This window comes from Idiotropiscis lumnitzeri, chromosome 5 (assembly GCF_059441095.1).
Source record: "Idiotropiscis lumnitzeri isolate Australia: NSW breed Sydney's pygmy pipehorse chromosome 5, RoL_Ilum_1.0, whole genome shotgun sequence".
NCBI classification, from domain to species: domain Eukaryota; kingdom Metazoa; phylum Chordata; class Actinopteri; order Syngnathiformes; family Syngnathidae; genus Idiotropiscis; species Idiotropiscis lumnitzeri.
The window spans coordinates 17,932,794-18,221,151 of record NC_142395.1 but is presented as its reverse complement, the minus strand read 5'-3'; the positions used below and the strand labels follow the sequence as shown (position 1 = coordinate 18,221,151).

Below are 288,358 nucleotides of genomic sequence, written 5' to 3'. Positions count from 1 at the left end.
GAGGAAAAGGAATTTGACGAAACACTTCCATTTCTGTTCAATGATATTCTGTTCAGACAAGTTACGATCTTGCCTACGTTTCCAATCGCCAATTTGTTGTCGGTTTTGGCAGTTAGGCCTCTAGTGGCACCAATTGAAAGCAAACAAGTTTAATACAAATAGGAAAACCTTTTTTTTTTTTTTTTCAGTCAGCAGTGTCGGAGTCATGGCTAGCAATGTTTTCCTGTGCTTACATGGGATTTCTCCAGGTATTCCGATTTCCTCCTGTGATTTGTGATCGCATTTTGGTCATCTCCAGCCCTTTTCACACTGGCTATCAATGCCATCTTTTTTCGGATGCAGGAGGGGTGTTTGAAGGTGAAGCCGTATCAGAGGCCTGAAAGAGACTTTGGCGAGTTTTCTCAGTAAAGGAACAAGCGATTTGATCATCATGCCACTGACGCGGCAATTTGCATGGAAGCCAGTGTGAAAAGAGTTAATTATTCATGCATCCACATGCTTGGCTGAGTATGTTCACCACAGATTAATTTGATGATACATATCTAAAATGAACACCCTCTCTTGTGGATAAGGAAAGTGAGCTCTCCAGTTACAAAACATCATTATTATTATTTTTTTTTGATAACAGCAAATACGATGACAAGCTCATTTTAAAAGTTCAACCCCAATAAATTGCATCTGTCCAACTAGCACAGTCACTTAGCTGCATCCTAGAAATGTTATTGATAACTGATCTCAGACGGAATTCATCTCCACACAAAACATTACAAATACACACCCTCAACACTGACGACAGGATTTGTTTTGGTTTGGCTTTACTCTATTCAAAATAGTGCTTAGCAGTGACGCAGGTATATGTTGCTTATTCAGGATTTAAATTCAGAGCATGTTGCAGAAATCTCTATATTGCATTTGCTGATTGATTGGGATCTAACTTTTAGCAGTCATATCAAATCACTTTTACCGGTTTATCCTTTTACCATCTGAAAAACATCTCCAGATTGAAGGGTCGCATGCTCCAAGTAGACTGGAGAAACTTGTCATGCTTTTATCTCCAGTAGACTTGATTGTTGGAATGGTCTTCTTACTGGACTCCCCCAAAAGAGCATCATACAGCTGCAGCTACCAGAACAAAGGCATAAGAAAACATTACTCCAGTACTAAAGGCTTCACACTGGCTCCTAGTTAGCTGTAGTACAGATTTTTAAATTCTGCTACTAGTTTATAAATCGCAGAATAGTTTAGGTTTTGAATACATAAAGGAAATGCTAATTGAATATAAACCCAGAAGAGCTCTGACGTCTGCAGACTCGTGTGTCGATTCGTGGAGCGAGCCCAGAGTTCAAAGCAAACATGGTGAAGCAGCATTTAGTTGTTATGCCGCAAGCAAATGGAATCAGATGCCGGCAGAAGTGAATTCTCTGTTGAATACTTTTTTTCTTATTGCTTATTGCTAAGTGCGACTCTCTCTCATTATTCCCAAACATCATTATTTTGTTACCCTTTTGCCATTTCTGAAAATGAGAATATTTAATTAAAAAAAAAAACATAATAAAAAAACTCATGTTGTTTTTTTCATTCTTTAATCATTTAAATGTTTAAATGTGTGGCTCATAGTTCCTATGAAATGAATGTTTGCAATAATTAATTTAGTCAAAATAATTTCGCCAGATGAAGAAAATAAAGTATGGATGGTTCTTCTGCTTTCACATTTCACATAACAAATAAGCAAAATGTCAAATATCCGCTGCACGTGAAGGGTGATGGGCTGGGGAAGTCTATTCACCATTGTAGTTATGAAGAGTAACCGTGTTCATCATATTTGAGTTGAATTTCCACTTGAAGTATAAAGTGTTAGCTGGACATGCGTTATGATCGTCACAAAATATCCGCAAATACAACTGATTTGTAACGCATCAATGACATGATGTTAGCTTTAATTGACGTCTCTTTATAACGACAACATCAAGGTGCGAACGTCTCATTTGTCCAATCATTTACCCCTCCTCGCACAGTTTCATCCGGAATTTTTTGCCCCTGAAACAAGAACATCGCTAAACTGATGAACTGGACTAACGAAAGATGATTTCCGTGTTATGACTCAATTATTATTATTATCATTCTTTAACCATTTTTCCCCTCAATTGATAGCTTTTTTTAATGCAAAGGAATTGCCGAACAAACACCGCTTATTACAGTTAGACCGCTCATGTTTCATGCTTTTGTAATTGAGAGCGTAGAACAGAAAATGAGCAGGTCTGTCACGTGTAAATGAATGAGCTTCTCAGGGCCTGCCAGTGGCTGGCATCCGTTTGTTATCGCAAATCAGCTGTCAAACTGTGACTGCTGAGCTGAGAGAGTTGCAATACACAGGTCAGCAAAGACAACTCACTGCAGAAAAGCAATTAGAGCAAGTTCACGCACCCTCCATAGTTCCCAGATAAGGTTTGAATCATATCTGCTCGAATAATAATAGCTTTCTCTGTAGTAGTAATCACCGCTCCCCTGCTTTTCCGCACTTGTTATTCTTTCAACTCCAAAACTGGTGCTAATTGTAAAGTAACTTGTGATGGCGAGGATGGCAATTCAGGGTCGCAGGCCATTTGGGTTAAACCTCTGGCACGTACCACCTGAAAATGCCATTAAAAGTTGACTTTAAAAGAGGTGCCATGGATTGCTTGTTTTGAAAGTTAGAATACACGAAAAATAGGGTGGTCACTTTTGAATATTTTTGGAATTGATTATATCCATTATGATATGATTGAATAATCGGATTACAAAACCGTTTATTTCTTGATTACCGTTTATTAACAATACAATACCACATGAGAGGGATTGATGGGCAACTCTAAGTGAAACAAGGGTTCGAAGCAATTCCTCGATTATTAACTTAGCTGTTGATTCATTTGATAATCGTTTAGTTGTCGACTCATTTTGATACCTTCAAAATCAAGCATTTATTGTACTTAAGAATAGTCTATTGCGGTGTCACTCTCATCATGGCTGGTGAAAGGTTTGGGTGATCCTGGTGCTAATTAAGTTTTATAGAGATTATACAGCCAGCCATAATAAAGTTAAAATAAAAAAAAATGTATAGAATAGAATTGGGATGATATTTCTCATCCGAATATTCTCTTTGTGAAGTTTTTTTGGCACACAATGGCCTTTAATCTGCATGGAATGATATTTGAAACTTTTATAACCATGAAAAAAAACACTGTGCAACACTAGAGTTAATACTAAGGTTGACAAAATTGTTTTGGAGGATGACTTCACGCTACCTCACTTCTCTGCAATCAAATTCCGAGATATTTCTGATCAAGGCGTATTCTGTGATGTCAGAAGATGAATGTACATCATGGTAGTGTTTCAAAGGTTAATAAACTAGCCGAGGCCATTTGACACGCCAGCTACCTTTCATTGTCCATGCCACTCTTAACATTCTATGAAAATTATGTTTATTGATTCATACATAACATTACAGGTGATCAAAAGAAAAAGGGGACACTTGGGAGTAGAATAAATGTATGAAATAATCAATGATCACTTATTATTATGATTGTGTTTTAAAAAGTAAGCTTCCCAATACAGTCCAAAGGGTAACTGCATTTGTCAATTGTGCAAGCCTGTTTTTTATTTTCTACTTTCAAGAAAATTATGAGTGAAAATTGGCCAAGCTCCGGAAAAGTGTTGCACTTTTTGAAAGCTCATCTTGCAGGTACAATTCATGTTCATCATGACCAAGCCCCACAAACATTTCTTTGACCCTGTAATTGCCTTTTTTTTTTAAAACCCAATCACAAATGTTTTCCATTGCGTCGCTTCCAATTGTGCTTCAAAAGCAAGAGAAAATAAACTACATCCTATTCCCTCCTCTACTGACATTCAGTCAGACGTCAATTGTGGCTGACAGCAGAAATGTTATGCTTTCCCTTGAGTGTTGTAATATGGCGAATTTGAGGTGGCCCAGATTTCTAATCCTCTAGATAGAGCAGTCTCATTACCTGGCAATGCAGCTGTGGCCAATGGTGATCTGAATAAAGAATCGTTTAGACCCAACATACACAACGTTTGTTTTTACTTTATGCCATACTGCAGACAGAGTGGCAGGTCAGCAGCGTTAAATGATGCAGCCTAATCATTTTTAAAATGGAATTCATTCTATTGTTGTCCATTTCATAAGAATCTTCTGTGTGGCATCACTGATTAACTGCTGGCGATTAAATATCACTAACTGCACATTAAAAAAATGCTAATTGATCTTTGCGTAACCACCATAATCACAAAGATGCTAATGCTAACAACTAGCTGCTAATGCTAACAGCTAGCTGCTAGCCAGTAGTAGCCGCGAACGCCGGAGACTTGTGTTGTGTCATACAATGACGGAGTAATTAACTAACCGTTTGTTAGCGTCCGAAATTAGCGACTGAATATGATTTCGTCATGGCGTCATCTTCTGTTGGCAACGAGTTAATGTCAATCAAAACTTCGATAAAGCAAGCCGTAAGGTCGAAAACGGAAGTCAAGGTAGCCGTTACGCTACCACGAGATCGAACTTCAAAGTAAAAGTCTACTAAGGCTATTACATTGGCAATGTATTATTTGCTAAGCTTTGTTTTGAAGTTAACCATTGCGGAGACGGCGTGTTTGTTGACAACGTTTGTAGCTTCCTTGACGTGTCTGTGTGAAATTACCTTGTCGGGAAAAGAGACAGAAAAAAATCCTTTATCATTAATTTGAGCACTCGTTTCCATTCAAGTTACCAAAATACTCCCAACAAAATACTCCCTAACTTACATGATCCATGTGAGGTGTCAAATTCTTCTTCTGCTATTATAGTGATTATGGACTAATCATGTTTCCTTAATATGATTGCACAGTTTTTTTTCCAACAGCCATTTCGCGGATCGTGCCTGCCCTGTACCGTGGTGCTTGAGCTGTACGGATTACGGGTCAAAGATGATCCGTCGCACCACTAGTCAAGAGTTCATCACAGATGGATGAAACGGAGAGAAGCCTGTCGCTTATATTTTTTTATAATGAACCAGAAGTACCGCCAGTTTTTTTTCTGTCATCTGTGTGGCCTGCCGGGTGGTTGGGGACCTCTGCTCTAACAGACGCCACTGTCGCTATCTTGACTCAAGCAAAGGTGTTTATGCCACTTTCCCTTTCTGATCCATTCACTAACATCCCATGTCTGCGTTCAAATTCAAGCATCTGCTACCACATGCCCACAAGGCAGCAGCAGCAGCAGCACATCTTACCCCGTTCAATTTACAGCCACATTACAAACCCTGCCGCATTCCTTCTACCTCCGCCAACCTTGCTGCCCCTCGGTTGCTTCATTGGCTTTGAAATCGACCAGAACTGTTTTCTATCTCGGTTCACGACAGCGCAAATGTCACTTTAGTATCGGAAAAAAATCTTCCTACACCTTCAACGTTCTGTAACTAACTTTGACAAGACTGTCTTTTTACCATTCAAAAAGTTGCATTGAACAAGTGACTTTTACATAAACTGATAATGTATTATTCATGATCACTGAAATAATGAAAATGGTGTAGTATGGGTGAGTTAAAAAAAAATCAATAAATTAGAAGTGGCAGCAAAAGAAAGCATTAACCACATCGTTATGATACTCTGCTTTGAGAAATCCTAATTTTTGGCCTGAGTGCGCGCTGCTGTCTTCATTTATCATCTTTAATATGGGAGTACACTGTAAAGTTAATCATGTTAAAAGTCTTACCACTGTAGTGTAGCAATTCCCGAGTGTGTGTTCACTCCATCCAGGTACCAGTGCAGCCATTACAAGCAAATAATTTGTCGTTGTGCTAAACTCACTTAGATGTGTGCAACATATTTCATGAAAAAGAATTTAGGCTTTTAAATATAAATGCACAAAACCAAAAAGATTATTTCTGCCTCCCAATCTTTCAAAGGATATGCATTCCTCTCCAGAGTAACAAAGAATGGTATGTTCTACATTTCTCTGATGGGAGCTAAATAGTTGTGACAGGCTGCAGACAGGTTGTGACAATGAAACGATGACATGCCTTCCCAAGGCTCTGCGAAATAAGCATTAGCTTATTTGCACTTGTCAACACGTCTTTACAACTCATTTTGGAATATTACAGAAAAAAAATGCCTTACCTTTTAAGTCACTTAGGCTGAACAGTCGACTTAGTGTTTACCCAATTAGATTCTGCATTCTTACAAGTAATGTTTAAATTGGCAGCATTATATGGATTGTTCAAAATGTCAAACTTGTTAAAAATTACTGATTAAAAACAGTTGTGATTGAATTACTTTTTGTAACTACTTTAAAACGGGTTTAACTTTTTTTTAAGCAAATATGTGAATTCAATCCCCCAAAACTGGATGCATAAATGTGATGGTTAATGCAAAAAGACGGTCATTCAGAGCTTAGACATGGATCACATCTAACAATCTGTTTGCCATTTATTCCTTGCGTCCTCCCCGCTCCACAAACAGTCATTTCAAATATTTTATCCACACCCCCCCCTTTTTTAGTTCTGGATCGGCGAATAGGCTTGCACATACTGTTTATTACTTACAGTTTAATTTGGAGGGCTCGGACAGTTGACAGGATCCCTTGGCAGAAATTACCAGCACTGATGTAAAACACACTTTCACAGGTGGAGCGGGCCAATCACTTTGTGTAACCACCATAATCACAAAGCCGACAGTGTTGGCCTTTCTCTTGCCAGTTGAGGTTGATACAGGTAACCCAGACAACCTGACAATGTACACAAATTAGAGGGTGGCAGGAGAAACGTGTGATTAATGGCTCTCAATGTGGAGGAGCCCCAGAGGGAAGGATATTGAGAACCAATTGTTATGGTGGCTGTATAGGGGTGTGTGTGTGTGTGTGTGTGTGTGTGTGTATATATATATATATACACATGTATGATCACCTTACGTTATCACATACACACAACAGATTGATGGAAAGATATTTTTTAAATCAGAAGCCAGTAATTGTTCAACAATTTTTCTATTTATTTTAAAAGCGGAAACTTGGTAACAATTAATTGGCAATATCTCATATCTCAATGTTGTTAAAAGTGAAGAAAATGTGCTTGAAATAGGAAGTTGACACACATGATTTGCCCTTCGCGGACCACATAAACTGAGGTCACGGGCCCCCGGGCCTCGAGTTTGACACCTGTGTTCTAGCGTCAGACTGACTCTATTGTGATATTATCTGGCTTTCCTCAACTCACTTTAGTTGGTCTTAAATATCCTTTCATCTTTAAGCTCCAAAACTGGAACTTTGGACGAAGGGGGTTTCACTGAATCATTATTTCATTCTTCCCCACGTTTCCCCCCCCCCGTGGTTAAGTCTAATTCACAAAAGGGATAAACATAGGAATGTCACACTAATTGTGCAAGTAGTGATTGCCAGTCTGCGCTGTAACGCACACGAGCGATGCTTTCGTGCTTTGCAGCATCCCCTTTGCTCGTGTGTAGTGGACTGTTCCTCAATTCTTGCACGTACTGTCTGAGTGGGAGCAGCGCACACGGACCAATAAGGTGCTCGTGGATATAGCGAGACGCACAGCTCGGGACTCTGTACAGCGCAATTCCAACACATGGATATGGATATTTCCGTGGCTTTGTTATATCTTTTGCTTTTTTCCAAATCAGGTAAGACGATCTCCTCTTAATTTATAAGCGGCGCAAAAAAAAAAAAAAAAACGTGTCGTTTTTCTGCTCTCATCGATTTCCACCAAAGTGATCAGTTGAAAACATGTTTGTTTAAATCACTTACGTTTGCAAACTGGGAGCCTGTACTAGGTTAGAAAAAAAAAGGACAACTCTGTACGTCTGCGCACCGTGCGCCCAATTCAGATGGTGTCAAAGGGAACGCAGGTGTGGGCTGCGGACAAATGTGCATTTTCATCTCAAGAGTGAAATTCATTAAACGGGAGTTTTAACGCAACTGCGATTTGAGATTAGAAGCGTATGCAGCAATAACGTGCCATGACTGAATTTGTGCTTTCTGTTTCTCTCTTCGTCAGTTTTGGCTTTTGGCACAGATCAAGACTATCAAATTGATATAATCAATGAACTTGACTTGGCAAATGCTACCTATGGAATTACCCAAGTGGCCGGGCTTCACAATAGCAGCAAAGCCTTCGTTTTTCGAGGTAAGACGACCATAAAAGTTGCAAAATCTTGTATGTTTCATTGCTTATGAGCACTCACAGGTGCCTTCCCCTTCACACATCCTTGAGCATCCTCTCTAAAATTACACACATTTCCGCAAGTGGCATCAGAATGATGGCAGCCAGGAATGATAAAACATTACACTTGTTGTGAAGACTAATCAAATGAAGTGATTTTAATAAATTCAGCCCTGCATTTTTTTTTACATTGCATGAGCAAAGTTACAGCATCCAAATACCAAATGAAGGGACTATGCTAACCAAAAGGAAAAAAAAAAAAAACATTACGGGAAATTGTTTGTGCTCATGGAGCAAAAAGGCATACATGACATTGATGACACAAAATAGACCAGGATATAAACTGCTTCAAAGATTGCACTGTTTTATGACTCCATTCTGTCACAGAAACTCAGAGCTCCTTTCTACCTGCGATGAGATCCAGCGCTAAATAAGGTCATAATAAATCGGCTACGTGAAATAGAATCTGGGATGTGATAAAGTAAGCTTAGTCAAAAGGTTGACCCGGTTTGCTGTCAAAGCTGATATTTTAAGTGTCATGTCAGAAGAACGCTTTGCTTTAAGCATGCTGTTGAAAAGAGCTGCAGCTACCTTTCTGAGCTCCCTCTGTACTCCTGCGTTGCCCTCAGCCTTAAGTGGATTGTGAGAAACTATTAAACTAGGATAATTGGGGGTTGGGGGGGGGGTGCAGTGCGAAAGAAGTAGTTTTTATGTGTGAGATTGTCCACATCCCCAAAAAAACAAAAATCAAACTATAGAGTGTCTGGTGTGCTGTAATTCCAAGTACACACATTTTTTCCTGTGTGATTTCTCACGGGAGATTAACTGTTAAAAATGCTGCTTCAAAGCCTCATTAAAAAAAAATCTAACAAAAGAAAAAAAAAGAATGAAGAGGGATTTTTAGTTTAAGGATGGTGGCACAATCTGGTTGGTTGAGTCAAAATTTTGCAGCCTTGGATGTTGAGATGCATTTAGGTTAGTGTGCGTGTGCGTGTGCGTGTGTGTTTGTGTGTGTGAGTGTGTGCGTGTGCGCCAATATACTGGACTGAATAAATGCGAGATGCAGCACACCTAATTAGCCAAATATGAGACTGAGCTGTCCAAGTTTGAGAAATGCAGGATTCACAGCAACCCCCCCCCCCCCCACTCTTTTTTTTTTTTTTTTTAACTTGTGACATGTACACATTTGCACACTGCTGCCACCCTCCTTATGGTTTCCTCGTTACTGGTGTTGAGCAGCACCAATGAGTGAAATCGATGGTGTGGGAAACTGAGAATGTATTCTAGAAGGATATGAATGGCACACATTTATTTCATACACTGTACAATGAGATTCTCGGCAGTAAAAGGCAAAAGAGCACAGTGAAACCACCAAAGTTGAATCTAATTTTTGCTTTGCTGAAAGCATAATTTTGATAGAATTTCACTACCTGCTATTTTTATTTAAAATCTTATTGTGTGAATGCATTGCAAACCAAAGAAGCAACCATAAAGGTCAAGGAAGTGTTTATCTGCAGCCTGTCAATACGTTCATGTTAATCGCAGCATTATGTTGAGAAAAAAAAGGCCGCTGGTAACTAAACATTGAGTAGTCTATTTTAGTTACTTTGTACATATTTATGAATTTTGGCATTTGTAGATTTTTTTGCAGGATTCGATCGTGATTTGCTGAAAAACTCACCTATTTGCTTTTTTGTGCTCATGCCACAGCACTGTCGAATAGAAGCAGTGCTTTGCTGCCATCTTGTGGCTTCTATAGATAGTTATAAAATATTTTAGGGGATGTTGGATGTTAATTACCTTCGGCACTTTGCTATTTGTGGCAGGGCATGGTTCCTGTTCCCCACGAGTTGGTCATTCCTATCCTTGTTACATCACTCAGCTATGTTTTCTGTCCACTTCCATTTGCCTGGATCGTTATAAAAATGTTTCAAATGGTGACATACTGACCCTGGAATGGGTTAGTTCTCTTTCCATTATCAACCATGAGAGAAATTAGAACAACTTCAGGTTTAGTTTGTTTTGAGGTTCCAGAATACGTTCTGCAACAGAGAACTACGACTTCAGTGGTTGGGTGGGTCTTCTAGGTGGCGGTATTGTGCAACTCGTGTGCATAAATTCATCTTCAGGGTTGGAGAGATCAACTGCAGCTTTTCATGGTGCTGTTAACACAGACAGTAGCTAGCTCACACTATTAAAAATAGTGTTCTGTCCAATGTTCTAAAAAGGCTACAAATAGTTCATTATTAACTGTCTGTTAGGAGCTGTGCAGAGTGGCGGCGGCGGAGTAAGTGATTATTCGTGATGATCTATGCATGCTAGATGTATTCTTTTTGTGTTCTGAGCTCGATATCATATTTTGGCTGTTTGAATAAAGAGTAAACACATGTAGACTTTGCAAGCAGTTGAAGTGGCTCTTGGAAGAGGCAATACAGTGTTTCAATTACTGTCCAAAGCACTGAAAGAGAGAGAGGAGGGGTGAGGGGGAGGGGAGGGGAGAGGAAATGGGCAGAGAGGAGAGTGAAGGAAGGCAGAGGCGGAGCTTGATGGGTGGCCAGGGCCTCCATCCCTGGTCAGCACTTCTGCCATTTATGAATGGATGCAATTTTCTTAGACTTGTGATACTCTGCCCCCCAAGTTTTTTTTCACATTAACAGCATATTTAAAGAATAAATGCACAATTGATCTGAATGCAAACTCTACAATAATCCATTTAAAATAAAGAATAATCAATTCTTTCAGTCGCCATCAATCCAAATCTTTACTTTCACCCCATATTGAGGAACCCACATGAAGTAATTGTTTATCAGACCGTCCACGGTCATTGTTTCATGAAATAAAATGCATCATTTTCGACACACATTCATGAGGAACAAGAAGGAACAAACCGATGTAAAAAGCACTATTTAGATTTGTGAAATATTGAGAGGCTTTTATGACCTTGTGCGGTTTCGATTCCATTTGAATGAAAGCCATTGTTTGCAGTCTGCGAAATGACGTCGGCGATCTGTGACAATTGATCACTGATTGTCTGTTAGCTAGTGAATCAACGTGTGAAATTAAAGTACACTACGAGTTACACAAAATCAAAGCCCCTGCAAGGACAATGTCATTTTATAGTAAATTAAGCTCAGCAGAATGTCTGTTTTTTACTTAGATTTGTTCCTGCTTGAATTTGAGTGTGATGGGCATTGTTCTGGACAATTTTATTTCATCAAACCCTAATTGTGGATGGTATGAGAAACAATGATGGACGCACGCACGCCCCTTCTGAGGTGTTTTGTTAACCTGGCCACCCCAAATTTCTGTCTCCGCAGAGCGAGTGAGAGAGGCAGAAGTAATCATCCCTGCATGTCTTTATCTCATCTCTCCATCACTTCATCTCTCGTGGCCAAGATTATTGCACTACTGCGCTTAATGAAAGCCAGTTTAGGCTAGGCGGCTGAGCGAAGCCTCCACTAAGAGGTCTTTATCTCGACGTGTGATGCGACCTATTGATGAACAAAACGGGGGAAAAAAAATGCTAATGCTCTCCTGCCGAGGCCTGATAATCGGGAACAAAACACAACTCGATATTTGCATATGTGTTATAGTTTGTACTTTTCATTAACATGATTGCCTACATTGTTTGGAAACGCAATCTGTCCCTGCATGCCCCCACCCCTCGCCCTAAATTTGTTCACTGACTGGTAACACATCAGGTTGCTGCTCACCTGGTTTGTGTCTAAGCTTATCAGGATGACATTAACTGTCCTTGGGTACAAAATGTGCCTATTTATTTTGAACTTGAAAACTGATAGTTCTTTCGCATATCTGTTATTGCTAGATCGCAAGGCCACACTGAAACACTTGAGATTATAAACCTCAAGCTGACAAATAGGCAACATGGAGGAATTCAATATTGAAGCAACAGAACTAGTCTTTTCTTAGGATAAATGCCACAGATAAATGTTATGATTGAAAATGTGCTAACATCACTCAAAAGTTTGGAAAAACTTGCTAGTACTGCGGATGAGAGATTGTGTCCAAACCTTTGCCTGCAGTTTTTACTCGCCGTTCATGTGATGTGGGGATTTAGGGTTCACAATGTTCTCAATGAATCCAGTATTGTACCGATAACCCGAAAGAAACAAACGACAGTGAAAAATAGTTTGTGTCAAAAATACGGCGATATCTTGACTAAGACGTGTCCCAACTTATACGTTTTCGAGTCAAATTTTGCTTTGTGTTGCAAGTACATTTCTTTTCGAATGAAGAATAATTTAATTAGAACATGAAGCAATTTGTGGACTCATTGAAAATTAAAACTAGACCCCTATGCCCATGAATACTTCTTATGATTAGATTTATTATTGCAATTTTTTGTTGTATAGTGTAGTTGTGTTGCATGCGTTGTATGCCTCTATTTTATTAAGTTTAATACTGATTCACATTGTCATTAGTGATGCAATTTTATGGCTAATGAGCCGGATATGCTTGTATAACAGATGATGTTACACAAGCTACGTTCTCGGGTTGTTGAAAAAAAATGCCTCACGTCTCATGATCGAGAGACAAGACAGGCATACAATCGGTCTTGGCACTCAAAGGTGTGCCCATTCACATCCTTTTGCGAACTGTAGCAACCAAGCTCGGTGCTAACGGGTAACGGGCAGCCTTTAAATTGCGTCCCCCTCCCTCTAAAAATTGGGCCAAGGTGGTGGTGGCGCGTCGCAGCCCATATGGCTCCTCCATTTTTCATCTTTCTGCTCTTTAGAAATTCTGTATATTGGCTGCGGTGCAATGCAGTGCATTCCTAGAGGGTAATTTATACGTGGACGTGTCTGCTGAATCGCCACGGGAATTCCCAGAGTACAGGGCTTTCCAAAAAAAGGGGTGTGTGTTAATCAAGGTGGAAAAAAATTAGGTGCGTTTCATGGATTTTACTCTGTATCAATTTTGACTCACCTTTTTTACACACCCCCACGCACACGCACACCTCCACATACACACCTATATATATATATATATATATATATATATATATATATATATAATCTATTTATTTATTTATTTATACATTTATATATTACGGTGCGATTTTTCTTTATTGAAAGCGCAACATGTGGGATGCCGGAATGGATTTATGGCATTTTACTTCAATGAATGTTGAGTACAGCCATGGTCACAGATTTAATTAAGACCATAAATTAAGATTAGCGCTATATTTGTTCGCAAAAACATGAATGAGATATTTTAGCACTTCTATTATCCTTAGTGGCGAGCATATTCGCTTGTACCATGAACAAAGGACATGCTTTATTTCTGCCGTTTGAATGTTTGAAGCACATGAGAATAATGCCTTGCTTGCAGGTGAAATGAGCAGTTTTGCGGTTGGGAGGAGGGCGGGATGTGGAGGACCACCGTACAATGCAAATAATTGATTTGAAATCAAAATGTGGATCGCTATCATGGTTATTCACCCTCACACCGGGTATATGTTGAAAGTCTCTGCAGCATGCTGTGTCAATTGTCAAATAGCACCACAGAGGAAATCACACACTCATCCAGATGGTGCTGACACCATTTTAGAAAAACACTGCATTTAAACTGTGAGTCAGGCTGGGGGGGCGGTGACGGCGGGTCCCTGCTGCCAATATTCAACAACCATTTTGCAGTAAGAGGCCAATGAACTCTACTAACATGTTGCTCGGACAACAAAGGTGCATCTATTAAGATACGGATGCTAGATGGTGATGTAATGATGGAGCAGTTTGTCGGCTCTCTGCCAGTGGGAGGCCGAATTGATTTGCACAAGCTGAACCAATCCTAACACTGGCAACACCACCAGCACTGATGCCAGCGCAGTGTGAAAGGGGTAACAGGCACCCTAGTTCTCTCCAGTGCCCTTAGGGAAGAAAAAATTCTAGCCAACAATGTTAATTAATAAATATATCTGTACGGGTCTGATGTGACACTTTTGTAGTGTTAATTGTACATTGTCGTTCAAATTATTATGCATACGTACACGAACATTTGAATTGTTTATCTAATAAATCACTGACAAGGTTGCCAATTAGTCCCAGCTAATCTTAATTAAAATAGAACATCTCCAACATAATTTTCCACATTGTTAAGCAAGACAGATTTTATGCATCACGGGGGGGAAAAATTATTTTGCTGATGGAGAAACCAAATTGTTCAATTCTTTGCAAAAGGAGTGAAAATATTTTTACAGTTAAATAATTTCTCAGTGACTGATTTTGTTCCGATAAAAGTACATTAAGGAAAGTTTCAGCCATGCATTTTTTTTTAATTTAGAAAGCATTTGTTAATGAGCATTTAGCAGGTGTTTGAAGCTGCTGCTGTGTCTGAAGACATGAACAATCATGAATCTCTTGATTCAGGAATTTCAGCCACTCCTGATCACAAGGAGAACGGCTTAGAAATACAAGATGACAAATGTTCAAATGGTTTTATTCAATCATGAATGCCAAGCTACTACGAATGGTCCAGATGGACGGAATTCCGAAACAGCTGATAGATGGTCACCGTGGTTAAGTTTTGAACTGAGCTATTCTTGCCGCGGTATCCAAAGAAGAACCTAGTGCAAAAAATATTAGTGAAGCGCTACGATGAGTACAAAGGGAGAAAAAGGGCTGCAAATATTTTCCTGAAGTTGCCCTGCCACCTCTCGACAACTCGATGTGAGAAAAGAGGACGAGAGAGCCAAATAATACCGCAAGCGTGCAGAAATGTTAGATTTTATGTGAAAGTTGTGATCTGCAAAAAGGTGGAAAAATAGAAACGACTGATTAGGCAGATTGTGTTCATTTGGTTCTTGCAATTGATCCATTTCAGTCTGTTTACTAAAAGATAATGCATAATGGTTGGCTAACAGCGGAATGATGGAAAAAAAATTAAATGCAACCGATGAAAGAAAATGAAAATAAACTCAGGAAAGAAGTACAATTAGCCCCGGTGAACCCAGCGCTGTTTGGAATTTACCAAACAACTGAAGCTGTACTTTCACGCTATTCTCTCTCCCTCTTTTTTTATTTTTTTGAAGCGGTGCTGGTGTTTTTTAATTACTTGCATAACTTGTAATTCTTTGTAGCTTCAGGGGCAATTATCTTTATCAGCAAAGTAAAAACCTGCATTGCAACCTGGTTGGCTGCGCAGCTACTTTGGCTTCCAGTCAAAAGTAAATTGACTAAACGTCACAGTAGTCCTCGGATTGTCACGGCAACATCGCTTCTGGGTCACTTCACAAACTGCAGTGGTGTGATCATACATTAGTGCTCAGAGGGAAATGGGGAAAATATGTTTATGTTGTGAACTAAGATATCAAGTGTGCTCAAAAAATAAATAAAATAGAGACACTCAATTTAAAGTTGAAAACAAAGCATTGCGTGACCGCAGCCAATAGGACAGATCATCAAACAGATTGTGTCTTTGCTGTATTATCACAAACTGTAGCTCAAGCATTTAAATTTGAATAATGATATAAATATTGTAAATAAAGACTCGAGACTGCAACTGTGATCAGTTTTTCAGCATTTGCGAGTAAAAATGTCATTATGGTTGCATTTTGATACGCCCATAAACACCGGCTCTGTAACGGACATTGTTTTTAAAAGGAGTTTTATGTGCAATGCTAGAAATGATGAAGTGTGACAAAATTGTTTCGAAAAAGCCAACTGACTTCGTAGCTAATTGGTTGCGAAACATACTTTTCAAACAACCAATACTTGCACCCAAACCTTACTTTGAAAAAAAAAGAAAAAAACCAAACATGATTATAGTTTCTGAAAGGTATGCGAGTAAAAATAGCCGTGGTTTCCACCCGATATCTTTTATTTAGTTTTATCTTGCCTCCATTCCCTCTCTTCATTCTAGCTGTGGGATCAAATGGTTGTCGGTGACATCTCAACTCGAAAGGGCGAACAAGATGCTAATGACAAACCCAGGTGGGAAGATGGGGAGGGTGGCTTGGGGAAAACACGAAACAAGAGGTTATTTGGACAGGCTGAGTCAAATCCCATCCTGAAAGTGTCCTTTCATAGGAGCCTATCAGCTCTGTACAGGTAACCGGAATAAAATAAAATAAAAAACTCAGCAAAACGTTATCATATTCGTGTCAGACGATTGGAGGAATGTTTTCTCCTTTCAACAGATGTGCACGCACCCTAACAAGAAGAGGCAACTAAGCTTTCTATAACAGAATGGAAAATGGCAATTTTAAGAGCTCAGTTTAGGAAGCGTTGCAGGTACTTCAGTAAAAATAGACCATGTGTGTGTTCGGTGATAATAGGAGACTATTAATACGAGATGACACCTTTTTGGTCACAACCCAAATATAAGAGTTCAAAGTGACAACTTAACATTTAGTTTTCAATTTATGAGTTTTCATGCAAGATTTACAAAGAATTTGATTTGAAGTTTTGACCAGCCCCGTGAGAGACTATTTATACTTTTTTTGTCTGCAAAGTGGGAGTCGGGATGCACATGGCATGGCATGACAATGCCTCGCACAGGGAGGCTGTGGGCAATTCACAGGCTGCATGTAGCCAAGCAATGCTCCGACAATAAAGTCTTTACAGTGCCACCAAAACCAATGAAGGTTATCAAACCTTTCATCTTTTATGTATGAGCTTCCTGGCTGTCCTACTGCCGGAGGAGGAGGCGAGACACTGGTCCCACCTCACGGGGACCTCGATGCAATCTGAATTATTCATTCTCCAATGAAGGGGATATCTCTTAAAGGCACAGACGTGTCTCCATTACGTCCTTGCTGTCAAATTAAAGGCAATGTGTGGTGAGAGCCCGAAGCTAAATTCCGTGTCATCCATATGTTTGGACTACAGTTATATACATTGAATTTGATCGATAGCAGTCAATTGGCTCAGTGGGAGAGTGCTCATCTCCCAACCCATTGGATGGGGGTTTTTTCACAACTGGATGAACCAAAGATTTTCCTCAACTAAATCAAAACAAAACAAAGGTAATTGTTTTCGGCAATAAAGAAAAGATGATTGCTGTTCGAAAACACCAGGGGAGTAGTGATGGGAAAATGAAGCTTCAAATTTGCTTCTTGAACCTGCTGCTGTATTTTTGAGTCCTCTAGATGGCACTCTTGGTTTAAATAAAAGTTTAAAAAAAATGGCAATTCATTGTGCGTGGAACAGAGAGTGCCACCTAGAGGAGTCCAAAAATACTACAACTGGTTCATGAAGCAAAATTGAAGCTTCATTTGCCCATCACTACTGGAGAAACTGTCTTTTGAAACCAAAAAGTCTGAAATCTCGGCGTGCTGATTTACAGACCTGACTTTCATCAATCAAATTAATCACTAAAACAGCCTTTTACCAGCTGAAAAACATATCCAGACTGAAGGGTTGCGTGCTCCAAGCAGACCAGGAGAAACTTGTCCATGCTTTTATCTTCAGTAGACTTGATTATTGAAACTCCCGCAAAAGAGCATAAAACAGCTGCAGCTCATTCAGAGTGATCCAGCTCGGGTTCTGACTACAGCAAATAGATCAGAACATATCATTCCAGTCATAACGGCTTTAGACTAGCTCTCAATCAGCTGTAGAATAGTTTTTCAGATTCTACTACTGGTGTATATATCATTGAATGTTTTGGGTCCTGAATACAACCAAGAAATGCTGATTGACTACAAACCCAGTTGGGCTCTGAGGTCTGTAGACTCAGCTCAGAGTTCCAAGTAAACATGGTGAAGCTGCATTTAGCTGTTACGCTTCACACTAATGGAATAAGCTAACAGTAGTGAAGTCAGACGCAAGCGTAAATGTTTTTAAATCCAGGTTAAAAGCTTTGGGTTTTTTTCCTTCAAACAATTTGATTTTTTTTTTTTTAGATATTTGAGTAAACCATTTTATTTCTTTACTCTACTTATAATGCTTTTTAAATTTTTTTACTTTTTAAATGTTGTTGACATACATTTGAGTAATTTTTTTAAGCTACTTCTATTTTCTTTGCTTTGAATGTTGTTTACTGCTGTGTTTGTAAATGCTGGTAGGTGTTGCCTTGTGTCTGAAATGTGCTATATAATTAAAACTACCTTGCACCAGTGGCAGCTTCAAGCCAGATGGTGTGGTGTACAACTTTTGCACCCAGTATTAAACCTGCAACACACTCAGGCAAATAGGAAGCGTATCGTGTGTGTATGTCTCTGCGTGTGTAGTAACACCTTATTGAAGCAATTTTGCATTTCAAGGCTGAGGAAGTTTCCCCCCCACTTGAAGTACTGAAGAGCTGTCAGGGAACCTTCTTTTGGCGCTCATAGATCCTTGACCATGAAAAAGAGAGATAGGGAATGATAAAGTATTTCTAGTGCGCTATACTGTAAAGGTGCATATGGTGCAAATATCTTGGTGGTGAAAAACTGTATCGTGTAAGACTGGCAAAAATGATTGTCCGTTTCTCAATTTGCATCAGACCAAAAATCTGAATTCTAATAAGTGAACAATGACTACGTGTCAAGGCAAGTGGTCATTTACTTAGTCAGCTTGAAAAGTGGCGACGTCGAAAAAGGCGTAGATGTGCTGTTACTGCATGCTTGTCATGTCTCTGGGGAAAGACACAGGGCTGAAAAGTAAGAGTAGCTTTACCGTAAGTGATGAAGGATTTTTTTCCCCCGCTTTTGTAGCTGAAGGTTTTTGCACAAAAAGATATGAATAGTAAAGCCTGCATCCTTATCCTCTCATTAGTCTTTTCACTCCAATGCCTGAGCAACAACATTTTCGGAATAGTTGATGAGACCAAACATCTGCTGTATACTCTGATCATTAAAGAAATAAGCAGGCAGAGGCAATGCTGCCAGTGAATGGATCATAAGATCGGAGGACTATTTGGAACAAAGACTTACGGCGAAGACGGCAGACTACAGTCATATTCCCGTTTTCTTTTTCTTTTTTTCTTTTTATTTTTTTCTTTCTCTAGATTTAAGAAGCAGACTCCATGCCATTGACAGTTGTTTATCCCACAGGGAATTAGACATATTTCAAAACTGAAGCATTTGAAGTCGGAGTTACAAAGCGCAATTGAATGCTTGTTTAACACTTCTCTGGAGACAATTATCCGCAAATTTCCCCCACCTCACTTGATTTTTTTTTTTTTTTTTACTGTGGCTGCAAAGAGCTGATTGAGCCGGCACCTGCAACATTCTCGTCTGTGGTTCATTTAAAAGTTAAACTGTTCACTTGACAATGCAAAATGATTGAGAGTAGTTAATGTAACTCTGAAACTGCACCTCAGGAGATCAGCTGCGGATGTGCAGCAACGAGCGATACCAAAATAAATCCAGTTAAAAATGAACGCGGAAAGCTCATCTCTTATATTAATCAAAGACAAAAACAAATGATTTTTCCGCTATAATTTTAGTTAGCTTAAGTTAGATTTACATACGTAAGACGTGGCTTCAGATAGTTTTTGTTTCTTTGAACGCATTTTCGTTTTCATTTGATTTTTGTCGACGAAAATGCTTTAATCACTTCCATCTGTGCGACTGCTGTCTTTTGTGGGATCTTACACGCAAGCAAGTAAATTTTGTCCGTTGCTGTTTTTAATTTTTAATTTCTACAAAGTCATTATGCTTGCTGAGATTTGTTTAATTCTGGCCACGCATCGACACAACATCGAGCTAGAAAAATGTAGAACCATGGCGTACTTGGTTGAACTGCAATATTTTAGCAACAGAAATACAGCAGCCCCACTCCTTCCCTTTGCCTCAAAAATAACTTGTCCCATCTCTCCCTAGCTGGGTTTTGAGTGTGCTAGCTGCTCAGTGAAATACGCTGGCATCCTGCTGGGATAGAGAGGGCATATACCTCAAGAAAGGTTCCAAAGCTTGTGCCGCCAAGTTGGGTGGTTGCGGCAATAGTAAAAATGCCACCGGTTCCACGTCCGCCCCCGACAGTGAAATGAAAGGAAAATCTGCCAATGTTAAAAAAAAAAAAAAAAAAGTTTACACCCGCGAAACAACACCCCTCATCGACCTCCCAAAAATTAGCTGGCATCAAAAGACCAACTCTACTCCGAAGTATCAACTGTGCTTTACACGCCCCTGGAGCATAGTGACAATTTTGTGCATTACCATTTAAATTATTCGCAAAAACTAAATTTCTCAATTTGTGTTAAAATTGGTGCTGTCATTTTTTTCAACCAATTAATCACCCCCCAAGAAATTCCATGATTAATTACGATTAATCACATTTTTCAACTACAATTTTTTGGGGAAGCTTGTAACATATACTTACTTGAATAATATCTTGGAATAAATACAAAATCACCACATATGAAGTATATTTAATTGAAAGACTGCTCTAATAGCTTTCTTTGATTCTTGAATACAATCTAAACTGAGACATCTTTCGAGTCATTTTTCTTCTAAACATTTCTCCGAACTGCCCACAAGCACCAACACTCTTGCAGTGTTAGTTTGCAAGGCTCAGCAGGGTGTTTTGTTCTGAGATGATGCGCTAAAGATTTACAGCTCATATGGTGGAATATTTGCAAAGTATGCAAATCTTTTTTGAAGTAAATCAAACTGAGTTAACTGAATTAAAATATTGAACTCAGTAAAAAAAATATATATATATTTTTTAATTAATTATTTAATTTTTACATGTTGCACATTGCCTTTCATATAGAAGCGGGAAAAAACAAAACAAATCCAAGGGCAGGTTTTGTGATCGCCGTCTTATTTTGACACTGGGGCTTTGACGGTTGATGCCAAACACCAACATTTGATGATAACATATAAATATGACATGTTCACATGTGTGGGGCATGTCATGTATCGTCTTTGACGGGACTACAACTTATAAGATGATCTCTGCAAAAGAAGCACCTCTGAGTGACCTTTGCTTGTATTATCTCGCTGCGTGTCTTCTCCCTGTATGGCCTGTCCTTATCGCATCTCCCGCTGCTGCTCTGCATGCTGCAGCACCTGTTTTCACCACCATTCAGCTCAATCCTCTTTCTAACATTCTGGACTGGAAAATGATGCTTAGCTCTCGGAGCGATCAACAATGTGGCTATTATGAGTACATGATTGAAGAGCCTGCCCATCAACATGATTGCATGATGATTAGCTCATTTGGAGATTGCTTGCTTTATTCCAACGTGGTAGTTTAAAGTTCTCAGGGGATGAGAGCTGGTTTCCCAGCCTTATCCCGCCATTGCATTTTTAATGTCTGCAGAGCGGGGCTAATTGAGATAAATCGCTATGTAAAGCAACTCTGAGGATGGTTAGTGAACCCGCTGGTTGGTTCTGACCAGTCAGAGTGGGTTTGAGGAGGGGAATGATATCAAGGTGTTTTCAAGCAATGCGCACATAGGAAGCAGATTTTTTTTCACCGAATTGATTGCCTCAAAACTCTATTGGGCTCGCTCACCACTACAACACGATCTGAAAATTACACAAAGAACCGTTCACAGTTCGTTTGAAGCAGATGAGGAGTAACTAGATTTGTGACCTCTAAAACATGGATAGGTTTATTGCATAATAGTGTTACAAACGCGGATGGTGGCTTAATTGGACAAGTGGCTGCTGTGAGAGATAACCCATGCGATGCAGAGACTGCACCGTGTTATGCAGGCGAGTGAGCCAGCCTATTGAGTTGGGGACTTTGAATGACATGCAGGATGGTATAATATTAAAGCTTTGAGTGGGTTGATTTTTGTGCACAAAACAGTCTTGCACTTAACGTTGGTTTGCCATCAAGCAGTTTGTGCCTTCTTTGAATGGGGAATTTTCATGCGAGGGCCCTTTTCACAAGGACAACTAACATTTACTTCAAAGCCTTTTTATTTTAGGAGAGGATCTCTTCCAGTACTTTGAATGCATTTATAGTATTAAAATATATTATGATACTCTCCTCGACATTGGGTGAATTAAAATACGGACATTTGCACATTTTTTTTTCTCCATGAATCTGTTAAGGTGGTGTGTGGTCATATCTGGTCTTCGTAGGGATTTGTGGGGTATTAAAAAAAAGATAAAATGTAATTCTATCTGAGCTACAACATTTCTCACAATTTATTTATTTATTTATTAATTTATTTTTTTACTTATTTATTTATTTCTACAAAGTCCGATTAGGTCAATAAATAAAAAAATTTAATTTCATTTTGATTGATTTTTTTTTTTTTATATACACACAATATAAACGTAAAAAGATAAAGAAAAAAGCAGTATTAAGTGACAGTTTATGTTCAAAGGTAGTAAGAGAGTGGGAGGAAATAAAACAACTTAACTTTTATGTACCTCTGAACATCAGTATACAAAGATTTTAACCTCCGAAGAGAAGAAAATGAAGTCGGTTTCTTCAAGCAGTATCTTCTATTCCCTCGGCTTGGTTTTTCATCAAGGATCTGCATGGTTGTTCTTTTTCGCGAGCGAAACTCTCTTGCAGACGCCTGTCCCTAATTTCTCTGAGCATCCTCCTTATTTGCAGTGATCAAACAGTGCTGAGTCTGAAGTTGATAAAGAGTTGACAAGATCGTCTGATGCCACCCTCTCGAGATCTTACCTAATTATATCTGTGACACGCAACATGACACCAATTACACGGCAGATAGTACTTTGTTTTTTTTTTCATGTTTACTTACAGGTTATTTACTTGGAAAGGGAAGGATCTTCACCTGAATCATCAATGTTTTATCAATTCAGATGGATGAATTTTTCATTAGCCCAAGAGATTCTTCAAATGTGAGCCAAGGCAACTTTGGGGAGGCATGCTGAGAGCTTGACAGTGGTTCTAGACTTCTTTATATGCACTCCTTCACGCGCTGCTCTCTGTCTCTTTTGTTTTTGCATGAACAATGTTAACTTTCTTTGCCAGTCTAAAAGCCTTGTTCAACAGTTCTTGCCATTCTGCTGGATATTGCACGGACGTAAACTCCATTATTCAGTTGTTGTTTGGCTCTGCAGCAAACATCTGCACTGCTGTAGTCACCACTGCATGCCAACTGTGGTTGGCTTTTTTTTTTTTTTTTCTAAACGGTCATTGCGCCTTTCTACCTTACAGGATTTTAAATCCACATTTACAATGCAGCTTCATTCACAAAGTTTTGCAATGCTGGTGCCATATGCTACCCTCCTTTTATATCACGCTCAGTATTGTATATCTTTAGTTCCAGTGTCAGCCCTGTTCTTCAGCCCAAACTTTTAACTCTTTCTTGCAGTGGCCCCATGAGCATCTGAAAACAGGCTAGCTCCTCAGGGACTATCTGCTGTGGACTAGATGCATAGCTGACACACTGGCCAGCTATATGTGTGTACATTCCTCAAATAAGAGAAGAAAGACCAAATGACAGAAATGGTTTGGCGTGGAGGCTGTTCACCTCTGGCACAGCAGAGATGCCAGAGCGAATGCTCTGAATGATCTGCAAAAATCTAGTTCACTGGCCCATGCTCATCAACAAATCTGTCATCTAAAAATAGACCTGAAAAGCAGAAGTTTTCCAATGTATCACCACACCACAACACATTGTGTGTATTCACACTTCAATTTCCAGCACTTCTGCGTTGTCTGTCTTCTTTTCTGCACTTTGGTCACCCTATCAAACATTTAACACCATTGGTTCCCCCAAGCAGCTGTGTAATAAGTTGTTGGTGCCCACATGCAGAGAGCTTTTTCAGTTTGCAGTTCTCACAGTGCACCGTTTAATTAGGAAATGCCGGTTGAGGTTAATAAATGTCAAGATGAGATTGGGAAGATTGGTTTCAAAGGACTTAATTTTTGAATAGTAAACTCAGGGCGGGGCGGTGTGCCATTCATGTGAATACAAAAAAGAGCTTCAGTCGTAGAGTCTAGTCATAAAACCTTGGACAAAAGACCGAGACAAAAGTACATGCGCAGAATATTTAATATATAATATTTAATTTATATGATATGACAGTTTCTCCACCTATGACTCAGTAAAGTGGCTGGGCAAAGATCTGCCACTTTCAAGTAACTGCACCACTTTCTCAAACACAAATGGTAAGCAGAGCTGCATTGAGTTTCGTTGGACTCATGAGTTAGCATGAGCTAACTGTGATAGCTTCCGGTAAGCGGCGCTTGGGCTATTGAACTGTTCAGAGTGTGTGTTCATTGAGTGCATAATGTGTCTCTTTTATTGTTGTATTGCACTGGAGAGGGGAGCTCTCTAATCTCGTTGCACACTTGAGTACAATGACAATAAAGGGATTTCTGATTTCTGAAAAGATGTTTTCTGCCATGATGATTTTTGTGTTTGTGTGTCGTTAATGGAGTATGACCGAGTTGCTAAAGTCAAGAGTTTCAAGTCAAGCTGCTTAAGAGTCAGTCCTGGCCTTCTGCTTGCCTTGGTGCGACTCATGCATATTAATTTATTTATTTTTTTGTGGGGAGAAGCGATGATGCAAGAAGTCTCCACAAACATAAATGGCTCTTCTCAGGTCTCGGCTGCACTGCACCGTGCAAAAGTCTTCAGTTGCAGCACTCAAAAGTCAAAGTATCACTGTATGACTTTTTAATTTGGTTTTTGACCATGAGCAACCCTTAACGGCAAAGCTATCCCCCCACTCTCCCCAAAAAAGGCCGCAAGGGGTCCTTTGGGGTAATTATTGTACCACAAGGGAGTGAGAGAAAAGCTCATTCCATCATGTGGAAGAGTTACTGGGCAAACTAGACCAGCTTCGGTTTTCCAGCGGATATTTCAAGGCAAGCCTGAGGCAGCCCCAAACTTACAAATTATCATAAAGTATAGTTCTGAGCATGCTCTAAAATGTAGAGTGGATTGCTTCACAGGAGAGAAGCCAGTCGTTATCGACTTTCGGATACATTTGAATGCACAAATTAGCTCTTTATTTTGGGTCTGTCGGAATATTTAGAACTATAATTTGAAATCTATTTTGTTACTGAGAACCTAATATTGGAGGATTGTAATGTTTCTACTTTTACATTCATTAATCAACGTTGACTAAGTAAATGCTTATAGTGGTTCTTTTGAAACATTTACGACGTGTCACCGTTACAACTTTAACAGGAAAATTGTTTCTGATTAAACTGGTCATCCTAAAAATTACCTTCCACCACTGACTCCATTTTTTTTTTCATCATAATACATAATACACCCGAAAAAAAGATTGTTTTGCAAGATCCTACAACCCGTCAGTATTGTGTGCAGTTTAGGTTCAACCTCTGTAAACGGAAACAAAGAAGTCTGCAGGATGCAGTATTAGCCGTGAGACATTTACTTGTCAGATGTTCTATGGAAAAAATGAACCTCGCCAAAGTTCCCCCAGCTTACTTTGTGCCCACAGCAAATAATCAGTAATGGTTTTATTTGGCTCTGACACTTTTCAATGGGCTCTTCCTTTTTGCTCAGACAGAAGCTAACTACCTCAACGGCATTGTGCAAAGCCTTTCGGAACAGTTTAAGAAGCCATCAGTGAGACTTAGCCAAGCTGTGGGTGATAATTTGAAACTTGCAACTCTTATATTGTCTGTTAGGTGAATCTATCCGCCGTCACTGTTTTCTTCTGAGGCTGAATTTGTTTTCGTTTCGGCCATGAGACTCGCATCTCTCTACAGTCGAGACTGTGTGGGTGTGCTGCTTAGCTTTTGCTTGGATCTCATGATCAAGATTATTAGAGGTTGGTCAAGGTCTTATTACCAGAAGTTCCTTTTATAATTTAATGGCTAACTCCACTTTAAGACTTTAGAGAGAGACACTTTGATTTTGGGTGTACATAAAAGACAGATGTTTAAATTAAAAAGAGAGGTGTTTCTTTCAGTCAGTATTAGTGTGCACGCAACATATTCCGCAGATAACATATTCTGCTGTTACACAAGCTGCCTCATGCTCACCCATGACACTTTTGTTTTTAATAAAGACATCAAGTACAAGGGGGCACTGAATAGGTTAAAATAAAGTGCTACCTGAAATAGATGAACTTTGGGGTTGTTACTGAGTTACAAGGTCCAAAGAAATTTGAGCGAGGAGCGATAGTTTTTCTTTTCCTTTCCTTCTTTCTTTCTTTCTTTATTTATTTGGGGGGGGGCAGGAGGATAGACGACATTGTTTCCCTTTTTTTACTGTAACTATTTAAATAAATAAATACTGTACATGTATTTTTCAAACAGACCTCACCAAGTTGTTCTTGTCTATCCACACTATTACAATCGTATTCCTTTGTTTCATGTACAAGGTCACGATTTGTCTACATTTTCCTTCTTCAGATGTCGGAAGAGCCGTTCAAGCCCCGGCACACATCACAGAGAAAGTCATGCAGCTATTCAGAAGAAAAAGTGAATTTACCTTTTTGGCCTCCATCCAACAGAAGTCCTCAACATCGGGTGTCATATTCTCCATCCATGAGTCAGAACACAGGTAATCCATCTGTAATCCTCTTCATTTTGTCTCCAGCTCCTTTCTGGCACAACTTTACTGCAAAGGATTAGACTTGTTTCTTTGTAATAAGATGAATTCTCATGCTCTAGTTGTTTGCAGGTGGCTGCGGTAGAGGTGTACTTAAGACTGTTGTTAAAGATCACTTTATTCTGGTGTCATTTTATATCAGTAGTTGATAGGAGGAAATTGAGTGGACGGGATACTGCAGGACTCGCTTGGGGACGCTCAGGCAGAGAGATAAGCGTTTGTGTATTGTGTCTGTAAGAGTCAAAATTCTAAGCATGCTGATAATGCTTATCACAGGATGTTGCATAAACGGGCATGCAGTCGAGGAAATGGCCTTGCACCTGAACTTGTACAAGTACATGCGCTCAGATCAGCCTCACAATGCTAATCTCCTGTAAGTCCTGCCACACACCGAGCGACTCGGACCAACCCAAATACATTTTTGGGGTGTTTACGGGTTTCTGCCGCTCATTATGAGTGGATGACCACTGACCTCTCGACTTACTGCGCTTCAAAATACAAATTGCTGGTCTATGCCGTCGAGACATGTAATAGCCAATCAAAACTGCCATGTTCGATCACAAACAAAATGGTTGAAGGTATGAGGTGCGATCTAGCTGGTTGCTGCCAAGCTTTCAATGGACATTCTGCTGCTCCTTCTAATATATGTGACATAGCCACTGGAGAGTAGTGATAGGCCGGAGCCGATTTTTTGCATCCGCCTTTATTTTTAACTTTCAAGGCCGATATAATGAAAGCTGGTTTATTTTGGCTCGCTGCAACACACTTCTCTCTCGCTCTCTCTGCTGGTCTGGTGGGCCTGCCTGCAGAAACAGATTGGCCCGCCCACAAGACGATTTCATTGGTTCCTTGTGCAGCCAATCAGCAGTAAGCCGCCTGTTTGCTTTTTTTCCTCGAGTCACACGCACTATGGGAGTGGACCCGCTACAGAGGACGGTAAAGCGACAGACTTTGCCCAAATTTGAATAAATGTCAGTCTACTACAACAAAATAGACTATTTTCCAAGATCTTAAAAAAGCTTCAACATGTTGTTAATGACTGAAATCGTTTAAATATTGCTCAAAGGCATTTAAACTAAGTCAAGTTTTGGAGTTTTTATTTTTCAAAATTTTGACACCGTTTAACTCCTTTTTTTCTAAAAATGAATATCGGCTTCAAATATCGGTTATCGGCCTCCATGACTACTAATAATCGGTATCGGCCCTGAAAAAAGCATATTGGTCTATCACTACTAGAGTGCAGTAGAATGTGTTTTTGTATGATAACATATATACACAATTACTCCATCAGTAGAGTACACACAAGGGTATACTGTACAGTAAACTATCAATCAATCAATCAATCAAATTTTATTTATAGAGCACTTTTCATACATAAAATGCAGCTCAAAGTGCTGTACAATAAAAACATCCAAATTACAACAAAAAACTAAAACCCATTCCACCCATTCAACATAAACACAAGACACATCCACATACACGCCTGAACTCGCATACACACAGAACACTCGCATTCACACAACTTAATAAACCATCTTAGTAGAAAGACAGAAAGACATGGCAAGGCACAGAGAAACCATATGAGAAAATGTACCCAGGGTAGGTCATCCGCGCTGAGAGGGATGGCGGCCCACGGCCACAGGGAGCTCCGCCAACACACAGACCCCTGGCCCAGACTGACCGGGGTAGACCCTACACATAGTGCAGAGGGCCCCAGTCCGCCGGGCCTAAGGAGCCTCCGGGATGAAGCCCCCTGTGAGAAGGCCAGCCACACCTCCCAGCGCGGAGGCCCCCCTTGAGGAAACACTGGAGCTAAAATATATAAAAGAAAATGATAATGCTAAAAGAAAAAGAAGCTAAAAATTAAAAGACAATAATATAAAAAGACGGAGCTAAAATATATAAGAAAAATTATGATACTAAAAGACATAGAAGAAGCTAAAAATTAAAAGACAATAATATAAAACGACGGAGCTAAAATATATTAGACAAATGATGATACTAAAAGACAAAGAAGCTAAAAAAAAAAATTAAAGACAATGATAATAGATAAAATGACAGTCCTGAATTAAAAGACTAAGATAAATTATTTAAAAGCCAAACTAAAAAGGTGAGTCTTGAGCCTCCTTTTAAAAATATCAACAGTCTCTGCGGACCTGATGTCCTCCGGCAGGCTATTCCATAGACGAGGACCAGAGTGGCTGAATGTACATTAAACTATCGCAGCGTTTCAATAAGTCATTCTTTGCAGAGGATAAATATATCCGTCTACATGCATCGCTACACGCAGTTTTCAAATATCAGTTGTTTAAATGCTCATTAGCCCATATTTAGCATTAGGCTAAACAAACAAACTTTCCTAAGGCAAAGCTATGTGGTTGTTGAAATACAAATTTTTAATTAAATTCAGAGTTAACGTCAAGTGGCGGTGGCAATAAACAGCTTGAAGCCTCAACTGCTGCATGCTGTGAGTTGAGTTGAGTTCACTGCCACCATACAGCGCTGCTCGAGCTGGCGTTAGCACAAAGATGAGGAAAGTCAATCCTGAGGGCTGCACTGAAACTCACCGTCAACAAAACCTTGATTCAGTGGATGCTTCTGAAAGTGATAAAGCTTTACTTCTACATGTTCTTGAAGTTTTCATCTGTGGTGGTATTAGTAGACCTTCCGCCGTGTGGTTTGTCAAGAAGAGATCCTGTTCTGAGAAACGAGCCGTGAATGACAAGAATTGTAAAACACGGTGGAGCAATGTGATGGCCATAAAGCTTTTCAGAGTGGTGCTGAACAACAGACAGGGACAGAAAAACGATTTTGCCGGGAGGCAATTTTTCAACGCTGTTCCAATGTCAGTTGGCGAGCCATGGGCAAGGAAATGTATCCTTACAAAATCAACAAAGCCAAATCTTTGAAATGCTGATGGCCTCAAGCCTGCTTAAATGACATCTGATACCAAATTGCAAAAAAGCAGCAGAGAGTAACTTGTGGGACACCCTGTATGTGCTGCGGCCAAAGTTGTAAGGAAGTCTCTGACTGGTTGTTTCGTTTGAGTTTGGCTGTAAGACGTCTGTGAGTAGCAACAATGAGTTCGCACGCAGGTCCCTGAGAAACTGTACAAACTGCACAAGTTGTTTTAAAGGGCAGGCTAAATTGATTTCCTCTTTCTCAAGGTGCAAAGCAAATGTTTTCTGTTCTGTTTAAAAAAAAAATACAACTCACACAGTGAATGTGAACATTCGTCATAGTGTGTAATGTCTTTGTTAATGCTAGGAGTCAAGAAAGGGAAAACGACAAACCCAGGAAGATTAAATTAAAGAGCCACGAGGGAAACAAAACTGTCTGCGAGTGGTGAAGGCAAAATAACCACTGTTGCTTTTTTTTCAGTCATGCTATTAATTGCGATGAGTACCGATAAAGGTGAATGCATCAATTGAGTGATATTATTTTTCCCCATCTCCGTTCTTGATCTGACATGGGGTCAGTTAAACAGTAATGACCAAACATTTAACTATCCTGACTTTACGAAGTCGCGTGCTGGTTTACACATATAATCTACAATTGCAATTTCAGTCAGTTAAAAACTCCATTGCATCCCTACGTCATTCTGAAAAAATATGTACTTGTAATCCCACCTCACCCATAAGTGTGTTCTTTTTTTTTTGTACTCATTTTGACTCATATTAAAATCAACCTGTCAAAACAGCAAAAATCACAAAGCACAAATCTTGTATAGTTGTAGACAATTAGACATATCGTGATCATTACGTCATTTGGATATGAGCTAATTCGAGGTAGATTATTGGAACATGCTACTCATGTAAACAAGGACTTGGTCAGGAAATAGTCTTGAAAACAAATTATATTAAAAACTATAATAATGACAGACTGGTGGACTTCCGGTTGCCGCATAACATTCACTTTCTTCACACGGTTAAAGATGCACTGTGCAGAATTTGGAGTTTCTAATCACTGCTGCCACCTGTGGCCGAAAAATGAAATTGCACACTCCTCTCTTCGCGTGCACGTTGCACGTTCTCGTACAAACACGACTGATAGACTCGGGCACAGAGGCTGGAATCGTCGTAAAAAGTGACGATTGGGGAAAAAAAAAAATTCTGTGCTCGGTATGATACGGCCACGAATGCTCTTGGCATAATGACGTTTACATTCCGCTAGCATGCTGTAGCAACAATGTGCTATCGTTTCAGAGAAAAACAGGGCGACATTTAGCCTGAATGGAAAGCTGCGGAATGGAACATCTTTTATACATAACATTATATTTTTCAATTTTATCCATTGTTGGCGTTCCTTTCACGCTAAATTTAGCCATTCTTTTCACTTTCACCCTCGGTTTGAATTGAAGAGTCGGTGAGCTTGAGGTAACTGCTAATTGAAAATAACACAACACGTTTATTTCTCAATGACAATGTCATCATTTCTTACTTTTGGAGTCGAGCTGAAGTCCGATTTCAGTTCTCACCACCACTCAAATTCCTGAGAGACAACGACGATAAGGTGCATGATGTCACATGCGGTGAAAGCGTGCGGGAAATTCAAACCTGATTCCAGTCTGAAAATTATTTTCCTTGCAAAAATACTCATTGTGAACATCTTAATTAATCTGCAATTTATGTAATGTGCGAGCCATGAATGATCAAATGAAAAAGACTTTGGGGCAAAATCCTGCTGAGTGCAATTTTAAACAAAACTGGAAGTGTTGCCAAGCCAGGCAGCAGCAGGCTGGGAGTGTTTTGAGAAAAGCCGTTGTTGTGAGTCAGACTTCCATGCTGCAAGTGGGCCGTAATTACAGTCAGGGAGATGGACAGAACCTCCAATGGCTCGATGCTGACTTGTGTTCCTCTGTGAACCTGCGAATCACTCTGAAGGCCCTATTAGGGCCTGAGTCGCTGCCTATTCTTTTCCATTATAACGCAAACCTCCCATACTGTCAAACAGACAGCTAGCTCGATCATATGGACCGTTCCATAATTCCCTCTGCCGCCTTGTTCATCATTTTTCTCACAGTACAGGCCAAGCATCTTCTGTTCCCTCCCACCACCTCCTCTGCCAGCTCAACAACAAGGAAACAGCAATTTTCACTCATCCGTCACCCTGCTCATCCTCAAAGTGAAAACAGCATTTGAATGCAAGCATTTCTCAGTCCCCGCTGTAAAATCATAAGGCCCTTTCAACACTTCTTTGTGCTGCCGTTTGGGCCTGAATACTACAAACAGAAAGCATTTCTGTCCAGCCAGCACTTCTCCTCAGTAGACTCAGTAACACTTATCGTCGCTTAGTTGCAATAGCTCTGTGATAAACTCAAAGCGCTGTTTCGCCACTGCTCTATCCTTGTGAGTACTCAAAAAAACAAAAGATGCACCGTGTGCAGCTCTGCCGAATTGCTCTACTCTTGTCATTCTTAAGGTCTATGAGCCTCTCCTGCTCATCAGTTTGCATATATTGCAAATGTGGGATGAGCAGAGACAGAGAGACACTTCAGGGAAAGTTACCGTAGTCGCGCTGGCTGCTCAGTTGCCTAAAATGGCAGCGGGAGTTGGGTGGTACTTTATTTTAGCTTTTAACAACGTGCTGAAGTTGTCCTCATCCAGAAATGCACCAAGTCCTTGTCTTCTGTATGCTAGATAAACAGCTGGACACGTTCTCCACCAAACACGAGAGTCATTATCAGTCTGCCTCGCCGTCTCGTTGCCGCGCAGCCCCTCAGATGGGATGCCGACACAATGCCGGTGTGAGCAAGTCACTCATCAACAAACGATGTGCGGTCACGGTGTTACATCAAAACTAAAACTATCACCCCAAATCAACTGAATAGCATAAGAGTGTAGGCCCAGCAAAATTACGCCTCCCAGCCTACCATACAATACCTTAGTTTACATGCATGCACACTAAAACAGACGATAGCATGGCTAGCGTGGCTAGCTGTTTTTAAAAAGGCAGCAGGAGCAAAACTGAGTTTGGTTGGATTTCATTGAACTATTTAACAATGTACTCACATTATTATGAATCAGTCATCATCCACAAATCCATCAAAATCGTCTTCTGTATCAGAAATAAACAGCTGGGCAAGTTCTCCCACAAACACGCCAGGTTCCCTCTCGTCATTGTCAGATTCCCCGTGTCGCTGCTGCGTGCGGCTCCTCATGATGCCGGTTTTTGCGAAAGCCCTAACAACAGAGCTAGCAGACACGTTTGCCCATATAGGGGGATTGGGGGCTGCTTTGCACTGGGGGCGTGCCTTTGCGTTGTCATTCACGCCCATCTCCCCTCTCACGTCCGCCTGCTGTCGTTAGCCACGCCCGCCTTCTCTCTATATGAGCAGTGTGCAGGCAGTTAATGTTCGCAGTCCGCCCAGCGGTGCACTTGGTGTACTTGGTCCACATAATGGGCGCTCCGCCTCAAAAGTCGCCCTGGCTTTTCTGGACGAGTTTCAGGACTTTAAAGTGCGCCTTCTGGCTGCGAAAATACGGTAGTTGTGTATTACGCTCGCTGGTGACCAACTCGTGGCCTCACAGTCTTCCGGTGGAGGGGTTGTCTAATACGTCACTGCATCGCTTGGTGTTGTCTTAGTGTGTGGGTCCATTTAACAGGGACGCTTAAGGGAACGTTAACCTTTAATTAAACACATACCGCAATGTGATTGTGGCTCACGGAATGATTGCGACCACAGATTTCAGCACATAATGCATCTGAAAGCTGAGGGATGTCTTGTTTTTCGATATTTTGAAGACTGATTTAATGAACTGCACTTGGCAATTTTTGTGTTCAATGACATTTGGTAGACAATGCTCTTTTGTGTGGTGTGTCAAATTTATATGTTTTTTTTTCCCCACATTATATCGAGCCAGTGCTGCATAGAGTGGTAAAAAGAAACCTATCAATTGTTCACCGTTTTCTCTGGTGTTTTGTTCTCAGGTCTAGAACAGCTCCACAGTTCTCAACATTGATACCTGACGTTTGTGTTTATCCTGTAGCTCAGATGTCGGTTTTCTTTTTGTTTCAAAGCTCATTGTTCCTTTTTTTTTTTTTTTTTTTGAAAGCATTTGACGAGATCACTGTCAACGGGAAGCGCCCCTCAGACCTACGTAATTGAAGTCGCTGCTCACAGGACTAGCTCCAAATCTCCTTCATCCCGCCTCTGTTGGGAAAATCTTGGTCTGTCAGTGGTGCTGGGCAGGTTCACTTGTCATTTAAGAGTACTTAGTCTCTTTCAATTCATAAAAAAAATTCCAGGACAAGTGAGAATGTTTCAGAGATGATCGACGGCACTTGAGAGCGGGTGCGGAAATGATGAATGCATTTGCATCGCTTACTGCAATTTAACAGCTAATGGGTAAATAACCTGTACACAGGTTCATTTCTTTAGATTTTTCTGCAAAAAAAGTTCTTATTATATACCATATGTCAAGATAAAAAACAAAAAAAAAAAAACCCCGATATGAACACATACTAAGATGCGGCCTGGTTTTTAAGGCCTCGGTAATTGACAACAGTCTACATTGGATGGCCGTTGGATGTCTGGTGCTCCACTTTGCGGCATACGGTATCATTGCAAACTGAAAATGTATATCACTTTCTCTTCATCACATTGAACTAATCAATATATCTGTGTTAGAGTTAGTGTTGAAAGATGCACCTATCAGTCGTCATAGCAGGGTGCAATGAGAATATCTGCCTGGTCCAGAAATTTCCATCAAGTATTTTCTCCCTGTGACGTGATCTAAAGAGCAGTTGTCAGAGAATCACACGTCTGTGCTTTCTCCCTATTGCATTTTGTGGTTTGGAGTCTCTCTTTCCATTGACAAGTCCCAAAGTGTTGACGCCTCCCTTCTAAATGGATAATTGGCTGTCATCTGCCCTCCATAAAGCAGATGTGTGACACCAGGGTTGAAGGGAAAGGGCATTGATGATATACAGCCCTCCCTGCAATCACAGGCAGCCAAACTTTTCCCTGAGAAATGAAGCACATCTATTTTGATGAAGACCACTTCAATGCAACCTGTTGGTCAGTCCCATGCTTGTGTAAATTCAGAGAGTTATGTCATGATGGGCATCCGGCGTCACGCTTCTGAGCATTTATCGAAATAATTCCATAGGAGATCAGTCTCGGTCCAGCCATCAGCGCCGTTAACCTACAGATTGTCTGTGGCTTGGGATGTAACGATTCACTCAAGCCCCGATTCAATTCGATTTTCGATTTTCAGTCCCTTGATATCGATTTGATTCGATTTTTTTCATGCTTGTCTCGGAGCACTTGTGTGGTGCTGCCGCCATCCTCAGAAGCAATTTGCATTGATTTGTAAAAGTTTAGTGTATTTTAAATGGAAGCAAAAACTATACACGATGCCGAGTTGCACTAATTCAGCAAAATGACCTATAAATACTAACAGAAATACTTTCCTTGGGCTATTTTTTTATGTAGATGGGAATGAAACCATATAAATAAATTTGACTTTGTCCTGTGCCAAAGTAAACTAAAACAAGCACTTTAATTGAATTTTAATTTTGTTTAAATTAACCTTAATACAAACTATTTTCTTTTGCTTGTCTAGTATGCATAATATAACCTACAGATGCGGTATGTTGTGTGTTGTTTTTTTTTGTTTTTTACTAATACATTTTTTAAGCAGTTAAAATTGATTTTCGATGACTCTTTACATCCCTACCCGTGGATATTCAGCCACTCTAGGTCGATGACAAATCTTCAAGTTCAAGGTTCACTAGAGAGAAAAAGAAGAGGAAAGCGCTAGCGTCAAGACCCGAAATTGGGGGATGTCAATGTTGGGACAGACAGAAAAAGCTAGGGAGTTGCTTGACATGATGATTAAGAGAAAAGTAGATATTCTGGGAACCAGGTGGCGTGGCATTAAGGCCAAGAATTTAGGAGTAGGGTTCAAATTGTTTTTCCATGGTGTCGATGGGGAGAGAAATAGAGTTGGGGTTATCGTAAATGAACCGTTAGTTAACAATGTCCTGGAGGTGAAAAGACGAGTGATAAGGCTGAAAGTTTAAGAATGAAGCAAAATAAAACAAAAATGGATGGCCCAAGCCAGAGTTTGCAGCAATCATTTCAATGATTTTAACTTGGAAAAATGAAATGTTTTGGAATAAAATGGCTTACCATGATCAAGCCGCCGCCCTTTGGAGCGATGGCTTTTTTCCACCTTCGGTTGTGGCGCTGCTCGCCCGGTTCAGCTACTGGACAAAATAATTTCTTTGATATGTTTGTGCATTGATTTGCAAGTTTGATACGAAAACATAGTCATTGTCGATAAAATACACATTTTTTAAAAAAAAAAAGCGCTTACTTAGTCTCTACATGGTGTTTACTTCACCTCATTTAAAAGGTTTGCAGTCCTGGCTCTTTACTTTCGACACTGTAGCTTTTCCGCCCCAACTTATTTTTTTTTCACAATACAACAATAATACGTTGCCATAGCAACAACATCCTGAAGATATCGTACCGTGAGATGTAGGGTTCTTTTTTTGACATTTTCAGAACTTGAAGTGGGCATACATCGCAATTGATTGCAATTTCCGGACATCATAAGCAACGTAGTTGAGCATTTCAGACTGTAATAATTGTCTCCATTCCTTTCACTGATGTCACAACATGATATGGTACTGAAGACGCATGCCAGTTTATTTTTCCTGAGAAAAAAATGACATAAAAGTGAATTTTTTTGTGTACAAAATGGGTAACTGTGTATGTGTTTAGAATTTACTACTAGTCAAGAATTAAATGATTAAAAATCTGATTATCTCGGAGGTAAACAAGCATAGATTTGAGATTCGTTCGTTTAATTTTTTACGTTTCAAAAAAGTAACATCAACCTTGGATTTCTTTGCTATCACAGAATCCAAAATGGGCTAAACATAGAAATGTTTAAGTGCATTGCGGATGCTTATTTCCTCAAGTAAAAAGCAGGTTGTGTATATGTTATCCATAAAAAAAAGACAGCAGTTAAAATCTAGAATGACTCTCTGTTTGTATTTAGTGCAATGCAGAGACACTTAAACAGATTTTCTTTTTCATTGTGTGTCAGGCCTTGTTTATTACAGCTTGCCAGTAGATTATTCCCCCTCATTAAATATTCTCTATTACAACAGCTCCCACTAAATGTTCTATAAAACAAATGCCGGCTGTGAAGTGGAGTTAATGGCTTTGGTGATTATTTCATGAGTCGAATCAAGATAAAGGTGTGTCTGCCCACTCAGCGAATCCGGTGAAGCCTCTCAAAACTTTGACAAGGCTTCTATCACCTGAGGAGCCGATGCTGGAGAGCTTTTATTATCGCTTTAGTCTTCACTCAATGCAAATGAATCTTCTGGAGTTGACAAGTATCATTGATGGAGACGAGCTGTCAGGTCAGCGGCCACACTGTGATATATTCATTTCATTTCAGAGTGATGACACGGCGCTTGATGACTGGTGCTGGAGCTGGCCTGCTGTGACTTTATTTACATCCCTTTTTATCTGTGATGCTCAGACACACACGTTGGTGCTGTTGGAACACTATCACTGCGGCATGCAGTGGAAATGCAACTTCTTCTTATACATAAAGCACTTCTTTGTGACACTTAATTTATTTTGTTTTGATCGACTATAAATGCAGCGTTCATGTGGTATAATTATGATCTGGCCCGAGTGGGTGGCTGATGGGCCATCATTCGATGTGTCACAAAGGTTGAGCTTTGTAATTATACATGATTGGCTAGGCTTCCTCCCATTTATTTTCCCATTGAATTGATTGATCACACAGTATATTTCTAAAGTACGTTTGATTTTTTTTTTTCTGTATTTAATGTACACTCAGATCTTGAAAGCAAACCTCAACCTTTGAAATTTGAATTTATTCATTTCTACTCAACGGTTCACACCAAACTAATTTCAAGATCATCTGTCGGTAAGATGATCGTGTTTTATATGTGATTAATTGCGTTGTCTGCATTGGGTATGGTTGACTTCTTCTCAGTTTGATTTAATTTTCCAAACAGGGAAATGCATCAGTCTACTACAGCATTGCCCACATTGATATTCTGTGGGATGGGTACGCTCTCCCTCTTCATTAATATGCATTATACTCTTGAGCTTTTGGTATTGAATGGGCTTGATTCCAACACTATTGTGTGTGGGTTTTTGTGTGCGCCAGTATATTCGAATTGGCAAGGAGGTTGCTAGCTTTGGGAAATGTTTTTCACGTTACCAATCATTTGACAGTGGTTCCGTCGTTAACATGTCCGTTTTGTGCCAAAGTTTCCACTGTTCAGGTCATCTGCTGCCACGGGGAGGCTAAAATGCCACGACGAGTTGCCTGCAGCTTTGAAGCTGTTGCTGCTGCTGCTGCGGCTGGCTGCCTCCTAATTCAGCATGGCTGATGAGGCTCCACACAATGTTAGAATACAGGTCAAGTGCCTGAAGTTATAGAAGAAAAAAAAACTGATAGTCGCTAAAAGGGAGGGGAAAATTATTTTTTTTCAGTGATTTTCTTTTTTTGATATGCGTGTAGTTTGACTCAATGCTACTGTTTGGGCAGGAAATCATAAGAGCTGAGTGGAAAATAGTGTGGTTGTAGTTTACTCTGGTAAAGTACTAGTCGCATTGAAATTTGCCACAGGTGTCTTCAGATTTCAGTCGTCTATATTAAGGTGCGCTGTACATTTTAGTATAGTTGAAAATGCATTTTTAGCGTCCCCCTCTCTGCCTCCTTTTAAAACCCGTTTGAAACTGATTTTTATTCTTTAGCTTTTGACTCAACATGAGACTATTGCTGTTCTGCGGTTCTTCAGGTAGCTACCGTATATGTGTTTATGTGTTTTAATTTGTGTTCTAATTTCCTGCTTATATATATTACACCACATGTTAAGTGCTTTGTTACAGCTCCAGCTGTTGGGAAATGCGCCATATGAAAAAAGTTGGAGTGTATTGTATAATCCTCCATCAAGCGTCTCCAGTTGGTCCAAAATACTGCTGCTCACCTTTTGACTGGTACTCATTTGAGGGAGCACATAACTCCTACTCTGGCGTACCTTCAATGGCTCCCTGTGAATTTTACAGTTCTTTATAAGGTTATATTATTTATTTATATCTTTAAATGGTCTCACCTTACCTCGCTAAGCTCCTTCACTCTTACGCACCTGCCCGGTGCCTCAGGTCTGCTGGACAGCCACGATGAGATTTACAGAGTACAGAGCAAAGGCTCCGAGGGGATCGAGCCTTTTCGCCTTCTTTGGAATGACCAACCGCTAAATGTTAGGCAAGCCTCCACGCCTCGCTTCAAATCTTTAAAACTCCATGTAAAACAAATTTTTATTCTTTGCCTTTTGACCCTGCATGAGACTTGGTTGCTGGTTTTATTGTTTTTGTGCTTTTTACTCTATTATTTGCTTTATTGTTTGACTTTGAATGCTGAGACCAAAACATCGGACTATGCTGAAGAAACATTCCATGATCTCTGATCTAAAGCCTATCGAATATCTACGGAAGGATCTGAAACATTGCGTTTTGAACATGCCTTCAATCCTGAAGCAGCGAGCCTCATTAAGAGTTTAAAAAAACATTTGATTTCAGCCTTTGTCTTAAAATCACGACATTTCGAGTTAATGCCACCATCATTTTCCGGACGGTGTCAGTATATTTTTGTGTAAATTTAAAAAACAAAAACATTGATATGGATAGTTACTGTTTTATGTTCTTGCAAAAGGGTCAGCATAAGATAATATGAACTGTTTGTCTAATTAAGTTGCGAAAGCTCTGGAGGAATATCTTTAATTCTTATGAGGTGCACACCCGATGTAGGAAACCGTGTCTGACTTTTCACCTTCTCCCCTCCCATTTAGCTACTTTGAGTTGGAGAGCAGCGGTGTTCGTGAGGAGATCCGTTACCACTACCGCTTCAAGGGCAAGCCCCGCACCGAGTCCTTCCCCTACCGTCTCGCTGATGGCCAGTGGCACAAAATTGCCCTCACTATAAGCTCCTCCCACCTACTGCTGCACGTCGATTGTAACAGGTACCCCACAAACAGTACAGTACACACGTAACACCTCGGTGTGAAGTCATTTCGATGCTGTCACTTATGGCAAATAAGTTGCGGGTATTTGCAGCTCAGCATTTGAATGCTGCGCTCTCTGATATGACGCATTGTTAACAGTGTTGGTTATAGAAATACCCCAACACATTATAACAACCACACATGAGTATAATAAAAATGGTATTTCTTAATGCCTCTTGGAGGTGGTGCACCCAGAACACACAACCCATAATAAAGTGGAAGTTAACAATGATATAATCGCTCATCGATTGGGCGGTCAAGGCCCCTTTCTGCAAGAGCTCTCCGTCAGAGCTGATCTATAAACATGCTCTTCAGAGGTGATGATCCCTCTCAGTCGTCCGCTCCACCCCCCCTCTGGAGTCAGCATGGCATCACTTGTTCTGCCCCCAATGCACTCGCTGCAAGCCAGCCACTTAGCAAACAAGCGGCACAAATTTGAAAAGCGCTAATGCCTCTGTCACCCATCCAGGATGAAAAGTTGTATGATTCACAGTTGTGTTGTAGTATTGATTTTTCTCTTTTTTTTTTTTTTTTTCCCAGACGCCTATTACTCCCATCAGGCTAGCGCTTTGTCGATTAATTATAGCTGCAACGTCTGTGGGCCGTCTCTGTTCCGAAGATAAAAGCCGGCATGAGGGGGGCGTAAAGATGAACAGATGAAAACATGCCTGCTTAAAATCGTATTAAGATTTTTCTGCTCGTATGCAATTGCTGGGCAGCACAGGTTTGAGGTGAGGTTTGGAGTTTGATACCTTGCTTGTGTACGAGTTTCCGTATCAAATTGTACCAGATACGGCCCTTTGAAGTGTGTGCCTACGACAAGGCGAGGCTAGTGGGGGCAAGGCGTCAGCACATTTGATGTTTGTCGAAAGCAAAATGACAAGGATTCTTCAGAAGCTCAGTGTCACACTTCTACTGAGTGATCAGGGGGAAAATAAATCAGTGGCTTGCAGTTTTATCAAGCTGTCTGAAGCTATTCGATTTAGGGATCCCTTAATTAGGATATGACAGTGCTTCTCAAATAGTGGGGCAGGCCCCCCTCGGGGGGGCGCACTGTGATGCTGAGGGAGGCGCGTGTGAACCTGGGGAACATGCTTTTTTCCCCGCTGCACTACAATAAAATGTAATTGCACATCCACTCCAGTAGTAGGCAGTGGCGCTCTCCTCCGCAAGTCTTAACTCTACGGTGTAGGTTCCTTTTGCTTTTATTTATAGTTGCGGCCGAGAGTGGGTGGTGGTGGGGCGCAAATTGTTTTCGTCTTGCTGGGTGGGGCGTAACAGAAAATAATTGAGAAGCACTGGGTTACGATGAGATTGGCAATGGCAAACTGTACATAGAGTAAAGACACCCCCCCAACAGCAAAACAACAAAAAAAACTGCACATAAAATAAAATTTAAAAATTAAATAAAAAATAAAAGAAAAACTATTCTTCAAGCCAGGTATGCCCGAGTGTGGTCGTTGAGAGCCCCTGTCCAGCCCATTTTACATGTCTCCCTCCTCCATCACACCTGATTAAAATGCTAATAGCGCACATTCAAACTAAAGACACTCACCAGGATCAATATTCTTAAAAAAATAAATAAATCACACTCCTCGGGTCAAAACACCCCAACGTTTTACTTCATGACCTTCCAGCTTACAAAAAAAAAACAGTTTAGATGGTACACAACATGGTGCTGTGAATCAATGAGTGAGAATTGCCATGGTTACCAAGCCAGTCTGACAGACATGCTCAGTGTCAATTTAAAACAGAAAGATTGGCCCCATTCTCTGCTCGAACGCGTTGTTTCTAATCTACATTTCACCACGACCCAGCAGTAGCAGGTGACACCGCTCGCTGGCAAATCACTTTTTCAAACAGCTGCCAAAACGCAGCAAATTATCTTCTCAGCACTTTAGTCGTATGCCAGGTGGGCGGCATGGCTCAGTGGGAGAGTGCTCGCCTCTCAACCCAAAGGTTGTGGGATCGATCCATGTCGAAGTGCCCTCGAGCAAGATAGCGAAACCCCAATTGCTTCTGATGATGTGTCATCAGCAGGTTGACGCAAAGTCAATGTGAAGTGCTTTGAGTGTCTTAATAGGCGGAAAAGCGCTATACAAGTGAAAGACCCTGAGGAGAACTTTTACGGAGTAGTAATTAATGCTCGGTTCAGACCAAACACCAAATGTCACGTCACCCTGCGTGTCTCGCATGCTTTTGTTTGCGGGGGTGACGCCATATGGTTATACTTTCTAGAATTTTTTTTTTTTTTTGCGATGGAATTTTTGGGACTCCTGCTAATTAGCGTGCATCCCCGAAGTTGCTTCCCTGTCTACACCAGATTCCACTCTGTCATTTTAACAACAAAACAAGCCTCTGGTGACTCCATTCCATCGTGTACATGGGTTTCCACTTAGGATGTCCTGACTTACTTGCTCTCCCTGTAGCTTACTCCAATTTAATAGATGGCATCACTCAGACTTCAACATTGTTAGTCAGTATGCCCAAAGGTCTAAAATATAAACAGACTTTTTATAATAAGAAACATCAGGTGTCTTGTGCCATCAGTGTTAGACTTACGTACGTATCCGATGTGTATACAAAAACGGGGCATACTTACGGTGCAAGCAGCATAAAAATTGCCATGTGATGAGTTTTTTAAATAGTTGCGTTGTAGTGTGAAAATATCAACCTTATGTATGAGCATATTCATTGAACATTTTAGTGCAGCCTAACGTTTGTTCCATGCACACTAAACTGACCACATCAGTACGAAAGCAGCTGCAGCAATGTGATAAACACATTCAATTTAAGTTGGATTTTTTTTTTTCTATCGTTTTAAGGTGTTACTTTAACTTAAAATGAGTGCATCGTGCTTCAATTTTCATCGATTCAGAATTGTAGATTCTGCACCTCGAGTTTTTATTCTAAATCCTCATGCTCGCTGACCGAGGCCCATCAATAAAATGAGTAGCAACTTCAAAAGTGCTTTACATAAGCAAAGTGCTTCTCCGTTTTACCCGAAAACGTTGGCTCTTCACAGGATGTTTTATTTATGGGCATGGAAAGTCACCTGGCAATATGCTTGAAAATGAATACATCCATCTTGCTCAGAAAGAGCAGCCATACAGTATACAAATGAACTGATAAACAATGCATTTATTGGATAATAGTGCTTTGCTCTCGGCCTTTTTCATCACACCAACACATTTGCGTGACGTTACCTCCAAACGTATTCCGGAGCATGGACAAGGTCATGCATTTACAGTACTCGATTGCATTATGCAAATGTGTCTCCATATTCTCGAAAGTGAATTAGTGGCACACACCCAATATATTCACATACATCCTTGTCACTCAGAGTCAAGTTTTTGTTTTAGAATAGCTAATCATAGTAATAGGCCCTGCCTGTCACTTCGAACCTTGTGTCCGTCCTCTACTTGCACAAGGTCAATTTATGTGCACATGCACACTGGCTAGTGTTTCCCAAAGGGCCTCAGCTGTTGGGCTCATTACCGCTCAGTTCCTGATGCCAGCTCCTGTGAAGCCTTTTATTTGGCACCTAAGTTTAGACAATGCTCTGCTAAAAGTGTGATAAAAGCCAACCTCAATGCAGAGCTTGGTTTCTCCTCAAAGGCTCCTTCCTCGGGGTGCAACATGGGCTCAGAACAAAAGCGACCCCTTGCTGAAGATCCACTCAATCACTCCTTGCTTTTCTTTTCGGCTTTCAAGCACATTTTGCTAGAGTGGCTGCGACAAAAAAAAAAAAAAAGTCTAAAATGTCTAAAACTCTACAAGCACTCATAGCAAGAACATTTCATTCATCAGTTTAAAAAATAAAAATAAAAAAATCTTGCTCACAGCTTTGCCTCTGGGGCACACTTTCGCTTGCAAGATGCTCTATCAGTGAAAGTGATGACAGATTAGATGCGTCTTCATTGTGTGAGTCGCTTGCAATGGGACATTTTCATCAAAAGGTCACTCTCAAAAGGCCACATGCGCTCTACATTACATGGCATCATCTCCTGATATGTATAGCAAACCTTGAGTGACATTTGAATGCAATCGCTGTCAATTTTTCAGTTGCTCATTGCAAATTTTCCGCGTGTATTGTTTCCAACAAATACACAATGCTATTATGGCAGCTCGGAAGCAAAATCATCAGACAATATTTCTGTTCATAGAATAGTTGTGTTTTTTTTTTTTTGTATTGTCAGTCTTGCGTCATTCCTTTTCCTTCTATGCTGGTTTCATTCAGGTAACAAAGCCTCACTGTCACTCACATACAGTGAATTTAAGAGAAAGAAGGCTTTAGGAACAGCATGGAAAACGCTCAGGGAGCAATTTCATGTCAGACGCTGGGAAAAGAGATACTCTGAAATTGTCACAATAGGAAATATGTTATACATTATTATATTAAGTGAATTTTCAAAAAGTCATAGCTTGGTCCTACATAATCTATAATTGGATATGGTTTATATACAGCATTTTTCCTTGGTCACATTAATTCAGTGTATAATTTTTTACAATATGAACTATTTTATGCCTTGGGTTGTATATTGATGCCTATTCCAAGTCTAACTGTGCACACAAGCGGCTGTCTACATCAAGTGCTGGTATCTTTGCAGATACTCACAGCTTGGCACAATTAGAAATGAACAGGATGCGCTGTTGTGGGCGTGAACACCGCCGACTTGATTCGCAGCCAATCGAAGCAGCTTCTCAGTCCTTTTTATATCAGCTTGCGAGAGGAGTCCTTGACATGGCTGAAGCAGAAACAGATTTGCTGGAGTCCATGTAGGAGGGTAAAGCGTGCAAAGTACGTTGAACTGCAAGCAGACCTCCAATAGCAGATGATTTAACGTCACTAGGAGACCACCTGACATATCAACCCATAATCCAATCAGAGCCACAACTACATTTTGCAAATAATCGGTCTCATTTGTGAATGGCCATAGATTGCTCAAGGCAGAACCTTGTGGTGATTGTAAACAAAAATGATAAACAACACACTTCTGCTTCTACCCGCTGCACAATATTCATTTAAGCCATTTTAAGCTTCACATATTTGTAGCAGTCACCAGCATGGCTAATGTGCGTGTGTGTTCTGGCGGCAGAAACTTCCCCCTGAAGGCACGCCATCTTGAGACCCAGCTGCTACGGCTGGGCCACTTCAGCCATGACGGAGCAGTCAGCTTAGTGGTGGTCCTCGGTGCCTCCTACTGTATAAATGTCTGCCAGTGGTGGGGGAAAAGAATTGTTAATGGTCTGCGGAGGGAAAAAAAAAAATCTGCTGACCTCCTGTGTATATGGCTAGCGGCAGGATTAAGATGCTTACATGATCAAGGTGAGGCGTTTGCCCTCAGGTTAATGCTGCAAAATTTCAATATCTACTGGTTTCCCGTGGGGATTTCAAGTGGAATGTCCTGTTTGAGCAATTAAATGTTTAAGACCATCCGTCTTAATAATATCACTCTTAACAGTATTTGTGCGTGATGCTTGTTTTATACGCTAACAGCATGTACTGTATATGTACCGTCAGAGATGGGCACTGTGCCCCATTTTGCCGATCCGTCCTCCGTCCTCCATTTGCGACCTGGGCACCCTTCCGTCAATGTCCCTCCGTCCTCATTCATTAAAATCAGCGTCCTTCGTCTTCATCCTTTTGAAGCGGTTCCGTCCTTCCTTTTTTTCAATAGCACATGAGAAAAAAATATTAAGCCATGGGATAGAGAGGCGAACGACAGACGTTTCTTAATTCCTGCTTGGACGGGATGGGAATATAGGTTGAACACGTACGAGACAAGTGACGCGTCATGAAATGGGCATCCGTGGGTACTTGACCCGGTTAGGGATGATGAAAGGGACGGAAATAAATCAATTTCTGTCTTTGCCTAGTCCATCCTTTTTATACAACTTTTTGCCCTCAATCTCCAAAATGGGCGTCCCTCCAGCACAGAGGGACTGACCGTTCTGTCCCCGGGACGGATAGACGGACTCTTACGTCCTTGGGATGGAATGCCCATGTCTTTGTACAGTATGTGCTTTGAAGAGCACAAGGGCATGGTCAATTTATTTAGTATCAAATAATAAGAGTAACAACGCACTTATGCATGTTATTAATTAGGTATAAATTAGTTTGCATCGTAATTATAAAGCTGATATTTAATAATTGGTACATCAACAATAACAGTAATATTTCTCTCAATGCTAAGAGTTGAATGTTTCACATTCACAGGAAACTGCAAAATCGTCGAATGACACCGCTCGTAACGGGTACACACCAACTGCTGCTCCTCTCTAAAAAAATATATATTTAATACACTCCGACAACTGTATTTTTAGATTCAGATTTGCACTTACGGGAGTAATGTGTCATGGTAAATGTAGACTTTGCTGGAGAAGCGTCATTACATATTTTTCTTGAGCGGCACCCAAGCAACAGTCCTGTATTTGCCACTGTTTGCATGTTTTTTTTTTTTTTCAGAAAAAGATGTCTTCGGCACAAGCGATAAAGTCCTCGTTTGAAAGCAGTCACATTGAGACATGCTGTTTAAAAGATTTTGGTTTGTTTCTCTCTGAAAGGGTGCTGAAATTGGCCAAAACGGCATAGTTTTTATTTTATTTAATTAATTGTCACTCTCAAATTTGGGTTTGGCTGACACTTACTTTAGTGTTTATTTTTCATTGAGGTTGACCTTTCCCAATATAGGACACTTCCTAAAATATTCCTTGCAATTGTGGTAGGATGAGCGGGGTCACTTTTGGCTTCTGATAATTGGAATCATAAAAATGATACATGGAATTGCAGGCAGTTTATGGACATTAGTTTCATTGCGTCAGTGCCTAATGAAGGAGGGAAACTGGGAGCGATCCACCTTGAAAGTCTTATAATGATGCATGTTGTATTACCTTTGTGTCCAGCAGCCATAAAATGACATTTTGCATTCCTCATTTGCTATCCCAGTGAGCTCAATGATATATATTTTTTTTTCCCAGCATATCAGCCTGGCAAAACATTTGGAACGTGGATATACGTGGTCAACAACTGTATGATGTTATATTGTTGTGGAACATTTGTCGCACGATAAAATCGCTGTGAAACAAAACCTTTTTTGTGATCCTTTTTGAATTGGATTGAAAAATGACTTGGGAAGACGAGTGTGCTAAGAAGTTAAAAATGATTGAAAACTATAAAAACTTTTCTGTGAATGGTTTGTATTGGGCGGCACGTTGCAGTTCTGCGATTTTGCTTGAGAGGTTCAGCTCATAGTGTAACTTTGTCAAACTTTAATTACTCACTCTGCATTTGGTAGAATGCAACTACGGCCAAGATTTGATGAAATCTGGCACTCTGCCTTTAATTTTTGGGTTGAAAGCTAAAACCTTTGCACCGTCTCATGCATCTGTATTATATTGAACGCACGCCTTTTTCTGTTTCATCGCTTTTCAAAGCTATTTGCCCAATGGGATGACATTCATCAAAGTTTTCTAACCACTTTTGATGCTGATTAAATATATTTTTGCTTGCCGTTTTGCACTATCACGGCCTGGGTTTCGTAGTTATTTAATTAACAAATATCAGCCGTCAGAAGCGGCTCCCCAAACTTCTTGTTGTGTGACAAATGCGGCCGCTCCTGCCAAGGTCACAATCCATGAGACCGACACTCTGCCAGCCTTCAGCTCTCATTAGCGTTGCTAAGCTTATATCAGCTTGCTGCTCCAGTTGCTTTGTTGGTTTGAGGCTCTCCAGTATGGTTTCACTGTTGTCTTGTGTTCGATGTGATGGAGTGTGTCATTAGGTGCGCCAACGCACCTACTCCAGGCAGGCACCCAAACAGGGGGTCCCCGCTGTCGATGAAGCATAGGAGAAGGTGTGACAAGGAGACTCGAGGGACATTCAAAATAGTATTACAATATTTTCAGAAAAGTACACAAGCTTTTATTATTAGATAAGGTCATTGCACAGATAGCAAGCAGGAACACTGGGTGAGAACACCTGATTGAGATCCATTTTCATACCGCAAGTAAATGCAGTCCTATCCTCGGCAACAAGTCGCGGAATTTGGGTCATTTTATCCATTAAACATGATACATCTGCGATCGTGTTGCATGTGCTCTACTTTCTGTCTCATGTTGCCTTTTCTTTGCCGCTTACAGTTGGGCCTTGTTTTTCACTCTTTTTAATACTCTATTTATTATTATTATTATTATTATTATTTCTTTTTTATTTTTATTTTTACAACAAATCCCATCATCCATTTGCTATTTGTGGATGTCTTGTCTTCTCGGACCACGCACTTATATCTTTAAGCACAGGATTGCAGTTGGACTGTTTGAGGGTACAGTTCAATTTGTTCTGTTCACAATACTTAGAAGTGGAAGCATAAGAGAGACTGACAGATGCCCTTTTGAAATCTACTGTAGATACTTTGCACTGCAATGACAGAGTCTGCCTTTATAAAGCTTTAGATGTTACCAAAAAAGATAAGAACAAAAAAAAAAAAGGCACACCAATGAAACCTCGCTCCCTACCCAGCACACAAAGTAATGAAGTTCCTGTGTCAACTTTTCAGTTTCACATATTTAATTTAAAGGGTTTGACAACTTTGCTTGAGTTCTTATTGCACACCCGGAGCCAAAGGATGAAAAAGAAATCTCACAAATAACACTTATTGTATGTCAGACAAATTGTCTCGCACCTTGCGAAATGCTGAATTATTACTTTCACCGTAAATGTCCACTTCATGCTTTGTTCTTTAGTGGGATTAAAGTAATATATAAAGTCAACATTGTTACTGCATTTCGGGTTTCCGAATGTTGTCAATGAGGGATACATGCGACCTGGCCGTTTGGCTGCGGCCGCACTCCAAAGAAATCCCATACTTGTCCAATCAAGGACCACATATAAAAGTGGAAAGTAGGATTTGAAAACATTGGAATTGTGCCGTTCAAGACTGTCATAAAAAAAACAAAAAAAAAGCAAACAAAAACATACAATTCGCATACGTAAAAAATAAAAAAATCCGATTTGTGTCGCATTTTCCTGCAGTGTGAACTTAACATGTCATCCAAGGCATGGCCGTCGTAAAGTCGAAACTTCGCAGTTCGAGTACGTCGTAACCTGGGGAATTTCTGGACTATTTAAAGGATTTTCAAATCATTTTATTGTTTTTATTTAGACTTTACACAACATCTCATCTTTCATTGGAACGGGGTTGGTAATTTAGGCTGGATACACACTTTAAGACAGTCGGGCTGCTCTTGTCCCAATTTTGCCAATTGGAAAATCCCACGGGGCCATGCATTCTTTAATTAAATGCTTTTGTTTGACCATGCAGATAAAAAGAGAAAAAAAAAATCTTTATGCTTCCTAAAGTGGGTGAATTAACATGATTTCACAAATTGTTTGGAAACCAGTGGCTAAATAATGAGCACCCTTTCGCATGCTGATATGTAAACTCGGAACTTGCAAGGCTTCGTCATTGCGCTGGGATTCTCTTTTGTCTCGCAGGATTTTTTTACGTTTTGTTATGAACTGAGCTGGTTTTATCTAACTGCCTCTATCCCCATTCAACATGCCATTTTTAGCTTCAAATCTATGTTTCATAATGATGCATTATTGCTCTGACCAAACAGTTTGGATAAGTGACTATTCTATTCAAGTATGACTTTGAGAATCTTATGCTCGGTTCACACCAAATCTGTTGCGAGCGTTGCGAGTGAATTGAAGTGGATGGAGTTTGCGCGAGCGAGCGCGGTTGCGTGCGCTGCGACGTGAATGATGCGTTTGGAGCGTTTGGTCATTTGGGCGCAGTTTAAAAAAAAAAAAAAAATCATAAAATAATACAAGCTGGAGCTGTAACAATATGTCATGATCACTTCCTGTCAGCACAGAGGAAAGAAGAGGAGAGCACTGCTTGTGGTGAAAATTGAAGTGGATGCTTTCATGTTTAACTTACCTCAAGGTTCAGTAAGAGAGAGCATATGGATGTCGGATCGTAATGGCACAGGTGGCCTTGGGCATGTTCACAAACTCACTGTTACGACTGTCAGGAGTAACACATAAAATGAAGCAGCTGGTAAGATATTTCAAGTCAGTTTTACAGCTGTTTGTGTTGCTACATAATAACCCGAAACAACACAGAGACTATTTAGTGCATCTGCAAGACTATTGTCCACTAATCATGAATGTACACGCTTTGACAGTCCGTCAAAATATGTCTTTAGATTAAAGCCGTCCGTGTTGCAAAAAAGATTGCGATATCACCGTTGACTCACTATCCATGAAATGTGGTTTCGGATTTAATGTAATCAAATTTGACCACCGTGGCAATGCAAATACAGTCGTCTGCTTTTTTTAGTTAATTTAAGTAGACTGTTTAAAACACTAACCTAATAGCACCTTCTCCATCATAAGCTGCATTCAACGTTCCACTTATCCACTTAGCACATCTCTGCATGGCTCTTGTCTTAAACTGTCTCAGGAATAATGACCAAGACTTTCACCTTCCTGCCTCGACTGTTGTAGGTCAATTTCAAACACTGATAAAGGTCAAGATGAGCTGCGTAAAATTGGAAGAGTGCTGGTCTATTTTGTTGAATGGAGTGATATGTCTGTTTCTGCTCCAAAGTTTCTGCAGTCCCTGAAATCAACATTTTCCTAGTTGGCCGTCAAATAGGGAAATTACATTGCATTTTATTTTTCTGTGAACCTTTACTTTTTATATTGGCAGTGATTTAGTATAGAATATGCAACAATACTGTATCCAACCTAAAAAATCATTAAGTAGTATTATATAGTAGGGCTGGGACGATACACAGAGCTTAACAGGGTATTGAAAGTACGATACTCCCTCAATGTATCGATACGTGGGATCGGCACAAATGGTATTGCGGTACGTCGCAAAAAATTCAATTTTTCCCTTGCTCTATTATATCATCTTTCATTTGTTTGTTACTTACACATCATTAGTTTGCTAATTTTGCTTAAAGGTTCATGATCTCACCTCCACCCCTAAAAGGAACTCATACTTGAGAGACTATTGGGCATTAAAGACCAATCTCATTACTTCCCCTTAAGCCTTTACATTGTTTGTGGAAATGAAGACAAAAGGTGGAAAAACCACCCCCCTAGAAAATTTGAGCCACGACACACATAGTTGTGTGAGTACATGAATGATTTGTCGCAAAGTCCAAATCTTGTGGAAAAAACGTTGCTCAATGCAAACAAGATTGTTGGTCAAATGTTCTTCTCATGCTGGCATTGTGGTTGCAAACATGATCTGTTATTCAATGCAACCTGCACCATGGTGATAAAAGAGCATTGTTAATCACACTGTACAGTATGTCGACTGCTGAACGTCCTCTGTAATTAGCTGTTGAACGGGTGCTGCTGCAAACGTCAGACAATGCAAACATGCCCCTTAGCACATTGCTATTTTAATTGGCGTCACATTGCTCCAACGTTTCCTCTGTGAAACTTTCCACTGCTGCTTAGCTGCTGACAAGAGAGGGGGAAAGAGTGAAGACGGAAAGGTTTGGGAAGGGGGAGACAAAATAGAGCAAAATCACCTGACCTCTTCTTTCTTTACTGCAGTGACAGCTTGTCCGGACAGTAACAACAACTTTGAGTCTACTGCATTTAGAGACAGCGGCGCTGTCACAAAGCGTTTGAACGGCTCATCGATATATAAGATAAAAGTGATAGTTTGAATATGTCAAGTGCGAGTTGAAAAATAAATGTTCGGCAAGCTAAGTTGCATAAAATTGAGATGCTGATTTGCATTTCAACAGTTAAATCGATTGACGTGGTGGAAACTCAAAACAGTTGACATTTGAATTTGGCTGTTGCTCGCATTCGTGGCACAGATGTGTTTTTTTGGTGCTCAGATTGATAACGGATTGTAAAGATGACGTTGGCTAGCATGCTAGCCATTGTGTTTTGCTCAATTACTCAAAGGCAACCCCATCAAACATTTTTTTACGTACTGTGCAAATGATGCAATCTTCTTTGATTGTCTCTAGCATTCCCGCAACACTGGAGAGGATACGCGGTTCACAGTATGGATAGATAGATATATTAAAAAAAAAAAAAAAAAAAAAAGAGAGAAACAACTAAACCGTTTGGGGACACAACAATTTTGTCATTGTTTACACTTCAAGTCAGCGATAGTCACTTGTTTTCTGACATCGTACTCTGCCGCCTCCTGTTTACAATCATTATAAAAGAATTCAAAATTGTTACTTGATTTCTTTTTACAGTTAGCTAGTGGCTAGCACAAGATGCTAATATATCAACTGTTCCCCGGACTCTTCCTCACAACCACCAGGGGTAGACTAAAGCTCACCTGAACCCAAATCAGAACAAGTGGATTCATTTTTTCCAAATTACAAATTGTAAAACCTTTTGGGTGCTGGGACGCCACAGTTAATTGAATTTCAATTTGCTTTTCAATTTGCAGCTAATACTCGCTGTACCGGTAGGCCCAAGTGTGATCATCTTTGAGGTGATTCTTCATGATTTCATCATTCATCATCAATACTCCGAGCGAGCGTTATGCAGCACCAAGTATTTCAATCTTGAAAATGAGTATTGCATTAAGATATCACATACTCTGTGCCTTGACTCTGAATTTTGTTTACTTACGGGATGTATTTATCATACATTCTGATAGCTTGCATAAGCTGTCTGTGGTTTTATTTTGAGAGATTGTGAGAACTATTCCAAGTCGAGCATATGCACACACACAACACTGAATTTAAATCTGACAGAGCTGGGGGTCTGAGCTGTTTAGTTTGGGATTAGCAGCTCCCCCACATTTTCGACTGTGGGGATTTTACTCAATGTTAAACAAGAATACAGTTTAACTGAGCTTAATAACACGCTTGAGGTGAAAGCGTAAACGTAGATGTGATTTACAGTATGCGAAGGAACTTTTATGGCGCTATTATGGGCAATTATCTGCACTGCTGACCTTTCTGGCTTACAAATTGTACTTTTTGTCCTCTATTCTGTTTTTGAAACAACTCCCACAGCAATGAAAAAGGCTTTTGTGATTTATCTGGTCGAGGTAATGCCCACTGTCCTCCATGGATCAGTGTTTTTATGATGATGAAAAAAAAAAAACGGCCTCCGCATCATTGGCCCATGCTCGTGATTTAGTCGGGGCAACATTTTAACCAACGTATGAATGTTTGGATAAAATTGCTTACTCCCTGCATCATTTTTTTTTTATTAGCAAAGTGGCTAAGGGATGCTATTGAGCTTATATTGGAACATACCAGACGTGTAGCCATGTTTATTTTTCATTCATACGTTTCCCCTTGCAGTATGAATATCTCCCAGCTACGTATCTTAACAACATTCTGTATCTCTGACTCATTAGATGCATTTTTTTGTTTTGTTTTGGAAAGTGGAATATTAATACCATAATTGTTTTCTCTTGCATCAAAACGGTTATCAGCTCACGCTCTGTCAAAAATTGAGGAGTTGATCTGTCATTAAATCCTCCATTCTTGGATACATACTGAATTCTGTTGCTTTAGTGAAAATAAAGGATGTCTACCTTGACTCATCCAGCATCCTGGTTTGGCCCTGATCTCCGTTACATGAAAGCTAATGCGCAACAGTTCTGGCGAAAGTTGACAACGAAGCATAAAAGGATGAATGGACTCTTCGTTCAAGGCTCTCTCACAGACTCAACCAAACACTGACCCAAAAACGATTGCAAAATGTATAAATGTCTGCCATTTCTATAACATATGGTGAAAATTGATTTTATTTAACAAGTCAGGCTTGATTCTTACTCGAGCCATTACAATCAACAGTTTGAGCAATTCCAGCCTAGTTTTCGCCCTCTTATACAACAGTGAAACAGCCTTAATAAAAATCGCCAATGACCTCCTCCTGGCAGCTGATTCTAGTTTAATCATCATTCTTCTCCTTAGTCAGAGTGTGGCCTTTGTCACCATGTCCCACAGAATCTCTCTCAACAGACTCATTTCCATTGGCATCTCCTACTTGCCCTTAAACTCCTTTAAATCCTACCTTTTGGTCGTACTCGGTTTATTCAACTTAAACCATTAAACGACCGCCGGACCGTAGTCACCACAGGCGTGCCCCAGGGCACAGCTCTGGAGCCCCTCCTTTTCATCATACGTCTCATTCCCATCAGCAATATTTTCTGCAAAAACGGCATTTAATTACAGTGCTACTTGGTTGACACCAAGTTCTACTTCTCTAGCAATCCCCTCCGCTGACATCCTTCTTGTCTGTCTAATTGAACTTCAACCTGCTTTCGTTCACAAATTTAAAAGCAATGAAATGTAATTCCTTATAATTGGGTCATTACCCACACTTGTTAGGACAGAATTAAAATTAGCCTGTTTTCCATTCTGCCCAGTTTGCGAGTCAAGGTTTTATCCTTGACATCTTCATTTCAGGTTTGCATAAATACCATTAACTCGATCATACTCCCATTTCTGCATAAACTGCCTTCGTCCTTCCCTCACCTGCTCTTCCATTACCATACTTGCTGATCAGCCTTGTGACCTACGGCATCAATTATTGCACATCAAATCTTTTTGGTCTCACCGACAAATCCCCCATTAAATTCCCAGTTTGGCCTAAATTCAACTGCTTGAGTCAACTAGAACCACTTTCTCCCACCTTGCCACGAATCCCCCCCCAGCATATACCCGTCTGTCGTTAGATTGTCAGCACACCTCGCACCTTCACATCGTCATTTTTGCCAAACATTCTACCCAACAAACCTGCGCCGTTGGATAGAATCTTGACGGAAGCATGCAACCATCGAGTGGGCGGAGTCTGGTCGGTGACGGATTTGTTGCATGATGTCTCACCCGATCCAAGACAGAGAACGATATTATCTTGTAGCTCGGCCGTCGTGAACGACATAAAAATCATGTAGTCTGAGAAAGCCATTAGTTGTGGCCAGAACACGAGGTGGAGCGTTCTGATTGAGCTGTAGCTGTTTGATGCTCTTTTGAGGGACTAGTACAATAATCAAGGGAGGCCCATTTTGTGGCCTTTCTGTGACAATTTTTTTTTTTGGTATCTTTTCCAAGGCCTCTCTTAAAGCCTGACTCAGTCAGGATAAAATAGTGTTGTTGTTGAAGGTGTTTGCCGGGATAATACCTAAGCCTGTTTCTATCTTTGTCAGTAATCTTGGTTAATCCAGCCAATTTCTCTTGTCCAGATATCAACACCCCATTTGGAAACTGTGGGGTGAATCCCAGCTGTCATGTTTGAGGAGAGCAATTGCTGCGCTTCTACTGTTGGCTTCACATGAAGCAAGAGGAAGGAAATGCACATGAACGGAGTCGCCTTTTTTAATATTCAACGAGAGTGGATGAACATCCTTTGTTTAATAATTGCATCTGTGTCAATAGAATTACCAAATACTGTATACCACGTGAATATCACTCAACTGAATTTTTTCATAAAAAAGGTAAAAAATCATGCTACGGTATTATATACGGTTCATAGAAATTACCAAAGAAATGCACCTGTGTAAATAGAATTAAATACTGTATACTACGTGAATACCACACTATTAAAAAAAAAAAAGAGCAGAAATCATGCTACAATGTTGATTTAGAATTTTAGAAATGGTTTGAAAGACCTTAATCATAGCCATGATGGGAATAGAGCCAAAATTTTAACCTTGATTTGAAACCATTTACACTTTATTGGTATGTATTGAATCTTTATTCGTTCATTTTATCCACTTGGATAGCACCAGTTAACATGCATTTTGGTGCCAACGGTTTAAAGGGGATGTCAAACCAGAAGTCCTGGAAATTTATTATTTTTTTGTTTGTGTTTTGTCTTGACAGGATTTATGAGCGAGTTATAGACCCACCTCAGATGGAACTCACCCCAGGAAGTGGAGTTTGGCTGGGCCAGCACAGCCACAAGCACGGCTTATTCAAGGTGAGCCTCTGAAAAAGACGCATACGCAGTCAGCGCAATTCCCTCGTGGAGCTTAACGTGCTTCCCATTTAAAGTTGCCTATGATAATTGGGCAGATTTGCACCGGGCTTGTAAGTGGAAGGGAGCCTGGTAAAAGACACAAGAAGAAGTACCAAGGGGCTTACAGAGTAGCTGCATACAGCGCAGTGTGTGCTTTGAAACACTTATTCCCAAGCTCATTACAATGTCGATCTTTAATCACTGCTCATTTTCTCACCCTGCTGCATGAGCTCAGAGCAGGCAAAGGACATGACAGATTGTGTCAAAGATATGATTTTCTTCCTGTTTAACCCACATCCCTGCCCACCCAATCAATGGCCATTTTTTTTCCTCGCTCTTACATATTGATTAGCCTCCAATGTCTGCTGTGGTGTAAATGATGTTGCTCTGAATGTGAAGGCCGCAGTCTCGTCTCCCTCCGCCTGCTTCTCATTCACCTCTTTGTAGCCTAAGACTTAAAGGGGATCCTTCTTCTTGAGGAAAGCTGTGTTCTTGAACGATTCAGCTTAATCATGCAGTTTTCTACCCGCGCTTGGTATGATACTTGGTGTGTTGCTACTCTATGTGTAAGGATCGCTTAAAAGTGATTGTCAGCAAAGAGACAGAAACTGGTTTGTGTGAAGTGATGGAGGAAAAGCGAAATTTCCCCTGCAGCTTTACGCTGGTTTGGGTTGGCATGTTGGTTGACAGGTGTGCTTGTAACACCTTGAATCCTGAACCTGTTGCGTAGTGTGTTGCAAGGGCTGTCATATCACGATAAGAGTCAACCGTAGGCGCAGGCTACACTTACACAACTCTTGGAGAATGGCATTCAGATTTGTTGCTCGAGTGTCAAAATGATCAATGTACTGCAATGGGTTCTTTCATATTAATTATTCATAAAATCACAAATCAGCCGGTATGATTGTCTTATATAATACATTGGGGGTGATTCTAATACAGTGGCACCTTTACTTATGATTTTTTGTTAATTATTTAGTTTATTATTTTTTTGGTCAAAGCCAAAATTTTTCATAAAACCAGTTTATTTCCTATTTTTAGTTCATATTTATTTTCACTTCCCGTAAGTTTAATTTTATACGATACAGTGCTGTATGCTGTAAACCGCAACAAACTGTTGTGTTGTGGTGTTTTTATTTATTATTTGGTGGGGGACTGACCCAAACAGATCATTTTAAAGAGGAAATTATGTGATGTTTTGTGTAAAATGAATGATGAATAATGGAATTAAGTAAATTCTTTAGTCAAGGTATTAAGACTAAAAATTCGTCAGGTAAATGTAAACATAACAAAAAGCTGGTAGTAAACTGTCTCTTCATACATTTGTATTCAGAATAATCTGTACAAGATATTTCTAATATATTTTTTGCTTTTGGTGAGCCAACCACCATTTTTTTGTGGAAAAACGCCCGGTTAGTATCAGTTTTCACAACTGATTCATGATTATGTCACATCATCAACCAATCAAGTTTGCGTCCATTCCTGAATGTGCAAACGTTTTCAGGCCCTCGCTGTACAAACAAAATAAAAATTAGATTAACGCACTACTCTTTAACTGCTTCACATCCGTGTCACATAAATATGAAAATAAAAAAAGATTTTGAACTTGGCTCACATTTTTTAACACCACTATTATGTTAAACACAGTCCTCAATTAAGTTTGAACTATTGCAGCTCAACAGAGGATCATATATTAAAGTTCTTGCAGTCTCGAACTTTTAATGGTGATGGGTTGTACTGTCAGCCCTAATTCATACCACTGAGAGGAAATAATTAAATTTTTGTGTTCAGCTCAGCAGGTCTCTTAATAGTCACAGTACGAGTTAAAACACATTTAGTCGCCCACGCACTTACAGATAGAAATTGAAGACTTTTTCTTGCATTACAAACATTCTTCACCATTTATTCGACGGAGCAGCATGTTGAGGGTAGAGGTTAGTATTGCTGAGAGGCTCAGGGTTGGAATCTTGGCTCAAGAACTCTTGTGCTCTTGTGTGTAGTTTTCTTATGAGGGTTTTCACAACGGGTGGGATTAGGGTTCCTCCCCAGAATTGGATTGTAACGAGGGGGCACGACAAGAGACACTTTTGCTACCTTCTGCCTGTTCTCAAACTTTGTATGGAGTCTCTTTGTTTACTTTTATTTATTTATTTTTTTTAATTTGATTGTTCGACATACTGTAATGGTCAAATCAAATCAGGATTGATGAAAATAATGCGTTGAATTAATTGGTTTCTGCAATGATTCAGAGGGTATGATGCAGGCCGTCATATATAATGACATCCACCACGTATCAGCGGAGCGCAGAAAATATCCATTTGCGCTTCAATCAAATCCACCAAAAAACACCATCTGTGCCACAACTTAGACCTGCTTTTAGCTGGTCTAAGGTCTAGTCTATCTTTGGTTACCTAATTGTCAAATGTGCTGGAGGTGTGGGAAAAAAAAAAAAAAAAAAAAATATATATATATATATATATATATATATATAAAACACCCCTGATCCACCAGCACGGTCTGCCAAATTCCCAAACAGAGTAGACGGCACGAAAATGAAGATGCGGCAGTTTTTATGCCGAGCGCGCATGCGCCTGTCTATACCAATAGAGCCCTTCTTCTTAAATTGGGAAAGGTGTTGCATTAGACTATCATGCGATTACTTGTCATGTCCACGTTTATTCCCAATTCTTCATTTTTTTTAAAGTTTGCATAAAGTATAAAATAAATCATAAAAAAAAAATAAAGAAATCAGCCTGATCCCTTGTAGCTGAATTTCTTCTATGAATGGCCTGAATTGCATTCTTGTAGTTCTTGTCAAACCGTTTCTGGCCCAAGATGGAAATGCATATTATTTACAGCATATGTAGTATACATTTCTGTGAGAAGGAGAGCATGAAAAGAAACATTTCAGAGTTTCACCTGAATTTTCTACTAATCGTAGAGAATGATGCATGGTCAGGGCTTGAATATTACACCGCCAGGATCGACATCTGAGAGCTACACCTTCATTTTTATTCTGACACTTCTGACAACCTCTTCTGAAACAGCCTGTGCTCAGCCCGTGTGCGTGTGCGTGTGTGTGGGGGGGTGTGTGTGTTGCTATGTGAATGTGGTCTCAATCTGTTCTGCAATCCTGTTCATCTCATGGCTCTTCCTCCAAGATACAGCGGCAAGTTGTTGCTTGCATCAAGGCCACGTAAACGCACTCTGAATGGATTTCGTGCATATTCCAAGCAAAGCGAAGTTGGCGGCCAATGCTCGAGATGACGTATTTTAATGTTTCCAGCAACCAATTTTAAGGACAAATTGCGCGGCTCTGCATGAGTGGGATTTACAAAATTGGTTTTCCTTAAAGATTATTATTATTTTTTTGTTCTTTCAAAGGGTTTGTCCCCTGTGGTTATCATAAGGGCCTCTATTTAGCATCCTTGCACTGTTGGGTGTGATTTGTCAATCACAATGATTGGCATCTTGCGTCGTTTATGATTTAGTGCTGCAAAGCACTCGACTTTGTCCTCAATTTCATTTTCAAGGAACTCTGCATGGTATTGACACATTTTGACGTTGCTTCTTTTGTGATGGTGGTGGCCCTTTCTCATGTAAATGAGTTCCATACAAGGGGAATATGCAACATTTCTCGATACAGCAAATAATTTAATTTAATCATGAAACTCAACCTGTAATATGTGAAGACACCCACTGGTAAACATCAAGGAAAGTGGACCTGATGCATCAATAGTGGAATAAAAATGTAATCAGTGGCTCTCTCTCTTTCTTCTTGTCAGGGCATTATCCAGGATGTGAAGTTTGTTTTTGCTCCCAACGGCTACATCAGCCAGTGTCCAAACCTTAACCGCAGTAAGTATCGCCATGCACCACAGTTTTCTCAACTGAAATTCTTTTATATTATAATGAGTGTGTTTCATTAACGTTTGCCTCTATGAGAATTGGACTGCGATAAGATGATGGTCGGCAAATTTAATTTGTAACAAAAAAGTGTCCCGTGCATTTCCCGCTGCTCTTCTTCTTCGAATGATGTTAATTTCCCCATGAGATCCCCTCTACCCCGTTTTCTACCTGTAAAATAGAAATCCAAATCCCAATCAATACAATATGGCTCATAATTCTACATTGTCTTTTACGGCGACACCTACCACAAGCCAAAAACAACATGACTGAGACTTTTGTTTTGTTCACTATCGATCTGCGTCTAAATTGCCACCATTAGTTGGATGCTTTATCTTTTCAGCTGTGTTCATGCACTTTTTCTTTCAGCCTGTCCAACCTGTAGTGATTTCTTGAGCCTTGTGCAAGGTATTATGGACCTGCAGGACCTACTCGCCAAGATGACCCTCAAGGTAAGAACAATCAATTGCCTCCCACGAAAGGAGATAGCCAATATAGCTCACCAGACTGTACATAAAACAGATTAAATTCTTATTTATTGTCATTAAGTTGACAGTATGTACACACAGCAAAACAAAAACATGGTCTGTTCCTTAGTGTCATAAATCGTCTTTGGTGTAATGCTTGGAGAGCGCAATGCATTCATACAACAAATACATGAAACCGTATAAACCTCAAAAGGGTAAACACTCGCGCAATCATAATCTATTATTTAAAAGGCACACTGTTGTAGGAATAAAAGAGTTCTAGCAAGTTTTGTACACGCAATGGCTGCCTTAAGGGAGGCACTTAAAAGAGTGATGAAGGGATCTGACAAGACCTTGGCGATGCAGACTGCTTCCCTTTGTACTGTGTGAACGGACGTACGGGTCAGAGAGAGGCGTTTAAGAGACGCCAGTGATTTTTACTTCTTGTTGGAGGATTTTGGCATGTTTTTTCTTGCTTTTTTACTGCAAAGGTGTGATGTTGAATGTGAGAACAGGATCGACGAGTGACCGGTATACACTGATTTAATGTTAAAACATCAGCATCCGCAGAAGAAAGACGTATTGCTGGGCCTTTTTGGAAAGCGGATCTACATTCTGCGTGAACAACAGGAGGTGGTCAATCTCCATCCCCTGGGATCTAAAAATATAGACCCGTTCAGCTTAGAGAGTGGATGTGGTGTGTCACGGGTCCTGCTTCCCCCACAGCACAACTCGTTGGTTTTATTAACATTCAGTTCCAATGAGCTCTCCTGAAACTAAAGGGCCATCGTTTCCATATACGGCTTCCATGTAGACAGGGAATGTTCATCAGTCAGAGAGGCCACCAGGGCCATGTTATCTGCGTTTTTTAGCAGTTTCAGTCCATTGCTCTTTCATGTCATTTCATTTGTGTAGAAGAGGAAGAGGATGGGTGAGAAACTGCAATCCTGTGGGACACGTGCATTGAAAACAATATTTTAATTGAAGTCACATAAAACCAGCGTTGTAGTGACATGTAGTTCATGGAGCCGGTGCTGAAGTTTGCTTGTGGTCACTATCAAATGTGATGTAAAGTCCGTTGATGATATCCTAACAACTAAAAGGTTGACATTTTTATTTTATTTTTTTGCATTTGCAGAGAATGGAGGGAATTTCTATGGCTCTGAAGTCATTCATGGCTTTGGCGTGAGGCTTTTTGGCAGGGGTGGGCAAATTACAGCCCGGGGGCCACATGCGGCCCGTTAAATGTTTCAATTCGGCCCACAAACTTGAAAAAAATTAAATGAATAAGCCTTGTTAATGTTTTATTTTCAAAATACTGTGGGTTTTCAAATACATTTTTATTGTTGTAATGCTTTTGTTCACGTTTAGTTAAAATTAAATGTATTTTTTTTCTCCTATGAGGACAGGACAGTTGTCTCCTTGGTGACAATGCTGAAGGTTTGAAAAAATTTAAACAGTTGAGTTACAAGGTGGCCTAGCTTGACGGCACAATCCCTTGGTACGTAGCCCTTCAACACATTTGGACTGGTGGTCTACCGTGAGTGGGTTTGGCAAGCACCGTCCTCTGCCCAACAATGATTGTGAGGGCAAATGGAGGTGGTAGCACACTACTTCTGGTGCTACGTCACTTTTGTTTAACCTACCAGAGATGGTGTCAAGCTCCTGCTCAAGAGAAGCAGGATCTGGGGATTGGATCACATCTGCTCTGGTTGGTCTTCCCATCATGACGTTGAGTCTTTGGTGAACGGAGTGTCCGTCTTGTTCATGCAGCGGAGCTAGCCTGCTTGTTCTTGAGAGAAAAAAAAAAAAAAGGCGATGACCTCACAGCAGTTAAAATATCCGAGCAGGAAGCATGGGTGATCTGCTGCTCTGGTGACAATGTCATTACAGCATTCAACGATGCATTCAGCTGTGCATTGTCGGGTCAGGAACATATGCAAGAATCACTGTCTGCTATGTCAAGTCGCTAAGAAGATGGTGAGGACGAAACGATCCAGTCAAGATTTCGTAACGTTATAACCATTTGCGAACTGTGTCGTTTGGTGCCCATCTGTCATTTACGGCTGTGCAAGGCCCCTCCCTTTCCCTCTCTTACTGGTATCCCTGTCAACGCACATGAGCACAAACCTGAGTGTAAGCCTCACGCAGGCACGTCTCTGGGAATCAAAACATGCTCGTGTTACGACAGTCTGCATATAAGCATTCACTGTATGCTAGTAGTCTGAGCTGTCAGCGAGATATTGCAGGCCGTTTGCCGAACACACAGCGCACTCTATAGAATGGAAACTGATATTGCGCATCCGGTTTCCACATTGCATCAAACTTCAAGTACAAAGAGAAAATGTCTGTGAACAACAAAACAAAAAACAACCGCATGTCGCTCAAAAGATGAAACAAAAAGAGATGATGCTCGCTCGCTAAGCTATTTAAATGAATATTAATGAGAAACAAATCCACACAATTGTTGTTTAACAAAATCTACTATTCATGATTATCTTGTTGTAGCCTAAGTCAAATAGTCAATTTTGTGTTATTATAATTGCACGCAAATACTAGTTGCTAACGATGTCAATTGTATGAAATTGGTTTCACTCCCATTGACGGGCATATACGTCAAAAAGTCCATTCATTTTACCTTTGCTGGCAGTGAATGAGTTAAGACAAAATACTTTTTTCTGGAGGTGGGCAAAAGACTTGCTATGAGTAAGAGTCATTTGCTCTGCACCAGATTTTTTTTTTGTTGACTTGAAACCTATTATAAAAGAAAACAAGATGAACGCTATTACGCCAGTTGTCTATAATTGTTGTTTATTTACAAGAAAAAAAATGAAATAAAAATCAGTGATGTCAGCACCCCAAAAACAAATTTTGTCCTGTTCCATAATGTATTTATTGAATTATAAGTAACTCAACAATGGCGCTGAGGTTGTTATTGTTTTCATTGTTATCCAGCGCAACCATCTGGGTCGCCGCCATTTTGGGTTTTAGCAGCCTTATAAATTCCGACAACAATAACTTACAATACATGAGTCTCAAACGTTAAAACTACTTTCCGACAAACATTACCATCCCGCTGTGTTGACACATTCTACTTTTCCGTTCATACTCACAGCACTTTGCCACCTGATTTGTTCATACAAGTCACAGCGGGGAGGGTGCGGTCATCTCCACTCCCCAAATGTCTCTTTGCCTTTCAGTGATGGAATGACAAGAGTTCACCAAGGGGTGAATCTTTTCTTACTTGAATGTGGTGTACGAGAAAGAGTGACTCTAACCATTGCACATTGATTCCCTTGACATGTGCATGTATCATAAATGTGCAACGGATTATCGAGTATCTCTTGCTCAGAATATTGGACACACCTGAGTGTGCAGATTGAAGAGCGAGATATTATTCTGTCGTTTTAATATTATGCCAGAGTCTCTTTGCCTCATGTGTCAAACACTGGAGACACTCGTCTATTAGCTTCTGACTTGTGTGATACCACTGCCAGTCGGTGCTGCTCACGATATCCTGGAAAGCTATTCCTTTGTGGTGCCTCAGGGCGGACGCTTTGCCTTGCAAATTTGTGTCTTTTGTTTAGGGCTTTGACAGGGCTGCTTTTTCAAGCTCACAGCTCACACAGTCCTCCAGTAGCCAATGGGAATGCCTCTAAATGATGTAAAATAACTCGGCGATACCTAGAATTTCTTCCTCTGTCTCCCTTCGAAGAATCCATCATTTTATGTCAAGTCTTTCCTGACCCTGTGGCAAGAGTGGGTCTCACAGGAGACGCTGGGCTAGACTGAGTGCTGCTTAGGCCAGCTAGCCAATCATATCTTAGATGACCTTGACTGTTCTGTCCGGTTTTCTGACTCAATGACACCAGTCAGAATTCTAAATTTCTTCATGCTATCTATTGAGACAGCATCAGGTCCAAATTCTGATCCTGTTCAGTATTTCTGGACCTTGCTTTAAAATCATACGAGTTGTACTTTGGTTCACCGATGTGTTCCTACTTATGCTGTTTCATGAATCATTCCCAACCCATTCAAGTGTTCACACTGTTCATAATTTCATTTTCTCATAAATAGCAGGCTTGGGACAGCTGGTCCTAATTAGCATGAGTAAATGCCCACCAATGCCAATACAAGGGCACAAAACTGGAGTGTTCCCTCACAGCAACGCAACAAATAGCTGCGTGTCTCCACGTTATTATTATCTACATTATAAACAACCGGAGATACTTTATACCCCCAAACAACGCTGAACGCAGCTATAGTTACACAACGTACCAAAGCTTTCTCAAGCTCCTGTCACACGAGGCAAATTCAGAGATGGGCTCTGATTGGGGTTGCACTGTAGAAATGGCTGAATTAATTTCACTTCATCACTTGCTAAAATTAAATGCAATTTAAGATGCTTATTTTGGCTCTCAATTGCTTCTTCACACAGCTGCGCGTATCGCTTACATGTTTTAACACTCAAGCTCTCTCTCTCTCTCTCTCTCTTTTTCTCTCGCTCTCTTTCACTCACTCACCAGCTCAGTTAAAGGGCCATTACACACAACAACATTTCAAAAAATTATGCTGCTCCGAGTTAAAAACACGCGGTACTTGATCCGGTTATGGACGATTAAAGGGACAAATGAAAACCCACTTCCGTCCCGCCCTTACTTAGTTCGTCCTTTTTAAAATATTTCTAGTCCTCTTTTCTCCATCGATAAAAGGGCCTTCTGTCTGGGGCAGACAGAAGGACAGTTCTGTCCCTGGGACAAATTGCACATCTCTGATTCAACGTACAAAATGATGGTGTCAATATCAAACTATGCCTAACAAATTAATTTAATAAGGAAAAAAATAAATAGCAAAATGAGTTTTATGCGCCAGTAGCTAGTTTATAACTCAGTTTATGGTCCGGCAGCTGTTCTTTGAAAACAAAATATTGCAGTAAAAGTGTGGTGATCTTAACGTTATGTCGATATCCCGATGGGCTGGGCGGCCAGATGAGCCACTTGAACCGTTATAACAGCTGACACATTAATTTCCTCCAGCACGCGGATCCTTTTTTTAATGCACGACTAGAAACAATAACATTGTAACTATATTTCACCCTGTCAAAATAAAATTACTCAACATAGAGGCATAACAAAATTGAAAGTGTTACATATAATAGCCACTAAGTACGCTGGGAAAGTCTGTGTCATCGTAATGTCATCAATCCGTTAACTAATGCACCCGAAGTAGCGGGGATAAGTTTGAAAGGAGAGCGATAACAGGGAGTGCCATGTTGGCTGCCTAAAGGTTGCTTCATAACAGCGTTTGATAAATCTGCTTTGTTAAGTGTATCGTGTCTTATCAGGTGTATTTCCACCTACAAGGAACCTCAAAGAAGTCAACATCTTAGAGGAATGTCAATGAATTTAACATTTTAAAGGACTAAAAACAAAAAGAATGACAGGTGTGTTTTAGTACCAAAACATTTTTTTTCCTATTCAGTGTTGATTTCATCATGGTCAGAACAAATGCAATAAACTTCCAAAATATGAGTGAATCAGACCTTGTCTTGGTTCCTTCTTCTTTCTTTCAAGTCAAGAACCATTTGTATCATCGTGAGACGAACAAACAGTTCTTTGACGGATGTCAGAGAGACATCACTGTTAAAGGACAAACATCAAGAGAATTGAGAATGAAACAAGCCGGAAAGAAGGGCGTGGGAGTATAACGAGGGTTCGCCAGGATCTGGAGTGGTTGTCATTTTTACTGGAGCTTATAGCCTACGGTCTGAAGCACGAGTTGAATGAAGATCACTTATTTTTCTTCCTCTAATGACTGGCCCCCAGTGAAGCAGCGCTCTGCTCAAAAGTGGGCATTCCAGAGGGCAATGGAGAGCGGCTGAGGGGTGAACCTCCTCGCAGTGTCAGACTTTTGATTTAGTTTTGTGACTGGTGATTTTCTGGTCATTCTCAGTTAAATTACGCTGAGTCCAGGCTGACCCAGCTTGAGGGATGTCACTGCGAGAAGACCTGCAGTGCCAACGGCCTTGTCCACAGGGATAAGGAGCTGTGGGTGGAGCCGGAAAATTGCAGGAACTGTGCATGTAAGGTGAGTGCTACTCTTGTCCTCATAATAAGTTATAACCCGAGATTCGAAACCTTTGGATGTATTTAACACATCATTGCATAAGGTGTTACTAGAAGTTATTGCAAAGTGTATTTCATTCCCACCTAGCAGGTACTTTCCTCCCTGCCAGACCCGATACCATTTCTGCCTGCGGGCGACACCCTGATAATCACGCTCTAATTAGCCTCCCTGTCTGCTCACACACATGCTAGCCAGACTTTGAAATGTGTTGAATCAGGCCACCGAGAGCCCATGGGAATTTGACTTACTGTATCACAACAGAGCAAACACCGGAGAGAGTTTAGCTGGCGTGATTTGCTCCTCTGTATATACCATTAAGTGATCTCGGTGGTATCCTGGGGAACTGTTTCCAATGACTCATGAAATTAAGAGGCATCTGCAAGGAGAGATCAGCTTCAAAACTCATGTCAGCCCTCCGGGGCCTCCGTATCAGCAGACCATTTGGTGTCATTATCCATCCTCCAGCACTCAACGATGAATCAGTTAATAGATTTGTATTTATACCAGACTAGCCAATTCATTAGGGGGTGATAATTTAATCCGATTAAAGCTCTGCACACCAAGTGAGCATTTGCGAGTGATGTTACAATTTTAACTTGCTATTGACATTGTGAGCAAATTCGTTGTAGTGTTTTATTAGACGCTTTAATGTTGTTGGTGATTTGTAATGTCACACTTGTTGGAATGTTTTGTAAGTGCAATAACATGATACAAATAACTACATGGGTACAAATGGATTGGGATTCTGTGTGGAGTTTGCATATTCTCACCAAGTTTGTGTGGGTCATGTTCCAAAAACATGGTCATTTCTCAAGTATAAGAAGCATTTTTTTGCAAATTAAAAAAAAAAATCAAGGGGGAGTATTAATATATGGAGGATATTTGTTCCTTTTTTTTCACGTCACAATATCCAATTTTTCAGTCAAACAGCAAGTAGGAGGAATACAAGCGGTGGTTTCTTGCAGGGCTGCCGCACAGTCATTTGTCCTTACCGGTTTGAAAAGACTATCTTATTTTCTGAACAAAGCCAAAGCTGATCTCCAGCTGTGATATTCACTTAGAAAATTCAATCTATTTTGTTTGGTATTCCAGTTTGGAGAAAATACTTTTTTACAATTTGCATTTGTATGAACAGACTGTAGCTGTGCACTTGGTTTTTTGTACTTGTAGCTAGCTAGCCACATCACGGGTTAGACTTAGAAAAACGGCTGCTACGTCCACTGCGTGTTCTTGTACTCTCCGCCTTCCATCCGGAAGGGTTCAATCTGCCTCGTTTGTGCAATGAGCAAAATTAAATATGTAACACACAAATATTAATGTTTTAACCAGACTATTGGTCATTAAAGTCACATGTCTGAAATTATTATACAGTAGAGACAAAAATAGTCACTTACAAATAAAAACCTTGTCAACCCAGTTTGTCAGGGACCGCAATTTTAACTATAAAATCATGGACATTAATGGGTTGAAACATAAAAGATAAATAAAGCACAGATCTGAATTATTTTTTGTTTATCTTTTGCTGGGTATGACGTAGGTGAGATACGTTGGCTTGAAGCCATCCAGCAGGCCCTCGCGACACATTTGACTTGCGGCGCACTCACTCAGTGGATCTTCATTATTGTTATGAATGTTCTCTCAGCTGGAGTGCAGAAATTGGAAAGTGTGGATAATTGTGTTTTTTGAAAGCATTATTTGTTTTCCTTACTTCTCATTAGAATTTTTATATTCAAATCCCCTAATTAAAACGTGATTATAATAAATTGTGCACTCTCTCATGATAAAAAAAAAAATGAAACACTTAACATTTGTTTAGTGTCTTTTTTTTTTGTTTGTCAAAATAACTTGGCAGTAATGTCAGCCTATAATAACTGCAAATTGGGTGTCAGACATGATAACAAGGGTGGCATAATTTGAATCTGCTTTCTTTTTTTTGTAATATACTTAATATATGCTGCACTGCAGCAACTTCTTTGTTACCTAAAAGTGGTTGCCAACACTTTTCTGCAAACTCCAAAAAATAGTTAAGTTTTGCTCATCTTACCACCATGATGTGTATATTTAAAAAAAATTACATTTTTCTTACAGAATGGAGTAGTGGAGTGCCGCAGGATTTTCTGTCCACCTTCCAATTGCTCAGAGGACTCATTGCCCGTGCATGTGGATGGGACCTGCTGTAAGAAATGCAGACGTGAGTACAGATCACAGACATGCCTCAAGCTTAATCAGGGGTGACGCTAATTGGTGACCAATGGAGGGGCCACCCCCACATCTTGGGGAATATTTTGATGAATGCTTTATTGCTGTCGTATTACACTGGGGCACTTTGTTGCCGAGTGGTCTAAGGCGCCGCGTTCAGGACCCAGTCTCCCCAGGAGGCCTGGGTTCGAATCTCGAATTTCCCCATTGTGGGACTAATAAAGGCATTATTATTATTATTCAGATTGGGGATCCATCTAAGCACGGGTTAATTAATACAACTGAGCTGCATTCAGAAGATAATCTTTTTGCCACTGTGGAATCTTTGAGAATTGTAATACTTATTAATTGTGGTTCTTACTTTCACAACTCAGCACCAGGATCATAATAGTTTGGCATTTTTTTTTTTTTGGTTGGACTGAGGTTGTTAGTGATGAATTTATTTTAGTTTATTTTTTGTGTATTTTTTTTAAATATTAGTTTTTTTGTTTTTTTTTAACTTATCGAGTATTTGATTAGTGTGTAAGCTTAACGAGAAAAACAAAGGTCGCTTAGTATTTCAAAATACTGTCATAAAGTAAACTACAATTCCCAAATATCGGTTGGACCTTCCTTCTTCTGTGCATCCCAACAGGAATACCGAAATAAGATAATAATCAATCATGGCTCAGTTTCAGAAAACATTTGACCCGTGATCAGTCGTTGAGTGAGTCCTGAGCAACTGTGTGCCATTTTTAGTCGACAGAAAGTGATAAAGTCGCATTTTTGCTGCTTAACTCATATTCCTCAAACGCAATATTGATCAGAATGTCGTGTTTTGACTATTGAAAGCACATTGATCTTTACTTGTTTATTTATTTATTTTACATTATTGCAAAGAATCTTACGGGGTTGACTTCCCCTTTAAGTAAGGCCATTGCAGATTAGACTGGTCATCTGACAAACAAACACCACACCATTGTATTATATTTTTAATTTCTTAGCGATGAACTCAATACACAAGAATAGATATTTCTATGAAAAAAAAAATAAAAATAAAAATACAGATTATTGTTAGAGCTCCATGCCTCAAAGCGGGCACAAGCATCTTGGTGAACGGGTACTAAGCAACAGTAGCTCAAGTATAAAGGACATGCCTTTGTTTAATGCTCAAAATTTCATGGACCGCTATGTGTCTTGCTGTTCTGCAAACCCAGCAATCCCATGCGTAATCTGCCTTTGAATAATTCTAGCTTCAATGTTTCTTTTTCTATTGCTCTGCATCCTCAGTCTTCCTCCTCTTCCTCCCATCTGACATCACAACTCTAGCCCAGGCGAACAAGGGAATTATGTTCCAGAGTTGTGAGTGTGAGCTCCATGGCCCTACACCCGGGGGAGGAGGAAAGCAGGACTTCACATGATAGGCTTCATTTTCTATTTCTGCTTTATTGCCAGAGGAATATGTAGAAACGTCTCTTCTGTTGTATTCTTAATGCACTGTTACATTTTCCCCCTGCTTGGGCTCGCTTGCTATGGACAAGTCATTTTACTGACTGCCACATACTGTTCATTGTTGTTTGATGTACAAGGATATTATTATTTTTTTTTAATCGATTTTATTTTGCTCCTACCTTAAACCTTCATAGAGTGTTTCCCCTCCCCCACAGCAAAATGCAGTTACATGGGGCAGGTCTTTTCTGAGGGTCAACGCTTTTTATCCAGGAGCTGCAGGGAATGCAAGGTAACTCTTCTTTTGGTGCTCTGTTTAACCTTTTAAGTTGCAATCAGCTCGCCAGGCTGCATTTGTCTTCGAACGTGAGGGGGTAATGACTATCTATCTCACAGGATCAGGGACAGTGTAAAAGAGTCACAACAAACAGCTGCTGTAAAAAAGTATTCCCCCTGTTGCTCCGCCCTCCGCGCATCCGTCAACTTGATTTGATGAGTGAAGGTTGTCAATAAAGCAGAGCTCGCCTTATTCTGTGTTGCGGACACAGTAAAAGCAGGACAAAACACCACATAGAAATTGCAATATTTGCCGAGAAATCAAAGTACTTTTCACGTTATTACTTTATGCACATTTTTGTCAAGTAGAATATGTCTTCCGTAATATGGAACTACGGAACTTAAAAATACCGTACGAAGGCAAGAACAGCACCGTGGAGGAGAAGGCAAAATGATATATATTGCAAATTTCAAATTGAAATATTTTCTGACCTTTTCTTAGACGGCCATTGAATATTTTCACATAATGAAACACTGGAATATTGGAGTACAGTTGGAGGAATCTATCGACAAGGTTTTCGTGAGCGCCTTTTTCGAGGAACTGTCACATTTAAATGAATGTTGGACTTATATTCGCTGAAATGCCCCATTTGAAATGGAACTGTCCAACAAGCATGTGGTAGAAAAGCCACCTGCTAAACTTCTGATGGCATTGACGTAACCAATCAGACGCATTGCGTCCACTCATTATATAAAGGCTTCATGAAGTTTAGTTGATGGTAATCAGCAAACGTTTGTGTTTATTTGTCCAAATCAATTACAATATCGCAATTAAGTTGAACACGGAAGTGACGCTTCTCTCAACAAAACAAAATGCCCGCCACGGTAATTGCAGAGGTTCGCCGGACTCACCCAACGGCGCCTATTGATGGCCGCTTCTGCTGTCTTCCTTATTCTGTGGGCTGCTTTGGACTCCTCTTTATAGAATTCATTAATTCATTTGTTTTCTCATGACTTTCAATTGACTCAATCTCTTTCTCTTTGTTTTCCGAATGATCAGAAAGCTAGGTAATTAAAAAAAAACAACTAATTAATCAAGACATACAGAGACCTCATTTGAACTGCTGGTTTATCACTGCATGGATTATAATTGAAGACATTCTTCACGTTAACCATGGGTCAGAGGTGGGTGTTATTCACACGGAGGCCATTTATCTGTAAAGGAACATTTTTAAGGGCAAAGTTGGCAATGCAGGTGGATATTTGCTTACAAGGCACGACATGCACTCTAATTCTGCAACTATTATATAACCTTGAAGATTCTGAACTGTCATTTTGGTGTCTGCAAAGCAGAGATCTTCAATGACAATTTGGAGGTGTCTGCTTGACATGGATTTCTCAGGGCAAAGTCACAGACAATAAAATATTTTGATTTGCCTGCCCAACATGGAGCGTTTCTTTTTCTTTTTATGTTTATTGCGGCTTGGCAGATATGTTTCAGTGGGGAAAAAATATCTTATAAGTAAAAAACAATTTTTACCTTTGAATAACATCTCCGCAGTTGCACCGATACATTTCTTTAGGACCGAAACATTGCTAAATTCTTGCATACATTGCCCCAGAGTCCATGCTAACCGGAGCAAACACAAGTGCTGCTCATTGTACTTACTTTTTATTAAACCCAAAGTCCTGTAACATGTGACAAGCAACGGTTTTCAACTTGCCTACCGAAACGTTTACATGTACCGGTTCATTCATTCAAACTTTCGAGCAAGCTACGCCGTGTCTTCAAACCTGCAAATCTCTTCTATTAAAAAAACAAAAGTTTAATTGGCTCATTATGGTCAAGTGATCACAACACGCGCGACGGTAATACTGAATATAACGACATAAAATCAATATTTCATGATGCCAAAGCTGACTGCACCTCAATTATTTAAGGTAAATAATATCACTAGTGATGATGCGTATTTTAGTGTATCTTTTTTACATTTGATTTGGCTGACTATTTCAGACTTTCCCTGAAATTCAAATTAAATCATTCGGCCATAGTCTCCCGTTCACACTCGGGAAGCCACTTTTTTAGGTGCCTGGTTTGCGTACTTCCGAAGTCTGCTGATTCTCCCATCCAGACTATGAGTACCCTGAAAATGTGTACACAACCGCCAAAGAGGTGGGACTTGATGAATTATGCGGATGTCTGTAATTTCGACATGCCAATTCCGTAGAGCTCCATTCGGAAAATATGTCCGATTTTAAATCGAATATATTAACTCGTGCGGCCGATCCGGAAGTTGCTCGAATCGTCGCCGGTGACGAGTGAACCACAGGCTACTTTGAAGGAGCATGCATTTTTGTATTCTGGATTATTTTATTCCATTTTTTGGGCCAGTGCGTCAATAAAAAGCAAGCGAGCCAACCGTTGTTTAAGTGTTGCCCAACAATCATTGTGAAAAATGTACGCACCTGCACGGACTAAACTAAAGCAGCCCAAAACTGACATCAGCACACGAGAGACTATGCCCCCTTTTGAGCTAATTCTGACCGGAGACAAAAATAGCAGCCCTATGATTGTAAATCCCATGTGGATTTTCTTTGTCCGGCTACCAATGAGCCACACAACAGGGACTTCGACTAAATTTGGGGCCGAGAAGAATATAACATTGAAAGTTGTTGTGAAGGACAGAAGCATCTTTGTGATTACATTGGACTTTGAACGATACATTGGGGACCTCAAGAGCTCTGATTGAACAGATTTTATTGACCAGCTGCTGCTTTTGCTGTTTGTCTTCAGAGCACGAGGGAAAATGACACCGTTTTATTTAACATCTTTTCTTCCGTCTGTCTGCATTTCACGTGCGATCTGTTGTCTTATTCTCCTTGTGCCGAGCTGCCTTTTATCTGTAACCTCTTTCATTCATCTCTTCGCACCTGTTTGAAATCCGCTATGCTCCACAATATGAAAACTTCGTATCCCCTCATTGCTTACCTCAGTTGTGTTCAAGTGCTTCGAGAACGTAGTCATGAAACGTATATTAAAGGCACCAGTTTGCGACAAACCGGGCCAACGGTTCGCTCATTGTTAAAAGTGACGATGCCTTCAGTCATACACAAACCTCTCACACACCTCGAAAAAAAGCACTCCTGTGTCCGATTGCTGTTTATTGACTTCAACATTCAATACGGTCATCTTAATCAAAAGGGCTGGGAAGCCGTTTACTCCTCCTCTTCAACTGTGTGTTGAATTCCCACACAGTGAATTGACTGCATGACTGCATCTCCCCCTAGGATGACACACCATCATCAAGTTTGCGGATGAGAGTAGTGGAGAGCGTTCAAACACCTTGTTACTAAAATGAGTGATTACCTCTTATGGAACCACAACAGACCGCACATTACCAGCAAGACTTAACAGACACTGTATTTATGGAAGTTGAGATATTCCCAAACACACGTTTCGCGTGTCTTCCTTCAGGCAGAGGCGACAGGAGCGTTGCAGGTAGAACAGCAAGACTAAAAAAAAAAAAAAAACGGGCTCAAATGAGGATAGGTTGCAGCAGCATTGCAAGTGTTTGAACGACAGATTACATGTACAATAGAAAGGCATGTCATAAATTTTGAGAGTCCGACGGCCCACACAATAACAATTTCGTCCTGTCTCGTCTCTTCACCAAAAATTCATGCGTGTCACGTCATGTTTTCGTCATCAAAGCGCCACATTTAGCTCATCATCGTCTTGTTATTGTCACGAAAAAAGGGGCTTGTGATGGGGTTAGCCAAAAATATCAGCTAAGCATGCTAAGTATTCCTGATACAGATTGATTTAATTACACACACATATATATATATGTGTATATATATATATATATATATATATATATATATATATATATATATATATATATATATATATATATATATATATATATACTGTCTCTACTGCAATGCTTGCTGGTGTAAAATACAATTTGAAAAATAAGATGAAAACAAGGAGCAAGTAGTCACACATGAGAGCACCGTCAACCGAGCAGGGTTGATGAGGGATTGGAGTTGAAGGGAAGATAATACAAGGCAAAATTGTGGGACTCGAGAAGGCCTCTTGGAATGCAGGGGACAGATGTTGCTGCACATTTATCAAAGTATGAAATCCACAAGAAAAAGAAAACAATTTCAACTTTGAACTGAACTTTTTATGGTCTGCTTGCAGAATGGCCTGATGGTGAGAGTTACAGAAACGTGTCCAGAGCTCAACTGTTCTGTCAGCGACCAGATTTTAAGAGACGGGAGATGCTGCAATGTTTGTCAAGGTATATCTCTTTGCATGCCCATCTGTTTCTGGAATGACTTTATCCCTTCGCACACAAACGGCCCTCTGTAAATAATGAACATTTTTTTTGGGCTGTGTTACCATCGCAGACACGCCAGCAGTCAGTCTTTTGTCTGTTTGCCAGGTGGCCAATTTGTTCAAACCATCATGCTTTAACAGGGATTTGGTAAAAACACTGAGAAACAAACTAAAGATGATGTACCGTCTAAGAGTGTTTATTCTGAGCAAAAGGAAATTATGTAGCGGTGAGTGCAAAAAGTGGATAGAGAATGAAAAGAATTATAATGTTGAAATTGCCATTGGAAATAAGTGCAGGCAAAGGAGAATTTAATTTGGAAGGGACAACATAATAAAGTTGTCTCCAAACTCAAGTGTGACTTGTACTTTCATTTAAAATGCCCTGCGTGACGGTTGTTCTGTGTTAAGCAATTTGTCAGCCTGTAGTTGATTGTGTGTAAACATCTGATTTGATTTGGTTTAATTTTATTATGGGTTGCGCTTCGTTTTGATATGCCTTATAGTCGTGCAATGTCGATATGAAGGAAGAAGAAGAAATAGAAGTAGGAGGAATCATAATATACATACATCCCCATCGCTGACGTACCTCCAAAATCATTACTTGTCAGGAGCCTAAAAAGAAACGACATTTGTTCCAAATTTAACTCTGTATGGTCAAATGGAGCAAGCCATTTTCAACACTTTAGAATGCCTAATAATATGTCAAAATAATAGCTATAAGTTGTGACTGAAAGAACAATTTTAAGGATACAAGTGGCCAAAATGAGTTTCCTCTGCAGCATTTTCAGGCTCTCCCAAAGCGATAGGGTGAGAAGCTCATTCATCCGGCAGCGGCTCGAAATCAAACTGCTGCACCTCTGCATTGAAAGGCGCCAGATGAGGTTGCTTGGGCATCTGATTTAGGATGCATTGTGGGCCGCTTCCTGATGAGGTATTGCGGGCACATTCCACTGAGAAGAAGCCCCGGGTGCGACCCGAGGACAAGTTAGAGAGATTCACTCTCAGCTAGCTTGGGTATGCCTCGGGATTCCCCCCCGGAAGAGCTGGATGAAGTGGCTGGGGAGATGGAATGATGGGCTGCCATGCTTAGGCTGCTTTTTTTTTTTTTTAATAAAAATGAATTAAGTGGCGACGCCCATCCCTGCTGCACATGAAATGTTTTAATTAAAAGTATGTTTTGTGACTTATGCCAAAGTAGCCAATATTTTAATACCTGAGTTTGATCTTATTTTTTTAGGCTATGACTTCTGCGCCGAAGGGGTCATCTGTGGGGAACACTCTGTGTGTAAAAACAGGGATACTAAAGCGGAGTGTGAATGCAAGAGTGGCTACGCCTCTATCCACGGGGATTCTACTTACTGTGAAGGTAGGGAGCATACTTTTTGTACTCTGCTGAACCTCAAGGTCCGATTCATGTTGACTTTTGCAAATGAAAAGCATTGCACCTATTTTTTTAATCAAAGGAAAGTATTGTTGAGCTACATGCTCCCCTGTGGCAGAATATAACAAGCATCTTTAACTCATTTACTGCCATTGACGGCTAAAGACGTCAAACATCCATTTTTTTTTACTCGTCTGGTGGTGAATGACTTCATGTAAATATGTTATAAAACACAAGGAATCAGCAAAAATGATACATAAATACATCTCCCGATTAAGAAACTAAATACATTTTCATATAGTAGCACCTTTTTCCTGCTAACTATGTTTTCTGGTTAAACTATTTTACAGGCGTTCCCATTTAGTATGTTTTTAGCACACCCACTAGATAATGTAACCGTGCAAAACCTTGAAATGGGAACATATTCAAGTTATCCAGCTGAACCCAAACGGCTTTATCTAAGAGTGTCAGTGTGCTTGCTGTTTGCTGATTGTTGGACTTGGCTGAACAAAACCTTGCCTCTGGGTGCTAGAGGCTCAGACTACTTGTGATGGAGCTAATGGTTGTATTTGATTAAGATGCTTGGGCATGCCAGTGGCCACATTGAAGGATTTTTCTCATTGCGCTTTGCTGTTGTTTTTTGGTTCGGAGCCACCCTGGACTGAATCCTCTGAACATGCTGAGAGCTGGGGAGCCTCAAGCCTTTCAGTCTGTTTGCTTCTGCTTGATCTGCGTGGTAAAGAGGTTTACCCAAAGCTCCATTCCCATCCAAGATTGTCCGACACCGTTTGAGTGAGGATGGGAAGACGCTGATTGTTGGATCTACAATGTAAATCGGCAAGCCATAGCATTACCCATATTCAGGGATTTTCCCTAAAGACAGCTCAAGTTCCTGCTGAAAAAGGATTAGCTGGAATCTTTTTCCCTTTTCACTTGAGCTGGAGATTTATATATATATATATATATATATATATATATATATATATTTGTGTTTTAACTCAGTAAACTAAATTTTTTTATTTACTTAAAAAATAATTAGCATTCTATTGTACAATATTAGCTGTACATCTTTAGCACATCATCTCCGAACAAAACACCCTGCTCAAGTTACCACTGGGCCTTACAAACCAACACTGCTGGGGTGTTGTGCTTGTGGGCAGAACCTTAATGTACTGCATAAGTTTTGAGAATTGTTTCCAAGAAAAATGCATGGGAAGGTGACTCACTTTACATTGTATTCAAGGATCGTAATGTTGAACCTTCGTTGTCTGTCTGTCCGGCAGCTGCCAAACCTGCCTTGCATCTTATTTTTTTTTAATGGCTGTGTAATTAAGCAATAGGCTGTATGATCAAGGAATATGGCAATTCGAGACCAGGGTGTCATTTGTAACATTGCAATAGCAAGTCGCTTCTGTCAGCTCCATCGTGAAGGGAAGGCAGGAAACTGAAACGCTTGTATAATGTATGAGGAATAGTAAACACAGGCGCATGCAAATGGTGGTTGGGTCCTACTGTAAATTATGTATTACAACATGTGGTCGAGCAACATTCAGGAATGAGGAGCCCTTTAGTTAGAGGGCGGCGTTTTTTAAAAATTCAAAATGAAAAAATGTGCACATGTTTCATTACTGTGCATATATTCTCCATCCTTTTAACCCGACAGGTAATTGCACCGGTGGGTCATGTGTATGAAAATGTTATATAGATAACCTCAATATTGAATTGAAGACATTTGTATTGGTGTCACTCCAACATTGGTGCAATGAGGTGGTTAGAGTTGACAAAAATTGTACGGCAGAGTCACGTTGTGGTAGACTAATATGACTCAAGTAAGAGGAAAGGATTCCTTTAAATTGTTACTTGATGAAATAAGGATTCAATGAAAAGCAAATTCCAGTAATGAAGAGTGACTTCTGATTCATTTTGTGTTTTCAAATCAGAGCTGGAACTTTAAATACGCTAAAATGGAAAATTGGGTTGGTCAAACTCGGATATTGCAATATTTATAAGATAATGTAAAATTACATCACATTAAAACGTCACTATTGGTGAAGTGAATACATTGAGTTAAAGTTCCATTTCCATTTAATGTAGCTTGTTGCAACCCACCTCAGTTGGTTTTCTCTTTCCAGTTGTATCGTCAACACGATGCTGCTCCATTCCGTTGTACTTTTTCACATTTGTACTAATAGGCTCATGATCATCTTATTATCCTCATCAGCTCTTGTTTATCCTGTCAGTGAGGCTCCCAGCATATCTGAATCCTCGCTCAGCGCCTGAGGACACAAACACATTAACGCTGGTTTTGTCTCGCTGACAGTTCCCTAATTATGGCCTAAAACAATGATGTTTTTGTTCAAACACAATTTCTTAAACCTAATCAACATCATCTGTTGAGACTATAATCTGAAGACAAGCGACATAATCGCCATCTTTTTAAGGCTCCGTTGAACAACATACTGTACACTTGAAAGTAATGCGGGTGGTGATTATGGGAAAGTCTTTCGGGAAATAGAGTAAGAATGTGTTTGTTTGTGTTTATGTTGAGTCCAACATCCCCATATTCCTCCATCCTCTTTCAAGCACATGTGTTGTAGGTATTGTTGTTGCTCTTTTATTGAAATCACATTTTTAACCTGTGTTGTAAAGCAGTTATACATTATAGGGGATCTGTATGGCTTTTCATTCCAGAAGGCAGATGATCACATTTTGAGTGCTGCTGTAAAACCAACGACCAACCACAAAAATAATGTTTTTGGATAGATACTCTGCCAGTTTCCTGACGAGGGCTGCATATTGATAAAAATTTCGATTAGATTAGATTTGTTCCTCGAGGGCTCGATTTTCGATTCACTTTGAATGATTTTGGATGCAATCAAAAGATTTCACGCAGTACCAATACTTTTGTTTGGAACGCATTCTCAGAAGAACCAACGCTGCAATTAATACTAACTTCTTGCTGTAACTAGGTGCACTAATTAAAAAATTAATATTTACATTAAGAATTGAAGCCAATACAGTTCCATTAATCATGGTATCAAAAAAGTATCGATATATGGTTTTATGAATCGATATCGGGCTATGAAAAGGAAAATCGAGTTAAATCGATATATCAATTTTATTTTAATTTTTAAACCCCGCCCTATTCCTGACCACTACCACGGTGAACAAGAACCTCACACCCAGCACAGTAGCAGTGTGTGGTCTGGGTTCTTGGTGAAACAAACATAAACAGCAGAATACAAAATGACATGGAAACAATAAAACTAAAGTAGAATAAAACCAACTTAAGCAGAGGTTTGACCGAAGAACCTCGTTGCTGTGCGGAAGATGTTCGACCTAAATGTCCCGCTGTTCGTCAGCTCGCTATACTGTACATTGTATGGAAATCCACGATATCATATTTCACTTTAAGGGTTTGTTTAGCAGAAGTCTCCTGCTGTTTACAACCACCATGGGTCACTTTCATGAAGCCATTTACTTTCTGTTGTGCTGCATCCCCTCCTGCAGCACAACTCGACCCCTGAATTGCATGCTTTTGGCTGTATAAAAGCAAAACTGGTTTCATTGCTCCTCCAGTTGTGTTTTAAATTAATATTAGGCGAATTAACATGTTGAAAAATTTCTTTTCATGATTGGCTCTCCACTTCACGTGCTCTAATAAGGGCTGTATTCTTCGACGGTATTCCTTTGCACCGTGATTGTGCCTGTTGTCCTTTTTTCTTTTTTTTTCTGCTACGGGTAACACGATTAGGACCTACTGTGAGGCCAACACATCAAACCTAACAGGGCAGTTTCTGTTTGTTCAGCTCACTTTCATTTAGCCTCCGGAGCAGCTGGACTCACTGGCTTCAGACATCAATTGTATGATGTGTCCCCTTGGCTAATAGGCTGTGGGGAAGCGCTTTATGATGCCCGTGATCTCAAGTCAATCTCAGCTGACAACGCAGCTGCTTTCAGCATTTTTCTTTTCTGAACTTAGTGACACTGTCAAAATGTTTCATATTTATACTTCACCCAGTCTTACCTCACCTACTCCCCAGCCCTGTTTGCAGATGTTTATCACTGATAGGAGTACAATAATCTCAACCTATAAAGCCTAGAAGCCTGTGTTTCCCTTTGCAAGATACTCGTAAAAGATTGTTTCCATCCCGATTTTTGCGCCCAGTAGAGGTGCAATTATTTTTTCTGTAGGTGAGCTGAGATTATCTGGAACATTTAGCCTCAGGGTGGCTGGACAGTGAGGGACTGACAGATCATCACAGCAGCAACAGTGAAACTGGTAATGGTGGGCGACAGCAGCATCAAACACACGAGACGGATCCATGGGAGTGCAAAGCGGCAAGATTCATATCCTCACAGTTTGGAAATGAGCTAATCAAGGGCAGCGCCTGCCTGCAGAGCGGGGATGAAAGTGTATTTGTGAGCTTGTGTCGATGCTATGGGATTGCAGATAAACTCAGGAAAACATCATGTCTCTGCGTGAAGTGCGGAGCCTGCTTTTTACTGTCTAAATGTTTTCTCCCCCAAGGTCGGTTACACATACCACCACTGGACGGTGGCATCAAAATACACACGTCCGTACTGTGTCGTCATATATCACCGAGGTTTCGCTCATCCTTACGAGTATGTCGCAAACTCTTCACCGTGGAGTCTTTAATGGGAATGCTCTCAATGCTGTGAAGAAAGAGCCATCGTAAAAGAATGTGGCATATTGATTGGGAGCCGTTGGTAATGACCCTCATTTGTCCTTATTCAGTCCCGGCGATGGGAGCAGCATGATGCAGCTCTCTCTCTCCTGCGGGATTGGCCGAGGCTGCTGACTGAATTGTGCTCACTCAGTGGCATTCCGGAGTAATTGGCTCTGTTTGTTATTCTGCGAATCAATCAGGTTCTCGGTGGGAACCCTGCCTCTGAGGTCTTAAAACAAGAATGTAATGACAGGGAACAGTGGCATATGCTCCTCCTCAATGTGGTATGTTGTAGAAAGAGCGACGGGAGGAGGGCTTCAAATTATGCAATGGAAAGGAAAGCCAATGTGCGAGCGAAAGCGTTTCGGGTTTCCTGTGCCTTTATGTCATGAATACAAATATCTAGTCAGTCTTGTCGCTGTGTTGGATGGCTGATCGTGATTTAAATAAAAGTTTTGAATGGTAAAATACTTAATTGGAGTTATAATATATCACATGTGATTTCTGCTAAGTTTGAAATCAAATACAAAGTCTTTATGTCGCACAGCGACTTCATGTATCACAACAAGCTAGTACACGCAAGTTGCTGTATTATTTTATCTAAAAGTTGTTCTTGCCTGACATTGTTTTGCTGCCATTGGATGGAATCTTCACAGCTCCCGGACTGCCATTTGTCAGGAAAAAAAAAGTCATGTTTGTTCATCCATGAAAATTGCCTCATCAAAGAGAGCAAGCCATTTTTAACACTTTAGACGGGCGTACGAATATTTGTGTAGTTTTCTTTTTTTTTTTTTGCACTTATTAATTACTCTCACCCAAGAGAGTGTGTGCATAAACAGCACGGGCAATAGTTATTAAGTGCCATTTTAATTATTTAAACATGTTGGCTACTTTTTGTATGTTGACAAAGATTGTTGTAGTCATAATTTACAGTTCAATAAAACTGCTGTCAGCAAAGATTTATTTTACATTTACATTTATACATTTATTTAAGCTCCTTTTTATTTACTATACAGTCACCCCCCCTCCCTGCTATTGGCGGGGGATTGGGACCGGCCCGACTCATGAGTAGTCAAGATTCGCTTTATAAAAAAATAATAAATTCTAAAATTTCTCCCAAAACGCTGATGAACATTCAATACGCAGAAAATGGGGGGGCCAAGGGGGGTGAGTCTTTTGTAAACCCAAAGCATGGTAGGTCGAGGCCATTATAAATTGAGGACAACTTGTTTTATTAAGAGTAATCTGAAACTGCCCTTGTCCTTTTTGCGGCTAAACTCCAGTTTTATTATGCTGTGATAGTACAGAAATAAATAATAATCATAAAAGAATCAAAATAAATCCTCAGATCACTGCTCAAAAGACACCTTACTTGCTAACACACACAAACACACTCACACACACACACAGACCGGGCTAGCTCAATTCACAATGCAGTTACAATAAAACCTTTTAGTCCATGCTCAGCCAGAAATAATGAGGGCTGTTGCGAAGTTGAAGCAGTACTTTGCGCTTAGCTCTATCAATGCTGCTAAAATTGTGAGGGCAGCATGTCTTGTGTGCAATGTTTGGAGTCACTCACCCGACTGTGAAATGCTGGCAAAGGTCTGCTGCAGCCACAGTCGCAGGACTTTGGTATAAGGTCACTGAGAGACCTGTAATAAATTACAGGTGCTGTTGCTCATTTCACTGAACAACAGCATGTTGTTTGTACACTGTCGCTCCAAGCCCAACACACACACACACACACGCCCACACACACACAACCAGCCTTCAAACTCACTTTTGGGTGGCATCCATCTCTGCCATCTGCACAACATTGACTGCATGTGCTCCAAAGCTGTCCTTGGCATCACCTCTAGCCCCTTGCCTCATTCCTCATATGGTTATTTATCCCTACTTATTTCCGTTCAATTTCCTATCCATTTTTGCGCTGTGGGGATTGTTGTGCTAATCCCTAAACCAGAGGGCTTGCTGCCCTGCATGGTCGATGGGATAAAATGCTCAAATTTCCACTGGAAGGGAGCCTAAAAGCAGTCATGCCAGCCTGCAACTTATTAATTTGTTTTAAGTAGCCAAATAGGCAGGATTGCAATTTGGTTTCATTTTGTGACCATGAATGATTTTTTTAATGCATTTAAAAGGAAAAACCCTCCCAGCTAGCTTTTGTTCATTAAACCCGGGGAAATAATAAAGTTTGTGCTACCTTTCATTGCTTGTACAAAAGGGCACCATTTTATAATTTACTAGTCAAGGGCACTGTTGGGATTTTGGAACTTTTCGGGAGGATGGGGCAAGTTTATAACAAATGGAAAATAAATGATGACATTTTTACATATTGCTGCATATTGCAATCCTAATTCATCTAACATCATCGATTTTCAGGAAACCCCAACAATGGCGCATTTGTTGAACCATTAACATTGCATCATCATCAAAAAGAACGAGCCATTTCAACTCTGTCATTTGTATAGGACCCACTAGTGTGGACTGACACAGATTTGTGAAAAATTATGACATTCACCAAATTGTGACGCCAAACCCAAGCTTATAATGAGAGCCTCGTGCAGAAGAGTCACAAAAACAAAAGGATGCTGAACTTTTTTTTTTACATAACTTTCCCGGGTAAAAATGCAAGGAGCACAATATTGTCCAAGGCACTACACAACTTATAAATAAATTCCCCCCTCACAAACATTCTGGATGCATATATTTTTTAAGATTATTCATCGACCTAAAAATGAGCGCACTGCGTCCCAAGTTGGAGCGCTTGGAGCATACCCCGGCACTCCATTTTTGGTGCACTTTGAATAACCGAACCGCACATTTCAACAATGGTTGAAGTGAACAAATGCACACTCGGAGCGTATTTCCAAACTTGACCTTAGTCATCTTGTCCTCACATCCATGACTCTTAATCTTTCCCTCTTATTAAAAACACCCACTCACCCCAGAATATAATATAATATACAATTATTGCTATTTCTATTTAACGCCCATAAGGAAAAATAAACGAAAAAGAAAAAATATGAAAAATAGTGAAAAATCTTCTGGCTTTAAGGCACTTTCACCGTAAGCCCTGGGCTTCAGACCCAGATGCAAACTCCTCCTCGCTTTTCCCTTCAGCCATACTAAAGTGTTAACTACAGCATTAACGGCAGGCGCTAATGATGACGGTCCACAGGGTGATAATGACACACTTATCTGAATGTGGACATCACTCATCACTATTTCCTAGCTTAGACACTGCCCTTGGCCTTATACACGCATGCACTCTCTCTCCCGTGCACACAAGCCCGCACATGCACACACGAGTGCACACACGCCCAGACAAGAACTCTGATAATGTTGATTGATCGTAGTTATTCCGCAAATAAAGTCGCTTCACTGAGAAGTCTTTTCCTTGACAAGACACCAGTTGTTTAACTTGCGCTTCAATACTCGGCGTGACAACACCACATATGAAAAAAAATTGCAACTTCTACCAAAATAAAGAGGAAATCCGCCGGTGACTTCATGAATATTCAAGCTCAGACGCTCATTTGATGAGCAAATGTCAGCAAAGACTCCAAAATGTTCCACTTTGTTCGAGGATTTATTTTTGCCGTCAGGCTTGGTGTCAAGGATTTTTGCCTTGCATTAGTGATTTTATGCTCAACTGCATCAGAACGGTTTATGGCCCAAACATTCTTCCAGGCTATCCTATATTCATGTCATATTTAACTCCTGACAATTAAACCAGCCAGCAGCATTCCATGCTAGTTGTCGCATATTTAATTGCTTTAGCGCATTTGAAATGAGCTGTGACTTCTGACAGAACCTTTTCCTCCGGCAATTCGCATATATTTTATGTCTCCATAGTTTCACCTTTAGAAAAAAAAAATACAATAGGCAAGGGGTTAAAATACTTGCTCATGCTGTAAAAAGCATTCATTGCGACGTCTAATGGTTGAGATTCCCTCAAATATCTGCAGAACGCCGCCAGCTGCAATACAAGATGCTCAAAGTTAAAAAGCTTGCTGCACTCGTGGCTTCGAGTATGCCAACTGCGGCTGTACAGCACTGTGAAAGAAATACTGCACTGGTTAGTTAATAATCGGAATTCTTCTTTTTTTCCCCATTACAAAACACACAGTTGGGACTGAGTTTGTGTTCAGAAAATTCTTAGTTAAATCTCCTTCTGAGGAACTAGTGAGGGAAGAGGTGTGATTTTAAGTTTGTGTTTTGACAAAATAATACTGTATAGTCATGTGATGTGAAAACACGGTTTTCAACCATCTCACTGTTTTCTTTTCTTTGCCTAATATAAAACCTCTTTCGCATTTTACTAATAAAAATGACCGAGCATTATTTCATGTGCACATGGGTCAAAGTTTTGAATACACTGCGCCATTAAAAAAAAAAAGAAAGACTTGTAATTACAGTATATGACTAACCTGATGTCTAGAGAGCGGCTCACAAGTCATCTAAAGAGGAACAATCAAGTCTTGGACTCGTTTTTTTTCTGCCAGCTTGAAGAGAAACCTGTGCTTTTATATTAGGGTTGACAGTCAAGCAGCCTAAAACAATGATGCCAATATTTGAGATTTTCTCATTAACTTCCTGGTGGAAGCCCAAATTGGTGCTGGAGTTCAATATGGGATCACTGTAAAATTGAGCAGCACAATGATTTAAATATTATACTGAACTATTTTCCAGGCAAGTTGGCATGGTTTATTGCCGCTATTACAGGACTATAATTGTGGCTATATTCCATATTATATTAGCAAGGTGATAAAGGTCTACTACCCCTGGTAGTCTGGGACACTATTTTTTTGGGCCGAGGGTGTTAAAAATTATTTCCAAACTGCGGAGAGAGGGCCATAACCACACTAAAAACTGTTGGTGTGGTACAAAGCGAACCAGAACCAGTGATTCAGTGATCATTATCTGCTCAAAGGGGCGACCCATTTAAGCTGCAACAGACCCCATCCACTTTAACACGTGACATACCGCACGACTTTAATCATATATGAAACATGATCATACAGGTCTGAGACCATGAAGATGTCCGGACACAAACAAAAGACAGCCGACAGCCTGGATCACGGAGCTTGCATGCGGGGACGAGTGTGAGTGCCGAGGTCATTTCATGTCATTCACACACACAAGAACGTAGCCAGGAGAATTCAAAAGTTGCGTAAGGAAATTGGCACTGCAGAGGAACCCATTTTTGGAATGTTGTGGAAGGCAGAAAGAAACAAAAAAACTCCTTGGACAGGTTTTTATTCTGTCTCAACAGTATTTGTGTTGTAATTGAGCAGATCTCGTACTAAACAAAAGACATTTAGTTTTATAGTTTGGTACCTTGTGTGTCAAGCCTCTTCCTCTTCCAAGTTGACTCCCATATTTGAATATATTGTCAACCCATCGTCCTTGTATCGCATTAGCCAAGCTATGCCACCATTTTCACCAGTTGTGTCACATGATCTCAAAAGAGAGATTGGTTGAAGGAGGTTGAAGAAAAAAAATCAACTATAGTACCGTATTTTCATGATAATAAGGTGCACTGTATTAAAAGGCGCAGTCTCAGTTGCGGGTACTATTTCTGGATTTAACACATACATAGAGTATGGTGCACCATATTATTGGGTACAGACATGTTAAAACATACCTTAGCTTAGCATGCATGCGCACCAAAAAAAATATACGATTTTAAAAAGGCAGCGGGAGCACAACTGAGTTCGGTTTTACTTTATTGAAGTATTTAACAATGTACTCACATTATTTTTGGATCATTCCTCATCCATAAATCCATCAAAGTTGTCATCTCCTGTATCCGACATGAGCAGCTGGGCAAGTTCTCCATCAAACACGGCAGATTCCCTCTCGTCATTGTCAGAGTCAGTGTCGCTGCTGTGGGGCCCCTCAGATATGATGCCGGCTTTTGTGAAAGCTTGTATCCTCAATCCACTCACAAATTGTGGCATAGCTCGCCATGCGCTGCTCCCTCGTCTTAGTAAAGCTGTGTTCGCCATCTGTCATCCATCGCTCCCTCGCAGCACGCACCTTAACTTTGAATGCCCTGTTTACACCAACATCCAGCAGTTGGAGTTCTTTTGTCAAGCCTCCCCGAGAGATGGCAAGCTCCAAATTCATTTCCGTCACTTGTTTTTTTTCACAGTGGCTGTGAGATGGCCGCGCATGGAGTCGCAGATCAACAGGGACGGTGACGCATAGAAACAAACATCCGGTCTCTTTCCGTACACCTCACTGAGCCACTCTCTCATTTTCTCCTCGTCCATTCAGCCCTTTTGATTGGCCCTATTTAGGACTTCAGCTGGAAACTTTTCTTAAAGCAGCGTTTCTCTCTTGAAAATCACCATAGGTGTCAGTTTCTGTTCATTACCATGTCAACCAAGCACAACCGTAAAAGATGACTTCTCGTGCCCCGTTGTGCGTATGGCTTGAGTGCTGCTCCCTTTCTTGATGTTGAAAGTGAGCGGCACCTCGTCCATGTTGATGATGTGGTTGGGCTGGATATGTTTGTCGGAAACCTTTTTTACTGCAGTACAAGAGGAAGACCTTTTCTTTGTAATCTGCCGGAAGTTGCTGCGCCACGGTCACAGCGCCGTTTCACAAAACAAAAGCAAGAAGACTCCTTGAAAATGTTCCATTTTCATTTCTTTTGCAAGCTTTATTGCCCTTTGTCTAATCGTGAGTGAAGAGACGCTTCTCCGACACCTACTGGGGGCGTGCCTTTTGCGTCGTCTTTCACGCCTACCCCTTAACGTCCGTATGCTGTCGTCTTGTAACGTCCGCCTTTCCTCTATATAAGCGGTGTGTCGGCAGGAAATTCACACAACATTTACAGATTTTTGAACTCAGTCTAATTATAAGTCGCCCCGACCATTTTGGAGAACATTTAAAACTTGTAGGTGTGCCCTATGGTCGTGAAAATACGGTCAAGTAAATGCTGAAGCAAATGTCTGCCGGTACCTTCAGAAAAGCTTCCAAATGTGATGTTTGGAGCTATTCTAAATAACATCTTTGGTCGTGATTGACACAAGGGTAAACAGTCTCTTATCTGTTCACACACGATAGAAAATCACCGTGCCAAAATGGCTGCTTGGTTGGCCAAGCCACAACAAAGGATGTTATCAGACGTTTAATCAAAGGCAGCGTCTCAGCGTGGCTGTCACCGGGTTGTTAAAATGTGTGTTCATATACAAGTTCTATAAGGACACAGCGCAAGGGGTTCAGGAATCATTCTGTTTTATATGACTCTCCTTTAAAATCGAGTCACTGCCATCGCTGTAATCATAGGTTTAAATCTGTCTATCACCTGATGCGAGGAGAACTTTTCCACAAACAAACCCTAAAATTCAATTAAAAACACGTCATCTGAGGAAGTGAATATTTGGTTATATTTGAAGAAGTACTGTCACTTACAAATTTTTTTCCACTCAATTACACTTTGTATTCATCCATCGATTAGTTCACGGTGACTTTTAAAGTTCGTAGACAGAGACAAGTTCTAAAATGTTAAGGCTTGACCTCGGCGAGTGCCACTTTCATATCATTTTTGCATCGTTCCTTTCCTTTGTTTTCCATCTACCAACCTCAAAAAGGATTGCCGATTCATAATGGCCGAGCAAAGTGTGATGTCAAATCGTGCAAGTGGGATGAATCATCTTGACCTGTTCTGAACCCCTGAGATTGACTCATCAAACCCTCGGCGCGCCATCAAATCCAGTTTCAAAAACGCTGGTCTAAAAGGACAACAATTGCTGCATTGCATGTTCATCACGCTTTTTGAAGATTTATGTCAGTCTCATTTTTTATAATTTGGAATCAAATTAAGCACTATTGAGTGAAACGAGAACAACGAGGGAAACAAATTTTCATTGAACAGTTACTCTGTTTAACCGAAAGTCCCGTGAGTTCTAATATTTAGAAAAGGCTTATAAGTGATATAATGGTATGATTAAAAAATATATCCATTGAATTTACCTAATTTCAAAATATCCATAAGTTACATATGATTAAAATGTTTTAAGCAGGCATATTTCATATGATTTTTTTTTTTTTTTTAAGTAAAAACATCATTTAATTATGTACAGTCCAATACATATGGACTGAAATGTGCCATGCCGATTCCTGGAGCAGACACCTCCAGAGCACATTAGCAGGGTGTGTGCCTACCGGAAGGTACTGGAAGTTCAAAACAAGTGTCAAAGGCAAAAGCGAAATTCTGCAAGATGCTTGGCATTGGCCAAGATTTGGCAAATTTTCCGTTGTACTCACCGCTGATATTCATCCCGCAAATGCACATTCCTCACAAATATAGCAGCATTTAAAAACCAAATAATTAGTGGTTAAAATTGTGTGCAAAAATAATCGTTACCACAAATCATCTACAAAACTAAAACGTTTCTTACTTTCAAAGTTGATGAGACAATAATATGCTTCTTAAAATGGGTTGGAGAAAAATGGAGCCGGAAGGGAACGATGCCAGATGTTGCATCAACTAATTCTTTGTACAATTTGAATCTACACATGATAAAACCACTCGATTGAATTCTTTGTGTTGTCTATCTGTCTAGTATTGTCTAACCAGCATAAATTGAAGAACACAAGCGAGAGCAACTGATTCCCATAAAGTCACCATTCATATCTGCAAGCTGCTTCTACAGCAGGTTCCACAAATTAAATATGGACTGGATGGAATGAAACAGTCTGCATGACTCGTCTTGTTATCCAACTGATGTGTAAATACTTGACAGGAAATGGTCAACTGTTAAAACTTGCATGACTTTCTAATAGCAAGCGTACGCCAGCGACTGGGAGTTAAAAAAAAAAAAACATTTCAGAGAGGCAAGAATTGTTATTGCTCGTTAACATCCACATTTTTAAGAATGTGAATCCACTTGACATCTTGGAGAATGCAATGTTTTGTGAGAATGCTGATGCTAAAAGAAAATGAATCATTCAAACCGCAGCAGCAAACTCTGCAGCTTCTGCTGCTCACTGGGCTCAACAACATTTCTGCCCCCCCTCCCCCTGCAGCTTCACCTTTCTGCTAATCAACACCTCTGTTAGTTTTTTTTCATGCAACTCACGTTTTCTTAGCAAAAGCTATCACCTCCTACTCTCAACCGACTCATCACGAGCAAGACACCGCTTCCTTTTTATAATCTTACTTATTTTACTGATTCGTTCACATTTGGTTCTGTCTGACTTTAGATCATTGGCCCCCGTATACGATAGAAATAGGATTTAAGGTTGTATAGGTTTGTACTATATGCAGACGCCCCAAGCAAAATATCAGCATAAGGATTGCGATCCAGAGCCTTGCAATTGTAGTTTCCATTCAAGCACTTGCTGTATTACACGGAAACATGTTTCTGCTCTCTGGCACTCATATTTCTTGCCTCATGCGATTGTCATTTGGTATGATGGATGTTTTTCTCAAGCAGATGTCACAAATAACCTGCACCGTATCAGTGACAACAGACTGCTCCCTGCCTCGCTAAGTAGATTCAACCGTTCATATTATATATTCTGATCCGGTGCAGGTTTTCAGGGATGTCGAGTATATCCCATGAGAGCGGGTAAGGTTGAGATGTGTGCTCACAATTCCATCAGATGGCCGAAACACGAGATGTGTTACTACACTAACCTATATTGTGCCACTGTGGTTGATACCCCAACAAAGGGCTGCCAAATCATGGTTCTGTTCTAAAGTTATATCATATATCGTATTATATTGCACATGCATCGTAAACATATTGATTTATTGTTGAGATAAATTTGCAATTAATCACCTGTCCACTAAAATGGACATCTTACTTTTACTGACTATATTTGAACTACAATTCATATTAAAAGGGGGTTAAAAAGTACATCTTGTTTTGTTTTTAGAATACACCAATATTTGGTACCAATCAGTTCCATCGTAAGATGATGGATTTATTTATTAGTTTTGTAGAACTTGGCTAAGGATCATGATAGGCCGACAGGAGAGTCTGAGGCAAGTGAGGATAGCGTTAGTTTGCGGTGATGAATGATCATCAGAAAACAACAAATGTTGGCAGTAATGACAGTGGAGCTGAGGATACTGATGTGATCGGAAACATAATGCCAGTGAACAGATTTGCACAGATACTGGGGTACATTGTTGTCAGTTAATCACAGCAGCCAAATAAGCTCATCAAAATCAGGCCGATGCTCGATGTGCTCAAAATAACCGTCCATTCAGTACTCAGTACATTTGAAAGAGAATATTTGTTGTAGTAGTCGGATATGTCGCTGTCGTTAGGGTTGGAATCGGTCAGACTTAAACATTCATTTGAAGAGCGCACTGGTCTCAATGTGAGCAGAGATCTACCACGAATGGCTCCTTCAACTCTTCTAGGTTTCGCAAAGCTGACGAGCTTGGATCCATCTGACCAGAACAAAGGCCAACAGGTTTAAGATGGGAATGTTTTTGGTTTGTTGTTGTTATTTTTGGAGGAGAATGATAACTGAAAAAAACCCCACACTCAACAGTATGAAGTATGTTGGTTAGAAGGAAAGATGAAAAGTACAGAGGAGTCAGGAAGTTCACCGTTATGCTCCAAAATGTGAACTTTCGCTAACCATTAAAACATGCAGCATTTCACATTCACAAAAGGTGTCATTCATATTCATTGTTTTGATTAAAACATATTTCATCAATTGTAAGCTCAAACGCTTGTTTTCCAACCTCCTGGACATGTCAGAGTAACGAAAACATTTGGGAAACAAATCTCATAATTCGAGCTTGAAGCGCTAAATAATAAAAATCTGTTTTACTCGTTCAAGTGGAAAGCTACTTCTGTACCCCCCTGTACATAAATAAGGCAGATTTTGTCAAACACGCCACGATCATCTGTTGACTGTTTCTTCATGAATTTGAATTTCCATTCAGTGGCACGTTACATAAGTGGTGCGGTTTTTGCATGCCATTTGCATACTTGCACTCTGCATACATTTTTTTATGAAGGGATTGTTGGCACTAAGAGAGATGACATGGCAAATTATTTGGTGTGGTGTTTAGTTATGTAACATCTGTTTAGACAGTTTTTTTTTTCCGTGTTATGTTCTCCCACAGCTTTGTAGAGTATATCAGAAATTTTAAGTTTCCTTTAAACATTAACTTGTGTGAATCATCATGGGAAGTATTTAGGATATTAAGTATTTCTGATAGTAAGGAAGTAAAGCATATGCAGCATTGTTTTTTTTTGTTGTTGTTTTGCATTAATTGGAAACTAGAGCATTTCACAAATTATTTTCATCTTTAACATGTGCAGAGTAAACCATGATTACATTTGACAACCGTGGCGGACAGCTCAATCTATTATAAATGTCACTTTCTCCAGATTCAGAGAGACATGAAAGAAAGAAAAGGAAGCGGTCCTCCTACAGTTTTGGCACCAAAGGAAAAAAAGAAAACTTTCTGTACTTTTCCTTTCATGCACACACTGCTGTCCTGAGAAACAACAGAGGTAATCACTCACTGTGAGCCGTCTGTGGCTTTGCCACTTAGCATTCACCTTGTGCAGACATGGTTAGGGATGTTCATTAGGACAAATGTGAAAGTCACATTGCAGTTAATAATTCACATTAATACCCAAGCATAACTGACAGTGATACAGCGGTTTATTTTAACAACATATCAATTAAATTTGCTCCTTTCACGTTCTCTAAATGCTGTCGTAGTTAATATTTTTCCCCAGTTTGTTGGGAGGCTGTTGGGTTATTAATGCTATGCTGCAGTGTCTGTTGTGTTTGTTTGCCAGGCTTTTTGTCCTAGTTCTGCTCTGCTGTTCTTCTAAAGTGTTGGTGCCACTGTTCCCTCTGCTTTGTAATTTTCATTGCTTAGTAATGAGAATGTGTCATGTCAGCACCATCCCGAATGAATACAGTGAATATCTCAACTCCCAGTAGTTTGCAGAAGAAAGCAAGGCGCATTTTTAATGCACAAATGTAAAACAGATATTAGCGATTCCAGTGAGAGGCTACATATCTATCAGAAAAGTGATGAAGAATGAAAAAATATTGTGACAAGTAATGGAAAGTGATGCACAAACTTTCAATGACGTCTTTGGTTTGCCAGTGCCTTGACCTGTTATTACTTTTACCGCTTTTGCTGTAGAAAGAAACACATTTCTTCCATATCCCAATAAATTGTCAATTAATGTGAACTAAATGAACCTCTGCCTCGGCCCTGTACACTCAACTACTGAACGTCCTATCTATCTATCTATCTAGCTAGCTAGATAGCTATCTATCTATCTATCTATCTCTCTATCTAACTATCTATCTAGCTAGCTAGCTAGCTAGATAGATAGTTAGATAGCTAGGGGACAGCTAGCTTGATAGGTTGACAGCTAGCTAGCTAGCAAGTTATATAGGTTGACAGCTAGCTAGCTAGCTTGACTACACGCTAATAAGGAAACTAGCGAGTTAGCAAGCTTTCAAGCTATCCATCTTGTTGGCAAGCTAGTTAGCTTGATATCAAGCTGTCAATCTATCTACTTAGTTGGCAAGATATTGTAGTTCGATAGCCAGCGAGCCCCCCCCCCCCCCCCGATGAATTAAGGTTAGTGTGTTTATTTTATGTAGAGTATTAGTGGTTAGCAACATTTTCAATCATTTCTAGCAGTAGCAGAATGTCACTGGATGTAATGTATCCTCTGTGGCAACTTAAACTACAGTAAAGTATATGAGATATCCACACTGGTGGGCTGATCAAACAGTTTTCTTGGATAAGACTGAAACATAGAAAGCGAAAAACAAGTAAAGCCAAGTTGCCCTCTGAGGAGCTGTGCTGTTACACTATGATATTTCATCTGTATTACTATTTCTATCTACTATTTCTCCCTCACCTTCGTTACTCGAGGTTGAGCTGACTTTTTTTTCCTTTTGAATTTTTGCAGTAGAACACTCAAGGGTGAAGTGTTCAACTGTGAGCAGCATTGTGTGTGCTCATTGTATCTGCAGCGTGCACAAGAAAAATGAGATGGTCGTGCAGGTCTTTGTCCTTCTGCTGCTTCAACCTTGCTCAGCTCCGTAATACATCTATATTTCCCGTCGTTCACTTCCATTCTAGCTTCCTCTGTGATTTTGTAAGCACACGCTGAGAGACACACGCATGCTTACAAACACGTAACATCGTCTCAGTCAGCTGTGTGACTTGCGTGAAATGTTCTTCTGCTGCAGAGCAGGAGCACATCTGACAGTTGCTCCCTGCGTCCTGTGCCCTCCCCCTGCTGCGCTTCTCTTCGGTAGCTCTATAAGATATTTATAAGCATTTTGATAGTTTTCTTCCACTCTCTATCATCCGAGGTGAATGCTGTCATGTTACATTAGTCCAAGAACCCTGCTGCTGTTCTTCTGCCCGGCACTGAAGATCCCAGCACACCGCACAATTCTTTTTAGGCCGCTATAGAGTTGCATGTGAATTATTAATAGTATTTAGCAGCAAGCACATCCTCCCTGGCCTAGCAGTTCGAGCTTGTTGTGGAATGGAAGCAGCAAGAAAGTGATACGATCATCGGCAGATGGATCAGAGACTCTTTTTCTCTGCAAATTAGTACAGGAATGACAAACTTGCAAAACACTTGACTTAAAAATGCATGAGATGAAAGGAAAAACATCAAAGCATTATGTACATAATGTAAAGCGCGAAATACAGTCTCAATGTTCACTGCATGCCACTCGACTCGGTAACAACTTCTGATCGTGAGCAGATATGGGAGTAGCAATGGCAAAATATGAATAGCAAAAATGGGTTTCATACTACTATAGTTAAGACGTAATATATAGAAATAACAAAAGACACTTATTATTGCATAACATGTGCCTTCTGTCAAAAGGTGGGAGTAAGTCATATATATGCAAGTCAAATGTAAGTCTCAAGCAAGTCTGAAGTTACTGTGGAGAAAAATGAAGACGAATCTCCAATAAATTTCAAGCTTGTCAAGTCATTACTTTGGTCAAGCAAGTTGGAGATCAATTCAGTAAATATTGCTCAGTCACAATATACTCTATAATGGCATGATAAGAAAGTCTTTTCTGATCATAACATCTTTACATGCGGGAAAATTAAATGAACAACACCTTAAAAGTATGAAATAAAAGTATCCAAACATTATTAATAGGAGTGAATGTTTTGCATGACATTTTTTTTCTGCGTTTGTATGAGTTTTTACAGTTATTAATCTATCTAACGCTGTTACTGCGATGACAAAATTGAAATATGCTGAATGTGGGCGTAAACGAATGATCGTCAGTTAAAAACTTGACCCTTTTTCGACGGTCAGTCCCCCACCCTCTGGCCGTGACCTCGGTAGGCACATTATATTAAAAAAATAAATAAATAAGTATTTTCGAATGGAAACTGACTGGCATGTGAAGTCATGGAGTTCAAGTCAAAATTAATGAATTAGCAACTTAAATTACACATAAAACAAAATGTCTGGACCAACCAATTTGCTTATTCACATGTATTCCATGAACAGATAAACAGACGATCTGTAACGGATTTTACAAATTAACATGAAAAAAAAAATTGTGCCAGAACAAAACTTGATTAAAGGATCATGAAATGTTGTTACACGCTGAGCATACAACAAGCTTTTGCATGGAATAAGGATGAGGAATAAAGACCTGACACAAAAGTACCGAATCATATCCCGCAAAAATAACTTTCTATCCACTTTAGTTTTAGGATTTTGCCACCATAAAAAAGTAGATGTCGTCATTATACTGTAAATGTGGCACGCTGACAAATGTTGTGAAATGGTAAAAAGTACTCATTCATAACTCTACATTTATTGATTATTATATTATATGTTATTATATTTTTAGTTGTATTAATATAATAAAGTATTGTACAATGAATAATTGCTGTACAAATATACTTTTTTGACTCTCTGTAATTTATCGCGTTAATCCAAAAGGGTTAAACGCCACAGAAATCCATAAAATTTGGTTGAAATGACATTTTTCTTTCGTCATTGGGGGTTCCCAGAATAGCTCATTACATTTTACCACATTTCTTGACTTCAGCATATGCATGCACACACACATACTTGCACACACAGAAAATGGGGTTTGCCACTGAGTATAGGAGATGAATGGTGAAGTGCTCACAAAAACGAGGTGATTTCCGTGATGAAATAGAGCGATAAAAAAGCACGGGAGAAAGTGCATTTCCTCTCGCTTTGTCTCTCTCCAACTCTCCTGCTCCGTTGGCCGACCATTCATCATGACATAGGAGTGATGGAGGACACATACACACAGACAGTAGATGAAGTGGAACCTGAAATCATCTCGAGTAAATCAGGTTTAAGTTTAGTGTTAAAAATCTGTCTCACACGAGCACACGTCTGGCAGGTGACCTTGAGGTGTGCGCGGTGAAGTTGAAGAGGAACAAACCGGTGTGCTGCCTCTGAAATGATGAGGACTGAACGACGCGACCATGGAATTGTTGGGAGGTCAAAGACAAGGTCATGTTGGTTGTATCTATCTTTTTACACAGGCAGGCATTAACTTGGAAATCAATTGGCTTCTTTTTCACAGTTTCTGGGATATGATTTTTGAAAAGAGAAGTAACCCAAATATTTTTTTTAGAATAATTTGCTGTGTATGTGTGCACCCCCACCAGTCTAAACACGACATTCTGTTTAATATTGTGTTTGGGGAATAACTTAAGAAGCAAAATCCACTCATTTTTATCCATCTCAGGGGGCAGCCATTTTGTTACTTGCTGTTGACTAAAAATGACATCACAGGTGCTCGGGGTTCAAGTAATAACCAACCACGGCTCGCCTATTTTCTGAAGCTGAACCATGACTGGCTGTTACCTGAGCCCCGAGCAACTATGATGTCATTTTCAGTCGACAGCAAATGACAAAATGGCCGTCCCCTGGGATGGATAAAAATTGCTGGATTATTGCTTCTTAATTCGTATTCCACAAACAAAATATTAATGGAATGCAAAGTTTAGATTAGTGGGGCTGCATAGAAAATATTATTGTAAAGAAAATTTGGAGGTTGACTCCCCCTTCAATGTTTGGACGTGCTTTCTCTAGTTTTCATGTTGTTTTTTTTAACTACATAGTAATAGCCATTCTTTGGCATTACATTTAATTAGACTCTTGATGACTTCTAGTAATACTGCAAAAAAAAAATCCCTTTGAAAATAAATATAGAATATATATATATACTCAGTTTTGATGAACAATTATTTTTAGGCAGGTCTATGGCACTGAAAATTAAAATTCTATATTGAGTACAAAACAGTGTCAATATATTTCAAAGTCATGAGAATGTGTGATGTTTGCACCATCTGCGATCTGGTTCTAAAAATACACGGTGGGGTGTAAAATTTCCACTTGGAGGTTTATTATTATTATTATTGTTGTTATTATAATTATTATATATCGCTTCAATACATCTTCACTCTTTTTGCCTTTTTTCTGAACCAAATTATAAACACATGTGGGCTTAGGGCCTGTTAAAAGAAAAAAAAAATCAACATCTCAACTCATGATCATCAGTCTTTCAGCAATTAGGAACCTTTTACACATTTACCTAGCAACATGTCACATGACAGACAATCGTTCTGTCATATCTACCAGGTCAGTTTGTGCTGATGTTGGCAACACCTGCACTGAAAGCAGAACATGTGGAGGAATGTTGTGTTTACAAAAGGAGTCTAAACACTCAAGGCTATTTATAGAGACATCAAGGAAAGGTTCCGTACCCTGTGGCAGTCCGCTATCTTGACAGTCTGGGACCAAACTTCATCCTGCAAGAGAATTTTTTTCCTCCACAGTGTGGTGTTAATCGAAACTTCCTCCAGATTTTTGGGAATCAGTCAGCTTTCAAATAATGATCACGCTGGAGCGATAAAAACAATCATGTTGGCTGACTTGCACCTCATATGAAGTGTGCCACCAGACTGGTGACCATGCATGAAGAGGAGATTCCACGCTCTTGCGTCCGTGTGCGGTTCCTCCACACTCCATTTAGTCTCCTGACTGTTTATTCAAATATGTTTAGCTGTTTTGACTGATAACACTAAAAGAACATTTTCTTTAAACAAATACATTTAAACAAATTATGTATGACAGAAACCTGGCAGATCATGGAAGAAAGCCAGCGAGCCATTTGCAACGTTTAAGGCAAAGTTCAAATTGCTGGGCACGATGCCCAATTTAGATTTTTTTTTTTAATCTTATCTTTTTATGTCCTTGTTCACAATGCAAGAACAAATGCGACTTCCAATGTGAAGGCGACTCATCTGTGATGTGACACACATGCGCACAAAGCACAACATGGAGTGACACCTACGAAAGATGATATAACACAGCAATGTTTACGGAAGGAAATCTGGTGCTGCATCTCGGGCTCAACTTTTTATAATATAGCGATGGAGGGGCAATGTGGGAAGAGGTAGAAATATTTTGAGGAAATGAGATGGGGACTTGCAAGCTCCATTTCATGGAGACGTCTAGTCAATATAACGTTGCGTCACTTAGACATTTGCTAAAAAATATTTATATTTATTTATTATTTATATATCATTGCCACGCGTATTAAATGAAGCATTTGTGTGGCTGAATTACATTACAAATGCCCACAAAAAGTCAATTTTCAAGTGTTCAATGTTCTTACGTCGACTTTTTCTAAAACTGATGCCGTTCATCCATTTGTCATTAACGCAGCATCGGAATCAAAAATTGTCCATTCATTAACATCTGTCTGGCCCCCCCGACTACTTTGTCCTTGCGGATGTTGCACACTCACAAGCGCTTAAACGTACAAGCACCTTCAACTAAGCACCGTATAATTCTTCTACTGGTTTCTTACTCCTTGGTTAAGTCATACATGAGAAAAGCTTGTGGGGGTCATGAAAAAAAGATGAGCAAAATGGCTGTCCAGACGCCTGGCTGAAAGCCTCCCCTCGAATGTGCTGTCCTTCTCAGATTAGGCGACTCCCTGAGAGGGTGACAAAAGGTCAATGCCTGAATTGAGGAGAGGTGACAGGAAAGAACCTTAATATTACATCCAATCTGAGGGAAACAAAGCATTTGTGATACAGTTGATTATAATCTTACAAGCAATTACCTCTATAAATAAATCATCTACATAAAACTAAGTTTCATCGATTGAACAACACAGCCAAATGCAAATGAACTGGACAATCGCAAACAAATTAGTGTCAGCGACACCTGGATATATTTCAGTCCTGGAAACTGACTGAGATTTTTTTTTTTGTTGTCAACTATCATGTGTTGAAAAATGTCACTCAAAGTCAATTTATCAAAGTATTTTTTGGGCTGGATTCACATAATTTCTGTATTACGGGCCATCGGTTCTCATTTTGTGGTCCGTAGCAAAGCAAATTGTAAGATGAGACATCAAAGCCAGGCTTCAAAACTTGAGCATTTCACAGTTTCAACGTTTCTATTTTACTTGCTTGTGGTTGTAAAAACTGATGTCGTTTGTTTGCTTGTGTTGATGTAAGGTGAACGAGTGAGGCGGCATTCCCCTCCCAGTTTTGAAACCTCCAACCGGTTGTATCATTTACATGCTGGAACTGATATCTGACCAGGTAAAAGATCTCATGTGAGGATTTCTTTTCCATCGACAGAGCTTATCTATGCCTTGCTGTCGCTGGCATTTAATTGCACTTCATGTATAAGCACTGGAGGAAATCACATCACAAGTGCCTCTTCCTGCTGTTTGCGCCAGCGGCATATTCCGTTCCACACTCCCCGTTTTCCATCGTTGTCCTTCAGACTGCGTTGAATGTCAGCTGCTCAGGGCATCAGGTTGGCGTCTCAATTATAAGTTGAGAATGCTTCAGTCAGTATGGAGATGATGGCATCAATGCAGGCGGCATGCTGATGGCACTTTGGTGAGCAGAGAGGACAATGGTAGTGGAGCCAAGGACAAGCTATTAGGTTATATATAAATTATGGAGTGATTTACTTGTCTGATTTCCGTGCAGACAGTGAGCGTTCAGTTCCCACTTATCAGTGATTTTGGAAAGTTACCCGAATATATCAATTTTTTACAGCAATGACTGGACAACACATTACTTTTTTTCAGTGACGTTATCTGACTTCAGTTATTTTGTAAAGACACAATTTGTTACTGCATAGCAATGAACCAATACAAGAATTAGCTCAACGACCAACTGCCACTTACCATTCACTGTCAAGCGGTAGTGACATTAATTGCCTCTTAAGTGCAGCAGTGAATGACATTTGACGACACTTGAATAGGAATCACATATTTTTCAATCAGGACAAATAATAAAATACGGGAAAAAGAGTGAATTCCTAAATTAAGAAACACAGCAAACAACTGTACGTTATGCATTACATAATAAAGGGCTATTACAGTGTTTGCAGCTTGAAGTGAAGCCTTCGGAGACTTTACAATTCGAATTCTGTCCTGGGGTGTGACATTACGCATGTGCCATGTCACGTTTCGACCACATGGAAAAATAAAAATGGAGAAGCAGAGAGAATCGCCAGGAAATCAAGTTATTTGAGTTTGTTTTTGTGTCATCCAAAGTAAATATTAGGGTACTTTGCGTTCTGTCTACTGTTGTTATTTAGCTTCAAAAACTTACCAATATGGTAAAATAAAAATAATAAAAATCAAGTATTGATCCCAGCACATTCAAGCCTAAAGCGAAATAACCGCAAGGCCGTGTGACTGTACAAGCTCGCCAAATCAATCAATCAATTATTATAGTTATAATGTACATTTTGAATATAAAACCCATTTGTGTTTAGTGAAAAGCCATAACTCCAAATAAAAATAATCACTCAATTAAAAAATGGTTGTCTTTATCTTATGTTTCATTAACAAAGAAACTTTACTATTAAACGTCACTGCTAAATATGTAATTCCAATTAAAGTATTGACAAAAATGGTAGTCAATTTTATGTGAAGCCAGGTTGTTGGCATCTCTTTCACGTAACTAATAGTCATTTGCAACCTTACTTAGTTACGTTTAAAATCAAATAGCTCAACTAAGTTACTCTTAAAATCAAGTAATCAGTAAAGTTAAACTTTTTCAAGGTAACCGTGGCAACACCACTTATGATAGTATGAAGGTGAGTGGATCGGTGACTAATCGAGGTAGTAATGATGACCAATATTTGTGTCGCTTGGTGAAACATCAGTTTTTTGGAGAGAAATTGTGGCCGCCGATAAAAAGATCTACGCGCTGACTAAATTAACTACAATAAGAACCGATCGTGCTATCCTGGGTAGATTTTTCCATTTTACTCTGTGTGGGTCAACAATGACCACCTCCGATCTGTGCACAGCAAAATTCACGATTGTGTAGCTTCCACAAATCTCCTTATGTTGTTCCCACCATTTTTTTTAAGGCAGAGCAATACTCAGCCTACCGCAAAGATTCACAGCTGACCTCTCAGAAATCGAGATTTGTGCAGTGGTGCAGGACTAATCGGCGTGACAGACCAAGGAGATAGTTCTCAATCCAAGGGCACGAGGTCGTTTCAGGCGGACCACTGCTCACGTTAGCGCTTACGAGTGTGCTGAGAGTTGACGTAGCATACTGAGCTAGGGGTTCAATATCCTAGAGCAGGATAATGTTTTTCAAACTGAGAGCTACTTTTTTTGGTTCTGATTGATGTGAAGGCCTTTCATGGACACTTCTGAAAAAACAAATGCTCAAATGTTGTTAATAGTTAATAATATTCATTTATGACAATGATTTCTCGCGATTATTAGGAAACTAGTAAACATCAATATGTGACACTATTTTTGTAGATCTCTGCAATTTTTTACATTTTCAAATAATCCCTTCAACAAGATTCTTGCAAAATGACAATGTAGCATCGCACAAAAGCTATTTTTGGAACAGGCCCGCGGGCGACTCCTGTGGTCCGTGTGCCCACGAGCACTACATTAGTGACCCCTTGTTCTAGACAGCGGACACATTTGATAGGAGGGCCAGGTTGTTGCGGGTTGAACACAAGTTCACGTTACTATTTTAGCATGCAGTTATGGATATATGTTTGGTACAGTAAATGATCTATACCGCTTGCTTACCTCTTAAGAACATAAGGATGAAAGGTCATCATGACATCAGTGTTATTAACCTACATACTTCTGAATGTGCACTGTGTTGGCAGGGTTTCATTCGGATTTCATCCAAGTCAATTTAATAGTCAGATAAAATAGCAATTTATGTCCCGATGCTTTCATTTTTTTTTTTTAAACCTTGACATTGGTCAGCTGCAGCTGTATTTCATTAATTGTAAGGAAGGGCATTTTCTAGTTAATTCCTTTGAATGCAATTAAAATGACAATGCAGTAAATTAAAGTTTGGAGGTGTGTATTAATTGATTGTGGATATCAATAAAAATTAAACTGAGACGCAAATGAATCTCACTAGGAATCTTCAAACATATCCTGACGTACATCCACGACAATTAGAAATGAGCTCCAAAATGTATAATGACACCAAAATAAAACTTGACATGATATTTGCATGTAACTTGTGACACCTCACCGTCACTCAGTATTATTTTCCACAGGATGAGACAAACAATGATGCTAATTAAGCGCTAACATTCTGCCTTGTCAAATATTTATACAATATGTGTTCCCCTCGAAACACTAACGCCTGTCACTGGTGACATTTCAAATGTTTCCATTCCAGGCACATTTTGTGTCTCTTATTTGGAATTTGAATCTTTATTGCCGTTGCACAGTATGCAGGGGCGATCTCGCAGGATGCTTTGTGCTGTGGAGATGCTTCAGGGACGGGCGAGAGTAGCCATTGATTTTCTGTTCACTGCTCATGACACTTCTTAGTTCCCTCCTGTGCGCCATGATGCAGCTGGCAGTGCATCAGCACGCTCTCAAATGGAGCAGCGGGAAAAGACGGTCAGCGGTTGAGGGGCCTCAGAAAGTCAAGACGCTGTTCGGCCTTCTTTAACACGGCTGAGGTTTGCGAACTGAGTCCAGGTATGCGGAAACTTGTGACGAGATGGGAACCCGCTGTCACTCGCTGTGCATTGATTACGACTCACTTATTTTCAGTGTGGTCATGTGACATTTGAAAGCTGACTTCTGATTGGCCGTTATCTGAGCCCTGAGCCACTGTGATATCATTTCCAGGCGACAGCAAGTGGAAAATTACGACATTATGCGTAACAAATGCTATGCACTTGCACCCACTTCGAACTGTGTTGCATTCTATTAGTTCACCACTAGATGGCTCTATATTCTACACACGATCCCTTTAAGATTGATTTTTGCAGCACGGCAACAAACGCACTTTGTTATATGTTGTGTTTTGTTTCGATGTTTTTCGGCAACCCGGTTGACAAGTTATTAACTTAACACACACCCAAGCGCCCGTACACTTGGTGAACATTTCTGCTCCATCTGTCAGAGGCTCCCTGTTACAGTTTCGCTTATCAGATGTGTGAAAGTATGTCAGAGTGCAGTGGAGTGAATGGCAAATCCTGGTCCGAGTTGCAGACTGACGGCTCGGTGAAACCGCCCCCTCGCTCACTCTCCAGCCAAATTCTCCCTTCTCTATCGGCATCCTCAGAAAGGACAATGATGCCACAAAGTGAGACGTCTCTCTGAACGCTTAAATGCATTATTAACTTTCTTCTCCTCCGATTCTGAGAGGGGACACGCTGTGCCAGAGAGGGGTTGCAGTCAGGCATAGCATGCTGATCATGTTTTTAGTTCTAATATGTGCAAAGATAACAGGGTCTTGTCATCCGTTTGAGACATTTGATGTCTTTGCACACTGCTCCATGGAGACTCCGCTGTAAAAACAATCTAGCCCAAACCACATAAAAATGTAATGCTACTGTTCGTTTCAAATTTGAAGCACGGGAAGAGGGAGGAAAAATACAGCCTTTCTTTGATCCGTCTATAAGGACAGTAATATTTACGTACCTCTCAGTGTGCCGGTACATTAAGTGCTTTTAATGCGGTCCTCAAATGACGCGATATATTTTCTTTTTCCTGGGGGGGGGTTATAGAAAAATAAACGAGAAGCACCTTTTTAGCGTAAAGTCGATGACATCGAGATACATAATTTGACATTTCATTAATTTGAATCAGATCTGTAGAGATAAGTTGGAAAACAGAACTTGAAATTGTAAAACTAGTCTCAATACTGTGTGTTCATCTTTTTCGATGGAAACATTTTCTTCACATCAGTCACACTTCTGAGGAATCAAATGTGCTGATTGTTAATGGCTGCTAATCTTTTTTCTTTTTTTTTAATGCAGTCATGTTGTTATTGAGTATTGTGTCATATTCGATTTTATTTATTCATTATGAGTCTATTAATTGAAATGAAAAGGGGGATTATGTGTCTGTTCTGGAAGAAATATCAAACGTGTGTGTGCGCGTGTGCATTCTTTCCGTGTCACACTCTGCCAGCTTCAATTATCACACTGCATAATTTTTGAGTGAGATTAATTTCAGTGTAAATACAAATAAAGAGGGTGACAAAGAGAGGTCAAGGAAGAAGGCGAATGCAAATTGCCGGGGCAAATCCCTTCACCGTGTATCAGGAACACAAACAAAACAACTGCACAACGTTAATAATTTAGACAACAGGACATTCTGCTTGTAAAGCGAGGGACCAGTCTCCAAATGTGCTCCTCATTCCTCTTTTGCAGGGCGATGCAACAGCATCAGGAAACATCAGAGAGATGAAAACAAACGAAGCAGCTGAGAGGAACTGCTATGTATGACGCTCATGGTTTCAGATAGCTGCACACTATATAGATCCTCAAAGGTTATCAAAAGACGAGTCATCGTCCCAGTAGAATGCCAACTCGTTTTTATTAACCTCTGTGCGGTAACCGGCCACTCAGATGTGACCCCACCAAGCATCTCACATTACATGATGTCTTATCTGCTTAAATTGCCACATTCACACACGCAAACCATCCTGCCCGCAGACACTCACATTGACACAAAAATGGGGGGGGGGTACCATCACACACCGACACACAAGTCCTATCATGTCTTATTTTTAGCCATTCTCCAGTCCTGACCTACATCACTGCCTGAATAAAGCAGCAGAGATGTGAGAATGAGCAGGGGGGGAGTGAAGAAACAGACACACCCTATTGAGGGAAAGGAAAAAAAAAAGAAAGAATCATTCCTGTGTGAAATGACAGTTCCATTTCTGTCAGCAGCCCACAAAAAGGGGAGCACATGTTGCACATGATAAAATAGCTTGCAAAGGCAAGGACGGGGAAGTCTCGTATGACCGAAGGGTGAACTGAACCGTCAAATTTAGGTGACGAAAGACAGAAAACGGGTGAGCCGCGATTTTTGCAATGCGAGCCCGAAGGCACTTTGACGTCAATTTTCGTTGTCTGCAGATGACGATAGAATGTCAACATTTCCGTCAACTGCGATGCATGAAAATGGCTGAATTAATCTGTTTGATTGTTATTCCACCAATGCAATATTGGTGTAGGGTTCCGTGTTTCGACATGTATGAAAATAAAATCAATTTTTTGCAACGAACATTTTTAACTTGAGTTCCCCTTCGCTGTGCACAACATTTCCGTTGGTTGTTTGTTTTTCTGAACTCGTTTTATCTTGCACCTTTCCCTTTGGACTGCAATTCCAACGATCAAAGTCTTTCTGTCAGTAGGATTGCAGTGTTGCGCTCTCAAATGAAATCAACCACGTATACACGCACACATGCTGTTGGTGAAGTCTACCGATCGGTATCCAGCACTGCCTTCATTCTCATTTAGTTATTTCTCTATTGAAAATGGATACGAGATTTCTAAACGATGACTCTTTCGCCTGTCACAGAAAAAAAAAACGTGCAATTTAGTAAAAAGGTTTTGTGAATTTAACTCATTTGTGGACAAGTGTAATGCAATTGACAAACTAATCGAGAATGGTACTCGAGCTTGATGATTGAAAGCGTTCGCACGAGTAGCGACTGGGGACGTGACACTTGACGCTGCTGTTGCGTGGAAGCCGTTCAATGAATGAAATCAACTTTGTTCATCAGCTGACTGAGATGTTTTCAAAGTGTTTTTTTATCGACTGTCTTATCTTTTTTTTTTTTTTTTTTGTTCTCAGATATTGACGAGTGTGCAACCCAGATGCATTACTGTCAGTCCAACACAGTGTGTGTCAACCTGCCCGGCAGTCATCGCTGTGACTGTTTGCCAGGCTTCACCCGAGTAGATGAATACTCCTGCACTGGTAGGTCTGCTTGGTGATACCGACATTTTAAGAGCCGTGATGACTCACTCTTATTTCAAGATGGGTTTTTATTGCGCGAGTTAAGTTGTGGCCTCTTTCCTGCAGGTTCACTCTTTTTAATCTTTCCTTGAATTTAGTCTGGTCTGGCACAGTTTGTTGTGCAGTTTATTAGATAGGGATGAATATCGCTAAGATTTTAACGGTCCTACTAGTCTTAACAATACTGCTTGTCAATACGGTACTTGAGCGGCATTCTTATCAATTCTTTTTTGCTTTAAAAAAAAAAAAAAATCAAGGCAAATATAAGTATTAAGTAGTGGTCCCCAACCACCGGGTCCTGGTCCAATACTGTTCCATGGACCACTTTGGACCGGCCTGCAGCGGCTCACACAGATGAAAGAAAGAAAAAAAAAAACCTTGTTGTACTTGCGGTTTACTTATTTTGCAAGGTTGAAAAATATTTCATTTTGAAAAGTGACTGGCTTCTCTCCGTTACATGGGATTCTTGTGCTAATTGTCTCTGTCGCAATAATGCTAATATTAAACCCACAAGCTAGCAAAAAAAACCAGATCACGTTCGAAACTTGCTCTGCACAGTATGCGGCGAACACATGTAACAGCTGCATTCACAAAGTCGGAGGACAGCCTGCAGTCCAATTCTGACGTAGTGCAGAAAATTGGTCGCTCTTGCCTTAATAATATCGTATCATGGCTCGGTAATTTTGATGATGAGTTATTTGTTATCTGAAATTAAAGCCTGCAGAAAAATGAAAGGAATTGATTTTGTTGAATGCATCCGTTAAAGGCTGCCTGAGCCCGCATGGTTTCTATAATAGAGAAGTGATTGTGGTCATTCAGTTTATCCATACTTATTATGGAGATTAAAAAAAAATTCTAAGGAGAATTATCCACAAATACTTTCTGCTTTGTTCTCATTATAGTCTAGCCATGTACTAATGTAAAGCACGGACCTGTAGTTAGGTTACTGTGTCAATTTAAAGCTTTGTTTTTTCCTCTTAGCGTACTTTAATTAGCTCGGCCTTGGTAGGCATGCAGAGAAAAAGATTCATGGACGATCAATGTAATTTACAGCTTGTAAACTATCTTGAGCTGCTGAGCCAAAGCAGCAGAAACGCTCAATGTGCTCCTAAAGATAAATCCTGGTTGCATGTGCTAAAGGCTCTCACATTTGCTACATCCGGGGGAGGGGGGGTGAGGGAAAGTACTCATGTTGCTCCCGTAATTGGTACATATACACAATTCCATCCACTCCCCATCAAAAGTGTTGGAACAGTGTGTAAATGACACACAAGATCAATATTGCAGCTTTTATTTTGAGGTGTTTACACAATCTGATGTACAAGATAGAGTGGGAAATTATTTGTAATCCAATGCCACATTTTAGGTGAGTACAAATGTGTCGACAGGCTAAACTAAAGATTGCTTTATAACTGCATCATGCTTGTGAGCAAGTGACAGCGGCAAACTATTCCATGCTTGATTTGTGATGATTTTTGCTTTGTTTATTTTGACGGGTTACTCAATTCAGACTCCTTTTCACAAGTAAAGTACATATTTTATATGGTTGAAGTCTATAGATTGGTACAACTAGTCCAAATTGTTAGGTTTTTTTTTGTTTTTTTTGCCCATAATGAACTACTTTGTTATTTTGGCAGAAAAGGATTGAAGGCAGACATGTTCCGAGTTTTATTTTGCTTGTGACATCATATTGTTCAGTAATACCGATTAATGAGCCTACCCCAGAAGCCATGCAAGCCCATGCTGCCGCTATATTACCTCCCATGTTGCACAGATGAATTTGTATGTTGGAGATCATCAGCAGATCGAAGCATGAACTTTTCCATCACTTCTGTTAAATGTTGTCTCATCAGTCCAAGAGGCTTGTCTTTCTACATTTTGTCAAATGTAGCCTGGCCTTAGCTAATGAGTGTTTTGAATAATTATACACACACACACACACACACGCACCCCCCCACACACACACATGCCCACATATATATATATATATATGTGTGTGTGTTTGTGTATACGTATGTCATTTTAAAGTGTTTCATATATTTTATACATCCCTCTGTTAAGAAATAATTTTACTTAATATAAAAAAAAAAACTAAAAAAAAATGCATAGTTTGCTCCCCTGAGATATAAAATGCCATTGGACATTATCTCTTACTATTTCTCTCTTTTATCATCTGCCTTGCTGAGGGGCCTGTCCTTTGTGCTGACAGTGCCCTGTAAACAATAGGAAGCTGCAGTAATTGTGGTTCCACTTGATTTCACCTCTATGGAAGCAGGCAAGCAGCTCCGGGGAAACAGGGAATGGACAGAGAAATCAACGCAGTGTCAGGAAGTGTGAGGTTCTTCACAATGTTTGTCAAAATGCCACTAATGTGCGGTCACTCAGATTTATGCAGTTGATTGTTTATTCATTCTCATCTCTTGTCAGTTCTTCAGAATAAAATTAGATAACCATTTTAAAGTTAGTTAGTTAGGTATTTTCCTAGACGGGCATACGTAGATGGGGGGGGTTGCGCCGTTGTGGGAGGGAACGCAGCCATCCAATGGAAGCAGCTCTCCTCATTCCTTTTAAAATGAAAATCTGACCACCGTTGGGCAACCATTTGTGACCTTGAACAAACCTTGATGAAGCCTGACATGAACGTGCATGTTTCCACCTTGGCCAGCAGTCGGAAAAGTTCTTAAGCATCATGCCAGTGGAAGCAGAAGAGTATGCAGTGATATTATAAACAATATCGCATTCATTTTTTATAAATACACTCGTAACTTTAATGACAGAGGGTAATAAACGTTTGTTTTCTTCATTTAATTCATTAAATGTCGCGCAAGTATAAAATCAAATCAATCACTACTGCTGACAGCTCTCTCCATATTCTGATTATAATAGTTTGGCAACATTTAAAGCATCCGTCTTATTTAATTGAGAATTCCAGTTTAACTTTTCCTATGTCGCTTTTGAGGTTCCATCATATTGCATGACGATACAATTCTGGCATTCTGTAGTGAAGGGTTTCCATTTTTAAAAACACTTCACCCTTGTTAAAGACGTATTTCCACATTCATTTAAATGCATTGTTACTTCCTTTCGTAGCTGGCTCCTCACTGTCCTATTTGACCTGCATGCTGCAATTTAAACTATCTCTGTATTATGAGTGACACTATTAAGCTAGAGTTATTTCAGTCAGTGAATCCATCGCAGCCCATTTATTCTCAGTGATTTGTTATTTATACAAATAAGTTGAAGTACATCTTTCAAGTAACATTTCATTTTGAATTGTGTTCGCAATATACAGTACAGGCCAATTGGCAAAAGTAGAGATAATGAATAGTGTTTACGCTCAGTTTTATGATTCAGTGCAGGCAGAATACGACTGATTTCCCTTGTGGAAGGTCATTATGATCCCTGACTTCATGTGTTGGTGGATAATAGCTATGTGCCATCTGTGATGGTGGAAAATGTCCAGCTAACACATTGTAATGTAACTTATGATGTGTTCTGCTTCATGCAAATGCTGAGCCTTAAATTGAGAGAATAAGCTTTTTTGTTTTTGCCCCATTGTTGTATGATTTCATTTTTAAGCGTTGTGCTAATGAGTTTACAAATCAAGTGGCATTCAATTGCTTTTGGAAAAATTAACTACTAAGAAAAAAATATTGCATACTGGGAATGGTCTCTCTCGTATAGTGCTTTTCCACTTATTATCCGTTAGTAATATTTGAAAATGAATGTTGTATTGGTATCGATTGCAACATATGACTTAGATCTTTATTTTATGGTAAAATAACCTTAGAAATGAATGCATCCAATATTCTACTCTAGTTATTGTTGCATATCATTATGCAATCAAGCACAAACAAGAACTTTTTCACAGTGTGAGGTGTTTTCTGTCACCATCAACAATGGTGTGACTCCTTCCTGAAACTAGATGGCTGTTGTAGTACCAACACTGACCTGTGAGAGGCAGTATGGTGCCACAGGGCATCCAGACAGCCAGAAAGCATTTATTGTTGCACAAAATAATCATTGATGACATTTTACATTGATTTGGGTCAGTCGTGTGGAATCAGGCTCAAATTCATCCCAATCATCGGCATGTGTGCGCCCTGCTTAGGCGGAATAAACAAAACATTAAACAAAATGTCATCACTGCATTCCCTAAACGCCCAAATTTTGAAGCAAGACAGTGTTGTCATTTTCTAGCAAGTAAGACAAGTTTGCTTCTTTGTGTGTGTATTATTTTATTTTTTTTTTTTTCTTATCAAATCGATTTCAATTCACAGCCGTTTGATTTTGCTTGTGCTCCATTGTATTGATTGTATTTGCTAAACTTAATGGTGTTTGCTTTTTATTGGATAACCATTTAATTAGACAGCATGTAGCCTACAGTGCGCTTATGTTACACATTGTTGCCTTTGCTCAAGTCATGTATCTATCCTCTCTCTCCTTGTCTACACAGGCCTGATCAATAGCCCAATCCTTTCCTTAATCAGTAGTTCATATACAATATGCTCAGGCTTGGTTATGGCAAAAGATTAAAAGGAGCTGCCATTAGTTTAGTGCATGCCCCGCTGCATATAGTGTTCGACATTCCAACATTGGAAGGCGACAGTCCCCCCCCGCAGACACTTGGGTTTAATGAAAATATAATCAAGTCCAATTCCAATTATACATATAATGAATCTTGAGCACAGGTGTGACGAGCTCGGTAACCTTGGCAACCCTCTCTGTATACGTTAGCTTTTCAAAGATGGAGGTCACGTTGTAAGGCTTGCAAGGGAGAAGCCATTTTAATAAGCCCATCAAACATGGTTTGGGCAGGAGTCGCATAAGTTTTCATCAATTTATAATTGTCTCTGTAGAGGCGAGTGTTTATATTTAGCCTCCTCATAAAGGTTTGATGCAAGAATTCCTTTCCACTTACTAGAAGGCAGTATAACCGTCCACAGTGATTTCTGTCTCCATGTTACACTGCTGAGCAGAAAGCTTCATGTTGTGCTCTCTAGAGACGCATTGATTCCATTTCCCCTGGGTGAATACATTGCGACACCAGGAATAAAATGCACTGTGCATGTTTACTGACAGAACACATTAATGGGACACGCTTTCATTAATGCACAATGCAGCTAGCTTCTCTCATGGCCCTGAGCTATACAGATTCGTAGGGTAGCGAATTAAATACTGTAAAAGCTTTGTTGCGGCGCCTAGAGATGATAACATTATAATTGTACTGAAGAAATTGGAGACGATTAAAAATGAGATGTGGTTCTCACTTTGCAAAAGAGTTGGGGAGAAAAATGCACCCTAATAACGCTGCTAAGTAAAAAATACAAAATTTACCAATTTAAAATGCTTGTAAAGAATTACAGTACACTTAACAGCTCTTGCAACATTCTGGTTGAAATCACTCAGTTTTAGGGGAATGACGTCTCACAGCCCATGGGTGTGAAAAATAGCACGCACATAACCACCGAGATTAGCTCACTTGGAATTTCTCTCAGGGTGTCTTCACAAGCCACAGACTTACATGAGGTGGACATATTGCCAAAAACCTACAGTTACAATATACTGTCAGCCCCAGGTTGACAGTTTTGCCAAACTCCATTTTTTTAAGGGTGGCTACAATGGATTAATAACATTTCAATTCATTTCAGTGGGAAATAATGATTTTTGTATAAGCATGAATTGAGTTACAAGGTTCGGCCATGAACAAATTAAATGTTGAAGTCAAGGCTTCATCAAATATAAACAGACGTCGTGTTGAAAAATGAATTCAAATAGAGCACATCTCTTGAAGAAGACTAGTTTCAACTCTATCAGCTCATTCCTAAACATAGCCAGCGTCCGTGCGGTTTTGCTGTGGAGTACCTGGTTGTGCTGACAATTTTAGCTTTAACATCAGGATTGTTATTATAGGAAAATTACATATTTATCGGACTAATTTCATGGAAAACCATGCTCCCTCAGCTAAATACTGTGACAAGCAATCAATATTGTTTCCCCTGTGACCTTGGCCACGGCTCAGCTGAGTTCTCATCACTTCAAGGTGAGCATCAAGGCCGAGCTAGAAAATAAGCAGGAGGGAAAAAAAGGGTTTCATTATATATATATTCCCACAGAAGCATTTTGCGATACATTATTGTTTAAAAAGTAAAGCCATGAACTATTGTAAGAACATATTAGTCATCCAAATCTTCCGTTTCTTTTTTGTGACACAAATTTTGCAATGCGCGCTGTATTCCTTCAAATCAGTAGGCCAGGATTCTGATCACAATTATCAAATGACTGGTTTGCCTCATCACATGTCTTTTGCAAAACAAGAAGACAAGAAGAGCATCAAAAACATTTTTGGCTAGATGTACTTGTAAACAACAAGCCATCTTTGATGTGTGAGGTGAAGGCTTGCTTTGTGTCAAAAAGTAAGTGAGTCCGAATGCAATTTGCGACAAGTTGTGTTTGGAAGTAAAAACACAACTGTAGTTGTCTAACAGCTGATAGTTTATCCGATGGCGAGTAACACGCATACGCAAAGATTGGTTCAAGTCTCTTTTCGTCGTCCTTTTTGTTTGACTATGTTTATTTATTTATTTCTTGTTTTCTCCTCCAGGATACGTTTGGCTCAGTCACACAACAGTGCTTCCTGTTAAGCACAAAACAAGTGCCCTATGGCTATACCATCGTAGTCGAGTGGCATCTGTCCAATAGTGACGATATTCTCTTGCTCAATTAAAAAATGTAAAAAAAAAAAAAAAAGGTCTTGTAATTATGCAGCTGTGAAGGCGCATAACTGTAAAGTCGCCATCGAATCCACACATCATACAATGAAAACCAAACGACAAAATGAGTGGAAACGTATCATTTGAAAACAAGAATGAGAGGAGCTCCAGAATATGGCGATAGTGACTCATGTCGATTTTCTAATTGAAGGGTTGAACATTTGCTAGTCTACTTTTTAGACATTATGAAACAAATGAGTACAATTACACTCACTGATTAATATAATAAAAGGGAACAATGTTTTCTGTGATTTGGGACACAGCCCCTACCTCTTATTTGTGAACTGCTCATTGTTTGCGAAATGGGAAATAAACTGCCTCAGATTTGGATGATCTTTCATTTCACATCATTAGCTGAGAGCCCTGAGGGTCATGTCGACATGTCCAAGCCCAATATTGTGTTGGGTGTATAATCATCACTAATTAGGCCGAACACAATGGTCTTGCATAACATGCTGGGATGTCACCACCGTTACTCGCTCGTTGTGTTTGTCATTGCCGATAAAATTCCTGCCACACGGTTGTTTGTTGCCGGGTAAGGTTATTATGTTCTCCCAAAGACTTGAGTTTCTTTTCCTGTATTATACTGATAGTATTACCACGTTTGTTCTTTTAATGTTTCATTGATCGTACAATCCGCTTTCAAAGTATTATTGTTCATATTTAACTGCCGCCATGTGAAAGGAATGTTTTAAAATTCTAATACAGTATACAGAGGCTCGTATTTGCTGGTGTAAGTGATCCTGTCGCACATTTTTTTTTTCAATTCGACAGCCCTGAATGCAAATCACTACAAAGGGAGCCCATCACTTTCACAATGCTGTTTTTGTTCACCTCATCTTTTTCCCTGTGCTGAATTTATCAGCTCCAAAGTGTACTGTCTTTTGCTGCACAGTGGTCTCCAACCTTTTTTTTTCACCACGGACAAGTGCATATAAGTAGAGATAAATTTGCGGACCGGCAACCACAGGGCTGGGAGTGAAGGGTGATGTTGGATGACTAATAAAATGCTACAGCAGCAAATGCAAATCCTCTGTGTATTTTTGTGTACCTTAATTTGGTCACTCATGTAACGCAGCAGAACAACTATAACGGGCAACACGAAAAATTGGATGTTTTTTAGATCGTAAAAAAAAAAACAAACTTGAAGCCAATTTTTTTTATGTAACTACCACCTACATCCTGAAATGCGCCAATATAAGGCACCACAGAATAAGTGTATGAACATATATAACTCACCATATTGCTTTATATGGAACTGCTCGCCGCATATTGTGCACAGCGGGCTTCATATGTGCTCTTATATTTTATTTTATTTTTACTCATTTTGCTAGCTTGTGCGTTTAATATTGGCATAATGCAACCAAGACAATTAGCACCTTGACATGTGTCAAGCGTCCATCATGGATGGATCGAACGAAGATAAATGGATCACTTTTCAAAATAAAATATCTTTCATCCTCGATTAAAAAAATAAACTGAGAAACTGAAAATTTTCTTTGGTATGTGCCGCCCGGTCCAAAGTGACCTGCGGCCCAGTACCAGTCCGCAGCCCGTTGGTTGGAGACCACTGTATTACACCACCAATGTAGTGAATGTAGCCTACTTTTCACAGACAGTAACTTTATATGCACTCAAGAATTCCTGCTCAGCACTCGATATTTGATTTTTTTTATTTATTTTTTTTTTTTACCTTGACATAGGGAGCATTCAATGGGAAGACAAAAGCTAAATTATTTCTGCTAGCTGCCGCAGGGCTTTCTGCATGCCACTCATTAATTAAGGAAAATGTATTAGTCATGACTCCCACTAAAGCTGCATATTCATGAGGAGTGTGTGCCCCAAGGAGAACGCTGCCTCCGGAGAGAACATGCTCAGTACTTAAAGACTTTATGTTCGGATGTAAGGAATTATTCTTCAACCATCGCGTTTTTATACACATCACCACTACAGTAATCAAATAATTGGTTGTTTTGAATGTATTTTATAGAGAAATCATAAATTACTCCATATGCTAATTGAAAATCGTTGGCTGTTGCCAAATTAGTCTGATAAGGTCGGTGGTAGGATTTCAAGCATGAAACACGTCACCGAAAATGAACCAAAACTATATTTATAATCAAGATGATTATAATCGTCCATGCCGTTTTAATTACGCTATTAAAAAAAAAGAATAATTACAGTCGATGTTTTTTCTTTGTTGTACCCAGCACCTTACTTATGCATCGCGGTGGCCCCAAGTCGTTCCCACAACAGCCTCACCGGGATGTCTCATTAGTGGAACGTGTATTGGTTGTGGAACATGCACGTGCACCGCAGCGAAGATTAAATTGCTCTAACGGATGGATACAGAAAGTCTGAGTTGGCAGAAATCGTTTACTCTTGATATCAAATAAACGCTCCACGTGCGTCTCGATGGGAGACTCGAGTCGTAATCAGTATCGCAAACAATGAATTGACAAGTCTGTTATCTCGTTAGCGGAGTTGTAGCGTAATTTGAAACACCGCAGCAGGCGAATTCAATGCTTGGATAGTAAAATTAATGAAGGATGAATTTATTTTAGCTGCCCATGTTTAAAAACTCGGGCAGCTCGACTACAGGTATGTCATATTGCAGTCTTAGATCCTCTTTATCCTTGACTAATTCTCTTTTTACCGGTTAATGTGAGAAACCGATCAGTCATAATTAGGAGTTAGCTGGATTTATGTTGATGGTTGCCATATTCACGACTCACTGTAGTTTAGAAACAGATTTGCTTGTAATAGTGACTTTCTCTGCGAGGAAAAAAACCTCATCAGACTTACATTTCCACTGCAGTACATAAAAGCTTAGTATTATAGCAGCACAACCGGCTGGAAATCGCCAATGAATTAAACAAGCTGGCATTAGTCTTGGAATATGCAACACAGATGACTCCAATTGCAAAGTATTTTTCCCACATTTTTTTCCCTTCACACTCAGTCTTCGATTTTGATATTACGATTCAAAGTCCAATCAAAGGACAGAAGTGTGTCAAAAAGCATTCATCCATTCATTTTCTTCAGAATTCTCCCAAACTAATCAAAAATAATCATCACAAAGGGCAAACGTAAGTGATTGCGCACACATTCCATTTCTACACTCGGTTTTTCCATTTCCACCCCAGTTTAATCTACAGAAAGGACACCACACCATTCCCCATTCCCTTAGTTTCTGCAGCGCGACCGAATTGACATTGACTCACATACACTCACTCACACTCACCACTGACGAGACACTGCAGGGAACATGTGGACCTCTCCAGCCAGGAAGTCCAAACCTGGGCGTGGTTTACGAGCCCCTAAAAAAAAATAGGAATTCTTCATAACTGTCTGTTGACAGTCGGAAAGATTATCTTCTAGCTTTTCAAATGCCCCGCTTACCAATGCACTCTGCACATTTCCATACGCACCAGCTCTGACTGTGGTGGTCTTCCTTTATCCGTCTCTCTTCCAGAGCACGATGAGTGTGCCAGCACTCAGAACTCTTGCGATGACAATGCGATCTGCACCAACACCATTCGCGGACATCTGTGTACCTGCAAGCCAGGCTATGTGGGAAATGGCACCATCTGCAGAGGTAAGTTCCTACCCTGGAATATCCCCTCGGTCATGTACAACATAGTCAACCGGTTGGGAGGGATCACGTGCCTCGTCGTAACATCTTTGACACTGTGGTTCTGCCCTCGGACTCATCACCTTACCAGGTCACGGTGGCCAGACTGATGATTCCAAAATAGATTTTGGAGCGTTTTCCACCGGTGTGCCTTGTCACCCTCGGTGCTCACACTGCCTTCTGTTGACCGTTTAAGCACCGTCTAAGCGGCTCATTGGTTTGGCTGTTCATGAGCACACAGATGGAGCAAGGAAAGGCATAAATAGGCGATTTCTTTTTCTTTTTTTTTTTTTTGAGGCAATGTCTTGGTGTGTGCATATATACTTCTAATGACTTTAAAAATGGCTTAGACAAAGTCTTAACCCAGTTGAATATTTGATCAATTATGGGCATATATAATTACGTAAAAAGTAGCCCACATAAGTCCACAAGCAATTATTTGAATCCTGGTAACCACAGGGAGTCCGATCCCGACAACTTTATTGATGCGCGACTCGTTCCTTGTGACGGCTCAAGCTAATGTGCTTCCCGGGTTATGAACACTTCAAAACGTCAACGACTTTGTGGTGCTGTGAAAGAGTGTTTCACCGCATGACACAAGAAGTGCTGACTTACCGCGATACTTACTATTTTTCATTTTATCTTCATCATGCGGAAATGTGTGTTAGTGATGGCGCGTGAAAAATCCCGGTAACATTTTTTCACTCAGAAATTCTAAATACATTTTTACAGAGTTTTTGAGGAAATTTCGCAAGTTTATTAAATTAAAAAAGTCACTCCAAGCGTTTTTGAGCCGATACCATCCAGGTTGGGAGACAGAGCCATGCCACTGCTATTGTGTGTTGGTATATTACTATTGTCAGATGGAAACCGTGGAATCTTCTACCTCCAAAGCGACTAAGTTGGTTTCCTTTTTGAGACACAAGCAATATACTCAAACACAGTAAGAGAGCCATGGCTCACGCGTAGGGTTGCCGTCCTCGACAACATTGAGTTGCCTTGTGTATGCGTGTAAAAAAAACAAAAAACAAACTTCCGCCCCTTGAGGGACTTTTTTTAATTCAATAAACTAGTAAAAAATACCCAAAAGCCCTTGTAAAATGCACTTTGAATGTCTGAGTGAAAAAAAATCCTTTTTTTCCCTAAGTAAATAAAACTCCCCATTTTTTACAGTGACAAACCTTTTGTCTAAGCAACATGCTTGCTTCAGATGTTCTGAAGTGTTCACTCCACATACCTGGACCCACTACACAAAAACGTTGCGTTTGCACTGACGGCTGACATACAATGAAACAGCCTATAGAGCTGTCTTACCGTCCATTCGTGGTTTGTCAGCCATCTCCACATAAACAACTATCACAGTTGGAATTCCCTGATGTGCCGTGAACATCATATATGTCCATCATCACACATACGGAATAGCATTTTACCTGATTCGATTATATGGAACACTGTCTACAACCAGAGCCTGAAAGCTGGAAAAAAAACAAAAAACACAACTACTATTTTTTTATTTATTTATTTATTTTTTTAGTGCTCTAAAGCTTTGTTCATCCTTGCCAAATAAAACAAGGAATCACTTGAGAAATAACATCCCTAATATAAGAGACGTTATAGAGAATCGATACCCTGGATAGTGTTGTGTTCTGATATTATTGTTTCAGAGCAAAATATTTACCGGTATCAAAATGTCTCAGGTCAAAATGCTACTGTTAGATGTGTTAGGGTAATGAAGTCATCACTGTATATTCAAATAGGGACTAAAAAGGCTACGCGAGGCAGACAGGCTGGTAAACCAGTTCAGGGTGTACCCTGCCCCTCGTCCAATGTCAGCCGGCATAAGCTCCAGCTCACCTGCGACCTTTTTGAGGATAAGGAGTACGAAGAACTGATGGATGGATTCAAACTAAATATTTTCTAAGCCGGTTATAACATTTTTAGCTTAAACTCCGAAAGGAAAAACAAAAACAAAAATCACAGTATTTGCATGAATCTAATGGTTAAGGCCCTAAAAGACAATCCACGTACACTCTCGCATCATGTCAAAGACATTTACATGCCTCCTGTACTTATCACAAAAGGTTTCACTCAAACAGAGTTAGCCAAATCATTTACAGTAACATTAGAATGAAAAATCACAGTGAAGAATAAAAAGCACTCACAAGGCTTTAAAGGGATTTTGACGATCTTTAATGTAGTGAGTAAGACAATAATACAAGCTCATAAGGAGCCTTTGATGAAACGTTCACGATTCACACTGTGGTGGGGCTTGGCACTCATCCAAAGATGAAAGTATCATTAATTAAGGTGTGATTTCACAAAATGTCTTCCATCATGGGACAGTGGTTATGACGAATCACCGGCTGGTGGTTCTTAAATACTGCGAAGATAATTCTGCAGAATCAGTCAATCAGTGTATCATTATTTTATGTTTTATTTTTTTACATTTGATGAGCTCTTTTCAAAAGTAAGATCATTTCAAATTTACAAAAAAACAACAACAAATGTTTCACGTGTCATCGTAGAAATATAACTTTGCATCTTACTTTATAACCTCGCATGAATGACAGTATGTCTGCTAAAAGGAAATGTGAAAAGAAAGAAAAAAATGACATAAATGCAATTCAAAGATGATGGTTGTGATTTTGACAAACCACAACTTGGGAAATAGGTGTAGCCGACAGAACCCGCTCTCGACGCTGCTGTCACACCGGCATTACGATGGTTAGCAGGCAGAAAACAGGTCTTGGGACAGATCAATGTAATTTGCAAAATGCTTTCCATTCATTTTCTGCCGCTGGAATGTCTCCAAGCTCATACACAGCCGCACTTCTACGTCTAGGCAATATGCCGCCTGTCTGTATAGCGAACACCACATTTTTCATTCAGAGAGTCATTGGCAAAGTGCAAATGAAGGAACAGATGTTTAAAAAAATATATAATATATAAAAAAAAAAATATGCAAGGTATTTTGTCAACAATTACAATTAATATCTCTTCACATCAAGCAAGCAAACCAATATGCAAACATGTCAAATAAATTATTCCCAAATAATTCCATAGTGTGAAGTGTTTTGTAAACCAGAATAAATTATTATTATTAACCCAATTTTATGGGGGTCAGTAGTGAATCGGTCCCTTTTTTTTACCCAAATTGTGTTATTTTTGACCCAGCATACGTAATGATAATATCCCTAAAACCTCCTATGACTTGCTATCCTATTCTGGCCAATTAGTATTATTCAAGCAAGGAGTTGGAGGAAGTGGCCTCTTTTTTTCCCCTCCCCCTGAGATCTCATTACCGTGTGATGGCGACAGTGTTGGCCAATCGACCTGTGCCTCCCATTTCATTCCCCTCATACATCACTGCATCCCCCGTAGGACCGAGGGAATTAGTCTGAGTGCGACTCTGTCCGTCGCAGTTAATATTAATAGGACAAAGAACCATGTTTAGCCAGCCTTGAGCACAACAAGCAAGGCTAAGTCAGGTGTCAGAGCCCCAAAAAAATGTTTCACTAATAGAGCAAGTTGATGCACGGCCTTCAATTTGTGGCCTTTTTAATGAAAAATGAAAACGTTCCTCCGTCGCTACTTAATTGGCATGCTAAGGGGCCATACATTTTCCAAGAATGATATTATCATTCAGTATTTATTGTATTTTGGAAAAGGTCATTAGCTACAATAATAGTATACAAGTATATATTCATCAATTTGCAATAACTTTAGTCCTCATTAGGGTCATGGATGAGCTGGAGCATTTCCCAGCTGACGAATCCACCCTAGACTGGTCACCAGACAATCGTGGGGCACTTATATAAACAAAACAACCATTAAGATTCACACCGACTGACAATTTAAAGTCTTTAATAAATCAACATGTGCAAGTCTTTGAGGTTTCCTTTTTGTTTTTTTGGGATTTTTTTTTTTGCCTTATACGAGCAGTTTTAGCTTTGTTTTTTTCCCCTCTCACCGTTCCTCATGTTTTTCTTTTTCATCCAAGAAAATCCTGGCGCCATCAAGCGACCCGTCAGGCTTCCTGTGTCGGTTCTTGTTTTTATGTTTCATGGATGTGTTGTAACTATTAAGTGAATTCCGTTGCTCTGTAACTAAATGAATTTTGCTCGTTTTTACATTTCTCCGGACATAATAGATGGACAGAAGAGCACAACGACGAAGTAATCACTCTTATTCTATCGCCGCCAAAGGCATGAAGGGTACTACTTCTCACGCAGGCGCAGAAGGTTCCGGAGTAGTTGGCGTTTCGTTTGTAGTGTGCTCTTCGGTCATTTTCCGGTCCGACGTGGCGACTTCAAGGCCGACGCGACAGTTGGCCACAAGAGCCGACGTCGGCTTGATATGTCGAGGCCTTTCGGGACGATAATGCAACACATGCAGCATATTCAGTCACCACATGCGATTGTACTTCACCCCAGTTTGGACCTTTTCTCATATGCGACAGTTTGAGGCTTTCAACCAGCGTGAAGCTATTTTTTAATTTTATTTTTTGTAGAAACGCTGCTGTAATTGATGTGTAATATTGCCCAAGTGTGGCTCTCTATGGGGCAATTCCACTTCTCGATGACAATGTCTGAGTCTTTGCCTCATTCTCTCACGGGGGTCCGGGTGCATTTGCCACAATAACCTTGCGTGTATCCAGACTTGCTCAATTCTGTCCCCATGGGAACTTTTGAATCGTGATTACACTTCACATCGAACACCTATTTGGTAATTATGGCAACCGTTGCGACAGAAATGACTTGCCCCTTCGGCATATAGATTCTGCTTTTGATATTGTGCAAACACTGGTTGGAGAAGTTTGGCTATTCCGCCTTAGAATAGCTTAAACATGTTTTGCAAATTGTCAAATTTGTGAAAGATGCTGGACATCATTGCAATAAATAATACAAGGCATGAAAATTGATAGCAAAACAGTGTTCATGGAAAGAAAATATTTTACAGCAGGCGATTGATTTTCTGGCTTGACTGGAATTCAACAAAATGAAGCGATAAGATCCCCATCTGTGGGTTTTTTTTTTTTGTTTGGTTTTGTTTTTCAGTGCGATAACATGGGGAGAAAAGGTTTGCCTCTGTGTCAGCTGCCATTTTAATGAGTCACAACACGATAAATGGGCAAGAGTAGTTCAATCAGAGCAAAGCAACGAATTCTAGATCAGCATTGTCTCAATGTCAGCCTAATGATCAGCCGCCTATTGCCGAGCTTGTGTCGGTTGTTGAATAAGTGAGCTCATCGTGTTCATGGTCCATTTCATCACCGTGGGCCGCTCTATACAGACCAAGGCGCTTGAGTAGCGAGTCTAAAAAGCATCAGGAGACAAAAAGCATTATCTCTTTCAGTTCGCATCTTTCTACCAGAGCTAATCACAGAGGAGCCATGTTTCACCCAACTAACAGCAAGCAATTAAGAAAAGATAATGTATTCTGAATTATCAAGGGAGGATGTTTGCTTTAGGAAGGTGGTGGCGGGCGATAAGCACGAGGGGGGTGGTGGGTGTCGGTGGGTAGAGCCTTGATTTTTCCTTACAAGTCTGAAGGATTTAATTTGATGTTTACATAATCGCTGTTCCCCCTCGTCTCATTTTAAGACAATATGTCGCAGCTTCTCTGCTGTGGAGTCTGTGCTGGAGGGCAGTTGCGTCTCATTTTAATTGAGTGAAGCAATGATTAATTGTGGATGGAAAAGAAGATGAGAGCGCCCGTTTTAAGCTTTCTGGTAATTATCATTTGAGGTAATTATTTTTTGGGCTGCGCCTCACCATGATGCAGCTGCTGTGTAAGAAAAGGACTCACCCAACTTTCGGTGATGCACTTATGAATGGGCAGCACGGAAAATAAAAAAGCACTTAGTACATCTGCCTCACATTTCGATGGTTGTGGGTTTGAATCCAGACTCCGGCCTTCCTCCCTCATTCCAAAATCATCCATGTCAGGTTTAATGAAGAATGCAGTTGGTGGCGTTATTGCCTCGGCTGTGTAACAATGTGTGACTCCACGGTCTTACCTGGGTTCAACTAGCAAGTGTGCCATAGATAAAAAAGGCAAAAACAAGAGTGAGGTTCTCAGCAATAAAACGACCAGGCTAGTCAGGCTAGCTAGGCCTCGTCACCGATCTATTAATGTCTGCCGAATTTAATAGAGCCGCTAATGCAGATCAGAACAGTATCCCACAACCACTGAGGCAGTCGTCTTTTGGAGTGGAAAATCAATTACACAAAACTTAGACGGTTAGAAGCACGTGCTGCCTGACAAACCGAGTAGGTCTAGTAAAGTGGGAAAGAGGCTTCGGGGTATGACTACGTACGTCATTAAAGGCACTTTTTATGAAGACTTTATGACACTTTAGTTTGAGTTGTCTGGTGGAGTGCTTCCAACTGGTGGAGTGTTTCCAACTCTTATTTAACTACGGTACCAATAAGTGAATTGTGGGATTGGGACAGCCACCCCTCACTTGAAACAGTAACAATGATTTGTCGGAACATAGTTTCATTGAGATCTTAAAAGAGAAGACTTTCTGACTCTTGGACGGATTCGATATATCGATTTGAATCGATTTTCCTTTTCATAGCCCGATATCGACTCATAAAACCCTTTTTCCCCATAAATTTACATGACTTCACACATCACGTGAGATCCTGTCACTTTGTGAAAGTAGCGTATCAAAACAAAATGGTGGATGCAGCAACGTTGGCGCCAAAAAGCAAGAAGGCAGATGTATTTATTGTTTTGATCAGGTCATGTTAATAAACGAACATGATTAATGGCACTGCATTAGCTTCAATGCTTTATGTCAATATGAATATTTTATACGTTTGTTCTAATTGCAGCATTGGTTCTTCTGAGAATGCCTTCCATACAAAAGTAACATTGGTACTGCTTGAAGTCTTTGATTGAATCGAAAATCAATCAGTGAATCATGAATCAAAAATCGAATCAGGCCCTTGTGCATTGAATCAAATGGATTTTGGAAATTGACTGCACGTATGTAGTAAAGTTTGTGTTTAGCTTTGCATGCGAAACACACATTCACACTCAGTCTGTCTTTATATCTTTAGCCTCTCAATCCGGATTTCTTACCTGTCAACTTTTTTTTTTTTTTACAGCATATCATTGTCTGTCACTCATCGTGCCTGATCCATCCCTCATCTTGACCATGTGCTGTCGTTCAGGATGACTGGATGGCACTCCAGTGTCATTCATCGACTCCTTTTCCTGCAATAAGACAGAATACAAATTTTATGAAATAATTCTGATCAAATGCAAATATTGCATCCAGTTTTCCCCTCCGTTCGGTTCCCTATCTGCTGACATATCTCAGCTGACACGATGTTTTTCTGTACGTTGGAACATCTTTGATTTGGCCGCGCAAAGGAATGAAAACAAACAAGTCATCCCAATCTCCTCGTGGGATCAAATGCAGCTCAGGTTTTGTGTCCCTCCTTCAGACTCTGGCAGAATGTTTCATACGGAATTCCAGCACGACATCATGCATATCAGCGGTAAACGCCATCTTATCAGTGAAACAGCAGAGGTTGCCGAAAACTGTGGTGTCAGCTACCTCGGTGTGTGTGCGTGCGTGTTTCAATAATGGATTTGGACGTAGGGATTCGCTCGTGCCGCTCAGCATATAGTTATGAAAGCTCCTCACATCCGACTGCCAAGGGCGTCCCTGTTCCTCCCCTCTTGCTCCTCTGATAGCTCCATGCCCCTGTGACTCTTGCTCAGATTAAAATAGATAAAATCATCCATACGTGATGGGAATGGCTAGTTTCGCACTTAATGTTTAGTCACATGCAGTCGATGAAATGTTTATTGTCTTATTGGTCATTTGTTGGAATGTAGTTGTAAAAGATAAATGCCTTTGAAAGTGTTTGCAAGTACATTCGAACGTACTAGTAGGCTAAAAGCTTCGCCATAATGGCAGTATTGTCTCGTGCAAAAATGTTTTTTTTTGTTTTTTTTTAAGCATTTGGCCTACATTTTACTATACATTGTTTGTTCGTTATTTTTATATTTTATTATTATATCTCCAGTTCAAGATTTCCATTCTGCATTTTTCCAATACACAAGCGTAAGTGGCATTATTGGAAAAAAATGCAATTTTTTTTTTAGCAGTTAGCATCAAAAATGTTTTCTCCACAGCCATTGAATATTTTTTTTTTATAAAATTTGCTAACTTGTTAAGAATTTGCCTTTAATTATACAAATCCATTTTTATGATTTATTTTCATTTTCAGAATGTATACTGTGTTACTTGCAGTAAGATGAAAAACTCCATTTGTCTCTGCACAAATGTATAGTTTATGGACCTGATCCAGTTTGCTACTTCTAAAAAAAAGATGTCAGAATCCCAGATTACAGACTTTCAACAAGGAGGTAAAAAAAATAGTTGTTGTCATCTTGCATGTTTTCTATCCCCCCTGTTAAACATGAACAAATGGCTTCGCTCTGTCATCTTTGTCGACTTCACCCATCTGGTTAGGGTGGAAAGATTTCATCCCATCTGTAGCAGATTTTATAAACAAAACAACAAGCTTCATGCTTTAAAATATGTTTTGTCTATTGTTGCAGTGGTGTTATCTCCATCACTGAGAAGATGAGGCTTGCTACATTTGAAGTAAATGTCAAAACATACCGTAGCTATCAAGAAGCCATTCTCCACATCCCTTCACAGTCAAGAAGAGCTGGCAACACTTTTTTGTGGCAGACTCTTGACCTCAACTCAACTGACCACTTGCAATCAGCTTTCGCATGCTGTTCTGCATGGAACGATGAATCTGTGTACCCCAGAACTGCTTGTCCCTTTCAATGGGGCAACATTTAAAAAGGGGAGTAAACAGGCTTAGGCAAGTCACGAAAAGATTTGTGATTGTTAATTTAAACTAAGAAACTAAATCCAGATCAAACTTGTTGATTACCGTATTTTACGGACTATAAATCGCCCTTTTTTTCATAGGTTGACTGATCCTGCGACTTTTACTCTGAAGCGACGTATACATGGAAAAAAATATCAATTTCATAGACAGCCACAAGAGGGCACTCTAGACGTATGTACCGATATCTCCTACTCCCACAGAAAACTGAGAATGACTGGACACAAATGCCCCTCTAATGAATCATATTCTGCACTCCGCAAGGCGCGAGTAGTGGATTTTATAGCTGAAAACCATAATTGAGCAGCAGACAGAAAGTTTAGAGTTAATGAGAAACTTGTTAGTGACTGGCGAAAAGCAGACTCCTACTGCGATGAAAGAAAAATACGTTCGCCAGTGCCTGTTTGAAGAACGTGTTGCGGGAGAAGCTTACCGTACGTCTTCATGCTCAGTTAGTTGCCAAGAGCACGGATAGCGATGTCCCAAAAAAATGAACATGAACACTAGACACCTTTTCTGTTCATGTTTATTTTTCGCGTGGCTAAATGGCCTTCATTGTGTTCGCATATCTCACACTTATTCCGCCTGTTCTTTTTTCTTTTATCAAAGTTATAACTTGCCTTCCAAAATGATGTTTTCGTGTCTAGCATTTCATAAAATAAATTACCCGCTAAAAATGCGACTTATACTCCATGTGTATGTTTCTACCTAATTTTTGGGCTGGTTCGATTGATACTCCAAAGCAACTTGTTGTCCGGAAAATTTGGTAATCAAAATTGCGTCCATAAACACCTTCCTTCAACCTAAGAGAGTATTTTGCCTTAGTTATGGAAAATGTTCAAATATTTTTCCATCATTTGCTGCTGGCTTAAGGCAATCCATCCTTAAATTGATTGAAATGTATGGCGGCTGCTCACTGTGAAAGAACTCTTAAAAAAAAAACACAAGGGGGTAATAAATTGGCATGTCAGCGGTATTGATCATCTGCCCTCACAACCCTCTGCGGATGCATTATGATAGTAAAAATCATTCTTAATGCATTTTTCATCTGCGCAGACAGCCTGGCTCAGGTCTTTATCGTCATGTAAACAGCGGCATAACATGTGATGTTGTGGGAAAAGATCGCCGGTGAACTGCTGTTCTGCGTGTGTTCGAAGACTTTTGTTGTTGTTGTTGTTGAATACGACTGCAGTGTTTTTGTGGTTAACTCTTTTCTAAATAAACCGCAAGAGGCAGGTCTGATGAAGGCAGTTGACCTGCGCTTTACGCCCGAACAAAGCCATCAGTGAGGTTTACAAGCCACCCATACAATCTACACTGACTCTGACCTTCGTCAGAGTGGTCATTGTTTCCGGAGCCTGTTTTGTCCCTCCGGCAGTACAAACAACTGGCAGCCAAGCGCTTCTTTACAAGTATTGATTTATTCACTCATTGTAAACTCAATGGCTCACAATGACATATAACTCCTGTGCTGATGTATAGCATTGCTTCTTACTCAAGGGACTCTTTTTGTTGATGCTCAATGTTTAGATTAGATGCAGCACCAGAATTTGTATACGGTGTATAATTCATATTTTGTACATATGTTTTATTTTAAGTGGGAGTCAAGTCCAACATTTTCTTTGCAATGTGTTTTTCAGTATGTGCCCCGCCCCATTAGTCTAAAAACGGCATTATGATTAATTTTGTGTCTGTGAAATAGGAATTAAGCACTTGGTTGTCCGTTTCCGACAACAGTCGGGGACGGTGCCTGAAAACGCGTGGATTAGTCTTCTTAATTCTTATTCCACAAACGTAGTACAAATCGTAAACCGTGTTTACAATCATGGAGGCACATGAAACATTTTATTGCAAAGAATTGTTTTGTCTTAACTTCCACTTTACTATAAACCAGGCATCACCAAATGTCCGGATCCGGACCGCGGGATGATTCGGACCGGACCCATGGCCAATCTATGATGATTTTTTTCAGGGCGCATTCGCAAACGTTGGCGCTGCAATTCTAGTTAATACGGAAAAGGCGTCACTGATTTGAGCCAATCAAATCTTTTGTCTACGATCAACTGCCAATTGCGCAGCAGACCGGAAGAGAGTGCTGCTGACAGTATGCCTTGCTAAAAAGTTAGCGAGGTTGATGCGTCTTGTTTTAAATGAATGGACGGAGAAATTTAGTTTCGTTCTGGCTGCAGCCGATTCTAAACCAGTGTGCATCATGTGCTCCGAAACCGCCGCAACATTGCGAAGCGCCACTACGAAACAAAGCACCGCCCTTTTGTGCACAGTTATCCGCTGACCTTTGAGGTGAGCGCATGCAAAAACATCAAACTTCGAGTGCAGTACAACAGATTTTTACATTTTCGTTTACATCCCAGCGGCATGCAAACGAATATTCAATAAAAGTATCATGGATTTTGGGGAAACATAAAAAAACGTTCAAGTGATGGGGAAGTTGTGAAGGAGTGCTTAAATGTGGTTGCACAAACATTATTTAAAGGAAAACACAAAGCCCAGATGTGTGAAATAATCTACCAAATCCCAATGGCCCTGACTCCGTTCCAACCCAGATTTAAGTCACTGGCAGGACAGTCACAAACTCATTTTTCTCATTAAGAGAAGTTAAAAAAATATTCAAAAGAAAAAGTGATGTCAAAGCTCATTTTGAATTAGTTTTTCATGAGGACAGCCATTTTTATTGATTGTGTACTGAACATGTTGACCTGTTTTACTTGGTTAATTAGGCTTTCCGTTTTTTTTAGGCTGATAACTCTTTGATTTATTAAAAAAAGGTAAAAGATGTTAACTCAATGCTTAACACTTGATATATTTCTGCAGGAGATATTTTACAGTTTTTTTCTGGAAGTGGATCCCTTAAATTCCTGGAGCCACATTTTCTTGAATGTGAAATAAACGCCTTATATTTGTTTGACTGGCAAAGGTGTTTAATGGGAACATTGCTAAATATTTAGTATATAAGTGCGCTCTGTTGAAAATGACTAAATATTGAAACTATATAAAAATGTGAACATAGGCTAGACATTAAGGGAAGTTGGACTTTGGTTCGGACCTTTTAATTGGAAGAAATTTTCGTCATGGACCTCTGTGACTTTTCATTGAATACCTCTGCTTTAAACAAATAATTTCCTCGATTAATCACAACATTTTGGGGGGTCTTTTGAATTTCCAAAATGTCCCTTTGCCCAATACCAAGACATGGAAATATGTACTGCCCTGCCTTTTTTGCAAAGAACCTTTAATAGTGTCATTATCAAAAGACTAACAAAGCATTAACACGACACATCAATGAGCTGTGCGACCGTGGAAGCCCGCAATTAGCCGAGTTCTCTTGCATGTTCTAATTAAAATGCACTTTTGATATTTCTCGCAATTGGTGCAATACCCATTGGCTTTCGCTGTTCACTTCAACACTAATTCTGAGATGGATCCTTAGATGCCCAATGACCGTGAACGGGGCTGTTAGCTATGGCACATAGTGGAGTGATTTCATTCTCACCACCCACTGGAAAGCAATCTAGGCCCATAATGGGAAACTCAAATAGCAAATCTGTGAGTATAAGCATGTCTTGAGAAGTCACGAGTCAGCAACAGGCTCACTTAAGCATCAAGATAGTTTAACTGGAGGTCACAGGAGTGACAATGAAGGAGGCATGCTCATAGAACACATTATTTGTCGTTGTAACACGGTTTCTGGCAATGTGTAATGGAAGTGGAGCCCAGGAAGTAGTACTAGAGGAGAAGAAATGGAAAGCAAATAAGGAAAGGAACTGCAGTTGATTAAAGCTGCACGATAAGGGGCGGCAAAGAAAATGAAAAGTCAAATATTCAGCTGGTGCGTTAATATAGTGGCATTCAAGCGACAGATGACACTTTGATTGCCTTAGCTAATCTAGTCCCATAGTTGTTGTCGCTTAAAGGGGAAGTCATCCCCAAAATGTTCTTTGCAAGAATTTCTTCTATGCAGGTCCACTAGTCTAAACATGGCAGTGGGATTAATATTGCATTTGTGGAATATGAGTTAAGCCGTAAAATCCACTTTTTTTTAACCATGTCAGAGACGTCTTCAGATCAGCTTCAGAAAACTGTTAAGCCGTGATTGGTTGCTATCTGAGCCCTGCGCAACTGTGATTTCATTTTCAGTCGACAGACGTGACAAAATGGCCGCCCCCTGAGATGGCTTAAAATGGATGGATTTTGCTACTTAACTCATATTCCACAAATGCAATATTAATCCCAATGCCATGTTTAGACAATTGGGCCTGCATGGAAGAAATTCTTGCAAAGAGTTTTTTGGGGTTGACTTCCCCTTTAAGACCAAAGAATCTCTCAAGTAGTGTAGCTTGGTTTAGTAATATATACACACACCCACATACCCACCCCCCCACACCCACCCCCCCCCACACACACACATATACACACACACACACACATATCTACGCGATATTTTTCAGATGCAGTGATTAATTTAGAAATTCAGAAAATAAACTAAGAGTGTGTGTGTCCAAAGAGTTAAAAAATACCACGCGCAGCAAAAAAAAAAAAAGTCTGTGTTGGCTGAAGACAAAGTAGTTTACGAGTGTGAACTTGTGTCTATTCATCTATTCATATTTCCCCACAAAATGTTAGTGGTCAGACAGGTATTAAATTGAAGCGTACTCCTTTGTGGGGGCGCCAATATTGACGTTTCATTTGAATTCATCCCATGTCTGTCCGTCACATATTCCCCTGACAACAGTAATACTGAATATCCATAGCCTCATCAAGAAGATGAGGAGGCGGGCTGAAGACAGATTGCTATAATTAAGACTTCATCACAAAGTAGCATACATATTGAAAATCACAAGACTTAATGAAGCCTGAACATTAATTTTACTGCAGCCCAATTCATTAGCTGTGTATAGATACACTTAATAATGAATCACAAGTATGACGATGGTCATTGTGGTTTCCCCCTCCCCGTGTTTGAAAGTCATTAGTTGGAAAAGACAGGCGGCATAATGCTGATGGCGGTGAAATGATAATTAGTGCTGGAGATAGATTCAGTCAATAAAGTGTAATTAATATTTCAGTGTGAGGTTTATAAGTAAAGAAGCAATCAGGCTCTTAATGAGAGACTTTTTAAATCATTGACTTATCCAAATAAAAAGCCAGTGGTATTAAACTCTAAACGACGAGACTGATTTGATGTCAAAATGTAGGTTTTCTGTTGTGAGCCTTCACAACACGCATACAGCAAAGAGGCCGCGCGAGAAATACCTAGAAATGACTCGATGTTTCAATCCATTAAGGCTCGTCTTAAAATTTGGAAATAGTCATTTCTTCTGAATGAGCTCAATTTTTCCTCTTTTTAAATTAGACGTGTGAGATGCTCTGACATACCCTCCTCATCTTGTGTTTTGTGAGGGGAGGGAGGGGACATTGGTGCCAGATTTCCTCAAGAAGAACAAACCGCCTGCTTTGTGTTTCTCTGTTTGCTGCTATATTGAGTCCTCACACCGTCTGCACGTCTAAGCAACTCACCATGTGCTCACATAAGCACACACCTTTCGGAATATTGCGATATACAACAAGGAAATGCTAAATTGGGAATGCTTCTGGCTCAATCTGGTATTGATCGATCGCGATTTGCACCAGCTCACTGTATTCAGATTTGACCTTTCAATATTTATGTACAATTCTTTTAAGGCCGTAATAGCTTATGAGTGAAGGATGAAAATATTAGCCTGCAAAATCCAAGACAGCTGCAAGTGTTATCTTTTATAAAAGTTGTTTTTCTTCCTTGTTTCCTGTCTTTCCAGCTTTCTGTAAAGAGGGGTGCAGGAGTGGCGGGACATGTGTGTCTCCCAACACGTGTGTTTGCCCTTCAGGATTCACAGGACGATTTTGCGAGACAGGTAAGAGCGAGAACTGGCCACTGGTTCGGTTGATTAATCGATGAGAGTTGAGATCTCATACTTTAGATCGTCAACCTCTAATTTGCGATTTTTCACCTTTCGGGGGGTGAGGAGGGGGTGTTCTGTTCCTCATTAATTGCGATAAACGAGGGATTACTAGACGTTCAAACATACTGGCAAATATTTTTGAAAGTGCTTGTAGGCTAAATGCTAAAAACAGCATTTTTTAAGTATGCAAGTGTAGAATTGCACATGCGCATTCCCTGTGGCATTATGGAGAAAAAAAATGCCAAACAGAAATCAAACATTACAGACATATTAATAACATTTTTCCAACCGTACTTAACTTTTGAACGTATTGGTGTGATGTAGGCAAAATGTCCGTAATTGCAAATGAATAAATATTTTTAAAAAAAGATCAAATTTAGATTATTAAAATAAAATTTCCTCCCACACCCCAGAATTCCCCAGTGCCCCACGCTGCGATGTGCTCTGACGCCATCACACTAACACTGCCCCCATTCACATCCTTCTCACCACACGTGTGATCCCTTTTATCTACGGATTTGACAAAAAGGAAGTTAACATTATACATCTGCATGCATGTCTCTTTTGTTCAACTGCGTCAGGGTATGTACTGTGCCCTCAGGTTATACATCTTATGTTAATCATCCATGACATGAACCACAAGGCATTATCAGAAAAATCATTTGAATATTAAGCAAGAGTATTTGACAGGACATTTAGTTCAGATCTAAATGCACGGCAAAAAAGACCCAATGAGGAATAAATTAACAGACTAAAATTCTGTGAGATAACTAACCTTGAGAGATTCCTTCCAGGCAGACATGTGAAAATGTTCACGCTTACGATAGCATTAGTTGTTATTGTAGTTGAGTTGCATTAGGATGTTTTCATTTTCATTAAGGTTTGTTGAATGGTTTCTACAGAAACTGGATTTAGTTGAGGAACGGGCACATATTTGTCACATGAAATTGTGAAATCTTTTAGGGACCGTATTTTTTGCACTGAGTTATAAGGCGCCTTACTGCACATTAAGGGAAAAACATCAGACAGCAAATAAGTCAAACTTCCATTAGACATAAGTCGCTCAGGATTCTAAGGCTCACTATTGATTTTTGTGAAAATTAAAATATTTGAAGTGCGTCTTATAGTCCCGAAAATACACTCACGTCATCACAAATTCCACTTACCGTTAAGTGTGTCTGGCTAACGCAAACATTTAGATTCTAAAACAAACAAGAAAACTAATCATGCAACTGAAAAAAAATAAATCCACAGAAATGATGTAGTGCCATTGTTTTCAAGAATAAGTACGAAGTAATGCACGTTTTTATTTACTCTCTTTGTTTTTGTTTAGTTTTTACGGTGACTGAAGCCTGATCTCTTCTATCTCCTGCTTACTTTTTGAAATGATCTTATATTCAAAACCTACGACGCAATAAACTATCAATTTCATCTCCGTTGGTGCAATGTTAACAAGAAAAGAATGCCAGCCTTTTTTTTATGAGCAGCAAACTTCATATCTGTCCAAGTTCACAGTACTGCAAATCCATGTGATATTTCCCTAATGATGTTTTATTTTAGTAGGTTAGTAGGACTTGGCCAGAAATGTGAAACTGCGTGAGCTAAGGGAGTCTCTTGGGAGCTCGCTGATTATTTTAACTGCATGGCTTAATTCCCAGCTAAAGTAAAATTTAGAGCCCTTCACAGTTTAAACTGTCATAAAGACTTCACATGCCGCCTCCCTTCGGGTAGACCGACTGATGGGGAGCAGAAATGATGCCCTGCAGAAGGAACCGAGTGGTTTCTAATAGAAGAAAACAGAGATAAATGTAAAGCTACTTCTTTCCTTCCTCTTTCTGAGATAGAAATTAATCAAGTGTGCAGCGGTCAGTGAGTTGCATTTTTTTTAACCACTCTCCGCATTAACGATCAGTAACCTGGTTGTCGCAACGTATCAATTTAAAGTTTAAAAAAAAAAGAAAAAAAAAAGTCGTGTCCGCCTGACAGTGACGATATACAAATTTTCTGAGATGTTTTCTATATTTCCAGTAATACGTTAAATCTGCTTTGCACAAAAATAAAGTAGGCACGGCAACAATACACATCTATCCTTGTTTCTTCAACATGTATAAAAAAAGAAAAAGTAACGTGGATTTTCTCAACGAGAAATGGATGAAATATGGAGAAGAGAAAATAAATGCTGAGATTTTTTTTCTTGCAAGATAGCAGAGCTCAGTTGGTAACATTTTGTATTGGAGGTGAAAACCATTTTTGGCTGAGTCTCTTTTCATAAAAGATGAAAAGGGATATTTGCGAGTACAGCTGGATTATTGTTATTATTTGGAAGGCTGGTGCACGCACTCCTGCCTTGCAGCTTGTGTACTCCCTGTAAAGTGGATGTCGCTTTGCTTTTGTGAAGGCTTCTTCAAAGGTACCGAACTATGTTTATGTATTTTTAGGGAAATCATTGAAATGATGACGTTGAGCTTTAAATTAAGAGGTTCAAAAAGAACATGAACAATTCTTGCCATTATATAAAGAGCTGACCTGAATGTTCAGCACCTTGACTGAAGTCACAGAAATGTAAATTGCTGTTAATACTTGGCTGGCAATATTTCTTTTGAGGAAGTGACTGCCTCAAGTCTCGAGCTCTTTTGACTTTAATGCAAAGTTATTTTAGTTCACGAAAACTAACGAAATAACTAAAACTAAAATTGAAAAAAAAAAATGGGTTCATGAAATAAAATTGAGACGAGAATGCTTTTTAACAAAAATAAGTAACTGAAACTACATTTTACGTTTATATATAAAAAAAATACATAAGAAATACATATATATACATACCGTATATAAACAACCAGATTTAATGCTTCTCAACGAAACTTCAAGCCATAAATCCGCTGTAAAAGTTGGCAAACATGGCATTTATTTAATTAGGGTGCCTCCACGCATGCATCTAACTTTAGAAGCAGTGTTGTGCACTGCACTTAATGTAATTCAAAATCTGTGGACTGTTAAACTGTACCCTGTATTAACAAAATAATATTTTTGTTGAATTGTTACTATAGAATATTTTGTATTTACTGTGGTGTTTTTCTAATCTTGCACACAAAACACCAATTTTCTTAAAAACTAATACTAACACGACCTAAATGTATTTTTCAAAGAACTAAAACAAATCCACTCTGAAAACTCATTAAAACTAACTTAATAATAAAAAAAAAACTCAATATTGTCAAATTCTCTTCATTCTGCTTTATTGGCAGTTTCTCTGGCATTAACACGCTCCGTGTGTTGTATATTGCACAAAATCACACTCAAGCCCACCACATGGTGATGTTTATTTGTGGAAGTACAAGTTGCCTTCAGCCAGCAGTCAGTCACAGAGGGGGAATCTTCTGATTCATCGCTGACCTGGGGGGAGCAATAGAGGGCAGCCCCCCAGGCATCTGACACATATTATTACTGCACTGTGTAAGAAGGCCAACAGCACAGACAAAAGTAAGGTATCCAAAGAGCTTGACCCAAGTGCCTTGTTGTGTTTTCAAAGTCTGGGACTCTTCTCATAAACATTTTACGATAATTTGCTTGCACTGTGTTTCATTTGGACAACATGGGATTTGAGCGCATTCGCTGTTGCCCGTATTAGACTTTTTCAAGACTTGAAGGATATTGTGTTCAAGGCTGCCTTTTTTTCTCTTTTTGATAATCAGCAGTAGAACAAAGGTTTCAGTTGTATATTTCACAAAATCACACTCTGTTGTTAGCTTATTTTATTTGCATGCAGCATCACGGCTAAATGCCTCTTCACCGTCTTGGTTTTGAACTCTGGACTCCCTAATTGAAAAAAATATTTCATGTGTTTTCTGACAGGACAATGTATCATTTGGGATATCTAAATACAATTAGTCAACATTTTATCCTCTCAATGTGCCAGGGTAAACAGGATTGTTGATTTATATTTGGGGGAAAAAAATCCAAATCTATCTTGATTTGTTTTGTTTATATTTTGTTTTCTCTCTTCAATAATTAAGGTGCGAATACAGATTTGTATGTGGACAAGTTGACGCAACTTTTCGATCAATAGTCGACATTGTAGGAATATTTTGTAACTTTGAAAATTTCAATATTTTTCTGATGATTTCTTTTTCTTTCTGGAGCATGCTGATAAATGCCTGTCTGTGAACTCACACTTCTCGCATCTGCCTTCTATAGTTGCACTCGCACGCCATCCACGCATGTATTGATTTTCAATACCGCTTGTCCTGCCCTGTGTCGCGTTGAGCAGAACCTCTCGGGGCAGAAGGCAGACTTAACCTTGGACTGATCAACAATCACCCCCGGGGCTCAAATAGAGACAGCCGTCAACACTCACACCCTGCAAGCCTGCACACTCACTTTCATCACTGATCGCAAAGTGAATCCAGGCCGCCTGCACCAAAGTCGGATGAAGCTGCACAATGGAATGGGCTCAGTTGCACTGCTGTGTCACCAAACCAACTAAACTGAGCGTCTCCGTTAGTGATGCAGTGTACTTACTCTACACAAAACTAAAAAAATAAATAATAATAAAAGTTATCTTATCAAGGGCTGGATACAGTATTTTAAGTTTAATGTGTTAATTGGTAGTCGTGGAAAGGCATTGACTTTTACATGTATGCATCATGCTTCACCCAATTCGTATATTCCAAACTAGTCGAACCTTAAAGGGGAAGTCAACCCCCCCCAAAAATCTTTTGCAATAAAATGTTCCATGTGCCTTCACTGGTCTAAACGTGACATTCTGATGAATTTTGCGTTTGTGGAATATGAGTTTAGAAGCAAAATTCTCACGTTTTTCACCATTTCCAATTACGGCTCATCTCTTTTCTGTAGCTGAGCCGAGCTCTGCATAGAACATTCGGGTCACCCCTTCGGTTCACCCCTCGCAAATATGGACGTTAATGTGGACTTCCTTGTCCTTTTGGCTTCTGCTTGCATTCAAGCAATTGACAGTGTGACTGGAGGTTGTGGTTTTATTGCCAGAAGGGAAAGCACTGCAGATGAGCAGCAGAATTCACATGATACATAATGAATGAGAGAGATTTACTCTCTTGAGAAGGAGCTAAGACCTAGCGCCTCTGGGCTGGGCTTAAGTGTTTACTCCACTTGAGAGAAACAAAGCAAGCTGGGTAAAAGTGGATACACGCGTGCTTTCATCACTGCTGCGATGGAAAGGCTACAGAGATGGGTGGCATCTCAATGTGCAGCGCCACTCTTTTGACAGTATTTGGCAGTTTGATGGGATTAGCCTCCACTGTTGCGAGCAGGCAAGACAACCAAACAGCACAGATGTTTCATGTTCTCCAAGCATGTGTGTGTGTGTGTGTGTGTGCGCTCAGATATCAACGAGTGTGCAGAAGGCCTGATTGAGTGTCACAACCATTCCCGCTGTGTCAACCTCCCTGGCTGGTACCACTGTGAATGCAGAACTGGTTTCCATGACAATGGCTCCTATCTGCTTGATGGCAGCTCATGCATTGGTGAGTACACACCGAGATTAATACGTTCTTACCTCCACTTCAAATAACCGCTCACCAGATCCTGCAGATGGTTATATCTTTGGAGATCTGATTAAAATCTTGAATACTTTTCCTCTCGTTCTCATTGTCTCTCTTAATTGTGATCCTTTCGCACGTTCTACTTGATAGGAGGCATGCGTGGCTGTGAGCTGCATTTAAAATCAAGTGCACGTGTTTGTCCCGCTTCCAGTTTGACGGTTGCAACTGACAAACGGAATAACGAGAATGGCAATGCCAAATGCTGCACTCAGGCAACCAAGCTCAGTCACGAGTCACAGAAATGGAATTCATTTCCTTAAAGGTTCCGATTCCACTGATTGTGATTTGAGTTTAGTTTTGGGGCTGTTTACCAGCGTGTCATTTAATACAAAACGTGAACATTCCGGCTACTCATTTCCACGCATTCATCACACTGAAAACATAACACTTGGAAATTGGTTTTAAAGACACTGACAATTCTCATCTTTGAAAGCACATAAGTGCCCAAGTGTTCATTCATTACAGTCATGACAGTAATGGTGGAACACACCTCTGTAATAACATTTGTGCTTAGAACTCCTCTCTAGCAGGTGTACAGTTGATGCTCAGTGATTTTAAAACGTCACTTTTGACAATGTTATGGCCAGGACATGATACTTTTCAAAGATGCATCGGGGAGGGAAACAGATTTGAGTTATTACCAGGTTGTTGTTGCAAAAAAGCGTGAGATGACTGTTTTGTATACAATGGAGGGCCCCTTAAGACATTAGTGTCTATTCTTCCACAGAAGCCATTTCCTCAGTGCAGGATGATATTTCTTCATTAAAAGAAGAGCAAAAACAAAAACATTAAAGTATGTGTACAGTATAACGGGAATGAAATAGGTACAACCTTGAGCAATCAGCAGTCAACCAATAAGCTGGCACTTATGACAAACATTTCGACACAGATAACGATTTTACACTACTGAAATTGGAGTTTGCATAAAAAAAAAAAGTAGTCAGAGAGAACCAATTTCAATTTCAACAATATAGCAGCACTAGCAATATCAAGCTAGCGTTAGCACTGTAAACAAGCCGACTTTGGCCATGGCTGCGCTATTTTTTACATGATTTCTTTGTAATACCAAGTAACTAGAACACCAAATTTGATTTTGAATTATTTTTTTTTAAATGTACGAGCATAAATGTTGTAAATGGTCAGCCATGCCCCTACACTCTGCTTGTGTTTGCATGTCTTATGCGCAAGTTGTAAGCAAATGAGGATGTTTGCGTAGTGCATGGATGGATATTCCAAAATAGTTGCAGCAAATCTCCGGAAGCCCAAGGTGACAGGCAAATGATTGACACATTGTCGGTCATGCCACCTGTCTCTGATATTGTTATTCCTCCTCAGGCATAGGCATTTCTTTAAAAAAAAAAACTACTTGGAAAGTCAGAGGCAAAATTCAAATACAGAACCGTCTTGCTTTACAGCCACAGTCCAGTGCAATTCTGCATTTTATAGAATTCAATACTTTCATAAATCAGTGCCTTTGCAAGCAAGCAACAATCAATGAGACTTGATTAGGTTTCCATTATTTTCCATTCCGGCCGCGGGGGAGGACAATCGGCCATCTTTGACATCCACCATATATGTTGGGGTACTGAACATAAAACAGAATTTATGAATCAAATTATATTAATTCCGTCAACTATAATTGGAAAGTACTGAAGTATAAGATTAATGCAAGTATTGGTTCTGCGTAAAAGTCTTCAGTTAAGTTATTTGGTGTCGCCCCATTCGGTGCCGGGACACATTAATAAATGATCAAATTTCCCTGAATTTGTCAGAAAAATATTTTTTTTACTCCAAATAATGCAATCCATCTTTGCTAGTGACTTATAGTGACATCCAGAACAAATACTGTAAACAATCTTCCAAACAAATTTGCATATCCACTTTGTGTGACATTTTTATTTGGTGGTGTGCAGTGAGATTTTTCCAACTCAAAATATGTGCCTTGGCTCAGTATAAGGTTGGGAATCACTGCCTTGCGTTATTACGTTGTGACATATTAGCTTTAGGGTTGCTAGCGTTATCCAATTAATGGTGAAGCCATCAAAGGATCCTGAGCTGATTTGATGAGCTATTTCTAGTTTGGTGTTTGCTTCTTGTTTCCATGTGTACTTAGACTCACATGGCTTAGTTTATAAAAAAAAAACAAAAAAAAAACATCGCTGTATTAAAGTGCTACACATAAAGATTAAACACAAACGCATAGAAAGCCGCTATTGCCATAGTGCGGTGCCGAAACAATGAAAACATAAAATAAATAATAAAATAACTTTTGGCAGGATTGGTGTGCTCACGGCTAACTACTTGAGAGTTTCTCGATCCCCCTGCCGGGAGCTTTGCGCTCGGACGGCCGGAGCCAATCCTGCCAACCGCCCGGAGACAACTGGGAGAGGCTCCAGTATGCCCGCGACCCTCGTGAGGATAAATGGTTCAGATAATGGATGGATGGATGTTGCTTTGAGGCATTGCCCTCAAAATATTGGCATTTCAACGTTGTTGCCATCTATTCAGTCCACGCGAGTAGACAGCTGAAACTTTTACCCTGCAATCTTATGAGGAAAAACCTTTTTAAATGAGGAATTCAAACTAAAACAGGACTATAGACTTGAATGTGCAAGGACAAATACAATAAAAGGTAGAAACCGGGCTGAGGTAGCAAATGTCACACACTCAAATTAAACCGGCTGTCAAGGCACGATCTGAGTCCCCCTATAATTCTCAGGCGATAATAAAACGTTGACCCTCCTGTGACTTTCCAAGAACTCCCACAACCCCCATGTTGAAAAGCTCACAAACTTACCTTACTATTTGTCTGTCGCCAACAAATACAGATTTCACGAGTGAGGTCACCGCCACGGGCTTTCAATTGCTTCTTCATGCACCGCGTGTGTCACTTCTGTGTTTTTGTACGCTCTCGCTCTTGCTCGCTCTTAGTTGAACTCTCAGTTAGTGCCTGTGCACACAACAGCGTGACAAGTTTTCATTCTGCTCCGAGTGCAAATATTTGAATTCTATACACGCGGTACTTGACCCGGTTAGGGATGAAAACCCACTTCAGGCCTTGCTTTGTCCGTCCTTTTTTAAAAACGTCTCATCCTCAAAATGGGACGAAATGGCCAGCTCTGGTTACTGGATGTCCATGTGGGTTTCCTCCGGGTCCTCAAGTTTCCTCCCACATTCCAAAATATATGCATGGCAGGTTGATTGGACACTCTAAATTGCTTCTAGGTATGAGTGTGTGCACGGATGGCAGTTTGTCTTTGTGTGCCCTGCGATTGGCTGACATCGTTAAAGAAAAGCGGCTCAGAAAATGAATGGATGGATTATATGTTGGCACTAACAATATCATTTCGGTTAAGTGACTTCCACATATAGCTGTAATAGCTTTTATTGAAACAGAAAACGTTATTTTGGCAATTCCCAAACTTTATAAACCTTCCTTGAATGATCCTCGTGCAAATGTGTTAAGCATTGTGCAAACCAGCCAGTGAACGGCACACCGTATTGAACATCATTTTGGGGAAATATGTTTCTTTTTTTTTTTTTTCTCCAAGTGAACTGAGCTGAGCAGCCTGAATAAAAGTTCATTTTGAAGCATCGCGGGATGTTGAATAGCGTCGTGTTCTGCTGCATATTCACATATTGGAAATGGCAGCAGCTGTAAGCTGCATTGCTTTTGCATTATTGCTTTGACTGAGAACTACATGGGCCGCATCTCCAAATACATCCATTATGCCGAAAGCTTGTGGCTATAACGGCAAGGTTTTCCACGAAGATGAGAATAATGCATTCGAAAAAGCCTCCGTATCCCTGCATAATAATGTCGGTATCCCTTTCTCGTTGACTGTAATTGACCTGACCTTTCTATATGGAGTCCCGCCGCACAAACATAATTGAGATTTGCAAATACCGAGCGTTTGGATATTGGAAGTACTCACACAGTTCGATGGATTTGTATTGAGTGCACATGCAATATGTATTCCATGGTATTGGCGCATTCGTTTCTGACTTTTAGGTTTTCCATTTTGGTCGGCTGTGCTCAGCTGCATTCTCCTAATGACTTTTGTGTTGCATTCTTGGGTGTGTGTCATCTGCGAGCGGCAGCTTCTGGCGGAATGTAGCATGACGAGCATTAATCCTTCAGCAGCAGAGGTGCATGTCCTACCGACTAATGGGGATTTTATGTAGTGTATGCAAATAGTCTGTGGGAGGAACAATACATTCTCCGCTGGGCTGTTGTGCTCTGGCTCATTTATTCTGCAAACTTGATTCTACAAACAATCACCGAATGTGTTGAGCAGCGCTACGGCGCATCGTCATGGCTACAACATGAGCCAAGCTTCATGTCGTCTTCGTGGCCTCGCCTGCCAAATCCAACCGAATCTTGAATAGGAAGAACTCGGGCCAATGCGCCACACATTCTGTTTTTTTTTGTTTATTTTGCGTTAGCATTAGATTGCTTTGACATCAGTGCTGCAATTAACGAGGCGAAAAGTGGCAGAACTTCAAACGGCAGATGAAGCTCACCCCAGAATTTGGGCAGGATGTCACATTTGGTCTGGCGAAAGAAAAGGCAAATGAGTAACATTACAGCCGAGCCGAGCCAGCCACCTGAATGCTGCTAAATCATAGAGAGAGAAAAACATGATAATACTCAGTTAAAAATGTTAATTGTTATCATGTAATGTCTCTTTAGGTGGTTTGTAGTGGTACAAAACTGCTTTGCTACTGATAGTGTAGTTTGTAATGAAAGAAAAAAATCTCAATTTTGTTTAGTAATTTAATTATTGCCCGCAGATAGCACCAGCACCCCCGCGACCCTTGCGAGGACAAGCGAAACCGATCATTTCTTCTCATTAAATGTGATGCTAAACACATTTGAATTGTGAAACTTTGGAAAGAGTGACACAGTAACCGTGCTGTCCCGTAACACTTTTGAGCACTGTTGACGCAATCTCCAATGAAAGTCATGGCCAATCAAGCAAGTGAATGGTTGAAGCTCTAATGTGCCAAGTTTCCTATTGAATCATCAGCCGGTATGATGTGTCCCATCTGTTTTTGCTACACTGAATAACAGATTGTCAGCACATTGACAATCCACAAAAGCAAAATCTCTGCATTCGGATTGTGACTTGCTCCCTGTCTGCCTCCTAGACATCGATGAGTGCAGTTTGCAGAAGCACACCTGCTGGAATAACAGCGTGTGCGTGAATCTACCAGGAAGCTACGACTGCGTATGCACATCAGGTCCAGGCTGCACTGGGGACTGTCCACAGGAGGAGGGCATCAGAAGGAACAGAGAAGACTGGAAACCCAGCTACGACATTTGCACCGTTTGTTCCTGCAAGGTACAAAGCCCACCCACCTACACATTTGATGACATTGTTGGATCTGTCTTAACTATATTGCAACTCACTCACTTCAGTCCAATGCCAATGGTTCAAACTACCACTTAAATGGCTTATGATGATCATAAATAGACTCACAGGTGTGACCATGCCAACATAGACCAATAAATGGAATGGAGTTGAAGATCAAGTAATTCAAGAATGAGATCGTCATTCATCTTCTATCTCAATTCTCAACATTATTGCGCAACATTCAAGTGTATGGGACATGAAAAAAAAGAAGAATGAGTGCAAGCATAAATAATAAGATTCCAATGATTACTTGGGGTAAAAACGAGATGAAACGGCCTCGAAAAAGATGAGGAAAACTTTATTAATTTTTTCATGGGCTGGGTCCACCCACTGGCCGCTTGATCCAGTAGCGGGGTGACATCACTCTTCAGATTCTGAAGATCGCAATGACAATCTGTCGGTAACTATTGGTAGTTCAGTTTTGATTGTATTACAAAAAGAGAAACTTAAATGAATCCGAATAAAAACCACGACGAGCACACATCGTAGGCAGAAAGTCAGAGATGTGGCTCATGACGTCTTATGCGTCATTTTCATGATTTCACTGTCTCGCTGGCCCCTCCTGGCAGATTCTCAAAGCGTAATGCTAAATCCATGATAATGTTTATGAATTCAAGAAATCGTTCATTGCAACATGCATATTTAATTACTTAATACAACTTTTTAAAATTTGTAAAAATCGTCTCCCTTATATACTTTAAGCATCAAGCAGGCTACGTTTCAGGGGAGAGCGAGAAAAAAAAAAACGTCGTCTGTTTGCAGTCTGTCAAATATTTGTCACAGGTAAACAACTTCATTTTGGGCTGCAGAGTGTGAAGTGTGGAGGCTGTCTGGCTTATTTTCATTTCAGCCTTTGCATGATCGACGACATGACGCAACGTGCCACGTGTGCCAACGCCATCCATTCAAAGAAGAAAGCCAGTCCTACACACTTCACATACTCAGCACCAAAATAACCAAATCAAATAACCCACGGAAAGAACATCTCCAACAAAAGCTACATTGATCACATTCCATAAATAATTCATGTAAAACATGTCATTACATCACAGTAATTACATTCATTATGAAGCTGTTGTCAAAAAGTAAACAGGCAGCACTGATGTGGATTTGCTGAAAAATCACAACCCAGTGCTGAACCGACGGCATGCATTTACTTGCTGGCATCGCGAGCATACCACCATTGGCTGCAATTCCCAAGCAGGCTTGAGACCATAAACATAAAGACCAAGGCCGTAAGAATTGGCCTCATGGTTACTGAAGCGGGACAATATGCATAGATAAAACATTGGCTTTTAATGGTATGCAGAGTGATTTTATGGCCCTCGTACATTTTCTAACAGCCCATTCTTGTAACATTTTTATATCCACACTGCACCGCCATCCCTGAGCCAGACAGTGCTTGCTGTTCCGTGTAAAACCAGCCATTACGTTTTTAGCAGGTAGAGTGGAAGACTGTCCAGAAATTCGGTCAATATACCTCGCTATACGTTGGTTTTAAGGACCAAGGCAAAAAAAAAAAAGCGAAAAGTCGGATAGCCCCCGAAAAAGAACAATACCCTTAAAAATGGAGTGACTTACAGATAATCATGCACAATACACTCTTACACATCTAACACCTACTAAGGCAAACGATTGCTACCTCAGTAAGTACAGTGCGGCTCGGGCTAACTTAAAACTTCCTGTGAAGTGGAAATGAAAATGTCTTGGAAATTTGACTTACCACACAGAAGAGTCTCATTACTGTAACTAGTCCGGCACATTTGACGGAATAAAGAAACTCGCCAAGAATATAGAATGAGGCTTCAAAATCGCGGAGACATTCTCTCGGCTCTCCGATGCTGCCGGAGTGTCCGCTAAAATGGACGGAAAGCACGCCCTGCTCAGCTTTCTCATCTGAATGATCATAATGCACATTATTTTGGAGTCAGCCAATCCTCCATCAAGCATCTCCAGTTGCTCCAAAATGCTGCTGCTCGTAAAAGGGAGCACGTAACTCCTACTCTGGCGTCCCTTCACTGGCTCCCTCTGTATTTTAGAGTTCTTTGGAAGATTCTATTGTTTGTTTTCAACATAATACTTGGTTTTTGGTTTTACTCTTTTTACTGTCTTCATTATTTATTAGTTTCATTATTTGTTGTATGACTTATTTTTGATCCATGTACAGCACTTTGCAGATAGCGGTGGTTGTCTTAAAGTGCTTTATAAGTATAGTTGAGTCGCGAGATCCGTTAATACTGTGAACCCATATGAATGTACGATTACCTCAAATTATTACATATTCACAACAACAAACTATTTATTTTCAAAGGGGATTGTAAAGAAAGAAAGAAAGAGAAACGTAATCAGGGATGCTGCAAAGCGGCCTGCAGCAACATTAACAAGGACCTGCTGCATAAAAACTTAAAAAAAAAAAAAAAAAAAGTATGTTGAAGGCAAAACCAACACTTCCCATCACAAAAACAAAACTCCGCAGCCAGAGGGACCTGAGCTTTGTGGTCGACAATTATTGCTTCCAAATACCAAGCAATTTTGCCTCAAAACCTTTGCTTGCCTGAACCTGAAGAGGCATTTCTCCTTTCGACATAGCAATTACTCACAGCATACTATATATTGCTGGGCTGGCTTGAATCATTTTCAGTCGCTGGTTATTGACAAATGATGCAAAATAAATTTTAAAAAACAATGCCATGTAATCATTTCGTCCTGAAAAAAAACACCCCATCTTTATATATTTTTTTAAATCTTTACATTATCATCGCTTTTTATTGTATTGCTGAAATATGTTGACACGTGCTGTCACAACATGGAGTGCAATTGAACTGGCCAAGTCAGCTGAGGCAATTTGCAGGACTTTTTATTTTTTCCCTCCTCCAATGTTCTTGAACCCGTGACCTCTGTTTTTTTTTCCAGGATGGCCAGACATATTGTAGAAGGAAACCATGTGACTGCGGAGACCCAGAGGAGGATCTGTTCTGCTGTCCCAGTTGTGATAACAGACCCAGCAGCCAGTGTTTGGACCAGAGCGGCCGCACACTCTACCGGAGCGGCGCGTCTTGGCTCTATGGCTGCCAGCAGTGCCGCTGCATGGTCAGCGCACACGCACACACGCACACACATATACGCAGAATGTAAATTGGAAACGCAAATGAAACCTGACCTTCATTGCAAATCCCGGAGGGTTGTAACTGAATCCGCTCATCGATACGAAGCTCAGACTTAAGCTTTGTTTGACACTTGCTGCTCAGCTGACTTTGGGTGTTTGTGTATGGAGCGCACAATCGCTCTTCTACTTTATTCCCACCCTTTTGTGTCTGCGTGTTTCCAGGAAGGGGAGGTGGACTGCTGGCCTCTGGTTTGTCCTGTGCTGATGTGCGAGTACACAGCAGTGGCGGAGGGGGAATGCTGCCCACGCTGCGTCGCAGACCCCTGCCTGGCTGACAGTCTGTCCTATGACATCCGACAAACGTGTTCGGACCACGCGGGCGTCACTCGCCTCAGCGGGGACACTTGGCAGATGCCCAACTCGCCTTGCACCAGCTGCATGTGTAAAGTAAGACAAAGTAACATTTCCAGTGAGCTGAAGTGTCCTAAGTGGAGTTTAATGTTGTTTTTTTAGGAGTCATCGATGTGAATGATTTAACGTTGTTGCAGTTTTCTTCACTAAACCAATTATACTTAGTGAAGTGCAGTTGAAATTATTCCAAATTTGACTTTATTAAAATATCAATGCGCTTATGATTTCATTGTAAATACACTGTTGTAATTAGGGTTGGGTTTTTCTCAGACCAATACCAGTACGCGTATTCACTCTTCAAGTAATCAAGTACTTATACCACTGATACTTTTGAAATATAAAAATAGTTTCTAACGCAATAACAAAAAAATTGTGTAAAATTATCGGTGTAGTATCGGTGGCTAATATCAGTAGCCACCATTAGTACCCTCTGTCTTAAAATACGGCCGATTTAAGTCAATTTTGGAGAAAATTAAAGGATATATAATCAGAAAATACGGTCATTGAATTTGGGGTATTTTCTAATATTTCTTCCCGCCTGTCTCCCGTAGGGAACATATAATGAATTTTTATCAGCATTTTCTGCAGAATTTTTGGGGTTTGTAAAATATATATATATATATTTCCACATTGAATTTATACGATAACTACTCACTTATTAACGTAGAAACTGTACTAACAGTATAAGGGTTGCTGATGCTAACCTCTTCTTTGTGCTCCAATAATGCCCAACAGAATGGAAACGTCTGCTGTTCGTTGGATCTCGACTGCCTTCAGAACAACTGAGGCTCTGCTTCTTCTCGACCTTTTTCTCTCACTACCTTTCCCTGATTCCTGCTTTCGCCACAGGGCCGCCACGCCCCACTCACCGTTAAACAACTGAGCCCTTGAGGGGCTTTTTGGACTAAGTCTTGCACATTCGTGTGTATGCCATTGTGTGTATCGAAAATACAAACACACACTGGTTGAGACATTGACTTTTTCCCCAGCTGAAACTCTGCTGGCGGGACGTGACTGCGAGTAGCTCGGCAGGAGCCGAAGGCTGAAGCTACTCACATCCCTGCTGTATGTAACATCTTTTCTTGTGTTTCACGGCACACTGTATATTTTGGCTATTATCTCTCAAGCACCAAACCAAGACACAAGATGCTGAGAGATGTCATGAAGAGTTTTAGCCCGGTAATGAGGTCAATGAGTTATTCTTCTGGAATGTCGTAGACGTTCTATACAATATTTAATGCACGGCCATTGTTAAAAAAGCACTTATAATTGTTGCCATCACTTGATCGGTTTGGACGTTTTCAGTCGACCAATTTAGAAAACAGTGTGACCCACCAAAACACCAATTTTTTTGGTGGAGAAAGGAATCAATATGCTTAAAGATAATTACTGAGAGCAATATTTAAGTTTAAAGGACACTCATAATGTGGGGAAAGGGATAATTGGATGCAGTGGCAGGTCGTGCAATTCACACGTTGGCCTTCAGTGAAGTCCTACGTCGTCCGACTTGAATAAATACCTCTCATAATACCATCACACGGCTTGAAGAAATAATAAACAGACACACACTTAAGCACTACTGGGTGTTGGATGACCTCGGCTCACGAGAGCTCGCTTCTCCTGAAAGGACTGTCATGAAAATGGCCTTGCAATTATATCTGCAATCAAATCCACACTTTTTCCCTCCTTCGGCCATTGTGGGTTAAAAAAAGCAAGAATATATTTTAGATTTTCTAACAGTCACTGGTTAAGACTGTCTGGTATGGATTTGTTGATTCACATAGCGCTTTCCTCTCACAAGTGAGCATCGAATCACAGGACACGTTCGTCACCTTCAATTCGTCATGTGATTGGCTATCGCAACTGTCTATCAACTCTAAGAGCCCCTTCATTCACACAACACTGACGCTCGCATGGTTGATTCTGGCGGCCTTGAGAGAGAGAGAGCGAGAGCGGGAGAGAGAGAGTGAGAGAGAGAGCGGCAGAGAGAGAGAGAGTGAGAGAGAGAGGGAGGGGGAGAGAGAGAGCGAGAGAGGGAGAGAGAGAGCAAGAGACAGAGAGAGAGAGAGAGGGGAGGGAGAGAGAGAGCGGGAGAGAGAGAGAGAGAGGGAGGGGGAGAGAGAGAGAGAGGCCTTGACCATCCACCACTGATTGAACGTTTGGATGTGAAGGAAGACGGCTGCTCTTGGTAATTGTCAAACGAAGCGTAAACGTTTTTCAGCAATACGTAGTGAAGTTAAACACACTGATTTACTCCACGCAATAGCAGGATTTACCTCAAGAAGCAATAGTGAGTTACCGTAGCTTAAAGTAGGCAGAAGAACATCCAGATGTTTGCCAATGGCAAAAAAACAACAGTCCAATCTTTACAAATAAATGATCTTTTTTTCATCATAGATTCCCTCCAGCAATTATTGGCGCTAAAATCGGAGCTATGCAAAAAAAATAAAATATTAATTTATCATTTATATTGGTACAACTCGCAAATTAACACTCAAATGAAATCATCTCGTCCTGCATCACATCGTTACCTTTTAACTCATTTCCAAGGTAAAACGGTTTTCCATCGCAACTTCTGACTTGCACTTTTAAATGCAACGTGTATATATTTGTAAAAATGTCGAACCCCTCAAAATCTAACCCTCAGCGGTCTGTTTTTTTTTTTTTTTTCCTGCCCCCACACAATGCTTGACAATATGTGCACATGATACTTAATGAGTGTGAGTATTGGACCTCTCAGTAGGGACTCAACTACATTATTCACGTGTTGCTCTGTAATTATTTCAGGGGAATCGGTGCTCCTCTCTGATAAAGTTGACTGTCAAATAATTCCACAGTGTGATGGTGTGCCACAGAAGCATGTCGGCCCACAGCGGCGGCGGCGGCAGACATTGATTAAATTGCAGGACATTGTTGTTGGTCAGATTGCTCTGTCATTCCCGAGTGCTGTTGAGCTCTTCGCTGTACGGTACACATGCAATGACAGCGAGACATTAAAAGCGGGAAAGAGAGATAATTAAAGGCCCGCTCGTCCGGATTTGAGTATGCCAGCAGGTCAGCGTGTGTCGAATCGGTTTACAGACGGTCAGGCTCATTAAGACAGAAAATGTCAGTGCTCTTTCTGCAACGCTACACATGTTTTCACCCCATATTCCCGTCTGTCCTGTTCTCCATCATACTGATGTTTGTCTTGAGAGGACTTGTTTCCCTTGAGTGTCCCTTTCATCACATTTGGAGTCTGTCGCTGTCGGTAATATTTGGTTTTCCTTCCCGAGAGCTAAGATGGATTTGCAACTCTGCGTCGGCAGTTTTATGTAGAAGCACTCGCATGGAAATTAAAATAGCGATGTCAGATTCTTTTGGACCATGCAATGAAACATCTGGTTTGGCCAAATGACGATAATTGAGTACAGGTCATGTTTCAGAGCTGATTAATTTGAACACAACTTGTATTATTTGAGGAGAGGGTGGTGCTAAAACGGTTATTTAAGTTGCAAAAACTTTCAAATATATGTTATTGACATTTATGGCAACAATGTTGCAAGCAAATTGTTTGCTCCAGAATAATTGGGTGGGTTATTTTTACCATAAGTTGAGGGACAATACGAGGGTCTATTTGTTCTGTCGACACATGTTTGTTTTTTTGGAATATGCGGGAGAGACAATTTTCACAGGAGCCTAACTTAAGAAATTTGTTAATTTACGCAATTTAAAAATGGAGTTCACTCAATGTTTTTTTTTTTTTTTTACAGTAAACAAAGCATTCCATACGGAGCCCCTAAAGAGACATGGAAACAAAAATATGTTTCTCATCCAGATGAGAAAACGTTTTCTTTTTAGGATGAGAAAGTAGTGCAGTTTGCAGCAACCTAGCGCACACGAGTCAATAAGATAGTGCTCTCTGGTAAAGACGTTTCTCGTTCTCTTGTCCTAACGGGAAAATTTCTGTCCAAACCAGAAATGTTTGGTGGACGAGAAAGTTCATCGTGAGGACGAGCAATATTTCTCCATGTCACTTTAGGGGCTTTGTAAATAATAGAATGAGATTCGATTTAAAAAAAAAATAAAAATAAAAAATGGCATATGGTGTAATATTCTCTTTACAAAGATAATTGTTTTTTATTATAATGCACACGCTACAATGCATCTTGCTGACGGATGCTCATTCCTTTGCCCCAACTTCAAATAAACCGGGGAAATTGAACAATTGGCAGTCATACAATCAAACCCGTTAAACATTTGCTAAACCTCATTTAGCTACTGAAGAGGTGCTCGACTACAAACTAGAATAATTACCATTCATTTAATTATTATTACTATTTAATTTAAATCATTCCTAACAATTAAACTGTTGAAATGTTCTTTTTATATGCAAAATAAGTCTTTTCAGTTTATATCATTACTTTATGCAAGTAGACCCGCCGGATAAGTGAGTGAACTTCCACATATTTCATTTGTCCATTAATTTATTTTTATTATGAAGAGTCCGATATTACATGAAGCTCGACGGAGTTGCATGTGCATTGTGTAAACTCCACATTTTGCCTCCCTTTGACCTTCCTGTACGGCGCTCGTGAATGCTGAAGGGTCATATTGTGTCGTCGGCATGCAGAGTGGTGCGCCACCGCTTTTAGTTCTCCGCCACGGTGACCTCGTCTCGTCTGTCCGCCCATGGCATCTGTTTGAGTCTCATAGGAGCGTATCACGATGTATCTTCCTTCCTCGCTATCAACTTTTGTAAAAACGGAATCTGTTAACTGTGCCGCGTCAGCATCCAAATGTAAAACAAGCGATGTTCATGCTGTCTGTCTTAATTGACGTGGAACGCAGACATTTGTAAAAAGCTCACGAAAAACACCTTTTCTGCGCGTGCTGTTGATTTATTTGATATGAAACATAAAAAAAAAAAAAATACTGTAAACACGTTGCAAGTCTGTGTGTAAATGTTTTTACATACTGACGATATGATGAAATTATACAGTTTTCTATTATTATTGTGTTCATGCATAACGTGTTCCTTTTCGTGATGACTTTTCATTTCTACGGGATTGCTCATTTCTTTGTAAATAGATTGTAAAGTGAAAGGTTCTGTAAAGTATATAAGACGAATGTGAATAATTCTCATTAACTAGAGCTTCTTAGGAGTGTTTTGAGTCCAGTATGAGAAGCAAGTTGTATATTGTTTTTATTGCTATTTATTTTTCTATGTTTGCCTTAACCCTTTTAGTAACTGCCATCGTTTTTCTCTTCACTGTTTTAGGGCAACTTTATGGATTAGATTTGTCTGTTTGTTTGTTTGTTTGTACACTGAAATCTTCGTCAACTGACTCATTGCACTGACAAACCTGATGGGGAAAATGATCATTTGACAAAATAGACCTATGTACACATGAAAAAAAATAAGGGAAAAAATATCAGCATTGAGAGAAAATGTTCTTGATTCATTTACACACAAAAAAAGAAGCCACTGTGTTGCTCCATTATGTTGAATTTAGGAAAACAGACAAAAAAAAAAGAAAAAAAAAAAAAGGAGCTTTGGATCTCCTCGATCCCGATTTGCTTCTTCATGTTTTTGATAGACGATCACACTGGAGAAATTCACTCGGTGCGTTCACTGTTCTTGTACTTCAAAGGGTTAAGTGTCATTTGACTTGAAGACTGTGTTGTGAGTTTGCTGTAAGACATTCTCCAGTCAATAAATATTTTAGTTGTTTACTTTATTTGCTGTGTCTGACTGCTTCTATCGTCTGATGGCCTCTGTCACGACAAGTTCGACTTTGTCAAGTGAACTTTTGCTCCCCATCCAGAAAACATAAATCCTGTTTCAGGATTTCCTATAAAATTGAATTAATTGCAAACAAGATAACATTCTTTTTCTACAGTAGCGTATTTTCCGGACGATCAGCCGCTGTTTTCCCCCAGTTTTTGAACAATGTGACACGGTTTAGTAACCAAGCTTCAATGTGCCAAGTAATTGAACCATAATCTCGTTACATCTGACCAATGAAATTACTGAATGCGTCACATCTACACCAGCTGTGTAGGAAGGAACAGAGAGAGTATAAAGTGCAGCGAAAATAAGCATCTTGAGTTGAGTTTGGCAAAAGTGGGAGGCACATACTGCTTACCAACATACATTATTTTGTATTTTGGCAGGACGTGTGTGTCGAATCCACATTATGCAATACGCCAAGTCTGTTTCTGCCCCTGCGTAACTTTTGGTTGTGGTGTCAAGATAAACAAGTGGTTTTCACTGATTAAATCTGAACTCAAACACAAGAGAATCCATTTAATATAACACGGGCTCCTCAAGCATTTCCACGAGCTCTTGCTTTCCACAAATCAGTATGGATGGCTTTATCTTAGATGGAGGACTGAAATGCCTTTTGGGGGAGCAAGCCTATGGCAATCAGTGGGGCTTATCAGATTGGGCCGGGGACGTGGGGGGGGGGGGTGTTCAGTCAATTAACCGAGTGTCAGTCAGCTGTATAGCAACTTCTCTGTTGTCTCCGCTCTGACGCGTGTGGTCATGGTGAGTGGTGGTCAGGAGATCCCAGTCCCTCCTCACTGTGCTGCTCTTCGCCTGACGGAGGCGGGTCCACCCAAGGGCGCTTACCATTCATGGGCTGGAGCCGCAGAGGTCACCACCAACAACAACTCTCATCTCCAAACATCTACCGTATGGCGGAGTAGTTCACTCTTAAAAACAAGTTGATCAAGCAGAAAATGTCACCGGGAGAAGCATACAGGAGAGGTTTGTATCTTTTCAGCAAAATAGAACGTTTCTGTAATTCTGGAGACAACGCACACCATCCACCCTCAATCAATTTTGTCTCTCAATCAGCATTCCTTAAAAAGAGCAGTCAGTTAGAAATGCAAGAGGCAGCCAATGGTGCCTCACCCCAGAAGGTGCGCATTGTTCATGTTAACGCAACGAGGATTAAGCTGCTTAAATGCCTTATCGACGTTGGGAGCAATCAATTGGAGTATAATTAAAAAATGCGGCTGAGCTAGTGACAAGGCCGCCCCACCGCTGCTGTTGACCGCAGGGCAGACAGAGCAGTTAAGTGTTTATTTAACCCAGTGTCACTTCTGACCACTGTGTAAGTATTTCTGCTTGTGTACTTTCGAAGATATTTGTGTGACCTGCTGGACCTGGCTGCTTCTTTGCTGATAAATGTTGACAGTATATCATTCAAATGCGTGCATTTTTTTTTTTTTTTTTTTTGTCGGTTGAAATTCACGTCTTGTCAGCAGAAATCAATGGTCACCACTGCAATTTTTAATCAGATTTTTTCATGCTGGGCAACCGTCACATCTGGAAGCGGATACGAGAAAATTGGCGTTTTTTTGCTTTTATTTTAAAGAACTTTTCATGCAGTAGCTCTGAAAAAAAGATTTTTTTTGTTTTCATGGAGAACAACAAAACAAAACTTAAGGCGCAAATTCAAGCTGTGCTTAAAAAACAAATTGTCCCTTTCTCCCCTGTTGAGATAAAATTCACATTTTTTTTTTTTTAAATAAGAGTGGGCATCTTACCAGCTCCAAAGTATGATTTTTTTTTTTCATGCGGTTCCTGACAGAACAAATTTGATGACGAGCTGAGACCTGCACGTCATCTGAAACATAACAATGTTCGATAAGCAAAACCTAATGACATTTTCACAAATGATACTCAAGCATCCCTCCAACTTGTCCCTTTGTTTAGTTGATAAACAGATACCCGACGCGTGAGTCATTCGGTACCGTCACTGAAAGAAAACGTTCCTTAGGCCCGACACAGTTGAGCTTCAGTGAGGCGTTAATCATCTGTCATCATTTCGCATATTTCATTAAAACAAAACAAACAAATCCCTCAGGGGATTGTTTCAAATGTATTTAAATTGGCTGGGAAAGATGATTTAAGTTCCATGGAATGCTTTTTTTGTCACCAGGCATCAGAAACACAAACAAGCCATACACTAAATATACTACTGTGTATATATACGCATACCGCATGCATAATTGTTTGGACTATAAGGCGCATAAAATAATTGAATTTTCTCCAAAATCGACAATGAGCCTTATAATCGCCGTTATGTATGGATGTTGAATGGAAAGGGAAGGAAGTTTGACTTGTTTGTTGTACAGTTTTTTTTTTCGCCATCCACCGCAGTGCACACCATATATGTCAATTTGAAAAAACTCTTGAGACTGCGCCCTATAATTCGTTTCGCCTTATAGTCGGAAAAATACGGTATTTACATTCACACAAAAATAAGATGGTTTAAATGGATTGGAAAAAATATCTGCTGTTAATAAAATTCATTCATTTCTCGTTCTTTAGGTGCAACAACTGAGCAGCGACTCCCCCCCCCTTATGCCTTCTTCTCCCAGAGACTGTCAGCCGCCGGGAGAAACTAGGATGTCGTTAAGAGTGCACTATTAGCCGTCGACTTGGCATTGGAGGAAAGGAAGCACTGACAACCATTTTTGCTGTGGACTTATCACACGAAACGCGAGTACATCACGACGGCAAAGAGACTGAAATGTCAGGCCCGGTGGTCCTTCGTTTTCCACTTCTCCCTCCCCTAGCGCCCTAGCGCGTGCAATGTCAAGCCTTGACACCTCGTTCCATCAATTCCAGGAGGACGACGACGATTCTGCCATCGGTTGCAACCCCATTCTTCATGCCTCATGTGTGGTCGCCACCTTGACCAGAGAGATTGAAGTGAGGTCTAACCCGCCCGGGGGCCTCCCCGGACCCGATGCCTGGCCTCCTGACTGCCTATTTGTCCCCCCAGCATTAAAGTCAGACGTGCTCTAGTGGGCACATGCCGCCAAGCTTATCTGCCAGCGGTTCTGGAGTGGCACAAAAGAAGAGGACACATGAGAGTCTGCTTTTCCAGTCGGTAACCTAAATATGTGTGCATATTCTCTGTCTTGCTCTCAGGTTCTTCATCTGCCTCTGAAAACCAGTCTCAACCAAGTCCTCTGGCGCTCTCTTTCAAGGCTCTCAACACCATCATTAGGCTCTTTCTCAATGTTTGCCTCATTTTTATTCATCTTTATGGTGCAGAAATAAGATGTAAGGTTCATTTTTTTTCATCGTTATTTTGAACTATAGACAAAAAGCAATAGAAGCAAACCAAACATTTCAGCAACCCATTCTATAAATAATAACTTAACGGGCTGATGTCTATGACAATCCCGGCCGCTACAGACCTGTTCTAGATCAGCTAAGGTCCCTTTTCCTTTGTACCTGTTCTACACAGAACCAGCCTGGTTTCAACCTGTGATTTTCAAGGCCAGGCGGAGACAATGGCACCGTTCTTCAGAACGTCCTCTGACTTTGTTCTGGAACGCCGGCCGAAGAGGGCCAAGACGTCACTTTCATCTGATTGGCCGACAGTGTGCTCCATTTGGGCACTACAGACATTCGTCTGTGTCAAATATCAGTTTGAGCAGGAAATGTTGGATATAATGGTGGAATGGTAACGTGAAATTTTCATTGTCAGATAATAACATTTTCTAAAGTACATCTTAACGCTGCCTCATATACGATGTGAGTACGTGTGCCAGAGCTGACCATCTGTATGCGTTCAGGAAGTTGTGTCTGGCTAAATTGCCTCAGCTGAGAAAAAAAAAAAAAAACAATTAAACCATCATCTATGAGGATCCACCATGACCTTCACACTCACAGCTTGGCCAGCAGCATTATTTCTCTGTCACAACTTATTAAGCGGTAACGTTTATTAATTAGGAAAACAGATTTAAATTGAAAAGGCATACAGCCCGGGACACAAGTGCTGTTCACATAAAGCACGAGACATTTAATTAATTCTTGAAAAGACCTTGAATGTCAGGAGGCTTCAGCAGGAATTTGCATGGCGGCTAATATTAAGTCGAGAAGGATGCGGGCCTCATATTGAAAGCAGAAAGACTCCATCGTCGCTTGTTTCGATAATACTTTTGGTTCACTTATTAACTGAATTGCGTTCAAATTGGAGATTCCGTTGTACATTAAACCTTGAGTCTTCAGTCAAATTTCGGTACAAAGTTGTGAATTGTCATGATCAGCTTAACAAATTAATTTATTTAAGCAGTATTTCTTATTGGCAGATATTCACAAGAGCTCGACAGAGAGAACAAGCGAATCATCAAATCTGTGCAACAATGTGCAACCACAAAAACAACTCAAACACTCATTTGCAAAAAAGAAAGAACTCAAAATTCTCACGCAATAACACATGCTAACTTGATTGCTTACGCAAACAGATGTGGAGCTCACCTTCGAATCAGGTGAAACCAGGATTGCGTCTGCCAAACTTGCAAAATTGCCGTGCAGTTCATTTTGCACGTTTAGGAAGGAGGATATGCAAACAGATTAGCTAAGCACGCACAATGTTTATTAAATTATTCATGTTTATGAATTGATCAAATCTGCGATGAATTGTAATGGCTGATTTTGCATCTTTAAATACCTGGGCTCTATTTCAGGCCAGTATAAGTCTGGCGTGAGGTGTGGTCTATATCTGTACACGGATGGCTGGACAAAGTTTGGGTATTTTTGCAGGCCTGTGCAAGCTGGCACATCATGGCACATTAAAAAAAAAAAAATAAATAAATAAGGCATATTGCACCGTTGTGGGTGTGAACAGCGGCTCCTCTCATTCCTTTTGAATGTCATTGACATGGAATAATAAATGAATTTGCTTGAATCTTGTTGCAGGTTGAGGCATTAAAAGTACATTTATACGGAACTACAAACCGACCTCCACGCTTGGATGATTTAAAGTCGATTAAGGAAATCACAGTTTGGTGAAGCGGCTATTTCACCCTGATTGCACATGTCCGTTCATTTAACATGAAACATTGGAGAGCAAATGAATGTTCGTGCACTCTGCATTAAGAGGAATGAGGCATGACTCCTCCAAAAATCTCAGCTCATGATGCATTCGACCAACTCCCCATTTCCCACAATGTTCCACTTGTTGTTATTCATCCTCTAAAACCTTCAATCTGGGGCTAAGACAGAAAAAAATGGGCCAGGTTTGGTTGATCACTAGACGATCTTGAGAGATTCATATTAGACATGACGGACTGCAGCCCCCAACCCCGTCATTACAGTGTCTGCATTCCCACTGCCTGCCTTTGAAGATTTGAACGAGAACACGGCACAGTGGGACAGCACTGCCTCAACCGCCAATCGCTGACTCAATGGCACAAAAACAAATGCGACGAAATAGCATCCAAACATGCTGAAGGCATTAGGAAGGAGAAATACAAAATGCAATGAAGCATCCCTTGGATAGTTGCCAGCCAATCACAAGACAAAGGGAAACAATCAACAACTCTTCATACTCACATTCATGCCAATAAACCTTTTAAAATCTTCAATGACTTTGAAATGACGACTAGAAATACCTTAGCGACTTTTAGCAGTCATATCAGATTTTTATTAAGAAATCAAAAAGAAAATGCAACCTTCCAGTTCACAATGTGAACAACTCAAATCCTACAATAAAACAGTCAAACGGGCAAATTTGATCACAGTTAATAAAAACAACCCCAGAAACGCATCTCTTCTCCACCCTTGATCTTTCAACCAGCTTTGATTAAAAAAAAATGTGTTTAAAAAAATCCTCTATACGCGGGGTAGTTGAACCGGTTCAGGACAGTTAAAGGGACGGATGAAAACCCACTTCCGGCCTTGCTTCGAGGGTCCTTTTGAAGGAACTTCTCGTCCTCCATCCTCCACCTGATGAGCCTTTCAGTCGCTGAGACCACATGCCCATCTCTGCATATTTATTTCTCTCTAACTATAAATTTCCTATAGTATGTTATTTTATTATTTGCGATATTTCAGTTTCAGCTAATAAGAGTCGTGATTTCTCTTCTGTTCGTCTCAACACATAATTTCACGTACTATATATTTGCATGTGAACAAAGCGAACACGGCACCCGCTGCAAAAAATGTGCCATTTAGATATTGTACTCGCATGGTAGGTGGACACTTAGGCAGATGAGGTTGTTATGGAGGGTGAGATGTTATTACCCATTCAACAGTCCGAAATGTGACTCCAATATGGCAGCTTCCATATGTGATTTAATAGTACATATTTCCGCTGATGTAACTTTTTGTGCAGCATACTTGCGGTTGACACATCATCACCACCACTGACACCCCACTTGAAAGAGTGGCGCTCCAAAGAAAGAAAAACATATGAACCCTATTGAATTATTTAAGAAGATAAAAATAAGTACACCAACTAAGATTCGGGAGTCTTCATTCATGTCTCTCCTCGGGTTCCCTAAACACTTCTGTCAGAGTTGCGTTATCTGTGCCAGTCAAATTCACAGAGCAGACCTTGGCGCTCTCTCGCTTGCTCTCACTCTGGCACACGCACACAAATTCGTAGGAGGGCCTGGCTGAAGCTGATAACATCCTGCAGCGCCTGATGGAGGACAATAGTCTTTAGGAATGGGAGGAGGGTGGAAAAAAAAAAAGCCCAGCTCTACTATCCTCACTATCACACATAAATAGATGTTCTCAAAAATGGGTCTGAAAATCAACGGGGGACACATGAAGACTGTTTCTTCTCGTGGTCATCCAGTACGCCTCAACAAGCACATTGTTGTAAAGGTCTAATTAAATTAAAATTAAATTAAAAATTAAATTTAATAAATAATAAACTAAATTAAAAGAAACCTTTGTCGAGCAGTGCAACTGGAGCTAAAAATGGACGCCTTACATGTTTTGGTTTTATAGATTTATTTGTTCTGGTGGCTCAGAATTGATCTCAACCAGCCCGACACCAGAATATATCGATTATAATAATGCTGTGATAAGACACATTGTGTCATTCTGACACCAAAAGTCAAATCATCACCTCTGGTGCAAAATATAAGATGATAATTGACATTCTCACTGCACCGATCAAACTGAAATGGAGTCATCACACGGTTTCACAAAAAGCACGTGGGTTGCTTTGTGAGGTGAAATTTTGAATTTTCAAATTTCCCATATTGAAAATTCGGGCACATGTATGCAACATTCCACATTTTGGCACATGTGCTTTTTGTTGCGCTAAACCAGGCGTCTTTAATCCTGTTCCTCGAGAACCGGTCGTCCTGCCCATTTTCCATCTCTCCCTGCTGCAACACACCTGGTACAAATGATCAGGATCGTTCTCCAGCTTTTGCGGACCTCGCTGATGATCTGATCATTTCAATCAGGTGTGTTGCAGCAGGGAGAGATGCGCAAAACAGGCAAGGACACCGGTTCTCGAGGACCCCTCTGTAAACAGTCAATGTTTTTGACAGATTCTTTTGGCAAAGACGCAACTGAAGCACAATCTTGGTTTGTACAGTTTGCATATCGTTCAAGTAGTTAAATATTTGGTGAGTGTGCGAGCAGACTGGAGTGCCTTTGGGATTTTGTTCCCAACATCCCGCTCTTGTCTCTTTTCTTGTATAGTACCTCGAACACAAGCAGAGCAGAAGAGGACTGTGGCTCAGCTTGCAGCATAAATGAAATTGAATGTGTTATCTTTGTGAGCAGATGGAGAGCAGCCCCTGGAAACCGATGACACCTCCGTGTACACTGGAGTCTAGACGGAGTTCTTACCAGCTGCACGGGTACACAAATTATTATGTGGCTTGTTATGGTTGGAATGACTGTATTGTTTGCCGGGATAATGAAGAGGTATCGATATGGCTTTGGCAACAGAGACGTACAACGAGTAGAAATTGATTCTAAGAGTCAATTAACCCCCACAGAGATGAGGGCTGCAATGAAATTTCCGGACACCGGTGTTGAATTTCCGATGGCGTGCTGGGAAGCTTGATGCTGAGTGTCTGATTCCATTATGGAAAAGGAGTTGGCAATTACACTTAGGGAATGTAAATGAGTTGTTCCAGCGATGAATAAAAATAGCTAGGACTAAAAGCACATTGAAACCATGATATATTTTCTTTTTTTTTTTTTCCCCCAGAAGCAATAGTTGAATTTTATCACGAGCACACACAATTGGCAGTGTTGCGGCCTCCATGTTGCCATGCACATGCACACATCTATGACAGTGGAAGACTTTCTTTGCTGCCAAAACACTGGCCTGGTTGAAAGGCAATCTGGTACCCGGAGAGAGTCAAGTAGAAATATCCGAGCAATACAGACTCTGGAGGCGGACCAGGTTTTGAGTCCACTCTGAAATCAAGATGAAAAAGTTGTTCTACGATAGATCCAATCAATCTCTACTAGTTTTAACACTTCCTTGGTGTTAGCGTGACAAGTTACTACTTAAATACTAACAACTGTAAATTCTCGCAGCTTATGCGACATAGCCTGCACATTGATTTAAGAAGAGAGCACCACAGGAGTGTCCATCGAATGAGCTTATCAAATATCAGTTATTGGACAAGTTAAACCCTGAGACGACCGTTGGGATTTGTCAGCTCCCAAATACAGCAGGACCGAAAGAGTATATGGTCTAAAACAAGTTTGGAATAAGAATTTAGAATGATCTCTAAATGAAGGTACTGCGATGTTTTGTAATTAATAGACCCCAGTTTGTGAGTTTATGGATTACAACTTGTAGTGGCTGAATGACGCAAATTGAATCGAATGAATTAACTTCAAGTGTTTTTACTGCCTACTCTTGAAAGAATCTCTTTGCAACACTGGCGGAGCTGGATTATTATTATTATATTTCTTATATATATTTTTTTCGTTAAGAGGGTTTCCGCATGTGAAAAATGATTCACTGGCAAAAGTCTGAAAATTGCCAATTATCAATTATGAGTCAATTATCCAAGCATATTTGAAGGGTGGCAGTGCCCATGTGGCAAGCAAGACAGTCCATAACATAATCTGCTTAATTATTGTTGTGCTTTTTTTGGACTACTGAATTTAATTTCATTCTTTGTCTAAAGTCAAAATATCTTCAGTCTACTTAGCCATTCAAACCATTTCACAAGTTGGATCTGCATACGTCGTTTTGGGGGTTAGTCTTAACTTCAAATTGGGTGTCAAATTGTTTCTACTACTCAAGTCTGGAATGGCTGTAAATGAAAAAAAAAAAAAAGAGAACAATACTCTCATGACATACTGGCACATCGAATTAAAACATTAATTCCTCATTTTTGTGGAAAATGGGGAACAGAAACTCCAGCAAAAATGGCAAAACTGCAAAGATGAAGTTGACTTTTTTTATTATTATTTTTGTTATCTTTAATGTAAATTTTGGGGGTAATTCTTCCTCTATTGCGCCACTGACACCACAAAACGTGAAGCACAAAGTGGCGAGGAAACACAGTTCCCCAAAATATAAAATGATTTGTGCTTTTGAATAATTAATTACACGTCTGTGTTCTTTTGTACGGTGCCGCCGATTGAAGGTACTCCGTTATTTTTATATACTGTCGGGAAAGATACCAAAGGCAGTGTGGCCTCAGGAAACGTCTTAATTAGCGTTAGGAGAGTTGCGTGGGTGACAAAAGAACTCCACTGAAGGCCTCAATTACACTTAACAGATTAAAGACAAGCATACGTTGTATGATTAAAGCTATGTCAACAAAATATGCTGACAAATCATCAAACCAGAATGAATAAAAACACAAGTAAATTAACCTGAAAATGAAATTGAATTTATTCTTCCTTACTTGATCAAATGTGAATGTGCCACAAGTTTCCACGGCTTTATGTTCAATCAGAAAAAAACAACAGGATAATTCCCCTCTGAGAAAGCACTTTCAGATATGGAAAAAAATATGCAGAGAATGTCACTGCTTTTAATGCCCCTGCGAGGATACCTTGACAAGCCGCTCAATCGGCCTACTCACAAATGTGAGCGTCTACTTTTATTGTCCATCAAAATTGACACACTACGCTTTCTACGTTACATTATGTCGCTCCATTGCCATTTACTGTTTGTCACCTGCCTCTGTAAATTCTGGAAACTAAACTTGTTCCTACAGTTTTTTTTTAAGTATAGCATATCGTGGCTCTCTCTCTCTCGATAGATTCCAGCTCTTTCTATAAGTTCCCTGAGTACTTATTCAGTAAATATCGCGGGCTCAGCCTGAGAACTGAATCCCTCTTAAAACCCTGCAATCCTTAACAGCAATGGACAGACGAGGATAGACAGAAGATTGGCCCTCCATTTTTGAACGGATAATGCGTCTTGAGGTGGCAGTGAAGCCACAATTACTCTTTTTTTTTTTTATATTTTTTTTTATGCAGGACATTAAACACAAAAGGTAACACCATAGAGGGCATCTTTATATATAAATATATTTCCATCATATATTTGTATTTTAATCATAGTTTACTGTTCCTTTATACATTTACGCATCTTTCCAAAAGTTATGCAATGGAATATTTGCAGTAGACTGAAAACATTTTGGTTTCACATCAGAAGATGAATATGAGACAAGAAACAGAACAAACAGTTTAGTTTTCAATTCCAGATGTCAAAAGCAGCATTTCTGAATTCATGTCAGGTTTAAATGCCCTGACTTACTTCCATCAAGATTAATGAGCCAATCCCAGAAAGAGCTGTGTCTTTTGGGGGTGTCATGGATTGAGACCTTCATCTGAAGCCAGCTCAAGTCTGGGCCTTATTTTACAACCCCCACCACTCCCCATATTGACTTTGTGAACACAAACCTCAGTAGTTTGAACTCATTTATTTCAATAGTAACCGTATCATCGGTGTCCATGAGCCAAGACAAATAATTTAGCATTTTCACAATAGAGTTCAGCTCCATGCCAGGAGGAGATCAAAACTCAAAGCTTCAAAGTAGCCTACGAGTTGGGGTCATACTGAATTTCAAGGTCCATTAGCATGCGTTTATTTGATTGTGTGGTCTGGACGGATGCCCAGTTTTGGGGCAGGAGATGGTGGGCGACAAATGCGCTCGATTGAGCAAGGCTGGAGGTGGATTTTAGTCTGGGCCTCGTGCGTGTGATGTGGTCGTGAGGCAGCCGAAATCATCTCAACCGACTCTGTGACAAAAATGGCCTGAGAATGCGTCAAAAGCGCCACAAGCAAGTGTGCCTTCTTACTTGCATTGGGCACATTTGTGGAGAAGAAAGAGATGAAGAAGGATGAGGAGGAGAATAAGGACACCTCCTAGCCAAGTTTTCATGGAGACTTTTTTGTCATTCTAATTGAAATCATTTCCATGTGACCTCATCTTTTCCGATCTGCCGTTTACATACTCCAAACTGTTAATCAGATCAGCCATGTTACAGTGACACGCGGAGATTGATGTAACGGGGTCGGGGGCCAGCAATTTTTATGAATAAGGCCCGAACGTGTTGAGGCTGGAAGGCGGGGACTGACTGGCAAAAAAGGGTCAAGTGCCCAGCTCTGCTCTTGTCCATGTGACATCTTTTAGTGACCTTCCCTAAGTGAAATATGAAAAAAAAAAAAGAGTAGATACAGTGTAGCAGCCTGATTGGGCCGCGACTACATTGCAGCCATATTTGATTGGGCACATTCCCATCACTCCGATTGGCTGAATCTGGACCAGCGAATCCATTTTTGCGGGAGTGAGAGACATTTTCACGAACAGCGTTTAAATGTTGTCAAACTTGTATTTTAACACGAGTCTATCACTGTTATTGTAAGCGCCCAAACTAGCAGTTTTATCATCATTTAAGAGGCAACAGAGAAATGAATCAATTTTACTCAGCAATACCTGCATACTATTTATCCTGCCATGTTTTTATTATAATATTTCATTTGTCCCATTCAAGGCGACCCAGAGTGCCCTCGATTAATGAGCTGCCACAGGTGATGGGGTTTGGCGTATGGGCAGCAAATTATACCCTTGCTGTATTGGAAGATTGACGACCAGCCAAAAGCTCTCATTAAGTAATGAATTAACTTGTCACGAAAAATATATATATACACAGTCGCCATTTTCCTAGTTCATCTCGAGCAAAAAATGGTTGTGCTTACTTACCAGAGATTACTTTGTGCAGCGAACTCCTTTTCTTCTCTTATTGGTCAGCAGTGAGCACTGGAATGCAGAAAAGGATGATTACTGTAACATAAGGATCATATTATGAAGCAAGTAACATAATCAAATGTCTTCAACAAATGATCTTTCACACGGCATGAAATCAAATAAATGAATCAAATAAAAAAGTACTTGTGATGGCTCACATTGCCTGCGATGGATGCGGGCAACTTTTCTGCTGGTTTCGATTGCGTTTTTATGCTCAAGTGTGATGATGATGAATGATGAAGAAGATGAGGCAGTCAGGACAGCCACCAACCCGAGCAATCTCCTTTCATTCTCTAAAATATGGCCAAAATTATCATTGGAGAAGCCTTTGTGAATATATTTGATTTCCAGAGTGGAGGTATAGATTCTCAAGAGTACTGTGATAAAGAGCAAGTGATTAGGCAGCCCGAATGGGGCGTTCTACAAAATAAATAAATTAAAAAAAAAAAAAAGTCTTAAGAGGTTACAATGTCATTAATGCGTAAATGTGTCCTGGATTACAAAACATTGATCTCGGAAGATGTTGGCTTTGGCTGTCTCTATTACTCTTTTCATGCCTCTGTGGGGATTTGGACTTTTCACCTTCAACATCCTATTAGAATTCTTGCCAGGCTAATCACTTCCTGCATTCAACCGTTCTCCGTTCCTACTTCTATTTGTGTTCAGTATTGTCTGGGATTGTTTATTTTTGGTGTCTCTGAAGTCCTTGTCATCATTCCAATCTTGGAAAATGCATGATTGATGATGATGAGCACACTGTTCAAGCAACAAAATGCTAGCGTTGTAAACGTACACTAGCAGCTACCGGTTTAAGTATGGAAAGCAGAAGTATAACATTTTGGATTTTGTTCTCTCCTTTCAGCAGCAAAGTCCCTTTGCGCGCTGATAATAAAGAGAGATTAGGCAAGTGTCTTCTGTTTTGGTTTTCGAGTTGTGTATTGTCTTTGTTCTATTTGTGTGTTCTCTCCTTTCCTGTTTTACACACGGATGTTTTTCATTCGCTGAATTAATGTTGTTGATAATGTATTTGTGAGGCAGGAGCAAGTGACTTTTCGGTCACCTGACTTCATCTTTGTGCTGTGTCCCACTCGTAGCGTAAGCATGACTCATGTCAAGCAGACTCAACTGCTTCATGTGATACTTTCTGAAGTTGTTTGTGTTGAAGACATTGGCCTCTATTTTCATAAACACAGCATCAGCGCCGTAGTGCAAAAGCCGGCAGATTGTGATTTTCATATCAGCGCAAGGCTGGCCGTGCTTGTTTTGTCATTTTGGCAGACTGGTCCCCAACCTGCTGCGTAGCAGGAGTGCGCCTGACGGAGTGACAAATTGGTCGAACGCATCGTATTTCATTCATATGGAATGATTGTATTTTGTTATTTAAATGGGGACGACACGTGAACAATCGGGGTGACGGGTGGTCTCCTGGTGTCACTTCCTGGCGCAGATGTGCTTCCGCCATGTTGCGACATTAGCACGCAACTAGCTTGCCACATTTAAAGGGAATGAAAGGAGCCGCTTTGATTGAAGTCAACTGTGATCACTCCCACAGTGACGCTCACCTTCCTCTCACAGAGCCGCTGGTAAGTTTGTCTGTGACATGAACTGCATCAGATTTACACTACTGACGAAATAGGAGCTAGAGTGTCTCTGCTATGCTGTCTGTATTTTATTTTCTTTTTTTTCTTCAGAACAAGTAAAAAAAATCCTAATGTCTTTGCTGAAAAGGGCAACCCTTAAAATGCTCTTCGCATCTTGTGATCTTTCCTCTGTTTACCGTTTGTAATTTTATTACAACCCACTGCCAAATATTTTCAAATTCTGCCCAAATCGGAGGTCCAAGTGTACCAAAATAGATTGTACCTTGCTCACTAGAAATACTCGTAAAATGTTAAGAATATTGATGACATATTTAAGGAGGATGTGTAGTAGTGATTAATGCTCGCTTCTGACATTGCAAAATGAAAGAGCAAAGAGAGTAATATAAAAAAAATGAGTGAACATTGCTGAGCTAAGAGGATAACATATAGAGCAGTGCGGTCTTAAATTCTGACGGCAAGTCTGATGTAACGCGGTCAATCTCCCTGACAATGAAAGGTTTAATCATCTCTCCTCACTCCAGATTAGATAAATCACTCTTTTTAATAAAATGTCTCGGGGAATTCAAGGCTCTCAGAGGAAATTGTGATCAACGGTGATCGACTGCCAATGTCAAATATCTGCTTACATTTTTCCCGAACAATATGCCGGCAAGTTGTCTCACTGAAGGTCATGTTAAACTGAAGCAGGGGGTTGGTTCAGGTAACTGTGCTGCTTCAGACAGTTTGGAGTCATCGGCTTGTCTGTCAAATATTTCTGACTAGCAAATGACCAATTTAGGTAGTTGGAATGAATGATGTCAAATAATTCATGGTGTCATGCGTTTTCAAATTGAGGTCATGTGCAAGTACGACTCAATTTTATTTGAACTGTTCCAGCTTGGTGCCTCTCCTAAAACAATTTGATTATTTTTCTTTTACGGGCCCTTTACACTGACTTCGTTTAAATGCAGTCAATATTCAGGTTAAGGTCAAAATTCCAATTTCTGAAATATTCGGAATAATTTATGTGCGTGAGTGGACAGAGTTACTTCCACATTTAAAAAAGTGGCGACGCACGAACGAGGTGATGCAAATAGACGTCATTTGAAACTTTTTCTACCGTCAGCAAAACACATTTTATGCGTATTATTCATCACAGGAATAAAGAAATTGGTTTCCTCCAAGCTCCAAAAGTGCGCAACGCTGCTTTGTCTCTGAGTTTTGCCATGTTTACTTCTGCTTGTGCATTTGCAGCGAGTTGCGCACCAGACACACGCATTTATACACACGTTTCGGAGTTTCGATACACACACTCATTTTTGCCGTAGCAACAGAAAATAATGTGAAATGCCGCCAAGAAATTAATGTATTTAGGTTATTTAGCCTGTTATGTTGAGGGTGCCACATTTGACAAAATAAAATTTAATAAAATACAAAAAAATAAAAATAAAAAGTCTGTGTCCAAGGCTTTTGAATGTATAATCACCAATTAAAAAAAAGAAAAAAAAAATTTCACAAATTTCTGAATGTGAGTTTTCAAACTATTTTTACAATGACTCTTTTTTCCAGTAAATCGTATTTGACAAGGAACTCTTGTTTTGATGCAGTTTGGTAATATGAGATAGTGAAAAAAATTATTTGGAGTTGACAGCCTCATTCTGATGATTTGACTCTCACCTCATTTCCTTTTTGCTGCTTTTCCACGATATAGTTTAATCTGTCTCATCTCAGTTTGGAGCGGCCAGGTGTCCACTTTAAAATCGATAATAGCCAAAACCATACTGCATTGCCGGCGTCTATCAAAAGAAAACACAAACAAATTATAAAGGCGTACTCCTGTATTTACGTCTCTGTGTGTGACGATTGGCTACAGTTGAGATCGAGATTGTATTCAAGTGGAGACTGAAAGGAAAAAGGAAAGAAAACTGCTGTAGCAAACTAAAGGCTTAATTGTTTACGGTAGCATCAAAAGCAAAAACCATGCAATGTGATCATGTCAAATTGTGTTTACTTCTGCAATTTCAAAAGCCACGTGTCAACAAAAATGAATTACAGATTACAATGACACTCAGATGACAAATTGGCTCGACAAATAAGCGACTCGCTTATGGGCTTATCTGATGTTTGGAAGCATGCCAGATAAAAGGTTACACTGGGTCGACGATTATTGCGATGGGATTTCCCTCAATTGGCGTGAAGAGGCCTTAAGATATTCAAAAGTGGAAAATATTGACGAGTCGATGAAAGCACGTGATAAGAATGTACTTGAAACACGAACCTAACGCCAAAGCCAACTTGGATTTACTCCAGCTCACCTGTGAAGGAAAGAAAATGAAACGGGTGTCCCGCAAACTTCAAACAAGCTCCAGCGTTGCGCTTGCAACATCGTGAATAGTCCGAATCCTTTCCTGCCTGGAGGACATGATGTCACCCCGCCGACTCACAGCCCCCCTGCCCTCGAAATCTGGACCAAGAATGCCCCCACTCCATCTTTCTTTGAGCGCAGACTTTAGTCGACTCCATTCTTGATGAAGACCAGCACATGGTCAGCAGGAATAACAATGTAGGGACTCAGAGCGGCATTATTCCCCGCTTTTAAAGTCTCAAATGGCATTTCAGGGGAAGAATGCGCTTTTCCGCGGAATTGTCCACACACAGAGCATAGTTCACCTTCGATTCAGGTCGCTCGGGAGACTTTATCTTGCCAGAAAATATACACCATTCTTCCCACTTGTGCCTTTGAAAATATATGAAAGTGGAGTACTTTAATTTAATCTGACATTTGACCTGAAATCCTTCGTTTTCAAAGGAAAACATTTGGTGTGCACTTTCATACAATGCCCTTGGAGGGCTGCAAGGGAGCCAAGAAATGCGCTCGCGACATGGCTGACTCGGAGATATAATCCTCAATGTGATGATTAATCTCAATGGGGAGACTCAAAAAATGGGAACGAGAACACAGCAGTCTCGATAGGATTTTAAGCAGGGAAACCAAAGACATTTCCTACTTTCCACTAATCACTCACGGTCGGCGCAATGCAAACTTGAAATGAAATTGCAATTGAAGCAAAAGATTATTTTTCAAATGAAATCCTTTGAGTTGTATTAATTTCACCCTGCCAATTTAATGACGAACTATATTTTACCAGCTATGATAGTCACAACAATCCTAATGTCCGTTCACGGCAGTGCATGCCATTAGTCAACCCACAGAAGTGTAAAACAGAATATAAGTAAGCAGCAACATCAAGCAAAAACACCCACAACTTTTTTTCCCCACTGCAGCCCGGATGTGAGAAGTGTCTCGGTAAATAACCTGAGATCCTAACTCAAAAGGAAGGCTATTACACTGCAAGACGGATGACAAGTTGTGGTCTATGTTACGTCTTGGCATTTGGATCATCAGAAGAAGACAATCTTAGAGCAATTCTTTTTGCGCTGTTCCAGTTGTTGCACATAAGTGGCATTTTCTGTTCATGACAATCAACAGACCGGAATGTGTCAAATTGCGAAAACTCATTTACACCTTTAACCTTGACCAAGTCCCCACGCAACATCTTTCCTAAAGTTTTTTTTTTTTTTGTTATAAGGTTTATGTTTCACATTTCCAGATTTTAATCGCATGCTTTTTTTACAGGACTTGACAACACAGAGGCCATTTAAATGTGATAACACTTCAATTCATGTCCGAGAACAACTCGTTATTTTCATCCTTTTGCAGCGCCACTAAAATTACCATCGGCATGAATTGAAATTGCCGTTTTATTTGCGAGGAATCAGTATGTTTCAGATGAAAGACTTCTAACATAAGTGACGGCAATACAAAGCGGCCGTTTGAACATAACATGCATGACATGTGAATTGCATGTTAATTGCACCTAACAACTGATTATGAAATGCAACTGATCATAATCGATGCTCGGCCCTTCCTTTACATTCCGATATCGTTAACGGAAGGAGAACCTCTCCTTCTCCCAGAGAAAGCCAGAGTGGGGCAGGAGAAATTTGTATCATTTGTGACACCATAATGATGCTATAATACACCAGAACAGGCTCTGCTTCTGCACAGAATAAATCATAAATGCAACACCCTTCACACACAGAAATAAATGACTTCTCAACACCTCGAGCCAAGTGCACAATATAAAGCGGCCCCCTACAACAAATGAACACACACACACACACCTAAAACACTCGCTGAAGACATCTTGCAAAAATCATCGTAGCCCCCTACAAAGATGGATCATCAATCAGGGGATGAGGTGACTCAGTTGTACAGATTTCCATTACGAGCGACCTAATCTGTTCATAGGGATGTGTTCTTAATGGGCATTGGAATGGAGAGCAAATGCATTGTGTATGCGCATGCGTGTGTGTGTGAACGAGAGAGAGGTCATCCATCACTGAAGGACCTCTGAGGAGGTGAGGGAGCAGAAGGGAAGGTTAATGTCAGCTGGGAGACGACTGAAGCTCACATCTATTCGTATCCAAATCTCCCGTGGCAAGGATAAGCGATTTAGCCGCTTCCTTCCACTGCTCTTGTTGCCATCAATGATACATAGAGCAGAGAAGCAAGCAAGTTCACTAAGTCACTTGCCTTTACGACCAGGCGGGAAAGCCATTGTCGAATAAAACATAGCCTGGCAGTATTTATTTGCTAAATTAAGGGATGAGTGGCACGTTTAGATGCAAGTGTAATACAGGAGGCTCAAAGTGATGATGTATCCTATCATACCTTACTGTAGCCATTTTTAGTAGTAAAGTACTAACTAGGGTAAATCCATCCATTATGTGAATTAAATGAAAACTTCTGAGCCATCGTTATAAAAGAAATGAACAAGAAAGAGGAAATCCGATGAGAACTGAGTTTGTCTTCCTATACAGCATTTAATGAAGGCGTTAAGGTCCAAACGTTGCAACGGGGGCATATTTACATTTCCGGCGTTAGTGAACAACATTCAGTAAGAGTTCACTATTTGGAACATATTATCCCTTGCCAGTCTTGTTTGTATGGAATCATGAAGAAATCAAATCATTTTGGATTGCAGTCAGGTTCATCCGGAATGTGTTTGATGGCGTCAGTAAGCGCAGGGTTTTTGAGAAAGCCATTTCCCTCTTGGCAGCATTAGTTACACCAAAACTTCCCCAGCATAAAAGATGGATTTGCAGATGTGCATATCCCTCTGATACATTGGGCATTAACAAGTACCTATTCCATCATAGCAGGTTGTGTAATATTGCAAATGGAGATGGTGCGTGTCCTACCTGCGTTTGACTAAAGAATGATGATGAAAGCTTTACTTTATAATGCTTTTATGATAGTGTTAGATCTTTCATTGTAGTTCATTTTGACTTTTTTTTTCCAACTTCAGTTAGTTTTAATTCGCCGAGCAAGTTTGTTAGTTTTAGTGTTAGTTTTTTTATACAGCGTGTTGAATTGAGGACGTTTAAGATTAAAACAAGCCAAAGCCATGCAGTATTGAGGCATAAAGTAATATACAATTCTCAAATGACAGATTGAGGAGGGGGTGGTGTTAACAATTCTCTCAGATTTGGAAGTTGCAGGTTTCCTATTTATGATGGGTTTTTTTTAAATTTTTTTTTTTACTTGAACACTTTAGATAAAGCAGATAGACCAGAAGGACACAGCTGCTCAAGCAGGATCCTGTGAACATGCAAAGTGAGAAATGAGCGATGTGAGAGTGAAGGGGGTTCTTTGGTCTTTTTGTATCAGTCCTAATTTCCATTCCGGTCTGTAGCATCTCTCTGCAGTTACAATTCCGAAATTTCTCAACAGTTTCCCCCTTTGGGTCGCAATTATGTCTTGCCATTTGCAAATCAGTACTTTGAAACACCAGATTTATATAATGCATGTGTTTGTGTTGCTAATTTGACATCATTTCTTTAATCTTTGACATTGCCTTTTACAAAGCGGTCCCTTTTGACTGAGGTTGTCATATAATGAAGGTTCCAGAAATGAAGACCTCATAAACTCTGGCATGCAGTGCACAAGCAGTGCCTTGGAGCTTCTCGTAGAATGCTTGTTGCATTCAACCTTTACATTGTAGTCGTGAAGGGAAAAGCAGAGTGGCTTTTACAGTCACACTGACACATTTCATTCCAAGCACACCATACCTTCCCTCTTATGTGTCTCCCACATGTACGACCCATCGCATTTAATCCGACAAGTTTTAGCTCTCTTCCCTCTACCCGTGAAAGGAGTTTATCCGCCTATTCAAGAGTGGATAAACAGCACTGACAGTCAAAAAAGGGAGTAAGACTACAGGCGGGATTTGTGATCGGTGTTCTAATGTGTGGCCAAGGTAATGCGATAGTACCTTAACCCACCAAGCATGGAAGGTACAAATTATGCACAGGCTACAGGTAAGTTCCACATATTTATAGGCACAAGCATGGATAAATGACCGATTAGTTAGAAATTGATACATATTTTTGCACAAGGATGCCTCCTTCTGTATTTCACAGTGCTTACTCGATAGAATATATTCGTTGCTTTTATTTGACACGATCCTTGAAAATGAAAATAAACAAAAAACGTATGAGGCAGCACGCGGCCAATATTCATTTAATTTTCTCGAGGAGAAAAAAAAACATGCTCTCTATTCATCTGTGTGCTCCCTTGTGGATCTGAGAGCACCTACATCGCCACCGAGCCAGACTGAAATGTGCTGCATGCTGCTTTTATTAGGTGAGCAGAAATCAGCCAAAGGCAAAAGGTGCTCCTGATTATACGGTAAACACATCCGTATACCACTTAACCTCAAAATGATTCATTGAGGAGCAATACAACCAGACAGACATATGGTGTGTGTCCTCTGAAATGAATTACGACAAAAATATGTTAGTGGAGGGGGAAAAACCTCATTTGCGTAAATAAATAGTTTGTCATTTTCTGAACAGATGTTTGAATTCACGTAATGTTAGTGGGGTTCTTTACAGCATTGCACAAACTTGGATTCAAAGGCTAGCACACAGTACACAAGTGGGAATTACTGAATCAAGTGCTTCTAGAGGGAACATCTGTGGCTGGCTCATACTTATTTTTTTATGACTAGAACTTTTGACCCGATGTGTTATTTTAGCATCTCGTAGCTAACTTTATTTGAAGGGAATAAGAGCGGTGTATAAAAAAAATGCAAAATGCTTTAAACCTTTAGGCCATTAAAAAAATGCAACTTTTTTGCTGCATGATTTTTCGAATTTACTTTGTAAATTGATTTTTAATTTTTTTATCATTCCATATCTGAGAACTTAGAACTGTTTAACATCTGTCTTACATGGAAGTCTAATGTCTACCATTTTACTTTAACGCACACCCGCACGCACACCCCCACACGCATACACACGCACAGATGCTAGAAACTCCATCTGTAACTGAGAAGTCATTGTTTGTCATACCATCCACAGTCAGAGCTTCATAAAATTAAAAGGCACACGCATCAAGAACCTTGCTCCACACTCTCATAATACAAGCAGGATTTCAACACACAGAACCCTTCATATTTGTGCCAGTTTCATTAAAAAAAAATCACCTGAGAAGACTGATTTTGTATTTACAATCCAGCAGTGTCACCAGTATCTGCTACCAAATTATGGTGGCTACGTGTTTCATAATGCACACAATTTAAGTAATGCAAGCGAACGTTTCCAAAATTGTTGATTCAATGTCAAAAAGAAATGGACGCTACATGAAGGCCTTTTCTCTGTAAAAAGCAGGACCCCGCGTCAAAATTCCCAGACTGAACAAAATATCTGGCACTGTGGTCAGCCCAACCACATAGAGTTGGGTCAGCGTGAAAGGAGAAATGCTGCACTGCTCCAAATACGTGTCAATTTGACGGACAACCAAGGTGATTACTGGATGGGTGAAGGATGACAGCTCAACTGACATAAGATGGTAAATCAGCCACTGAAACGTGACACCCATGGCCAAAGTCAATTACAACAGCCTTGAAACCTTTAAGAAAATTGTTGTAAAACGTGTCAGTAACAGCTTTATCATTCACGAAATGGTCAGAGACAATCAAGATACAATAACACAGGCTTAAATTTGTTTTTTGCAGTTAAAAGATAACCAATTGTACAATTTATTACAATACTAATTTCCTATGGGTAAAAAAGTATGTATGCTTAAATTGAAAACGAATAAAATAACTAGAAAATGCAATTCCTGGAGAAATTGCGTGTGAAGGCGGAAAGGCTGGAATCTTTTTTATGGAATGATTTTGAATGACACTGAATGTTTTTGAATGATATTGAATGACTCTGAAATATTGAATGAGGTTGAATGAATTTGAATCATAGTGAATGAAATTGAATGATTTGAATGACAGTGAATTATATAAAACACTTCCACCTGAACATCACCAGGACGTCACTTTCGGCGCGACATGACGTCACTTTCGGCGCGACATCTTTTCCTCCGCTTTTATCCACCGGGCGAGTAAACGCAACTATGGTTTCGTGCACCACCACATGCAACACTTGCACCATTCTCATGGAAAGACTCTCCCTGCTAGATGGACGTGTCCGCCAGCTAGAGCAGAGTAATGTGGTAAGCGTAAACGTGGCGGACACGACTGTTAGCACGGGTTGTAGCCAACCTGCTAGTCTGGTTAGCATTGGCCGTAAACGGCTTGCTAATCGCGGTGAGCCTGTTAAGACACATAGCAGTTCCATTCCACCTCGGTCTCATGGCTCCCGCACCTTAGTGATAGGTGACTCCATTACCCGCAACATTAAGCTTGAAAATCCAGCCACAGTAATGTGTATTCCTGGGGCCAGAGCACCCGACATAGAAGCTAATCTTATGGAGCTAGCGCGCAAGACCCCTATACACCAGCGCAGTGCAAACAACGCTAGCTATTCAGATATAGTGATACACGTTGGCTCCAATGACACTAGGATGAAGCAATCAGAGATCACAAAGAAAAACATAGCAAGGACTTGTGATCTCGCCAGAAAGATGAGTCGGCATCGAGTAATTGTCTCTGGCCCCTTGCCTGCGAGAGGCAATGATGAGAGGTTTAGTAGATTATTCTCGCTAAATAAGTGGCTGGCTAGTTTTTGTAGTGAGCAGGGACTGCAGTTTATAGATAACTGGCCTTCTTTCTGGGGCCGACCCGACCTGCTGAGGATGGACGGCCTTCACCCTAACTGGGAAGGCGCCATCACTCTTTCTAGAAACATAGATTATTGTTTGAGCCTTCCATGACTATTCATATTAGAGCAGGTCGGGCTGCAGGCGAATAGTAAGGAAGGGTATGGAGTCTGTAAGGCTAGAGCTAACTAGCGCTATGCTAGACTTAGACAACACACATAGCTTTTCTTCTAGATTTGAGCGCTACACACCATACGCTGTTACATCTCATACTGATATAATTTCTACTGAGGTGGCAATACATGATGGGTTTAAGTATTCCTCCTCGGTCGGTTTTATTGACGACGAGCCGTTCTCTCAAAATAATAGCACTCGAAAGCTGGTAAATAACTATCGGATTCCGACCGTCAGAATTTCTCGCCGCGTTTATAGTCGCTCGAGGTACAATCCGGGACCTAGGCAAGGCAATCTCCTTAATATTATGACCAGGAGTCCTGTTGCGCGGAATAACTTAGATAGACCTATTTTACTGAAACTCGTTTTTTTAAATATTAGATCGCTTTCATCGAAAGCCTTGTTAGTTAATGACCTTATTAGAGACTATAATCTTAACATGATTGGTCTTTGCGAGACCTGGTTAAAACCGAATCAGTTTTTACCGCTAAATGAGGCTTCGCCTCCAAACTTCGTGAGCTCGCATGTTGCGCGCCCTCAAAAGAAAGGCGGGGGTGTAGCCCTCATTTCCGAATCTAACCTAAAACTTAGTCCTCCAATTCCTTTAAAACATTTGAAGTTCTCATTATGCGATCCTCAGCCGAGCTGGCGTTTTATCTTGCCGTTCTTTATCGTCCACCTGGCTCTTACTCCGGCTTTTTAGATGAATTTTCTGAATTCGTAGCTGATTTAGTAACTCATGCGGATAATATACTTATCATGGGCGACTTCAACATTCTTATGAATCTCCCGTCGGAACCACTTACCGTGGCGTCTCGGACAATCATTGATATGTTTGGTTTCACGCAAATAATAAATGAAGCAACGCAATACGCTAGATTTGGTATTAACCCGAGGCTTAGCATCTTCAAAAATAATTGTATTACCATATACCAGTGCTATATCTGACCATTACTTTATCAAATTTGAAGTCTTGGCTCACTGTCATCGTTCTGACCATAATCAAAATTATAGCAGCCGTAACATTAGCTCCTCAACCATCGTTGCGTTCTCTGAGCTACTCCCTTTAGCAACTGCTTCGTTTCCTAATTATATTGGTACGATTGATGATCTCACAAACAACTTTAATGTCGCTTTGTTAAATGCGCTTGACTCCGTCGCGCCTTTAAAAACTAAAACTCGTCCAAAGAGGCTTACTCCGTGGTTTACAGAGGAAACGCGCGTACTGAAACGATCTTGTAGGAAGCTTGAGCGCAAATGGCGTGCGACCAAACTTGAGGTCTTCCGTCAGGCATGGTGCGATAGTTTACTAATATACAAAGAAGCGCTTAATCTAGCCAAAACTAATTATTATTCTAGATTAATTGTCTTACATAAAAACAACCCTAAATATTTATTTGATACCGTAGCAATGCCAACGCAACAGCGACCAACCTCGGATAGCTCTTCCTATTCAGCTCACGATTTTATGCAATTTTTTACTCAGAAGATAGAATGTATTCGTGATGAGATTAAAGACACTGTTCTTAAAATTCCGTCGAATTCCGCGATCAATGGGGCTGATAACTGTCCGATAACCTTATGTCAATTTAAAAAAATATCTCTTGAGAGCCTAACAAAATTGGTTAGTGCAGCAAAACCGACAACTTGTGTGCTCGATCCGCTTCCTGGCAAACTAATTAAAGAACTGTTTACGACCCTAGGACCGTCTGTTTTAAATATAATTAATCTATCGCTTACCACGGGTGTAGTACCAGCAGCTTTTAGGACCGCCGTTATCCGACCGCTACTTAAGCAACCAAACCTTGACCCAGAGAGTCTCATCAACTATAGGCCGGTTTCAAATCTTCCGTTTATTGCAAAAATTCTTGAAAAAGACGTAGCGCAACAACTTAATGAATATATGACTGCTAATAATCAATTTGAACCTTTCCAATCGGGTTTTAGAGCCGACCACTCTACTGAGACGGCCCTTGCTAAAGTTACTAATGATCTTCTCATAGCTATGGACGCCGACACCTCATCAATATGACTCTTACTCGATCTTAGTGCCGCTTTTGATACCGTTGATCATAACATATTATTAAAACGCCTTGAAACGTGTGTTGGCATTTCAGATTCAGCGCTTTCTTGGTTTAATTCGTATCTGTCGGAGAGGACGCACCGTGTAATTCATAGCAATACGACTTCGGATCTTTGTAAGATCACATGTGGAGTTCCGCAGGGATCGGTACTTGGACCTCTATTGTTTAGCATCTATATGCTACCGCTTGGTGATATTATACGGAAATATAACATTAGTTTTCACTGTTATGCTGATGATACGCAATTATACATGCCGTTGGATATAACGAATCCGCGCGACTGCTATCGATAAATGTAATATTATCCAAAAGGATTCAACAAAAAATCTCGCTGTTATATTTGACGCAACTATGTCGTTTCAAATGCACATTAAAAATATTACTCGAACTGCGTTTTTTCATCTGCGTAACATTGCTAAAATTCGCCCAATTCTATCAACGTGTGACGCGGAAATCTTAATCCATGCGTTTGTTACGTCTCGCCTCGACTATTGTAACGCTTTGCTCTCGGGTGTCGAGTATTAAAAGTCTGCAGTTAGTTCAAAATGCAGCAGCTAGACTCTTAACTAAGACGAGAAAGTTTGATCATATTACCCCGATATTAGCCAATTTGCATTGGCTTCCGGTCCACTTGAGATGTGATTTTAAAGTTCTGCTACTTACTTTTAAAATATTGCACGGCTTAGCACCTTCTTATCTCGTTGACCTCGTGGTACCATATGTTCCGTCCCGAAACCTTCGGTCACAAAATGCTGGTCTTTTAGTGATCCCGCGAGCCAAAAAGAAGTCAGCAGGTTCTAGAGCGTTCTCTATTCGGGCACCAATGCTTTGGAATGCACTACCCTCAGATATTAGAGGCGCCACCTCAGTAGAAATGTTCAAAACACTATTAAAGACGCATTTATACTCTTGTGCATTAAGCTGAAATATTTGTTGGCCTGTTTACTGCCGCTTTTTTTTTCTTTTGTGCCCCCTTTTCCCCCGGCTGGGGGATTAGGTGACGGTGACCCACTAGGAAGTTTAAGGCATTGACCAACTGGGCATGCACCTGTTCCAGTGATGTCGTCTTCCTGCAGCGCGACATTTGATCAATTTATTTATATACTTTAGCATCTAATTTAATTATTTGTTGGCCTGTTTACTGCCGGTTTCTTCTCTTTTCTGCCCCCTCCTTCCCCTGCTTGGGAATTAGGTGATGGGGACATGCTTTGAAGATTACGGCACTGACGAACCGGGGAAGGGACCTGCTCTGCCGAAGTAGTCTTCATGCAGCGCCTTTTCTGATTTCCTTATATTTCAGCACTTGTTGGCCTGTTTGCTATTTCTGATCTTCCTTTTCTGTTCCCAATTCCCCGAATTAGGTGATGGCGATTCACTTGGAAGTGGCTGTACTGAATTTACACCAACTGACTGGTACAAGATCGAAGGCTCATCTTCGGATATGCTGCCATGGATATTACGGCCCTGGATGAGGACCCACTCCACTGAAGTCATCTTCCTGCAGCACTTCATTCAATTGACTCTTATATTATCTCATCTATTATTGCATAGCATAGCAAAATACGTCACTTCCGGTTTCGTGACGCCACTTCCGGTCAAAAATACGTCACTTCCGGTTTCGTGACGTCACTTCCGGTTTTGTGACGTCACTCCCGGTCAAAATACGTCACTTCCGGTTTCGCGACGTCACTTCCGGCCCAAATACGTCACTTCCGGTTTCGTGACGTCACTTCCGGCTCAAATACGTCACTTCCGGTTTCGTGACGTCGCTTCCGGTTCTGCGGCGTCACTTCCGGTTTCGTGACGTCACTTCCGGTCAAATACGTCACTTCTGGCCCAAATACGTCACTTCCGGTTTCGTGACGTCACGTCCGTTCAAAATACGTCACTTCCGGTTTCGTGACGTCACATCCGGTCAAAATACGTCACTTCCGGTTTCGTGACGTCACTTCCGGTCAAAATACGTCACTTCCTGTTTCGTGACGTCACTTCCGGCCCAAATACGTCACTTCCGGTTTCGTGACGTCACTTCCGGTCAAAATACGTCACTTCCGGTTTCGTGACGTCACTTCCGGTTTCGTGACGTCACTTCCGGTCAATATACGTCACTTCCGGTTTCGTGACGTCACATCCGGTCAAAATACGTCACTTCCGGTTTCGTGACGTCACTTCCGGTTTCGTGACGTCACTTCCGGTCAATATACGTCACTTCCGGTTTCGTGACGTCACTTCCGGCCCAAATACGTCACTTCCGGTTTTGTGACATCACTTCCGGTCACAATACGTCACTTCCGGTTTCGTGACGTCACTTCCGGTTTCGTGACGTCACTTCATCATCATTGTATGTGTCAAATGTTGCCCAGTTAGCATCTGCAGCCTGGTCATCCTGGAAGGGGGATTCCCCCATCTGTGGTCCCTTCTCAAGGTTTCTCACTTTTCCCCTAATGAGGTTTTGTGAGTTTTTCCTTGCCCTCCTGTGGGTTAAGATGTCGATTGTGGCTATGTAAAGCCCTTTGAGACTGTCTGTGATTAAGGGCTATACAAATAAAATTGACTTGACTTGACTATACTGAATTATATTGAATCATCAATGAAATAGAAAAAAATATTGAATAATGTTGAAAAATATTGAATAATGTTGAATTAGAGTGAATGACATCGAATGAAAATGGGGAAAGGCAGTGTTTAATGGAATTGAATGATATTAAATCGTGAATAAAGGTGAATGATATTAAATCAAAGCTAATAATATGAAAACGTCACTTCCGGTTTCGTGACGTCACTTTCGGTCAAAATACGTCACTTCCGGTTTCGTGACGTCACTTCCGGTCAAAATACGTCACTTCCGGTTTCGTGACGTCACTTCCGGCCCAAATACGTCACTTCCGGTTTCGTGACGTCACTTCCGGTCAAAATACGTCACTTCCGGTTTCGTGACGTCACTTCCGGTCAAAATACGTCACTTCCGGCCCAAATACGTCACTTCCGGTCAAAATACGTCACTTCCGGTTTCGTGACGTCACTTCCGGTCAAAATACGTCACTTCCGGTTTTGTGACGTCACTTCCGGCCCAAATACGTCACTTCCGGCTCCGTGACGTCACTTCCGGTCAAAATACGTCACTTCCGGTTTCATGACGTCACTTCCGGTCAAAATACGTCACGGCCGGTTTCGTGACGTCACTTCCGGTCAAAATACGTCACTTCCGGCTTCGCGACGTCACTTCCGGTTTCGTGACGTCACTTCCGCTTTCGTGACGTCACTTCCGGTCAAAATACGTCACTTCCGGTTTCGTGACGTCACTTCCGGCCCAAATACGTCACTTCCGGTTTCGTGACGTCACTTCCGGTCAAAATACGTCACTTCCGGTTTCGTGACGTCACTTCCGGTTTCGTGACGTCACTTCCGGTTTCGTGACGTCACTTCCGGCCCAAATACGTCACATCCGGTTTCGTGACGTCACTTCCGGTCAAAATACGTCACTTCCGGCCCAAATACGTCACTTCCGGTCAAAATACGTCACTTCCGGTTTCGTGACGTCACTTCCGGTCAAAATACGTCACTTCCGGCTCCGTGACGTCACTTCCGGCCCAAATACGTCACTTCCGGCTCCGTGACGTCACTTCCGGTCAAAATACGTCACTTCCGGTTTCATGACGTCACTTCCGGTCAAAATACGTCACGGCCGGTTTCGTGACGTCACTTCCGGTCAAAATACGTCACTTCCGGCTTCGCGACGTCACTTCCGGTTTCGTGACGTCACTTCATCATCATTGTATGTGTCAAATGTTGTCCAGTTGGCATCCATTGCAGCCTGGTCATCCTGGAAGGGGGATTCCCCCATCTGTGGATTACATGGACATTGGATGGGAATGCATGAATAGAGGGAATCACATGAATAATGTGAAAGGAGTTAAAGGAATGCGAAATGAATGACCTGAATGTCTTGAATTTCAAACTGGAAGCATTTGAATGCGAAATGTTGAATTTCCCAATCGAAATGAATGGGGTGAAAAATGTGAAATTGTGAATAATCTGAATAAGTGAAAAATGGAAGCCCCCACATCACATGAATAATTGGAATTACGTTAAAAGTGGAATGAAGTTGAATCGGTTGAATTATGTGGAAGTAGTTAAGCGTAAAAGAAACGGGCGGAATAAGTTTAATAATAATAATAAAGAATCAGAATAACATGTGTGAAGGCCTCCGCCTTCACACAATTAGAAATACAACTGTTAAGTTTGTGCATCTTTCAAAGTACCTTTGAGCCAAGTTAATGTCGCCAAGGCCAATTCTAATATGCCTTCAGGCACCTGTTTGTAGCGCATTAAAACGGCGTAAATTATATTTCAGTAAAGCTCCTCCAACAGAAACTTGGCATACGATTTCAGTCTGGGGCTTTCGAACATTAAGGGCCCCTTGAAAAGCCCAATATACGTTTTATTTACTTGAACCTGTATTTTATGAACAATTCCGTCAGAAGGCACGCCAGGTGATGGCTTTCTTGATGGCTGGTGTTTTACTGGCACCTTGTGGTCGATTCGAAAATTGCAACAAAAGCATTTGAGCCACTTCATACAGTTTACGAGGGTGATTGAAGACGAACACAATACGTCAGTTAGTCCAAATCTTTATTCACAGACTATGACAGGGGTAGTAATATTTTTAGCCGTGGTGCGTGAAGAGCAGAGTTTGATTTTGATACAATTGTGCTAGCAACAGGGCAATGATGAAGGAACTTCATTCTTGGTCCTCTTGACTCCTTCACACTCCTTCCTTCCTGTCCCTACAACAGCTTCACGACCACAAAATAAAAAGGGATAAATAGGATAGGATGAGCAGCAGTGTATGATAATAGCAACACTGCATAATAAACAAATAGAATACAATAATGCTATTTATTTTCAACTTCTATTCAAATGAATACACTACAAAAACACAAAATTGCTTGATCGTCAGAGGGTGAATGCTGGCATTTAAAGGTGTGGCCGTACATTAGAGAAAGTCCAGAGAAACTGCTGCACTGACAAATGCTTTTCTGGCAGGTTAGGGAGTGACTCAGATGGCCCCTGTGCACAGTTTGTGTCACCACTGGTCATCAGCATGGGTCAACAGTGCCACTGCAATCAGTGACCCAACTCCGAGTGCAACTCCTCATAGTCACATCCCAATAGAAAAAAAATATTTGGCAGGTGTCAGTCAGTACAGCAGATCTAAAGTTACTCTGGATTTGTTACTTTCTGAATGTGGCAGACACACTGATTTGGCAACGTAATTGAAAAGGAAACAAATAATACAAACCTCACGGAAGGTTGTCCACTAGGCTGATATGCTTGCTCCAGTGAATCAACACAAAGAAAATCTGACACCTCCTGATACACAATCCTATTCAAAAGAAAGACAAAATGGATACACACGCTTGCCATCATCATCATAACCATCATCTGCAGTCTATAAAGGCCACAGTTCAAAATAATACCAGTAATTTGTATTCCCGGTATGTCTACAACAGAATTTACAGAATAGAATGAAATAAGTGCTAATCAAGAATGGGAGGTTTGAGTCAGATGGCCCCTGTGCACAGCGTGCGTCATCAGATTGAATCAGACTGGAGTGTTGATGCCACTGCAACAAACCCCAACTGATTAAGTGCAACTCATCACTCTCATAACCACTCCCGGCGAAAAGTAAAAATTTCGTCTTCAATTGGTTCATGTAAATAAGTCCGCATGCAAATAAGAAAAGCTGAATTTGCAATTTACACAGTATCAAAATAGACTACGCATTGATCCTAGAGGAAACCTTACCGTGCAATAAAAAGGCCAAGATCTTCATTAAGTTGCAGCTGGCTTCCATGTGGTAGTGCCCGACTTGCAATCAGATTGCGGCATTAGAACCTTTATAGAAGAAAATGTGAACGATCACACAAGTGGAAATTTTCCCAATTAAAGAATAGACAGCAACATTTATCGAGCTACACTCAGAATAGATCATGCAACTCAAAATGGTTTTCAACCCACGTGGGTGTCTCTCCACGCTGTTACAAAGTTCCGAACAACCAGAAATTCTGCATTAGGAAGCTAACGTGGAGAGATGCATGTACGTAAATTATTGTAAAATCACTTTTACACAAACATGTCAGAAAGCAACTGCAACCATTAATCACGATATTTTGTAGTCGCTTGTTGATTTGGGCATAAAACTACCGTAGACAAACATGATTAAAAATAGCCAATAAAGATGCTTTAGATTTAAGTCCGCGAAATAATAAAACACGCTACTTGGTTGCGCAAAGAGCTATTCTAACGCTGTTTAATTAATACATTCCTGTATAACCTTCGAAATCCCATTCGGGACAAACAAAAGAGTTAGCTAGCTAGCTAGCTAGCTAGCTAGCTAGTGCCCGAACTAGCATTTTGCTCACATCCGTTGCGGTAAACCATAGAAGTCCGTAACTAAACAAGCATGTACCTCTCGTCGTATTCGTCTGGAGAATAATAAAATGAAAACCATTCAAAGAAAACCTACCCACACAATTGTCAGATTAATAAATACAATTCCAAGTTGTCGACTTGTTTTAACCGCCGCTTCCGCCCCAACTTGAACGCCGTAACTATTTGTTACCTGATAGGCTCAAATGTCGTATGAACGTTCATTGGCCACATTAATCACGTGACTCAAAAATTTAATTCGATTGGTTAAAAAAAGACCTGCCTAATCTGTATTAAAGTAACGACAGCAAGAGTTTCATGAAATGAGGAGTTTCTCATCTAAATGTCAAAAGTTGAAAAAGAGTCAGACAAGCGGTTCATTGAAATGCAGTTTTATATTAAAAGATAGCAAAGGGATAATTCACTATATCACACAACACAGCTTGTTAGTACTGCCATGGAAATACATATACAGTCTGTTCATATTTACACATCAAATGGCAACCAAACAAATCATAAATACCTCTTGTTAACTTTACAACAGCGATATGCAACCAGTATTTCATAACATAAAGGGGGGACTATTAAATAAATGGCATATTCCCTATCATTTACAAGTCTTGAAAACAGTGGTTAAATAATCCAGCAAATGTTAAACAAAAATGTTCTTCTCCAGTGAGTAAAATTAATGCAAGTCTAATTACAGTCATGAAATCCCTTTGTACAAAAGACTATACAGCTCAGTCAAAACAGTATCTTCAACTGAAATGTCATATATCCAAGAAGAAGAAAAATACAATTTGTACAGTTTTAGCATTCCTGCAGCAGAGTTGGAGGGACTATGAGCTGGGATGACGATGATAGGTTGGGTCACTATGATACTCTGTAGGCCGACTGGGAACCAACTGTCAGAGACTAGTTCTGTAGCTGCCAAGACCCTCTTCCATTGGCTTCAGTGCTTTATCTAGCAGCAAAACAGCAAGTTGCTGAGCTCTTAGCAGATTCTTCAAAATACATTGTTCTATAAACATACTTGTCTGAGAAGCAATATAGTCATGACAACAACACAGGGGGAAAACATTCTAAATTGTAAAGCAAAGCATGATAGCTGTAGGTTAAATGTTTTAAAGTGATATGTTGCTAAACTACAACCCTCACTGCCTAATGCGGTCCATCTTGCACAGTGTATCTAAATTACGCTACGCTACTGTTGTGCACATTTGCATCGCAGATTTGGACTTTACCAAAGAAAAAAATGACACCCCAGATAGTAGTGTTTGGCAAAGCAGAGGTTTTATGCTTTATGCATTCGTATGTTTTTGTCTCAAACGAGAAAATTGCACAGGTTGTAAGATATGCTAATATTAATTTATTCAATATAGTGTTTCCAAAGTGTAATCAATTCGCAGGTTCAGTTAAGAAAGTATGATAGTTTTTTTTTCATGCCAAAACAACGTGGAATATATATATACTGTATATATTGTAGCAGCCTTAGAACAATTTAATAGGAACAATTTTGGGTTCTGTATAGTGATGTACTAAAAGACGTCGTTACAATGCAAGCACTTTAATGCCAAACAATTAATTGGCAGAGTCGAGATATTTTGTACCATTGTTAAAACCAAGAAGCTTTTCATGACAATCATAAGTGCTGTATATATAGTTTAAAATTACAGGGACCAATGACCAGTACTTGTTCTGACAAAATTACATTTTGTCAGCATCTTTACCAGACTTGCTAGCTATGACCAAGTAAAGGATAACACACAAAGAATAAACTGCCAGATAATATTTCTGCTTTGTGTCATATATTTTCTGCCTTCATGGGCTATGTGTGCTTTTCCCTTAATTTGCCACACATACAATTATTTAAAAAGCAACTGCCTGCATGGTTGGATATGAACACTTCTCGTGATATGGTTGAATCAATCATTTCAAGATCATTTTTTACGGGTTCTAATATAGGTGGATGGATAACAAAATATCTGGCCCTTAGTCTGTTACATCACTGCAACTTCCTTATCTTAGCCCAAGAATGAGCAACGGTGACATGACTCAAGATGATTTAAGGAGCTTTTCAGCAGCATTTGCAGATATATATGTCTGTAACCAAGTGAAGAGTTCCCAGCTAAATCCTCGCTTAAACTGCTTGGCTTTTTAAAGAAAATATGACCACAGAGTGTTTCTACTGTCGTGAAATGAAACAAATCTCAAATTGTGACATTTTTACACTTGATTTGTAAATGTAAGAAGAAGCATGGAGACTTGGGAAAGTCCCACCCTTTGGCACTGTCATAAATACAACACTTGAATACCTTGCTGCACAAAGCTCCACACAACACTCACTGTTCTGTGAAAGTCTGAAAGCCCACTCAGAAGTAGAAAAAAAAAAATCATTAATAAATAGAGTTCATAAAGAGATGAGTGGTTTTAGGGCACCGTAGTTAGAGTCCTGGGAGAATGTTGATTCAATTGAATCCAAGGAGATAAAAAGAAATCTCCTAAAAATGGTGACGTACACGGAGAGATATTTGTCACGATGAGAGTCTGCATCCTTTAGTTTGCATCTCTGGTCCTTTGCTTTTTTTTTCCCGATTCCAGCATACTAATTAGTTTACAATTTTGCCTGAAGGCATTTTAGCACAGCACTTTGGGGCTCTGTGTATGTATACGTGTACAAGTAGGACGGAGGCCCCAGTTTCAGATAAACTGGGAACTGATTGATTTTGACTCAAAATTTACATCTGATGTACCTCGACTCGTTTGTCTGGAGCAGCTGAAAACACAGACATATTTGCATGTTTTTGCAACGGAGGTTGATATAAAGCACGCAGGCCACCCTCAAACTTCACTCTCTGTGGAGGGCTTGCGCATGGACATCCAGCCAGTGTCGGGTAAGCAATGCTGGGCATGACGCTGAGGTGTGATGGCTGAAGGGGTGAGGGTGCTTATGGACGAGCATTCCGACGCCTCCTCCTGTAGGAGCTGCTCCGTCTCGCCATCATCCAGTGACGCGCTGCTCGCCTGTAGTGAAACTGTGTCTGTGCGCATGCAGGTGTGCAAGCCCCCTCGTGATGGCTTGATTTGTTTGAGATCATCCCAGTAAAGCTCCTCAGTGGACAGAAGACACACACCCTCCACAATACGGATCTTCTCCTTAGTGTACCCTCCATCCACACCACCCTGGACAATGAACAAAAGAGTTAGAGACTGTGTTTGTGTGAGCAGTATGAAGGGCAGATTGAGATCCAGACATGCTCACACTGTTCAAGACCTCCAAGGGAAGACATTTTTAATGATCTAATTATGTTTTCAAACCCAGTTAAGTGTATTTTCACCATGGACGGCAACAAGGAATTAATAATTCAAAGCAAAACAACTCGCAATTCAGATCAATGTTTAAGAGGCCCAGTGACCATATTTTCCAGCAGACCTTGGTGGAACTTTTTCTAACTTTCAACATCAGTGTATGGGGAGCTTCACACTTGCTAAGTGATTCAAAGTTTTTATTGAAGTAAAAAAAAGATGGAGATGGGTTTTAAGACCACAGCTTCCTTATTTTTTTTGGGCAAGACTTAACTTTGTTGAGTGCACTTTTGATATTTCAACTGAATTGACTACTCTACTCATTTTGCTAGCTTATGGGTTTAATAGCGTAACACCAGCATCTTGACATGTATCAAAAGTCAGCTCCAACAGCAAGAAGCCAGTAGCTTTTCAAAATATTTTTTTGGAGCTTTGAATATAACATATTGCAAGTTTTTTTCCCCTCTCATCTGTGGGGCCCGTCGCGGCAGGTCCAAAATAGCCCGTGGCCCGTTGGTTGCGGACCACTGCCGTAGATCACAAGAACAGTGGGTGTTTAGGGGGGCCAGTATTAATCATTATTCTTTGGTTATTATTCACAATAGATGTGAACTCCATACATCATCCAACTACCAAATGGATATCGAGAGTTTGTCACTCCTGATTCCTCAGATAGGATAGATGACTTTTTTATGAACACAGTATTGGTAATACGCTGCTCAGTCTCACCAAGAGTTTGAGATCAAATATTGTACAATCACCCCAAAAAAACGTTGTTAGTCACACTCACTATACCAAACGTGTAAAATAAATACAGGCAAGAATAAGGCTCTGACACAGCAGTCTGGTTGTCTACAATCGAGTAGAAAAGACGGAAAACAAAGCTAGCATAGGCGGGAAAGGCACACTTCCTTCATGCGGTGTAACTACCTCTCCACAGCACATTCAGGCTCAAAAGATAAAGGGGGAGAGGGAGTTGTAAGGATGAGAGAGCTGCAGGGAGTAAAGGAGAGGCAGCAAAAGATGAGTATGCTGGTGTAACCATTTTTTTTCCAGATTTTTATTTGCTTCTAAAAATTGATCTAAGTGATAAAGAATATCACAGATCAACCTCAAGTCCACTCATTGAAATATTTTCAAATATTTTCTTTAGTGGCCGGTGGGCTTTTATTACCTCTTTCTTATATCGAAGTTGATTGTATATTGGCGGTTTCTGTGAGGCCTCAATCTTGACCTCTTGCGTGGAAGTCCGGTATGAAGGGTTACTGTAGGTCAGGTTGCTCACTCCCGGGTCAGCGAACTTTGACTTTTTGTGTCTGTTGGTCAAAGAGATGGAACATGCAGATCTCACTGGAAGTTGTGTATTAAATATATTAAAAACATTACTTTCAGGCTTAAGACATCAGTACAGAATGTAATGAGGGACTCACCGATAAATAATCAAAGCAATAATGAGAATCAGAATAGCCAGTATGGTCAAAACGCCTCCAATCACATAGCTGACATGAAGTCCTTCCCCTGTAACATAATGCACATGTTGGTCACATTGCACATGCTTGACTTGTCCACCAAAAAAAAAAAAAAAGAATAAATAAAAACTATTTATAAAAATGCTGAATACCGACCGTGGGGAGCAGTGACCACATTACTCTGTAAGCACCCTTCTACATTTAGGTTCTTGTCAGTGCAGCTGTGAACAGAAGTATGAATGCAGCATGAGCCTTCATAATCCAACACATTTATAATGCTTTGCGACCTAATAAAGTCCAAAGTAAATTGAGATTAAAATGTGTGAACATACTTGACTACTGAGGGTCCTCTATGGGTAGCTTCAGTTGGAGCTTTGGGGATCGTGTTCGGGACAGGGGTGCTGCTGGTTTCTCCGCTGGGAGAAGTGGGGATGTAGCCTGCAACTGATAAAAATATGTGGAGTGTGCAATTTGTAATTTATACATTCATTATGGTTAAATTATTATATAAATATAACTTATTTATTTATCTAATTTATATATTTGTCTGTATTATTGTTGTATTGCACTGGAGAGGGGAGCCCTCTAATCTCGTTGCACACTTGAGTACAATGACAATAAAGGGATTTCTATTCTATTTCTATTTCTATTCTATTCTAAATATCAAAACACGGCTCATAAAATAATTGATTGTAAGCACTGCAGAATCATAAGGCGCTCACTGGTGGAGCACGGTCGTCCGTCCGGCTCGTCTGGGCATGCACAGACAAAACTGTTGGTCTTGGCAAAGCATAGGTGAGTGCAGCCTCCATTGTTCACCCCGCAGAGGTTGGTACCTAATGAAAGAGTAAATATGTTTCAAACAAGCATTAAACAATCCTCACGAGGGTTGCTGGCGCATTAAACAATCCCGCTAGTTCATTTAAAAATGTATTTTGAACACTTTTGGGACACATAGAGCTTTGCAAAGCATCTGACCCTCAATTAGCGTATACCTCTGCTGATTCAGCACTTGGACATATAAACTCTTCTGGCACGTGAATGCATCTCTTACCTGTCTGCCTGTTCGGTGATACCACTATAATATCCATGAGACCCTCAACATTGGCCAGCACAGTTTCCTTGTTCCGGCCAGTGTGTTTGTCCACCCGTTGGATGGACTTAGTCTGCCAATCCGTCCAATAGATCCAACGATCTTGCTGCGAGAGTCGGGAGAAAGGGGTTAGAGGGGAGGACACCGGCTTCAACTGGGGAAACGAAGGGAGAAGAAGAGAGGAAAGGAAAACACAGACAAGGAGAGGGGGGCATGGGAGGAATAAAGGGAGGGGTAGGAAGAAGAAGGAGGAAGAAAAATGAGGGTCAGAGTGGAAAGGAATAAGAAATGGTCAAGTCAAATGAGCCAAGTATGAACTGGAGGACGAGCAGATGGCCGGTGACCAGAGTTACACGGTGAGCTGACACGTGAGAGAGCAGGTGAGTGACGGAGGCAGCCATGAGGAAGGGTCAGTCCAGTGATTGCTAGCTGGGGGGGCAGAGAGGTTGGCGGAAGGGGTACCTGTGTAAGGGCGAAGGGGTGGGACACTGGGCTAACGAGGATCTGACGTAATTTCCCATTCAGGTCAGAACTTTCAATCCTGTCCAAGTGGGCATCAACCCAAAAGATCCTGCAGGAAATATCACAGATTCATGAATGCACTTGAAGTGAATGCATACTATTGTGATTTACAGTACATGCATAATAAAAAGAGGATGGCGTTGAATAAATCACCCAGGTTGGACTTTTTTCCCCCCAAATGTATCCTAGTTAAGCAAATTAGTATCCAGTAAAAATAGGATTTTCTGAGAAAAAAGCATTCTCTGACCTCCGTGTGTCATAGTCTAATGTGAGTCCATTGGGCCAGCCAAGATCAGTATTGATTAGAACTTTGCGGTCTGTGCCATCCAAGTGAGATCGCTCGATCTTTGCTATATGACCCCAATCAGTCCAGAATAGGAACCTGCACAGACAAGGCTGCACTGGTGAGACGGGAAGCAAAACAAGTGCAGCCATGGGATGTCCTCGATGTATGTCTTTGCATCTCACCCTTTGCTCGGGAACACCGCGATGGCTCTGGGTTCATCCAAACTGTTGTTGACTAGAACTTTACGACTGTTTCCGTCAATGCGCGCCACCTCAATGGTGTTTCGTCCAGTGTCAGTCCAGTACATGTTTCTGGCCACCCAGTCCACTGCCAGCCCATCTGTGGTCTTTAGGCCCTGGCTGATTACAGTCTCCATGCCACTGCCATCAAGGTTTGAACGTCTACAAAAAAACAAGGAAAATGTTATATCATCCAAACAATACAAGTGTGTAATTTGATTACAAAAACCTTAGACCTGCAAAATGTTGAGCTCGTACCTTATGACATCCAAAGTGACATCAGTGTAGTAAAGTTTTCCATCCACACTGTCGTAGTCTAGCGAAATGACATTGTGAAGTTCAGGCACAGGTACGTGCACGTCTGTGTGATCATTAGTGTCCAAGGAGATTCTCCGCACGCTGACACGGTTGGAGAAGACAAGAAAGGTTTCGGGGGAGTCGTCACATGATCTGCCGTCACCCTTGAGCAGGATGCCCGTAGGACAAGCACAGGAGGTGCCGTTGGGGCGAGGGAGGCACAAGTGAGTGCAACCACCGTTCTTCCTGCCACACTTGTTGAATCCTAAGCGGGACAAGGGAAGGATGGAATGATGTTAATGAAGGGAAGATGATATTTTAAACCAGATTATGCAGGAACGTTTGTATCATTTAATTATTTGGTCGGAGTGGTTGACTCAACGTTCAACACTTCCAACCATGATCCCTTCAAATTTCTCTCAACTAGAAGAGAGATTGTGATGTCAGACATCTTGTCAACAACAGTGACCTTTTACTTCAATAATGTTGTTCTGGATGAAGAGAGAAAAACATTCTGATACACTCAAATGATCTTAAAACGTGTTCCTGGAAAAAAAACAAAAAAACAGTTGCTCTTGTTTTTGTTCCATAACTGAAGCCTCACCCAGTGCCCTTTCTCTGTCCACCGCCTGGATGTCCATCAGACCCGGCAGGTTGGCACGAACAGTGATAGTGTTGGCGCCGGAATTCTTGTCAGCTCGCTGGATGCTGCGACTCTGCCAGTCCGTCCAATAGATGTGAGACCCTAAGAGCGTCAAACCATACGGGTGCTGGACTGGCGTCACGAGGGTGTGTCGGTTTTGGCCATTCAGATCAGCGGCCTCGATGCGCTACGGAGGACAAGAGGATAGGTAAGATGCTTTCAAATGTGAATATTTGTTTTTCAAAACTCGAATTGGTTTACATTTGCTATTTAATACATCACAACCTATGTGAGATAACATGCAAATATATCTTTCAGCAACCAAACAGAAACGTTCATGGGGTGAGTCTGTGAGTGACTGCACAAGCACAACAGAGTTAGGAGCCAAGAGAACGTGCTCACCTCAGTGTGAGCATCAGCCCACAGTAACTGTGAGCCAGCCATGTCGATGGCAAGACCATTAGGCCAACCCAGGTTGTTATTGATGAGGATCACTCGATCCGACCCATCCATTGCTGAGCGCTCCAGCTTAGCATGTTCGCCCCAGTCGGACCAGTACATATAACTGGAAGAGATCCACAGGCAGGCGTAAACATGGAAAAGTAAAACAAGGCTTGGTCACAGTAATCATGAAGTAGACTGTGATTTTTTCTTGTTACATCAACAAATGTGCTAATTAAACCCTCTGGCAGCCTCACCCCATCTCATGGTAAAGGGCGATGGCACGAGGGCTGTCCAAGTTTTGCCACACCAGAACTTTTCTCATGGAGCCATCCAGATTAGCAACTTCTATCCGGTTGGTTCCTGTATCAGTCCAATAAATCTTTCGGCCTACCGCGTCGACCGCCAGACCATCCGTTGTCATCAGTCCTGTAGAGAGAGAAGTAGGTGATTCTAGTCGCATTGAAATTCGCTGCGCGTAAACGAGTCGATGATCACCTGTCGAAATGATGTCTTCATTAGCGGTTCCATTGATGTTGGCCCTGCTGATTCTTTTAAGAGTGCTATCGGACCAGTACACCTTTCCTGGAGAGAACGCAACATAATGTCAAAATGTATCCCCTTTGCATTTGTGAAACTTGAGCTCAGCTCACGACATTTGACTTCTTTGACAGGACACACAAACCATCTTGCGGGTCCACTCCAATAGCAATTGTGTTTTTCATGGAACGGTTGACGGCAAGAACCACATCAGCGAAATAAGGAATGTCCAAAGACACCATTCGAATGTCTGTCCTCCGTGCAAAGATCAGGAAGCTGCTCATTCCTTTGAAAAAACAAAAAAAGGGATGGAAAATGTGATTGTCTCTTTCAAATACTGCAACAAGTAAATGGGTGTTGGACGTGTTTAAAGATTTTCATACCAGGCGTGCATGTCTTTCCATCTGCTTGAAGGTTGATGCCAGTGGGACAAGAACAGCTGTAGGCTTTGGGAGCAGGCGCCAGGAGACAGAGGTGACTACAGCCTCCATTATTTACTGCGCACGGGTTGTGTACTACAAGTGGAGAAACACAAAAACAGAGCTCCGTTCTAAGTAATCTCAAATACAAATCAAAAAGAAGGTCGTATCTTATTTCGGGGCAATGCGAAACTGCTTGTTGACAAAAGCAACAAACCTTTTTCTGAATACAGCCGAGCAAGGCATTTGAGATTAACATGAGGCTTCAACCCCTGATAAAAGCACAGTTGACCCAGAATTCGGCTCAAACACAAAATTGGACCTAGTGAGCATCATTACCTTTTGTTTAAGTGTTCAGCAGGACATTTCGTACCTATTATAAGAAAACAGCGGAAGATGGTCTAATCTTATACATCACGACTAAATGGGTAGCCATCATCGCTGTTTTGGAGACAAAAGTTACAGCATAAAGTGAGAGAAGAGAAAACTGGAATCCAAGCCTGCTAGAGTAACATGCGGGGAAAAAAAGAAAATGGGCAATTTTTGTTGCTTGACAGCATGACAGGTTGACTTTAACTATTCATCAACATTAAAAAAATAACTGATCTGCACTCTAAATTTAGAGCAGATTGGCCAACATTTTCCTACGCGCAAGGTATGAGTGACAGTGACATTGACATGAAACAAGTTGTTTCAAGCGGTGGCTGACTAGAAAATATTTAATACACTACATCTTCAGGCTAAATATAACCTTGCTTCTTTCCTATCCCATTTAAAATGTGTCAAAAGAAATTAAATGCACCATTCTGATGTACCCACCTGGTTGGGGAAGCGAACACACTCTCAGATTGACACAAACCAACACTGACACACACCTGTTTCGCGGTGTCTCTGGAACATGTGAATATCCATGAGGTTCTCCAGGTTTTCCGCAAGTGTGTGTCGTCCCAAGCCGGTGAGCTTGTTCGCACTCTGGATGCTCTTGGACTGCCAGTCTGTCCAGTACAGCATGTCTTCATGTACAGTGAGGCCGAAGGGGTGAGGCAGCTGACTGCCAATCAGAACCTGCATAGGACGGATGTGGAAAACGAGTAAGATTAGTAAACAAAACCAGGTTCTGGATTTGTCGATGCAAGTGATATTTAGTTTGGACTTCTATGGAAATAAAGTTATATAAAAGCCACTCTTACCTGTCGGTCAGACCCATCAAAGTTTCCATATTCAATTGTTTTCATGCCAGCATCCGCCCAGTACAGACGTTTAGTCTCATAATCAATGGCAAGTCCATTGGGCCAAGTCAAATTGGAAGAGATGATGACGATGCGACTTGAAGAGTCCATCCCTGCACGCTCGATCTTTGGGTTGGCACCCCAGTCGGTCCAGTACATGAAACTATGGAGACAAAATGGATATTTGAGAAATAAATTTTTTTTTTTCACATTTGCTTCAACTAGCTCACCCTCCAACAGGGTCGACAACAATGTCCCTGGGACGGTCAAGGTTCTCCCATATGAGTACAGTCCGCATGCTGCCGTCTGCATTAGAAACTTCAATACGATCTGTACCTGGATTTAAAAAAAAAAAAAAGATTGATAGTCATTTATATTTTCAACCTCTGAAATGTATATGCTAATTAAGTACTGTATTTTAGTCGATATAAAGTTTTAAAAGTAAAAGTGATGCTTACCAGCATCAGTCCAGTAGAGTTTGTTGGTCACCCAGTCAATGGCCAAACCTGCTGGACTCTCCAGACTGGTGTCCACCACCACCTGCAAGAACAAAATAAAACCACACTTTTTAACTCATTCATTTCAGTTTTATTTCTTTTAGTTTTGTTTGTAATATTTCTTAGTTATGGAGCTGTCTGTATCCTTCAGGTGGTTTCAACATGCTTGGTCAGTGGCGAATAAGTTAGACAAACAAAATAAAGTTGCGGTTCTCCATCTCTAGGTGGCAGTATTGCACCAGACAACTTCTGCTTGCCTTTTTGAAAGTTGGCCCTTACTCAAACCTGCAGACTTTCATTGATCTATTCTCGACTGACTTTCGCTTACCTGCTGTTTGCTGCCATTCCACAAGGCTCTGTTGATGGAGTCTGTGGTGACATCAGTCCAGTAGATGTAGCCGTCTCTGGCATCCCAGTCCAGTGCCACAGCATTGCGCACATCAGCCAGAGGGATGACGTCATCTGACATATCCTCTGTGTCAAAGCTGATTCGTCGGATGTCCGTCCTTCGGGCAAAAAGCAGGAACTTGTCAAGACCTGATTAAAGACCAAAGGTCTTCTGTCAGTCTTCTATTTTTAACAATGGGTCAACAATAAAAAAACAACAATACACTGACATATAGGAATATGAACATGACTCATAATTTGCCATTTTTATTGCACAACAATACTTAAAGGGGAAGTCAACTCCCAAAAATATTCTTTGGAATTATATGTTCTATGTGTGTACAATAGTCCAAACATGGATTTCTGATTAATATTACTTTTGTGGAATATGAGTTAAGCAGCAAAATCCACCTGTTTTTAGCCATCTCAGGCTGTGGCCATTTTGACACTTCTGTCAACGGGTAAACATCAAAGTTGCTCAGGATTCAGGGACAACAACCACTCACAGCTCTCCTGTTTTTTGGTTGTTAGCTGAGCCCTGAGCAACTTTGATGTCACATTCCGTCGACAGAAAGTGACAAAAAGGCCACCCACAGAGATGTATAAAAACTGATAGAATTTACTTCTTACGTTATAATCCACAAACACAATATTAATCATAATGTCGTGTTTTGACGAGTGGGGCTGCATAGAACATATTTTTGTGAAGAATTTTTTTCGGGTTGACTTCCGCTTTAAAAACACACTAGAACGTATCAGGTTTATGGACTTAAATACATGTTTAATACACCATCTCTTTATTAGCCTTTAAAATGCATAATTAGAAGACAAGAAAAATGTGAACTCACTGTTAGCACAGTTGCTGTGGTCCACTTTCTTAAAACCAGTTGGGCAAGCACAAGTGTATGTCTTGTTGCCAGGGAGACACAGGTGGCTGCAACCTCCATTGTTAGCGCCACAGCGGTTCTTGCCTCCTACAGGGGAGTCAAACATGGACAGTAAAAAAAAAATTTATTTTTGGAAAATGTATGTCATAGTTCAAAATAAATAAATACAGCAGCTTTGTGAATGTACAATTCACACATTAATATTACTGCATGTATCAAACAAAAGTTATGAGGTTGAAGAATGTTGCTAACTCAGAGGCATTGTCGCCACAGTAAAGGAGCTGGTTCATCATCGAAAATGTGTCCTGACCTTCAGGTTGCCTTTGAGGATGCAAGGTGTGGATATCCATGGGGAAGTGCAGTTTGTTACGGATAATCTCTTGGTTTTTGCCAGTAAATTTATTGGCACTGTTGATGCTCTTGGTGTGCCAGTCAGTCCAGTAGAGGCTGTCCTCAAACACAGTGATGGCAAATGGATGAGGCAGGCCTAAGGAGGAAAAGACAGAATACTCAGGAGAGCGTAACGAGAACAACAATAAAACTGAAAGGGAGACAATGTTGACTGATTGTGTCATTTTACTCCATGTGAGCTGTTGTTGCCAGAGCGACAAAGTAGATGCACCCAACGGATTTCTGATTCTGACTTGATCAAAAACTGACATTTGTAAACTAAACTAACTAGAATGTTCGGTTAATGCATTCACAACTGAGAAATTTCTCATATTTTGTCATGCGAGGGCATGTTATTTTAGGCGTGAACAGCCTCAAAAGGTCTAGGTGTGTGGCTGCCTGTGTGTTTTCTGATCGTATCTTAACATGAGGGCGCGCAAATAATACACCCTCATCCCTCTAATGAATCATAAAAAGCCATAGAGGCATCTAGTTTTGTCATGGTCACCTTCTTCCATGTCATCAACGCATACCCCCCGTCCCCTCCGCTCTTGTTCTTTCCGGGACAGCTGGACGAGCAGCTGCGAGCCGACGGGGCATCAGGCGCCGCATCAAGCCTTCACAGTAATGTCCCCTTTAACCTACATGTGGCACCTCTCACAGCTCGCACACCACGGCTGAATCTGTCACACTCTCCCCTGATCACCGATAGTAGAAAGCATTGCTTCCAGATGGACATAAATCTGCTTGGATCATAGTGGAAGGGATTACGCAGCAAACTTTTGCGTGTGGTCTTTTTTTAACTGCATTTGTCTTTGTACTTGACTGCAGTTCATGGTGATCAACAACCACAGAGCATTGATGATATGCATTAAGACACATTTAATCAGCAGCGCGGCATGGCGCACGAGTGTTTAGCGCGACCGCCACACATTTCTGGGCTATGGGGTCTAAATCGGCGCTCTGATCTTCCTGTGTGACGCTTGCATGCTCTCTGTTTATCTACTTGTGTGGGTTTACTCTGGATAATTCAACTTCCTCCAACACCCCCCCAAAAAAAGCATTCATAGATAAGAATGTGAGTGTGAATGTCTGTCTATGGAATAGGGGTTGTTGTAAAATATATGAAAAGCACAATATTAGTTTCAGCTCAGTAGGCCATGTATTTCTAGTTATCTGCTAATTCCAACAACACCACAATAATAAAAACAGTATTAAATTAATACTCTGTATCTGTCTGACAGTATCAAACAAAAGTGAGCATCATTTCAGTACAGACTTTTTGACAGGCTTCATTAGACTGAGCAAATGTGCCTAATGTAATGTCAAGCTAGCATAAAATCAATCAGGAAACTGAAATCAATTAAGTCTTTTTTTTTTTTTGTCATGTTTTAGCCTTTTCCACAAGGGTGCGCTGTTCTTTTGCACTATTGCCCACTTCCCTGAGGACAAACTGAGTCACACTCAGGAGATGACTCATCGTAGTGCACAATATCTTCAGGCGCGTAAACTCCCGGATCAAGTTGACACCCCCCCCCCCCCCCCCCCCCCCACAGAACCCTCTTCTTGTCTTTGCCCCCACCCTAGGGGTCCACAGGTGTGTAGGCTGGTAAAAGATTAAACCGCCACACCCGCCCACTGCAGCTTCAGAAACTTGGCACACATCCAGCTCAAGCACACAACCACACAAAGACGGGCACATGCAACACAACTGTACTGAAGGTGTAGGGAGATACTCATTAACATTCTTTGGCACAGCAGCCCGGGCAGTAGAAATGAGCAGACACACACGCACGTCCCATTTGTCCTGTGTGTTGTCTGAGCAAACAGAGGCTCTGGAGAACGGACAGGGCCAATTACAGCCTTTTATCCTCCGAGCACACATCATTAAGGAGTGCTCACACGGACAATGGCGCGTGCACGCATACACAAACATACGGACCCCCTCGCACACACTTGAACAATCTTGACTGTCACTGATGTGCTTGAAGGCTGATAAAAAAAACTTACCGTTAAAGATAAAGAAAATCCACTTAGAAATGCATAATTCAAGTCAAAATGAAGACTACACTAAGGAATAACTGGACCACAACCATTTTTTTGTAGCTCTTTGAAGCTTTAGAAGTAGGCCTATCTGTTTTTGTTGCCGTAGACGCACACAAATGCACATTCAGGCCTTTGCCTCCTTTTAACTTTCGCCCTCGCTAAACTAGCACGAAGAAACACAAGCGTCCCGCATCACGCTGCGTTCACGAAACTGTTACGGGATTACATGGTCCAAATCTCAGGTCTGCGGACCAAATTCTGCTGGAGGTGCCGAGGACTAAGCGCAGCCTCAGGGGGGGATCGTGCCTTTTCTGTTGCTGGTCCTTCTCTATGGAATGACCTTACATTCAATGTTATGCAAACCCCCTCGCTGTCCACTTTAAAAACTCGTGCGAAGACATTTTTATTATTTGGCTTTTGACTCAACATGAGACTGTCGCTGTTCTGCTGTTCTTCTGGTATCTATTGTTTATGTGTTCTATTTCCCCACTAATTTTTTCACCATATAGAAAACGCTTTGTTGAAGCTCCAGCTGTTGTGAAATTAAAGTTGTATTGTATTGTATGAATGTGAAACAGATGAACGAGAGACATGGATCAATATTCTGCCTACTTACATCTGTGGTTGCCAGATCCTTAATTTGATAGTCACCAACAAACGGAGGCATGGGTTTTGTGTCACGTGTTTTTATGTCAGCATAAAACATTCATATGCCTTTTCATGGATATATTGAGCTGATTATATGGTCTAATATTGTAAAATAAAGCATGTGTGTGCGAGTGTGTGCATAATGCGTAAAGAGCCTCAAAGTTGAAGGACACACAATTTGCGATTTCCATACAAAGCAGTGCACATGAAAACGGAACAGGCAGCATGTGTTTATCAAAGTACATTTCAGTGGGAACCATATGAGAAGAATATTTTATTTGTCCCAAAAAAAAAAAAAAAGAGATGTTTACCTTGGTTGATGACAGCTTTACGATTGCGTCCATCCAGATCGGCTCTTTCGATGACATGGTGCTTGGCGTCCACCCAGTACATGCGGTGGCCAGCATAGTCGATCGTGAGGCCATTTGGCCAGAACAAGTGAGTGTCGGCAATGACCCGTCGATTCGAGCCATCCATATTGGCGTACTCGATGCGAGGCGTGTTGCCCCAGTCGGTCCAGTAGATCTTACTGAGAGGAAAACAAAAACAAAAAAAACAACATTCTCATGTTCAATGGTTTGTTTAAACCTCCGGGGACAGGAGATGCGCTAGAATAGAGGAAAATGAAACTGCTCATCGTCGATTACTTTCAGATGTCTGTAACACTGCCTAACAATGAGTGCTCGAGCTTGATGTTTCTATGGCTTCATCTGGGATGCTCTTCCCTGCCACTGCGACATACAGTCAAGTCAGGGAGTCTGACAAGAAATCTTTGCTGCATCCACACAGGCACTTGCCTGTGGGCTCTGCAGTGCTGCCAAACCATAATCCCTTGCTCTGGAACGGCACAACAACTGGGACACATCCAGAGAGGATAGTGTGCACATTTGAAACCATCTGCTGTGAATCAGTGTGTGTGCATGTGTGTGTGTGTGCGTGTGTGTGTGTGTGGGAGCTCCTACCCTTCTATAGGGTGCAGCGCAATGGCCCGGGGCTTCTCCATATTCTGCCACAGCAGCACCTTGCGATGAGTCCCATCAAGGTTGGCCACCTCAATGCGGGATGTCCCAGAGTCTGTCCAGTACAATTTGTCATGGATCCAATCAATGGCCAGCCCACCTGTTAGAGAGAAAATTGTTTTTGTTTGACGATATATATTAAAATGAACCTTTTTAGCAAAATAACGTGATAACTGCATTTGGTTTGTCAGATATGAACCAAAAAATCAACGATGATTTTGATTTGTGTATGTTCCTAGCTGTGGTACCCACCGGGGCTCTCCAAGCCAGTTGAGACGACCTCTTCTACATTGGAGCCGTTGAGGTTGGCCTTCATGATTCGGTCCAGCGTCACGTCTGACCAGAAAACGAGCTCTTGGCTGTGATGGAAGTCGAGAGCGATGGCATTCTCAAGGTTGTTGAGCAGCAGCGTGTACTCGGAGCGGTGTGGCAGAACCTGACGGATATCGATCCGATTGGCGAACAACAGCACTGGCTCTGGACCTGTCAAAAAAAGAAATAAAAATAAAATAAACACATAAATAAATAAATAGGACAGGAAGATCGATGGGAATAAAAATGACAAAAAGCCTTGATCATTTTTTTTTTCACTTAAGTGGAAGGTTCATTGCATCAGACAGTCAGTCAGGATTTGGGTTGAACTTGGTTCTGCAACAGATTGATGGGCTCATGTACCAGTACTCAATCCTCACTCCTTATCTAAATCTACTCCAGACCTTCAGAATATGTTGCAGGCCCCGGAGCCAGCAAATGGATTGAGTTGCTGATGGGGGAAATCTAAACAATACGCAACTAGGTTTTTAACTTGTGGTCAAACCTCGTCAGTTCTTTGCAGTATCTTGTCAAAGTTACAAAAAGTTGAATCCTTACCTAGCGCTTTGCAGCTACGCTTGTCAGGCCGCAGCTCATATCCCTGAACACACCAGCACTGGAAGCCGCCCTCAACGTTGGTACAGCCTTGGCTGCAGTAGCCTTCTTCAGCACACTCGTCCACATCTGGAACCCACCGTAGAGGCAAAAGAAAAAGAAAACGGGGGACGGGACTGTGAGACGTCACAATAAAACCTTTGAAGGGTTCAATAACAATTCAAGGGTCATGTTAAGAATGCTGATGAGGGCAAGGACTTTCATTAAATGTGATTTGCTTTGTGTTATTTCATGACAGTAGAACTCGACTAATCAGCAACGGCTTTATGGTATACTGGCACAATCTCATGAGCTTCATCCAAAATTCTGAACTGTATCACACTGACGTGGTCTAAATATTGCAGACAAAAAACGAAAACAAAATACTAGAAACACCTCTCAGTGTGAAGAAAAGTAGTTTATATCATCAGCGTTTTTTAGTTGTTTTTTTTTTAGTTTTTTTTCTTTAAAGTTTGACTGTGTTAATTCTAAAGTGTTATTATTTTTACAGCAACAGACATTTTTATACAGCTCCTGCATTGGATCTTATTAGATTTTAAGGAGCCACATACAGTACGGCCAATCAGGAAGAAAACTTAGGAATATATTTTTTTTTTCTTTTTTGTTCTTCGCAATTATTTGTATTACTCATTTTCCATATCGTTTGTGGCCAGGTTTTTATTATTAACTGTGCATACTATTATTTTGAGTTAAATAGGTTATTAGTCAGGAGTTATTTTTATCTCACTGTTCAACACCTAATCTGTCAAGTTTCAGGAATGTGTAATGGCACTCAATGTAACTTAACAACTGCCCAGTCATTGATATCAAATGTATACACGTAGTTACACACACATAAACACACACAGACACACACACACAAATACCGTGGCAGGATCTGCCGTCATCCATCAGCCGGTATCCGGTGTGACAGGTGCACTGGACCAGTCCTCGGACCATCTGACACTTCTGGGAGCAACCGCCGTTATTCTGGTTGCAGTTGCCGTCACTGGAGCGTGGACCTGGATGGAAACATTCAAGGATCACAAACATTGCAGACTAACTTTGCTTGCTCGGTGTATACAAATGTCTCAACAGCCAAATTCTGCTTTGTCATGATAATTTGTGTTCATTTTTGACATCCCCGCTAGGTGAGGATGGGAACTCTTTTTAGTCAAACTATGATGGCAATGTTGAAGTTAGCAGTAATGAGAACGGAGTCGTTATTGACATTAATTACATGTCTGACACTGTAAATAAACATGAATACTATTCCAAGGTTGTTAAGTTGTAAGACTCGTTTGACCCAGAGGCATATCCAAAATTGAACTAAAGCTCGTCTAAATTTCCGTCTGGAACAAAAGTCAACTCACGACATTCATGGTGTGGCAGTTCATCAGTCCCGTCTTCGCAATCGTTGACCTCATTGCACACCTTCCTCTGACCAATACAGCGGCCATTCCCACATTGGAACTGGTCCGGAGCACAAGGCGACGTCTCTGCGGGGACACCAACAGGAACCCCTTTTTCATTTCGTGTTGACATAACAAGCCACTGACTGAATACAGCAAGACTCCTCAAAGTTGTTCTAGATGTTCCCACTGGGATGACCCACTTTCTTCCTGCGTCTGTTGTAGTCTTACGCCTCAATTTTCAGGAAGAAGAATGAAGGTTATCAGGCAAAAAACGTTCAAGTGAAAATACTTAACATTGTCCTGCGGTACTATTTTTCCAAACCTCCCGAGCCTCACTTGGGATGACCTCTGAGTATCCCTTAAGAAGAACACTTTCTGAAATAAAGGCTTACATCAGTGTAGGAGGATTGTTAACAACTTCCAATTTTCCGCACGTTATCCACCATACTGACATGACCAGAGATGGAGTGACATCATGAATCAGCATGTTTAATTATATGCAAATTATATTCACCCGAGCATGATGGAGTAGAATTCAAATCAACATTATCCCAAAAGTCCCCAAAATATCATATTAGTTGTGTTTCAGGTCCGAAGTAACTCAATGGAGGAATTCTAATATTGGGATTGAAATCTTTTAAAATCCCTGCAATATTTTTCAGCAAGTCACAACCTGTGAGTGTTTGCTCCCGAACATGTAGTGCCAGAATTGGGACAAGAGTCAGGCCATAGCACAAGCAGATAATAAACTACAAGTAGGGGACGCTACAGCTGAATAATAATAAATTACTCAAGAGATGCCTGGCATAAAAAAAAACAAACCCTATTGTTTAAAAAAAAAAAAAAAAAAAAAAGTAGGTATGTGATTAAGAAAAAAATTTAATGAATGACTTGGCGTCCTAATTCTGAATGTGAGTGCAACAAAAACAAACATGCCAACATCCAACGTACAGACCAGTTTGTTTTATTTGTGCAAGCCTCGCTCGAGTGCTTCCTCCAATAAATGGTAAGATGTTTAAAAAGAGACACTCAGGCTCAACCAGAAAGAAGAGTTGACTTTGTTGAGCGTTCCACTGTTGCCATGACTACAACTTAAATTTGTACTATATTTAGCTTCTGGAAAGAAGATAACAAGGACAGTCTCACCAGTTTTTTCACAGCCTTCTTCGTCACTGCGGTCTGAACAGTCATCTTCGCCGTCGCATCTCCATGACAACCGGACACAGCGTCCCGTTCCGCATCGAAACTGGTCAGCTGTGCACATGGACGTGGCTGCACAACAATACAAACAACAAGTGTCACTGGAAACGTACGCATGCATCATAAAAGTGACAAAAGTGGCAACTCACTGCAATTCATCTCATCGGACTGATCGTCGCAGTCAAACTCGCCGTCACACCTCCAGCCTGCATTGATGCACATCCCGCTGCTACACATGAACTCAACTGTCCTGCATGGCTGGTGGGACGCTGCACACACAAATCAAAATCCCCTTAGTGGCTAAAACAGCCTACAGTCCTTGTTCTATATCATCCAAATATGCGATTGATAGGGTTGAGGTCGGGGCTCTGAAATAGTTCCACAACACCCTCATTCTAGAATTAATGCATGGACCTTGCTTTGTGTACTGTGGCTCTGTATGCTGGAACAAAAAAGACACTTCCTCAATCAGTGGGCCAAAGTTGGAAGCATTACATACAAGTAAAAATAAAAGACTAAGATTCAACAAAAACTCAAATTCAACCCTCATTGCTCCACAAGTGACTAAGAACTGTCTAAATGCTTTGATCCATATTGTGCAACTGACACGGCAGATAGCTGTCTTACTTTCACAGATCATATATCAATAGTTGCAATTAAAGATGGAGGAGATCCTCCAACTGGCAGCAGATGAGGGCGGAGGTGGAAAGGCAGATTAAAGCTGAAGCAAACACAAGCCTCCTAAATCATGTGTGCGCATTTCTCTGACATGTTTTCTCCTGACAGCACGCGTCTGTTCCCCTTGAAGAGGGGGCCCAGAGATAAAGCAAACTGCAAGGCGGGGAGAGAAGGCAAAAGAAGAAGTTGAGACACGGGTGGTGCTTCAAGCCTGCCGCTGCCGGCTTATCACCTGGCTGAGAGAAGACGGGGATGATCAAAACAGCAGGTGGTTTCCCAAAGAGAGGAAATTATAGAGGCAACAAGAGTTTGTGTGAGGTGCTTACTTTCATACATATACAGAACTCATGTATGCAATTCATTCCCTCTGCCGTATTCCCACGGACACACAATGCACTTTCATGTAATTTGCAAAAGCAGTATCACTGTTTGAGACATTTTCACATGAAAGAGAGAGAGAGAGAGAGAGCGAGAGAGAGAGAGAGAATCTCCCAAACAAAGCAGCCTTCATGTGTCTGGAGATTCTATGGAATGCTGTGGAGGACGTCTTACGCCTCAGAAGAATGCCTCGTGTGTGTACGCGTGTGCATGTATGTGTGAGATACACAAACTCTTTTTTTTCTCACTGCTGCGTGAAATTGTTAAATGGTTCAAAAAAAGGATTCACATCATTTGAGTGTGTTAAAGGAAAAAAAAGAAGACAGCCTCATTTAAAGGGGAAATCAACCCCAAAAAATGTTTGAACAAGAATATGTTCTATGCAACTCCACTCATTGTAACACGACATTTTGATGAACATTGTGTTTGAGGAATATAAGTTAAGCAGGAAAATCCACCTTATTTTGCCACTTGCTTTCGACTGGAAATGACATCATAGTTCCTCAGGGGCTCAGTAAACAATTAATCAAGGCTGTGCATCTGAAAACAGGTGATCTCTGATTGGTCATTAATTGAGGCCTGTGCAACTGTGATGTCGTTTTCAGTGGACAGAAGCGACAAAATAGCTGCTCCCTGAGACAGCTAAAAACGGGTGGATTTTGCTGCTTAACGCACGCCATGTTTAGCCAAGTGTCCACACATAGAACATATAATTACAAAGAATTGTTTTGGGTTGACTTCCCCTTTAAAAACCTGGGCATGGGAGAAAAGGCTCAGGCTACTATGACCTTGGTGACACTCAAACGATGACAGGAAACCTTGAAGTCGTGCTTATCACAGTGTAGATAAAAAACATCAAAAGGAAAACCAATATGCGTGTATGCGTGAATGAGTGAGTGAATGAGCAATGAAAACAAGAAAGCGAGTGTGTGCGTGTCATTACGTTGTCAATGAAAGAGTGAAACAAAGCTCGAACAAATTAAGAGAGCAGGACGGGTGAAACATGATACTCTTCTAATCAGGACCACAACTTCCTGCAAGACTTTCCAATTAAGATAAGATAAGATAAGATGTCCCACAATGGGGAAATTGTGTCGAGCAGTAGCCTGCCGTCGATGCTAAATGCTGTCGTGTATGTACGTCGCATTGACCTAAACACCTTCTAAATAGTTTGATGGTGTGGTGATTGTGGATTGAGAATGACGTCTACACGATACCTGCACGAGGCAATTTTTGACACAAGCTAAGCAATCAGCCAGGTAACTGTAAATAAATATGGCGAAACAAACTGCTACGTTCCAAAGTGTATCTTCATCGAATCGAAAATATTCGATGAAGCTAGTTGATAACGAAGCAATGATAATCCTCAAGGTGTCGTAATGGATATCTTACAGCAATCGGACTCGTCCGACCAGTCTCCGCAGTCGTCATCTCCATCGCAGTGGTAGATGTCGAGGATGCAGCGGCCATATGCGCACTGGAACTCCTCAACGCTGCAGGTGGCTGCCATCACGTCGGAGGCTGCACGAACGCACACATACGGTAAACAGATGACAGGATTAACAAATAGGCTTTGACTGTCTGAAGGACTTTGAAGTTTTGTTCGAGATGAAATGAACAAAGAGAAGACTGAAGCTTATAATGCATTCGGGGTTTTCGCATCTGCATTCACTACCTTATGATTGCCTCCCCTTTTCTACTCATAAATTCTTTCTGTATTATCACACATTTAGTGTTTTTGAGTATCACGCAAGCGCTATATAAGACCCATCTAATATCATCACTATTATTGTGATCTGCACAAAAGTTATTTGGAAATTTTCATTTTCAAATACAAACCAACCCCAAATGCCTGATGGATCTTCAATATGAGTGCAGACTTGGACAGTTTTATTTGTCCACTGTGATGTGTTGGGTAATTTCATTTGTCACATCTGATAAGCCCATGGGTAAATCTAATGGTGGTTTGAAGCTGGTCAGTAAATATTCATAATTCAACCGCATCACATTACAAGTCACAGGGTTCAAAGAGTGGGGGAAAAAAGTAGCGGCTTATAGTCTGGAAAATACGCGAGGCTACTCTATGGTAATAGAAGAGAGGATAGCTCTTTGAAAAAACCTGGTGTTACTGTCTTTAGACCCCTAAGCCCAAGTCCGAAATCTTGGGGTGCTGATAGACACAGACCTTGTCAAATCAATCACATTTTACCAGCTGAAGAACAGATACAGACTGAATGGTCGGATGTTCCAAGCAGACCGGGAGAAATTTATCCATGCTTTTATCGCCAGTAGACTTGATTATTGAAATTGGCTTCTTACTGAACTCATGCAAAAGAGCATCAAACAGCTGCAGCTCTTTCAGAACGTTGCAGCCCAGCTAACAGAACTACTCCAGTCTTAACGACTCGCAAGTTGCTGTAGAATAGATTTTAAAATTCAACTACTGGTTGACTCTGCAGACTCAGGTCAGTTAGTGGAGCCCAGAGTTCCAAGTAAGCATGGTGAAGCTGCATTTAGCCGTTATGCTGCACACAAATGGAATAAGCTGCTAACAGAAGTGAAGTCAGACCAGAGTGTAAATAATTTTAAAACCAGGTTAAATACTTTGCTCTTTTGTCAAACCTTTGATGAAGGTCCTCTAAACAATTTAAAATAATTTTCTTTTAAATATTTTAGTAACCCACTTTTATTTCTTTTCTTTTAAATGTTTTTGGAGTTTTCTGTTAAAAGTTGTGAACGTACATTTTAGTCATTTTTTGTAAGTCACTTTTGTTTTTAGTGCCTTGCCTTTGATTGCTGTTAACAGTTATTTGTAAATGCATGTAGGTACCATGTCTTTGCTCGTGTGAAGCACCTTGAGTTGCCTTGTTGCGTATAAAATGTGCTATATAAATAAAACCGCCTTGCCCTGCCTAGAAAAAAAAACATTTAAAAATGATCATTAGCCTCCGACTACACTGTCCTTGTGAGGATGCCGAAGAAGAACACGTCAGACTTTTGATCATCGCAGGCCCACAAACTTACGACAGTTTTCCTCATCAGACCCGTCCTTGCAGTCCGTGTCTCCGTCACAGTACCAGTGCTCGGCAATGCAGCTGCCGTCTGTACAGCGGAACTCCTTGTCTGAACATTTCCGCATGTCTGGAAGGACCCAAATCAGAAATATTATACCGCTTGTGTAAACAAGCCCGCCGTGCTAGCTGGTGTGTTTGCTACCCACCACACTGCTCATCACTGTTGTCCCCGCAGTCGTTGTCTCCATCACAGTGCCAGAGGCTGCGGATACAGTAGCCGTTCTGGCATTGAAACTCATCTTCCTCGCATTCTCGAGGAGCTGGAGAGAGATAGAACCACGGGAGTTATAGCAGACACAAAATGTTACATCAGAATAGTTACATCCGAAAAAGTAGATCAAATACAGGATACCTAACTTATGTCAGCAAATCTAGTAATACTGGCAAGGGTGGAAGGTGCCGGAAATATATTTTAATGTGTTTCCAATGTGTTCAGGGTTTGGGAATTTATTTTATAGCATTCATCAGCAAGAAATCCTTTGGGACATAAACTTGAATTTATATTAGCAGCATGATTTGAAATTCATGCAACATGTTTTGAGCAACAAACATTTCTGAAACAAATTCGAGGCACGCTTACAATATTCAGAGCTCTGACACATAATGTTGTGCATAGGAAGGCAAAGATGGACAATTTTCTCTTTTGAAATATATCCATCCGTCCATTTCTCACACCATTTATTCTCATTAGGGTCACGGCCGGGTGAGCTGGAGTCTATCCCAGCTGAGTTAAGAGAGCCTTGTTACACACTGGATTGGTTGCCAGCCAATCACTTAGTCACTCATGCTATTTATACATTAGAGAGCAACATGTTCAGAAAGCGTTTGTACTCAAACAGATAGTTCTATGAGAGAACACTCTTCGTTATTTTAAAGCGTGTGATACGGTCGCCAGTTTTACATCACATTTAAGAAAATGGAGTGTAGTCGTCTATTTAGCACAGTAGTTGAGATTGTTTTTACACATATTAATGTAAGAGCGTGATAGAAACAAGCGCTGGTTGGAAGTTGTCATTTTCAAATGTGTAAATGAAGACAACTCTACGCATTTACGTCAAGACAGGGCATGTGCGGACCAGCTAATCTGATTGGACTATCACATCTTTGAACATAGCGTCGTCCAGTGAATCAGAATGAAATTATTATTAAAATAAAATAAATTATTATTATTCTGATTGAGGTGTTTATATGGAGTATTTTCCATTCTGTTTCATGTCAATACATAACTTGTAGATGGCGTAAACCCGGCTCGTGTCTTGCAAAAAAAAAGATTAATAAGAATAAGTCCATCACATTAAGTTTAGAGCCATGTTGACATTTGGTGAAATGTATTGCTGAGAGAATTCATTTGAAAAAAAAAAAAATCAATTAATTGACTAAAATCCCATTTGATTTATATGCAAACCCAGATGAAATTTACAACTAGCCCCGCTAAACCTCACAGCTTGATTTACGCCTTAATTGGGAACCCTGGCTGCAATATAAAAGGAAGTGCTATTTCACAAGACAGTTAACCTTGAGACTGGACATAAAAGACATTTGTCATCCATGGCTTCTACCTACATGAGGCCGTTCGAGAGAAGTCACTGACTCAAGTAAACTTTTAGCACCATGACTTTGACATTGTTTCTGTTTTAAACCCTTTTTACTAAGCCAAACTCCTCCATCTCGCTTTTTAATTAATCACACCCCTATTGATTAAAGTACTGAATGGATTTTCAAAAAACACAGTCTACAGTTGCTGCGTGGAATCGATGGCAAATCCCAGCTTCACTAGCCTGGGGCAGAGTAAACACGTTAGTCAAGGGGAACCAATGACGGATGGCTCAAGGCAGATGGCGATCTATAATTTATCATTGTTGTGTGTGTGTGTATGTATGTGTGCGCTTGTGTGATGGGGAACTGAGACAAACAAAACGAGATCAAGAGGGACAGAAACACAGAAATGTTGAGAGAGCAGAGATTTCAGTTTTATGTGGGAGCTCTTTCAAGGCGTGTTCCTGCTTCAAAGTGTGAGTCAACTGGGGACAGGAGTGACATGATACAGACCAGTCTTGGAATGTGTGCATCTGAATCATAGATCACAGATCTATGATATGCCGGATAGTTCTGTATGCCCTGTGGAGGTGGCACAATTCACTGAATCCTTGATTTAGTTGAACTGATTGAATGGATACGTGAGCTCCCTGCACAGTCCACAAATCAGCACTCAAAATATGCAGTCGCGAGTGCAATCACGCCCCAATGAAAACTACCATAAAATGGTTGGAGGAAAGGTCATTATTTTACATCAAATGTATTTATTCTTATACAATATAAGACTTCAAGTTCCCGAATTACCTGTTCATTGAGTTGTCTGTAGTAACTGATATACCGTATTATAAGTCGTTCTTTTTTTCAAAGGTTGGCTGGTCCTGCAACTTATACTCAGGAGCAACTTGTACATAAAAAAATATACCGTATTTTCGCAGCCAGAAGGCGCACTTTAAAGTCCTGAAACTCGTCCAGAAAAGCCAGGGCGCCTTTTGAGGCGGAGCGCCCATTATGTGGACCAAGTACACCAAGTGCACCGCTGGGCTGACTGCGAACATTAACTGCCTGCACACTGCTCATATAGAGAGAAGGCGGGCGTGGCTAACGACAGCAGGCGGACGTGAGAGGGGAGATGGGCGTGAATGACAACGCAAAGGCACGCCCCTCGTTTGTTGATGAGTGACTTGCTCACACCGGCATTGTGTCGGCATCCCATCTGAGGGGCTGCGCGGCAACGAGACGGCGAGGCAGACTGATAATGACTCTCGTGTTTGGTGGAGAACGTGTCCAGCTGTTTATCTTGCATACAGAAGACAAGGACTTGGTGCATTTTTGGATGAGGACAACTTCAGCACGTTGTTAAAAGCTAAAATAAAGTACCACCCAACTCCCGCTGCCATTTTAAAAACACGCTAGCGCGACTGAGCAGCCAGCGCGACTGCTCGGTTGCTCGGTTCTGTTTGCGCCCAATGATACGGTGCGTTCTATCCATGTATCAAATACAGAAATAGCACCCTCGACTGGTACTGCGCCTTTTGATACGGCGCGTCTTTTGGCTGTAAAAATACGGTATATGTAATTTCACTGACAGCACTCAGAGAGGGCACTCAAGATTTATGCCCTGATTTCTCCAACTCTTTAACAAAATAAGAATTTAAAAGTAAACATTAGCTTAAAAGACAAATGAAAATGACTGAAAATGAATGTCCCCCAAAAGAAAATCCTATTCTGCAGACTACAAGCTGCAAGTAGTCAAATTTGCAGCAGAGAAAGTTTGGAGAAAATAAAAAAATTGGTAGGGACCTGCAAAAAGCAGTGGCTATTCTTACTGCGATGAACACAAAAAATGCTTTTGCCGGTCCCCAAAACCAATGGTCTTGTATGCACCGACCGGTCCGCTATGCCAAAATGGTTGTGGAACACTGCTTTACCATGCAATATAAATACATACAATAATTAGAATTTCAAGTGAAGTCCAAATCGTCCTAATTTAACTCGTATTGCATCATTATTTTAAACTGTGGAGAGAAAAAAAGCCACTCCTCTATTGCCCCATGCTTGTGTTATTTGCTGCCATCAGCGAGGTAAACAAAGGAAGGTCAAAGGTGAACAAGCCCTCAAGACCCTTATCACTCACCCAACTGCCAAACGGCAAAGGGCAAAGGGTGCTCAGAGTCATTACCAAGCTTCCTGAATGTGGGCTTGGTTTCATGTTTTTTTATTCTTTCTATGAGGTCTTTATTTAACGTATATATAATCATTCATATATTCCGGTCAAAGCAAAGCAAATGGATTTTGTTTGTGTATATGTATGTGATAGCTCTTTAGGTCACTGTCTCTAAATAATTGAATAAAACCATGTTGCCAAAGGGTGGAAAAAAATTGTGGGAAAAAAAACAGAGGAAAGACATTAAATAATAAGTAGTGTGGGGGGGAGGAGGAGGAACAAAAATTGATGCTGCGAGATGAAAAATTAAAAGCTGCCTTAGATAAGACAAAAAAAAAAAAAAAGACAACTGAGTCCATCGGCAGTCTTTTTGATGAGTGGTTTTTTGTCATTTTATTTTACAAATTTCTTGGTCTGCCTCCATTGAAATTCAACACAGTAAATAATTGAGACGCAGCGCGCAACAAAAATCGCAACCACGTGGCAGTCACATTCTCCACACATGCATAATACTTTTGTAACAAGGCACATTGCTTTAGTTGATTTTGATTGAATTGGTCATTTCTTCTTTATTCCGTCTTACTGTTACTGCCGGTATAAGGTTGGAGTTTTGTGTTATGGGAAGGAAAGGGACAGGGAATGGTGGTGGTTGGGTGCGGCACTTTGTATCGATCAGTACTGATCTGTTCTGTATGTGATGAAATTGGCTTTTTAAAGGGCACTTACAGACTCATTCTGCCATCGGGGGAATCATGCTAAACCAGAAAGTGTCCATATATAAACAGAATCTCAGCCATGGCACAGCCTTAAATCTCAAAAGTGGAAAATCCGAGGAAAAGCAATCAGGTTTATTTTCTCCAACCTTGAGGATGTTTCATCATTTCAATGCATTTTCATAAGATGCAATTAGAGCCCTTGACTCATTATTTTGTACATGCTCTGCAGCTTTAACATTCTCAGGGGTTATTAAAAAAACTGCTTGAAATGGTCGTGGAGCAAATTCTGTCTTGCGGTCTTTTCTTCCTTAACAGCAGCCAATTTAAGCAACAAACTAGTTGGCCCAAATCAACTTCAACTCTGTGTGGTTTGTTGATACATAATTCATGTGGCCGACATATTTCAACACAGTTTACACACACACACGTTAGATGGAATTTATTGATACGGCCATGCCAAGTTACAACACAAAGACGGTGGAAATGCCACAAATTCAAAACACGGATATTCATGACAAAGCACAGAACTCGAGTTGCACTCAGTTTTCAAAAATATATTAAAAAGTCTTTGTCGATGCTGTCCTCATTCTCTAATTAATCCAACAAATGTCTTTGTTTTCTAGGCAAGCAGGTTTTAAGGACTTCAAGTTGAACTGCTCACACAAGTAGAGGTTATTAGTCTCACAGTGACCACTAAAAACATTGGGGAAAAATAACGTTTTCTAAATGTAAACCTAACCCAAACAGTTCAGCTTGATTTGTTTTGTTTTTTTTCAATTGGTGCGTGATTGTGTACACATGTGCATGTCTGCGGATGGCAGCTTAGTGTGTGTTTATCAAGCAACTTGCTTCCATAGATTCAAGAGGAGAACTTACGACAGTCTTGCTCATCTGAGTCATCCTCGCAGTCGTTGTCTCCGTCACAGACCCACGAACGTCGTATACATTTGCCATTGTCACAGTGGAAGTCCAGCGGAGAGCAGGTGGGAAGCACTGCACACAAACAAGGCCAAACAAGTTTGTCAGTGGGAGCAAATGAAAGATAAAGGTGCTTATGCAGCGGAAATGAGAGGAAATGAGGGTGAGCAGATCGCTGGAAAGGTGTCTTGGGGGTGGGGTCGCAGGCCAGCCCCCGCACCCCGTTACAATATCGTCAACACTCGCTAAGCCATGTTACAAACGGCCCCGTGGCATACCTGTTTATAATGCTTTTCCAAATGAAAAATTAAAAACTAGTAAAACTGATAGTTCACATCACATCAGCAACACAATGCCTACCAAGCTTAACTCAGCACATTCCTGCTTAACTTCATATCCGTTATAAGTGCAGCTACTCACTGTCTAATGACTGGCTCTTTGTCATGCGCGGACAGAGCTAATTTAATTACGGCCCAGAGATGGATGAAAGTGGGAGGAGGGGAGCTTGTCTTGCTGCTGGGCTCGCTTGTCAATACCAGATATTAAATATTGACTGGGCTTTGCAGACTTTATGAAAAATGCATGACGTCACACAGCGGGTTAAGCACCATGGCAGACAGGCAGACAACTTGGGGAGTGAATTAAGTGTGTGTGTTGGGGCGTGGCGCTCGTCTCCTGGGAAAAGTAAAGCCCCACTGACCCACATACCCTTACTTGGATATTACATTATTCAAGACAAAGACAAAGACGGCGAGCGATAATCAAACAGAAGTTGCTTGCCCAGTCGCTCTGCATTCTCTTCATGTCTGAGGAATCTGGTTTTAGGCTAAGTTGACGAACATAGTGATCATTTGGCACATTTATTGTGCAGATAGGCTTTTATTTTCCATTAGAAAACAGTATGTGATGCAGACATGTGATGTAATTGTAAAAAAAAATGTCGATTCAGTCTTCAGATGTTGGAAAGACAAGAACAAAGATTTCTGGTTGAATTGAAACAAATTTAAATTACATTACTGAAAACGGCAAACTTGGCTGTGATCAGCAGAACAATGTCGAGCGATAACGTTGACCGCGTGTAAATCAGTCAACCATACAACACGTGTTAACATATGCAGCTTTCTAATGGACAAATAAATAAATAGCATAAAAAGTAGCAAAAAAATGGACACAAAACAATTTAAAAAAAAAAGAAAATAGCTGAAAAATTAATGAATAAACAAAAAACAATGAACAAACCTTCAATTATTCTAAATTTGTTTCCTCGTTTCTTTCATCACTACGTCCTTGACCCTTTTGTTCACACTATCTTACAGTCATTGAAATAGTCTTGAGGTACTTGATACTGTATATTTGAAACGTTTCAAACCAAGCTGATGAAGCGTTGCTAAATTTGAGTTCAAAACTTGACAAAGCTTTAACACCAATCTAAAACTGAACAAAATTTGTCTTAATAAAACTGATTTCGACAGAACAATCAGAAAATGTTTTTTCTCAGGTGAAGCACATACCTTTGCAGAAATGCTGAAACTAATGGAGAAAAAAAAATCCAAAATTGATCATCAACAAACTCCACATTGAAAATATAACGACATTAAACAAAAAATTGATATTTAGAATACAGCGCTCTAACTCTTGCAAATGTATACAAATTTATAAAAGCAACCCCCACCTCAATATAAGGAAGCTCCGCAGGGACATCCTCGGATGGTTGATGAGCTCTCTTGCTTCTTTGATCCCGCTTATCAGACCGATTATGCTTAACTCAGATTTGTTATCAATGCATTCCTCCCTCTGAGACTGACAAATACACACATGCACACCCACACACTCATAAAACCCTCATAACATTTAATGTTTCCCATAGGAGGTGGTTTGACGCATTCCAGGAATCAACTGACTGTATTTTAACCTTGCGCTACAACTGATGACTGCCGACCTGCCATATGAATATGAAACCACTACAAGCAACGGAAAAAGGAAGAAATGATACTCTTGTTAGAGCCACACAGAATTCTTCTACGTCAGCGGTTTCAAACTAGGGAATTTAAGAAGGTTCAAATTGCAACTATACTGATTGGGCAATCCCTCTTCATGCAGCAAGATAATGACCCAAAATGCATTGCCAAACAACACAAGAAATCAGCAGGGGCAAGAAGTGGATGGTTTCAGACGGGCTAAATTGATCTCTACACTCAAGGTGACCTTCCATCATAATCCAATGTCTTCCCAAGGTGTTATATTTAACGTATGTCAAAATTATTCTGTGACCTGCTTTGAGTGAAGGAAAAAGCCAGTGAAAGGCAAAAGTGCTCACATTTGAATTAGGCATCGTTGCGACGTAGGAGTAGGATCATGATTCATCATGCTGCACGCCACCTCAACTTGGGGGTGAAACGCGTCCTCGGGTAATTTGAGTAGCCGAATTAAAAAAAAAAATAAAACGCGCAATGATGGGGATTTTTTGCTGCCTTGAGTACCCAAATGAACACACGTACGTGGGAGTGCACCACTGGGAAGACAGTCAAGCAAGCCACAGCAACAATTACATGTAATGAGGTGAGCAGTCCAACTTTCAATAAACCTTAGCTGACCAAAGGTAAGGACTGATGGAATCTCTCTCTCTCTCTCTCTCTCTCTACTCTCTCTCTCTCTCTCTCTCTCTCTCTCTCTCTCTCTCTCTCTCCCCCTCTCTCTCTCTCTCTCTCTCTCTCTCTCTCTCTCTCTCTCTCTCTCTCTCTCTCTCTCTCTCTCTCTCTCTCTCTCTCTCTCTCTCTCTCTCTCTCTCTCTCTCTCTCTCTCTCCCTCTCTCTCTCTCTCTCTCTCTCTCTCTCTCTCTCTCTCTCTCTCTCTCTCTGTGTTCCAAATGTGTCTGTAAAATGGAGCCTTTTTTCACCACTTTTGGCCACAGGAATGGGGACAAAACTGGCTTGAGAAGATGAGGACTATTTGTCACTATCACAAATGCATTTTTTATGGACACTGTAGTTATGTAGAGAGTCGGACATTTAGAACATTCAGTTTTATACAATGCTACGCAAACTAACGCTGTCTCAAAAAGAGAAAAAAAAGGCTTCAGGATGGAGGTTTCTATCACCAGAGGAAAAGAAAATACTCGCGTTTTTGATTGCAGATATGTGTGTGTGCTTCCAGTAAATGTGTGTTCATCTTTAAGTGGCCTTGAGCAGCAAGTTAATGGCCCGCTCTTTCCTGTAGAGCAGCGGAATCAAGTGCCTCTAATGGGACCAATATATCTGTCTTAAAGCTGCTTATCACCGGGGCTCAACAGATGAACGGGCGAACGAACATCTTCAGAAGGAGGAGGTTGTCGAAAAAAAAAAAAAAACAGATGTAGACTTCTGAGGATGACAGAGGAGCACAACTAAGGAGACGAAGGATCTTCAGTAAAGGTTTTCTTTCTTTTTTTTTTTTTGTCCAGCACATGTCATTTCCTCTCCAGATTACTGTCATCTCTCATGGAAACAGTTCATCACAGTGGAATTATGTTATTCCACGCACAGATGGAGAAGCACAGCCAACATTGTGACAAATATCATTTAAGTGATGTAAGTGAGCTACATAAGAATTGTTAATTTTTCATTTTGGAAGGAAGAGACTGGCTCACATCTAAAGGATAGAACTTAATGAATTGCGGAGGGTCTGTGGGGACATTTCATAGAAAATAATAAAGCTCCAAAACACATTCTTGCACAACTTTCATTGTTATCCTTACAAAGCTATTGAACATGGAGCCGCATTTAATGGTATCCAATTCTTTTTTTCTCTCTCTAAACTAGCTTGTGAAATGTTATACTGAATACCCTCAGTGTGCTGGAGTATAAGCATAAAAGGGGTCAAAATACTGGGAACATGTTTTAATGGTTTCACAGTCCCAGATTTCACATTTTACTTTACTTTTATTTTCTTTGGTTGGTGGTGGGGGCGTCATGTGAATACAGTCATTTTCTCCCCCCCAAAAAAACAAAGAGCTCAATTGAAACGGCAAAAAATGACATGAGGTCACTTGAGGCTGTTGCACCGCAACTGAAAATGTTCCAATGGGAATGATTGCTGCTTTACAGAGAGGCCTGAAAATGCCTCTTCTTTGTCGATGTGATCTCGTCTCCTGTGCTTGGGCTTATTTGACACAGCGGGCTTATCTGATTCTAGACAGTTCTAGTCAGCAGCCAGAAAAACTGGCAGGGCAGAGTAGAACTACCGGCTGACTTTTTTTTTTTTCTTGGCAGAGTATCCAGCTGCAGCCTTTGTGATGGGGTTTATTGGGCATCGGTTCCGAGCCAACCACACAAGCATTCATACAGTAAATTAATCCAGACGCAAACATTTATCAACTTTATGAGTCTGAGTTGCATATCTTGATTTCATCTACATTTAACGTTTGTATTATTAGTATCAGAACAAACCCAAATCCATTGAAGTTGGGACGAATAAAACCAAAATACAATTATTTGAAAAAAAAAAAAATTTTTTTTAGTAATTTTTACATCAATGTTTCATTTAACAGCATTCAATAAGCATTTTGGAAGTGAGGACACTACTTGTTGAAGCTTTGTAGGTGGAATAATTTCCCATTCTTGCTTGATGTACAATTTCATCTGTTCAACAGGGTCGCCATTGTCGTGATTTACGCTTCATAATACGCCACACATTTTCAATGGTCGACAGGTCTGGACTGCAGGCAGACCAGTCTAGTTCCTGCACTCCTTTACTATGAAGCCACACTGTTGTAACCTGTGCAGAATGTGGTTTGGCATAGCTTTGCGGAAATAAGCAAGGGAAGCCATGAAAAAGACGTTGCTTGGAGGGCAGCATATGTTTCTCCAAAAGCTTTGTATTAGTAGTGGACAAAATGTGGACTCAGGTTTTGGGACTTCTGCCGAGGACGATTGTAGAAACAAAACAGAAGCAAATCTAGAGCTGGTCCCCTTTGCCGCTACGACAGCACTATTCTGATTTAAGAACTTTCTGTAAGGCTCAAGAGTTTGAGTGTTTCTGTCACTCTTAGCATGAACTCAAAAGTCTGGAATGCATAATGTGAATTTATGCTGCAATATAAGGAATGTGATGTTTAAATTGCAGTACAACAATGTTCAAATAAAAAAGCTAAAGAAGAAAATGCAAGGCTGTAGTAACCAGTAGTTTATATTTAAGGAAGGTCGGCTGGCTTCATCTACAATTTAATTACACATTGTGCAGAAGAACTGGTCAGACCTCAATCAACATTTTGCCGACGAGTTTATGGTCGCATAAATGCTAGTTACTAATCTATTTCAACACAGTCCAACATTGTTTTTACATATGCTACATTTTTTAAAGGCAATGGATGAAGCAGAGTGCACTTCAGGACAGGGCTACTTTGTGGCAGGAAGTTTCGACTTGAAAGTTGTTGAATCAGGGCGTGACTGTTACACAATTGCTAAAAAGATGGAAACAACCAAGAGACAAAACCATGAGGTATCTACATTACAAAACGAGCAGTGTACCCGCAGGTGTGACAAATTACTCCCGAATTTGTGCACCCAAACAATCTAATGAGACTTAATACCATGGACCAAAGAAATGAAAAAAAAAAAAAAAAAAAAAAAGCAGCATGCACAAATACAGCTTTTGTTGTGTGATTTTGAAACATCTCCTATGCAAACATCCAAGTCATTACATTGCTGGATGAATATCAAGATGCAAAATGCATCAGTCAGAGTTTTGCAGAGTGAAACTGCAAAATAAACACGAGCCTTAAAATAGTGGCTGGATGCCGAATATGACCTACATTTGTGAGCTGGAGAGCTAGGCCTTTCTCTATCAGAGCAAAAAGCCAAAGATGTCAAACTTGGTACTGATACTAGATCATGTCAGGAGTTTAAAAAAAAACAAAAAAACATCTCTTGTAAGATGCCAAGACTAAAACCATCTTCTCCACCCGGATCATGTCGACTGTCGACGATTGCTGTATTCCAATTCCTTCTGGTATTTTTGGATATATAATAACCACTGGGAATTAAATTAAGTTGAAATTGTTTCCATATGATCAAACATGTTTGTGATGCATCGTCGCTCAGCATATATATGACATGATGCATCATATACAATTGTTGGTTAGAAAAGACAAAACTGTGATATAATTTTGGATCAACTATTTAATTAAAAAAAAAAAAATCCCCCAAAAAGTTCTCCTCGCAAAAAATGATCAATATAAATATCATTTAACAACGTTAGAAATGTCTCATTATGATTCAGTGCAGATATTTGGGGTTATTAATTAACACATTGTTGAATTAAAATTCCTCCAATTGCTACTCCAAAATTGAATAGCAGAACTGATAATATTGTGGATAATTACCTTATTTATCCGTCCGTTATCCAAGCTGCTTCTCCTCACAAGGCTCGCGAGCGTGCTGGAACCTATCCCAGCTGTCTTTGGGCAGTAACTGGGGTACACCCCGAATTGGTTGCCAGCCATTGCAGGGCACACAAAGACAGACAACTATTCGCTCTCCCAATCACAATTTAGAGTGTTCGATTAGCTGACCATCCAAGTTTTGTTGTTCTGTAGCTCAGTTGATAGCGCAGTTCGCCGAGTGACCAAAGGGTCGTTGGTTTGACTGTCTGCTGTCAAAGTGTCCTTAGGCAAGACTCTAACCCTAATTTGCTCCCAGTGTACCTTGGCAGAATCTTGCATGGCATCAGCCACCAACTGGTGTAAGATTGTGTGCACAAACGAGTGAATGCCAGGCTTTGTAAAGCTCTTTTGGCACCGTACGGTGTGGATAAGTGCACTTCATTATCATCCAGCGGTCACTGCATTATGTTTTAAAATGAAAACAATATCTTAGCACTTTTGGAAATGGGGAAAATCCATTTTAAATCCCCTCAAACGAGTTTGTCAAAGATCTCCAAAGGTTGGTTCAATTCAGCTCTTTTTATACATATCCCTTTCTTTTTTTTTTGCCCATATCAGCGTCTAAACATGTCTTTTCTGTGCCAGTTTCATTGACTGAAGAGGCCGTAAATACTGAAGGAGAAACGGGTGAAAAAAAAAACAGCCTGGACGAGCCAGGGGTTTTAGGAAAACAGAGGCATGTAGAGGACGAAGGAGAAGGAGGGGGAGGAGGATTATGCTAATGTTTCCAAAGCTTCGATCAAAGCTCGAGACAGAAAGACGTAAAAAGAAAAATACAAGGCATGAGAAGATGGACTAGAAGGCAAACACGCTGAGCCAAGCAAGAAATATTCATCCTTATGAGAAATAAATGAAAGTCCTGGATTAAAATAAGGTGAGAAGCATGATAAGAGGATGGCGGACAGGATGCTGAGATGAGCTGATGGAGGTCTGGAGTGAGAAATTGACATGACAGAGAAGGTGGGAATGGGGTCCTAATCTTCTCCAATCCTGCTTTTGGGCCAGTTGCGCTCCTGCTGTCCCAGTTGCTTTCTGACTGGCGACAATTGCTCAGCGGTGGATTAAAGGACAGAGGGGGGTATTTCTTATTTTTTTTATAGATGTCATTTTCTATTTTTTGCACATGTGGCAATGATTCCAAGAGAAGAAGTTTGAATTGTGAACATTTGTAGATTATTTTAATGGGCATGCTTTACATTAAGATGCCTACTCTTAAAGGGGAAGTTCAATCCCAAATTTTGTATTATGTGCTCTATCCGGCCCTACTAGTCTAAACACGTCATTCTGATTAATATTGTGTTTTTGGAATACGAATGAAGCAGCAAAATCCACCGGTCGGCCATTTTGCCACTTGGTGTCGACCGAAAGTGACATCAGAGTTAGTCAGGGTTCAGGGAACGACAAATCACGGCTCACCTTGTGAATGTCACAAGCCCAAACTCAGTAAGCCGTGAATGGTTGTTACATGAGGCCTCAGGCACTGTGACGTCATTTTCAGTCAACAGCAAGTGGCAAAATGGCTGATGATCATAACTACTTAATTAAATACTGGAATTATGCTTTTGGTTCTGAAGGAACATAATAAAAATAGTTGAAAATGTTGTGAACCTGTGTCAAGCAATTACAAATGTTGCCATTCATTCGAGAAATAATATTAACACGCAATTACGCAATCAAATATGATTGAAAATTACTGTTTATTATATTTCATTATTTATTTAAAGTTACCATCCACTGCTGATATTTGAAAAAAAAGTATGCTAGATCATAATGAAAAAAAAATACCCTGTTACATTTATTGTAACGTGTATTGAAAAAATATATTAAACAAGATTTTAAAAGGAAAAATATTGCAATCATATTGTCTCAAAGGCTAAACTTCTTGACCAGTTTAGAGGCAAAACTCACTAGTAGTCAGAAATGAAATAGGCTAACGTATTTCCAAAAATTAAGTGCCTTTTATTTGTTGTGGTTGAATTTAAACAGTGGTCCTCCGTGAACTTGTGTTAGCAGATCGCAGTAAACCAAATACAGTTGACCACACACACACACACACACACGCACACACACACTTTCCACGTCTCCATAAAACAATTTCTAGATGGGGATTTTACTCCAGCAGTGATTTAAAACACCAGCATTACAGAATGCTGGATCAGTACATTTACACACACATGGGTGGTATATTGCTGCCGTTCGTAGTGGGCTCATATTTATAGCAATGCTTCCCAATTTGTGTGTGAAAGCGGCTACACACCGAATTTTATATTTATCTCCATTTCATTTATGACGCCCCAGCTCGAGCTGAGAGCATTTACACTCTCACATGCTCACCTACTTTTAACTCAGCAGGAATCCAACCACTGCTCATGTCCCGGTTACGTCAAAGTAGTGGAACCAAAATAAATCCAAACACATTTGAATGATGTGCAAGACATCTAGGGAGGTGCTGGCAGCAAGAAACAAATGGTAAAATTGCTGAAGATATATAAATCTTTCACAGTTATTCAGTGACACGTTCGGTTTAGAACATCCTGAATTAGTGTGGGTTGTTATATTTTATTACATTGAACTTTGGAAAGAGTTCATGAAAGATAATTCCGATAAGAGATGGTAGACAGTCACATTAATCAGCCTCAGTTAGTTTGCTTGTTTCCAGTATACTGTGAGGGATTTACAGTTGAGGTGAACTATCGGGGATTTATAATTATACACCATCCTCTAACAACACTCTGTGAGGCACACAGAAATACAGCAAATAATATAAAAGTGAAGGACTAACAAGAGTCTGGCACGAAATGTGGTCTCAATCTGCGCAGGGGCGGGCTAGACTTTCTTTTAATATTTTTCAGAAGCATGCAGCTGGGCGCAGTTTAAAAATTGACATTGAACACGGTTGATCTGATTCGCTTGAAGGAAAACTGGCATGTCTCATTCTCTTTAAAATCAGAGTATGAGAGTTGTTGGAGTCCACGAAGGAACTTGAAGCTCTCAAAGTATGTTTAAGAGGAACTGCAGGCACACCTCCACAGGTAATGTAAAGTTGGCGAGGTAAATCGTGTGTCGTGACTCCAGAGAAAAAAAAAAACCCTAGACAGATGAAACCAAATCAAATGTAAACTATAACAAAGCAAGGCATCTCTCAGATTTAGGGAAGGAGTACAACAGCTTGATGCCGAATCTGTTCTTTTGCATTTTAATTCATTTCAATTTGCTTTCTCATACAGCACAGACTTCAACACAATACAACCCAAAGACTCATCTCTTAAGAAAGCAAACGCATAACTCTAGGTACGATCCTTCCCTCACCTCGCGTAGGTTTATAAACGTGTTGGCTGTAAGTGCATTAACATTCAGTATTGATTGGTAATGGAATGGTTATTCATGTCAGAAGCTTTGAAACACACCAATGAGTGTTATTCTGCCCACATGCCACCAGATTGATAAATTATATATAAAAAAAGAGTATTCATAAACCTTTGAAACATCTGTGTTTAGCATTTTATTAAGGGTTAATGTTCCGTCCTTGAGATCTGATCTGGTATGTGTTATTTTACGTTTGTTTACAGGTAAGGTGGTAACGTCAGCGTAATATAAAAGTGAATTTGACTGTTTCACTACAGATATCTGTGATTAGATGAATGACTTCCTTTTTTTCTAAAAAATATTAATCATACGCTTTCCTTTGTTTTCCTAAATCGTCAATGCACTTCACAGTATACTGAATACACATCGTAAGGCCTTTTCACACTGCACTTAGTTTTTTAGGGTGTTCACTGAGCATGGCACATCTATGATTTGAAGATTTGAAAGTGGCTTGCGGAACAGTCTCCAATGAGGTAGCCTGGAGGATTTTCCTGCCGGTTTGGACAAGAAATAGGAGGCACCTCGGCACCTTGTAATTGTCATAGCTGCAAAAGAAGGCTCTGGCTTTGCTTATTTTCAGGAGGAATTTCGCTTGTGTCCCAAAGACAGTAGGTCATTGCATTACTTTTACATGCTATATTTTCTCCGTGTTGTTTTCTGTACGAGTCTGCCAAGATTTTTTGCTATTAGAATGCTGAAATCAGTGCACCAAGCTCTTTTCTGAAGGATGAGACTGATGTCACAGCAACGGCCCTCCCAAACGGAACATTTTTAGTTTGAGGTGCGGCGTCATAATGACAGACACCCACCATGCGAGTCATGTCGCGACACTGTTGTCTTGGTGTTGCAGCGCATATATATCTGTTAACTGCAGTAAAAAAAAAGGTCTTCAATCATCAACAGAGGTTAGGTTCTATAATAACCTAATTTTTTAAAATTAAAACTACCAATATGAGAGGTACAACGATTAATTGATTATCTGACAACTAACTGAATATGAAATGAATTAATAACTATTTTTGATCAGCAATCATTTACAGACATTGTTTAAGTCCTCTGAATTTCAGACAGATTTCTGTATTCCTTCATGAAAGCAGACTGGTTCACTGTGTTGAATCCAAATAAAACAAGTGCACACATCGCCTGTTACTTTGGAAAACAATGATGAACATTTCAGTCCATTTTCTGACACAAATATCAGTTTTTTAATTGAAGGAATGGAAATTAAAACGTCTTGAGTTTTTTTTTAATCCAATTTATCGATTAATCGACCAAATTTACAGTTTATAAAAAAAAATGTGTTGGTTGCAGCCATGCAAGTGTTACATTGCAAGCATTCATGACAAAAACCTTTTGGCGCAACCTATTCATTTTTAAAAAATTATTATTCAAAATAATAATAAAAATAATGCGCTGAGTTGCAAGCATGCACAATTACATCGGTCATCATTCATTCAGAACTTATTTCACCATTATTTTGAGCTCAATTCGTACAGTTCAACTGCTTCAGACCATGTTTCTAAATATGAGCACAAATTATGACTAAAATCTGAAGACTAATTATGATTTGCAAGACATGCATCCGTTCCACTATGTGACCATCATTTGCCGCCATTTATAAGGTGAGTGCCAGCTGCAAAGCCCATTCCCCATTTTCTGCTCACCTTGAAACTCCATCAACTATATTAGTGTTCCTTGAGTGTCATTTGCACCGTCTTTTACGTCAACGGACTCACATGCCGCTAAAAAGGAAATTTAATGTTCTTCAAAGCCCCTCATCAACTCAACCCTTTTCGCCTCTGGAGTCTCAGTAGAGCGATGAAACTTTATCTGGGGGAACAAGCGCATAAAGCCTCACTTCCACACATGCAGACACACAGCACACACAGAGAGGCACATCTGCACTCGACAATTTCCATGTGATTCCCACATTGTAATTAGATCCAAAGTTTATAAGGGCGAGCTTCACAGAATTCTCATTTTTCCGCATTCCACTGGAGTAATGCAGAACAATAGCCGCTTTCTCTAAAAAATTGATTAATTGAAATAAATGTTCAAGTTCAAAAGAAAGTCTGCAAGCCACAGAATTGTGCTGTTCAAAATATGCTGAGAGGAGCAGTCTGTGTGTTTATCAGTATCTCGGCGTGGTGGTGAGTGTGTGTGTGTTTTTGTGTCATTTTGGGTCTAGACTCCCACGGTCACACATGCCTTTTGTCCCTGCTGAGTTGTGTAAATTGCTTTCTTGAAGACAAAACAACAAATTTTACGCATTAAAAAGGTTTTTACTCTGGTTTATGATCAAATTAACTAACGCACAAGCGTGTGTGACTTTACATTCATTTCATTTCATTTCTTCCACATCAACATGCACACTACACAGTTCTTACCTGATAAGTGTTACTCATTAAGTTGTGATATTTTAGAATATTGAATGGATGGGAAACAGCTTGATGACTAGAACCAAAAGACAGCACTATCAAATAACTAAGAACAGAAAGGCATGCCAAAAGCCTCAACAACAGAAACAAACAAATATTTAATTCACTTTGAACGAGGAAGACGAAAAGCAACAGTAGCAACGTGTATGAAAAAAAGATTACGTCCAAAATGTAGTAAATGATTAGGTCTCACCACAATTTGTTTTCTAACACAGTAGATTACCTGTAGCTTTGCACCAGGCTTTGGCTCGAATGGCTCACCTGCTCTTCACATTTAACTCGGCATGAAACGCAAAAGTGCTTTTCTTTTTTCGTTCAAAAATATATATGACCATATATATAAAAGCAGTATCTGGTATGTAAAAAAATAGTACACTGTACAAGCGAGTTTAATATTTCTCAATATTAATTCAAGCTACAGATCCACTTTAGAAGTTGGCAACTTGGCAAACAAGCCATCTTTACTATAATTGGGGCACAAGCACGCCTGCTTGCATCAAACTTGCAAAGTGGTATGCACTGCATTAATTGTAATTAAGTCTGTGACTTGTTAAAACTGTAAACTGAATCCTGTTTGAACAAAATGCTTCCATCCATTTATTTCCTCACAAGGGTCACAGGTCCCAGCTGTCTTCGGACAGTAGGCGGGGTACACCCTGGACACACACAAAGACAAACCGCCATCCACTCTCACACTGACACCTAGGGACAATTTGGATTGTTCAGTCAATTTACCACGGATGTTTTTGGAACGTGGGAGGGAACTCGAGTACCCGGAGAAAACCCACGCAGGAAGGATGGAGCCGGAATCAAACCCTGCACTGTGCTGAATAGTCAACCACCGTGCCGGTTATGTTTTAAAATAATATATTTAGTGAATTTTTACTCCATAATACTTACCATGGTCTTTTTTAAATCTTGAACACAAGTAAACACTTTTAAAAATCGAAAACTAATACTAAAACTAAATGGAGCAAAATGCTTTTTCCAAACTAAACTGAAACTAACAAAAACTAACATGAAAACAAGATAAAATTAACTATAAAAAAAAAAAACTCAAGACGAAATTAAAAACTAACTATAATTAATAATCCAAAACTTTAATAACTCTGGTACCGAAAAAATATGAGCAGAATGGTTAAAAATCAACACTTCTATTTCAGCTACTGTAAAGTGATTGTTTACCACTGACATACAATTCTGGCCACAAAAACTCCATGGAGGTGGGCTTTGGCTGAGGGCCAAGTAAATGGGCAGTACTGACCAAACTGTGCTAATGGATTACCTACGTGCTCTGATATGTGTCAACTGCTTTCATGCTGCGTCTCCTTCAATAAGCGTCACACAACAGATCAATACGCTACAATCAGACGTACAACTGGCCAAAGATCAATAACACTTAGCATCCAGTCTCCCAGATTCTAACTAGTTTGATATGACAGACAGATTGATGGAACTAGAGTAGCATCACACCCAAAGAACCCACCAACATGACTCTTAAAAGATTTCCAAAGTGGTATCCCAGAGGGCAGCTTCTTTTTCACGTTGATATTTGACATTTTGAGAAGACACCCTGCTTCCAACAATTGGCATGCTCTCCAGAACCATCACTGTCTCAAAGACCTTTCTAAAGTCAAACACATTCTGGTTCAGAATGTCACTCAAGCAGTTAGACGGCAAGGTCACATACACCAATGCAAAGTGCCTCTGCCTGTTTCTGCGCAAAGAAATACAACCCTGCCTGGACCAGTGAACCATTCAGTGTTTCCCTTGGTGATGATGGGACCCATATGGGTCCAATTATACTATTTCTTTTTATTATTTTCTTCTTATTTATGCAGCAAATGGCTGCCCGAGCCCATGCGTTCCTTTCTGGCATTATTCAGAAGTCCAGTCGTTATACAAATTAGCACCATGCAGGGATGAATTAAATTGGTAAGTTAAACATCTGCTAGAATAGATTTAAGTTTTTACTCAAAGGGTAAACAACAAAACTCTAGTCCACGGTTCCACCAAGAAGTTTGTTTCCGTAAATATAAGCATTTTAGGCACTTTGATTGTAAAGGAAAATATGTAACGATAACAAGAAGCTCTATCCCATTTTTTAGCATTCTTACAAAATGTTATTTTACGCTAGTGCAATGGTCCCCAGTGGGTCACATAGATGAAAGAAAAAAAAAACATGCAGTCTATGTTTAGGCTAAAAAATATTTTATATTTTGCAAAGTGACCAGCATTTCTCCGTTACATCGCACTCTTGATGCATGATCCTAATTGCCTCGGTCTCGCATTACGATACAAGCTGGGAAATTGAGTACGACCACGTAAGAAGCCCGCTCCGCAAAATATGCGGCGGGCACCCCAAGCACCCTGACCTATATAATAGAAAAATTGTGGCGTAGTAGTTAGAGATCCACCTTTGACATCTACAGCAGCAATCAGAATAAGAAAAAGTGTTTCACTTGATTTTTGGCAAATATTTTTGCCAATTTAGCACAATGATTGTGACTTAAATGCCTCGTAATTCTCCACAACGAGATATCAGCACATTTTCAGCTGCAGTAGTTGGTGTTCTACCATTTCCAGCTGTATTCAAAACCCAAAAATATCGAGATTTTTTTAATTTATTTATGGTGATTTGACGCACATACATGACCTGAGAACTTGTAATTTGTGGATGGTCCCTAACTCCGACAGTCAGTGAATATCGAACATCAAATGTCAGGTTACCTTTTTCTCACTGGAGTACTTTTGTTTGTTGAGTGGAATAAGCAAAAATTTGCAGTTTTGTGTTAATATTGGAATGTAACAATAGAATGGGAAGAAAGTACAAACCAGCGTTTGAAAAATATATATATATATATAATTTTTTTTATAATGTCAGCTCAAATCACTGTAACTATGTGTTGTGTTTCACTTAGTTGGTGAGTAAATTACACAGATTACTGTCTGGCTGGTATGATGTCACGTTATTTATGAAGCTATTACCATCCCACCCACACAATGTGTGGTGGAAACGCAAACCACATCAGGTTTTTATTTTTATAGTTGTGAACCAAAATGTGCCACTTAATACTGCATTCGAAATTTAACGTTTGAAACACTATGTGTAGGTTTCTTGCTTCTAAAAGTATAAAGAATTTGTAATACCGACCATGAATTATTTCTGAGTTTTTGGCAAACTGGATGTAGAGTGAAACATGGAAAGAATGATAAAGTAGAAAAACCAGTCGTGCAAACTCACTGCATCCATCCTCATCACTATGGTCCCCACAGTCGTTGTCTCCGTCGCACTGCCACTGAGCCGGTATGCAGGTGCACTCGCCAAACGCACTGACCGCACACGTGAAGTGGTTCCTCCCACAGGAACACTCAGCACTGCCTCCAACTCCAACACACACACAAAAAAGGAGATAAATATACATGGACAAGAATTGACTCAGCATCTTAACTCATTTTTTGCAAAATCCAACTAAGAAATTGTATGATTGTAGATTAAAATTCATCTCTGTTCTCTGTAAGATTGGGGAAATCCAAACAAAATTCTTGTATACTTCATTTCAATACTACGTATTTAAATCTCAACCACGAGTAAGGGCTGATCGATTTATAATTTTGGGACCGAAATCAGTCTCAGACAAGGAGATTTAGAGGTCGTTAAAACTGCGGGGGGGTTTTTAAGGGCTCTTGTGCCCCACAATCACGAAGCTGGTCACATTAACCAGCACCGTACTGATTAAAATAAAAAATAAAAATAAAATAAAAAACTGTCACCCGCAGTAATTTATTTCGCTGCTGCTTGAATACTTGGCAGCAAGCCATCTTGAGCCGCAGCAGGACGGACTTTATTCGTACTATATGCAAGTCCGTGCACAGCAACAGCAAAGAGCTGCGTGATGCAGATCATCTCCTCCATAGTGACAAATAAACTACTCCACTAACAAGTAGTGGAGTATTCGCAGAGGAGGCAAATGAGGAGTTGCTAGACGTGCAAATCGTATACGTGATTGAATAAAAAATTACTTGACGGCAAGAGGATTTTAAAAAACTTAGAAAGAACTGCCCCCCCTCTTCACAAAACCTCTTTAGTGTCCTTTCATTATTATAATAATAGCTTTTGTTTTTTTAATGGTATTCCGGCATTTTCTGTCATCTTTGTAAACGTCACTGTACTTTGTGAAAAAAAAAATCGCAAATTAAATAAAAACAAAAATCACAATATCTGTCAGAATTTTTTCTCTTAAAATCGTTCAGCCCTAGCCAGGAGTTTAAAAAAAAAAAATTTTATAGCTTCGTAGAACACATTTCATGACTAATGCATAGAAAACCAAAAACACACAGATCAACTTCATACGCATGGCTATGTTTTCAAGTGTGATGGAACACAGCTTCAGGTAGTTTGTGTCCTCTGAAAGATATAATCCCACATATGTCTGCCAGTTTGAACAAGCTCTGTCATGTCAACTCTGATTCCCTTTGAGATAACATCTTTCTAAAGCAGCACACCAGTTGATTTATTCACATTACCCCATTTTAGTTATTCTATTTAAAAAAATACACTTGTGCATATGTGTTCCACGGAATTAAAGAAAGTTGACAAGAAAACATTTTTGGGGGAAGGACACAATGTTTTGTTGAACCAAAATGCCATTTTGGCAACAAAAGCTATTGTATAATATGTCGCCTCAGGCCCGAGCATTCGGTTTGAAGAAATAAGCGATCTCCATTAATTCCATAAAACACGTGTGTTGAGTTAAAGGAATAAATAAATCTCTTGTTTACACAGCACATTAATGAGCACCTTGCTTGATGAAACCAACCTTCTGCAACCAACTCAGTGGAATACCACAGAATTCATGGATGGTTTTGGATTGTGTGATTGTGAGCGTTGGCGTTCGTGTGTGTGTGTGTGTGTGTGTGTGGTTTCTGGCCCCTTCACAAAGGCATCAGTCAACCCAGGAGGGCCTGGCAGAGAGAGCTCAGTAACCTTCAGATCCCTCCCACTGCACTAAATTAATGGCCTCTTTCTTTTTTAGTCCCCCATTCTTTCTTCCCATTCCTTTCTCCTCGCCATCCCTTCATCACACTTCCCCTAAAGCTGTCCCTCTTATTTCCAGCCCTTCCCCACCTTCTCTCTCTCCCTGACCCTTATTTCCAGACCCCTCTGTCTGCTCACATGACGGAGAAAGGGAACACCCTAATTCCAGAGTTTCCTGGTTCATCTTTTTTTTCTGTGTTGAATATTGTTATTTTTGCATTGTTTGGCCCTTTTTGATGGGTCATGGCAAAGTAAATAACGTTGCATCGCTGTCTGGAAAAATTGCCAACTGCTTCATTCCATTTTAAACTCAAAAGTGGTACATTGTGACTCATTCATAAACGCTGATATGTGATCAGTTCAAAATTAATTAGTTTAAGAAGCCTATTTGGAAGGGTATCAGAATCGGCATGCAGCTGCCAGGCATGGCAATGTGGTGCTTTGAAGATCAGCATGACTAACCTCCGATGCATCCCGCAGATAGCAAATCACATGCCGGCCTGTTTTGAAGAGACACTGAGCCATAACTGTGTGTATAATCATTCATTCACCATTCAGTCTAGAATCAGAATCAGAATAGCCTTTATTGTCTTTATATTTGGTGTACAACGAGATTGGAGAGCTATCACAAGAATATAAAGTGATGACGGACCAGCAAAGTGATGTACTATGTTGCGTTAACTTATGAAATCAATTATCCCATAGACAAAGGATGTTCCATTTCCTGTAGTTGGTGTAAACAATCAAATGTCTTTAAGGCAAATTTCAGTGAGTTTAACAAAATGTGTTTCCAATCAAAGTAAAAAAAAAAACACAACAAAACATATAGTTACCACTAATTGCGTCCATGGATGTCGAATGTAAGAGCATTTATCTTTTGGATTTGGATGAAGACAGCTGAAAATTGTGAGGAGCGGTGATTGTGATCATGTCCCTGTTTGACTTGAGACTTTTTCTTTGTCAAGCGTCAGATGTCAGAATGAGTTAAAAAAAATTAGCAGGAGTAGGCCGAGAATTAGATTTTCAGCACTAACTAAAGACCTCGAGAGCCAACATCAATCTCATCTTGCCAATCAAGTAAGTTAAAACAAAAGTGCTATTAAGAGATGTTTTTTCCAAAACATTTTCCCCCACATGACCTAATAATTAACCACCCACCTTGATTAAAATCTGCCTTGAAGCTTATGAATTGTGGAGCAGTCAGCATACACAGACTTGTTTGTGCTGAATTTCTGAAAATACCACCTCATCACTTCACAAGCAGCAGAACATTCTATACGAATGCTTCTTTCAATCCAAGAACAAATCATGCCAACTGAATTGTTGAACTTGGTCGTCAGGCAACAGCATGGCAAGCGTCGGCTAAACTCTCCCTTCACCTGCTGCTGCCAGAAACTGCTCCGTGTGTTTGAAAATGGAGCTGCAAAAGAAAACAAAGGCCACCGAGGATCCACCACTGCTTCAACCACAAACTGTCTAAACAGCCGTGCTGTGGAACAGCACAGGTGGTCCTCCATTTCAAGTAAACACAACTGAGACCGCAAAATCAGCCGAACACCACACCTCTACCGACCCACACGAAGCTTCTCCAGTTCTACTAAGCACAGGGAGCCAGAGGTGGTTGCAAAATGCAAGTCGGAGATCTAACATAATTTCCAGTTATAATTGACATGTGAGGGATGGAGGCGAGAATAGCGGGGCCAAAACACACAATAGTCGGCCGGGCTGGAGAGCAGGTGGCCCGCACCCTTTGGGTTGCATAAAAAGGCTGCGAGTTAATTAGCCACGGACCGCCCAGGAGACTACCTGGAGGGTCGGAATGACATTTTTCCTTTGAGTGTCATGCTTTGGAAACCGATAAGCAGGAAATAGAGGGTTTTACTGAGCCATCTGACATAGTAACGGTGCGAGATGGGAATGCAGAGCGAATGCGTAATGCCTTTTGTCTATTCTCTGTGTCACCTTTCCGCTGCTGACCACCAGCAGTAAAAGCGTAGCTGCAGCAGACCCAACTGTGTCCCAGCAACTGTTGAGCCGGAGCCATCCTAAAGTAGCCGCATTCAGCTACACCCCACGTCGTCCAACAGTGTTACACCATCACAATGGATCCAAGTGGTGTCCCACCCACTGGCCGAGCTTGAAGGTGGACCGCAGGGGTACTGCCCCCCTGAAATATGCTTGAATCCCCCAGATGCCAAACCAGATAATAGACTTGTGAATATTTTCCACATTTTTTCCCCACATTTTCTCCCTCCGGCCCCCATAGGGCACAACAACGGATGTTTAGCTACATTTTTATTTTGCGGACCATTGAGATATCCTTGGCCCAACCAAGAAAAAACTGTGGTCCCACCTTCATGCTTTGTCAATTTGCAAAACTGTTGACACAGCAATACTTAGAATGCATAGAGAGCCTCTAAGCAAAAAATAACAAATGCCATGATTTACAAGGAGGACAGACAAGACTGTAGTAGTCTTGTATGAAGCGGAAAAATGTGAAATGGAAATATAAGCCCTCACAAGAACAACATATTCAAGCCAAAGATTTTTTTTCCAGCAATGGAACTAATTAATCACCATACTTAAATCTTACACAACGTTCAAATGCAATCGATCAATTTCTTGAACGTCACTTAAGGGGCTATAAAGACATCGAGGCAATTTTGCCCATGAGGCTATCGAAAGGATTAACTAAATGATTCAAGATTTCAGTGAATTAAACCTAAAAAGGGAACACAGATGTTCAGACAAAATAAAGACAGTCTGTTTAAACCAAACTCTCAACATGAGCAGCTACAGTTTGTTGCCAACTGTGTGGCTGGTCCTGCTCAAGTCTGGGTTAAATTTGATTCAAACAGTAAATACTTAATACGATAAAAACACAAAGTCTAAGACAGGCTGACAGGTCCAGGTGAGTTGTAAAGTTAGTCATTGTAACTTTATGGGAAACTGCCCAAACACAATTCCCTTTATACTGCGCATAACTGGACCTCCAGATTAAAAAAAAAAAATATTATTACATACATTCCATTTCCCAGAGTCTTTGTCTCTATTTTAAGTCCAGACTCCACTGTATGACAACATATGGGTACTTTTAAGTTTCTCCAACCCACAAAGAACACATTCACGACATTCCCTGTGGTTCTGTGGGCTCTGCCACGCTGACATGACGACAAGATGCCAAACAGGCCGGTTCCTTTGCTCCATTGGCTCATCTGCACCTACTAATTTGCCCATCATGGGTCAGGCTGCATCAGTGCAGCCAGCCGGGAACCACAGAAGCAGCAAGTTTGAGCCTTGCTGGGTGGATTGTGTGAGAGAGATGCAGAGGTTTTGGAATTAAAAAAAAACAAAAAAACAACACTCTGAAATATCTGGTTTGGGGACTTGGGATTGGATGTAAAATGAGTGACAAAGAAGCTCTGAATTGATGCCAAATGCTCAAAGCATAACTAAAAATCTTTCTGGACAGGCTCATCATCACAAGCTCATCCCTCTGGCTTGCCCACTCGCATGCAACATGGGTTTCTTTTCACACCTGCTCATCTCGGCCTTTCATTGAAACTCTTATCACACAGTGGCATTCAATCATTCTCTTATAACTCAGCAAGACGGGGTGGTTTTTTTTTTTGTTGTTTTTTTTCCCCCCAGACTGCTGTTGGCCGACCTTTAATGCCAGCCAATCTGCAGCCCGACTTAAATGCAGAGACACGCTGCCACGTTACTCATGTGCAGTGATTCATTCAAGCACATAACAGAACGTACGCAAAAATATACTGAGAAAAAATTGTGCTAATTAATTAAGTGCAACTGAAATGTATGTCGTGGGATATCTCCTTCCTTCCCTTGAAAGAAAGGAGAACATCATAATTAGAACGTCAGCGATACATCGCCCTGCTGCTAAAGACCTCATGGGTGAAATAAGGAAACAAATGAACTGAACTGCATATAAACGAACGCACACACACACATATACAGGTACATGCAAATGTGCACGAACGCGCACGATCCATAACTGGCCAGCCGTCTCTGAATTCAGTTCAAACATAACACTGACTTGGCTAGGGATGAGTGGACGGCTGCCGGTCATTCCGGCCGGCACTTTGTTGAGGAAGGGGAGAGGCAGACAGAATGAGAGCAATATGGAAAAGAAAAAGAAACAACATTACAAATAATTCTAGCACAGAGCGAACGGGGATGGTTGTCAGGATGGTGATAGGAACCAGGTAGTTGTGTGAAGGTTATTGTTTCTATCAAATGATTAAATTACTAGCAAACATATACAATATATTTTAGACATGATGACAATTCAGTTCTGAATTACTCGTGCTATAGTTGGTTTAATTTCTCGCACTAGAAGAGGCATTAGCAAAATCTTCTGCTGTCACGTGTCTCACATTAGAATCAAGTGCAATCATAGATGTTTATTGAATTAGAATAACAAAGCTGCATGATCTGTGATTCTTAGTTTTGCTATTCAACTGGTTTTTTTCAGAATCACCAAAATACCCTTTTTTGTCATTGTACTCAGTGTACAACGAGATTGGAAAGCTACCGTCTCCAGTGCAATATAACAAACAATTTAATTGAATATATCAATTAAATTCATTAAAGATTAAATAATCAAATAATAAATAAATATGAAATTAAGTAAAAACAGGTCGAAGAGTTGTGAGCTCGGGTGCTTATTTTCCTTAATGATCTTGAGAGCTCAGCTGAGGCACCAGGCGGTGAAGATGTCCGACAGGGAGGGAAGAGGGCACCCAATAATCCTCTGCGCTGTTTTGACTGTCTGCCTCAGTACAGCTGCTGTACCAGGTGGAGACACAGTAAGCTATCTAAATACAAATTTTGCCCCACAAAATCGCTCATTTTAAATCTTGATGGCGAATGAAGTCTGTCTTAAGTTGGGTTCTCTGTCGGTGGGTATTTCTGGTCACAGGGCCACGAAGGGGTTAAAGGACACAGAGCAAGCCGGTCATACTACATTTCCTTTTCCACAACTGTCAGCCTTTTGCCATGACTCAGGCCTTTGCACACACTACTTATGTGGCTTTGGGACTCAATGTGTGTGCATTATTGTGTGTGTGTGTGTGAGTGACGTACGTAAAGGAAAGCTATAACATCATCAAAAGAAAGAACGCATGGACGATATCACAAGCAGAACTTTCATGACTTGATGACCTTGATGGGACGCTGCAATGGCAACAAACATGCTTAAGAGACAACGAAAGTGCATATGCTGCTGTTGAAGCCTTTCGAAAAGACGAATGCCACGTTAGGCGCAAACTCTAAAATGGGCAGATAAAGAACTGCGGGTCTGGTGGTCATAACCATGAACAGGAAAGCCTCATGTGGTGTTTTTATGAGGTGTGGGTGAGAAACCGAGCACTCTACATGGAGACGGAGAGGAGGGGAGTAGACGGTAAAGAGTGAGAAAGAGAGAAAAAATTCCGTCTATTTGTTCAAGGCCTGCTGAGGCAGCACCGTGACTGTCATACCCGTCAGATAAATGGCTAGCCGCTGGAAGAGAATGACAGTTTTGACCAGGCTGGGTGTCAAAATGTAATAAAGATGGCAACGAGTGAAACGTGTTGAAAACAATAAGGTAACATATGACGGTAGTTATCAGTTTCGAAACGTGGTACTTTGACCGATCAGACGTAAGCCTTTTTTTTATAGAAATTGAAGCAATTCTAAGCGGTAGCTAAGGTTAGGCAACTAATTGTTTGAAACGCCATGTCGGTCACTTATTTATTTCTTTTTCCTGTTGGGGGATACGTAGTCTGTTGACATACACCGTTCACACTGTTTTGTCAGTCATGTGGAATTCGCTCGGATTTGCAGCATCAGACAATGAGAAACAGTCTGCTGAAAGGTATTATTAAGCGACTGTAGAAACCAAAGCAAGGAGCACGCACGGAAAAACTTCAGTTAGGAAACAGACATAATTTTTCATATTGTTCATCACACTAAAGGTTGTTAAAGACATGATACTCATTTATACGTTACCGATTTCATTTTGCCACACACTGATGGACTTCAATGGAGGTCGTACCTCTTGTTATAAACACCTACAATCTGTGCTATAATTTGTCCAAAAGCAGTACACACTTTAACAGGATTTAGTTCCGTCAAGTCGCAGACTACCTTTACACGCACTCAATATTCCAGTTAAACATTCTGAGTTCTAAAACATTCTTGGTAATACATAGTTTTGGGCAGTAACAAAAAATAATTAAGAAGCACGGGGATAGAAATGGGTGGCACAGTGTGCAGAGGTGCATGGTTCGATTCCGGCTCCGGCCTTCCTGTGTAGAGTTTGCATGTTCTCCATGGGTTTTCTCCAGGTACTCTTTTTTTCGCCCACATTGCAAAGACATGCAATGTAGGTTGATTGGATGGTCATGGTGTACCCTGCCGACGTCCCAAAGACGGCTGGAATAGGCTCCAGCACACCCCCGACAGTCGTGTGGACAAGCAGCTTGAATAATGGATGGATGGTATAAAAATCAGGCATCCCTCAATGCCCTCCGCCAAACAGAAACAGGGTAGAAGTTGCTAATTTGAGGAAATGTGACACCCTGGTAAACAACTGTTATGCTCCACGGTGCCACAGCATGAGGGGACAAAAGTAGGGAGTAGATCATTCTACAGGTTACCAAAAGGAAAAGCAAGGCGTAGTAAATTGATAGCAGCCATAAAATGGGCCGAGGACAAAACTTATCATCGTGGCGTTTATCGGCTGTGTAGCGTTCACTTCACTTCAGGTGAGTCAATGACTGAAACAGTTAATCATGTCCATCTAATTTGATTGGATAATTATTTACGATCAAATGATGGTGAAAAACATGCCGCGCACTTCCCCATCTGGATCCGCCATGTCAACGTGGCAGAATCCGAGATGACCCGGCCACCCTGCCACTCAGCCCGCTGCCTCGTTGTCATTCCTGCCTTGCCCGCCCGCGGCGACAGAGGAGAGCCTGCGGTGGGCGCCACATTTCTTGCGCACCCCCCGAGCATGTGGGGAGCACGTGGTGCTCCCCGTCCGCCAGCCAGCCCATCACTGGCTAAGTGGCTACGTGGCTGATCGTCAACTCAACTTGGGTGCAGTGGTTGTGGAAAGATAATAATACTTAATGTTATTCTTGTATTAAGTACGTCACGGCAGTATAGCGTGTATGGATGAGTATGTTTGTGCGAGTCTGGGTGTGTGTGCGTGTGTGTGTGTGTGTGCAAGGCCAGGCAGCGCAAATACAGCAGTGCTCTGCACTTTGCCTCTGGCTATGAACTCCCATACTTGGTGGGTAATGTGCTGAGAGAGCACTTGGTGTCCAAGCTCACCCTAATCCGCAGATTGTCCAACAGATGACACCCCCACTGACACACACACTAACCCAAAAGACATCCACAAACACTGAAACCTACTTTACCCTCAAACTGGGGCCTCTCACAAGCACAAAACGTCAATGAGCCCAGAACTGAGTGTTCACTATCGTAGCAATCTCTTCTTGAAATTCTTTTCTTTTTGCCTGGATGACGCAACAATGTAAAGACAATCCAACAGCCAAATGTTTTGGTGGCATACTATACCCTCCACATTACTTAATGCTGTTCCCTTTTATTTCCCATATTTTCTATCCTGTCTGCAAATACACTCTCAAAGTAAAAAAAAACTATCAAACGAAAGACAAACTAGCCCATGATGAATAAACCTGAGAGGAAAAGACTTTCAACATTCTAACATGAAGGAAGCCATTTAGTTTTCCAGTAAACCTATTATACTGTTGAAAATGTCCAACACATAATTGAAATCAACCACAGCTAAATGGGACTCCATTTTTAGTGTCACCATTTGTTTAATGAACAGTAAAAGGTTTGCATGCAACTACTTTAAACTGATACTAAAAAAAAAAAAAAATCTTCAAACGGCTTAGCATGGGTTTCAAAACTCAAACTCAAAAATACCCATTAACTAACACTAAGTGACCCGAAAACACATCTTCCTAAGTTTCCACCTTTTTGGTTAGCAAAAGGAGTCGACTTCCCGAGCTCAAATATAGCTCAACCAATATCAATATCACTGTACATAAGCGGGTGGCCAGGTTAAAAAAAAAAAAAAAAAAAAGGTTGTCAAATGGAATTTGAAACCTCTGTGAATGTGACAAGTCGCTCTTTCCAGCAGCGCTTGCCCACAATGGACACGGTCTGCTAATTTATGGCTTTTTATTATTTGTGTGTCTTTAAGTAATGCTGGCTCGGTCAGAGCCAGACCAGAGAGTCAGACCTTAAGTGCTACATGAGTCACTCTGTGCCAGAATATACACGTTCCCCGCTCCACCTTGGAATTTATCAATCTCTAGCTCATTGCCTGCATGATGAAAGACTCGAGGCAATCTGGAGAAGAAATCATCTAGTCTTACTAGACAGAAAACCAGACTTGACCACAGTTTTGTTCACTGTCAGAAGTCTTCATATGTATCTTTAGATTTCTGTATTAAAGTTGAAGTCAACCCATAAACATTTTTACAAGAATATGTTTAATGCAGGCACACATTCTGATGAATATTGGTCACGACCAATCATGGTTCACCTGTTTTATGAAGCTGAAACCTGATTGGTCGTTATCTGAACCCTGAGCAACTGTAATGTTATTTTCATTGGCAGAAGTGACAAAATGGCTGCCCCCTGAGATGGATAACGGGTGGATTTTGCTGCTTAACTCATATTCCACAAAGGCAATTTTAATCAAACTGCCATTTTTAGACTAGTGAAGGCGCATGGCACATCTTATTGCAAATATTTTTGGGGTGTTAAGGCCCCCTCCCCCAAAAATTTGCTTTGAGTCAAACATTTTGCTTTAAATTCTGATCCCAAACGCAAATGATGACGATCTAAACTTGCATTGCAATTGGATGTCTATTTTCAACCGGTAGTTATAAAATCTGAAAAAGATGCAACTTTGCCACAAACAGGCCTGATTGCATGCCTAAATTGAATGATGACAATGGACAGGATCGCCCGTTTGAAACATTTGATATCTATATCAATAGTTGTCTTTTCTGCAGACTCCAAAGCAAGGATGGAGTTTGCACATGAGCAATTTTCGTCATTAAAAAGTCCAAGGAGCAGCTGCAAAAGCCAGATAAGTATTACCGTCTCCTTTTGGTCCATGCCTGTGAATGTGAACTCACGATGAGGGTATAAATGTAATAAGAAGAGATTATTCCATGTGGGCAAGCGGTAACTCATTTTATGGGCTTTGCCTGGATGAGAAGAGCAGCAACCGAGGTTCCAGCTCTGCAATCAATATTCTGTTCGAAAATGACACAGCATCAGGGGATTCACTTGGCAGCTTTAACCTCTACTGTGTTGGCACGCATTTCCGCATGATGTTAAACGGCGGAGTTTGGGGCAAAGACTAAATTATGAGATTGGAGCTGAAGTTGCCAACATCAGTAGAGGGTGCTCCCTGTTTTCCACATTAGTCTAGTATTTGGTCACGACAATTATTTCAACTTCGAGGAGGCTTCAAAAGGGCATGTACAAAAACGAGCGCTCCATTCAGTTACAATCTTCGCAGGTTTGACGCCAGTCTCCGCAGGACAACAAAATTGAGGAGCATTCCAGCAGAGCAGGGTGTAGAGAGTTTGCCGGGTGTCAGGGGTGGAGAAATGTTAAATTGGTGTCTTGGAAGGCAACGTTTTTTCCAGAATTGGAGCGGACAACCTGTGGTTGGGGTTGAATTCTTTCCCTTTCTACCTCCTTTCAGAATAAGAGGGGAAGACGGCAAACACAGACCCCTTCATTCAGAGTAATTTATCCCGATGGCCAAGCCTTGTTTGCCCGCTGCAATAGCCCCCTTCCGGGGCTGCCCAGCAGGATGCCTGCAAGTGGCGTGTGAAACTCTCCTGTCTCGTTCAACTCAAAAGAGAAGGATGAACAATACTCCGCGCCAGGCGCTGGCGCTAAACAATCCCGCTCTCGGCTTTGCTCTCGGCCAAACTTTCTCCTTCGCTAAAAGCAACCACGAGGTATACATTCGAAATCCACATTCCTTCATCTGTTCAATAACAGTTTCTTCTCATTTAGTTTAGATTCATTTACAGAAAAAATTCTTGCGCTTAAACTAAAAGCACAAACCTCAACGAGAAGGAGAACACAAATTATCCGTACTGTTCTGATCAGGATTGTCAGAACTGATTTTGACCCTTCTTTTAGCCAAAACATCAAAAACCAGTCTGACCCCCCCCCATCAAGTATGACAAAAAGCACCAATATTCCATTTTTCAAGAAGCCCTGTTGGACCTGCACGTCCTACGAGGATTTGGACCAAACTTATAAAAACAGATGAACAGCATATTTGTAAGTGTTTAACATCTGAATTTGATTGTTCATACCCTGTGTAAGATCCCCACAACACATGAACCAAAACCATGAGAAGAAAGATCACATTTTGCCTTGATGAAAAACTTCCATGCATTATTTTTATTTTTTTTTACATCTCAACAGAACAGTGTGCCAAACCTCCCTTTGGCCCAAGCTGACAAAACTATTTCAAATCATGATCAACAGGGAGTAAAAAAGTTCTAGAACTCATCCATAGGAAGCGAGACTCGTGGTCTATGAAGCATCCCCCCACAAAACGAGCCTCCGAGACAATCCGCACAGCTCTTACGGAAGCCGTTTTTACTCCCAGTACACAAGCATTCACCAGCGTCTCCTACAGCGCTATTGAGCATTCACTAGGCACCTCCACATCCCGACAAGCTCAACAAAAAGCATTTTAAAGCAACACCCCCCACAGTTCCCACACTATTTCACCTGTCAAATGCTTACAAAACACCCAAGGAGGGCCAAATGCTACTCAGGGGCGCCACAGCACACCTCTTGCCAGCCTCTGCCCCGCTAAATACATTATTCCTCTTGAAGAGCGAATACACTATCAATCTTTCCCACCTACTATCTTGAGATTGTTTTGAGCCGCAAGGGCCATAAAAGAACTTACACCAAAACAAACTTCACCTCCAACGAGCAAGAAACCTAAACACATCTATTCCTCTTATTATCAGTTTCCCGGAACAAGGGAATGAGTCATCTCAGAATGATGTTTGGGAAATCAATACAAACCAATTGTATGTTTGAGGAAGGAGACGGGGGGAAAAGCAAAGAAAGGGCAGAGCAGGAAATTCAATGCTGTAGAAAATTAGCCGGCACCTGCAGAGCTACAACTTTGTCTGACTGATTGATCATTTCACTATTGATGTCAATGTGCCGAGTTGAGCAGGAGGAAGACATTTCTCAGGACAATTACTGACTCAAGTTTTTCTCAAGTCTGACAAAATCTTTTTCAAGGAGTAATAGACTGAAAAAGAAAATATACACAAAATCGGGTTTGTCGGCTTAAATAAGCAATGGAAATGTCATACTTTCGAGGCGAGGTACAAGATCCGGTTCACAACCTGGTTGACACAAAATAGGTAGGTTTGAGTATCAAATTTCCAAAATCGATTTGATTCGATTCAATCAAGGATTTCACGTAGGACAAATTTTACTTTTGTATGGAAGGCATTCTCAGAAGGACAAATGTTGCAATTAGTACAAACCTCTTGCTGGAACTAGGTGCATTAGTAAAAATATTAATATTGAAATTAAGAATTGAAGCCAATGCAGTTACATTAATCATAAGCAATTTGTTTAACATGACCTGATCAAATAAATTACATCTGCTTTCAAGCTTGTTGGCGCTGACTTCACTTCTTCAATTTTGTTTTGACACGCTACTTTCGCAGATTGAGAAGATCTCACGAGTCATATAAATTAATGGGGAAAAGATGTTATTAAAAGTATCGTTTTATGAATCAATATCAGGCTATGAAAAGGAAAATCGATTAAAATCGATATATGTCGATTTTTTTTTAAACCTAGCGCCTACAAATGATGATGCTGTAATCATCTAAACAAAGGTTTGCCAGACAGGACGAGCCATCCTGAAGGTCATTTCTCAGAACAAGAATAACATGTTTCGACATGTCTTGTTTCAGAGAAACTGCTCATGACTCACTGGCAAAAAAGGTAAAAATGTCACCCAATAATACGCACCACATAAAAGGTTAGTTATCAGCTTTTTTTTTTTTTTTAATTATTTTTAAATTGAGACATGGTCCTCAGATTTCTAGGATATTATTCCAGTTTAGGAGGCCATTTAACTCCCACTTCTTTCGTGTTCAACTGTGTGTAGGATGGAGAGGCACAGCATCACCTGGCCTAATAATAAGTCCTCACCAGCTGGTTGTGTTGCTATGGTGCACACGATCTGTTGTTTGCTATACCAGGGAAGTAAAATATACTTTATCTGAAAGTGTGCAGTGCATTTCAGCCTAAAAAAAAGTAAATAATAATAAATAATAAAAAACACTAATGCAAGTAAACAACAACCAAGTTAAAAAAAAAATCCAAGTGACAGTGCATAAAAGGAACAAATGGATTTCAGTTGGTGGTTTGGCCTGAAACATGTCAGAAAACAGGCCAAAATGTTGATCATTGTTTTCCAAATGAAAAGCAGATGTCTGAAATTGTCTTATTTTGAGTCAACACGATGATTAGTTTGTTTTCGTGGAGGACGACAGATTTATGAGAATATTTACTGACGAGAGGCTGAAATTCGGAGGATTTGGACAATTTTAAATCAAACAAGGACAATGATTAATGGATTATCAATAAAAATTATCGATTACAATAATTGATTAGTTGTACATTAACCAATTAATTATTGCACCTCTTCTTGCGATATTACATCAGTGTTTTGATAAGCATTGACATTCACATCAAAGTGGGAACATAAAATTTCAACTTTTCATTATTACAAAAAGCTGCACCAATGAAACAATTACAATGCATCATCCAATTATGCACGCTGAGTACTTCCTCTTGATCTTAAATTACTCAATAGTGTGTTGGTCTTTATTTTTTTATAGCCATTATTTTAGGGATTTAATGCCTTCCTAGGAAGCATGAAGTGGCTTTCATAAAAGGGCTTTTGTATGTGTTGTTTTTCCAAAAAAATGTTCATGGTCCCCAAGGCGTTTCAGAATGGAAAGTCATCAATCTTTGATGATCCACACCCAAGATTAGAAGATGACAGCTGCAGACTAAGTGCACCAATATAATTAAGTAAAGACATAGATAGGGAAAACAAACAAAAGGTTCAGGTGGTGCCTAATGAACAACTATCTCCATGAAGGGAGTGGCTACATGTTGACATGTAGGCGCTAGACTAGAGTAGGGCATATTGATATGAACATTCAAGATAATATAATATTATTTTGCCCATATTGTACAGCACTAGTTAAGCGTATTGCACAACAAAAACTCAACATATTTCAATTAAATTTAAAATGTCGTGTTTTGTTTTTTTGTAACCATTGCAAGAATTTTAGCTTTTTTTTTCTTTTTCGATGAACGATTACGAATCCTCTGACAAAATGCAGTCATTGTATTGGTATCAACAGGTGCATCTCAATATGCTCTATAGAGCGTTGAAAATTGTACTGTAGCAGTAACAATAAAAATTTCACACTTAGGAAAATACTTTTCAGAAGGCCTTTACCGACCTCATTTTCATACCAAAAATAAAATTTGGATCATTTCTTCTTATTTATTTTCTAATGATGCCATATTTTGGGTTTTCATAGACTGTACTACAAGATCAGATAACAAAATAATAAATCATGACATATTTCAATCTACCCCCTGCATCTATACAATGTATAAATACATTTGTAAAATAGGACCCCTGAAAAAATATGTTTCACGATGTTCTACAGTAATCCATTTAACCGTACCTGTATATATTTATTTGCGTTGTTTACGTTTCACAAAAATGTAGAGCAAGACACATGAGCCATCGCATTCCTCCACGCTGCAAACAACCTACCTCATGACACATTTTCTTGTTGTAAACATGAGATGTTTTGGTGCATTTACTATGAAGTGATTTATATCTTGTTGTTCAAGCTCTGTATAGTTTTGACTGTGCAGTGTACAAGAGTTGGTCCGGAGGTAGTTATTCTGCACAAAGTTCACTGCAAGCAGTGGCTAGGGACACATTCTGCCTGGCTTTCATTCTGGAGGAAATTCATCCTTTTCCACATGATTGTTAATAACACATTAATATACAAGTATGACCCACCATCTGAGTGCCATTTTTTTCTAAATTGTATTTTTAAGTGCTGCTGAGGGGACTGGGCTTAAAACAAAAAAGGAAAAAAAGAAAAAAAACGATATATCGATTTTAATCGAATTTCCTTTTCATAGCCCGCTATTGATTCATAAAACCATATATTGATACTTCTAAAAACATATTTATCCCCATAAATTTACATGACTTCACGTGTCACACAGGATCTTGTTATGCAAAAGTAGCATGTCAAAACCAAATGGAGGAAGCAGCAAAGTCAGCGCCAACAAGCATGTATGCAGATGTATTTATTGTTTTGATCAGGTCATGTTAAATAAAACTTACCTGATTATTGTAACTGCATTGGCTTCAATGATTAACGTAAATATTAATATTTTTACTAATGCACCTAGTTACAGCAAGATGTTCAACTATCTATGATTGAATAAAAAATCAAAGTGAATCGAAAGCCGAATTGAATCGGGCCCTTGTGTATCGAATCGATTTGGGAAATTTGAATCGATGCCCAGCTCTAATATTAACAGAGCAATATTCTAGCTTAACATCTTAACTATCTCTTCTGCTTTCTAATCGTGCATTGCAAATGGATACCTGGCCCTTACTTATTTTGTTGATTATGTTCGCTGCCGACAAACTGACGGCTCTGTCCTTGATACAACCATTTCTAGGATCGTCTGTCCGTGTTGATTAAAAACCCTGAGCCCTCCAGGGCACTTCAACCCACAAACCATGAGGGCAGCGTCATATGACCCAGACGTGAAAGAGAAGACAGTGGAGGTGGCGTCTGAAGTTTCAGCGCGGGGCCTGCACTGGCTTGCCTGATAGCTCGGATGCCTTTAGGCCTGTAAACAACTGAAAACACACAGTCGCAGAGAAACAACTTTTTTACCTCCCCATAAACAAGGCACTACATTCATATCTATATACTTGTGACGGCTTTTATTATAGGGTGAAGCACCTTTTGAGAACGTCCTTCCTTCAGAGTTGCATGTCAAAAATATATTTAGAAAACCGTGAATCTAGTGCAGAGAAGAAGAGCTAAGATTTCAAGACATTTAATAAAAAAAACAAACTTGGTGACCCACATCAGACATGCTGGAGGAAGACAAGTTGAAACTTCTCAACAGCGTTTCTTCAGGCTGTCAAACTAATGAATAACAAAGTGTTTTTTTTTTTTTTTTGCTAAGGGAACACAAATAATTGCTGACCTCCAGACAGAAGGAGGGATTCAAATGTGTAATGATTAAAATAACTTTCAGTAAATCACTGAATACTTTTCATTCAGATCAACGACCACGTGTGTCTCTAGTCGTAGCAGAAGGTCTTTTTCCAAGTGCTGGAGAAAATAATGCTTTTGAGAATAATAGGACGAGGACTGAAATTATTTAGCAAAATATGAACACGGACCGAAAGTTAGACAGGTTTGTAGTGCATTTACCTCCGATTTAAGAAGTGAAAAGGGATGTGGCAACTGAAAGTTGAAAACGTATGCACGCTCTGGAGTTAAAAGAGAAACCTCTCAGAGTGAAGCCGCAATTAATTCAGTTTTACATGACATGTCGGGTACGTCTCTGTTTTCAACTCGGTGGAATTTAAACAGGAAAACAGCCTCAACTCCTAACACCTAATTAATGCCTAAATTACAACAAATATTGTGAGCGAGGCCGACTCATGCCACATCACCGGGCCAGTTCTAGATAAGGTCCAGGTGTCTCAATACTTTTGTAGTTTAGAATCAGAAACCTAATCATCACCTCTCAGGCATATTTTGATTTTGTCAGTAATTTGCATATCAAGCAAAACCAAAAAAGACTCACAATGTGTTTTGAGATGTGGGTTGAAAAACTCTCTGTAGAGCTGGCTATCGGACCAAACAACAACGCTAGAAGTCAGCTAGTACGGTACTGTTGCTTCTGAATGGCGTGATAAATTGATTTTCATACCAATAACACTCGAGACCCAATCAAAATTTGCGGTACTTGCAGACTCACCGTCACACTCCAAGTAAATCTACCGCGTGTTGTCTCGTCCTCAACGGGCCATTATAAATGGAACACATGGCTAGCGCCGTAACAAAATGTGGTCAACGTGGAACACCTGGAATCCCTGAATATGATCCTCATCAAATTTTGAAAAAAAAAATAAATAAATAAAACAAAAGGAAATTTGCTGAAATCCACTGACCAACAGCGGCGACAGAAACTATACGAGATACAACTGCAGCTGTAAAATGTACTTGCTCAAAAGCATGGCACAGAAGCAACTCAGTTTCAGTCATTAATAAATAGTTCTAAAAAAAACTTTGCCAGTGAAATGTGATTTTGATATGAAACCCATTGATCAAACAAAGAAATCTGTGGGCTGTGGGCTGCGTCCATCTGCACGCAGCAATGTGGAGGCGAAAGCAATTAGCCACTTACTGCACTTGTGTTTAAGCGCACACACACAGGCACACACGTTCACAAAAATAAAAGTATATGCTCTCACTCTCTTAGCACCTCTTATTCACATATTAAAACACACAATGTCTGCTTGATGGACGCACACACACTCACGCACTTCTCTTCAATACCATTACAGGAGCCGCCACGTTCAACTTGCACACTGAAAACCCCAATTTGTTTATTCCCGTGGGGATTATGGGGAGAAGGAGGGATGAAATGCATCTAACAGAGAGTTGGGGCCCCCCTCTCAAAGCTCTTTAATTACAGCTCCTCCCCCCCGCCCCCCAACACCCTCCCACCGAAACCGCCTCCCGGAACTCAAATGCAATGAAGTTGAGCTAACTGCACAGGCTGTCTCAGAGTGTGTGCATGTGCGCGTGACCGAAAGATATAGGCAACGAGTAAGGAAGCAATAGATCACGAGCCAAACAGCCATCCCCCCACGAGTGTAGCCTCTTCCTCCTTTTTCTGCTCCTATCAAAGCGTTCCAAACTCACGGGAGGCCAACGTGCAGCAGTGAAGTCAGGCAAAACCAACGGCTTCCGATCAGATCAACTGAGCACAGCCGCGTCACCTGCAGCGCACCTGTGCCGAGGCTGATAAGACGTTATGTTGTACTTAAGTCACATTTCCTGCGTATCCAAAATAAGCAGAGGATTTACCTCTTTGTTTTGTTGCTTTGTTGTTTATACAACCTGGAATACTGACATTTTTCCAAGTGTTGTATCCTCTTGTGCAGATGTGACATGGCATAATGTGGACGAGGGCTGAATGATTTTAGGGAAAAAAATGTCAAATGTATTGCGTTTTTTCTGACAGATATCGCAATTTCGATTTAATTTGCCATTTTCTTCACGACGTGCAGTGACATTTACAAACATGACAGAAAAAGCTATTACTCTCACTGTCATAATGCATTTTTTAAACCCTAAAATGTTTTACATTTTATAGTAATGTTCTTTGTACATAAATGTCAGATCATTATCCTTCAGCAAAGGTGAATTGATTGAAATATATAATTTTGAGTTGGGTAGATCTTAAAACTCAGTATTTCGTGGTGCAAAATAGTGCAAATATTATTGATGAGATCATAAATATTTAATATACGTTTGACATGGAACCTCTTCGTCATGATGACGTCAGTCGTTTACGTGTTCTGGTCTGAGAGCGTCTGCTAAATAAATTACTTCCGGGACTATGGGCTCCAGCGTTTTTTTTTTGTTTGTTTGGTTTTTTTTTTTTAAATCAGTACGATACTGGTTAGTGTGACCTTCTTCATGAGTGTGTCCTACAAGCACATGAAAAAAAAAAAAAAAAAAGCAGCTTTGACAACCTCAAAATCGCGATGTCTGAGATTGCGATTTTGATCCCAAAACGATAAATCGTTCAGCCCTAATGTTGACACATTGGAAATGGCTCATGATTAGTTGTTTTTTTTTTTAACAAGGCAATGTGTGTTTGTGGCCTTGTGAAAAATTAATGGCTGCCAGCAAAGCAGCCATCTTGCAAGTAATAAGTCAGCTAGTTAATAGCAGTAGTTAAAAAGAGGCTACAATTTGTACCCATCAAAGATTTCCACAATGGAATGGATTCCAAAGCGTATAAAGATTGTTTGTTTTGACGGGATATAAAAAATGGCCAGCAAAAACGGTTGGTTAAAAGCTAAAGTAACATGTCAGAGAAACAGTGGAGGAACAATTTCTCTTTGGATTTCAAAGCCTATTTTCTCTCCTTTACTTCTCTCCGCCACATTGCTCCTCTGTCTTCATAAAAGAGAGAGAGAGACAGAGGAGGGGGGAGAATAGACTCCTCTTCCAAGACAAAATAGAGGAGGAAGAAAAACAGCGAGGGCAGTGAGTGTGAGGCTCAGTGATTGATTAGAGGCAAGAGGGGATACATGGTGGTGTCTCACATGAAACACTGAAGCACTTACAGATGACTCTATTCACAGTCATTAAAGAGCAGTTTCCAAAGGCGCTTGCTCCACACATAAATAGAGAAAGACTAAATCCTGCGCTCCTCTCCGAGAGAGTGAAGCAAGTGTTCTGAGACACACGGCAATGGATAAATGCAGCCAATTGAACACCTGTAAGCTCAGACTGTTAAAATCAATTATATTTTGGAAATAATAATACTACTCCAATAAACATGTCATAAAATACAAGATCCAATTCCATGCTTATATAATTAATACGCGACACATAGCAACAGCCTACAACAGTCTAAACCCTCACATCCCACATTGTTAAATTCTTCCCCCAAAAGATTAACTTGAACATGATGAATGAATATCTGAGTCTGGATTTCTACCTTGCCACATCCGCAGCCATCTAACACTTAACTACGACTATTTGCTTTTTCTAAAGGACAGTTTGAGCTGGATTTCTTAATCCAACCCGTTCACTGACGCGCAGCATACACGCTGTGTAAATTTTGTATATATATATATATGTATGTATATATATATATATATATATATATATATATAATTTTTTTTTTATTACTGTTTTGTCCCAAAAAAAATGACTAATCAGGATTTCAATTATTACTAAAAAATAGTGATGCTTATCTTTTTTTTTCCACAGGTACATGGAATTATAAATTCTGTTGAGTACCATTGTAAAACTCTATATGTATATGGTCAGTTGGTTCTCAAACTATCAGGCGATCGCTACCTTGAAACATAAACTTATTCATTGTGCATGTTAAAGCGAGTTCATCACTCTTCGGTCACTTGTTGAGTGTAACAACCGTATGCTTGTACTTGAATATTGCCACAACCCACACATTGCTCGACAGTACACTCAAGTTTTGCTCCGTCACTCGATGTGCAGCAGGCCAAGATGAGCTCATATCCCCACTTACCACAGCCCAGGCGTCGGCTAATGGGTGTGCTTTTGATGACGAAGGAATTACAACAGGTGGACAGTTGGCGCCGGACACATGGACACCCATGTAATCATCATGTCTGAGGGTTTTGGATCGTGTACAGTAGTGCCGTGCCCTGTTGTGGTTGATCTTCCAGACTTCATGCTCAACAACTGTTTCTGTTCCCTACATGTGCATGAACATAAATAGCCGATTGGCTCTGCATAATCTTTTGTGCGCTATCCTTTAAATCACTCATGTCTGGAAAGCACAAATGAAGACATTTACTACATAAAGATGTGTGCTATGTTAGCTTGGAAAACCTCACGGAAACTACCAGAGGCCAGCAATGCCCAGCTTCAAGGAATGTCGTGTCAAAAATATTTAGCATCCACTGTGATAAATAAATAATAATAATAATAACGTGTTTGCACCGCTGTGGGCTTCCCATTTATTAAGGTTGCTCCTACTAACACCTGCAGACATTTAAAGTTTATAGAATTGTACTCAAATATTTCTTACTTGTAATCCATCCTACCACCAAAGCGGAGAGACAAGAATTTAACTCCCTGCCCTTTTTCCCCCCCAGTTAACATGTGGTGGGATATCCTTTCCACATGCAAGATATTATTCAATTATTAGAGTTTTATATAAATAAGACTTCTGTCAACCCAGATTTCACTGCTCCAAAAGTGCATTCAGTCACAAGATAATTTCGCGTTGTACGAGGTGTGTCAGAAAGGTTGCAGGACTTATAAATATATTGTATTTATAACCCAAAACTCCAAACTACAAATTCTCCCCTCAATGCGGACCAGACAATCAACCAGCACATCTACAGAGGGATCCCGAGGCGTTTGCCTCGCTCAGTGAGCAAGAAAAAGCAAGAGTGGCGACAGGACAAATTGTGGCTGCTTCAACAGGAGAACGCATCTGCTCGTTATGTCCAGTGTTTCCAATCATTCCGGTCCAAGAAGAACATCCTTCACTACTCACCTGACTTGTCTGTGTGTGTGTGATTGTTTTCCTCCTTTCCCAATTTCTATGAGGTTATCAAAGGGACCCGTTTTGAAGATGAGGACAACATCATGATTGCTGTAATGAAGATACCGGATGACTCCACCACCTTAGGATAACTCATGCCAGGCGAATTACTACAAAGGGGCAAAATTGTCATTTCTAGTTCATGTTTGGAATGTATTTTTTGTGACACCAGTATTGGAACTTTTCTATCACACCTTGTACTGCAGACAAAGGAGAGGTTCTTTGTAATAATTAATACGTTATACTGCATTGTTAACCAATGTGGTTAAAAGATTGTGAAAGTAAAAAATCTTGCAGAAAATTTATTAGAATACACAGCATGAAAGCATTTTAGTATTTGAAAAAATGACTAACAGGCCGAGAGAAACTACATAAACAATAGAACTGTCAAGTGGCATTGGTCTCTTGGCCCGCAGAGCCCATCGATGGATGCAAGTGCAAAGGGAATTTAACTCTGATCTTATGTGTGACTACACAAAGGGCAGCACAAGAGGGCTTTTGGTGGGGCCTGTTCTAACAGAAGGCTGATGCAGACTGCTCTTTGAGGGGGCCGTCCCACATTGACTCTGGGGAAGAGAGCAAGGCTGACAGGTCAGTCTTAAAGCTTGGAAAAAAAAAATGGGGCCAGGATCAGGGGGTTCTGTGGGACAGGCGGGAGGGAGCCTCAAGCCTTCTCCCTCTACCCCCCGAGGACAAGCAGGGGCTTAGAGACAAAAAACGCAAGGTTGTGGATTTGAGGGGAGCTAATAGCAAGTGGTGGCTTGGGAGAGGTTAGGAGCAGTTGGGGAGCATGGCTGGCTGAGCCAGAGAAGACGACTCCAACTTGCCCCAGCTGTCGTATGGAGTCACACCAGTATGCATCATCCATCTCCTTCTCACTCCTGCCTGCATACCCAACAGCAAAGCAAAGTAAATCAAGAAACAATAGACACCCCCTCTCCAGACTGGCAGCATAGGCGCTGATCTGGGAGACGAAGGGGCAAAGGATCAAAGCCCATAGGAGAGAAACACAACAGCTCCATCCAGCTGGACGCTTCCCTCTTGTCACCTCAGAGGGGGGGGGTTCTGACCAGGAGATGGGGGAGGGGCTTCAGTATCATAAACCGCAAATCAGCAGGGCACTTGGTTGTATGGCATGTGTGAATATGCGAATTTATATGGGAGGGGGTTGCCAAAAGTCAGTTGTGACAGAATGTGAGCCAAAGTGCAGATCTGTCACGGCTGTCATTGTTGCCTAGCAACGGTGCAAATAAAAGAGCAGAAAAGTGATGTAAGAAGTGACGATTGGAGAAGACCAAAATTAAAAAAAGATTGTCGAAAAACAGCAACTCCTGCATTTCTACATGCTAACAACCCCACAAAAGTTTTTGAAATTCATCAAGTAGCACAGAGTTGCTTGGTCATCCAACTGACGATTGTTAAGCCCAAGTGTGACCCCTCGTCCCACGTCCACTGACCTGGAAGTTAGGTCCATTTGGGACATCCATTTTGAAACTCTACCACAGAAGAAAGCGGAACTGAAGAAGACAGAGGGTGGAAATGAAGGGGCAGAATTATGAAGTACCAGAACAATGATCGCAACTGTGTTTGAGTCCAGTTCAGTGTTTTGGAGAGGTCAACAGAAAGCTGAGGGGGAGGGGGCAATGACTACCGACAGACAAAATAATGGACTATAAGCAACTGTCCGAACTTTAAAAAATATATATAATTAGTAGTACTGTATTTTTTTTAAATAAAACACAAACTCAATTTTAGGGACATTGCCAGCTTGTTGTTGCTAGGAAGAATTAAAATTAGAATTCAACTTCACTACTGTAGCGAATATGCTTCGAGTGGACCAGGTCATTTGGGAAGTAAAAATACCAATACCAGTATGCCGATACTGTAAGTAGAGTGTCATTCCTTAAAGAAATGCTCCGATACTATCCACACCAATACCACGTCACCGGTCTGACATAAACATTTCGGGTGGAAGGAGCCAAGTTAGTGTGTGTGAGGACATACCTAACGAGCATGGATGAGAGCAATTTGATGAAGTGACCGTGGATGACATTAACCGTTGAGCTCAAGCACCAAGTTTTTATGAGCAGTTTGGTGAGTCGCATTAATTAGCCGCAACAGTTGATAGTAGTACAACTGATACTCTAAACATATGCCATGTAAAAAAAACACAAAAGAAAACGGCATTAAAAAAATATAGTTCAGAATATCGGCGAGTACACAAATGTAACTACTTGTACACATACTTAAACTGAAAAAAGTGGAATAGCTGCCCCCCTTATCCTCGTGTCACTGATCCCTTCAATGGCTTCATTCTCACCCAAAATTATGAATCAATTCCGTGATAAAAAACATTTCACAGAGTGACCGTCTCTATGGCAGCAGTGAATGAGTTACAATTGAGTTTCTGTGTTGCCCACACAGCAAGATGAAGGCACATGCAGAGTCAAATATGAGATGAGTATATTTAGCTTCCTTTGATTGAGACGTTCTTCACCCGCTGCTCCCAAGCCTGAAATTCTTTCTCACTCACGGTGAAATTGAAAGATGAGCAGACACTGTATTCACAATAAATATACTACACAATCCATTAACAAATCAATACCGATCTTCAATAACACTGTAACGTGTACTTGATGTGAATTTCAGGGTAAGATATGAGCACATAAATCTTTAAGTATATGCCGCTTTCACAACAGCTGTAGCTGTAGCAAAGCGCTTTACCAATAATTAATGTTGGATTGGAAAGAAACACTGGGCAGGTCCAGATGAGAATGATGGGGCAAAAGTTAGAGTTTTGGTTTCTGCGCAGACAACAAAGTTAAAACAACCCATAATCACATTCGACTCAAAAACAGGATTGAGACTGTATTTTGCATACTGTGCCCATTCCGTTTGCGTAACTGCTTGTGTGTCCGGTCTGTCTCTTTATATACAGTCATGGAAAAAATTAGTAGAACATTTTGTTTTCTTCAATGTGTTGTTCATTGTAATGCCTGGTAACTGTAAATGTGTACAAAGTGATTAAGAGTCAGAAAAGTACTGGGGGTTTTTTTTCCGCACAATTCAAAATTGGGTGAAAATAAGGAAAGCTACTGGAAATGATCTTATTGACAGAAAAAAATGACTGCTCTACCATTTGTCTGGTAGTGCAGAGGAACTAAATATATTAGGATGGCTGAGAGTACCATCAAAAGTTCAAGTGTTGCTGCAGTGAATGGTGGCTCTGTTGCAACACAGCAAGTCTTAAGAAGTCTGATCAAGAACACGAGGGCAGCACTTGATGTTCCCCGGACATTGTTTTCTCTCCCAGTTTTACCCATCATGTGAATTACCACTCATTAGGGGATCCAAAGTAGGGCTGCATTAGATGCTACCCCAAATCCGTTTGGCGGCTACGCGCTTCCAACAACACGCACAATGGCGTGATCAAATTTGCGTCATTATTTATTGATATAGATCACGTGTCAATCGCGATACATATTGACATTGCATTATCGCCCAGCCCTAATCCAAAATCAGATGGAAATACGCCGATACCTTGGAATACATCATTTTGGGTTGAAATAAGTCATATTAAAAGGAAAACAACAATTCAAAGACTTCACCCCATTCCTTATTTATGTAAATTTATCTCTAAGAAATGATTGTTTAAGACTTTTCCTCGCCAACCTTTGGCTCTCGAAACCCCAACAAAAGGTCAGAGGCAGTTCAAGGGTAAGGGGATCATTCGTTTGCATTCCAGCTCACTTCAATGCTGCTTAAGAGGTCAATGTTTGAGAGTCTTGAAGGCACACTCTTTCCTTGTTCTCCTCCAAGGGCAAAGGGTCATCTTATGTGGGCTAAAGAGTAGGGAGTGGCCGGTGCCTAGAAACTACTACACCCCGATTCTAAGAATAGCCCAAACCAAAAATTCTCGAGGCAGAACATTGTGATCCCTCTGACACCTTATCTTTACCCAGTAACAGAACTGAGATGGTTGGTCTCCTTTAATGCATTCCTCTTGTCTCTAATTTCAGGAGAGCTTCTAAGTAGGTTAATATTTTAGTCCATTACTCCCTAAGAAAATTTACAATGTCAGCGGTCATTGATGTTCGAGGAGACACCATGACTCACAATCTCTGCTGTAGTTCTCCCCGTCTGTGTGGTGCTTGGATAGGTCAACTCCTTTCTCACCAAATTCATCCAAACATTCCTTTATGGATCTTTTCTTTCTGCACTCGGGCGCAGTCGTGCTGAAAGGTCTTTGTAACACGAACAATTAAGCCCAAACCGACACTGAATTGGTCAATATTCCACACATCAGTCAGATCCACTTATCTAACCATCTCCGACACGTCACCTTGTTGACTCGCATCACTCAAGTTGGTGTCTTCTATTGCGGTCACACAAGCCTCCAATCGAAAGATAATTCAAGCCAGCCAGCATGCTGTGAGCGTCAACTTCAAAATTAAAGCCGACCAAATAACACATGGACATCAATGCCTTGATGGGCTTTTATTTTGAAGTTGGCCATGGCAGCGGTTGGCAGGGTGTTCACGTTATGCTTCGTATGAACAATCGTCGTGGTGGACGGCTCGACTTTGACTGGAGACTGGCCTGTTCCACATTTCTATTGCCATCATGTACTGTTGCCACCCACATCAACACAACGCCAAACCAAAATCATGTTCAATCGCTTATTTAATGTGCGTTATTATCTAATCACCAATTGTGCTGTCATTGTTTAAAAATGTCTAACTGTGCCAGTCGCAGACATTAGCGGCCAGTGGTTTTCAAACAATCTTTAGATCTTTACGTGTGTCGCCATACATTTGATCATGTAAAACAGTAGATCGGATGCTTTCCTTATCACCGAGCAAAAATAAGAGGCTGAGAGGCTATCATCCACAGTAAACAAATACGATATCACTCATATTTCCAGACATTCAAAGTACCTCGAGGAGATAGAGGCGACAAAGCATTCAGTGTGGCGCGATGTTTGGACTGGGTCGTCGTCTCCTAAGTCTCCCTCATAAATCAGTGCTATTCGGCTGAGGGTGGAGAAGGAAACATGCCAACAATAAATCCAATTATGAAACAGGCTGGCACCACTCAGTCTGATGACAATGTCTACCTGAACCTACTGGGTGACAGTTAAGCGTAGTGTGCCAGCTTTAGCAATGGAAGCAAACAGGAAAAATGTCACAGGGGGTGTGTGTGTGTGTGTGTGTGTGTGTTTGTCTGCGTGCGCGGCAAGCAGCCAAAACCACATAACTGTGGAGCCGTACGGGCACCAGTTAAACCTTTTTATTTCAAGCCGGCTGCTATAACTCTATAAGGCAACTTCAGTCATGCACCTGTCTCACATCAAAATGCATGTAAAATAGATGATGCATTTAAAGTCACTGCAGCTGTCGATGGTTTGGGTGAAAAATTATAGGAGGGGAGTACTGAACTTAAAATGATGTCTGCAAATTTTAGTTCGATTAGTGAACAGCCCCCCAAAAAAAAAAAAAAACACGATAAGGTGACCAGTGGCAAGTTGTTCAATAGATGAAGAGTATAGCCATGTTTGTTCTAATTGCCTCCCTGGAAGAATATATGTTTCAGTATACAATGCTGTGGTTGTGATTGGAATAGAAGATAAGCTTCCACCATATAACATTGCCGAGATAAATTTGAAACAACCTTAAAATGGAGCATGTTAGTGTTTGCATTACGGGGTTGAACAATTGGTACTGAACAACACAAATTTCAATTTCACCCTTTTCTTACAGCATGAATGCTTTGGCTTGCTACTTTTGTGCAACATCATACATGTACAAAATAGACAAGAGCATTTACAAAGAGGATCAGTTGAAAACTTTCAGTATAGTTGACGTGACAGCTAGCTTGGTTGGATTACATTTATCGCTCAGCCATTGGGACAAGAATGGTTTTGTTAAAAAACGAAATAAAATAAAATCATTTTCTTTTTCCATTCGCCTAATTGTGTGCGATGTCGAAAAATGTAGACATGCCAAGGGGCAGAAACAAGTAAAAACACAAATTTACATGCGAGGCAAGTATCTCGCACATAAAACGCAATCACTTAGGTCAAACCAAAGCATATTTAATCATATCTCGTCTTGATCTTGAACTGCTAGAGTAGAAGTTCTATTTTTAAAGTGCTGTTGTGAAGCATAGAGTAGGAGTTGTAGTATTACACATGGCTTCCTCTGGCCAACTCTTTAATCAGCCGTTGTAATTGCTGGAATTGCTGAAGATAAATAAGGGGCGGGAGGCAGGCAACAAGAACCTGAGTCCGGCTATGTCTTGCAAGCACTCAAGCGTTGAGGCGCAATGAAGGGGTTGCAAACTGATGAAATTGTGGCAAATAACGGGGTGGAGAGATGAAAAAGGATGGAAGGAATGATGCGGTACTGAAGACAGAGGACGTAATATTACACGTGTCCCTCAGTGGCAGACTTGAGAGCTTTGAGGAATCCAAACAAGGCTCTGCTCTGAATACTAAGGCCTTTGATAGCGGAACTGCTATAGAGACCCAACTTTTAAGCCTCCGCCTCTGAGGCCCCAACCGCTTGTGCAAGAGTATCCCTAATTGGAAGTCGAGGCAATAGAAGGAGGGGGTTTGGGTGGCAGTAGCCCAGGAGCACAGAAGGGGGAAAAGAAGCCAGGAAGGCTGCTTGATTTAAGAGGCCATTGTCTTAGCAAGTACTTTCTCCCTCCCTCTCCTTTCTCCTTCTGCCCTCCCCTTCAGATGCCCACACTCCTAAGAGTCAAAAGGCGCCGTTTAGCCCCGGTGAACAGCAAGGGCCTGGGCTTGTTTTGACACTTTGTCCTCCTTAGCTTCTGTGAAAAAGCCCCACTTCTATGGGCCACTCCAGTTCATTAGGGAGCGCAGCGCTTTCAGTTGTGTCCCCATTCCAGTTCCAGGCTTCAATGGGGCCTCCAGAGCCCTTCAATGTTTGTTTAATGAAGTCCTCCAGCACCTTCACAACAAGCAGCTCAATTTCCATCAGCGCAGGCTTGGCTGAGCTATTGCCAAACGGGTATGGGTCAACTGGAGAAGAAAACGCACAAAAGTGGCGAGATAAAGCGCAACACAGATTCAGTAGTTAGCGAGCAGGAGCTTCAAGTTTTTGCATGCCTGTTGTGTCCAGTGTCGAGTTTCTGCTCTCACACTTTTCGGTGACATTCTTGTGCAGCACTATCGAGGGGACAAAAGTGAAAAACGTCACTCTAGAAGGGCAAAGGTACTCGCGGAGCATACAGTACACACCCTGAGGAGGTTTGAGCTGCCTCTGTGCGAGTGTCTCAATATGCATACAGACTTCACACAACGTTACTCGAGGAAAGCAAAATGGCATGGCAGACCTTGCATTTTTTTTTAAATTATTTATCATACTGTGGTATTTTAAAATGTATGTTGTTTGATGTGGGCATTTTCTTGTTTTTTGCAGGGCGGAACAGTAGCTTACTCGCATACCGAAATGTTGTAAAATATGTGAGTGTTAAATCCATTAAAAACCTTTGCAAATCTGATTTCATTGATACCACTATAACAATACAGCTTAATGTTGAAATAATGTAAATCAATCACATTTAGCAAATTTTACAAACTCAACAAACTGCCAAAGCAGTTTTATTGAACAGGTTTCTGATTACATATATTCGTCAGCATGCCTTCTCGTGATTTCAACAGCTCGGAGGACATGAGATATCTAGCAGGTGCTTCCCTACAGTTGTCTCAGGAAAGTACGGGAGGGAAAGGTGACACGACCACATGTTCATACTGTAAGCAAGATGAAGAAAAGTCCTCAAATCCAATCAGCTGTTCGAACATTGGGCTAAATGATCGGTTGCCTAATGTCAACTCGTCTCATTCAGAAAATAGGCCAAAGCTCTTTGTTTCATTTCTGAAATAAGTGCTTTCATTTGAGCGATATGACGATATAGACTTTGTCGACATGAAATCATGAATTTTTGGTGCATTCCTAGCTAACAAAGCAAATACATGTTTCCATGAAGCAGCGCTAGTGGACTCCAAATAGATGCAGAAAATGCAGCGCGGTTCATAACTCTGTGAATGTCCACTAAGTGAAGAAGTCCGTCTGCCTCAGAGGTTATTTATACACTGAACTCTCACCCAATCCATGCTTGTCCACAGTGTGGTAGAACGGACAAAGCCAACGACACTGGCATCACATCTATTTAGGTTCGATTGTAAAATCTGTGCGCTTCTTTAAAAATAATACAGCTTACTATGCTACTGTTCGCAAATCCTATAATGAGACAAAAGCCAACAAGGAAACAGTCCTTCTGTGGTTCCGACTGACAAGCACTCACTCTGCCACAATCCCATTTGTTCGTGGGGGAAATGTAAATATATCCATTACAAAAGGAGTGAAGTAATAAGCTCAAACAGCTGGCTCGTGGACAACAGGGCAACAACATTGCAGACTTTTTGGGGGCTATTTTGAGCCTTAAACACGTTTGGTGAGCATTTACAGTGTATTTTGTCACTTACTTATGCGGGTACGAGAATTTATTTATTTATTTATTTTGAATTAATTTCTTTATTTATAACTGAGGGTCTCGAATTACTCCGGGACTCGTTTCATTTATAATAATCATCTTCCGTCTGTATTTTACACTGGCCATAATCATGTTTTTGTTTTTTGTTTTTTCCAAAGCGAGTCATAAAAGTTAAGGAATAACAATAGTGACCTGAAAGATACCACCTTCCCATTGTCTGAAGCCGATCATAGTCGAGCGCTATTAACTGTCACCAATTCAAAGAAAGTTTCAACAGGAAATACATTTGATTAGACTCGCTACCTTCAAACAACAAAAGTGATCTTTGCCCAGGACCGTAAGACATTTTCCAAGCACACGTACTGTATCTGTGAGGTCAACTGCACAGTTGAACTATAGAAATGTCAAAAATACGGCTACAAAATGGCCCTGGAAAACTGTCCTACATTTGCCACCAAAGGCTCCAATGAGGTGCTCCCAAAGACACGCCACATAAATGGCTTTTTTATAATGCATGGCGGAGCGTACGCTGTGGACGGCGAGACTCTTGCGATGCAACAATCTCTTTTTTAATGCCTCTTGAACAAGTCTTTCACAATGTCATCTTAAGTCACAACTGATGCTTTTCCAGTCAAGTCAAAGCAAGCAAAGCAAAGCTTAAGAATTAAGTTACTATGGATCTGTGCACGTGCGTGTCCTTCAAAACGCCTTTGCGTCCCTGCCCCCCTCCTCTGTTTGTGCTCAGACAGTGAGTCTCCAGCACTGCTTATCATTCTGTCCTCTACAGCAGCCCCCCTGCCGAGACAGAAAAGCAGAGTTTATTACAGCCTGTAATAATCTGCCACCCCCTAGGAACTAAACTACACACTACAAGGCCGATACGCCAAAAATGCCCGTTCCGATACAAAAACAACAACGTGATCATCCATTTTTATGTTACATCCTGACATAACTAGAAACAGTTAAGAAATAAAATACAATCTTTAAAAAAAAAAACTGTACCAACTACAAAACAATACCACAAGTCTGTTGTGTATGTAGCCCTCATTCTATAATTCAAAAGTTACGGTTGTTAGCCACACTCGTAAACGGACCTATTCAATTCCCTCCCAGGGAATACTGTATCTCACAATGTCACAATGTATTTTTACTCACAACAGGACTCATGTGAAGGTAATGGGCTATTTTTGCACACAATCTCCTGTGCGGACAAAAAGTGGCTAGGTCTTTTCAGGTTTTGAAAAATGGTGTTATTCTCCACACAGGGGTACACAAGACTGGCGAAACAACCCTTCAGAGACATACATCGTTCTTTGTGAAACTTAGCCCAGAGCACTGAGCTGCAATTTAAAGAAGGGCTTGGAGATGTACGCCTCCTCTTACATGCACGGATATGAAGGTAGAAAGTCAATATTCTGTCTAATGTTGTGGTCATACTGTGGCTAGAAGTTATTAATATGTCAATTAGTAATCCTGGTTAGGGATAGGATATATGTATAGTATTGTAGTGTTAGTATGAACATGTCCAGTTATCAATTGTGTATTTGATTCTTTTCAAAATATGTATTTAGCGTGACTACGAAATAAAGTAAAACAGAAATGGAAAGTGTACAAACCAACCTCTTCATTTCCATAAGGAAGCATGAAAAAGATTCAGGGTGAAAATGTCGGGCTGCTGATGACAAGTTTTAAAATTGATGAAAATGTGTAGACCTGTGCAATTACTAGCAAGTTTCAATGCCCAAATTTTGTCGAAACCTTAATCGCACTAAAACCTGGAAGTGCACTTGTTCAGTTGTTACTTGTACTTGTAGAAACAGTGGGCTGCCAAGGCTTTTCTTTGATTTTTGCTTGTGTGCTCTTAAATCTGACATCTGTGACATACATCATCACAGTGAACATAATTGAAATTGTCCTCTGGGCTATGGCATCATGTTCTGAAATCAGACCCGGCCCCCAAAAAGAGAGCCTGTAGGTCTCTTGCAAAGGAGGTTGGCCTTCTGGCGTGAGCCAGCGATGTGATTTATAGCAAGGTGGAGGAACATGAGCGCAGGAATGTAGATGGTGGTGGTGGGGGGGAGGTGCTGTTCGAAACATGACATTTATCCATATGAGAAAATTGAGTATGTGTGCGTGTGTGGAGGGTGGGGGGTTGAAATCAAGTAATCATAGGTTACTTCCATTGCTACCTCGGAGGTGCAATCGCATCCCTTTAGCTGAGCCAAACAAAGCACAACGGGGGTATCAGGTGGCTCACTCTGACGGCACACAGTGAATGCAAAAGCTTGCCTGACAAGAACCTCACCAGCAATAGCAAAGATGGTGAACACACACACACACACACACACACACAGATATATCCAGCACACAATTATAACGCAATCTTTTGCAATACTTGTTCAAGGTGGGATTGTTGCACCACTCTCACTCCAAAATTGTCAGTTGAAAAAATGGGAGCATCAGAGTGCTAAATCTGAATCTGTGAATAAATGAAGAGTCAATAAGAGAAGCCTGGTTGTGTTCGGTTGCACAGCAGCATTATTTAGAATATACTACTCAGGGGTGGCATTTCGCAGTCTTTATTTAGCTCAGTGTTTATTAGCTCAGCAGCATAAGTCAAAGTCTTCATAATTGCGGCACTGCAAACTAATGAAGAATTTAGCCACCTCCGGCTCCTCGGAGCCCCTGAAGAGGTTAAGCATCAACAAGCAAGTCAGGGAATGGAAGGTAAATGTTTTATATACAGTATGCATTTTCCACCTGAAAAAAACAGTGGTGACTCATAAGCGTCAGTGAGAGTCATATCCTGCAAAAGAACTTTTCTTTACGTCTTAAAAAAAAATATGGCTCGCAGAGTGCAATCTGGACAAAAATCAACTTGTGGAAAGCAATAAATCTGTCTGTCTTTTATAAGCGGGCATCAACATTGCCATGTCCATTAATGGCAAGCAAACAACTTTGGGGGCACTTAATCTAATGGGGTGCTGGTGCCATTTTGCAAAACAAAGTCATAAATCTACATTTAAGGTTTGCTGGGTTGGCAAAGCTACATCTGCAAGTTCTTTAATAGGCCACCAGTGAGACAGTCGTGCTGGTGATTGGTCCTGATGAGAGTCAATAAGAAGCAACTGATCAATGCGAGTATATAACTCAACCTAACATAACACAATCCTCTTTCCACCAAAGTGCCAGTGACATAATGGTGAAATCCAATTTCTCTCCATTAACTTTTACGAATAATAATAATTATGACAGGACGCAAATGTACTACAAACGGTCAAATTGCTGTGAAGCGTTGATGGGTGTGAATGCGTCAACCAACAATTGAACAATATTCACAATCTTCAGAAAATAATTTTTGGTATGGCGCAAAAACTATAGAATAACGTATGCTGATTAGGATGCACGATAACTATCGGACCAATATTGGGGGAAAAAATTACGTCACATTCATTGGGACAATATCAACAAAATTGGACTGCCACTTCAAATCTACCAAATTTGCTTGGCTTACAGTCACATGACGTGGCACGCCCATCACTCGTCGGTCAAGCTAACAACAACAACAACACTTTTAAAAAGCTGCCAACACACGGTGAAGGCCTACTTCAAAATAAAAGCCTCCCAAATAATACCAGGACATCATTTTAAAGTTGGCCTTTGTAGCATGTGGCTGCATGTTCCCGTAAGCATTGTTGCGGTTGACTTGACTTGTCGACGCGACCGCGTTAGCAGCTAGCAAAGAGTGCCGTTGGACTACTTTTCGAAGATTCAATCTACAGTCTTAACTTTGATGCTGACAGCTTGACAAAGTTGAAGTTCCCAACGATCCATATTTAACAAACGAGTCTCACTCAATTGTGCTGTTCTAGCAAGCAAAAGTGTGACTGTGATCTTTGTCGTTACTGCGCCGCACAGCGCAACATTTCATCTACTAATATTTTTGGACAAGAAAAAAAACTGTTTTATATGGCAGTTTAAATTTAGGAGAACTAAAAAAAAATACTGTTTGTCTGAAAAAGAAAACTAGCTGGCTGTTTATTAAGTAAAATGTCTTATTTACTATTGTCTATTCATAACTTTTCTTTAACCAATACACGTTTATAAGATTGAACTTTATAAGTGAATATCCGCAAAGTAGAAGTCGACTTTATTTTATTTATTTACTTTTTTGAGGGGGGGGCAGATTTATATGCCTCTATTACACCATCATAAATAATAAGCACATGGTTGTATCACGCAAAGACAATAAGCGCTTTGGCAATTAATGCACTATTTCAGCACAAACGATATTTCAAAACTACCTATGCTTGGGCAGAAATGGATAAAAATTGACATTTGTTGCAAGTCACATATTGACTTTGTAATCATCTTCCTTCTCATTGCTTGGCGAATTAAAACAAAGAAAATCCACCCAAGCAGAGAACTGTTGGAATGCTGCCTGGTTTTCAGAGTGGTACTGAAGTGCTTTCTTTGTCATTGTCTCTGTTCCCTCTTCCTAAAAAAATAAATAAATAAAATTAAAAACCCACGCCTGTATCTTTCTGCACATGTAGTGTGTATCTTTCAATTGTAGTTTACTTTAATGTATGATTTAATGCAAAGTCGCCTTTAGAAGAACGAGAACACACCTTTCAGGTAAGCCCGTGAGACTAATTAACATTTGATAAGTGTAAAAAAAAAAAAAAAAAAAAGAGGTCTAGGCGGTGAGAAACAGAGGTTGATATGATCACCGTGTCCCACAGTGCATTATTAAAGTATATTCTCTACTCTCCAACATACCATTAGTCAAACTCAGCCAATTACTGCAAGGCCACGAGACATATCATGGAAGGCATCTTGACCTCACACCGATTACACACACACAGACACAAATGCGCACACACTCAAACGATCAAACAGGAGTTAAACATTGCCAGTTCATTTCCAGTAAGACTCAACCACTTGTCTTTATAATGCCAAACCCGACACTCCTCGTTGTGGATCAATAATTATCTTTTCACAGACAACAATGAATGTATAGAATGTCACATACACAGAATCACTTATCATTGTCAAAATTAAGTTGGTTTAAAGTCTGACAATATTGTTATGTAACCTTTTTTTTAATTATTACATATGTATAATTAATTGACAAAGGAAAATGCATCATCCGCTAATTTAACATGTGCGTACCACTGACAATAACAAGATAAACGGTTCAGTGGTGATAATTGTTTCGTGACAGAAGCGCTCTATAATCAAAACAAGCAGAAGATAAAAAGGTTGCAGCGGCAGGGAAACATTGATAACCGAGTCTGAGGTGATGACTAACACACACAGGATGGAGGCTGTAGATCAACCGGGGGTCTTTTGTTTTCAATTGGATATTGGATCTCTCTGGTTGACATTTTGAAGAGAGTCTGATGGTGACATTTAGCAGCAGAAACAATCACTGCAGTCTCTATTTGAAGTCCAAATAGCCAATTACAGGTGTGATTTTCGCCTTCCTGTCTGCTATATTTTTAAGGTCATGTCAGAGGGCATGGCATCTGTGAGTGCGTATCCGAGTCCGTGTGTCAATACATGACGCAAAGCCTGTTGCGGGAGCTTAGAAATAGCTTCCGTAGGGTCTGTGCATTCCAGCGGCTGTTCTGACATGTTGTAAATACAAGGTGTTAGAGAAAACAGAGGAAGGGGGTGGTGGAAATCACTCAGAGCAGCTGAGGGTTAGTTGGGGGTAGGAAGCCGGTTATCATCGCTAAACAAACTCACTCATCTGCAATCAGAAATAGAAAAACCTCTCTTTTATCACCTGAAATTCTAAGCAACGATCCGTAAAAATGCATCCATGTCAAAGTTTGCATTCCACACCCCATTGTCACTCAAGATTTTGGGCTATATTCCATCATCTCGGAAGGTAGATACAACATCAAGCACATGCCTGTGCATCTCATAAGATTCAGATGTGCCAAATTTAACTTTCATTTAAACCTCTAAAGTGGAAAAAATCAAACCAAATAAGGAGACATCAATACACGAACTAATATGATAGACTTTACATTCAGGTTGCAAACAAGACATAAGCAAATGTCAAAAGGGTCCATAAGTGATGAATATCTATATAAATGTGCACATAATAATAGGTCTAAAGGTGATGACCATCTTTTTATCTGAGGTGCTGAAGAAGACCTCGGTGTCCGACATGGGACCACCACTGTGACTACGATATAACCTCATCTAATCTCACACACGCTCGCGTGCACATTTCACTTTGCAGCACTTAATAATAAGCATTTTCCTACCTGCGCTCAGGCTGAGCAGCAAAGTTGTCAATGCAACCCACAGCACAGCAGCCGGCTGCATCTTGGAGCCCGCTTGAGTCGCTCTTCTCCGGGCTTCCCCCTTGCGCCTTCTTCTCCCTCTTCACTACAATCAGCGAGCTTGTGACACAAAAAGACGCTCCGGCATTTCACCTTAATCGAAATAGCATGACTGATTTTGTCGCCCCTTTTTCTCACTAACACTCTGCCTCGAGGTAGTAGTGTGAAACTGTGATTTAAAAGTTTACTTAGATGAGTGCCGCTCGGCCACGCTCTCCAGCATGTTATGTTCCACTCGCTCAGGCTGGAGTTACCATAAAGCGCTCTGGACTGTACCAAAGTAAACTGGGGGAGGGTCTAGTTGAGTCTTTCGCGATACACGTAAGATTGAATGGCCAAATTTAGGTGATAAAGTGAAATATGCATCCCACTTTTATACGTAAAATTAATTTTGCAATAAAATAACCTTGGTTTTATATGTCCGTATTTTCACTTCATTATTCCAAAAAAGTGGACTATTCCACGCTCCCTGCTTTGCTATGAGTGAATCGGATTTTGTAAAAAGAAAATTCAAAAATAAATTACGTCAGTGGCGGTCAAACTAAATAATAGTAAATGACCATACATGACAAGTCTTCCTGTTTGCAAAATGTTTAAGATATGGGTAAACTGTGTATGTAGAATGTATACAAATGGACAGCTGAGCTTCAATTGGAAGTGAAAATGCAACCTACGCGTTTAAATAAGATCCGAAGGCCTATACAAACATGGTTTAAAATCTGACTTTTATTTAACACATGGTCATCAGTATAATATTACACTAAGTGGCACTATTTAGCTCGGTATCCTTCTGAACTGCCTTTAAAAAGTTACTGAATCTACAGTTAATCTCATCCTAGTTTTTTCTTTTGTTTTCATTTCACACACTTTTCTGAACGGTAGTGGAATCCTGTACAAGCCCTTCGATTTCATTCCCCCCCGTGCACTGTTTCTCTTTTTAATTGAGCTAAATAAATAAACAACCAAAGAAAACCACCTTCCATTTATAATCTACCGTTTGGTGGATTATAGCCAATCTCAGTAGAATTTGGGTGAGACACATAAAGGCAGACAATCATACACACTGAAGATACCACAATATGGGCACAGCAGTGCTTCTAATGGGTGTACACATCTATAAACCTGAAGAGAACCAAGTAGTTGATGCGACTGCGTTAAATTCAGGTCACCATGGTAGCGGCTTGTTTTCCAAGGCTGGAGAATCCAGTGCTTTCATAAATGACATTTCTCAAATCTCACTTCTTTCCTTCTTTGTGGTTGGATTTCTACAGCATTCTTTGTCATCGCAATTGTTTGAGAATGTTTCTCAGGAATGATGATGACTGTGTTTGACATTACATTTTCTCATAGGTAAATGTCATGTCATGTCATTATCCACACCGCTTATCCTGTACAGGGTCGCGGGAGGGTGCTGGAGCCTATCCCAGCTGACTACGGGCCAAAGGCGCACTACACCCTGAACTGGTCGCCAGCCAGTCACAGGGCAGACATAGACACCGTCACTGAGTGGGAACTGAACCCACGCTGCCCGCACACAACTCAGGCGAGTGTACCACTACACTATCAGTGACATCATAAGTAAATGTCGCATTCAAATTTGTATTGAAACATTGCTTTTGTATGTTTTTTGTTTATTACTATTACTAATACTCAAACTGTGTAATGTTAAATCTATAAAACATCAGTCTGATCTTTTAATGTTGGTCATGATGGAACTTGGAGAGCAACGCATTTATTTTGGGTGGCACCCAATGAAAAATGTGAGCGAACCACTGGTTTGAAATATAAATAGACCACAAAAACCCCAAAACACTTTATTTCAAATGCTTATAAACGTTGTTGTATTTAATTAATGGGAGAGCTGATCAGGGATCAGGACGTCAGATTGGCTGATATCCTGAGCAGCCATCCTCCAACTGCCATATGAGCAGCTGTGGCCTCTTTCAACTTTCCTCCTGTCACTGAGCGAAGAGATAGAGACATTTAATTAAAACTTGTGATTAATGTGTCCACAGTGAGCAAGAGTCTATCTCCGAATGTTACCAGGGCCTTCTGTCCAACATACAGAATATCTTTGCATGCACATGAGCTTGTCTAAAAAATACGTTGAGCCAAACCACACCACTGGTCTGTTTATTGGATTCACACAAGTGACTGACTAATCAGTTGTGCTCATTGTTGGTTACAGAGGTGAAAGTGGTGGAGACCGCCATATAAAATGGAGGCTTTTTGGTAGTTCTCATTTCACCACACTGCAAAATGCCAAAAAAGGTTTGAATTGAAGGATTTGAAAGATTTAGTGGAACAGAAAAAAAATACTGAGTTAAACAAAAGAAAGAAACTAATCTCATAAGAGCCACGTTTTGTTGTGTGCATTTAATGTATCGGCCCATGATTTGCAAGATTCTTGTCAAAATTTGGGAAAACACAGCCAAAAAAGTGCTCCGGGGAAACAAGCACCAACGCCATGTACTGAAATTGACACGGAAGTAAGGAAATGCTCTTGATATACAAAATTACACATGTAGCCATTACGTCAGTACTGTACTTTTGTCTGAGAGACTGAAAAGGTATATAACTGTTTTATTTTTTGTTTGGCGGGGCAGCACGGTGATCAATCGGTTAACACACCGAAGAAGTTGTGGGTTTGAACACGGCCCGACCTTTGTGAGTGGAGTTTGCATCCCCGTGCCTCAAGCGGCACATTTTAAAAAATTTTCTGGCTTTCTGAACAGCACATTGTTCAAAAGTGCCATTCGTTTATTAACGTGGATGGGGCTGGCGGGATAGAAGATGGGAAGATGCTGGGTCATGGCAGCCAATCAGTTCACGGGAAAAATCCACTCATGCTCTCATTGGTCCATATCGTGCATCTTGAATAAGTGCCCCTGGATATTAACAAAGCCCCCAAGTCAACTCATCTCTTTCAAACAACGCATCTTTCCACAATATGGTTGCAGTTGTGGCTGTATTGTAATTTCATTTATTTATTTTATTTTTTTATGAATATTTTGGAAAAACCCACAAAGTACGAAGTCACAAAACATGAATCGCGAAGTGGCGAGGAAGCACAGTAGAAAGTAGAAAGTCAGAGAAAGAAGGAGAGGGACGAGAGAGAAAAAGAGCGAGCAAGAGAGACAGAGAGAGAGACAGAGAGAGAGAAAGGTAATTTTTCATCCATTATTTCAAAGTGAACACGTTTGAGATTTTTTTTTTTTTTGTTTATTCATCAAGTCATACCCATATGAATAAAATGATGTTCCACAACAACTCATTTCAAGACTAAATGGCTGTTCAGTTTAATCCTTTTACCAAATGTGGCACCCTCCAGTGGCACTAAACGGGAGTGCTGGAAGGACATTCTTGAGATCAGAATATTATAGTTAAATAATGTACATTCTTCCACATTGCAGATAATTCGACCAGTCACACTGTAACTGTTACAATGATGAGCTCGGATGTTCCTCTACTTGCATTTTGACACGTGACACTCAGCCCACTGCTTTTTCGGTCCCACATCCTGCTCCCACTTTTATTCATTACTCCTAATTTCAGCCTGCAGCTGTGTTTCAGCAAACCACTGGTTAACGTCAGTGCAAGGTTTGGAGCTGTTCTGTGGGCTGTTTAAGTACAAGGCTTTTTCTGTGTGACATTTATTTTGTGGATTCTCAACTCTGTGCTTTCCTTGGAATTAATACACATTTAACATGTGCATAAAAGGGCTTAGTTCTTTCTTTTTGTGCATGACACCACTAAATGATGTACTACGTCTATAAAACTAAAAAAAAAAAATGAAAGATTCAATTTTATAATTCAGGAAAATAAATAACCTTTAAAAATAGATGGCAACGTTATAGGACAATAAATTAGTAACTTTAAAGATTAAACATGCTTCAAATGAGGACAAAAATTAGTGGTGCTTTTATCTTTTAACACACAATTACTTTTTCATTCTTGACTATGGTTGCGTTTTGATAAAATCAACAACACAAAGAGGAGTGCCACTGTTCTTGACATCAGTCAACACGCGGGATCCAATATTAAGTGTACCAACATGAACTAAAGAGATTAAGACCCAAATGTACTTACTAAGCACCACAGAAAAACAAACTATACTTGATCCCGCAGGTGTACTTAGTCTTAGTCTTAACATGTAAGTCAACACATTGCATTCCATCACAGCATACAGTGCACACTTTACAAATTCCGTCTAGAGCAGTCCAAACCCGGTGTCTTGGCATCAGTTCTTAAAAACCTCTTTAGCAAAACATTTCATCTTTCATGACTCATTGTATTGTACCCTCAGCTCTGCCGTTATCAAAGAGACCCAAGCTCTGGGGCTTTATGTGACGCTCTTCTATCCACAACACACTTACAGGGAAACTTTGGAGGATCAAGGTGGGGCAAAGTACTGTTGAGATATCAGTTAAGGTTGCCGAAAAACAAAATGAGGAAACCTGCTTACATATGGCTTAGTAGGCAAAATAATCTCTTCAAGTAAGAGCTAGACACAGATACACTACATTGCTGAAGGCCGTCCTGTGCTTTGAATAAGTAATATAATATACATTAAGGCCTGGTACACACAAGGACTTTTCAAATATTAAAATATGTTTTAATCTGTATCAGTCCTCACACAAAGATAAAAACAAAATAAAAAAGCTGCCAATTAGTGTTGGTCATGTAGTGTGCATGATCTGTCCCTCCATCAAACTACAAATGAAGTCTGCTGAGGAAGGACTCGTACGCAATCATACAAAAACAAATCAGAACAGACACTTCCGGGATGCGCCGGAATTTCCATGGGTGCTTCCGAAGAGGACAAGCAGGAGCATTGTGGGATGACGGAGTCGCGCTATGGAGAAACTTGGCCTCAAACCCACTTTTATACAAAAAAAACGTCATTGGGTGGGGCATATTTTGTTTTATTTACCACCACTTCCTTGTTCATTGGTCAGGGGGCTTCTTTTATTGGCGACACACATTAGGACATTAAAAATAAATGTGTTAATACGATTCCCCTTTAACGGAGTTATATTATAATAGTGTTTTTTAATTGTTATTAATGACTTATTTCTGTGTCATTATCAAACTCACATTCTTGCAAGGAAAATGAGATTGAGGACAAATGCGGAATTATTCCTGCCTATTTACCGATTTAGTTGCAGTATATTTGTAGCTGAGAAGCCAATTTGAAAAAGCACAACACAAATGAAAAGGGAGTTTCAAAAGTTGCAGTACAGTAGCGTTTTTCAAAACCTTGCGTTTGTAGGTTTTCTATTTGGATGTTTGTTTGCTTAAAGAATGAGCTGCTTGTTTGTTTGCTGCTGACAGAACACCCTGTGGAGTACTGAAGTACAAATTTAACTCAGTCGGAATGCGATGAGCAATTACCCAAACGTAATACTGCGAAATACTAATGCAAAACAAAACCCAGAGCTGTCTATAGTTTATTTAGCGTTTCACTGCACAGAGGTCTGTATCCATTGACGCCTGTCTGCTGGTTCACACTCAGTATCAAAGTTCACAGTTCATCTTCTCATTACAGTGGTGTCATACCAAACTTGGCAACAAGGCATTTCACGAGAAAATTTTGTTTGTATGCTTAAAATGAACACATCAGTGTGACTTTCATGCTATAAAGATTGCTTTCAGTCTGCAATTTTTGGACTGGTTCACCCTGCACTAACACTGTGGCCTAAATGCACTCCGTAAAAATATTTCTTATTACTTGCAAATAAGCGCTGTAAACAAATTCTTGGTTCATGGTAACATTCAAACAAAACAAATGTGGTGAAAAGATTACATCAGATCCTTTTGTGTCTAATTCTGTTCTGCACATCACAGGACAAATTATTCAAAAAAACCCAATCGGTTCTTCTTTTATTGAATTCTTCTTGCCAAACTTTGAAGTGCACAAGCAAATGGAACATTACCAGAGGCTAGACCAACAGAGCATTATATCTGCTTATCCAATGAATATATTGTGGGATAATCACACAAACTCAATAAATATATTATTCATTCATTCCTTTTCCGAACCGCAACATTTATAAAATTATTACAGGTTGTTTTTAATCTGCTCTCCAACTCTTGAATATTCAGATGGAATCATTTTGTGCCTTTTCAGTGCCAACACATCCATATTGTTATGATGCTTTAGTGTTTTTTTGTTTTTTTAGATTTACTTATGTTGAGCAAATTCTAACGTCATTAGAGTAACACACCTGCATTCAAATTTCCCTTTTGAACTCATCGGATGGCCTTCACCTGATTCGAATTACAAATGTTCGACATTTTGTACAAGTATATACGGTACATTTAGAAGTTGCCTTCCAGTGGATATATTTATTTAAAGATGATAACCATTTTTCAGCATTGGGGTCCTTCGGTCCAAGTGTGGGGTCTATGTTTTTATTTATATTTGTGTTTGTTTTTAAACGTCTATTTAATGGCAATTAACTTATTATAATGGTGTGACTTATGTGTGCCAGGCTTCCATCAACCCCCCCAAAAAATGGTCACATTTCGAATGAAAAATAAATGTTTATTCTATCAAATGTGTGTTTGATCAATCAATTTGCGGTCTTTCTTTGTGAAACTCTTTTTGAGGCAGCTGCACTTTCCAAATACAATTGCTGAAGTGTGACAGAGGAAACTAATCATCCAGAATCCTACCTTCATCATACATTGTATACGAAGGCAGAAATGTGTACACATAATCTCGATTTTCTTTGATAAAAGCTTTGTATTCTCTGTGGCTTGTAAACGGTTTCTTAGCTTTTGTCTTCGGATTTTTTTTTTTGTGTGTGTGCGTGTGCTCGGATTTTCTTTCAAGCTACAAAATAGCAGATTGTGATGTTTGCATGTTTCTATGGAATCTTTTTTTCACCAAGTAATATGGGCCTAAGTTAGGGCTTGCAGCTGTGTCAATAGACTACCACGCAAGCCCAAAGCACCCTCAAAATCCTGCATACTCCCTTTTATGTTGGCCATCTGGCTATAGGCAGGGCTCTTTACACTTTTTGTCTTTGTACAAAAAAAAAATACACCTGTGTTTGTGTATGTTTGTGTGCGCGTGTGTATGTACCTGTTGAGTGACAAACAGCACCTGTTTGTCTAAAGGACCCTGGCTTCTTGGATCATACATATATCCAAGTCAATAAGCTTGAGCTGGATGCAAAAACATATCGAAAGGGACTCGACACATTTTTTTCATGCTTTTAGTAGAGGTTCCATATTATTTTTCATAAATGGACACCCTACCCTATTTTGCCAGTTCGTCCTCAGTCCTCCGTCGGCGACGCTGTTCCAGAAACGGCGTGACTCAAATGAATGATTGATGAATGAACGATTAGAATTATTTTGTAGCTCTAATAACATCACATATATGTAGAGCAGGAATGCAGCACATTGGTATTCCATGTTTTCTTCCATTTACCCACCTGTGCTCTCATTCGGCGCCTTAATTATCTCTGACCAATGGCAGAACACAAGCATAGCGCTCATTTATAAAAGGTACCGTGTGAATACGAACGGCACCAAATGAAAAAAAAAAAAAAAAAAAACTTCCTCTTTTGGTCCGGCCCAAACAAGCGGACCAAAGGACTTTTAAGAGTGAAAATAAATATATCAAATGTTTTCCGCTATGCAGATCAACCGATCAAAATTTTCCACTGACATTTAATTTGTGTAACCAAATGAATCACGATGGTAGCGTGGTGGTGCGTGTGGTAACACAGCTGCCTCACCACAAGAAGCTTAGTGTCGGGATGTGAAGCCTGTATTCCAATCTCAACTCTGGCTGGCTCTCGCTGTCAGTGTGCATATTCGTCCTGTGCTTGTATGGCTTTCAAGAAACACTATGTTGGTTTCTTACTTCGAAATTGTCCCTTGCGTTGAATGTATGTCCATCTCTTCACATCAATCCGCTGGCTGTGATCATCAGTCCAAGCTGTGATAGAGATAGGGATGCAGAGTTTTGGCCAGCCTGCAGAATATAGTAAAAGGATAAATATAATTCTTTTGAACGAGTCAAAGCTTGCATTTCATTTGCCATCAATGAATGAGTGGATTTCATATCGTCTCGAAGGAGAAACAGGATATCTTTCAAACTCCTTACCCACTGCTATTTGTTCTTAGTGGATGAATCCAGAATTTATATTCTCTGAGCAAGATAATACAAAGGATTGGCTTGCGTGAACAATAAGGGACTGTTTTGAGAACATCGAAGAACAGTTATTGCATAACTCAAGTTTATTTATATGATTTCACCGACACATTTAAACGAATTCCATATTGACTACACCGAATATTACAACTGAATGCGCTAAATTCTAGAAAAATGTCATATCTAACTACAATCCCAAACAACAGACTGAACAGTTTGGTTTCGTATTACAGCGTTGTACAGAAGACTTTAACCCAAAATATGATGTGTGGCAAGAGGAGATGGGTCTGGCGCCATCAGCCTCTGAAACATGCCATTATTGAAACCACAACATCAGAATGACACATCAACTTAAGATTTTTGACTGCCGCCATATAAAAGAGAATGTAAAATATGCGTGAAAATCTGTAAAGCAGGGATCGGCAAGAGACAGCCTCGTGGGCAACATGCGGCTCACGACAGCACTCTGAGTGGCCCCTTGACTGATTCACCCAGCCTACCCCCCCCCCAAAAAAACAAAAAAACAAACAAAGCAAAAATATTTTTATATAATGTTTGTATTTGCGAACCCTAAAAGTTCTTCAAATCATGCTGATAAAAATTCAATACATGTTTTCACGAACAATGGTGGGAATAGAGAAAGATCTTGGTATACAAGAAAAAAAACAACAAATAAAATAAAAAAAATTTTAAAGTGAAAAAAACATTTACAAATCTGCAGGTGCCGAATTGCAAATATGCCAGTTTTGACGGTAGTTTTAAGTTGCAATATCACCATTGACTACTAGATGACATAACTAAATGATTAAATTTAGTTGTGCTTACACTGGGTCGAAAGGCCTCTACACACCAATCCGATATCGGCCGTCGTAGCCAACGTTGGTTTGCTGTTCAGCCGTTTTGTGCAGTCTTCGAATTGTATTTATTGTCCAAGACAGTGTTAGGATCGGCGGGTGGAGGTAGAGGAGGACCCAAATGCAGGGAAGCCAGGCAAGGGTAACTTTAAAGGGAATTTAATAAATGAAATAATAGGGCAAACAAGGTACTAGGAGAAACAAACGTATCAAAGTGCAAAATAACGAAGACGAACAGAACGTGACTAGACAGAACAAAACTTGACTAGGAAACCGGGACATGAATCAGGGATTGGCAACAGTGACAAATAACCATGAGCTATGAGCGTGAACTAAGAACAAAGCGCAACAGTGACATCCAAAAAGGGCATCCAAAAAAGGGGCGTTTAAGTAGTGGCAATTAAATGAGTCAACGAGTAACAGGTGCGGGGCAGGTGGCGCGTCTCTCCAGCGGCGAGGTGATCAAGGAGTCAACGAGTAACAGGTGCGTGGCTGGTGGGCGTGTCTCTCCAGCCAACACGACACGCGCTGGAAGGGAACGCCCCCACGCCCGTTGAGCAAACGTAAACAAAAACAAGACATAACGGAAACGGACCATGACAGACAGCCCTTTGCACTGGAAAAAGATAAATCACAGCATGTGGTTATTTTGTTGTTTGCTTCAAACCCTTTGTTGTTGAATAGTGTTTTTTTTTAAATATGATTGAAAATTGTATTCTGAAAAATAACATATTCACAGCAAATAATTTGCATGTGTCCATGTATTTTGTCCACATTTAAAATTGCATTTTTTTGTAACATATCTGATAACGAAGTGCGTGGTCTTATGTGGCCCCCCTATTGAAGCACCCTCTATTATTTAAGATGCCCATCCCTGCTATAAAGATTACATGCAAAAGAGTTTTTTAAAATGCGACCGAGACTTGCAACAATAACGCAAAGGCAATAAATATTTCATCGGTTGTATATCAATTGAGTCGTGTCAAATTTTTTTAACAGGGTGATTGAAGTCCTGTTTTTTGTGATTAAAGTGGAACATAGAGAAAAGGTAGCAGACCCTTTTGAACCTCAGTGCTGAAATGCTTAGCAGCTCTGTGGTCTCTAAATCCCTTGAGTCTCATTCGGGCTTATTACCCCTCCTCGCTCCCCGCTGTCCCGTTCACTACTTAACCTCTACTCCCACACTTACACTGTCCGCTCTGACAGATTGGAGGAAATGAACGTCTGCAAATTGGCCCTCAGTGGTGAGGCGAGACCATACACAACCATACAGATCTGCTTTCAAACCAAAGTCTGGCGCTCTCCAACCGAGCTCCTCTGTCTTTGTTTTCTGTTTTGAATTATCATAAGAAAGCATTTTTTGTCATACAAAGAGAAGCGCAGACTCCATTTGGGTTTACCTTGCGCAATGTTTAGGTGACTAATAGTGTTTAATAATAACAGAGTGCCACGTAAAAGGCTGCAGTGTATTTTACATCTTGAGCAAGCGCGGCATGGATTTGTTTCCATACGACCTGTACATCGTTCTTTAATTAGGTTTAGTAAGGCTGAAGGGCTTTAATGCACTCTGAAGTGTGTATACAGTTTGCTGTGTAAATTATGCACTAACGCTTTAGAATGAGGCCCGAGCATTTAGCAAATCATAAAAAGTGATGGAAACACTTTTAGACGTGTTCATTCATCTTTGATGAACTCATAGTTGTAATTTGCAGCAAGCTCATTAAAGGCTGCTTCTGCATTTTCATTTGCATAATGATAGAAATTGGACACTCTGCAAAAAGATGTTAAGAATTTGTATGGTTTTTTTATGTATGTTTTATCTCTCATGGTTTTCATCCACATACACAATAGTATGTCTGCGTATTCTTTACTGAACTGTTTTGATTGCTCTGCGGAACGACACATACATTTACTTAGCCAATACCGCTCGGAACAGTATTACATTACATTGACTTTGTTATATAATTTGATCTGAGCCAGGATTTGGTTTGACGCTGGCACAACATGACTCGGAAAGAGCTTGGTCTGGCTTTGCGAACGGAATGTTACGCTATGTTATTTTATGAAACAAGCAATTGTGTTCATCCTGTTAAGAAACCACTGTTGCCTGATGGATATGGCAAACCTCTTTTGACTAGATTCTTAATCATTAAAACAGCTGTTTTTGTCATCTTTCAACAAGGTAGATCGATAGATAGATAGATGACAAGGACATTCTGTGGGAAACTGAACGGCCTGTCCTTCAAATTCCAGAGAAATATATTCATTTGTATATGTATATAGTATTGGGAATTATTATATCGTTTGATTGCCTCGACTGAGGTTACAGCCAGTAACAAACATCTGAGCAAATATGATCCGCACTGTTCATTTTCCTATTAAAATAAGTCCAAACAAACCACAAATTGTTCTAACAGACCACACAGAAAGAATCATCTTTTTAAAAAAAAAAAACGCTACACTGTATATCCCGCAGCAAAGTTTATTATTCCCGGTTGGATCGACAGGTTCGAGATTGTGCAGATAAGTCTTGAAATCACATTACTTGCATATTATTTGGAAAAGTGTATTTAAATTGTTTTACTCAACCCTGTGCTTACATTTGCAGATTTGTAGGCTTTAATTTGCAGCTAATGTGAATTGTTCCGATTTGTGTATATTTCCAGGAGATCATTTCATGGCTGGTCCCTGTAACCAATCACAGCTAATAGAGTGTGTGTCTGACAGAGGTTTAAATAAAGGACACAATGTCTGTGGGGAGAAACAGGCAGGGTGACAAGGAGAGAGAGCGGCCAGCCAAGCAGATGAAATTAGGGAAGGCCGCCGGCTAAGATTGGCTTGACACAGACATTTGCTATAAATGTTTGATGGAGGCTGAAACATCCCTTGCCTCCATTGGCTGCTTGCCCGTAAGCCCATCCTGAGCTCACATGCTGAGAAACTATTTCCAGGTGTGAAATGGATCCACTGTGGCACTGCTTTAGGGATTTGGAAAGGCGGAGAATGGAAACTTAAATTTGATGAAGACTGCAGCGAAAATATAATCTACCTTTGCAGGGCCTCTGTGGCTCACAGAACCATGACGAGCGACGCTGGGAGAGAAAACCCTGCGATACACCTCAAATCCGAATATCCATCAATCACTACATAGATAAACAGGTCCATGTCAGTCACGTGAACCTTCATGATAACGGTGGTAGGAAGTCCTCGGCAAACTCATTAGGTACACCCCCACAATGCTACGTTTTCATTTTGTATTTTTATTAGTTTTTGTGTTAGTTTTATAAATATATATATATATATATATATATATATATGGGTTAGTCAAAGTATTGTGTACTCAAATTCTCAAACAACTGTTTGACATTCCTACTTCTGTGTCGATCTACAACAGTAAGTCCAAAATAACAGAAATAAAAGCACTTATAATAAACCCGGAAAATTTAAATATTATATCAAAACAAAGATTATGATAAAACAAATCTCATTTTTGTTATAATTATAGTTTATTTTAGTTAGTTTTATAAATTTAAACTGTGTTTTTTTTTACTTTTTCAATATTTTTTTTCATTTAGTCATTGTTTTTTGGGTGGGAGAGGTTTGAATAATTTTACTAACGTTGAGTGAAGCTGAGAGAGATTCTAAATTTGCATTCCCTTCTTTAGCTCAATGAATAAGGCAAAAATGATAGCACTACAAATACAGCTAAAACAACAAACATATTGTTGGACGGATCCATCTTGGTGTCAATGAAAACAGAACACGTTAGTCAAGCTTGAACCCTCCTTGATGTAATTGATGTAACGTTCAAATACATACTGCAGACCCTTCTGCCTGTCCAAAAATAATCCTATTTCTGCAGGTAGCTCAGATAGTTGAAGTGTTATGCTGAAAATGTGTCAGCCCTTCCAACACTAATTACGGAAGGGGCCTGGGTGGGCTCTCATTCTCAGTGAAAGGTGATGATTCAGGCACAGAGTGTCAAAGATACATGCTTCATTCTCATAAGTCGTCACACTGTAATGCAGTTAAAGTTTGGAGGAAAAAATATGTTCACTGACACAATACTTGAGTAAAATGACTTGACTTCATACCCACTCATTTAGCAAACATGATCAGGATTTGGGAGTAGGAAGCGACTTTTAATCTGTGGTTTCACTCCTGTGATGGTGGTCAAATATGTCGATCTGACACACCAGTGTGGAATTCGGCAAAAACAAGTCACATTTCTATGTCTCACCTTGTCTTTCCTGTTGCCTGTAACAAAAATGTCTCCCAGCTTGATGGGCCATGTTGGAGCGATTAAAAGTTCTTTGATATGGTGGGGGATTAAAATGAATGCAGAATGATGAGTTCGTTCCATTGCTGTGGCGGAGACACCCGCCCAGAATAGAGGACACGTTGTAGCATATCAAAATATTTCGACACCACGTATTTTATTTATCTAATGTACTTGCCAACTTTTTCTTAACACTGAAGATGTGTTTTGATGGGGTAACATGAGCAGTAGAGGATCGTACTTCAGTAAAAGTTGAAACAAAGACGTCTTCTACAAACAGAGACACTGATAATACAAATGGGGAAGAATTTCGCAAAAGCAAATAAGATTTGGCTCTTGAACTATCTGCAGTATCCATCCATCAATCTCTTTATCTATTTTGCATGTCTGCATCACAGTTCTTAGGATTTCAATGTGAATTCCAAGTGCTCAGGCTTCCTCCCATATTCCAAAACGATGCATATTAAACATCCATGATATAGAAATTGCATTGATATTTTATTTCTTTTGTTTCCTTTAGCAGATATGGGAATTCTGTCCCAGGGATGGAACAGTCCATCCGTCCATCACAGATTCGGGGACAGAGAACAAGAATTTTTTTCAAAAAGGATGGATTAAACAAGGCCCAAAGTGGGTTTTCGTCAGTCCCTGTCATAGTCCCTAGCTGGGCTCTTCTGCATGGTTTGGGGAATAAACGCGTCTGCCGGTGTTTATAATATAAATAATACCCCATTGAATTAAATTCAAATAATTTAAAGATGGAGACCAGCAGCTATTAGTAAGAAGCGGCTAATGTATGTACAAATCCGTTTTTATGGCTAAATTTAGCTATTGTGGCTTTTAATCAAGGATGTTTTGTCGTCTGGAAATTTTGGCAAGTGAATGTGAATAGAAAATTTGCTGGCAATGAGCTTTCGATAATGTTTGTGAATTATGAAACCGCTGCCATTAGCCTCTTGTCATGCACAGATGATTTAAAAAAAAAAAAAAGTATTTATTAATTTTTTTGCTGCAGGTGGGACGCACTGGTAAAATGACAGGATGAAAGCTCTTTAAACGGGGACGGATGACCATTATTTTATGAAAAAGGACGGAGGCACAATGCGGACGGATCAGCAAAAAGGGCCCCTCTCTTCTTATTAGCATATTTGGTATCGGAGTAATCCAACCAGGAGTTATTAAAACTAATCAAGTTACATCACTTTAATATTGTGTTCTAATTATAAAGATGTAATTCATTCAAGGAAAAAAGACTGATCAGAATTAAGCATGTGTTGTCTTTTAATCATCAGCGTGCTTAACAGTGTTGAGAACATTTACTTCCATTGTGTGTTCTAGCTGAAATGTGTTCTTTGCTGGAGTCAGTGACCTTTGGTGGCGTGGTTAAGAAGAAGACACCAGAAGACACACGCAGGCATGTCTGGTTGTGGATGTCAAGTGTGATGTGGAGTGGACGTGAATGCAAGAAAGAAAACTTCTTGAAGTCCCGTCACATCCCATGCAGGCGCTGCCCTTGAGCCAAAGTCAATGTTATCCTTACGTTCCCAGCTCATTTTCAGGAGGTTAAAAAGGCTCACTGAAAGATGCATGGAGGGAAAATGAGGGTGACGGACTTGTTCAAATTCAAATGGGTATAAACAGACTGGATTTTCTCCTGCGGGTGCATAACCTCATCACCTGAGTCACCTTGTTGTGCCTGCCACTTCTCACCCTCTCCATTGGGGATTCGCCTTTCGCAGCCCAGACACCCAATGTCGGTTGTGCGTGAGCTATTCAGTTAGGATGACACGGAATCAAAGTTCCTTCATGTAGGAATCTGAAAGGATTGTAAAGACTTAAGAATCAGTTTCTCTTCCAGTGAAATTAAGGTCATAATTTCTTTTTTTTTTTTTAAAGATAATCACTCACTAGCCACACACTGAAGTACACTAACACAAGCTAGTGAGATCCAATACTAAAGTTTTATCTTAATTTTTAACTTATTTTGCTGTTTGAGCGGGCAAAAAAAAAACCAGGTAGAAGCGCCTTTGCACTGCATGGCTTTTATAAATTAATGAATTCATGTTAATGAATTCCTAAAATGTCATTAAACCAGATGGTGGGTCTGAGATACTGCAGACATTTTCTCCCGCTGTTAGGGGATACAAAGGCACTGCGTGAACAAAACTGAATACATAATTATTTTAAAAAGTAATTTTCTCAAGTGCTTTCTCAGTGTATTGCGTTGTCATATGCTTGCATAGTAAATTATAAATAAAATTAACATTGAGTTTCTTGACACTGCAGACACTTCAAACAAGGGCAGTTTAATGCCGTAGGACCGTAATGGATTCAGTTTTGCACGTTTGTGAGGCAGAGCCCGTCCTGTCGATCCAACAGCTCTTCATTCAAACCAGCTAAGGCTTATTCATCCTGCCTGCAATTGCACTTCTGCCACTGCACTCACCTGAAAAACAATCACCGGAAATTAGGTGATCCAAGACTCATGTTGAGAGCAGTGAGTTTAAATGGAGTGTCCAATTTCCATTTGATTGTTTCAGGCCCATGCTAGCAGGAAATAATGCAACGCTGAGCCACGAGATGAGATTGCAGGTAACAGCAAGTGAGGAGGCACACGTAGACCAAAAAACAATTCTACGACTGGAATAGGAAACTTAAATGCTCTTTCATAATCTTTTTCAGAAGTGCTACTGGGAGGTCACAATGGACCATGGACCTCCTAATCGGATGTGTGGCAAAATTGCCATTTATAATGTGGACAAAATTCATTTCTCAATTAATAAATTGTGCATTATATTCAACAAAGCTTTGAAGGCAACAAAATAGCCACGTTCAGTGATTTTTTTCCTTCAAGTCGAAATGGCTTCCATCCATTCATCCATTGTACCGCTTGTCCTCACAAGGGTCGCGGAGGGTGCCGGAGCCTATGCCAGCTGTCTTTGGGCAGCAGGCGAGGTACACCCTGAACTGGTTGCCAGCCAATCGCAGGGCACACAGTTGCATAAAAATTACCATTACGAAACTTCTGAATAACAAACAAACATAAAGTGCAAGAACTCATTTTGTTCATTTTTTTCACCAAAATCCACTCACTCAAAATATTATTTTGTAGGTAACGTGTTTGTGCTGCATACTGTATCATTGCAAATCCGCCAAGGCAGAATATAAGACCCAGATTAAGTGGGGCGTTTCTACCATCTAGTGGTTATTGGTGATATTACAATTTAAAGCTACAGTCGACCCGAGCATACTTGAAATTTGGCATTTTTTTATTCAGTTTTTTTATAAATATTTTTTTAATATTTTGGGTGTTTAACCCCATTTTTCATTAAAAAATAGTATAGTTAATGTTTATATTTTATATTGTTTTGAGCTTCGTAAAAAATAAAAACAATTTTATTTTATTTTTTTAATTATTCAAACGTCCATTCAGAGTGCGGTCTGGGGCCGCATGCAGCGAGCAGGCTGCGAGTTGACCATCCCTGGTCTAGGTGGTGGAGTTGACTGCTAATGTTAGCTGGTAATTGCTAACAGCTTAGTTGCTATTTTTGTTGTCACATATTACCAAAGCTGAAGTGCCTTTTGGCTTAACAAGCAGGTAAATTTCTTGAGGTGTGTAGTTGTATTGCCATCGCCATTCGTCATGAACATTAGGAATGTTTGAAGAGATTTGTTTGTACAAATCAGACATTCAGATTTATGTCGCACAGCTAAATTTAAATTGCATTTAAAGGTTAAAAAAAACATTAACATTCTTCTAATGGCAGCAGATCAATCCTAGAAAATATTTATACTCATATATTTTTTTTTTTATTGGAAACATTTTTTGGAAGATTGTGCAAGTCACAGGTCAACCGAGCCTGGGGTGGATTAAGTTGCACCTTGGGTTGCACTACAATCAGGGTTGACAGCACTTCAACTTTTTTTTTTTTAAACAAATCATCGAAAGGGGCCTTTCATGGATTTTTCCATGCAAGAGAACATCTTATCATTCATGTGCTCTTTTCTCCCCCTTTCCCTCTCCGAATGAGCTCATCGCATTTCCACATCCCCAACCAGTACAAAGCTTGCTTTCTTCTTTTCTGCCCACAATACATCTTGCCTCTATTTGTTTCCCCTGCCTCCTTTCTGGTAAACGCAAAGTTGAACTTTCAGTGGTTTTGTCTTGCTGCAAGCAGCAGAACATAAATGGATGTGTGTGCGAATGAGAGATAGCGAGAACGGCAGCGACCACTACTTCCCCTCTTGGCTAATGGCAGGTTTTAAAAATGGAACCATGGATTTAAGGAGTAGCCTGAAAACCCTTGCCAGAATGACATCATGAGATCCAAAAACAACACGGAGCTAAAAATGGAGTGGGGCCTTTTAAGAACACACTCCAGCAAAGACGATTGCTGCTCTTTTTGCGTTTATTTCAGGCAAATGAGCCTTGGATGAATATATGACTCTTCCTCAGCCTACACAGGAAGTGTGATATGTGAGGAAAGCGAAATGCCGGTGTCAAACAAGTTGTGGGCAGGAATTTATGACATGCATGCTCGGCTTCATGCCTTGCGTGTGTCTCTCAGGAAATGTTCCTGTGATTTCCTCTGTCATGGAGCCTGCAGTGTTTATTGATTCAATAAAGCTTTCACTGGTTTCCCCCTCGTCTCCTCGTGTTTGTTTGCAAGCTTGCAATCATGAACTCTAGGGTTTCATCCCCAGTGCTGCAGCAAGAGATCATGTTGCTCTGTGGTGTGTTTCGACAAAGAGGAGCAGGGGATCAACCATATCATCGCCGCATCTGAGCTAAGGTGAGAGACAGATGTCTGGCCTCTGATCATAACAGGTCACCGCTAACGTGATCAGAGAAGCAACAGTGACACGCTGACACCACACACATGCACACTGCTGCACAAGGAACGAATTTGTAGCATGTCATTGATCTGGCAGAACTTTCCCTTTAATACAACAGGATCTTTGTTTGGGCTGTTTACCCCGATTCTCTTTGGTTTTACAAAAAAAGCACACTTTTTGTTTGTTGTTTTTTTTTACATAAATTGTTGAAATATTTATAGACTTTCAGTAATTTTGTAAGACAGATGATTACGTTGTTTTGCGTTCCACTTTCCTACTCCCTGAGCGGTCACCTCATTATCGTGCAGTGTCGCGTGTCCCAATGAGCCAAAGAGCCAAGTTAACTCGAGCTTAAAGCCTCTGGCAGCGTCTCCCTGGGCAATTATATTTGACTATCCCGTCACAAGTCAGCCACAGTTTTACTACTTAAACACCATATTAGCAGTTCCAGCTGCTAAACTTGTCATCACTAATAAAATAGTGTTTGCGGTGGACGACATTATATCACACTCATCTATCTATCTGTAGCATGGTGAACACGTGGTTAGAAAGACCAAACAAATATAAATAAATAAATATAAATAAATTATATATAGTAATGTAATTAAGTAATTAAGTTACATTGCTTTTATATTATGGTACTTGGGTGGCATGGTGGTCGCCTGGTCAGCACGTCCGCCTCACAGTTCAGAGGTGCAGGGTTTGATTTCGGTTTTCATGTTCCCACGGGTTTTCTCCGGGTACTCGGGTTTCCTCCCACATTCCAAAGACATGCAGGGTAGGTTAATGGGACACCCTAAGTTGGCCCTTGGTGTGTTTGTGAACTCGGATTGTTGTTCGTCTTTATGTGCCGTGTGATTGGCTGCCAACCAGTTCAGGGTGTCTACTCCCCAAAGACAGCACACAGAAAAGCGGTTCAGATAATGGATGGATGGATTCCACAACTGACTGGTGACTATAACCTGTATTGGAATATATTTATAAAGTAGCCCCCCCAAACCTGCCTGCACAGTATATTGACATCCAATAGAAAAAAAAAATCATTAATAATTTATTTTCTATAATTCATCCCTGCATAATATAATATTATATTGGCCATATGTTTCAGTCAGGTATGATTATTAAGGATACTTTAGTCTAATGTGATCATACATAAAGGTTACTCACACCTGTATGTATGTTTCAAGTACTGTGTACCCCAAGAATTAAGAATGATAGCACACTTAATACATCTTAATGTATGCATTGCTGAAATCAGCCTGGGCAGCCTTATCACTTGTGAGTCTGCCCCTTATCATGGCCCACGCACAGTTGGGCTAACAGAAACTGCACTTTTTTTTACCATGACGACTAGAGGTGGAGCTAGTCGTCCTTGTACTGTCCAGACTGCAAATGAATGGCCCTTGCACAATGCGCCACCACTGGCCAATTCATCCACATCCTCTACCCAGACTGTACCAGCCTAACTAACATTCATTCTGTTGACTAGCACAACAACATCATATTTACTGCACTGCAGTGTTACAGTCATAAAACCACAATTGATAAACAATGAAAATATTGTTAAATTAAAACTTGTCTTACGGCGTCAATAAAAAGAACATCCATCATCATCATCATCATCTATTTTAGCAGGTCTTCATCTCGTTCGATTTTGCGAAAGGTCTTATTCTTGTTATTCTTATTCTTGTACTCTAGTTCAGCTTTAAAAAATGTACCATAGTAGAGGATAAAAAAAGAAAGAAAAATTAATTGGTCAGCAAAAAATAAAAAATAAATAAAAAGGTTTTCAGTTTTTTAGTCAGACTCATAATTTCTATGCAGGTGGTCTGTTTTTTTTTTTTTAACCATCCTTTGCTCTCTGTGAACAAAAACAGTCTCTGAAACTTGAGAAAAGCTGTCAGGCCAGCCGGTGATCTGTTCAGTGTTTCAGGCAGCCGCAGATTTATATTTTTACTGTAATTCCATCAAGCTTCATTACAGTGCGGAGCCTAAACTCCAAAGTGGTGGAAGAGATATCTGAGGAATGGAGGATCGAGAATTAGGAACGTGTTACTTTTGTCGTACAGCACCCCAAGAGGAATTGAGCTCAGAGACTAATTTGAGAGCCGAGTCTGTTTTGGAATGGAAAAGTTTACTATGCTCGTTTTCACACTTTTCATTACAAACCACTACGGACTTGGAAATAACAAACTCATTTTTATTTGATGCTTTGATGATACACTAATTTATGAGCTCATGGATTCTCCCTCATAATTAATTTGTTCTGTTAAGTGATTCACATCAACATTCTCTTCAAAATCTGTGTATAATATACAGCATATGTGCACTCCTAAACCGAGTGTAAATGTTTGTGGTCATTTTTTTAGTGTTGCTGTAATTCAGAGAATGCTCTTAATTTTCTTTCCCAGCTTTGGTTCGAAACCAAACAAAGCACATCTGCTGCATATGACATATTCCTGTATATTACACAAAAGTAACCGCTAAGTTTTAAGAAAGGAATATGATATTTGATATTTTTACATCCATCAAAGTAAATCTACAGTAATTTGCCCGGTTTTATATTGTATGCCTTGACCTGCAACCCATCATGTACGTTTGTAGTTTTCACATGCCCAAATAATTTGCTGCCTAGAAACAAAAAAAACAACCTTTGGAGACAAACACCACACAGAATTCTTTCCTCCTGGTGAAAAGAGTTTGGAACAGCGACAGATCACACGGTCAACGTACACCCAGTCCATCAGTTTAGTTTCTGAGCTGCTCCTAATCTGGAGGCCACATGTGCCCCACAAATTCATCCAAGTGTGCCTTTATTTCTTTAGTCCTCACAAACCTTTCAATGTTAACTTTAAGCTATGCTTGCCCATTCACAGATTTGACACTTGTCCTGTGCCAGTTCAAATTTGTTAGCGTTGTACATCTACTGTATATAAAATGACATTGAAAAAAAAATAGAAGGACACACATGGAACGAGTGTGGCGTGTGTGTTGTGGTATTATGGTGGGGTGCAGTTGAATGGCAAGTGGTCCCAAGTGAAGGGAACTCAAAAAGTTCTTCAATGTAAGTGTTCCACCCACACCAGAATCGGAAATGATATGGTCTCATCATCCGACACAAAGGCGGTCTTGACTAGATTTGCGGCCTTGACTGTGGCCCACATTGCCCCTCGCATAAAACGGCCCTGGTCCTACATCATGGGCAACAATTGGTGGCGCTTGACAACACTCATTGATTCCTTGAATAATTTAAATAAATAATTGTAAATTTCTCTTTAACAATGCTGATAAAAAAAAAGTCAGATTTGGAACCATGACAAACATAGTACCTCAGTAATTTTAAAATGAGTTCTTATACTTAATGTTGGTTCCTTGATCAGCAGGTTTGTGCCATCCTTGAATTGTACATTATTTCTTTATTCAAGGAAGCCCTTTGCACTAGAAAATAAAGTTACAGTAAGTTGTTATTCTGTAGTTAGCTTCAAAAAAATTTTATTGATGGGTTAAGATGGTGGATCTCTGCATGTATTCAAAATGTATTATCAAAAATTAAGCATGTTAAGCGAACATATTTTGCATGTGTATACATATTTTGTCCATATTAAAAATGGCGCTTTTGTCATGCATATGGTTAGGAAGTGAATTGTTATTTATTTATTCATTTATGTATTTAACCTTTATTGAGGCAGGCAGAACAGATTTACAACAGTGGCCTGACAAGGCGTTGCTTCTTGGGAAATTAAGGTAAAGGTGTATGTGTCTTCTTTTGTCACACAGTATGTTGTGTTTAAACTTTTTGTCCCCCCTGTCTCATCCTTATCAGAGCACAGGCTGCTGATTGAAAAAAACGACAGCTCAGCACAATATACCACCAAACACTAATATAACGCTTTGAGTGCTATTGTAGTCGCAAACTGTTCCCCTGGGTTTTCCTATCCCAGAGTCGTTATTACACCCCAAGCTGACACGTTTGTTGCCATTGTTGTCAAAGACCCAATTACAAAGGATTTGTATTCAGATACGGGGAATGCACAATATGGATCAGAATGAAAATTAATTCATGATTTTAAAAAAATTATCGAGCATTTTGGCATGTTGCTGCTTGTACTGTATAGCACCAAGATGTTCGCCGGATGACATGGACTGTTTCTCCTGGCAATCAGTCTTATAGTTGACATGCTTACCTTTTCGATGACTGAGTCACTCACTCTGTATTGTTTTCATCTTGACATAATGACAACGATGGCATGGAAACTTAATTACAGACCTCGAGTTTGTGTTAAATATGATGATTGAGCTTTTGTTGAGGAAAATGCAATGTCGTTTCCACAACAACGAGTACTCTAATTGCCTGCGAGAATTCACTTGGGCTTTTACATCCAGTTTGTACCTCACAAGTAATCACCATTGTGATTTGATGTCAAATGGATTTATGACTCTTCAGACAAACCGCGGAAACTATGATTGCAGGCAACACACGATGCACAGCGGGGTGCAACATGGTGTTTGGCTTTGTCTTGAAACCAGACGATGTTTGTGGAGGGGGAAACATATCTATTAGTCAAACTAAAAAAAAAATAAAATCCAATCAATCATATACAGTAAGTTTTCCCACATATGGACCTCTGTGAAACCGAAATTTCCTCACCCAAAAAAAAAATTCATTCATTCAATTTTCTGCGTCAATATTACGCTAACGACCGTTTCCTCACAACGGAACTTTCCATATCCGGAACCCGGAAGCCATAGCGAAGCCCGCAGTAGCACAAACTCAAGCAGTTCCCGCTCCATACAACGGAAAAACGTTGACAGCTCCGCCATGATCGGACCCAAGACAGCGACATGTAAGTAACTTCTTTGGCATGAGTTTTACTGAAATTGCAAAAGATTTCAAATTAATTCATTTACATTTACGTCTGTAGATCACGGCATCTCAACGAAATGAACGGTAATGACCGTGGAAGAGAGAGTGAAATGCATCCGATTGAGCGAAGCTGGTGCGCTCACACACGTCACAAACGTCACACACAAGCTAGCCACAATCCTCGCAACACGGGATACATAGTAAAAAAACAACAATGATACACTTGGAGTCAGAAAAACTCAAATCTACGAGACTTTGAAAAACAAGTAATTGATTCTGGCTTAGTACGATTCCGGCAGTTTACCTGCTCAGAGGAACTTGCTTGCGACTCGACGGACGACGTACAGCGGC

General features: G+C 40.4%; 2 protein-coding genes, 3 long non-coding RNA genes and 2 other non-coding genes across 8 annotated transcripts; 2 read left to right on the top strand and 5 right to left on the bottom strand.

Moving 5' to 3' along the window:
* The first annotated feature begins 7,423 nt into the window (after window positions 1–7,423).
* LOC148337121 (protein kinase C-binding protein NELL1-like) lies at window positions 7,424–147,564 on the top strand. Its single transcript, XM_088296939.1, has 20 exons — window positions 7,424–7,668; window positions 8,043–8,171; window positions 26,426–26,576; window positions 39,480–39,650; window positions 55,536–55,632; window positions 59,457–59,529; window positions 59,947–60,029; window positions 65,997–66,131; window positions 68,259–68,361; window positions 70,016–70,089; window positions 74,281–74,380; window positions 75,656–75,784; window positions 105,646–105,771; window positions 116,059–116,181; window positions 130,919–131,014; window positions 136,423–136,563; window positions 141,793–141,986; window positions 144,972–145,148; window positions 145,387–145,611; window positions 146,311–147,564. Exons 1-20 carry the CDS (start codon window positions 7,614–7,616, stop codon window positions 146,359–146,361), a joined length of 2,433 nt encoding a protein of 810 aa, XP_088153065.1. The 5' UTR covers window positions 7,424–7,613; the 3' UTR covers window positions 146,362–147,564.
* A 26,006-nt stretch (window positions 147,565–173,570) lies between these two features.
* On the top strand, window positions 173,571–179,095 carry LOC148337120 (uncharacterized). The gene is made up of 2 exons (XR_015843190.1): window positions 173,571–177,788; window positions 177,893–179,095. It is a non-coding gene; the product is annotated as an uncharacterized LOC148337120 (long non-coding RNA).
* A 2,051-nt stretch (window positions 179,096–181,146) lies between these two features.
* On the bottom strand, window positions 181,147–183,147 carry LOC148337117 (uncharacterized). Its single transcript, XR_015843189.1, has 4 exons — window positions 183,061–183,147; window positions 182,340–182,429; window positions 181,834–181,917; window positions 181,147–181,327 (listed from the first exon to the last, which is right to left on the bottom strand). It is a non-coding gene; the product is annotated as an uncharacterized LOC148337117 (long non-coding RNA).
* On the bottom strand, window positions 181,587–181,697 carry LOC148337119 (small nucleolar RNA SNORD67). The gene has a single exon (XR_015843503.1). It is a non-coding gene; the product is annotated as a small nucleolar RNA SNORD67 (small nucleolar RNA).
* Window positions 182,090–182,202, bottom strand: LOC148337118 (small nucleolar RNA SNORD67). Its single transcript, XR_015843502.1, has one exon. It is a non-coding gene; the product is annotated as a small nucleolar RNA SNORD67 (small nucleolar RNA).
* Window positions 183,148–183,339: 192 nt separating the features above from the next.
* On the bottom strand, window positions 183,340–265,213 carry lrp4 (low density lipoprotein receptor-related protein 4). Of its 2 annotated transcripts, none has more exons than XM_088296063.1 (38): window positions 264,928–265,213; window positions 227,773–227,920; window positions 212,265–212,381; window positions 207,119–207,232; window positions 206,923–207,039; window positions 205,291–205,419; window positions 202,992–203,111; window positions 202,789–202,914; window positions 201,601–201,726; window positions 201,115–201,249; window positions 200,192–200,317; window positions 199,574–199,804; window positions 199,265–199,421; window positions 198,614–198,831; window positions 195,529–195,705; window positions 195,180–195,305; window positions 194,273–194,481; window positions 193,906–193,987; window positions 193,678–193,783; window positions 193,409–193,610; window positions 193,094–193,283; window positions 192,183–192,314; window positions 191,945–192,085; window positions 191,758–191,844; window positions 191,517–191,688; window positions 191,221–191,383; window positions 190,780–191,005; window positions 190,137–190,440; window positions 189,822–190,040; window positions 189,601–189,735; window positions 189,294–189,402; window positions 188,793–188,985; window positions 188,461–188,574; window positions 188,071–188,182; window positions 187,895–187,959; window positions 187,700–187,787; window positions 187,444–187,585; window positions 183,340–186,146 (listed from the first exon to the last, which is right to left on the bottom strand). In XM_088296063.1, exons 1-38 carry the CDS (start codon window positions 264,985–264,987, stop codon window positions 185,805–185,807), a joined length of 5,760 nt encoding a protein of 1,919 aa, XP_088152189.1. In that variant the 5' UTR covers window positions 264,988–265,213; the 3' UTR covers window positions 183,340–185,804. The 2 variants fall into 2 exon arrangements, with proteins under 2 accessions (XP_088152189.1, XP_088152190.1); XM_088296064.1 differs by having other exon boundaries at window positions 188,793–188,937.
* A 7,260-nt stretch (window positions 265,214–272,473) lies between these two features.
* LOC148337115 (uncharacterized) lies at window positions 272,474–274,387 on the bottom strand. The gene is made up of 2 exons (XR_015843230.1): window positions 274,000–274,387; window positions 272,474–272,994 (listed from the first exon to the last, which is right to left on the bottom strand). It is a non-coding gene; the product is annotated as an uncharacterized LOC148337115 (long non-coding RNA).
* Window positions 274,388–288,358: the final 13,971 nt, after the last annotated feature.

Bases quoted from the DNA above. Each gene is read 5' to 3' on its own strand.
- LOC148337121 (XM_088296939.1), top strand. From the start codon at position 7,614: ATGGATATGGATATTTCCGTGGCTTTGTTATATCTTTTGCTTTTTTCC. The intron at 8,172-26,425 runs GTAAGACGACCA...TTCCTTCTTCAG, and splicing joins CAAAGCCTTCGTTTTTCGAG to ATGTCGGAAGAGCCGTTCAA. The intron at 145,149-145,386 runs GTCAGCGCACAC...GCGTGTTTCCAG, and splicing joins GCCAGCAGTGCCGCTGCATG to GAAGGGGAGGTGGACTGCTG.
- lrp4 (XM_088296063.1), bottom strand. From the start codon at position 264,987: ATGCAGCCGGCTGCTGTGCTGTGGGTTGCATTGACAACTTTGCTGCTC. The intron at 207,233-212,264 runs GTAAGTTCTCCT...ATCTCTCTCCAG, and splicing joins CTCAGATGAGCAAGACTGTC to CTCCTCGAGAATGCGAGGAA. The intron at 201,727-202,788 runs GTGAGACTGTCC...GTGTCCCCGCAG, and splicing joins AGAAGGCTGTGAAAAAACTG to AGACGTCGCCTTGTGCTCCG.